Source organism: Mustelus asterias, chromosome 8, assembly GCF_964213995.1.
Source record: "Mustelus asterias chromosome 8, sMusAst1.hap1.1, whole genome shotgun sequence".
NCBI classification, from domain to species: Eukaryota; Metazoa; Chordata; class Chondrichthyes; order Carcharhiniformes; family Triakidae; genus Mustelus; species Mustelus asterias.
The window spans coordinates 75862321-76150678 of NC_135808.1; the positions used below are offsets into that span (position 1 = coordinate 75862321).

Below are 288358 nucleotides of genomic sequence, written 5' to 3' on the forward strand. Positions count from 1 at the left end.
CCCTGTGGCACGCCATTAGCACAGGCCTGGACAAGATTTATGGAGACCCTGGGCTGCCCTAATATCAGGGTCCCCCTCTCGACTGCCCCAGTTGAATCCAAAGGAATTCAAAGCACTGTTTTCAGCTTCCCAATCTGAAAATGACCCATTTATCCCTACTGTGCTTTGTTAGCTAAGCAATCCTCTATCCATATATCTTATTTTCCGTAGTAATGGCACCTTATTAAATTCCTTTTGGAAATCTAAGTACACCACATCTATAGGTTCCCTTTTATCCACCTTGCTTCTTACTTCCTCCAAGACCTCTAATAAATTAGTCCAATATGATTTCACTTTTTCGAAACCATATGGACTTTGCCTCATAGTATCATGATTTTCTAAATGCCCTGCTATTACCTCCTCAAAATGGATACCAGCATTTTCACGGATGGATATTTTCCCCATGACCATATTTCTTTCTAGAAGTGTGTGATATTTAGAAAAGGATATAATTGCATTAGAAACAATTCTCTGCCCCAGAGGGCTGTAGAAGCTTTCATTGAGTATGTTCAAAACTGAGTGCTAGATTTCAATGTATTAAGAACATCAAGGAGGACAAGGATGATGCAGGAAAATGGTGTCAAAGTAAATCAGCCATGATCTCACTGAATGACACAGCAGGCTGGAAGGACTGAATGGCCTACTGCTCCTATTCCTTATATTCTTAACATTAACTGGTCTTTTTCCAGGTATTGATGAACTGCATTTCCAGAATTTATCCCATTTATTTCTTAATTCATGCTTTCTGTAGAAAGTGGCTGATATAATTGAAGTTAGCCTTACGTGGAGAGCATAAAGATGCAGAATGTGACAGTAACTGAAGAGAATGTTTAGAACAGGTCAACAGGTGATGAATAAATCAAGCTGCTTACACTGCACCATGTAGTATCCTGCAGCAAACTTTAGATGGCACCAGCAAGGTTCATTTGCAGCTTTGACGAAACATCCAATGCAAGCATACAAGGCAGCTTTGGTTTTTAAAGGCAAACTTGGGGTTTCTCGTATAATCACATTGGATTAACATATACAATATATATATAATATATAGTTCATCTGTAAATCTAAGTATGTTTCCAAATTTTGATGCACAATACTCCATTCTGTTTCTACATATTTTGTTGTAAAATGAATTTTTTTCTCTTTACAAAAGGCAGTTTTGCAGATTCTAAGTCATGCATGGGTCAAAAATAGCAGCTGTATTTTGGAACAAAGGATTGTTACAAATGGAAGGACCACTGCATGTTTTGCAAAGTTTTAATAAGATAGTGAAGGCAGCAAGTGTGTAGAAACTCACCTCATGTTTGGGTTTTCAAGCCAAGTCACTTGGAACATGTAAAATTTCGGGTTAACTGTTGAGAATTACAAAGACAATTCCGCAGAGAGTCACCCACTTAGCTCAATCAAGAGAGCTGATTTAATACTTATTGGCTTTCCCAAAATTCTGCCCTCAGGAAGGAATCTACCTTCCAGGTGACTGGTTGATCAACAGACCCCTACAACATTGTTACCAGTTAAAATCTCATTTTGTTGATTGCGTGGCGATGCACATTCGTTATTTCCCTTATTAACAGCACTGACGGGGACTGCAGTTGTTCAAAAAGATAGCTCACCACCACTTCCTCAAAGGCAATGAGGGATGGACATTAAATGCTGGCCTAGCCAGTGACACCCACAATCTGTGAAATAATTTAAAAACAAAACAAAAAATTCTACCTCTACTCTAAATTTAGTAGAAATTGGTAAGGGTTAGAATCATAGAAATTTTACAGTCAGGAAAAGGTCGTTTGGTTGGTCCGTGCCAGTAGTTAAGCTAGTCCTACTCCTTGCAAGCTTTCCCTCTTTGGATAATTATCCAATTCCCTTTTCCTACAGTTGGATTTGCCTCCACCAAACTTTCAGGCAGTGCAATCCAGATCCTAACCATTCGCTACGTAAAAATGCCACCTTAAATCAATTTCTTCTTCTTCTCATCCCTCCCACCAATGAGAAGTTTCTATCTGCTGTCTCAGACCCCTCATGATTTTGAGCTTATCTATCAAATCTTCTCTCAACTTTCTCCAAGGAGATCAATCCCAGTTTCTCCAATCTCTTCACATGACTGAAGTCCCTCATCCCTCAAACCGTTTCAGTCAAGTGAAGAGAGAGAAAGAAATGAATTCAAAAGCATGTTAAAAATCTGAAACAAAAACAGAAAATGCTGGAAACACCCAGCAGCTTCCGTGGAGAAAGAAACCAGAAGAAGCTGTCGATGACCCTCCGTCAGAACTGGAAAGTTAGCGATGTAACCGATTTTAAGCAAGTGGAAGGAGGCAGAGTGGGGGAGAAAAAACAAAAGGGAAGGTCTGCGGAAGGCAAGAGTGATTAAGTGACAAGGGTGTGGGTAATGGGAGAAGTAAAGAAACAGAAGATATCAAAAGAAATTAACTTGTGTGCATGAATCAAAATTAAGTTTATTTGTTTTTCTTCAGCAGGCCTGGCAGCCTGTGTGAAGAGAGAACCTGAGGCAATACCTCAAATCAGTGACCTTTTATGTTTCTACCTGTGGGGAAGAGAGCAGTTGAGGCAAATAGTAAAGCTGCATTTAAGGTGAAGCTTGATGTGCACATGAAGGAGAAAGTAACTAAGGGTTACGTATGAACTAGGAGTAGGCCACTCGGCCCTTTGAGCCTGTTTCGCCATTCAATAAGATAACTAACCTCCTGCTTACCCCCCATAACTTTTCACCCCCCATAACTTTTCACCCCCCCTTGTTTATCGAGAATCTTTCTACCTCTGCCTTTTGAGGAAGGGAGTTCCAAAGACAGTCTGTCCTCAGAGAGAAAGAAATTCTTCTCATCTCGGCTTAAATGAGTGATCCCTTATTTTTAAATAATGACCCCTAGTTTTAGATTCTCTCTCAAGAGGAAATATCCTCTCCACATCATCCCTATTAAGACACGACAGGATCTTGTATGTTTCCATCCACTCATCACTTCCTCCTCCAAATTTCCGTGGTTACAAACCTAGCCTGTCCAATCCTTCCTCATAAGATAACCTGCCCATTCATGTTATTAGTTGAGTAAACCTTCTCTGAACTGCTTCTAATGCATTTAGATCTTTCCTTAAATAAGCAAACTAATACTGTATGCTATGTACCAGAGGTAGTCTCACCAGCGTCTCATATGACTGAAGCATAACCACCCTACTTCTGTATTCTTTGTTTTATTTGCATATTAACCCTTTGAGGTTCATGCACTAGGGAACTCTGATCCCTCTGAGCCTCAGAGCTCTGCAATTTCTCATCATTTAGATAATAAGCTTTTTTATTCTTCCTGTCAAAATGGACAATTTCCCATTTGCCCACTTATACTCCATTTGCCAAATCTTTGCCCACTCACTTATCCATGTCCCCTTGTAGCCCCTCTATATCCTCTTCACAACTTACTTACCTTACCTGTCTTTGTATCATTTAGCAAATTAAGTAATCATCTTCAATCCCTTCATCCAAGTCATTTATATAAATTGTAAAATATTGAGGGTCATGAAGACCCATTTACGGCTACTCTCTCTTTCCTCTTTCGATAATGGAGCTAGGAACTGTTGAGCTAGATGAAGGATTAGGAGGTAGTTCAAGAGCAGCGTAAACACCACCTTGGACTGAACCATGGTCTTTTTAAGTGCTACATTTTCTATGTTATATAGGAATTCCCATAGAAACTGTTGACATAGCAGTTTTAAATGGAGCACTTGACACTACCCAAGATCCTTGGCTCATGCTCTGTCCTGTGTCAGTCTTCATTTTCCAATAATTTCCTTAAATTTTCAATTGGTTGAGTGGGGGGAAAAGTGGCAAATGGAATTCAATCCAGAGAAACGTATGGCAATTCATTTGCAGAGGGCAAACAAATTAGGAAATACAAAATAAACAGAAGGATATTAAGAGGGGTAGAGGAAGTGAGATACTTTGGAGTAAATGGTCCCTAAAAGTGGCAGGACAGGTGATTAAAGTGGTAAAGAAAGCATTTGGAATGCTTTCCTGTATTAAATGAAATAAAGAATGCAAAAGGAAGGATGTAATGCTGGAACTGTATAAAACACTGGTTGGGCGAGAGCTGGAATTTTGTGCACAATTCTGGTCACTGCATTACAGGAAGGACATAATTGCTCTGGAGATTTACAAGAATGTTGCCAGAATTTGAAAATTTCAGCTCTAGCAAAGATTGGATACTGAGGGGTGACTTAATTGAGGTAAGCTTGAGGGGCTCAAACAAAGTAGTCAGGAAAGACCTGTTTCCCTTAGTGGAGATGGCAATTACCAGAGGGCATAGGTTTAAGGTGATTGGTGAAAGAATTAGAGGGGACATGGGGGTGGGTGTCTGGAATTCACTGCTTGGTTAGTGGTGGAAGCAGAAACTTTTAACTCATTTAAAAGGTACCTGGATCTGTATCTGAAATGTGCAAGGCTAAGGACCAGGTGCCGGAAGATAGGGTTAGAGTGGTCCGCTAGTTTTTCATTTTCAGCTGGTGCAGATGTGATGGTCTGAATGATTCTGAGCCATCTAACATTGATATTCTCTTCCTTGCACTTTCTCTTCTATTTTAAAATCTTTTCTCCATAACATCTCTTACTGCATTTCTTAAGATGTGTCCTATCCAGTCTCACTGTAGTTCCTAATTTCAGTAAATTTCTTTGTTCACTCAACCCTCTCAGCATTTCATCATTTGTTACTTTTTCTTTCCAGCTGATTATGGAAAAAGGAGACCATGTCCAAGACTCTCATCCACATGAAACAACACGGTGGGAGAAGAGACTGAGCTCAGCCGGGGGGGTTGGCCTGGGCGCCAGGAAAATTGACACATCAGCAGCAGCACCCTCGCTGTAAACTGGCTGTCTCTGCAGATACATGAAATAGCGCAGACAAGCTGGATGTTTCCGGATGTTTCACTATAACTATCAACAGGATACAGCTGAATGTCCTTGCTACCAGTACCAAAACAACAACAGCATAAAGACATAATTAAGTGACCATTGTCCAAACGGACATTCTATCCATCTACCACTAAAGATAATTACATTACCGATGGGACGCAATTAAACAGCTATTGTCTCGGGCCTACCTTTTTGTGTCACATGTAAATAATTTACTGGTGTGTGTGATTAGAAACAATTACCTTTACTAGAAGTTGTAAAAAATGCCGTATGAAAAGGGCTGACTGTACACAAGTGAGCAGAGCAGACTGAAGAAGCCTTAGGGATTCTCCAGTTCTCTCCTTATCGATAAGAAGGCAATAAAGAATCGATACTTGCAAACTCTGTGTCCAAATATCTTTTGAGCACCAACAACACTCCAGTTGAGCTCTTGGGTTGTATATTCCACTTTCTAATTAGCAACTGTCTCTCCTTACTAAATACAGCATTTCCCATTGCTACCCTTGCTATTTCTTGTTGTACTTTCCATCAATCCGAAAGACATGTTGGTTGGACACATTGGCTATGCTAAATTCTCTGTGCACCCGAACAGGTGCTGGAGTGTGGCAACTAGGGGATTTTCACAGTAACTTCATTGCAGTGTTAATATAAGCCTACTTGTGACACAAATAAACTTAAACTATAAACGTAATCCACAGATGTTATGCTTCCTAAATACTGACGTCTTTACATCTGTTCTAGTTATTTTCTTTTATGAATATTTCTTGGTGATTTTGAGATATGCATCACAATGATTTTGACCATGTTCACTTTTATTCCCAAACTCATGTCTGCTCATACCGGTCTGTCTTCTAGCTCTTGTAATCCTCCTCCTGTACTTGCTACAAGTGCTCTGTCATCTGCAAACATGTTATCATTCACACACCCCCAATCTCAATGCCATATTCTGTGTCTTCAAACCCTCCTTTAATTTTGTGCATAGAAGTTGAAAAAGTCAAATTCCTATACCAACTACACATGGTCTGACTCCCTGTTCACTGCTCACTGTTGTTGTTTATCTCTTGTACAGATTTCTTATGAGTCATCTATCTCTCCAGTCTATTCCAATGTCTTTCAGCATTGTCAATTCAGGCAATCCAGTCAAATGCTTTTTCAAAATCTGCAAAACAAATTTTTTGTCCAAACTCTAAACTGCATTCACTCAATCTTATGTTGATTGCCACTCTAGTCCCTCATCCTCCCTGGCATCTAAACTGTTCATCTCCTGCACCTTCCCACCCACTCTCTTTAAAATTTTCAACACAGCCTTTGTTGCATGGACAATTAAGACTAATTGTATGAAAGTCAGAACATTGATGTGTCTTTGGCTTCTTTCTTAGGGTGATCATTATTGTTTGCATGACATTCTCTGGCCATTCTCCTGATGAGTAAATATCTTTGCACAGCTTAATAAACACATATGTCCGTTCTCATGTTTTAATCAATACTGTAGATATTTCATCTCTTCCAGCTGCTTTTCCAGAATTTTATTCACTTATTGCTGCTCTTATTTCACTCGCTAGCATTTCTGGTCTTGTCAAGCGCAATCATTTCAGAGTTTTTGTATTTAGTTTTTCAATATGTTCCTTCCACCATTTTCTTGTTTAATCAGGGTTTGTTAATAAACCATCTTCCTTACTCTCTTATACAGTGTCACCAATTTCCTTTGCTTTTGCATACAAAAGGTCCAATTCTTCATGATTATCATACTTTTTTAGCCATTGTTTTCATGCCTCTTATGACAAAGGGCTGGAGTCCTTCACAAGTGAATGAAGATTATGGTCTTCAGCAACTTAAATTGATTGATGCACTTTTATTTTTTTTTAAAAAAAGAATCTTAATCTTGACATTCTATAAATGCTCCCTTTGACTGAAATATGAATGAACGGGGTATTGTGATACAGATAAACATTAAACAGAGTGTGAAAAAAATATTTTTAATAAAGTAGCATTGTTTACATAAATAATTCCAAACATAATACATTTATCTCTCAGCTCCAGTCTTCACGAAAGTCATATGTTTACAGTCTGTATTTCTGGTATCCAACTCCAATCCTTTGTTTCCCTGACATTTCCAGGTAAGTTATACTGATTTGTCCTCCACATGATTCTATACAGCTCCGTGTAAGTACATGGCAAGGAACTTACTGAATGTCTCTGGACGATACCCAGACAGTCCAGCAGGAACCTAAGGAAAAGAAACCATCAATCTCTGAACACATGCAGATAAAAAAAAGTTTTTTTTAAATTATGAGGTATGGAAGCATAGTGGTTATGTTGGTGGACTAGTAATTCAGATCAAAACCAGATTAATTTTAAATCTTACTGGGGAATTTAAATAAATCTGAAATAAAATGCTGGTATCAGTAATGTAATCATGAAACTACCGGATGGTGATTTTAAAAAATACCTTCAGTTCTATCTGCTAACTTTACCCAGTTTATTTTATGTGACCCTAGGCCCACAGCAATGTGGTTGACTTTCTTCTGCAATGGTTGAGCAAACCCCTCAGCTACCTTCAAGGGCAATTAGGGATTTGCTTCTTGACCTTTTGGCTAAGATCAAGCCCAAGATCAGATGCAATGTTTTTTGTCAGCTCAGATCTTGTATGTATGTCTTGTGGGGACCATGAATTGGATTTGATCGGAATTGGTTTTAAGAGCCAGCAAGGAGATGGATTAAGGGCTTGCCCTGTCCAGTCAATGCATTGTTTTTTTTAAAATAAGGATGGGTAATCCTGTGAATGAAAAAAAATCTGGAGATATCATATCCAACATATTAAAATAATCCCATTAATTTTCTGTGGGGCATATCTACTGCATAGCGTGATGCTAACCATGAAAAAGGCTTACTTACAGCAAGGTCCACATTTATTGGATCATTAAAACTGATCTAAATTGCTCAGTTAAATGTGCAATAAGTTAATTTCTGGTCTTGGTCGATTCAGTCATTGTGGTGTGACAATAACAGAGAAAAGGAGAGGGAGTGAGGAAAAAATAATTCCATTAAACTCAGCAACAAGTTCTACTCTGGATTGCTATTCAACAGGTAATGCTGTAATATGTGACAAGATGGCGATACCTCCACATAGGAACTCATCTGTTGACATTCACTGAATAGCATCATAAGGAAACAATCCATTTTGGAGATAATAGAAAACTGCAGACATCATGTCAGAAACCACTGATTTTAAAAATGGCACTGCCATTGCTGATGCGTGTTCTTAAGGATCACTTTCCCCACAGTTCAATTTGTACTCACCTGGACTATTTTCCTTCTGATTGTTGGGCAGCACTTTGCATAATCATACAGTAGCTGATCTTGATCTAACCAAATTAGATTTTTCACACCATCATTTGATTGTAGATCTGTGGTATTTAGCTGCAACACAAGGAACTGGAATACCCTTCCATTTGTGGCAATGCATTGCACTGTAATAGGATTGTCCAACACCTTTGGCTCTTCCTGTGGGATAGAAAAGAGCAAGTTCAGTTCTCCTCAGCTGGTGCAAAACAATCAGTACAGTAAACAAGATTCTAGATTGTTTCAGCTACATTCAATTACATGGAGAGCAGCCAGACATTGGATTCAAAGTTCCAAGACATTTGACCATATGAGCAGAGGCTGCAACATGAAAAGATAATTGATGGATGGCTGCCTGCCAAAGAATCAGAGAGCACAGAAGGAGGCCATTCGGCCCATCAAGCCTGCACTGACCACAGTGGCATCCAGATCCTATCCCCCTAACCACATGTATTTACCCTGTTAATCCCCCTGACACTAAGGGCCAATTTAGCATAGCCAATGCACCAAATCTACTACATCTTTGGACTGTGGGAGGAAACCGGAGCACCCGGTGGAAACCCACGGAGAACGTGCCAACTCCACACACAGTCACCCAAGGCCAGAATTGAACCCGGGTCCCTGGTGCTGAGACAGCAGTGCTAACCACTGTGCCACCATACCACCCCCACTGAATTCAAATTTCACCATCTGCCGTGGTGGGATTCAAGCCCGGGTCCCCAAAGCGTTACCCTGGGTCTCTGGAATTCTAGTCCAGCGACAATATCAGCTGCTCAATGTGATCTCCATAATAAGGTGATAGGTAAAATTAGCAATGATGTGGCAATATCAAAACCCTGAGATCTGCACTGGACTCAAACAGGGCTGTGTCCTGACACTGACATTCACTGGCATATTCTTTTCTTGTGCTTTAAGGTCATCCACAGAGGGTGTCCACTTAGTTCAAAAACTGAAAGCTGTACAAGCCTTGCTCGCCTGAGATTCAAGACAAAGGTGCACCAAGTTCTCAGAGTTGCTCTACACAGATGCTGCTGCACTGGCATTCCATATCTCAGCAGCAAATAGACAGATTGAGAGTTTGGTTTGACCATCAGCATCAGAAAGACAAATGTCATGGTCCAGGATCTTGCCATCTATCAGCACTGACCATGCGACACTGGAGGTTGTTCACATATCTAGACTTCTCAAACTCCTGCAATCTGCCACTTGATGGCGAAATTAACAAAAGCATTGCAAAAGCTGCAGTTCTAATGTCCAAGCTCAGTAAGAGTGTGTGGAACAACAGCAACCTGATGGAGAACACCAAACCTCTTCCCCCTGGATAGTGGTGAACCCTGGACAACATAGACTGGACAAAAGACTGAACAGTTTCCAACTTCACAGTCTCAGACTTTTCCCTGGCATCTCTTGACAGGACAACATCACCAACTCAGAAGTCCTGGAGTGTGCTAATTTCATTGGCAAACACACATTACTAAGCCAATGATGTTAGTGCTGGCTCAGCCACATTCACCGGATGGATGACTGCCACGTACCCAAACACCTGTATGGTAAACTGTGTCCCAGTGACCAATCTGTTGGGTGTCCATACCTTGGCTATAAGGACACCTACAAGTGAGATATGAAGATGGGTGGACATTGACACTGACAACTGGGAGACAGTCGCTGATGGCCATCACCTCTGGAGGCTGACTGTTTAAAGTAGCATTGGAGTGGGGCACCTGAGCCACACCAGATGATGCTTAACAGAGATAACCATCACAGTGCAGTCCACCTATGAGACAGAAAGCTGCCATCTCCAGACCACACTAGGCAGTGCATTCCAAATCCTAATCACTTGCCACCTTAAAGTTTTTCTTTTGCCAACCATTTTAAGCTTATGCCTTCTGATTATCAAGCCTTCAACTATCGGAAACAGTTTCTCATTGTTTACCTCTAACCACCACACCTCTATCAAATCTCCTCAAATCCTTCTCAGTTCTAAAGAGAAAACCCCTAGTTTTTCCAGTCCATCTAATTAACAGGAGGATTCAGGGTTGAGGGATTACTGAGAAAACTTCTTCTGTAGTTTCTCCAAAGCCTTCACAGCTGCCTTAGCTCTACCACAGAGTCTAACTGGAGCTGAACTGGAATTTTATACTGGTGATCATTATCACAAAAGCAGATGATCTGGTCTTCATCACATTGCTGTTTGTGGCAGCTTACTGTGCGCAAACTGCCCAATGCATTTTCTACATGACAACAGTGACTGCACTTCAAAAATTACTTCATTGGCTGTGAAGTGCTTTGTGATGTCTGATGGTCATGAAAGGTGCTTCTTAATTGCAAATCGTTCTTCTTTTAATAACTTCCTGACTTGTATTCTAGGATTCTATTTATGAAGGTCAGAATCCCATTTGCTTTATTAACCTGCTCTGCCACTTTCAAAGATATATGCACAAACACGTCAAGATATCTGTTCTTGCATTCTGCCTTTAAAATTATACCTCACATTTTCGTACACTGAATTTTATCTGCCCATCAATTTCACCAGCCTGTTTATAACCTCTTAATCTATTACTATCTTCCTCACTTTCAGAATTTGCAGATGTCTCAAATACTGGAAGTGTAAACTGTTCCCAAGTCCAACTCATTATTGCACATCAAAAACAGTAATGTTCCTAGTACTGAACCTGGATCAGGAGTTTTATCCACTTTAATTACAGCCAGTCTCATTATCTATTTTTACCTCATCCTGTATCCTGGAAATCTCCTTATTTATCATAGGTCTGGAAAATTCTTCTTCCTTGGTAAACACCAATAGTACAAAGAGTTCATGTTTGAAGGTCATCGACCTGAAGTGTTAACTGTTTCTCTCTCCACAGATGCTGCTAGACCTACTGAGTATTTTCAGCATCTTTTGTTTGATTTCCAGTATCAGTAGTATTTTGCTTTTGTACTCTGTTGTACATTCTGCCTCCACAAATAGATCTCGAGTTTTGTCCCAATCAGCCTCGCTTCTTCCAACAATCATTTTACTGTTAATGTCTATAGACATGATGTGGAGATGCCGGCGTTATAATGTCTATAGATACAAAGAACAAAGAACAATACAGCACAGGAACAGGCCCTTCGGCCCTCCAAGCCCGCGCCGCTCCCCGGTCCAGGATTGAATCCTGAATCCAGGATCCCCGCCCAATTTTCCAGCCTATCTACATACCAATATCCTATCCACCGAGCTGTCCCTCACAGCTACGATGCTTTGTTCATTACAACCTATTAACTCACCCCCACCCCCCTATTCCAGACCATGTGATCCCCAGGGAGAGGCGAAAACCCAGAGTGAAAAACCCCAGGGCCAATATGGGGAAAAAAAAAATCTGGGAAATTCCTCTCCGACCCCCTGAGGCGATCGAAACGAGTCCAGGAGATCACAATGGCCCTGATCGGAAAATGCTTCCCAACCCTAGTCATTTCCACTTCCATGAACACCATATGAATTCCCTGCCCCCGAGACAGGTTCCCAACTATCCGCAGTCTCGCTCTGTACTGGCACCAGCAAGATGATCATAGAATGAAGCCTTGAAACGAGAAACAAGGAACAATTAGCCCGCGCCGCTCCCTGGTCCAAACTAGACCACTCTTTTGTATCCCTCCATTCCCACTCCGGTCATATAGCTGTCTAGATAAGTCTTAAACGTTCCCAGTGTGTCCGCCTCCACCACCTTGCCCGGCAACACATTCCAGGCCCCCACGACCCTCTGTGTGAAATATGTCCTTCTGATAGCTGTGTTAAACCTCCCCCCCTTCAAAGAACAAAGAACAGTACAGCACAGGAAACAGGCCTTCGGCCCTCCAAGCCTGTGCCGCTCCTTGGTCCAACTAGACCAATCGTTTGTATCCCTCCATTCCCAGGCTGCTCATGTGATTATCCAGGTAAGTCTTAAACGATGTCAGCGTGCCTGCCTCCACCACCCTACTTGGCAGCGCATTCCAGGCCCCCACCACCCTCTGTGTAAAAAACGTCCCTCTGATGTCTGAGTTATACTTCGCCCCTCTCAGCTTGAGCCCGTGACCCCTCGTGATCGTCACCTCCGACCTGGGAAAAAGCTTCCCACTGTTCACCCTATCTATACCCTTCATAATCTTGTATACCTCTATTAGATCTCCCCTCATTCTCCGTCTTTCCAAGGAGAACAACCCCAGTCTACCCAATCTCTCCTCATAGCTAAGACCCTCCATACCAGGCAACATCCTGGTAAACCTTCTCTGCACTCTCTCCAATGCCTCCACGTCCTTCTGGTAGTGCGGCGACCAGAACTGGACGCAGTACTCCAAATGCGGCCTAACCAGCGTTCTATACAGCTGCATCATCAGACTCCAGCTTTTATACTCTATACCCCGTCCTATAAAGGCAAGCATACCATATGCCTTCTTCACCACCTTCTCCACCTGTGTTGCCACCTTCAAGGATTTGTGGACTTGCACACCTAGGTCCCTCTGTGTTTCTATACTCCTGATGACTCTGCCATTTATTGCATAACTCCTCCCTACATTATTTCTTCCAAAATGCATCACTTCGCATTTATCCGGATTAAATTCCATCTGCCACCTCTCCGCCCAATTTTCCAGCCTATCTATATCCTGCTGTATTGCCCGACAATGCTCATCGCTATCCGCAATTCCAGCCATCTTTGTGTCATCTGCAAACTTGCTGATTACACCAGTTACACCTTCTTCCAAATCATTTATATATATCACAAATAGCAGAGGTCCCAGTACAGAGCCCTGCGGAACACCACTGGTCACAGACCTCCAGCCGGAAAAAGACCCTTCGACCACTACCCTCTGTCTCCTATGGCCAAGCCAGTTCTCCACCCATCGAGCCACTTCTCCTTGTATCCCATGAGCCTTAACCTTCTTAACCAACCTGCCATGTGGGACTTTGTCAAATGCCTTACTGAAATCCATATAGACGACATCCACGGCCCTTCCTTCATCAACCGTTTTTGTCACTTCCTCAAAAAACTCCACCAAATTTGTAAGGCACGACCTCCCTCTTACAAAACCATGCTGTCTGTCACTAATGAGATTGTTCCGTTCTAAATGCACATACATCCTGTCTCTAAGAATCCTCTCCAACAACTTCCCTACCACGGACGTCAAGCTCACCGGCCTATAATTTCCTGGGTTATCCCTGCTACCCTTCTTAAACAACGGGACCACATTCGCTATCCTCCAATCCTCAGGGACCTCACCCGTGTCCAAAGAAGCGACAAAGATTTCCGTCAGAGGCCCAGCAATTTCCTCTCTCGTCTCCCTGAGCAGTCGAGGATAGATGCCATCAGGCCCTGGGGCTTTGTCAGTTTTAATGTTCCCTAAAAAACCTAACACTTCCTCTCTCGTAATGGAGATTTTCTCTAACGGGTCAACACCTCCCTCCGAGACACTCCCGGTTAACACGCCCCTCTCCTTCGTGAATACCGATGCAAAGTATTCATTTAGGATCTCCCCTATTCCCTTGGGTTCTAAGCATAATTCCCCTCCTTTGTCCCTGAGAGGTCCGATTTTCTCCCTGACAACTCTTTTGTTCCTAACGTATGAATAGAATGCCTTAGGATTCTCCTTAATCCTGCCTGCCAAGAACATCTCGTGCCCTCTTTTTGCCCTTCTAACTCCCCGTTTGAGATCTTTCCTACTCTCTCTGTATTCCTCCAGAGCTCCATCTGTTTTCAGTTGCCTGGACTTAACGTACGCCTCCCTTTTCATTTTAATCAGATCCTCAATTTCCCTGGTTATCCACGGCTCTCGAATCCTACCTTTCCTATCTTTCCTTTTTACAGGCACATGCCTATCCTGCAGCCTTATCAATAGTTCCTTAAAAGACTCCCACATGCCAGACGCGGACTTACCCTCGAACATCCTCTCCCAATCAATATCCACCAATTCCTGCCTAATCCGGCTATAGTCAGCCTTCCCCCAATTTAGCACCCTGCCTGTAGGACAGCACTCATCCTTGTCCATTACTATCCTAAAGTTAACAGAGTTGTGGTCACTATTTGCCACATGTTCCCCTACCGAAACTTTGACGACCTGACCGGGCTCATTTCCCAGAACTAGGTCCAGTATAGCCCCCTCTCTAGTCGGGCTATCTATATACTGTTCCAAAGAACCTTCCAGTACGCATTTTACAAATTCCTCCCCGTCCGGTCCCCCAGCTCTAAGCACTTTCCAGTCTGTGCCAGGGAAATTAAAGTCCCCCACTACAACAACCCTATGTTTTCTGCACCTATCCAGAATCTCCTGACATATCCTTTCCTCCACTTCCCGTGGGCTGTTGGGTGGTCTGTAGTACACCCCCAGCATAGTGACTGCACCCTTCCTGTTTCTGAGTTCCACCCACAGCGACTCAGTACATGACCCCTCTAAGTTGTCTACCCTCTGCACCGCGGTAATATGCTCCTTAACTAATATCGCTACTCCCCCACCTTTTTTAGCCCCTCCTCTGTCTCGCCTAAAACACTGATACCCCGGAATATTCAGCTGCCAGTCCTGTCCTTCTTTTAACCAAGTTTCCGTCACCGCAACCACATCCAAATTCCGCACAAGCATTAAGGCCCTAAGTTCGTCTGTTTTACCCGTTACACTCCTCGCATTGAAGCAGATGCACTCCAGACCTCCAGGCCCAGTCAGGTCCTCCTCCTCCAGAGTGCTCCTCTTCTTAGCTAGCCTTGCCCTGGCCCCCAGCTCGACCCCAGCCTCAGTATTTACTGACCTCCTGTTTTGTTCCCCACCCCCCTGCCACACTAGTTTAAATCCTGCCGAAACACTCGAGCAAAACTCCCAGCCAGGATATTTGCTCCCTTCCAGTTAAGGTGTAACCCATCCTTTCTGTACAGTTGCCATCCTGACTTGAAGATTTCCCAGTTATCTATGAATTTAAAACCCTCCCTCTTGCACCAGTCCTTTAGCCACGCGTTCAACTGTAGAATCTCCCTGTTCCGAGCCTCACTTGCACTAGGCACCGGGAGCAGTCCAGAGATTGCTACACTGGAGGTCTTACTTTTTAGCCTAGCACCCAACTCCCTGAATTTCTCTCGTATGACCCCCCTGCTCTTCCTACCTACATCATTTCCCCCAATGTGTACAATCACATCCGTTTGACTACCTTCCTTTTTAAATATGCTTCCTACCCTCTCGGAGACATCCAGTACCCCGGCACCAGGGAGGCAGACTACCATCCTGGATTCTCGTTCAGTCCCACAGAAGCGCCTGTCCGTGTCTCTAACTATTGCGTCCCCCACAACTATCGCTCTCCTAAACCCCTTCTTTCCCTTCCGGACCCCTGAGCCTGTCTCCGTGGAGGCGATCTGGTCCTCGTGGCTTACCCCTGGAGGGTCATCCCCCTCCACAGAATCCAAAACAATATACCTATTGTGGAGGGGGACAACCACAGGGGATCCCTCCACAGACTGCTCACTCCCTTCCCTTCTCCCATCTGTTGTCCATCCCTTTCTCTTATGGGAGACTGCCACTGGGGTGCTTTCTGGCACATCACCCTTCTGACTATTACCCCTCCTAACCGTGACCCACGTGTCTTCCTTCCGAGACCCTGGTGTCACTACCTGACTATAACTTTTATCTATGACTCTCTCATTTTCCCTAACTAAACTGAGTTCATCGAGCCTCAGCTCCAGCTCCCTTACACGATCCTTCAGGAGATGCAGTTCCACACATCTGACACAGATATGGACTTCCGGGAGGCAAGTTGTCTCCAGGAACTCCCACATCCCACACCGAATGCAGTATACTGGCCTCCCACTCATACCAGCCATGTCCTTTTTAGTTTTGGGGATAAAACAAAAAGGGGGTGTAACCGAAGAAAAACAAACAAACAACCTTCCTCGCCGAAGCCCTGTGAGCCAAAGCCCTTTTAGCTCTCACTCTGTCTCCTGCTCACTCCACTGCCCGCTAACGACGCTGCCCGTTCAAAGGTGCGGCCTACTTTTAAACCCTCCAAAATCTTCCCAGGCTGCTGCTGGGCCTATTTCCTGTTTAGAAAAAAAAAAACCTCCGATTTTTTTCACTAATTGAACTGAAAAATAATTAAATAAATTAATTACTCTACTGCAGCCCGAGCAGCACTCCCACAGTGAGACACCAACTGTCACACTCTACTGCAGCCCGAGCAGCACTCCCACAGTGAGACACCAACTGTCACACTCCACTGCAGTCCGAGCAGCACTGAAGACGAAGTCTATAATAAGTCTATACAATAGTATACAATATCTATAGATACAATGTCTATAGATACATTATTGGATTGCCTTTTATGTTAGTTGCCATATTATTCTTGCACACGCTTTCATAAGAACATAAGAAATAGGAGCAGGAGTAGGCCATCTGGCCCCTCAAGCCAGCTCCGCCATTCAATAAGATCATGGCTGATCTGATAGTAGGTTCAGTTCCACTTACCCGCCCGCTCCCCATAACCCCTTTCCTTTATTTTGTTTTCCAATTCTCCTCTGTATTTCTTGTATTCAACTTTCTCCCTTGTGTTATTAAGGTGACATTTGTTATATGTCTTTTTTTCAGCTTTATTTTACTAACTCCTTTATCATCAAGGAAATTTTGGTTGCCCTTCCTTTCTCCCGTGTGGCAGTGTAACCAGACTGTACCTGAATCATCACTTCTTAAAGGCCGCCCATTGCTCAATTACATTTCTATTTTCCTTTTTTTGACTCTAATTTAGCTCAATTTTCAATTCATTGAAATTAGTCCCCCTCCAATTAAGAACAAAGAAAAGTACAGCTAAGGAACAAGCCCTTTGGCTCTCCAAGTCTGTGCCGATCATGATGCCCTAACTAAACTAAAAAAACCTCGGCCCTTACTCTACCCGTATCCCTTTATTTTTATTTTAGTTTGCTCCTTGTCCTTCTCCACAACTAAGCTTACAATAATATGATCACCATCCCCAAGATGATTCCTAACTGTGACATTCTCTATTTCACCTGCTTCATTCCTTAGGATTCAATCTAGCAGTGCCTCCTTCCTCACTGGGCAGATAAACAACTGGAAAAAATTCTTCTGAGCACATTTTAGGAATTCTCCCCTTTCTGTCTTTAATACAATCACTGCCCAGTCAATATTCTGTATAAAGTTTCCCACAATCACCATTCTATAATTCTTGCACCTCTCTAGTTTCTTTGCAAATCTGCTCCACTATTTCCTTCCCTTCTGATTTTTCTACACCCCAAATGAAAGATGCAATAACACCATGACCACTGAGTTAAAGCTGAGTGCACTCCCAAACTACAAACACATTTAGTAAGCAGAATTTCTACTTCACACATACATATTACAATGTATGCACCAGAGATGGCAACACTTACACCATATAGAAGCTTTGCCCTTGAAAGCGCATTTGCAAATGCAAACATGATCATCTTGGCCTTCAGTGGTTCTGGTCTGAACTTTGCCTTATTAATAGAAGATTCTGCAAAATATAGTGTGTGCGCGTGAGGAAAAGGGTACCCATCACGGAAACCTGTAAAAACACAATTAAAAGAATTGTAACTGGGTGAGAACATTACAGAAGAAGTGCTAACTACAAAAAGAATACTGTAGGCAAACCCTATTGACCTGTGAATGCTTGATGTCCCCAAATCAAAATATATGTCACAAACAGCATTTAATTAAACTGGAAAGTAAATTCTTGGATTACACCGCTTTCCAGCACCATTTGAGATATTTCTTTGCTTTCTCTCCATCAGCCCCTTCATAATCCCATTAACAGCAAAAACAAATAAAGGTGTGATCAGTGTTTTGCCAATCCAACTCTGAATGCTAAGCCACATGTAAACATGCTACTTTATCAAAAACATACCTGTGTCATTGCGTACTTCATAGACATGTGTTTGCTGCAGGTCAATGTTAGGAGAGATGGGATAGAAGGTTGGGAGGGCATGAGTCTCAGTGCTTAATATCTCCTCAGTTCCTGCTACTGCTGGTAAAGGCTGCTTACTACTCAAGAGGATTCCATTCAAACCACAAACCCGGAATAGGTCAGACTCTGCAAGTAAAATAAAATATTCATTAAACAGGGAACTAACTATTGGATAAACTCATCAGCTGTCCTATAATTTCCCCTCCTCCGCGCTGATCTCTTTAGGGTGCTTGTTCTCTTTAGTCATCTCGTGGGTCAACTGTCCACATGCTAACCTATACATATCGTTTGACTGTCAGAAACATAACAATTGCACATGTATTTCTCAAAAGAAGTCCAGATTAACTGGTAAAATTGCAAATTTTGAAGATTTGAATAAGATGGAAAATCAACAGCGGGTCCATCAAAATCTGAAGAGAGGACAGATCACAACTTTATGTATAAATCCTTCCAAAACATTACGTTCAGTTCTGATGATGTCCAGTTACCCATTTTTAGTTTCCAGCTATAGTTGAATGACAGCTGTTTTTCAACCGCGCTGTGACCAATAAAATGTCTGCCTGATGGTGATCAGAATCAGCCAACTCAAAACAGATAGGGGTTCAAGCCTGGACTTTCTTGGTGATATGGTTCAACTCCACATCAGAAAATGAAGTGTCAATTGAACTAGCACAAGGGTACCTGTATATATTTTTTGATACAGTAAATATGTATTGAATGCTTCTTGCTCAAATTATTAATAAATACACAGAATCAAACAGGACGGGGGTTTAGGGGCTATTGTGCCTCTGCTGGCTCTTTGAAAGAACTATTCAATTAGTTCCAAGGCCCTGTTCTTGTCCCATAACCCTCAAATTTTCCGCTTCAAGTTTATATCCAATTGCCAATTATTCTAATAACACAGAATGCTTTTGGAATCTTCAAAATGTTTTAACTGAGTAACTATGGGAAACTGCAAATACTGTTCAAAACTAACATTTCCTTAGAGAAGGCTTATTTTTAGTTTTACTTCAAAGCATTAATATAATAAATTATATTAAGCATAAATATTAGAACATTGATCTCATCCTGAAATCAGTTCATGTTACAAAAGACTTGCATTTATTTAAATTTTTAAAACATCATGTAATAATTTGAAGTACGATTAATGGTGTCGTATATTTGTCAAGTGTATTTCTGACAGGACAAGTTGTCAGGGTTGTTAAGAAAGCTGATGGGATGCTTTATAAATATGACAAATCACTTGCTTGGTTACTGGACATCATACTTTAGGAAGGAGGTTGAGACCTTAGAGAGAGTATTACCAGGAGGATACCAAAGATGAGGGATTACAGTTATTCCGAGAGATTGGAGAAACTAAGATTGTTCTCCTTAGAGAAGGCTAAAGAGTAACCTAATAGAGGTAAAAGAAAGACTTGCATTTATATAGCGCTTTTCAAGACCACCAGATACCTCAATCACTCTAAGCCAATGAGTATTTTTCTTTGAAGTGCAATCGCTGTTGTAATGCAGGAAACACAGCAGCCAATTTGCATACAGCAAGCTCCCATAAACAGTTCTGTGATAATGGCCAATTAATCTGTTTCTGTGATGTTGACTGAGAGATAAATATTGGCCAGAAAACTGGGATAACTTCCTTGCTCTTTTACAAAATATTACCATGGAATATTTCACATCCACTTAAACAGGTAGATGGGGCCTCAGTTTAATGCTTCACACAAAACACGGCACCTCAAAGTGCAGCGTTCCCTCAGTACTCCATTGGAGTGCCATTCGTGATTTTGTTGTGAGCAAGGCCTGGACCTGAAGCTGGAAGCTACAGGAAAGCCATCTGAGCCATAGTTAATGCCCAAAATAATGAGGGGTATTGTTTGTCCAAGTAGGGAGAAAATAATCAGGTAATTGATTTCAATAATTGGTGAAAAGACTAAAAGGAAAATGAGGAATGATTTTCCACACATAGGGCTATTCAGGTGTGGAACACAAAACCTGAAAGAGTGGATGAAACAGATTCCATTGGCATTTCAAAAGGCAGTTGGACATGATCCTGTAAAGGACCAGGTTGCAGGTTTATAGGACCAAACTGGACAGATCTTTCAAAGTGCATGACAGCTGAATAGCCTCTCGCTTAAAACTGTACGATTGTTACTGCTGGTAGTTTCCATGAATGGACAAAATCAGATTTTTAAAATGAAGTTAATGAGTGTTATGCTTGGGTGAAAGTGTATAGACTCCTCCTGGGCATTCCCAGAAAAGGAAAATGGGCAAAGACATTCCTACACATTACAGCTTAAATGAAGACATGCTGACTAACCTCTCTCCCACATTGCTGCCAGACGGTAATTTTCAACCAGCATCCGGTTTCCAAGTGTAGGAAATAGAGGCTGCATGATCCTGCACAAGTGTAAGAGGTCCTGCAGCAGCACAGGGCTAAAAATGAAAAACATCAAAGAAGTTAACATTGAAACTCTCTCTTTTTCTCCCCCATCATCTTCTGACCAAGTGTTAGTTTATACTCCAAGATCAAGTATATCTAGTCAGCTGAAGAGTTAAAGTTTCATCCACACTCTCCTTAACTCAAAATAGCATCCCGAATTAGATCATTGTGAAATGTTAAATCTGCAATACAAGTTGTTAAACTCTCGGGGCAGGTTTAACAATTTCTGTGCCAACTAAGGGATAGATTTGTGCTGTGGACTCTGCTAGCAACCAGAATGAAACAAAAACTTATTCTCCGCAGCTTTCAAGCTTGCAGAGTTTATTGAATCAAGTATTAGCCACGGCTCTCCGGTCTGGTTGTGGGTTGAAGTCCCATAACTAAAATGTTGAGCATAAAATCCAAGTGGACATTCCAATGCAGTACAAATAAAATGCGGCATCATTGGAAGTGCCGTTTTTTGGATCGGATGTTAAATGCAAGTCCCAACTTCCCCCTCAGGTGGGTGTAAAAGACCCCATGGTAATATTCAGAGAAGGAGTGTTCTTCCAGCGCCTGGCCAATATTTATCCCCCATCCAAAGTCATGAGAACAGATTATCTGATCATTATCACATTGCTATCTGTACAAATTGATTGTCACGTTTCCTACATTAAACAGTGTTAGGATCTCGGTAGAGACCAGTAACTTAAAAAGAAAACTGATTTCCCAGTTACAGTAAGTTCTCATCTAAAGGTGCAGTTGCATTCCTAAAATCACAACTTTAAGTCAATCAAGGGTCCCCACATGAACCATTGTTAAAGCTGTAGAGGGTGAAATATTGTACCATACATGTGCAGCGCTGTGTATTCCCAGCTGGAATAACTTTCAAAAAAGAAAATCACTGAATATATAGTAGAAATACTATATAAATTCTAATTTGGTGACACTAAATCACTCAAACAAGCCCCGAGTAGCACAGCTTGCATGTCTCACCCATAATATTGCTGAAACTCAGCTCAACTTCTTGCTTGCTTTCCTTTCCTCTGTCTCTCATGTTTCCAACTCTCTCTCTTTTCCCTCACTGTTTCCTTCTCTCCGTCTCATTTCCAACTCACCCCTTTCCCACTCTGTCTCCCTCTTTCTCTCTCTCTGCACATCATGGACCCCTTCCTGACAATCAGCAAGGGCCGAGCCCCTTATCCGACCGCAGATGATTTTTTACTGTAACACACTAAAGGATAAGCACTGTTAACTTAACACTATATCTCGGCATTTATACTTTAAACCAGAATTCTGGACAGAACACTCCTTGTTTTAGTTTTAATTTCAGTCAAGAATCCTCTGTTACATCATTGGAGTTTCTAGACTGTCCATTTGATTCACCTCAGACCGAACCATTTTTGTGTCACAGCTCCCTGGAATTCACCCCGATTCTCCTTAGTTTTCCAGTTTGACACTTAGACTTCCAGATCTCACACACACTCTGCGGAAAACGAGAACTTTCTCTCCAAATTTTCTCTCCACTAGCTTTACTAAGCAGATTTGTTAATCGTGAGTGTTTAATAAATCTGGACTTTTCATTCTGATCATAAGCTCCACTTGCAAATCCTGCATATTGTCCCACAGAAACATTGGATGCATCTGTTACCCTTATCTATAGCTCCTGGCAAATTCTTTCTGCTTTCTCCAAAATGCTGCCAGACCTCTCACAGACTTCTCCCGGGGTGACAGTCCCAGAATGTGAAAATAGCACAGATATATTAAAACAAAGGAATCTTCCCCTCTCAACCCATCTCCATGGCAATGTGGCTCCCATAACTTGTCTCCAGATAGAAATGCAAGTTAGTCATCTTCAGCCCAAACCTCTCCTTTAAACTGAAAAGTATTAGGATAGCTCAAAACTTTCCCTTGTTTACCAGTTGCCTTCAAATCCTTCTCTGATCTGGGTAATTACACGAATAACTTAAACCCTCACAGATCATCTCCTTAAGAAATAGTTAATGAGACTCCTTTTGTTGAACTTTTACCACCTCACATCATAGCTTCACTAACATAACATGGGCCTCCTTTTATCTGTAATTATCCCAGGCCTGTCTGTCAGTCTCAACCTCTACCATTTATTTTGCATTTAAAAATTACAATTTCCAAACTAAAAATTTTATAACAAAAGTGACACCACTTTAAAAGTAATTAATTTGCTGTAAAGTGCTATGAGGCAGCCTGTGTTCATGAGGAGTGCTATACAAGTTTTTTTTTCTATCAGAATTAGCTGTGTTGATGTGTGAGGATCCTTCAATTTCAAATTCTATAAGGAATTGTGTTATGCCTATAGCCAGCCAACTAATGACAAGAGGGAAAAAGGTTAGATAAACAAATATGCTAGCACATGTAGACTGCTCATTGTCTATATGTCTCCGATTGGGCATTTTTTCATTATGCCACAATTAAAGAGAACAGAACTAGTTGGCCCCCGTCTCATTAGATAGTTGCAGGTTTCCCACACAAGAGGAGAAACTTCAATTTTAAACACTCAATAAAGGGAAAACACACCACCTTCAGGAGAAGTAACAATGCTGATCAGTTGGTATATGACTCATTCCACAAGTGTGATGGCACACAGAAATGTTTTTAATCATGTTTCTCTGCAGGATGTTTTGTCGGCACCATGTTGTCTGTAGTCAGTGTCTTTTATTGTTATTGAAGCTACATAATTGATATCATTTGGAGTCTTTGGTGTTGGTCTTAACACAAAGTGTCTAAGAGGCTGCAGGTCCACAGTGACTTGCAACTCTATATTTATAATTAAAACCTTGGAGCAAATGTTGGCATAAAAATTAGCAAAACTCAGGAATGAAGAAATGAATGGGTGTAATGCTTCTACAGCACCAATTCGTATTTATAGAATATCTTTAACTTTGGGAAAACATCCTGAGGCACTTGACAGGAGCATAATCAGACGAAATTGGACATTAAGCCAAAGAAGGAGATACTGGGGGCGTGGGGTGATGAAAATTTTGATCAAAAAGTTAAGTGTTACGAAAAGACCCAAATGGAAGAAGCAAGGCAGAAACTACTTTGTTTAGACTGTCAAATTGAAAACAAAAGAAAAGATGATAGAAGCCATGTTTTTCATTGTCAAAATCTCTCACTACAATTTAAAGAAAACAAAATGGAAATATTTGAAGTTCAAACAGAACAAAGCCAAGGTTTTGTTACAGTACATTGCAATATTTCAACAACACATTTTATTATAGCAGCCCATAACTTTAGATTTCTGGGGTGTTGTACCCAGGGGTTACCCCAAAGGTGAACTGGGTCACCTGCACTCCCTCTTGACACTTGTGGAATGTATAACAACTGACCAGGATTGCACAGCAATTGCTCTGGAAATGTAAATGTGTGTTGGGAAATTACCCTGCACTATGAACCACATAAATACAAACTTCGGTTTGGTCCTCGGTCTCACAGCTGAAGTTACCCTGACTACCCTCCTATCAAAACCCCCACAACATTCCCCCCTACCCAACTACCCCAGCCCTCCAACTAAACCCCTAGCTTCTGCCAACATCCCCCCATAACAGCTATCCCCAACCTCCTCTCAAAACCATCAATACCCCTGTCCTCCAACTGCCCACCAAAACCCCACCCACCGAATGCCCCCCAAACCCCTGCTCTTTGACCGCTCCCGAAACCCTGCTCTCTGAACGACCTCTAGCCTCCCAACCCTCCTAACATCCCTCTCAGTGGCTTCCAAACGTCCCTACCTAACACCTCCCTGCCCTCCCAACACCCTCCAGCCTCCACACACTCCAAATGACCCCAGTCCTCCCACCCTCCTAGCACCCCACAGCCCCCTGCCCTCCAATTGCCCATCCAGCATCCCCACCCTGCCAACATCCCCTCCATCCTCCAAACACCCCTCCATTGCTCACAATGCCTCCATCTCCCCCCAAACACCATCCCAAGGCCCCCCCCACCCACCAAACACATCCCCAACTCCGCCCTCCAAATGCCCCCCCAGTGCTCCAATGGTCCCCCATCCCCCCTTGCCCCCCTAACCTCCAAATGCACCCCCCCTCTCCCCCCCCCGAGCCCCACTCTCCCTCCAAACACACCCCCAGGCCCCCCCCATCCTCCAAACATCCCCCAGCCCCCCGCCACCCTCCCCACTTCCATCCAGTTTAGAATTAATTTACACTACGACTATGCTATAGTGAGTGTTGCTTTTGGCCTATTGTCAAGTTTCTGCAGGCTGGTCCATCTTCTAATACTTCCAGGAATATTCCTTCACTTTGTTAGGAAGGGATCCTATCATTTTCCCCATTTTAGAAGAAATCCATTTACCATGCAGGGTTAACAATTCTAACAGCAATATATGACTGCTCACCAAAACTGATGTCTTTTGGGACGAATTTCAGTGGTGGTCCAAAAACGAGCATGGCTGATAGCTGCCTTCACGCGCTCATCCTGGTTTTCAATATAATTCGCAGGATCTTCAGCTAAGCTTAGTATCTGCTTAGGAAGGCCATCTATTAGTTTAGACTTGGTCAACCAAAGAGCTTGTTTAACACCTGGAAACAAAAAAAATCCAAATGTGTGTAAATTTAAAGAAAGCCAATCTTACTGCAGGAAACCAGCAATAGTTTTATTTTTATAGATATCAGTCAATTGTTCATGGCATTACCAAAAGTCAGTTAATGAATACAAGCTTCTTTTTATATCCGAAAATGAAAAAAGAGTTCACAGACACAGCAAAAAGTTGCTTTACAGAGCCATCTAGTGGCCTCAACCTGTAACTACACAGAAGTTGACAGCAAAATTGAATGAAAAACGTACAAGTTGTAAAAGCTGCATCAGCATAAACTGATCATACATTTTTACATGAGAGTTGTGGACAGCAAGTGTATGTCCTTATTACACAGGATTTGTAATGATCTGTGCATGCATATATACAAAACGTTGTTTACTGTTTTACTCCCAAGCTTGAGCTGGGATTTCCTTGACAGAATTCATTTTTGCCGTGTAGCTTTTTTCAGTGCTGATAGGCAGTACAATCTGGTCAAAACATTTCCACCATCACAGTTGGATAATCTGTATCACCTTTCTCTGGCCCTAAACAATGGGATGCTTGTATCAACATAATCATGACCATACTAGCCCCAAGTAACCTATCTCCCAAGATTGAAATCCACTCAATGAATAACAGGAAAATCCCTACTTTCCTCCGTAATTAGCAACTTAACAAGGTCGTATTCTTAAAAATTGTACTTTTCAAAGCCCCCGTGAGTGTTGCCTATGGAAAATGCAACATTCTCCCAGATTTCATTCAATGAGTATTTTCCAAGATGACTAATTGTCTCAATGCTTTCACCACCTACACCAGGATGGTGTTTAAATTTTAAAGGTGCACGAAAATAATGGACATTAAATGGAAATGAATTTGTATGAACGTGCATTTATTAAGTAAGTTGGCAAATTGGATTTACAATTGGCTTGATGGTAGGAAGCAGAAGGTAATGGTGGAAGGATGCTTGTCTGACTGGAGGTCTGTGACTAGTGGTGTGCCTCAGGGGTCAGTGCTGGGCCCACTGCTGTTTCTTATCTACATCAACGATTTGGATGAGAATGTACAAGGCATGATCAGTAAGTTTGCAGATGACACTAAAATAGGTGGTATTATAGACAGTGAGGAAGGTTATCAAAAATTGCAGCAGATCTGGATCAGCTGGGGAAATGGGCCGAGAAATGGCAAATGGAATCCAATGTAGATAAGCGCGAGGTGTTGCAATTTGGAAAGTCAAATCAAGGTAGGACTTTCACAGTGAATGGTAGGATCTTAGGAAGTATTGGGGAACAGAGGGACCTTGGAGTTCAGGTGCACAGTTCTCTAACGGCGGAGTCACAGGTAGATAGGGCATTGAAGAAGGCTTTTGACATGCTGGTCTTCATCAGTCAGGACATTGAGTATAGAAGTTGGGAAGTTATTATGCAGTTGTACAGGATGTTGGTGAGGCCACACCTGGAATATTGTGTTCAGTTTTGGTCACCTTGCTATAGGAAAGATGTTATTAAACTGGAGAGAGTGCAAAAGAGATTTCCAAGGATGTTGCCAGGAGTTAAGGGACTGAGTTATAGGGAGAGATTGGACGGGCTAGGACTTTTTTCTTTGGAGCATAGGAGGGGTCATCTTATAGAGGTGTATAAGATCCCCAGGGTTCGGGAATCGAGAATGAGAGAGCATAGGTTTTAAGTTAAGAGGGAAAGTAATTAATGGGAACCTGAGGAGCAACTTTTTTTTTACACAGAGAGTGGTATGTATGTGGAACGAGCTGCCGGAGGAAGTGGTTGAGGCAGAGACCCTGACAGCACTTAAAAGACAGTTGGACAGATACATGGATAGGAAAGGTTTACAGGGATATTGGCCAAATGCAGGCAAATGGGGTTAGCTTAGATGGGCATTTTGATTGTCATGGACCAGTTTGGGCCAAAGGGTCTCCGTACTGTAGATTCTATGACCCTATGAAGTACTCCATGAATATCACTTAATTCAGCAACCCTCTAATAACTGTAAATCAGAAAATATTGCTGCAAAGCACAAATATATTTCACTTGCTTTTTATTCATCTATAAAAATGTAGGTGGCAGTGGCAAAAACAATTACCTCCGTATGGCATTTTCCACCTCATGCAGGTTTGATCCTCTATCAACCTACACATCATAGCAGTTATTAAATTGAGATTACAACTCATTGATCAGCTAAGTTAGAAATTATTATGCAGAGTAAAACAAAGAAGAAACCATTATACTTTATACCGTGGCAGTATACTCTACATTGTTCCTGTGGTATTCAGAAGAAGCAAGGGAAGCTTCCAAGAAATTGATTGTTTGTCCAACTGACATCTTCAGAAACAAACAAACATTCTGCTAAATACGATAGAAACACTAAATTGAAATGAGAGAAAGTGGGGAATTTAAATCATGGCAAAATTTGAAACAAATTGTAAAATTTGAGATCAGAATTTTTCCCATTTTACAAAAGTTTTATTCCAATTAAGTATGAAAGGAACAAGAAAAAAATTGTGCCTTATATGAACTCTTTTTTATTCATTCATAAAACATGGGGGCGTCACTGGCTGGCCAGCATTTATTGCCCATCCCTAGTTGCCCTTGGAGGGCAGTTGAGAGTCAACCATGTTGCTGTGGCTCTGGAGTCACATGTAGGCCAGACCAGGTACAAATGGCAGATTTCCTTCCCTAAAGGACATTAGTGAACGAGATGGGTTTTTCTGACAATCGACAATGGTTTCATGGTCATCAGGAGATTCTTAATTCCAGATATTTTTTATTGAATTCAAATTCCACCATCTGCCATGGCAGGATTCGAACCTGGGTCCTCAGAACGTTAGCTGGGTTACTGGATTAATAATCTAGTGATAATACCACTAGGTCATCACCTCCCCTCCTAAAACTAATACCATGACAGCTATTCATTCGATTCATTGTATTTTTCATTTCTCCAAATAGAAAGATCAGTCAATTCAGAAGAGAAAATAAGCAATTTTCTAATTTATTTGTGGGGTGTGGGCATCACTGGCTGGCCAGCATTTATTGCCCATCCCTATCTGCCCTCAAAAGGTGTTGGTGAACTGCCTTTTTGAACTGCTGCAGACCATGTAGTGCAGGTACACACAGTACTTTCAGGGAGGGAGCGTCAGGATTTTGATTCAGTGCTAGTGAAGGAACGGAGATATATTTCCAAGTCAGGGTGAAAAGTGGCTTGAAGGGGAAGGTGGTGCTGTTCCCATGTGTCTGCTGTCCTTCTAGATGGTAGTGGGTTTGGAAGGTGCCATCTAAGGAGCCTTGGTGAATTCTTGCAGTGCATCTTGTAGGTGTTACAGACTCCTGCTACTGTGTGTTGGTGATGGAGGGAGCGAATGTTTGTGGATGGGAGTAAATAAAGCGGGCTGTTTTGTCCAGATGGTATCAAGGATCTTGAATGTTGTTGGAGCTGCACTCATCCAGGCAATTGGAGTATTCCTTGACATTCCTGACTTGTGCCTTGTAGATAGTGGACAGGCTTTGGGGAGTCAGGGGGTGAGTTACTCGTCACAGGATTCCTCGTCTCTGACCTGCTCTTAGACAAATAAAAAGAAAATTATAGCACAGGAACAGGCCCTTCGGCCCTCCAAACCTGCACTGACCATGCTGCCCGACTGAACTAAAACCCCCTACCCTTCCAGGGACCATATCCCTCCATTCCCATCCTATTCATGTATTGGTCAAGACGCCCCTTAAAAGTCACTATCATATCTGCTTCCACTACCTCCCCCAACAGCGAGTTCCAGGCACCTACCACTCTCTGTGTAAAAACAACTTGCCTCGTACATCTCCTTTTTAAACTTGCACCTCGCATCTTAAACCTATGCCCCCTGGTAATTGACTCTTCCATCCTGGGAAAAAGCTTCTGACTATCCACTTCGTCCATGTCCCTCATAATCTTGTGGACTTCTATCAGGTCGCCCCTCAACCTCTGTCATTCCAGTGAGAACAAACTAAGTTTCTCCAACCTCTCCTCATAGCTAATGCCCTCCGTACCAGACAACACCCTGGTAAATCTTTTCTGTACCCTCACCAGAGTCTCCACATCCTTCTGGTAGTGTGGCGGCCAGAATTGAATGCTATATTCCAAGTGCGGTCTAACGAAAGTTCTATAAAGCTGCAGCATGACTTGCCAATTTTAAAACTCAATGCCCCGGCCGATGAAGGCAAGCATGCCGTATGCCTTCTTGACTACCTTCTCCACCTGCGTTCCCACTTTCAGTGATCTGTGTACCTGTACACCCAGATCCCTCTGCCTATCAATACTCTTAAGGGTTCTGCCATTTACTGTATATTTCCTATCTGTATTAGACCTTCCAAAATGCATTACCTCACATTTGTCTGGATTAAACTCCATTTGCCATCTCTCCACCCAAGTCTCCAACTGATCTATATCCTGCTGTATCCTCTGATGGTCCTCATCGCTATCCGCAAATCCACCAACCTTTGTGTCATCCGCAAACTAATCAAACCAGTTACATTTTCCTCCAAATCCTTTATATATATTACAAACAGCAAAGGTCCCAGCACTGATCCCTGAGGAATGCCACTTGTCACAGCCTTCCATTCAGAAATGCACCCTTCCACTGCTACCCTCTGTCTTCTATGACCAAGCACAGTAAGAAGTCTCACAACACCAGGTTAAAGTCCAACAGGTTTATTTGGTAGCAAATACCATAAGCTTTCGGAGCACTGCTCCTTCGTCAGATGGAGTGGTCTCTGTTCTCAAACAGGGCACCGAGACACAACATCAAGTTACAGAATACTGATTAGAATGCAAATCTCTACAGCCAGCCAGGTCTTAAATGTACAGACAATGTGGGTGGAGGGAGCATTCAACACAGGTTAAAGAGATGTGTATTGTCTCCAGACAGTACAGCTTGTGAAATTGTGCAAGTCCAGGAGGCAAGCTGTGGGGGTTACTGATAATGTGACATAAATCCAACATCCCGGTTTAGACCGTCCTCATGTGTGCGGAACTTGGCTATCAGTTTCTGCTCAGTGACTCTGCGCTGTCGTGTGTCGTGAAGGCCGCCTTGGAGAACGCTTACCTGAAGATCCAAGGCTGAATGCCCGTGACTGCTGAAGTGCTCCCCCACAGGAAGAGAACAGTCTTGCCTGGTGATTGTCAAGCGGTGTTCATTCATCCGTTGTCGTAGTGTCTGCATGGTTTCCCCAATGTACCATGCCTCGGGACATCCTTTCTTGCAGCGTATCAGGTAGACAACGTTGGCCGAGTTGCAAGAGTAGGTACCGTGTACCTGGTAGATGGTGTTCTCACGTGAGATGATGGCATCCGTGTTGATGATCCGGCACGTCTTGCAGAGGTTGCTGTGGCAGGGTTGTGTGGTATCTTGGTCACTGTTCTCCTGAAGGCTGGGTAGTTTGCTGCAGACAATGGTCTGTTTGAGGTTGCGTGGTTGTTTGAAGGCAAGAAGTGGGGGTGTGGGGATGGCCTTGGCGAGATGTTCGTCTTCATCAATGACATGTTGAAGGCTCCGGAGGAGATGCTGTAGCTTCTCCGCTCCGGGGAAGTACTGGACGACGAAGGGTACTCTGTCCACCGTGTCCCGTGTTTGTCTTCTGAGGAGGTCGGTGCGGTTTTTCGCTGTGGCGCGTCGGAACTGTTGATCGATGAGTCTTACCCCAGTCCAACGCCGGCATCTCCACATCACTTCTATGACCAAGCCAGTTCTGTATCCACCTTGCCAGCTCACCTCTGATCCCATGCAACTTCACTTTCTGCCATGAGGGACCTTGTCAAAGACCTTACTGAAGTCCATGTAGACACCATCCACTGCCCTACCCTCATCAATCATCTTCATCGTTTTCTCAAAAAACTCAATCAAGTTAGTGAGATATGACCTCCCCTTCACAAAACCATGTTGCCTCTCGCTAATACATCCACTTATTTCCAGGTGGGAGTAAATCCTGTCTCTTGTATTCATATAGCTAGCCCTGTTCAAATTTCTGGTCAATTATAACCTCCAGGATGTTGATAATGGGGGATTTGGCCATTGAAAGTCATGGGGTGATTGTTATTGTCTCTTGTTGGAGATGGTCATTGTCTGACACTTGTGTGGTGTGAATGTTACTCGTCAGCCCAAGCCTGGATATTGTCCAGGTCTTGCTACATTTGGACATGGATTGCTTCAGTATCTGAGGAGTCACAAATGGTGCTTTTGGCCTTATGATGGAAACAGGTTACAGAGAGACATCAGGGAGCAAGCTGCCTTGAGACATTGGGAATCTGGAGAGTGGGTTACAATACTTTCAAGAGCTGAGAGAATTGAGAGATTCTCACTGGACATCCATGGTCTACATATATTTGCAGTTAAGTGCATGCTTGCATATGAATTGTTTTCTGAGCATGGTGCACAAGTGAGTGCCCCTTGAGCACAGAATATGCTTAGATCTAAAAACAAATTCTTCTAGGGATAGTTCGCAAGTCCATTCATCTTTCTCCAGATTCATGCTTTATCTGATCCTTGACAGTCTATTGCATTTACACCTCTAGCCCTTTATAAGATTAAATTCTCTTTCCATTTGCCATCCCTTCCACTCATACTTCTCCAGACCCACCCTCTCATTCACTCTTTGTTCCTTCCTTCTTTCACGCCAGTGGGTACCATTCATTCAGCTACTCTATCTCTATTCTCTGAAACTCTCTACTTCTAAACCTCATTTTAAAATCTCTCTCTTTAAACACACTATTGCTTACGCTTAAATATTTCATTTTCTCTCCAGCTTTGCATGTCATTTTTCCTACTTTTTGTAAAATGCTTTGACATGTATATTAGTATGTGACAGTACTATGGTGAATGTTATTTCCTGGTATCATTTGGATGCAGCTTAGGTAACTGGGATGACTGACAAGCATTACTGTGTCAATAACTACTTAGGTGTTGTCTCTAGAATTTCAATAAAGCTTTACACATGAATGAAATTTACAGCCCGCAGTCAGTCCAAACTTGAAATATGCTTCTAATCTCCAGTTACACTTAAGCTTACTAATTTTGCACATGTACCGTCTAATTCCACAAATCACAGCAGAACTTAAATGACTCCCGTATATTACAATACATGTAAACATTTTATATTGTAGGATCAGATTCCCTCTTTCCTTTTTATTAAACAAGTTTAACCCTGTCTCTTTCTATAAACTTGAAACCTCAAGTCTTAAGATCATCCTTGTTGTCCTTTTTAGAAGACCCTTCAAAGTAGCCATGTACTTTTGCAGAAGTGCATCTTTAGATAGCCTAAGATGCAGCAAATGTGGTTTTACAAATTAGTTACAGTGTGTAACTTATCAAATACCTTAAAAAAGTCTGAGCTTGATTCTTATTCACAAGCCAGCAGCAAATTACTGTCACCGTTTCCATATTTCAGCATATCTTGCCATCTACCATTCTTCTGAACTTCATAATGAGCTTCAAACTTTATGCTTTTCCATCTTTCTCATGCCCTCTCTGAGCTCACTTGGCCCAGGAGACCCACCTCTGGTTTCCTCAATCATATACGCACTAAACTGATCACGCAACTTCCCCTCCTGGCCCCCATTGTAAACAATCTCTTTCTTCTGGTGTTGTCCTTCTCTCTCTAAATTTGCTGTCAACACCCGTCTACTCAATATACCAATCCCTGATGCTTCTATCTTTGCAAATTACTGTCCCATCTCTGATCTCCCTTTCCTTTCAATTTTCTTGAATGTGCTTTCGTCTCCCAAATTCATTCCCATCTTTTCCGGAACTCCATGTTTGAATCCCTCCAATTAGGTTTCTACTTCTACTACAACAACACAACAACAGAACAACACTTACCAAAGTCACAAATTACATCATATGTGACTGTGACAAAGATAAACTTTCCCTCCTTGTCCTTCTCAACCTGTCTGCAGCCTTTGACTGTTGATCACACCATCCCCCTCCATTGTTGCCCAATTGGGTGCGACAGCTCTCACATGGTTCCATTAAAAAATCACTTGCATTAGCTTCTCTGCCTGTTCCCACACTGTTTCATCTGGTGCCCCCCATGTACACCAATGTCACCCAGCTCGACCTCACTCCCACACCCATGATTACCAAATTATCAAACTGCATATCCGACATCCAGTAGTGGATGAGTGGAAACTTCCTCCAACTAAATGTTGGGAAGACTGAGCCATTGCTTTTGGTCCCTGCCTTAAACTCCATTCCCCAACTGTCAACTCCATCTCTCCATCTGTCTGGCAACAGTCTGAGATTAAGCTTGTCTGTTCATAACTTTAGCGTCACATTTGATCCTGAGACTAACTTCTGACTTCACATTCATGCCATCTCTAAGTCTGCCTAATTCTACCTCTATAACATCACTTGACTTCACCTCTGGCTTAGCTCAGCTGCTGCTGAAACCTTCACCCATGCCTGCATTAGCTCGGGATTCAACTATTCCAATGTCTCCCGCATTCTTTTTTTCACAAACTTGAGGTCATTGAAAATTCTACAGTTCATGTCTTCATTCCCATTCTTCTTTAACCCCTGTGCTCACATTGTCAGTTATGGAGAATGGAGATGGGTAGCCAACAACAACACTTTACAGTTATACAGCGCTTTAATACTAAAACATCCCAAGGCACTGCACAAAAGCATTAAAACAGAATTTGGCATCAAGCTACATCAAGGAATATCAGGGTTGATGGCCAAAAGCGTGATCAAATAGACAGGTTTTATGGAGGAAAGAAAGAGACAGAGTGGTCTTAGGGAGGGAAGTCCACAGCTTATGGCTTTGGCAGCTGAAGTCATGGCCACCAATGGTGGAGCGATTAAAACTGTGAATGTGGAATTAAGAATCTACCGATGACCATGAAACCATTGTCGATTGTTGGAAAAACTCATCTGGTTCACTAATGTTCTTCAGGGAAGGAAATCTGCCATCCTTACCTGGTCTGGCCTACGTGTGAATCCAGAGCCCCAGCAATGTGGTTGACTCTCAACTGTCCTCTGAACAAGGGCAACTAGGGATGGGCAATAAATGCTGGCCAACCAGTGACACCCAAGTCCCACAAATGAATAAAAAGAGGAGCAGCACTGATATGTTGAAGGGCTGAAGAAGTTTACAGAGATAAGGGGAGGGTGAAGCCTGGGAAGATTTGAAAATAATGGTGGGAATTTTCAAACACAATTGTTGTGTAGCTCGGAGTCAAGGTAGGTCCAAGAACACAGCAATAAGAAAATGGTACAGTATGAACCTAGTGGTGACAAAAGCAAGGATATTTTTGACAGGAACAAACAGGTCCTGCTTTGTCCTAGTAGATCACACAACCACAAGTGTTCCCCTTTGGTATGGAAGAGAAGCCTCCACAAGACAGAAGGGGGAATGGACCACAGAATCAGGATCACCACAGCTAGGGTAAAGATAGCGGCTGATGGACTGAGATTCACTCTGAGAATGACACAGTTAGCTGGAAAGGTCCGAATTTAGGATTTGGGTGAGACTGAATCCATTTACTGGGCCCTCAATATTCAAAAACTGCTGCATTCACATTCAAGCTCCAATAGGATTCCGAATTCACAGCTTTTTCTAGGGATACACCTGGGGACACAATGATCAGAATATAACTAGGTTTGATATTAAAACTGAAAAGAAGGGGTAATAGTTAATGATAAATATACTTTACTCGAGCTAATTTCAACAAGGGAACAGCCCAAATATATTGGAAAGAAAAGATGGGAAATAGAACAGTGTATATAGTGGAGGTGGTTATAGAATTAAATTTCATACACTTACATTTATGAGGGGTAGAGATGCATAAACATACTGATCAGTAACACACATACACTTACAAGCACTACACTTACAATTAAATGTTCAAATTAACAGTGATGCCAGTGTGCCTTTAAGAATTTTTTTTAAAAATCATGTTCTCTTAAAGGTACAGACAATGTGAATGGAGAGAGGGTTAAGCACAGGTTAAAGAGATGTGTATTGTCAATATCACCAACCATTATCAATACACATCTCTTTAACCTGTGCTTAACCCTCTCTCCACTCACATTGTCTGTACCTTTAAGACTTGATTACCTGTAAAGACTCGCATTCCAACCATTATTTCGTAAATTGAGTTTGTGTTTTTATATGCCCTATTTGTGAACAGAACTCCCACTTACCTGACAAAGGACCAGCGCTCCGAAAGCTAGTGGCTTTTGCTACCAAATAAAACTGTTGGACTTTAACCTGGTGTTGTGAGACTTCTTACTGAAAAAACTAGAGGCCAGAAGTGGCATTATCTCTACCTCAAGGTCTGTTGGAAGTTACAAGGCTGGGAAGTCAGAGTTTTAATTCTCCAACCAAAGAACTAAGTTGCAGCATCACATGAGCATTCGTATTTTCTGTGCTAAACTTGTGGCAAGTGTATGGTTTAAGGAAGTTTGTTTGGTTGGAACATTTCATATAGTTGTTAAGGTTTATACAATATCATGGTTGTATTTTTTTTCTTAATTTGTAATTGGTAAAAGCTATTGCTATATGTTAACTGTTTTCTTAAATAAACTTTGTTTGATAAAAGCTCCCTAGTGGGTCATTTGAATCATACCTGAAGTGAAACATCTCATGCTTACTTTAGCCAAATTCAAATTGCAAAATGTATGATTCAGGCGGACTTCATGAAACACTTTGGAGTTTCTGACCTGAATTATAACAACAGATATATACACAAATCCATTTATATATAACAGGTACATGTACACTTATATGCTTGCTATCAAAGACATTAAAATTTATATTCATTTAAGAGATACATTGATCTAACTAAAACTGATGCATACAAATGCATTAACGTGATAGGGAACCCTGTTCACTCCCTGCCTGGAGTCCAACAGCTGAGAGTCCTGAGTTCTACATCCAATGCTTTTTACTGCAGGCTTCTGAGAAAATAATGTGGCATTTGACACCTTCCCTCAGGAGTAGCCATAATGATACCCAAATAACAGGAAAGTTTTATAAAACAATGTGAAAATACATTTTTTAAATTAAAAAACTGTGATCTGTTCCAGATTAAATAATTCAATATAGATTGACAGTCGATGCTTGAAAAGTAGCAACTTATGATTTTATACAAAACCTTTTTATCTTGAGAGTTTGTGTCATCATTTGTATAAAGGTGGGGTTAATATTTAATGTGCTGGCAGTGTCATAAAAGCAAACCGTTTCAGTGGACTGGCCACCACGAATTTGCACTGTCTGGTTCAGCCTAAGTAGATGTCCAGAGAGAGAGACTGTCACCCACGACAACCTTTAGACCAGGCGATATGGGGGCTGAAAAGGATGTCATCAGTCTTTCTTATGTTAAAGTAAAGTTTATTTATTAATCACAAGTAAGGCTTACATTGACACTGCAATGAAATTACTGTGAAATTCCCCTAGTCGCCACACTCCGGCACCCGTTCGGGTCAATGCACCTAACCAGCACATCTTTCAGAATGTGGGAGGAAACCGCAGCACCCGGAGAAAACCCACGCAGACACGGGGAGAACATGCAAACTCCACAGTCAGGGACCCAAGCTGGGCATCGAACCCAGGTCCCTGGCGTTGTGAAGCAGCAGTGCTAACTACTGTGCCACCGTGCCGCCCCCTAAATTCTATTTGGTGCCTCTAATTCCAATTCATTGTTTTCAATGTTTTGCACAGTTGCAGATCAACAGTGCAAGTCCAACACATTCATTTTTTTTTGCTCTCCTTCCTCTTCATCATTGATGGATTGTACCGCAAAGCTGGCCTCCTGACTAGCGGCCCTCTGCACCTCAGGGACCGGACGGTACTTAATGGTCACTGAAATGCCAACTAATCAGAGCAACGGAAGCTGTCCCATTGATGAACGGTTTAGAGTGGTTTAGTACTCGAACAGCCCAAGCCTTACCCTCCAACACCTTGGTTCTATGGTGGAAGGTGTAGCATGGCTTCTCCTTGTACAGCGGCATTTCCTCATACTTGGGCCCCCGGCGGTGGAAAGGATCTTCCCAACCTCTGTCCCACACCGGGCACTCGGGATCGGCCAAGCCCGGCACGTAGTGCATCCTGTCCCAGTACGTGATGGGCTCCAGGCCCGGGATTTCCATCCGCTGCGACTTCTTCTGCGGCCGCTGGGCCTGGGCGGACAGCCCGCCAGTGACATGGAGGAGACGGCAGCCTGACAACGCAGGGACTAAAGTTAGCGCCCGGACACGCACACCCCGGCTCCACATCGCGGGAAATTTCTTTTAAAAACAAGGCCCGGCGCTTAACCCGAGGCGTCAGGAGAAAAACTAGGCCCGGCCGCGTTACTGGGGCAACCAGGCTTCGAAAGGCATGGCGGGTGATGAACCTTGACCTCAATTGTTTTGCATACTTTGATTGACATTAGAAGTGACCATTCAGATAGAGGGTGAGGTCATATTGAACCAATGAGCGGAGCGCCAATCGAATGGGCGGAGTCAAAGGTGCCACTTGTTCTGTTAGTGGAAGGAGAGAGTGTCCCTGGTCCTGACAGTGTCTCTCCAGCCTGGAATAAGGTTGTCACCATGGGCTGTGCGACTCCAAATGCCGTCCCAGATAAGAACTGTTCGTGAGCACCTCTCTTACTTTGAAACACGATTTCTTTTTTTTAGGTTTTATGTCATTATCAGGCATTGGAACACCAGCGTCAGTCCTGTGAGGTTTAGTTTTGTTTTGTAATTTTCATCGGGAGTAATTGAGTAATTGTCCAACATCTCACAGATTAATGATCAAGGCATCCCCAAATACACCACAGCCAACGAACTACTTTTGAAGAGAGGTCACTTGTTTTGTAGGCCAACACAGTTGTTAGTTTGCAAACAGCAAGATCCCACCAACAGGGATAAGGATAAATGTTGAGCAGGTTATCAGAAGTTTTGCCCTTCCTTGAATAACGTGACATGTTTTAGGTCGACTGGAACAGACATCGCCTATTTTGTTTTCATGGTTGGGGTGCTGACAAGGCTAGCATTTATTGCCCACCTCTAGATGCTCTTGGTGGATCTTCTTGAACCACTGCTGTTCTTTGCAGTAGTTTGGGTACAACTGAGTGGCTTGCTAGACCACTTCAGAGGACAGTCAAGAGTCGACCACAATAGTTTGAAGCTGAAGTCACAAAAAAGTAGGATCCTCAGATTTTCTTCCTTAAATTAATAAACCAATACCAGCTTTCTCAACCTTGTCCCTCACCTGAGGTATGGAAAACCTCAGGTTAAATCATCAGCCTATGGCCATCTGGGACTATGACGACTTTATCTTATACCAGCTTTTTATTTCCACATTTTAAAATACTGAATTCAAATTCTCATTGTGGGATTTGAACACAGTTCTTCTGGTTTAGTTCAGCACGGTGACCATTACACTGCCCTTGCTAGTTTTTAATATCTCATCTGAAATACTGCACCTGCATTAATCATTACTGACCCAGTGTCAGTCGACATTATACATATAAGTACTGAAGTGCGTCTTGAACTTGAAACCTTGTAACTCAGAGGTAAGATCCCGACTAGTGGCAACATTTTGAAATCATTAAGTAGCTGTCTGTGACCAATTAAAATACTGGGACCTGTCCAGAATGAACATAAGCTTCATGCCAATAGATTTGCATTTGAAAGTTAGTTATGGATCAGCTAATTTATTGACAGGAAGCCATAGTAACATTAATATGCAGATTGCTGTCTGATTGATCCGAGCCACTGACTGCATCCCTTTATCTGGCCACTGACTGGGGCTAAACTAAACTATCTGAAACCTTGATGTTATATTTGACCCTGAGATGAACACATCCACAGCATCACTAAGACCATCTACTTTGCCACAGTAACATAGTCTGGCTACACCCCTCCCTCAGTTCATCTGCTGTTGAAACATTCATCCATGTCTTTACTCCCTCCAAACTTGACAATTCTAAGGCACTTCTGACCAGCCTCCCATATTCTCCAGCCACAACCTAGGAGGGGCTGTAGGTATCTCTCTCTGTTCACTGCAATTCTATGTGCTGCTGTCATTTTTACCTCCTCCAGTTTTTGATGTGGTCTACCCATCCACTCCTCGGACTTGGCCTGTCCTTTCCTAATGTCCCATCTTCTATTGTCACCAACATTAGACTCTCACCCTGCCTTTTCCCTGAAGTTGTGCTCTTTCAATTTCTCCTTCACTTCAGCAAAAAGCTTAAGATATGCTAGAACTCCAATTTTCCTGCAGAATAATTCATTGCTTTTTTGCTCTGTCCAACTGATTCTAAGAACCCTTTGCCAGAGCTATAATTCAATCGCTTTAACCCTCTTTTCAGCAATCTTATTTAGGGACCAGCTCTCAGACTCATAAAGCACATCAGTAAACTTGATGCTGCACCAAGTCCTGTTGAGCCATCACCTCTGTGATCACTGACTTACATTGGCTCCTGGATAAGCAATGACTTAATTTAAAAATGTGCATCCTTGTTTTCAAATCCCTCCATAACTTCCCCACCTTTGTAATCTCCTCCAGCCCCACAACCCTCCAAGATATCTGTGCTCCTCTAATTCTGACCTCTTGAGCATCTCCAATTTTAATTGCTACACCACTGGTTGCCATGCCTTCAGCTACCTGGGACCAAAGCTCTGGAATCCCCTCCTAAAACCTCTCCACCTCTTTACCTCACTTTCATCTTTTCAGATGCTCCTTAAAACCTGCTTCTTCAACCAAGGTTTTAGTAATTTGCCTTAATATCTGCTTATGTGGCTCAGTAACCACTGTGAAGCACCTTGAGATATTTTATTACAAGAAATACAAGTTGCTGAATTTATTAAATAGTTGCTATGCTGATTGGTTCTATATGATATTATTCCAATGCCAACCTGCTTTGAATTTATGAAATAGATCCAATCTCAGGCAGTCCTCGGATTTACGACGCAATTGGTCCCTGAAGACCACATTGTAGTCAAAACCGCATTAGTCAGGACCGATTTTCCTATAGGAACAATGTTATAAATGGGGGAGGATTGGTTCCTGAACCAAGGCCAGAAATCACTCGGGGTGCTAGGCGATGTTAAATGCTCTCAACTCTTGCCCTGTCAAGTTGCTTAGGCGACAGTTGATGCCTGCATGCATTATTACAAGTTCCCCTGTTAGTGTGGGAGATATAATGAAGCCATTCATCACTGTCAGTTGCCTGTTTAACCTTAAACGTCTGTGTGTCTGAGCGCATATTAAATACAAGATAAGTGCATAAATGCATTAAAATCGCGGTGGTTATGCCAAAAAAATTTAACAGAGTAAAAGACTTGTTTCCAAAGTAATAAAGACAGTTTGACCTGTCCATTCGTACAGATGGGTGGCGCAGAAGGTCAATGTGCAAACATGAACGTGCTGGCGTGGCATCATAAAGTCTAAAGCGATGTTATAAAGGCGAAATGGGGTGTCAATTTATAACCATTTTAAGTGCCATTCCTCATAATTCAAACATTGTAAAGTTGGGGACTGCCTGTACTGACCGAAAGATCACTACTGGGGTGTGAAATACTGAGATAAAGTAGCAGCGGAGTTCAGCGAAGAAACACAGTCCTATTTTTGTTAGAAAAGTACAGGGAAGGACAATTATTTGATAAATAAGATAGGTTGCATTTCATTTCTGTCAGCTGTTGGTGTTTCGTCAATACCTGTACAATAATTAGGAAAATGTGCAAAACAAATTATTTGTTATATGAGTCTGTTAGTGGTTGAGTTTGGTTTAAAAAAGAATTATGTCAATTTGTCCTGCATTTCTTGAACTCTGAGTGAGAATATAATAATGAGTTCACCTCACCACTTCTACTGCAGTTCTGTTCTTTAAGATGAATATTGTCCAATTATGATTTCAATTTATTGTGTTTACATAGTTATAAAATGTTGCCACTCTAAAATGTATTAATAAATGGCTGTAAAATCTATCAATATATTAATGTAAATTAATATTTACTTTGGTTGTAAACAACACATTGTTAATGTGGTTTTTCGGAGTGGCATGGTGGCACAGTGGTTAGCAGTGCTATCTCAGCACTAGGGACCCCGGTTCGATTCCTGCCTTGGGTCACTGTAAGTGCGGAGTTTGCACATTCTCCCCGCGTCTGAGTGGGTTTCCTCCGGATGATCCCGTTTCCTCCCACAGGCTGAAAGATGTGTGGTTAAGTGCATTAGCTATGCTAAAAATCTTCCCTCAGTGTATCCGAATAGGTGCTGGAGTGTGGCAACTAGGGGATTTTCACAGTAACCTCATTGCAGTGTTAATGTAAGCCTACTTGTGACAATAATAAATAAACTTAAAACTTATATCTGGATTTGTTAGCTTCTTACTCTAGAAGATATCTCGCAATGGTCTTTTGTTGAAAGCACATTTATTTATTTGCATGCTAACTGTTTTCAAAGGTTAAACAAGGGTAAGCCCTAGCTGGAGCTACTCTCAGTCTTTTTCACTCAGGAGTGACATCAATGCGATACATGTAAAATAGCTAGTATTAGAATTAACCCTTTACATCTCCTCCCAAGTTCACTCTTCCCACAAACTGTTAACCTCATGTACTATTTACAATTTCCATTAAACTTCTACTTCCACCCTTTTCTCACCAAGTCATTTTCTGCAACGGTGTTCTCAGCTTTTCTGGAGGACATACATTTTAATTTATTGTCTCCTTGGAAGGCAAACACATTGGTGGAGTAGGATAGTAACTCCTCATGATTGCTGGCTGCGACAGTTACATTGAGCTGAATGTAAAGGTAGCGAAGGCCAATCAAGGAAAATCTGATTCAAGAGCCATCTCTCCAGGACTAGATTGATCACAGCACTTGAAAAGGAAGACAACGATCTGAAATTCTCCCTTTCATCATCATCTACGTTTCACACAGAGGAGAGGCGGAAACTTGACAAAATTAAGCACTTTCAGCTCCTGTGAAAAACTTTGCGGCCGTATCATTCACCACTGCTGTAACGGCAAGAGAAGCATTCTATATACGACTAAGGTATGATTCTAGTAGACCAAAAAGAAGAACAAAAAACATCCCGAAGGCACTGCAGGAGACGAGAAAGGAGGACCTCCATACTACTCAGGGTAGGAATTTCTCTTTCTATTGGTAGTGAGAACATATCTCCACGCTAGCTTCAGCATGCGGCTACTCCACCATAGACAATGAGATCTTGGGGTCAGCTCAGAAAGTAATATTGCATCTTCATCAACAATGGAATAAACTTCAGGACCAGAATCTATGGGATGCTCTTGAGTAGTACTCTGGTCTGTAGATTTGCTTGAAAGGTTTAACATCAGTGTCGGGCATATTTACTACAACAGTATCAATAGTAATAAAAAAGACAGCGAGTGTCAATACTTCTTCACATAGTTGCTCTAAAAGCAACTGTTTTGTCTGATGCTGTGCCTACTTTCTTAGATGGGGTGCAGAGTTTATATACCTGTATTGCAATATGTTCACTTTGTTTCAGTTCACCATTTCTAATGTGTAAATCTCTCTCTGTGGCTTGGTGGTGCTACGTGACTGCTGATAGCTGGATTTTTAATTCAGCCTTCTCTTTTAGAATCACAAATTATAGAATAGTGCAGAAGGAAGCCATTCGGGCCAACGCGCCTGCACTAACAACAATCCCACCCAAGTCCTATCCTTGTAATCCCACCTATTTACCCTGCCTAAGGGGCAATTTAGCATCTCCAATCAACCTAATCCGTGCATCTTTGGAGTGTGGGAGGAAACTGGAGCACTCAGAGTAAACCCACGCAGACACGGGGAGGATATACAAACTCCACACAGACAGTCACCCGAAACTGGATGTAAACTCGGGTCCCTGGCACTGTGAGGCAGCAGTGCTAACCACTTTGCCACCGTGCTACTCCTTTTAAGTTTTAGACTTCTCCAATTCATGCTTAATTTTAATATTTTCAGGTTCCTTTTGATGCTCACCTTTAAGCTGTTCTAAGGTGCTGTTTAGCTGTAGAAGCTGTGTAGTTTAGGCCACTCTTTGTTACTAAAAGAAAGGTTGAGTGTTTCCATGGCTTGTTGATGAGATCGAAATGTGGCTCTAGCTTATATTGGTATGGATTTATAACCTCTGAACTTAAATTATTGGTTTGATCCAATTTAAGTTAAACTTCTAGTTCTCCCTGGATAGCTTTTTGCCATTTGCTTGCAATTGTTATTGCACGTTGATGGAATAACAAGATAAATTCACCTTTTTATTACCTTCAATCAAAGTTCTCCTCAAAGGCACACAAAGACTTCACAATCATTGGCAGTGGAATCAAACAGTGTAGTAAAGTCCAGGACTTCTACTTGCCTCTGTGATGAATTCATTCTCTTGTGTTCTTTCCCGAAAGACCCAATTAACGTCTAAAATACCATCTTACAGGTGGTCACCGTCTTTCTTAGCGCTTCCTGTTCCCACTTCTTCTATCCTGTCCCCAAAGGGAAGTGAAAAATCTGGAATTTCCTCCTGTGGTTCTTGGAGTTGAATAGAGGAGTTAAAGTGTTACTTTATTCAGCCATGAAAATCTGTCAGATAATACTGAGACACCTGCTCATAGAATCATAGAAACTCTACAGAGCAGAAAGAGGCCATCTGGCCCATCGAGTCTGCACCGACCACAATCCCACCCAGGCCCTACCCCCATATCCCTACACACTTACCCGCTAATCCCTCTAACCTACACATCTCAGGACACTAAGGGGCAATTTTAGCATGGCCAATCAACATAACCCACACATCTTTGGACTGTGGGAGGAAACCAGAGCACCGGGAGGAAACCCACGCAGACACAACGAGAATTTGCAAACTCCACACAGACAGTGACCCAAGCCAGGGATCGAACCCAGGTCCCTGGAGCTGTGAAGCAGCAGTGCTAACCACTGTGCTACCGTGCCGCCCTGCTGTTGTGTCTAATTTGAATTCAGTCAGATGACCGTTTAAGTGAATGTTAGAACTCCACTATTAGTTTGTATTTTCCTTTATTTCTCCTAGAAAGGTGCTTTCATGGTTGTCAAGGTTGAGTTTCTTGAATGGAGGTTCCATTAGCAGATTTTTCCTTCTGTCTTATAAACACAGATTTCCTGGAAGGGCAGACCAGTTTAAAATGGCCTAACATGCACTCTGCAATTCGGGCAGGGCACTCTTCCCACCTATGCACCTTCATCCCACCACAGTGGGGACATTTGAAAATTGCATTGATGCTTTTTCAGGACATTTCCCTCGAGCTGCCTTGCTATACTTCCAGTTTTACAGCTCACAAACTGAACAACTTCATCGGGCTGTTCTTAGGAAAATCCTCTCGCATCTCTTGACAAAAGCCTTATTCTGCATCTGTTGTTCAGCATGTCTAGCCAGTTATAAACTTTGCTTAAATTTATATCTTCCCAAGATGTAAGAAGTCAGAGAGATTCTCATGTAAAACACCAACAATTATTCTATCTCTGATCAGGTGATCTTTTAGTGCTCCATACTCTCAATTTTCAGCTTGGTGGTACAATTCATTAATGAATGAGTCAATCCCTTCACCCTGTCTTTGAATACACTGAATAAATTATGTTCCCTCTTAATGACAATATTTTTATGAAAACCAAAGTATGAGTCAAAATCTCCGATGACATCCTTGGAGGAGGTTGTCTCTTTGTTTACTCCTTCTGGCCAGTACATCATCTGCTATTCACCCAACAGCATCTAACAAAGTGCTAACTTGAGCTTTCTTCTCCTTATTTGCAAGACCTGACACATTGCAGTATTGAGTAAAATATCTTCACCAATTTTGCCAATGCTTAGCTTTTCTGGTACCCTCTTATTTGAAATGATTTTGGTAGGGGCAGAGTAGCAGCCATTTCTCACCCTGGTTCAAAGCTGTCATTGTCTGTGGTGCTTGTCTTGTTGTCACTGGGCTGCCCTTGTTATTTTGTCATCTCTGGTGTGGTTGGTGGGCTGATCTCAAAGTCCTTCACCTGCTGTGCTGAACCGTTGCTGGGTTTCACTTGAGGCTTTTCCCACCATTTATCACTGATACTCTGTGGGTGTAGTCACTGCTGCTACCATGTGGTTTCATCTCAGGATTTGTTAGCTTCTTATTCTAGAAGACATCTTGCTGGAGTCTTTTAATGTTTTTTGTTGAAAACAAATTTATTACCTACTATTTACAAAGGTTAAGTAAGACCAAGATTGGAGCTACTCTCTAAGATGGTTCTCAAGTCATTTTCTGTCAGTGAGTGACATCACTGCGACATGGCTTCTTATGCACATGCTCAGAAGCTATTTTTAGCTGTTAACCGGTTACTCTACAAATATGATTTGAAAACTATCTTCCAAAATTGCTTTGAAGTTAAAACTTTAAGTCAGAATATAATTTCTGAGATCTGCGGTGAAGATTTACGATGTTAACAATAAAAACTATTATTTTTTCTAAATTTCGATTGTATTTTGAAGGTGATGGCTGATAGTGAGGATGAATGGCTTTCCCTTCGACCACAAGAGCCTTTGCCCACCCAGTGTTGTGGTAGTGGATGTAAACCATGTGTATTCGACATTTATGAGCAGGAACTTGAGCAATGGAAACAGGCAAAAGTTAAAGGAAATCAAAATCTTCTGAGTCAGAACAATGAGGTAAATATAGATTGGAAACCCTTCCAAAGCTATATGGCAAGCTAAAAATGTATGCAAAGCTTCTTCACGTGTCTTCCCCCACTGCCATGTCCCGATGGATAAATGAATAAATCAATCACATTGAACAGCACTATACAAACCAGGAAGTTCCAGATTAGTACTGAGGTGAGCCCGATTGAGTGTGTGTGTGTGTGTGTCTAGTGGGACAATGATTTGGTTTGACATTGAGGATGCAGAAGTGGGATAATCTGTTGCGAGTTGATTAGGTCCAAACTCAAAGAATTCTCATTTCAGCATTAGAAGACAAAACAAATTTGTGGCTCTGTACCCGATTGAAAGTTTTGCGTCATCAGGAGAGAAAGGGAGTATATTAGCTTGTACAGATTAACACTATTACAATCCTTATGCCAATAAAATACTTTCCATGCGGTGTCCCTGAATATAGTTAATAATTTTAGTAAATGTTATTCAAACATAAGTATGACCCTTGATAAGTTATGAAATAGCTGGGTATTTTAATTGTATTGAAACAAAGGCAGCATTGTACAACAAATGACCTGGATGTAAACTGTCAAGTTAGTTGAGTTTTAAAACTAACAAGTTCCAGAATTTAATGATGAATTCAATGATCCAGGGCCTGTTTATGGGGTCAAGATGCAGGTTAGGGGTTGTTGTATGCAGCACTGCTTGTTGGGTGGATCTGAGACCAGTGTAAGAAATAATAATCCTTAAAAAGGTCAGACGAGGACTAGAGTGCTAGACTAAGACTATAAAAAATAGTAACCGCAGTAGGCTGTTTGGCCCCTTGGGCCTGCTCCATCATTCAGTAGGATCATTGCCCCCTGCCCCCAGTTCTCTGTGGCAAGGAGTACCAAAACTCTCAACCTTCTGAGAAAAGAAATTCCTCCACATCTCAGTGTTAAATCGACACCCCTTTATTCTGAGACTATGCCCTCTGGTTTCAGACTCTCCAATGAGGAAACATCCTCTCAGCATTTACCTTATCAAGAACATTAAGAATCCTATGTGAGATACTGACACTGGAAAAGAGGGGGCAGCCAGCATGTATTGCTGATCTTGGTACAAATCCAAGACCTGGGTCTGCAGCACGGATGTGAGACAGTTACGTATTTATATAATAGCACACTGGTACATTTTTAATATTTGGGATGGTCAAAAGTAAACAGTTACAGAACACAAAACGAGTTGTTTTCATGTCTATTAATCCTTCACAACAATCATAACAAACTTTCAATTGTAAAGTCATAATGTTTAAAAAGGAACATGCTACTTTAACCACAGGAGTCATGTATTGATTGATGGCACTGCTTTTCATCAGGACCGTTTATTAAGTGTAAAAGAAAATTTAATTTGACAGATTAAAAGATAAATGATGCTTGTGAATGGTAGAAGGTGAAATCAAAACACTGTATTGTGGTAACTATCTGAAATCTATCTTGAATTGAACACAGATGAAAGCTGTGGATTTATGAATCTCACTCTTTCTTGTTTCGATATAGAATTATCCACATGGAACAGAAATTCAGTGATGTTGCCCATTATTTATTAGAAAATACCTTATTTCATGTCTTGTTTCAGTTAGTAAGAATTTAACACCAGGTTAAAGTCCAACAAGTTTATTTGGTAGCAAAAGCCACAAGCTCCTTCTTCAGGTGAGTGGGAATTCTGTTCACAAACAGGGCATATAAAGACACAAACTCAATTTACAGAATAATGGTTGGAATGCGAATATTTACAGCTAATCAAGTCTTAAAGGTATAAACAATATGAGTGGAGAGAGCATTAAGACAGGTTAAAGAGATGTGTATTGTCTCTGGACAGGACAGCCAGTGAGACTCTGCAAGTCCAGGCAAGCTATGGGGATTACAGATAGTGTGACATGAACCCAATATCCCGGTTGAGGCCGTTTCTTATTGTTCTTATTGTTTCAGTTAAAGCAGAATGACTTGCGATTAATTGGAACTGAGAAATGGAGTGCTTTTAAGATAGAACATGTGGAGCAGCAGACAGCTGACACTTACCTGTATAGATTCCAGTTGCCCAGTGGCTGCTGTCTGGGGTTGACTGTAGGACAACATATTGTAGCCAGGTAAGAAATGTGAGTAGTATTTATTTGTATTATTAGTTATTCAGTTCAATCTGTGGAAAATAAACAGAAAGGCTTGTATTTATATTGGAAGTTTCATGACTCCCTGACATCTCAGAGCACTTTAAAGCCAATAAAATACTTTCAACTGTAGTCACTGTTGTAGTGAAACACAGTAAGAAGTCTCACAACACCAGGTTAAAGTCCAACAGGTTTATTTGAAATCACGAGCTTTCGGAGCGCTGTTCCTTCGTCAGGTGAGTGGTCTGCTTTCTTGCATTTTTGTAGAAACTTGATGTCTGTGTCGATATGTGCGATCTTCTTGGAGATCCTCTCCACTTTGAGCTGGCGGTTTGCGGTGTCGTTGGTAGCCATGATGTGGAGATGCAGGCGTTGGACTGGGGTGGGCACAGTAAAAAGTCTCACAACACCAGGTTAAAGTCCAACAGGTTTAATCACTCTCCTGATGAAGGAGCAGCGCTCTGCAAGCTCGTAATTCCAAATAAACCTATTGGACTTTAACTTGGTGTTGTGAGACTTCCTTACTGTGCCCACCCCAGTCTAATGCCGGCATCTCCACATAATGAAACACAGCAGCTAATTTTCACACAGCCAACTCTCACAAATAGTAATGTGATAATGACCAGATAACCTCTTTATTGTGATGTTGATTCAGAGATAATACCATGAAATCTTTTTCATCCATCCAAGCTGGCAGATGGGACCTCAGTTTAATATTTCAGCCACATTTGGCCTAAATTACATTGTTTTGCAAATACAGTAGTGCTGCTGATCTCAGCCCCAGCTGACACTGCTGACTTTTCTTTTATTATTCATTCATGGGATTGGGCGTTGCTGGCTCGACTAGCATTTATTGTCCATCCCTACTTGGCCCTTGAGAAGGTGTGCTGAGCTGCCTGCTTGAACTGCTGCAGCCCCTGAGATAGGTACGCCCACAGTGCTGATAGGGAGAGTTCTTTTTAGTTTCTTTTTAAATCCCACCATTTGCCATGATGGTCAACAGGAGAGTGTCCTCCTGTAGAGATGGTCAAAGCAGTGGAATTGGAAGAGAATAGGGAGTAAAGGGATATGAGGAATTGATTAGGGATGATCTTATCAGGGATTTAGATACAGACACAGGGATATACTGAGGTGAAGGGAGTGACCATTGATCTCGCCACAGAAGTTCACAGGATGTTTGCAATTGAGTGCAGGGAGCTAGCAGGGATGACTAAGAGATCACTAAGGCTGAGTTCCCACTCAGTGCAGAGGCTAAAAGAAGAGAAAGCAGAGGATATATTTGGTGCTATTGCAGTTAGGGTGAACAAATTCAGAAGATTTTGAATCAGAGTAGTGAGTAATGGAAAAGGGAGGAGAAATCTGAGAGGTAGGGATATGCCTGTATGAAACTTGGAGGTGAGAGTCCTGCCACAGCCATGATTATTTGGGGAGAGCACATGTTGGAAAATCATACAGAGAAGTTTCTTTCAGGAGGAAAGAATCATGTTTGTCAGTGCTGAGTATCATCCACCATGAGAAATGTAAATTCTGGAGGGAATGCAAAGAGGGGAAGAAATTGTTGTTCTAACTTTTGGCATTGAATGGGGGACGCAGGTTAACCTTGTGGGAAGATACTGGACAAAATTGTCAAGAAGAGTAGAGGATGGTCTAGTTGAATCAGACTCAGTTCAGTGGTGAGAATGTCCTAGTAAAGAAGTGAAATCAGAGTCAACAACAACTGGAACAAAGTCAGTAAAGTCAAGGAGTGTCCAAAACAGCAGTGCAAATGGCAGAAATGATTTGCCTGCTGGACCACACTACTGTGGATCAACACATTAGCACGGCGGAGAGGCTTGTGTGCTCCAGTGATTCCTTCAGTGCCTGTCCAGAAAGAAGAGCTGTAGCGGAATGATGTAAGCTATCAAGCTCCAAATTGACATCACTGTCCTCAGTGAGGCCCACCTTCTTAAAGAGGGGCAGCCGAAGGAACAAGCAGGGGATACACCTGCAGGAAAGGAAAGGCTGACAGCAACACTTGTATCCATGATATTGGTTTCGCCATCTGGAATAGGGTCTTGGATGCATTGTCAGAATCTTCAATTGTGTAAATTAAAGACTCATGACACTTCACCTACAACTCAGCTGAAACTAATATCCCACTGTCATCAGCGCTTATGACCAACCCTTAACTTTGATGAAGATTTTCAGGAACGGTTGTTTTCTGACCTTGATAAAGTTCTCATTGCCATCCTAAAAGAGGAAAAGATTAACCTTCTCAGGAACTTTAATGCCAGGGCTGGCCATGGCTCCCACCTCTGAAGAGGAACCATTGGGAAAACGGGGTGGGAAAAGCCAATGCAAATGGTGTCCTCATGCTGACAAAGTGTGCTCAGCATGGCCTCATTCGAACATGATGTGGAGATGCCGGCGTTGGACTAGGGTAAGCACAGTAAGAAGTCTCACAACACCAGGTTAAAGTCCAACAGGTTTATTTGGTAGCACAAGCCACAAGCTTTTGGAGCGCTGCTCCTTCGTCAGCTCCTTCACCATCATGTCACACTATCTGTAACCCCCATGACTTGCCTGGGCTTGCAAAATCTCACTAACTGTCCTGGCTGGAGACAATACATATCTCTTTAACCTGTGCTTAACCCTCTCTTCACTCACATTGTCTGTACCTTTAAGACTTGATTACCTGTAAAGACTCGCATTCCAACCATTATCTTATCCGCTCCGGGGAAGTACTGGACGACGAAGGGTACTCAGTCCGCCATGTCCTGTGTTTGTCTTCTGAGGAGGTCAGTGCAGTTGTTCGCTGTGGCGCATTGGATCTGTCGATCAATGAGTCGAGCGCCATATCCTGTTCTTATGAGGGCATCTTTCAGCGTCTGGGGGTGTCTGTTGCGATCCTCCTCATCCGAGCAGATCCCGTGTATACGGAGGGCTTGTCCGTAGGGGATGGCTTCTTTAACGTGTTTAGGGTGGAAGCTGGAGAAGTGGAGCATCGTGAGGTTATCCGTGGGCATGCGGTACAGTGAGGTGCTGCGGTGACCGTCCTTAATGGAGCTGCGTGTGTCCAAGAATGCAACCGATTCCAGAGAGTAGTCCATGGTGAGTCTGATGGGGGGATGGAACTTGTTGATGTCATCATATAGTTGTTTCAGTGATTGTTCACCATGAGTCCAAAGGAAGAAAATGTCATCGATGTATCTAGTGTATAGCATCGGTTGAAGGTCCTGTGCGCTGAAGAGGTCTTGTTCGAACCTGTGCATGAAGATATTGGCATATTGAGGTGCGAATTTGGTCCCCATGGCAGTTCCATGTGTCTGGATGAAGAACTGGTTGTTGAAGGTGAAGACGTTGTGGTTCAGGATGAAGCGGATGTGTTGTAAAATTGCACCTGGAGATTGGCAGTTGCAGCAATGCCATCGTCGTGGGGGATGTTTGTGTAGAGTGCAGAGACATCCATTGTGACGAGGAGTGCTCCGGGTTCAACTGCTCCATGTGTGCTGAGTTTCTGTGGGAAGTCCGTAGTGTCGTGACAAAAGCTGGGGGTTCTTTGTACAATGGGTTTCAGGATGCCCTCAACGTAGCTGGAGAGGTTCTCACCCAGGGTCCCATTGCCTGATACGATGGGACGGCCGGGTGTGTTTGCCTTGTGTATCTTCGGGAGGCAGTAGAGATCTCCAACGCGGGGAGTACGTGGGATGAGAGCACGAAGGGTGGTCTGAAGGTCCGGATCAAAGCTCTTGATCAGTCTGTTCAGTTGACGAGTGTGTTCTTTGGTTGGATCTGCGGGTAACTGTCTGTAGTGTTCTTCGTTGTTCAGTTGTCGGTACACTTCTTTGCAGTAATCCGCTCTGTCCAATACGACAGTGGCCCCTTCTTTGTCTGCTGGTTTGATGATAATGTTGCGGTTGGTCTTGAGAGCACGGATGGCGTTGCGGTGTGCTTGGGTGACGTTCGGGGCTGTCTTGTGAGTGCGGCTGATGAATCTGGCATTGATGCACCTCCTGACGGCTTGGGCATACATGTCGAGTCGAGGGCAGCGGCCTTCTGGAGGAGTCCAGTTCGACTCTTTCCTCTTCGGTTTGTGCACCGCGGATTTCTCTGTCGGCTGTTCCGGTTCATTGGCTGTCTCATTGTGTTCGCTGTTGGCCTCTTGGGGTTTGTGGAAGAACTCCCACAGCCTCATTCGCCTGATGAATTCCTCTGTGTCTGCTGCGAGACTGATGGGGCCTATTTTGGTGGTGGGGCTGAGAACTTCGATTTCATCTGGTTGAAGTGTGTAGTCCGACAAGTTGACAATGGACTTTCCTGCAGTGGTACTGTTTTCTACTGTGGTACCCGGGGAAGCTTGGTTGCTGCTGGTGGTGATGCCATGTCATCGATGAAGACGAACATCTCGCCAAGGCCATCCCCACACCCCCAAACCTTCAAACAACCGCACAACCTCAAACAGACCATTGTCCGCAGCAAATTACCCAGCCTTCAGGAGAACAGTGACCACGACACCACACAACCCTGTCACAGTAACCTCTCCAAGATGTGCCGGATCATCGATACGGATGCCATCATCTAATGTGAGAACACCATCCACCAGGTACACGGTACATACTCTTGCGACTTGGCCAACGTTGTCTACCTGATACGCTATAGGAAAGGATGTCCCGAGGCATGGTACATTGGGGAGACCATGCAGATGCTACGACAATGGATGAATGAACACCACTCAACAATCACCAGGCAAGGGTGTTCTCTTCCTGTTGGGGAACACTTCAACAGTCATGGGCATTCAGCCTCTGATCTTCGGGTAAGCGTTCTCCAAGGCGGCCTTCATGACACACAACAACACAGAATCGCTGAGCAGAAATTGATAGCCAAGTTCCGCACACATGAGGATGGCCTCAACCGGGATCTTGAGTTCATGTCACACTATCTGTAACCCCCACGACTTGCCTGGGCTTGCAAAACCTCACTAACTGTCCTGGCTGGAGACAATACATATCTCTTTAACCTGTGCTTAACCCTCTCTTCACTCACATTGTCTGTACCTTTAAGACTTGATTACCTGTAAAGACTCGCATTCCAACCATTATCTTGTAAATTGAGTTTGTGTCTTTATATGCCCTGTTTGTGAACAGAACTCCCACTCACCTGATAAAGGAGCAGCGCTCTGAAAGCTTGTGGCTTGTGCTACCAAATAAACCTGGTGTTGTGAGACTTCTCATTATAACAAACAGCCACTGCTGCCAGAAGAACAAATACAAACCCACTAGAGATAATCTAAAAGCATTGGCATCTTAGACTAATTGTTGACATCAATGTCTAACTGATGTCTGTATGACTCGATCCAAGTGGGGTACTGTTGCTTCTGGATAGATCATAAAATTGTTCAGCCAGTGATGAACATCCACCTAGCACTAAGACATCACAAGGCCCAAAAACCAAGAGGAGAACGATCAATGTCCCAGCACTAAAGCAACCTGACCAAAGAGAGGAATTCCAGGTACAACTCACAACCAGTGTGAAAACTGGTACAGATGGATCTGGGTGTCCTGGTACATGAATCTCAAAAAATAACTACACTGACACAGCAAGTGATTAAGAAGGCGAATGGAATGTTGGTGTCCATTGCAAGCGAAATAGAATATAAAAGTAGGTAAGTTTTACTGCAGCTGTACAGGGCCTTGGTGAGACCACATCTGGAGCATAGTGTACAGTTTTTGTCTCTTTATTTGAAAAGGATATATTTGTGTTTGTAGAATTTTTTTTCTCTCAGAGGGTCATTAATCTGTGGAAGTCTTTTCCCCAGAAAGCAGTGGAGGCTCGGTCATTTTAATCAAGGCTGAGTTAGATGGATTTTTGATAGACAAAGGAGTCAAGGGTTATTAGGGGGAAAACAGGAAGGTGAAGTTGAGACCAAAAGCAGATCAGCCATGATCTTATCAAATGGCAGAGCAAACTTGAAGGGTCTTATGGCCTACTCCTACTTGTGGCTAGCCCTAAACACTTCCCCAACAATTTCAGGAATGTAACTATTGTAACTATCTTCAAGAGGGGAGATAAATTATGCCATGGAAACAACGAAGAATGCGAATGCATTGGAGAGTGCGCAGAAGAGTTTTACAAGAATGGTTTCAGGGATAAGAAACTTCAATTATGAGGACAGATTGGAGAGGTTGGACTCTTCTCCTTGGAGAGAAGGAGGCTAAGAGGAGATTTGATAGAGTTGTTCAAAACTATGAGGGGGGCTAGCAGAGTAGATAGGGAGAAACTGCTCCTGCTCATAAAACGATTAAGAATGAGAGGGCACAGATTTAAAGTGATTTGCAAGAGTAGCAAATGTCATGCAAGAGAAAAAAAAATTGTATTGAGTAATTTGGTTCTGGAATGCACTGTCTGGAAGTGCAGTGAAGGCCCATTTAATCAAGGCATTTAAGAGAACATTAGATGATTATTTGAATAGAAACCATGTGCATAGATATGGGGAAAAGGCAGGCAAATGGCACGATGAGATAATGTTCATTTGGAAAGCCAGTGAAGATACAATCGGCCAAATGGCCTCCTTCTGTGCAGTAACAATTCTGTAATGCTGAAGGTATTTTCCTCTTCTCCGTACAAAGTGTCAAAGACAGGGATGGGAGATAACCAAAAACCTGTTCTCTTTCCTCTGCTGTACGTGATCAGTATGTTTTTTATTTGTAAAGGAATGTGTTTGATAAGGTGCCTCACAAAAGGTTGCTGAAGAAGATTGGGTCACACGGAGTTGGGGGTAGAGTGTTAGCGTGGATTGGGGATTGGCTATCTGACAGGAAGCAGAGAGTCGGAATAAATGGGTGCTTTTCTGGTTGGCAGATGGTAACTAGTGGCGTGCCGCAGGGATTGGTACTGGGGCCTCAACTTTTTAGCATTTATATAGACGATCTGGAGGAGGGGACTGAGTGTAGGGTAACAAAGTTTGCAGACGACACAAAGATAAGTGGAAAAGTGAATCGTGTGGAGGGCGTAGAAGGTCTGCAGAGAGATTTGGACAGGCTGAGTGAGTGGGCGAGGATCTGGCAGATGGAGTATAACGTTAACAAATGCGAGGTTATTCACTTTGGAAGAAATAATAGCAAATTGGATTATTATCTAAATGGAAAGAAATTACAACATGCTGCTGTGCAGAGGGACCTGGGGGTCCTTGTGCATGAGACGCAAAAACCCAGTCTGCAGGTGCAACAGGTGATCAAGAAGACAAATGAGATGTTGGCCTATATCGCAAGGGGGATAGAATATAAAAGCAGAGATGTCTTGCTGCATCTGTACAGGGCATTGGTGAGGCCGCAGTTGGAATACTGTGTGCAGTATTGGTCCCCTTATTTGCGGAAGGATATATTGGCCTTGGAGGGAGTGCAGAGAAGGTTCACCAGGTTGATACCAGAGATGAGGGGTGTTGATTATGAGGAGAGACTGAGCAGATTGGGTTTGTATTCGTTGGAATTTAGAAGGCTGAGGGGGGATCTTATAGAGACCTATAAGATAATGAAGGGGCTGGATAGGGTAGAGATGGAGAGATTCTTTCCACTTAGAAAGGAAACTAGAACTAGAGGGCACAGCCTCAAAATAAAGGGGGGTCGGTTTAGGACAGAGTTGAGAAGGAACTTCTTCTCTCAGAGGGTGGTGAATCTCTGGAGTTCTCTGCCCACTGAAGTGGTGGAGGCTACCTCGTTGAATATGTTTAAATCACGGATAGATGGATTCCTGATCGGTAAGGGAATTAGGGGTTATAGGGATCAGGCGGGTAAGTGGAACTGATCCACTTCAGATCAGCCATGATCTTATTGAATGGCGGGGAAGGCTCGAGGGGCTAGATGGCCTACTCCTGCTCCTATTTCTTATGTTCTTATGTGTGTTTTTCTTAACTTGGGCTTGTACTCACTGGAATTTAGAAAAATGAGAGGGGATCTCATAAAAACATATAAAACCCTGATGGGACCGGACAGGCTAGATGTGAAAGAATGTTCCCGATGTTGGGGAAGTCCAGAACTAGGGGTCACAGTCTAAGAATAAGGGTAAACCATTCAGGACTGAGATGAGGAAGAAATTCTTCACTCAAAGTTGTGAACCTGTGGAATTCTCTACCACAAAAAACAGTTGAGGCCAGTTTATTAGATATGTTCAAGAAGGAGCTGGACATGGCCCTTGTGGCTAAAGGGATCAGTGGGTATGGAGAGAAAGTGGGAGTGGGATGTCGAAAGTGCATGATCATGTTGAATGGTGGTGCAGGCTCAAAGGGCTGAATGGCCTACTCCTGCACCTATTTGCTATGTTTTTTTGTTTCTATGAATGTGCAGTCAAATGAAATAACTAGCAGAAAGTTTTTGTGGGTTTAAATAAAAAGGATTATTTATTCATACAGTCATCCCAAAAATCTAAACACTAGTCACTCACACTCGCACGCACGCATGCGCACACACACACAAGAAAATATTATAGATAGAGGGTAGCTTACGTTTACAAGTTGTAAACAAAATAATTCATAGTTCACATGTTTGACTTGTCTTAGGAAGAGCAATCGTTGTGGGCCTGTTGAAGATGGCATTTTCACTCCCAGAAGGTAGCCTAGGTGTTTCAGTAGCTTGATTCGTATATCAGTATCATTAAAGGATTCCCTCAAAGAGTCGGATATTCAGCAGGCCACAAAGTGAGTCATTGTTGTTTTCTTACCAGGAAGTTACATTTCTGTACTAGTGGGCTTTGAAAAGGATTATCTGGGAAACTTTAATGATGTAGCCGTCTCCAGGTTTTAAAATGTGTGAATGTTCCTGCCTTTTTCTGCAGCTGCTGTTTCTTGCTGTGCTTCTTGCAGGCTGACCAATTTCTCCCTGGTTCTTGGTATAATCTGTTATTTGAAGACAATTTCGATCAGGCGACCACCTGATCAAATACTCCTATTGTTCGCTCCTAAAAGACTGTCCTGCATGGGAAACACCACAATCATGTGGCAGGGGAAGCTTCTCAGCAGTGCGAGCCGTGGTCAGCTGACAATGCAGCAGCAGACTTTCAAAGAGTCTCCTGGACAAACAGGAAAGCCCTTCATCACAGGGTGTTCTTAAATTTAAATTTAATTTGTAAATATTTCACATTACATTGGTTCCTCTTTCTCCATCATTGTTTTTTTCTTGAGACAAGCTTAGTCAGCGAGCTGAATATACTGGCTCACCTCATGGTTGGTACACATTGAAGATTAGAGGGTAGTTAGGAACATTTCTTGATTATGGGAGAAACAATGTCACGTTTTTATGTCACTCATTATTGAATGTTCTGGTGCAGACAGGAGGTAGAAACAAACTGAATTTATTAATCCTCTCACCATCTGTCTGGAAGCAGAGGTTTTTTTTAATTGTTTCTAAAGTAGGAATGTTTTGCTAAACCCTCAGTCTGTGTTCTCCAATTTTATAGGTGACAAGCAGTAAACTCCCATTATGATTAACTCAGAAGATTAGTTTATTCCACATTCAATCCTTCTCAAAGCCAGTTCCACAAGCAATCAGGCACAATTCCTGCAAAATCAGGACTGGGCATTGTCTTGATGGCCAAAAAGTATATCCCCCGCCAGATACAGTTTACTCAAATGGCTAACGTTCAAGGGGAGGACAAAGAAAACACTTCAAAGGCATTCCGAGGCTTTCCTTAAAAATGGCAGCATTGACATTAATAAATTGGGGAGGTGGTGGTGGCAGGGAGGGGAGAGCCTGCTACCAATCATTCAAAATGAAGACAACTTGCCCATCAAGCTGCATCATGCTTACAGTCACAATGCCTAAATGATGAGACAGAGCAGTGGGAGAGAAGGAAAGGAAAGGAAGCAAATCCTGCACTCCATAGGACATCCTGCCCCAAAGACCTTTGTGTTAAGAATCAGTTGGTTTGTAAGACCAAAGGATGTAGGAGCAAAAGTAGGCCATTCAGCCTATCAAGTCTGCTCTGCTGTTCAATGGGATCATTGCTGATCTGAAAAAAATCCTCAACTCCACTTCCAATCCTTATCCTCATAATCCTTGATTCCCTTACTGATTAAAAATCTGTCCATCTCAGCCTTGAACATGCTTAACAACCTGGCCTATTCCACAGAATCACTACTCTCTGAGGGATGTAATTCTCCTCATCTCTGTTTCCACAAGTAGGAAAAATAGAACCAGAGGGCACAACCTCAGGCTAAAGGGACGATCCTTTAAAACAGAGATGAGGAGGAATTTCTTCAGCCAGAGAGTGGTGAATCTGTGGAACTCTTTGCCGCAGAAGACTGTGGAGTTCAGGTCATTGAGTGTTTTTAAGACAGAGATAGATAAGGTCTTGATTAATAAGGGGATCAGGAGTTATGGGGAAAAGGCAGCAGAATGGGGGTGAGAAGAAAAATCAGCCATGATTGAATGGCAGAGCAGACCCGTTGGGCCGAGTGGCCTAATTCTGCTCCTATGTCTTATAGTCTTAAATGGGCAATCTCTTAATCTGAGATTATGCCCTCTGGTCCAAGACTCCCACAAGGGGAAACAACTTCTCAGCATCTACCTTGTCAAGCTTCCTGAGAATCCTATTGTCTCAATAAGTTCGCCTCTTATTCTTCTAAACTCCAATGGTACAGGCCCAACCTCATAGAATCCTACAGTGCAGAAGGAAGCCAAGGCCCAAAGAGCCTGCACCAACAACAATCCCACCCAGGCCCTATTCCCGTAGCCCCATGCTTTTACCCTGCTAATCTCCCTGACACTAAGGGTCAATTTACCATGGCCAATCCACCTAACTCGCACATCTTTGGACTGTGGGAGGAAACCAGAGCACCCAGAGGAAACATGGGGAGAATGTGCAAACTCCACACAGACAGTGACCCAGGCCGGGAATCTAACCCTGGTCCCTGGCGCTGAGAGGCAGCAGTGCTACCTCTCAACCTATGCAATCTCTCCACTTAGAAAAATCCCTCCATACCCAGGATCAACCTAGTGAACCTTTTCTGGACTGCCTCCATAAGGGAACCAAAACTGTTCGCAGTATTCCAGTTGTGCACTAACTAGCAGATTTTCACAGTAACTTCATTGCAGTGTTAATGTAAGCCTACTTGTGACACTAATAAATAAACTATGCCTTGTATAGTTTTGATGTGGAGATGCCGGCGCTGGACTGGGGTAAGCACAGTAAGAAGTCTCACAACACCAGGTTAAAGTCCAACAGGTTTATTTGGTAGCAAATACCATAAGCTTTCGGAGCTTGCTGCTCCTTCGTCAGATGGAGTGGTCTCTGTTCTCCAACAGTGCACAGACACAGAAATCAAGTTACAGAATGTAATTCATTTGTTACAGTATTCTGTAACTTGATTTCTGTGTCTGTGCACTGTTGGAGAACAGAGACCACTCCATTTCTCCTTGGAAAGACGGAGGATGAGGGGAGACTTAATAGAGGTGTATAAAATTATGAAAGGCATAGATAGGGCGAACGGTGGGAAGCTTTTCCCCGGGTCGGTGGTGACGTTCACGAGGGGTCATAGGTTCAAGGTGAAGGGGGGGAGGTTTAACACAGATATCAGAAGGACATATTTCACACAGAGGGTCGTGGGGGCCTGGAATGTGTTGCCGGGCAAGGTGGTGGAGGCGGACACACTGGGAACGTTTAAGACTTATCTAGACAGCTATATGAACGGAGTGGGAATGGAGGGATACAAAAGAGTGGTCTAGTTTGGACCAGGGAGCGGCGCGGGCTAATTGTTCCTTGTTTCTTGTTTCAAGGCTTCATTCTATGATCATCTTGCTGGTGCCAGTACAGAGCGAGACTGCGGATAGTTGGGAACCTGTCTCGGGGGCAGGGAATTCATATGGTGTTCGTGGAAGTGGAAATGACAGGTTGGGAAGCATTTTCCGATCAGGGCCATTGTGATCTCCTGGACTCGTTTCGATCGCCTCAGGGGGTCAGAGAGGAATTTCCCAGATTTTTTTTCCCCCATATTGGCCCTGGGGTTTTTCACTCTGGGTTTTCGCCTCTCCCTGGAGATCACATGGTCTGGAATGGGGGGGTGGGGGTGAGTTAATAGGTTGTAATGAACAAAGCATCGTAGCTGTGAGGGACAGCTCGGTGGATAGGATATTGGTATGTAGATAGGCTGGAAAATTGGGCGGGGATCCTGGATTCAGGATTCAATCCTGGACCGGGGAGCGGCGCGGGCTTGGAGGGCCGAAGGGCCTGTTCCTGTGCTGTATTGTTCTTTGTTCTTTGATCTGACGAAGGAGCAGCAAGCTCCGAAAGCTTATGGTATTTGCTACCAAATAAACCTGTTGGACTTTAACCTGGTGTTGTGAGACTTCTTATTGTATAGTTTTAGCAGGACTTCCCTATTTTTATGCTTCATTCCCTTTGAAATAAAGGCCAGCATTCCATTTGCCTTCCACATTACCTGCTGAACTTGCATACTAGCTTTATGTGATTTATGCACAATGACCCCCAAATCCCTCTGTGCTGCAGCTTTCTGCAATCTTTCTCCATTTAAATAATATTCAACTCCTTTATTCTTCCTACCAAAGTGCACAACTTCACATTATCCTAGATTATGTTCCATCTGCCAAGTTTTGCCCATTCACTTAGCCTGTCTGTATCCCTTTGTTGACTCTTCGTGTCAACCTCATCACTTGCCTTCCCGTCTATTTTTGTGTCATTGCAAAAGGTCGGGTTAGCTGGATAACTGGTTAGTGATGTGGAGCGATGCCAACAGCATAGGTTCAATTCCCGTATTGGTTTAGGTTAATTATAAAGGCCCTACCTTCTCAACCTTGCCCCTTGCCTGAGGTGTGGTGATACCCAGGTTAAATCACCACCAGTTAGCTCCCCCCCCCCCCCCACCCCTCAAAAGGGAGAGTAGCCTATGGTCATCTGGGACAATGGCGACTTAACTTTATTGCTTCTCAACTCTTTGGCTGGGATTGGCATTGGATCGGGCCAGGGATGTGGTGCAGTACCTAGTCTTGTCGGATTGGATCTTGTTTGTCTCTCTTGTGGAGACTATGAATTGGATTCAATTGGTTTTTGAATTTGGTTTTTGAAGCGGGCAGGGAATGGATTTGGGATTTCCTGGTCCATTCTGGGCATTGGCTTTGTGGCTTTAAAAATGGAGTAATTCTTTTTAAAAACTTGGCAATAGTACATTCACTTCCTTCCTCCAAGTAATTAATATATGTATTGCAAATGATTGTGGCCCCTTGTGGCAATCCAGTAGTTACAGTTGCCATTCTGAAAATGCTCCTCATATCGCAACTCTGTCTTCTATTAAATAGCCAATCTTCTATACATGCTAATATACTAACCCTCAACACAATGGGCTCCTATCATATGAAGTAGCCTTTTCTGTGGTACCTTATCAAACACATTTTGGAACTCCAAATATATAACATCTATTGGTTCCCCTTTATCTATCCTGCTCATTAAAACCTCAAAGATTTCTAATAAATTTGTCAGGCATGATTTCCTCTTCATGAAGCCATGCTGATTGCTTGATTATACTGTGTATTTCTAAATTTCAATCACATGAAAACTCATAGCAGAAACTTGCAACCTGGAGGAGATGTCATCCTCAAATAGAGAGACAGCCAATGAGACATGAAGGTGTCTGGAGCACAACTGAACATATAAACTTTTATAGTTTTAGTAGGAAAAAGGAAATTGGATAATTATTTGATAAATAGCATAAAATGTTACGTGGAATGGGTTTAGCTTAGATATCCTCAGTTAAAGAGCTAGTGCAGGTGCTATGGAGCACATGATGTAATTTTGTGGTGAAATTTCTTTGATTATTTAATTGAATATAAACTTGATTATCAAGCAAGTATTATAATATTATTGATTCCAAACACTCTGTTTAATTGAAAGGGGAATTGTGAGTGGTCTGGAAGTTCAGAGAGCATATACTCCAGTGAACCCTGTGGATGCAGAAGGTTATTTTGACGTTCTGATAAAGGTACTGTGCCATTGCTGTGCTGTGGTCCGAGTGTTACACTTTTGTTACTGTACTGTAATCGAGCAATTGATCAGGCAACAGATAATTCTACCATGCAATTGTGTTCAGTTTTAATATCTACCATGTTTAATATGTAACACGTGATAGCACTCCAAAAGTAGTTCATGTGTGTAGCATTTTGAGCAGTCTTGACAATATAATTAGGTGCTAAATAAGTTCAACTGTTTCATTTCAACTTTATAATAGGTATATGAAGATGGATTAATGTCTCAATATGTGAAGACCTGGAAGGAGTGCGATAGTGTATGTTGGCGGGGCCCTTTTGGAGGTTTTCCATACAAATCAAATCAGGTCAGCCACTCAAAGCAAATCAGGTCAGCCACGTTAGGAACAAAAGGGTTGTCAGGGAAAAAATCGGACCTCTCAGGGACAAAAGTGGGGAATTATGCTTGGAGCCCAAAGAAGTAGGGGAGATCCTAAATGAATACTTTGCGTCGGTATTCACAAAGGAGAGGGATGTGTTGACTGGGAGTTTCTCGGAGGGGAGTGTTGAACCGTTGGAGAAAATCTCCATTACAAAGGAGGAAGTGTTAGGTTTGTTAGAGAATTTAAAGACTGACAAATCCCCAGGGCCTGATGGAATCTATCCAAGGCTGCTCAGGGAGACGAGAGATGAAATCGCTGGGCCTCTGACGCAAATCTTTGTCTCGTCACTGGACGCAGGTGAGGTCCCAGAGGATTGGAGGATAGCTAATGTGGTCCCGTTATTTAAGAAGGGTAGGAAGGATAACCTGGGTAATTATAGGCCGGTGAGCTTGACGTCCGTGGTGGGGAAGTTGTTGGACAAGATTCTTAGAGATAGGATGTATGCGCATTTAGAAAGGAATAAACTCATTAACGACAGTCAGCATGGTTTTGTGAGAGGGAGGTCATGCCTCACTAACCTGGTGGAGTTTTTTGAAGAAGTGACCAGAATGGCTGACGAGGGAAGGGCCGTGGATGTCGTCTATATGGACTTTAGTAAAGCGTTTGACAAAGTCCCTCATGGTAAGCTGGTGAAAAAGGTTGGATCTCATGGGATAAAGGGGGAGGTGGCTAGATGGGTGGAGAACTGGCTTGGTCACAGAAGACAGAGGGTGGTAGTGGAAGGGTCTTTTTCCGGCTGGAGGCCTGTGACTAGTGGTGTTCCGCAGGGCTCTGTATTGGGACCTCTGCTGTTTGTGATTTATATAAATGATCTGGAAGAAGGTGTAACGGGTGATCAGTAAGTTTGCGGACGACACAAAATTGGCAGGACTTGCAGATAGTACAGAAGGATATAGATAGGCTGGAAATTTGGGCAAAGAAATGGCAGATGGAGTTCAATCCTGATAAATGCGAAGTGATGCATTTTGGTAGAAATAATGTAGGGAGGAGCTATATGATAAACGGCAGAACCATAAAGGGTGTAGATACGCAGAGGGACCTGGGTGTGCAAGTCCACAGATCCTTGAAAGTGACGTCACAGGTGGAGAAGGTGGTGAAGAAGGCATAGGGAATGCTTGCCTTTATAGGACGGGGCATAGAGTATAAAAGTTGGGGTCTGATGTTGCAGATGTATAGAACGTTGGTTCGGCCGCATCTGGAATACTGCGTCCAGTTTTGGTCGCCACACTACCAGAAGGACGTGGAGGCTTTGGAGAGAGTACAGAGGAGGTTTACCAGGATGTTACCTGGTATGGAGGGGCTTAGTTATGAGGAGAGATTGGGTAAACTGGGGTTGTTCTCCCTGGAAAGACGGAGGATGAGGGGAGACTTAATAGAGGTGTATAAAATTATGAAAGGCATAGATAGGGTGAACGGTGGGAAGCTTTTCCCCAGGTCGGTGGTGACGTTCACGAGGGGTCATAGGTTCAAGGTGAAGGGGGGGAGGTTTAACACAGATATCAGGCGGACATATTTTACACAGAGGGTGGTGGGGGCCTGGAATGCGCTGCCAGGCAAGGTGGTGGAGGCGGACACACTGGGAACATTTAAGACTTATCTAGACAGCCATATGAACGGAGTGGGAATGGAGGGATACAAAAGAATGGTCTAGTTTGGACCAGGGAGCGGCGCGGGCTTGGAGGGCCGAAGGGCCTGTTCCTGTGCTGTATTGTTCTTTGTTCAAAGTTAATTTGCGAACTAGAATGCTTTTATCATAGTGTCAACGTTTGATGTAATATATTGTAATTATATAATTTAATTATGTGTTGTGATGAGTTAGAAAAAGAAAGAAATAGTCCCTGTGACTTTTTCCTTCCCTATCCTGAGGAAATTACTGAGCAATCTGTATGAGATTTCTTAATGTTAGAATCATAAAATCTCTACAGTGCAGAAGGAGGCCATTTGGCCAATCGCGTCTACAGCAACTCTCTGACAGAGCATCTTACCTAGGCCAACCCTCTCCCTATCCCTGTACCCCATGCATTTACCCCACTAATCCCCTTAATCTACACATCTTTGGACACTAAGAGGCAATTTAACATGACCAATCCACCTAACCTGCACATCTTTTAGTTAGTGAGAAAATAAGGCAAAAGGCCTGTAATATTGTCTCTTGGCAGTTAACTGTCAGTTGCTGCCAACTGGTACATTCTCCATGACAACTCCTCCACCACTCAGAGTCCACTTGCCAACCAATGAGCACCCTTTTCTCATACAGTATAAAGTTGTTGTTTCTCCTAATATTGGTGTTCTTGCAGTTGTCCTAGTGTGTGCAAGATGAAAAGTTTGGACAAATGTATTTTTCAGCAAAAATGTCTCTCTGATTATTAGCTTTCAAGCACTAGCCTGAGATTGAACTATTCCTTACTTTAGTTTACCTTTAACATTGACAGCCTAAAACAAAAAAAATTGTACTAAATTTCTGCAGTTTATTAAGGTTAAGAATATTGATTAGCAGCGTATTGACGCCATTTGCTTTTTATCTGGCAGTATGAGCAGCTGCTGCTATTTGCCTCAGGAACTGGTATCGCTCCAATGGTGCCTCTGCTCAAATATATTGTAGCAAATGAAGAGGATGAAACTTTTGTTACCTTGGTGGGTTGCTTCAGGACTTTCCAAGATATCTACATGAAGCCTCAACTTCAAGAGCTGGCTGCTTTCTGGAATGTGAAAGTATGGTTTGTTCTGAGTCAGGTAAGATAACACATTTGCCCAGATTTTGTGGTCAGCAGCAAAATGCCCCACTCCCCAAAAACCCTGAAAACAGTTGTCCACAATAATCTAGCAATTTCTGTGCTCTGGGTTTTCCCTTTCCCGACATCAATTTAAATCTAATGCCAAAGCAAAGGAATTTTCAGATGTCCAACAACAGTGATATCATCAAACAGGATAAGCAGCCAATAATAACATTAAAGAGTTCTCACAGACGGCAAATGAGGAAGTAAAATCTACTGATCATCCTTCATTTTTTTAAAAGAAATTTTGCAGACCATGAAATAAATGTTGGGAGCTCCACATTGGAAACAGAAATGGCGTAAACAATTTTTAAAAATATGTTTTTTATTAAAACATTATTTATCACAATGGCAAAATTTGGTGTAACACAACTGTGAAATTATTTTTCCAGGGACAGAAATGTTCTTTGGCATTAGCTATAACTTACTGTGCTTTTAAAGACCCAGTTTACATTAATAAAGCATAATTTTTCAGAGGTATTTTAATAGTGATATTACAGTGTAAAATGGGAAGTTCTTGCCAGTGATATGCAAAAATTACCATCTGTGGGGTCTTTAACAGTGCATCTTATGGAGGAGCAGGGCATCACCGATAGTAACGTATTTCTGAATCTAACTACATATGTGCAGTCAACAGAAGTTGCAGTCAGTTCCATAGTTGTAAAGATGGCAAATGCTGACAATTTCACCGTTTTACAAGCACAAAATGTGGGCCTTTGAAAATTAGAAAATTAGCAGAACATTAGGATTGGCTGATGCATTGAATTAACACTAACCTTTTACCATTGAGTGCTAGGTTTATCACCAAGGAGGTCAAGCATTAAAGTCTCCCTTCTTCTACCTGCTTTTTGTGTACTCCTGCTCTGTAGGCTTTTTCAGTACATGCACCCTTCCCACCACCCCATAAAGTAACATTGTAAGGAGCACAACAGATAATGAAAAGAACTGAGACAATCAGGACAATAATCAGGATCATATGAGGATATGAATAAGGAAAAGGGGTTGGGGTGAAAGGACCAGCCATGAAGGATGAAAATGGAAGAGAGTGAAACAATGGAGGTGGAGCAGGAGACAGAGAAACACACAAGTAAAGGGGAGGGAGAAAGAAACAGAAGCGAGTGAAGAGTGGGAGAAGGAAAGAAAAGTAAACTGGGCGAGAATGAGAAAAATACAGTGAAGGGAGGGAAGAGAAAGAAAAAAGTGAAAGAGGGAAACAGAAAGGGTGAGACAAGAAAGAGGAGTAGGATAGAAAGAGAAACAAAAGTGGAGGAGAATAGGGAACAGAGACAAGTTCAGAGGAGGTAAAAGAGAAACAAAGGTGGAGGAGAGAGAACATGAGAAATAAGCAAAAGATGAGAGAAATAAAAGTGATGAAGAATCCAGAAAAGCATAAGTATGAAAAGGGAAACAAAAAAGGGCAGCAGAAAAGTTCCAGTCCAACCACTTCAACACATAACTAGGCTCGCGCTTCAATATAGCATTTACTAGCGGTGCCAGTATCTCTATATAAGGGACATGAGAGGCTATGCACACTTTTTGGTCCAACTGACACAGAGCGTCCTCAATAAGAGATGATGAGTGACTGTCCTCCAGCAGAGTAGATTCCTTAATTTCACAGAGATCAATAGACAAAAAATAATCTCCTGTTTACTTCTGGTTTGTGACTCAAATGGATGATGTCAATAAAACCAATATGTAATGTCCAATTAAACACAACTTATTAAGAAATGAAACTGCTGCTGTAATGAGAATACTATAAACATCCCAGTTATCAAACACAAATTTCACCCACCTTTGTATAAATAATTGATTACGTAAATTATTTTAGGAGCATGACCTGGAAACTCTTCCCTGGAGTTATCGAGAAAAATCCTACAGTGGACGGGTAAATGCGGATATGGTGAAGGATTTTGTAAACACATGCCGACGGAAACCATTTGTTGTGGTTTGTGGATCCATTACTTTCAACAAAGACATCCTCAACTATCTCAATCATATAGACTTCTCAGAAGATTTGCATTTTATGTTTTAGAAAATTTTAATGTCGTTACCTGTGTGCATAAAATCCTACTTTAATACGCATCAGAGCTTTTGACATTGGTGGAATAATCCACTCCAGATACTTGTCTGTGTCTGAATTAATTAATGCTGGAATCCAGAAATTGGAAGAGGATCGTGTGTATTAATTACGAAAAATAAGGCTGAACATTCAAAGGGTTCAGATGGGATTCACCACCAAACCCAATCCATTCCAGCCTAAGTTAGAGGATTATGATCAGAAGGAGGAATTTTTCCCCAAATCTCTCTGAAGCACCCATACCACCACCAGTTCAGATCGGCTAACATACCATAGACCAGCGATCAACATGGATCCACTGTGGCTGTACTGCTCTGACAGTACATTTATTTACCCATTAAAACAGGTTCAGTTCTTTCTTACCATTGAAGTGTCATGATGCTATGCAGTCAAAACTATTTCATTTGCTCACTGCAGTTTTTTGATATCTGTCATACTAGACTGTTCAAAGCAATAGCAGTTTGACAACACACAGGACAAGTGAGAATGAATTTTATGAAGATGGGCTTGGGTTGCTGTGGCATGTGATCGTGAAACAGGAACATGGTGCTCTGGTGCTGAGAAACTACAAGCTTGCAGTTTTAAACTGCATGATTTTTGGTTTAGCTGCTGCTGTATTTAAATAAATTCATTCTAAATCTGTAAACTTTATACCTCCCTAAAGATCCTGTACAAATTTTGTTTAATCAATTACCTTTTGAGCTAATGAAGATAAGGATGTTATTGCTGAAGAGCAGGATTTTCTTCTGATATTTTACATTCATTTTTGTTGCTAAACTCTTCCAGGTTAAGGAGTTAGATACAAAGTAAAGCAATCCATGCTGCCAAGTGTCTGAGCTCAGCTTCGGTGGAATGTATCCAAAATTGCATTTTCCAACAACTATTTTATGATTTGAGTGATTCAACCCATTCATGCCAATTTAAAGCCACTTTGTGCTGTGGCTTTGTGAAAGTAAAGAACTGAACTCAGAACCCCCCTTACAGTCATTAAATAGCATTTCTGCAAACTAACATGAGGCTGCATCTCTTGCTAGCACTTGCGGGGAAAGCTGTGTTTGCACTGAAGTAATTTTAGGCTGAGTGTAGCTTAAATTACTGTAACTAAAATCATGCTAAGGATTGATAGGAATTAATTCTTTTCAATAAAACTTCAGTAATTCAAAGTCATGGAAAAGAAAGACAAGCACCTATCACAGCATCAGTATGTCCATCTTGGGTGACTACAAGATTTAATGTCTTACCTGAAAGACAGCCCCTCCAACAGTGCAGCAATGTCTCAGTACTACATTGAAGTATCAGCTGAGATTTCTGTGCTCAGGTCTCTGAAGTGGGGACAAAGAACACATAGGGTGAAATTTTACGAGATTCCTGGAGGGACTGTGACCTGTAGGGCCCCGGCCGAGGTTTGGGTGTCACAGATATAGCTGTGCCACTCTGTTCAACCCTGAGATCCACCGGGGTCAGGAAGGGAAGATTTGGAAGGGCTGGGGATGCCTGGAGTTTCTTGGGTGGAAGGCCCCAGCATGGTTCTTCTTCCCTCAGGGTGCTCGTTGGCCCCTGAGGTATCCCGTGGGACAGTGAGGCAGCTGGAGCTTTGGCATCACCTGGCTCTGCCAGTCCTGGAAGCCCAACTGTCTGCACCATGGTGTGCGAGCCATCAGTGATGGCCCTCTGAGTCAAGTCCAAGCTCTGGATCCTCTCAGCGACAGCCCTCTGAGTCTGGCTCAAGCTCTGGAGCCCTTCAGCAATAGCCCTGTGAGAGTGGGCCGTGCTCATGATGCCTGCTGCATGCCCTCTGGTACTGGACCAAGCTCTTGAGGCCTTCAGCCATGGTCCACTGTGTCCAGCATGCTCCTCAGACCTTCAGCCATGGTTCTCTGAGAATTGGCCATGCCTTGGACCTTGCCACCCATGGCTACCACTTCCTGCCCCAATCTCTCCACTGTGGTCACCATCCTTGCGGTGTTGGGCTGGGTGCAACCTCCTGCACCTGAAGGCTGTGGGATCCCAAACAGCCATGCAGTTGCTGGAATGTTGCTGACAGCCCTTCCTGTAATCCCCAGCTCTGGCTCTGCATCTCCAGCAGCTTCAGGAGAACTGATCCCAGCAGCCTTGCACCTGGCTGGGGGCCAGCAGTTTCCTTGGCTCCAGGAGACCTCCACCTGCCCGAGCCCATGGACTTTCTCGCCTCCACCTGATGAGCATCCTCATCTATGTGTGCTCACCAGAAAGTGCCCGAGAAGTCTCACCACTAACATGTCCCACTGAGGTGAGTGTATCTGCACTGGTGGATGGTGCGTGTGATGCCTGTGTTTACTGGCTGGTGCTTTCCTTTGAGGTTTCTTTGGGGATTTCCTCCGAGATTTCCTCCAGGGATCGCAGGGGGGAGGGTTGCCAACTGAGATGACCCCTCATCAGGGTCATCCCCTGCAAAAAAAAGACACATGGGGCAGTGCAAGGGAGGGACAAGTATCTGGGCAGATTGCAACTTTCTTGAGATAGGTCATATGAATCAGAATTTTGTGGCTCCTCACTCTTGTGACACACGCCGACCTGGCTATCGGTCACGGCTCTATCCTTGGCCTCCCCTGACAGCTCCATGGCATGCTCCGCAAAGTGAGTCAGGAGTCGCAGTTTGGGGACCGCAACGCCGGTCTTCTCCTGCTCCCTCCTGTTATGGACCATCTTCTGCTGGGACAAAGGGAGGATTGAAAGCCTGGTAGATGGAAGGACGCAAGTTGTTGGGGGTGTTGGGGAGAGCAATCAGGTAGCGACTGTTGGGACTGTCCCTTGGCTGGCAGGAGTTGTGATGGGGAGTGCCAGAGGGGTTGGAGGAAGGTGCTAGGAAGTCGGGTGCTCGGGCGTTAGGGAGCGATCAATGTGGACATTCCAAATGCCACAGACAGGATTGATGCCAGGATGAGATGGACACTCACCCTTGCTGCCCAAATGAGGTCATTCATTTTCTTTCTGCACTGGCCCCTGGTTGTCCTTGTCAATCAGTGGGCACTGACAGCCCGTTGCCACCACTGCTCAGGCCACATTGCCAGCCTGATCTCTGGGTCGTCTACCGTCGCAGGGGAAGAAGATGGCCCTCCTCTCCTCCACGGCATCCAGTACCATCCCAACTCTCTGTAAATTGTGGCGCTGCTCTATGAGGTACCATCTTTCTGGCATGGCTGACTGTGTACATCATTAGTATTTAAATGCAGCTCCCCCTTGTTAACCATAGAACCATAGAAAATTACAGCTCAGAAACAGGCCTTTTGGCCCTTCTTGTCTGTGCCGAACCATTTTTTGCCTGCACTTGGACCATATCCCTCCACACCCCTCTCATCCATGAACTCGTCCAAGTTTTTCTTAAATGTTAAAAGTTACCACTTTATCCGGCAGCTCATTCCACACTCCCACCACTCTCTGCGTGAAGAAGCCCCCCCTAATATTCCCTTTAAACTTTTCTCCTTTCACCCTTAACCTATGCCCTCTGGTCTTTTTCTCCCCTAGCCTCAGCGGAAAAAGCCTGCTTGCATTCACTCTATCTATATCCATCAAAATTTTATACACCTCTATCAAATCTCCCCTCAATCTTCTACGCTCCAGGGAATAAAGTCCCAACCTATTCAATCTCTCTCTGTAACTCAGCTTCTCAAGTCCCGGCAACATTCTTGTGAACCTTCTCTGCACTCTTTCAACCTTATTTACATCCTTCCTGTAACTAGGTGACCAAAACTGTACACAATACTCCAAATTTGGCCTCACCAATGCCTTATATAACCTTACCATAACACTCCAACTTTTATACTCGATACTCCGATTTATAAAGGCCAATGTACCAAAGGCACTCTTTACGACCCTATCCACCTGTGACGTCACTTTTAGGGAATTCTGTACCTGTATTCCCAGATCCCTCTGTTCAACTGCACTCTTCAGAGTCCTACCATTTACCCTGTACGTTCTACTTTGGTTTGTCCTTCCAAAGTGCAATATCTCACACTTGTCTGCGTTAAATTCCATTTGCCATTTTTCAGCCCATTTTTCTAGTTGGTCCAAATCCCTCGGCAAGCTTTGAAAACCTTCCTCACTGTCCACTACACCTCCAATCTTTGTATCATCAGCAAACTTGCTGATCCAATTTACCATATTATCATCCAGATCATTGATATAGATGACAAACAGCAATGGACCCACCACCGATCCCTGCGGCACACCACTAGTCACAGGCCTCCACTCAGAGAAGCAATCCTCCACAACCACTCTCTGGCTTCCATTGAGCCAGTGTCTAATCCAATTTACTACCTCCCCATGTATACCTAGCGACTGAACCTTCCTAACTAACCTCCCATGAGGGACCTTGTCAAAGGCCTTGCTGAAATCCAGGTAGACAATATCCACCGCCTTCCCTTCATCCACTTTCCTGGTAACCTCCTCGAAAAACTCTAATAGATTGGTCAAACATGACCTACCACGCACAAAGCCATGTTGACTCTCCCTAATAAGTCCCTGTCTATCCAAATATTTGTAGATCCTATCCCTTATCACACCTTCCAATAACTTGCCCACCACCGACATCAAACTTACTGGCCTATAATTTCCCGGATTTCTTTTGGAACCTTTTTTAAACAACGGAACAACATGAGCCACCCTCCAATCATCCAGCACCTCCCCCGTGAATACTGACATTTTAAATATGTCTGCCAGGGCCCCTGCAAGTTCAACACTAGCTTCCCTCAAGGTCCGTGGGAATACCCTGTCCGGTCCTGGGGATTTATCCACTCTGATTTGCCTCAAGACAGCGAGCACCTCCTCCCCTTTAATCTGTAAAGGTTCCATGACCTCCCTACCTGTTTGCCCTATTTCCGTAGACTCCATGTCCGTTTCCTCAGTAAATACGGATGCAAAAAAACCATTTAGTATCTCCCCCATCTCTTTTGGTTCCATACACAGTGTACCACTCTGGTCTTCAAGAGGACCAATTTTATCCCTCACTATCCTTTTGCTCCTAACATACCTATAGAAGCTCTTTGGATTTTCCTTCACTCTGTCTGCCAAAGCAACCTCATGTCTTCTTTTAGCCCTCCTGATTTCCCTCTTAAGTAGCTTCTTGCACTTTTTATACTCCTCGAGCATCTGATGTGTTCCTTGCTGCCTGTACATTTCATACAACTCTCACATTTCATACAACTCTTTCATACAACAGCCCACAGCTGCGGCCACATTGGGCAAGTCAGGCATCTGGAGCCTCCATATTGGCATGATTCACATGGGCGCTCTTTCATTGACCTAAGTGTTGAAAGATTGCGAGGTGGACTGCACCTAAGAGACTGGTACGGAAAACCCCCGTTCTCTTGTCATTATGACAATGAGAAACTTGTTTTTGGAAAATTCTGCCCCTAATGTGGCAGTGTGAAAACTTCTTCATAATACCTATGTGGCTGAAGCAGCTGAGGCATTGTGGTGGACCTCAGTTGTGCCTTTGTCCTATATGGACCACCGTTGTGTGTGTTTGTCATACCTGGACACACCCCCTTCCAGTTTGGTTCCTCCCCTCGGCACCTAGTATAAAGGTGGCTGTCTCCTCCCCCTTATTCAGTCCAGGTCGGTTATTTGTTGGGATCTGCTCCTGATTCTGTTGTGAATAAAAGCCTACACTTGCATTGGCACATCGGTAGTCTTTCGCCTTATTGATAGCGCATCAGGCATTCTTCCCAGGTCAAAAGAGTGATGTTTGCTCTACTGCCATGATTAGAAAAATATCAAGTGATTTGGGAGTTGAGCTGATCTTGCAAAAAAACCCTTTTGGAACTCTTCATTGAAGTAAAAGTCACAAGCTTCAGAAGACAGGAGAAATTTGACAATAAAATACTGGCATAAGTGAAATGAAAATCGTTGGCCTATGAGTCAGATATTAATCAAGCTAATAATTATTTTTAATTACATTTTGGTTTGCAATAAACATAAAAAAGACATACAATAAACGTACTTTATCTAATTCCTTTCTTTATAATAGGAATCATTTAAAGTCTATTGATTAATTTATTAGAAAGTTACCTTTACTCCAATTAGAATTAACACTAAGTATAATTGGCACATAAATAAAACATTATTGTTGAGGGTTTCAGAAACAAAACATTGGAGGCTGCCAGATGTTTTTGGCATTAGAAAGGCAACAGGCCAAGCTTGAAGAGATTAATAGAGTTAATCAGTTATCACTGTATTCACTGCTTTGCTGTCACACAAAGCCTATAAAAACGAGTGACATTTTGTCCCAGTGCAGACCCAGTTAAGAGCATCCAACCAGTGTTGATTCTGGCAGAAAGGTCTTATTTTACAATGATGGATTGTAAACAGGGCTCTTCTACACTACATATCTGCTTCATAAAACATACATAAATGTAAAGTGGGCATGTGTTTGCAAATGCGCATGTCCAGAATTTGCACACATGATCACATACCTTTTCTTCCACATTGCCCAGTCAGTTTAGTCTGAGTAAAAGCTGGTCACCCCATGCAAGCCACTACCACTTGCAACAAAATGCATGAAGTTTTAAAGTTGATTTATTACTGTCACACTGCAATGAAGTTACTGTGAAAATCCCCTAGTCACCATCTTCTGGCACCTGTTCAGGTACAATTTAACATAACCAATGCACTTAACCAGCACGCCTTTTGGACTGTGGGAGGAAACCGGAGCATCTGTAGGAAACCCACACAGACACGGGGAGAATGTGCAGACTCCGCACAGATAGTGACCCAACCTCCATAGTTTGCCATTAACAGACACTCTATGAGACCATAAGCGACACGATTAGCCTTATCATCCCACAGGTTTAAGCGTTGAGCTTGCTGCACCTATCCACTAGAGAGTACAGACCTGTAAAATTACAGGCGAGCATTGATCTATTAGCTATAAAAACTCCTAATGTGGCAGAATGCAACCTTCCTCACAACACATATGTGCCTAAAGCAACTGTGGCATTGTCCCAGACTAAAAGACTAATGTTTGACAGTGGCACAGTGGTTAGCACTGCTGCCTCACAGTCCCAGGGACCTGTGTTCGATTCCTGACTTGGATCACTATGCGGAGTTCTCCCTGTGTCTGTGGGTTTCCTCCAGGGGCTCCAATTTCGTTCCACAGTTTGAAAGACGTGCTGGTTAGGTGCATTGACCATGCTAAATTCTCCCTTAGTGTACCCTGAGCATGCCCCGTAGTGTGGCAACGAGGGGATTTTCACAATAACTTAATTGCAGTGTAAATGTAAGCCTATTATGATACTAATAAATAAACTTTAACTTTAACCATGATTAGAAAAATATCAGTGATTTGGGAGTTAAGCTGTTCTTGCAAAATAGAGATGCGGATTAGCGTGAACAATGCACTCATAAATAGGAAGGGCAGCAAACCCAACCAAAGGAACATTAATAGGCAAAACTGCCTCCTTCCCTGACCCAAATGAACCTCAAGACCAAGATAGCTCTTTAAAGGTATACTGCTCCCAAAACATGCAGGAAAATGTAATATGTCATTGTACACTTGCAACATCCGTGTAATCAAAGTGCACAGTGACTTCATAAAATATGTGAACTTAGACTTTTGAAAATACAACAAAGAAAACAACCACACAAACCCTGAGATTAATTTTGAGAATTGAAATGATTAGCTAGTATTTATTTATGGTACTTCACTTCTATATGTAGATTTCCCCCTGTTTTGGGTGTTTTATTTATTGATAGTGGTTATTGACATGAATATCTGTCCATGTGTCCTTGGCGCCTGAATGCTTCACACCGCAGGAATAATGACCATGGCACTGTTATTGCAACTCTGAAGAGAAGCAGTCTTCAGCTGATTACCAGGAAGTGACTGGTCCACAACATGTTGTGTTTTGTTACACAGTCCTCTGACTGATTGTAGGCTCTTTCTCATTCTTGGCTTATTGGCATTGATTCTTCTGAAAACAGTTATCATTAGAATGACCTTCAAATGAAATAGCCTCTAGCTTTGAACTTTTACTTTCCTCACATCATTTAGGGGAGATGTGATTTACTGATATATCACTGGATTTGTAATCCAGAGGCCCAGGCTAATGTTTTGGGGACATGTGTTCAAATCTCACCAAGACAGTTGATGGAATTTAACTTCAATTAATAATCTGGAATTGAAAAGCTAGTCTGAATAATAGTAACCATTGTCTTAACCAACAAGAAGAAAAAACATACTTGACCTCATCCTTACCAATCTGCCGGCTGCAGATGCATCTGTCCATGACAGTATTGGTAGGAGTGACCACCACACTCCTGTGGAGAAGAAGTCCTGCCTACAGATTGGGAATAACTTTCATTGTGTTGTGTGGTACTATAACCGTGCTAAATTGAACAGACTTCAAACAGATCTAGCAACTCAAGACTGGGCTTCCATGAGGCGCTGTGGGCCATCAACAGCAGCGGAACTGTACTCCAGCACAATCTGCAACCTCATGGCCCGACATATCCCCCACTCAACCATTATCATCAAGCCAGGTGATCAACCTGGCTCAATGGAGAGTGCAGGAGGGCATGCCAGGAGCAGCACCAAGCAAACCTAAAAATGAGGTGTCGACCTGGTGAAGCTACTTAACAGGTCTACTTGCATGCCAAACAGCATAAACAGCAAATGATGGACAAAGCCAAGCGACCCCACAACCAATGGATCAGATCTAAGCTCTGCAGTCCTGCCATGTCCAGTCGTGAATGGTGGTGGACAATTAAACAACTCACTGGAGGAGGAGGCTCCACAAATATCCCCATCTTCAATGATGGAGGAGCCCAGCACATCAGTGCAAAAGATAAAGCTGAAGCATTTGCAGCAATCTTCAGCCAGAAGTGCCGAGCGGATGATCCATCTCGGCCTCCTCCAATGGTTCCCAGCATCTCAGATGCCAGTCTCCAGCCAATTCGATTCACTCCATGTATTATCAGGAAACGGTTGGAGGTACTGGATACTGCAAAGCCAATGGGTCCTGATAACATTCCAGCAATAGTACTGAAGACTTGTGCTCCAGAACTTGCCGCTCCACTAGCCAAGCTCTCCCAATCCAGTTACAACACTGGCATCTACCCGACAATATGGAAAATTGCCCAGGTATGCCCTGTACACAAAAAGCAAGACAAATCCAACCCGGCCAATTACCACCCAATCAGTCTACTCTCGATCATCAGTAAAGTGATGGAAGGGGTCATCAACAGTGCTATCAAGCAGCACCTGCTCAGCAATAACCTGCTCAGTGATGCCCAGTTTGGGTTTCGCCAGGGTCACTCAGCTCCTGATCTCATTACAGCCTTGGTTCAAACATGGACGAAAGAGCTGAATTCCAGAGGTGAGATAAGAGTGACAGCCCTTGACATCAAAGCTGCATTCAACCGAGTGTGGCATCAAGGAGCCCTAGCAAAACTGGAGTCAATGGGTATCAGGGGGCAAACTCTCCGCTGGTTGGAGTCATACCTGGTACATAGGAAGGTGGTTGTAGTTGTGGAGGGTCAGTCATTTCAGCTCCAGGACATCTCTGCAGGAGTCCCTCAGGGTAGTGTCCTAGGCCCAACCATCTTCAGTTGCTTCATCAATGACCTTCCCTCATCATAAGGTCAGAAGTGGGGACGTTTGCTGATGATTGAACAATGTTCAGCACCATTCGCGACTCCTCAGATACTGAAGCAGCCCATGTTCAAATGCAACAAGATCTGGACAATATCCAGGCTTGGACTAGCCAGTAGCAAATAACATTCGCACCACACAAATGCCAGGCAATGACCATCACCAATGAGACACACTGTAAGCACCACCCCTTAACATTCAATGGTGTTACCATCAATGAATCCCCCACTGTCAACATCCTTGGGGTTACCATTGACCAGAAACTCAACTGGACTCACCACATAAACACAGTGGCTACAAGAGCAGATCAGAGGCTAGGAATACTGCGGTGAGTAACTCACCTCCTGACTCCCCAAAGCCTATCCACCATCTACAAGGCACAAGTCAGGAGTGTGATGGAATACTCTCCACTTGCCTGGATGGGTGCAGCTCCAATAACACTCAAGAAGCTTGACACCATCCAGGACAAAGCAGCCTGCTTGATTGGCACCACATCCACAAACATCCATTCCCATCACCACCGACGCTCAGTAGCAGCAGTGTGTACTATCTACAAGATGCACTGCAGCAATTCACCAAAGATCCTTGGACAACACCTTCCAAACCCACAACCACTTCCATCTAGAAGGACAAGGGCAACAGATACATGGGAACACCACCACCTGTAAGTTCCCCTCCAAGCCACTCACCATCCTGATTTGGAAATATATCGCCGTTCCTTCACAGTCGCTGGGTCAAAATCCTGGAATTCCCTCCCTAATGGCATTGTGGGTCAGTCCACAGAACATGGAGTACAGCGACTCAAGAAGGCAGCTCACCACCACCTTCTCAAGGGCAACTAGGGATAGGCAATAAATGCTGACCAGCCAGCAAAGCCCATGTCCCACAAATAATTAAAAAAAAATCTGGTTCACTAATATCCTTTAAGGAAGGAAATCTGCTAACCTTACCTGGTCTGGCCTACATCTGATTCCAAATCCACAGAAATGGGTTGAGGGGGCAACAAATGCTGGCTTTGCCTATATCCCATGGAAGAAAAAAATAAAAGTGTATTTTTTTTATGATCCACGTAATGAAATGTATGTATTCCTTTTTACCACTCGACTGCTGTTACATAGCACCCACACACCAGGTCAGAAATGGAAGGCTTTTTAGATTTGATATTTTCATAAATGTGTTCTTTTCAAAGTCAGCCCTGTAAACAAGGCATCAACAGAAATCATCCCACACCACTGTCAATTAACAACTTAACATGCGTAGACCTGCCTCCCTTCATAGCCGCCACTCAGCAACCACCACATTGGTACTGCCCCAACACACTGGCAGTGCCCAACTGCCACCACCAGGGTGGCAAGATGCCCAATGGGGATTGCCATTGTGCCAGGTGGGCTCTGCCAGATGGGCATTGCCATGTCCCCAACCACCCAGGGGCTTCAATGGCCTCCAAGTCCTCCCTGGTGTGGCCATTGCATCATTGCGTCTCCACTAGTGGAGACCAGTAGCAATTCTCGCCAGTCTCGCACCGCCTCCGTAGGTAGGAAGGTCCCGGGAGCAGGGCGAATCCGGCATTGAAAGGGCTATGCATATTTAAATGCTACTTTTAATATGCTAATCAGTCTCACGCCCGATCCGGTTTGCTCCATTAGAAAGGGACTGGGACAATTGCAAACTGTTTGGTCCCGGGCACAAAGCTGATTTTTAGGCCCATGATATTTTCCGGGATCGGCCCAGCATGGTCGGAAAATCACTCCTAGTACTTGTTTCTATATGCTAATCTATGTTGGTAGTGTGATGGGAATGGTACTGGTCTAGTAACTCAGAGGTTATAAGTTTAATTCCTACCAGGGGATAAACTGTGAAATTGAATTCAGTAAAGTCGGTAAATTTGTGGACTGGCACCATGAAGGCCCTAGGGAACTTGTTACCCATCGCCAGTCTGGCTTGCATGTAACTCCAGTCCCACATTATGTGGTTGACTCTTACTGCCCTTTGAAATGGCCTAATAAAGCACAGTTATAACATCGGAACATGGGAATTGTGAAATGGAAAGTGATCAAGGTTCATCTATTTCACTTTCTATGATCGAAGCAACTGCAAGATACAATAATGATGATTTTTTTTACTAATTGTAGCAATCAATCTCTACTAATTAATCTACAACAAATGCAGGCAGGAGGCAAGGAAACACCTAGCGGTGGAAAGCTTTGGGAACTTTATATCACCTATTCCTTCCAAGTATGCTGCACTTACCATATGTCATGTCTCAAATTACTCTTATACTGTATCCTGAAATATTACTTAAGAAATAAATCTATCTAATTTGCACTGAATTAATTAGCATTATCTGTTTCCGCTCTCTCCTTCGGGATCCTCTTCCATAAATGGACCATTCACTCACTGAAATAACTTTGCTGCCATTTCGTTTTGAATTCAATACCCCACTCACTTTGAGCACAGTCTGTGTCCTCTATTTCTGCTGTTCTGAACATGGTGAAACAATTCATCATGATATACATGATCTAGTACCTTTAGAATCCTAAAAGCAGCGATCATATCACCTCTCAATCTATCAGAGCAACTAGGAATGCGCAGCGATTAGTGGAGAGTTTGTACTGACAAGCAGCGTGAAAGCCAGAGGACTGCAGACAAAATTAAATAGCAATCTTTTTACTTTTTTAAGTTAGACACCAAATTTTATATACGTGACAGTTAAGTGTGACAGATATAGATGCACACTAAATTTACAATTGTATTAGGGTTGCTGATGACTAGTATCCTATAGCCCTACTCATGGCATCTAGAGTATTTTGATTTTTAGGCGGTATATATTCTGCACCAATAACAATATTTCTCTCAAATATTCCTTTTTGGGAAGTTCTTGTTGGAGTATTGATTGGGTGTCATTGGTGCGGACGAGGTTTTGGGAACAATTATGTGAGTTTTAGGATTGGGAGCATTTCTGAGGGACCAATTCCTGACAAGACTCTTGGGATGGGAACATTTAGGGGTGTGCAGTATGACAGTAAAAATAGATTCCTGTCTGGGTTGAATTTGTTTAGCATATTTGTATTATCAGAAACAAGTGTGCAATGACAGAAGATATCAAACAGTCATTGAAGATTGTGAGAGGCTGAGCTGGATAGAACTAATGACATCTCTGGATTCCTAGCCCTTTGCTCTTGGTTAATCTTGGTAAAATCACTTGGCACACCACAGCCCTCCCTCATCACTGCTATATACCAAAGGCCAGCTTATAAAAATTATAAGTAAAGTTTCTAATGAGCTCATAGATGAATTTCAGTATAATGGTGAATATAATTCTACATAAATATTAAATGCTTACATAGACGAACATTAGATTAAACTTATCACATCAAGCTAAGAGTAGGTCATTGAACTTTTATTAAAGAAGGAATTTCTAGCAAAACACAATAGTGGAATCTATGCAGCCCTTTACATCATGTAAAATATTTCACAATCTGTGCTTGTCTTGTTTAGTTCTGTAGTGACATCTCACAAACTTGGTAGAAATTTCCAAAAACAAAAGCCAAGTGCCAGTTCAGGTCAATTAAATCTTGTCTCTGCATGCATCTGGAACTAATGTTTAATGTTTGTAAAAACTCACTGACTCATTTATTGGAAGTCCTCAAATTAAGTTGAGTCATTAGAGTCAGAATGTGGCTGTGTCTTGGTACTTCACACCTTCACTGTTTGCATTCAAAGCAGTTGATGATGTATATTACAGTTTTTCTGTTGATTTTTCACTCCACAACAACAGAAACAAATACCATACGGTACCTATGAGACAATATTTACAGTCAGATCTGTAACAGACTGCTGAAAAAGCCAACAGTCAATTTGAAAAAGAAGGCAGCTTTGATATCAGGGAAGTTGCTTTCTTTGGTTTTAGTTGATGCTGAGACCCATGTCAACAAGTGATGAACTTGATTAAAGAGCACTGATTGTTTTTCGCATCCTACCAGATTTTGGTAACAAATGGAAGCTGAACATTGCGGACTTTACTGTGTATCCACATCACTGAACCCCTGCACTTACAGAGAGATTGGCTTTGGAGCAGCATGAGTTGTATCACAATTTTCTGGGGATAACTGAAGGGTACTCTGATAGTTGCAATTCACATTGGTACACTTTTATATGCACATATATTTATTCCATATCTTAGAGTATTTTGGACTCATCAAAATAGGGAGAACAACAAGGTCTCCTGTTTGAATTGATACCAAAAGAGGCAGTCTCTGTCTGAACTAGGTGTTTAATGATAATTCAGGAAGCCTCTGTAGAGATACAGAAATTTATGTTTCAGGCTAGAAATGAGAGGTTTGTTTCCATTTCCACAAGACCATAAGACAGCGGAGCAGAATTAGGCCACTCGGCCCATCGAGTCTGCTCCACCATTCAATCATGGCTGATATTTTTCTCATCCCCATTCTTCTGTCTTTTCCCATTAACCCCTGATCCCTTTATTAATCAAGAACCTATCTATCTATGTCTTAAAGACACTCAATGACCTAGCCTCCGCAGTCTTCTGCAGCAAAGAGTTCCACAGATTCACCGCTCTCTGGCTGAAGAAATTCCTCCTCATCCCTATTTCAAAGGATCGTCCCTTTAGCCTGAGGTTGTGCCCTCTGGTTCATTAAATTTCTCCATAGATGCTGCCTATGCTGCTGAATATTTCCACTTTTTTCTGCTTTCCTTAATAAATTTCCAGTATCTGCAGCACTTTACTTTTTGCAAAGCTGCTGAATGCTGATGTTAATCTGACACTGAGCAGTCATACTGGCAGTGAGGAGTTATACTGCTTGCTTCATATCATGCTCCAGCAGGCACATGGTCTCTGCATATGTGCTTACATGGGGCAGAAGGTTGACTTATTGATGTCTAAAGTGTCTCAATCTAAAGATTGGTACCATCAGAAATTGATGGAACAGACCCAAGTTGGAGAAAGACCAGCTGAAAGACCATGATTGAAATGTTTGAACTATAAAGCACAAGATTTTAATTATCACAGCTCAGTTGTTATCAAGTGATCTTGCAATTAAACAACAAAACACAAAAATATAATTCAGAGTTAAAAGCTATATCAGTAAAGTAATATACAGTATAATGTGAGCATTATACCTTTTACCTTGGTTTGAAGATACTGTGTTCTGCCATTCTGCAGAGATTTTAATGGAGCATATGAACATATGAACATAATTCTTGTTCACTGCAGTGAAGTATCTCCTTCTTTCAGTTACAACTCTGGGAATAAAACTTTCCCATTCTTTTACATTCAGAATAACTTTGACCTTTAAAATGCTGAAGTCATTAAAAGAGCTCTTCTTTCTGATCACTCCTTTTTTTTGATCTGTTACTCTTTTCTCATGTGCATTTTCCCCCTTCCTCTCCTGAACATGCCAAGTCTTGCTAGGATATGAGCTCCATGTGCACCAGCTGTCTACTACCATCATGCCTAAGTAGCTATTCTTTGTGTATGAGCTCTAGATATTGAGTGTCGCAAGCTGTTCAGTCGAGAAGATCCTCATAGCTGTGCCCGATCATAGTTTTTCCTCAATACCCACACAGAAATACTTTCCAGGGTTACCTAGACTCATAAAGTGTGGTCATTGCCTTAAGAGGACAAAATTGAATTGAATTGTGCAAACATTTTTTAAAAATCTCTTCAAAACAAAGGAACACTTGAGTTAAAAGGGAGAATTCTGGGGTGGGTGGGAGGAGGCTCATAGACCTGATGTCCATGGGTTTTCAATTACAATCAATAAAGATAGCAACTTAACCTCAGAGCTTTGAAAAATTCCATTTGTGACTCTTTGTCCTTTTGTACTTGCAGCTTTTTAACTGGTCCAGCATCTGTTAAATGAATCAATTCTTAATGTTAAGTTGTAAAGATTTCCATAAAGTAATGAATGAAACTGGGATCATTCCAAAATTTGCAGGAGATTATTTATGACTTGAGTGAATTAAATATTTACATCATTGTTCAAGAGATTGTCCAACAAGTTGTACAGTCCAGTGTGGAGGGGGAGGACACTGGATCCAGCTCATTAATATTTACTGAAAGGAACCAAAGATGGATCAAGTTACTAATACAGACTACCATTGAATTATTAATGCCACTATTAATTCTACAACCATTGTGTATTACTTCATATGTTGCTGTTAAGAATTATATAATTTTGCCTTTCCGATCAGGGTTTTTCGTTTTCTTCATACGTTCAGCAATGCAAAATAGTGCAGTGCAGATTGCTGTGGGTGTATTGCTAGTATGGATTGTCTGCAGAGTCGCCGCCAGACCAGGTAATGCATCCATCGTCTGTGTATTTTTAACTGATGCATATATATTGCATGGGTTTAAATGGATAATATACTCTCTTTCCTTCCTTTGTTTTTAGGAAATTACTTTCAATCTTGATAAGAACAAATGTGAACAATGTTAAGCTGATTTCCATTGAACTCAGGGCCAGTGGAAATAAATTTCAGAGAATGCAGACTTTGCATTGTACAATGTCAGCTCACTTTGCCAAGTAGTGTTTGTTCACAGGGTGAAATTGCGGTTAGGATTGAATATCTGTATTTTAGTGAAAATGAAAATCCAATACTGAAGATCACCTTTGCAGTGTATTCAATTTTTTCCTCTCCCTCAGCACCACACCCCTAGTTTTCCACATTCCTTTCTTACTGACTGCATGTCATCAGAATTCTGTACCACACCCCATGAGAACATTCTTCACTTACGAGTCTAGACAGTCGCATTGTTGAGCTATTTGATTGTGACGGTATTCAGAACTGAGTCAAATCCCATTTGCACCTTGTGTCCATTGATGGTTGTTGGATCACTGGACAGCGCTGAGTGAAAATCCTGGTTAATGTTCCACATCTCAGGGGCCTGGGTAAGATGCACTTTTGGAGAGTCAGTGCAGACTCGAAGGGCTGAATGGCCTTCTTCTGCACTGTAGGGATTCTAAGACCCGGTCTGCCTGCTCAGGTGAACATGCCCTCTCATGGAATTATCCAAAGAAGAGGAGAGTTCTTCTTGATTTCCTGATTACTATTTATCTCTCAACCAACATAACTTAAAAAGGACTGTGATAGAATTCAAAGGACACAGGCTGGCGGAATTTATGCAGAGAAGTGTGAAATGATTCATTTTGGTAGGAAGAATAAGGAAAAGTAATATAAAACAAAGGATACAATGTTAAAGGGAGTGCAGGAGCAGAGGATCCTGAGTGTATATGTGCACAAATTGTTTGAGGTGATAGGGCAGGTCAAAAAGTAGTTAATAAGGCATATGGGATCCTGAGGTTTATAAATAAAAGCATAGATTACAAAACTAAGAAAGGCATCCTGAACCTTTATAAAGCCTTTTTTCATCTTCAGTTTTGTGTCCAATTTTAGAAACCTTTAGGGAAGATGTGAAGGCATTGCGGAGGGTGCAGAAAAGATTTTTGGATTGGTTCTGAGGATGAAGGGCTTCAGTTCGATGAATAGATTGATGAAGATTGGGCTGTTTTCTATCGAGAAGAGAATATTGATTGGAGATTTAGTACAGGTGTCCAAAATTATGAGGGGTCTACGCAGCATAGTTAGAGATGTTGGTCCCATTAGCAGAAGGGTTAAAAACCAAAGGACACCAATTTACGACATGAGGAAGAAGCTTTTTTTTAATACAGTGAGTTGCTAAGGTGTATTGCCTGGGAGTGTGGTGGAGGCAGATTCTATCATGGCTTTCAAAATGGAATGAGATAATTATCTGAAAAGGAAAGATGTGCAAGACTAGAGGATAAAAGCAGGGGAGTGGGGCCAGCTGAGTAGTTCTTATTGAGAGTCATGGACATGGTCGGCGATATGGTCTTCCTCTGTGCTGTTACCATTTTGTGAGTTTTTGATAGCCGATTATCTCATTGATGTTTGTGGGACCTCATTCAGGTTTCTGCTGTGTTCCCTAAAATTAAAACTGAGATCACACTTTAAAAGTACTTTGGGGGCGATCTTGAGCCCAAGCTCACCATCCGCCGGAACGGTGGCCGGGGCTCAAGATTCGGCCAAACCCCAGAAGTCACGGGGCTTGCTGGTGCGATTGCAACTTCAACCGCCCGTTGCGGGTAATATAATCATGTTCACACCCATAACGGGCATGAACCGATTTAAATACATTTTAATATATTTACATCTCATTAACCTCCCCCCTGTTGCCATATGTTGACCCCCGCCCACCCGCCGTACATTCAAAGCGCGCTAATGTTATGTCATATTGGCATGGTTCACAGTAAGTTCACCCAGACGTGAACCTGTCATGGGGTTCCCTCCCAGGGATGTAAAGGTGAGTATAGCCTCCAAGGAATAGCATGGCCAGGCCATGCCCTGGCAAACCCCCTGGCACTGTCCCTTGGTTAAAGTCCAACAGGTTTATTTGGTAGCAAATACCATAAGCTTTCGGAGCGCTGCTCCTTCGTCAGATGGTGAAGGAGCTGACGAAGGAGCAGCGCTCCGAAAGCTTATGGTATTTGCTACCAAATAAACCTGTTGGACTTTAACCTGGTGTTGTGAGACTTCTTACTGTGTTCACCCCAGTCCAACGCCGGCATCCCCACATCATAACTGTCCCTTGGCACAGTTGGCACTGCCAGGTTGTCACCATGCCAATCTAGCAGTGTCAATCTGCGCCAGGAGGCAGTGCCATGGGTACAACACAATGGGAATCTCATGGGGTAGGGGGAGATTGATTTTTTTGTGGTCGTAGGCAGGAGCAAACATGGGAGCTGCGGGTGCCGGGGATGTCATTTAGGGGGATGCCAGCAATGGCTGTGTACATTGAGGGAGGAAAGGGTCTGAAGTTTGGGGGGAAGGGGGGGGTGCCGGCACTGACCGCTGGGGAGGAGGGGGCAGTGGAGGGGGTGAATGCTGACCCCAATCGGGGAAGAGACGTGAATGCCTGCTCCCATAGTGCGGAGTGGAGATGAATACCAGCTCCAATTGGGCGGTGGTGGTGAATGCCAGCTCCAATCAGTTGTGAGTGGGGGTGAATGCTGCCTCCGATTGTGAGGGGGGAGGGGGAGAGGGGGGGTGCAGGCAGGAGTGGAGTGTGAATGCTGGCTCCAATCAGGGCTCGAGGGGGGTGGGGTGGAGCCCTTGAGACTTACGTGGGTGGCTGGGGTGGGAGGTCATTGTTTGTTCTGGTTGGGGTAGCCCTTTAACCATGGCGACCCGTTCTCTGTGCAGTTGTGCTTACAGTAAGAAGTCTCACAACACCAGGTTAAAGTCCAACAGGTTTATTTGGTAGCAAATACCATAAGCTTTCGGAGCGCTGCTCCTTCGTCAGATGGAGTGGAAAAGTGTTGTGAGACTTCTTACCGTGTTCACCCCAGTCCAACGCCGGCATCTCCATATCAGTTGTGCTTTGCCAGCGTGTTGAGGCCCCGCCCCCTACTTGACAGTATGAAACACGCCCAGCTGTTTATTTGTGGCAGATTGTGGTAAGATCTGGAGAGAAAACTGGTGTGTTTCACTGGAGACATGCTATTTGCTCACCAAAACCAACACTCTGCCATTTTTTGGTAAGATTTCACCCTTTATTGCTTGTGAAATGCTTTGAGACAACCTGAGGTCATGAAATGTGGTTTATAAATGCAATTCTTGCTTTCTTGCCCTTGTAAAAAAGGTAAGAATCTCCTAATTCAGACCAACTAGCTCAGCACAGACACGGCATGCAAACTGCAACCTTGCCAAATAGCTTAGTATCTCACTGAATGCTTTGTTCACTGAACTGTCATGAGCTTTTGGCCATTTTCAGTGTAAAATAATTGAAGCAAATGTTATGCAGAAGAATTACAGATTTTGTTTTTTTCCTATTAGGGGTTAAATGTGGTGGCATCCTATCAGCGACAAATGGGAATTTCTCCAGCCCTAACTTCCCAGGATATTATCCATATGACACTGAATGTACATGGCTCATTGTTGTTACAGAGGGCTCTTCTATTCTTCTCACCTTCCAGCACTTTGACCTTGAATTTCACACTTACTGCGAATATGATTACATCAAAATCTATAATGGAGTGTCTGAGGATGAGGGAAATCTCCTGGGCAAATTTTGTGGGCAAGTCTTTCCTCCTCGCTTCACCTCTTCTTGGCATGTGATGTCAATCATTTTCCGCTCAGATAAACATGTGGTCAGCCATGGATTCTCTGCTTCATACAGCAAAGGTTTGATCAAGCTATGTTCTCATTCACAAAGTTTATTGTTTAGATTTAATCAAACACCCAATTGGTGAACAACTCTGAGTTTGACACCGTTTGAATTCTGATTCTGCTGGGGGGTGTTTTAACCGAAAGCTTTGGAGCAATATTGGCCCTGTATTTACTGAGTAAGTAATAGTGTCTGAATGATGCAATGTTATGAATGTGCAAATTAGTCAACAGCTTGTGGAGAGGAAATGTTATCCTATAACTTCAAATTGTCATAATCTACCGGTCAACTTGTGCCAAGTGAAACGACATCTCTTCCTTAACCGCTTAAGTTTAATAAAATTGATGAATTTTCCCATTAAACTTGATATATAAAGTTAACACTTATAATTAATAGTGGAACTACTTGTATAAGAACATGATAAATGCAGTTGATGAATAACAATCAACCTCCAGTGCCAGAAACTGAACAATTAAAAGTGTGAAGTCACATTCATAGAATAAACAAATAAATAGAAGGAGGCCATTCAGCCCATCTAGCCTGCGCCAACAACAACCCCATCCAGGCCCTACCAACGTAACCCCATATATTTACCTTGCCATTTACCCCTGACACTAAGGGGCAATTTAGCATGGCCAATCCACCTAACCCACACATCTTTGGAGTATGGGAGGAAACCGGAGCACCCGGAATAATCCCACGCAGACACGGGGAGAACTTGCAAACTCCACACAGACAGTCACCCGAGGCCGGAATCAAACCTGGGTCCCTGGCGCCGCGAGGCAACAGTGCTAACCACTGTGCCACCGTGCCGCCCTAATTCTTTCAGGTTGTGAATTATTATCAGAGATTTTAAAGGTATCAAAGTTTAACATGCACCTTTTTTTCTTAATTTACCTTTCTGTCTCCAGTCTTTCCCTTAACCACACCTTTCTTTCCCCCTCTTCAGTGCAATTGATATTGTAGAATTTAGAATATTGAATTCTTGTGAAAAATCAGTGCATCAGCTGGGTGTAGTGAGTGTACACAGAGCAGGAGGATACAATTTCACCCATACTTCCTCCTGTCCTTAGTCTGACTTGTGCCTAGCAGAGAGTAGCAGTGAAAATCAAGCTTAATGCCTCTGAGAGCAGGTGGCCAAATGAGGGCATTGGCACAGATCTGGGACATTGAAGAAATACTTGGGGAATGATTTGCATGAGGAAAAGTACATTAACTAAATAAACAGAAGGACATTGAAGTTTCAAATCATGCTCTTGTTTTGCAGATGTGTGTGGGGGCGTGCTGACAGGTCTGTCCGGGCTGTTATCTAGCCCCGGGTACCCAGATAATTACCCTAATAATGCAGAATGTCGCTGGTTTATTCGGGTCTCCAATCACTCAGTGGTCAGTCTGATTTTCTATGACTTTCACCTGGAAAACAATGAGAACTGTAGCTTTGACTACATAGCCTTGTTTGATGGATCCAGTATGAATGATCGACACTGGGGCCATTATTGTGGTGGAACAAAGCCTGCAGATATCATCTCCAGCACCAATGAGCTGCTTGTCATTTTTAAATCAGACTTCAATATTGGTGCAAAGGGCTTCAAAGCATTTTATTTTTCAGGTAAGATACACATCAGGTTTCAATAAAAGATAATGGGGGCGATTCTCCCAAAAATATCCTAAGTGCCGAATTTGCGTGAAAACTGGAGTAACGGCCGTCGATTTTTTTAGTGTGATTTTCAGAATGAATCTTCCACGCTCTGAGCACTGCAGAGTGCCCTCGCGAGATTCACACTGCAAATCTGTGGGTGCGGCCTATTCCCACTGGAGAGACTGGCAGCATAGCACTGAGCAGGTCACTACACTTGTGCCGATCTTTCAGAGTGGAGGTCGTGCATGCGCAGTGGCCCCGCACTGCCAGCCTCCTGATTGCTGGATAGTCCCACAACCTCCCATCGTTGCCCCTCTCCACCCCCGCCCTCCCGTTCGCTTGTTTCCTGGACCTCTCAGCCCGGGCAAGCCCCAATGTCTCTCCCCGCCAACCTCAGCAGCCCCGACACTCCCCCCAACCCGAATGGCCAGCCCCGATCACCCCTTTCCCTCTCTCTACAACCCATCCCTATGCAGGCTGGTAGCAGGACATCCCCCCCCCCCCCCCACCTATTGCCCCCTCTGGCCCCGCCCCCTTGGCACTGCTCGATGCTCCAAAAACAAATTCAAATTGAATCCAATTCATGGTCCCCACAAAAGAGACATACAAGATGCAAGCTGACAAGAACAGACGTTACACCTGATCTCATCTCACGTTTGAGCGTAGCCAACACAGGGGAGTCATACAAATGGACTCTGACAAATAGGTAGGGTAGCAAAGCTTTGGATACCACAGTAAGTACTCACCATTGAGGTGAGTGGAACTGATATATTTCTCACTGTCTCTATTAAGTTTGTAAAAACCCTTCACTGACAACAGGTGAAATAGATGCATCCTATAATCTGCAAAGGAGTGATCTTCAAATATCAATTTTAACATAACATAAGAACTAGGAGTAGGCCATCTGGCCCCTCGCACCTGTTCTGCTATTCAATAAGATCATGGCTGATCTTTTCGTGGACTCAGCTCCACTTACCCGCCCCCTCACCATAACCCTTAATTCCTTTACTGTTCAAAAATTTATCTATCCTTGCCTTAAAAACATTCAATGAGGTAAAAGTAAATAGTTTATTTATTAGTCACAAGTGAGGCTTACATTAACATTGCAATGAAGTTACTGTGAAATTCCCCTAGTTGCCACACTCTGGCGCCTGTTCGGGTCAGTGCACCTAACCAGCACATATTTCAGACTGTGGGAGGAAACTAGAGCACCCGGAGGAAACCCATGCAGACACGGAGAGAACATGCAAACTTCACACAGACAGTTATCCAAGCCGGGAATTGAACCCGGGTCCCTGACACTGTGAGGGAGCAGTGCTAACCACTGTGCTACTGTGCTGCCCAGTTGAGGTAGCCTCAATTGCTTCACTGGGCAGGGAATTCCACAGATTCACAACCTTTGGGTGAAGAGATGAGGTGGGTCCCTGGCGCTGTGAGGCAGCAGTGCTAACCACTGTGCCACCAGGGCAGCACGGTGGCACAGTGGTCAGCACTGCTGCCTCACAGCGCCAGGGACCTGGGTTCGATTCCCGGGCTCGGGTCACTGTCTGTGTGGAGTTTGCATGTTCTCCCTGTGTCTGCGTGGGTTTCCTCCGGGTGCTCCGGTTTCCTCCCACAGTCCAAAGATGTGTGGGTTAATTGGATTGGCCATGCTAAATTGCCCCTTAGTGTCAGGGGGACTAGCTAGGGTAAATGGATGGGGTTATGCGGATAGGGCCTGGGTGGGATTGTGGTCGGTGCAGATTCGATGGGCTGAATGGCCTCTTTCTGCACTGTAGGATTCTATGATTCGAAGAAGTTCCTCCTCAACTTAGTCCTAAATCTGCTCCCCCTTATTTTGAGGCCATGCTCCTGAGTTCTAGTTTCACCTGCCCGTGGAAACAACTTCCCTGCTTATATCTTATCTATTTCCTTCATAATCTTATATGTTTTTATAAGATCTCCCCTCATTCTTCTGAATTCCATGAGTATAGCCCCAGTCTACTCAGTCTCTTCTCATAAGCCAACCCTCTCAACTCCAGAATCAACCTAGTGAATCTCCTCCGCACCCCCTCCAGCGCCAGTATATCCTTTCTCAAGTAAGGGGACCAAAACTATACAGTGTACTCCAGGTGTGGCCTCACCAGCATCTTATACAGCTGCAACATAACCTCGCTGTTTTTAAACTCCATCCCTCTAGCAATGAAGGACAAAATTCCATTTGCCTTCTTAATTACCTGCTGCACCTGCATACCAACTTTTTGCGATTCATGCACAAGGACACCCAAGTCCCTCTGCACAGCAGCATGCTGCAATTTTTTACCATTTAAATAATAGTCCATTTTGCTGTTATTCCTACTAAAATGGATGACCTCACATTTACCAACATTGTACTCCACCTGTCAGACCCTTGCCCACCCACTCAGACTATCTATATCTCTTTGCAGACTTTCAGCATCCTCTGCACACTTTGCTCTGCTACTCAACTTAGTGTCATCTGTGAATTTTGACACACTACACTTGGTCCTCAACTCCAAATCATCTATGAAAATCGTAAACAATTGCAGTCCCAACACTGATTCTTGAGGCACACCGCTAGTTACTGATCGCCAACCAGAAAAACAACCAATTACCCCCGCTCTTTGCTTTCTGTTAGTTAACCAATCCTCTATCCATGCTAATACATTACCCGTAACACCGTGCACCTTTATCTTATGCAGCAGTCTTTGGTGCGGCACCTTGTCAAGTGCATTCTGGAAATCCAGATACACCACATCCACAGGTTCCCCATTGTTCACCACGCACGTAATGTTCTCAAAGAATTCCAGCAAATTAGTCAAATATGACCTATCCTTCATGAACCCATGCGGAGTTTTCCCAATGGGACAATTTATACCCAGATCTCTTGCTATTTCTTCCTTGATGATAGATTCAAACATTTTCCCTACTACAGAAGTTAAGCTAACCGGCCTAAAATTGCCCACCTTTTGTCTATCCCCTTTTTTAAACAATGGCGTCACATTTGCTGTTTTCCAATCTGCAGGAACCACCCCAGAGTCCAGCGAATTTTGGTAAATTACCACTAATGCATTTGCTATTTCCCCCGCCATCTCTTTTAGTACCCTGGGATGCATTCCATCAGGACCAGGAGACTTGTCTACCTTTAGCCCCATTAGCTTGCCCAACACTACCTCTTTAGTGATAATGATAGTTTCTAGGTTCTCACCTGCCATAACCTTCTTGTCACCAAATTTTGGCATGTTATTTGTGTCTTCCACTGTGAAGACTGACACAAAATACCTGTTCAATGCCTCAGCCATTTCCTTATTTCCAGTTATTACATCCCCCTTCTCATCTTCTAAAGGACCAATGTTTACTTTAGCCACTCTTTTTCATTTTATATATTTGTAGAAACTTTTGCTGTCTGTTTTTATATTCTGAACCAGTTTACTCTCATAATCCATCTTATTTTTCTTTATAGCTTTTTCCGTGGCTTTCTGTTGACCTTTAAAGATTTCCCAATCCTCTGGTTTCCTGCTAATCTTTGTATGCATTTCTTTCAATTTGATACCCTCCTTTATTTCCTTAGATATCCATGGCTAATTATCTCTTTCCCTACATTCAGGAAAATAATTTAGAACAAATTGTAGGGCGCAGAGGGCTTCATGGTGGAATGCATACTGATTTTTCTCCTCTGAAGCCAGGGTTAGACTGTCCCCACCTTGGCTTAATCCTTAGGCCATACTTTCCCTTGCAAGACATGGAAAAAGAAACAATTCTGGTTGATGATAGAAAAGGCCTTTCTCTCTGTTGGGTGCAATAGTCCTGTATGAAATAGGTTTGAGTGTTTCAACTAAGTTGCTCTTTAATTTGGATGTACAGTATAATATTGTCTATAATTTCCTGCTAATTGACTCATTTGGCCTCAGCAGCCAAACATGTTATTTCTTTCCACTCTACAAGGATATTATGGCCGCAATCTTTACTTGGGGTCATGTTTGGGACAGATTAGGGTGTGGGCAAGAGACTGTACCCCACAGGCTCTCAACATGAGGCCTGGGTCATTTTAGCTAAAGATTGCAGGATCCCTCTTTAACACTTCCTTTTATTTTGCTCCACCCCTTCTCTTCAGTTCTGAAGAAGAGTCACATGAACTCGAAACATTCATTCTGTTTCTCTCTCCACAGATGTCGTTGGACCTGCTGAATTTTTCCAGCATTTTCTGTTTTTACTTTAGAAAGAATTCAAGGTTGGTGGGTAGAAACTGGAAAATAGATCAATAGCCCTAGAACACCTGGGACCCAAAGAAATGATCCTCAACACAAAGTTAGCCCAGATAACGGCTTTGGCAACCAATCCAATGAGCAGAGGGAGAGGCAGGGTCATGGCTGGGCACCTCAAATGGAACTCCTGGATGTCTTCTTGTCATAAAATTCCTTGCCAAGGTTTCTTTCTTGCTAAACTTTTTTGTTCCCCTGAAGACTTCTTAACTCTCTACTATTTTTATGCCTATCCAAGATTATCCAATTTTCAACAAAGCCACAAGAATGACTGCTGTAGGAAATATAAATGTCATATAATTCTGGGTGATTTTTTCCTCAGTGTTACATCAATCTTCCACTGTAACTTCACTGTATCTCCCACTGGAACTCCAAAACAAATGATGGAAACTCAAGCCACCATCATTTCCAAATGTTTCCTTGTTGCCTAGTATCTGTGCATTACAAGTCAAATGATGAAAAAGGGTTGAACCAGGGTCAGGAGCCATATTCCAGGAGGTTCATCATAGGTCCATGTAGGAACCAACATAACATGGTGGCCAGTTAGCCAAGTGAGGTGAGGCATTCCTGTCTCCACAGGAGTAGATTTGGGCTCCATTAGTGGAGTGCCAATCTGGCAAACTGTCTAAACCTCCAAAAATCCCAATGTGTAAGCCCTAATTAAAAATTCAGGCTTGCACTCTTGCTCAGGGAACAATGGACAGTGTTGGGGTGGTAAGAGGGGGAGTGGTGGATCATGGGTGAAGAAGGAAATCACTGGCCTCATGACTGAATTGGGCACCAGAATCAAGTTGCTTGTGCCTGTTTGTCCCATGCTCATTGGGTTTTCCTCTCTTATTGACTCCCACAAAATCTGCCTGGATCAGCGTGGGAGGGCACCAGGGATGTGAGGGGGGAAGTGGGAGAGGGTTGCAATCCTGGCGTAATCAGCAGAACCTGTGGAATTTTGAGACAATTTTAGGACAGTATTGAAGATAACCCACTCTGCACCCAACTGAAATAAAAACATAAAATGCTGGAAAGACTCAGCAGGTCTGGCCGCATCTGTGGAGAGAGAAACAGAGTTAATGTTTCGAGTCCATTTCACTCTTCTTCAGAACAACACTTAACTGAGGTATGTCAACTGTGGGACTACTTAATCTGTTGAAATCAGGAACTCTTAACCGTTAAGTGTTCCATTTCCTACTTTCAATATTCCCTTGCCTTGGGGAGTACAAATGTTTACCAACCAACATGATCAGTTCATCAAAAGACAATTCTTCCTCATTCACAGGTCCACAACAAATTACTGTAAATTCTAGGTAGAAGCATCTTTTTTAGTGCCTAACTTTACAAATGATCAATGAACTGTCAATTATATTTTTAAGGATTAATATTTTTATTTTGTGTCTCGTTTTCTCCAGGTGAATGTCAGCAAGTATTCACAGCCATTAAAGGGAATTTCTCTAGCCCTCGATACCCAAATATTTACCCCAATAATATCAACTGTCATTGGACAGTCCAGCAACCTCTCGGCTACAGGGTCAATGTTCACTTAACTGATTTTGAGTTGGAAGACAGGGACAGCCTGAGTGACGCCTGTGACTATGATTTTCTGGCAATCTTTGATGGAAGCAGTGAGACAGACACGTTGCTGGGGAAATGGTGCGGTCGGAACCCACCCCCTTCACTCCTGTCCAATGGGAACAGACTTTTGTTTGTGCTGTCTGCTGACAGGAATACAGCTTCTCGTGGCTTCCATGTAACATACTCCGGTGGTAAGTGGAGAGGTCATCATGGCAAGGAATCATTAATTATGTGGAATCTGGGTTGGAATTTGTCTAATGATATATCTGATGGACAGTGGAAGCATCATGGTGGGAATAACAGCCCCAGCCGATGGTACAGTTCAGTGGTAGCACCCCCACCTCAGAGTTGGAAGATTGTGAGTCCCACTCTAGAGACTTTAGTATTAAATCTAGACTGATACTTCAATGCAGCACTAATAAGATATGTGAAAATCCTTCACTTAATGAAGGGTTTTCAATCTAACCATCATCATTATCAACATTGATAACTTGGAGATAATACTTTGTAACCTAAATCTGATCTTGCGCATTCCACCTGAATCCCAATGGAATGTCCTTGATCTTACAAAGAGTAAAATTATAACAATAGGGGGAGAACAGAGGCAACAAAGCCACAAGAAAACTATAGAAAAATGTGCAGAGAGACTAGCAATCCAATTTCTCATATTCCTTTCTCACTATCTGTGATAACCAGAGGTATTTTTCATAGTCACACCAAAAACAGAAAATGCTGGAAAAACTCAGCAGTTTTGACAGCATCCATGGAGAGAGAATAGAGCCAATGTTTGAAACGTTGATTCTATTCTCTCTCCACAGATGCTGTCAGACCTGCTGTGTTTCTCCAGCATTTTCTGTTTTTGTTTCCGATTCCAGCATCCACAGTATTTTGCCTTTTAGTATTTTTCATAGTATTCTATTGATCATTTTTTTAAGACTACTATGTTAAATAATTTTTAAAAAAAGACAGTATTTTACTTTTCCTCCAATTTTCTTCCTACAGATGCTGTAATAACATTCCACAAACATGGGCCACCCTCCATTGCTTTACCTAAGTGACTATTCTTTATGTGTGAACCTATGGAGTTGCGCCAGCAAGTTGTTCAACCATGAGGGCCATCATAGCCAGTTTGATCCGATCCTTTCATTTACAGATATTCCCACGTCTTTGTACCTGCCAGTAGAGATAGCTAGATGATAGTCAGGAGATTATTCCCCTCTTTCACCAAGGAGGGAGAGGAACCCGGGCAGGGGCCTTGATCCAACTGTGACACATTTACTGCTGTCCCAGCAGAAGTAAACTAACATAACATAATCAGGGAGTGAACCAGAAACTTTCCTGGTCTGTGTAGCTCAGTACCACATTATTTAGCAACCTGGCCTAGTAACACATAGGTCATGGCATTTAACAAGTGAACCAGAAACCTGGTATCACAACGGGAAGTGCATGTACCCACTGAGTCGTTACGCCCTGTAACATTCAGCGTTCTGTGTAACCGATATATATGATGTGGAGATGCCGGCGTTGGACTGGGGTAAACACAGTAAGAAGTTTAACAACACCAGGTTAAAGTCCAACAGGTTTATTTGGTAGCAAAAGCCACACCTTTAGATCTCTGAAACAAAACATACTTTGTTTGACAGTATGGAGAAGAATGTGTTGCAGTCAAACTGTGGCTTTTGCTACCAAATAAACCTGTTGGACTTTAACCTGGTGTTGTTAAACTTCTTACTGTGTTAACCGATATATAGCCAGAGCTACTGAGTTTTTCTTCTTTGCTTTGTTTCAGTAATTCCCATGAACATCAGCTGCACGAGAACAGATTTCCAGATTCAGATTTCTGTGCAGGCTGTTCCTTCACTCAGTCCAAGCGACATATATCTCGGAGGACAAGGCTGTATGGCCCAGGTATTTGGCTCAGCATACAAGATAATCTCACGGTTTGACACCTGTGGAACTAAGACCCAGGTAATTGACTGTCAGAGGTATCCTTTCTGTAGAATAATCTAATGGAGCGACGAATGAATAAGGCCACAAACCCGTCTGTGTATTATGAAAAATTAAAATGATTGGGGCAAGTGCCAGTCATACTGCTTGCAGTTTGACTGCAACACATTCTTCTCCATACTGTCAAACAAAGTATGTTTTGTTTCAGAGATCTAAATTGGACATGGACTGGGACTGGAGAGTAAATGAGAGGGAGGGCAGGAGATGAAGGGGAGGCAGGAGATGCGGGGGAGGCAGGAGATGAGGATGAGGGGGAGGCCATTGGAATTTCAAAATATCAGAAGGTAAGAAGTAACTAGATTAAAAAGTCAGATGGTGAGTTGAGTTGCGGTCATTTCAAGTCTGAGGCTGACACCATTTGGTTGAGAGTCATCTCTGCCGGTTGGTTTAGTCTCTCATCCCACTTCAAACCACCCAGAATTCGGCAAACTTCTTCAAAGGTTGTAAAGATGAACTAACACCCCATCCTGCCACCTCTTGGTGTGAATGAGCATTGTTTTAATGCAAGTTTTATCTGACAAATCTTCGTACTGTTTGAGGTGATTGAAATCCCAAGAAATGAAACATGTTCCCAGTTAAGGTACTCAAAGTCATCATCAATCAATCCCACGTTCATGATTCCCCCAATCATTTTCAGGTCAGTCAAAATGACTTTGGAGGACCACTTCCAATTTGTTCTCATGAACATCCATCACCTGACTTTAGTCTCCAGGTCCAGCCCAAGTGTCTGTACAGTCCCTGACGTAGCCTTCAGATGAGTATGTTGGCATTGTGCACTTCCCAGCTTTGTCTCCTTCTTGCCCATTTGCCCAAAATTAGTGTCTGATCCCCCTACCCAGTGGCCAAACCTAGCCTTGCAACTGCTCCTAATCTAACATGATTGGCACCTGAGTGAATTTTGCCAGTTATTTGCTTTGTATGATTGTGCCTCTTGTTTGAAAAATGCCCAATATTGGCTGGGAAAGAGTGGATTTGTGAGAAACTCTGTTGCAGAGGTCATTCCTCCTGTTTGTGTGTCTCTTGTCAACCAATATCAGTGATGAAATGAAATCATGATTCAGAATGTCCCAGCTTTTGGCTGAATGCATTATGTAAGCGAGAATTGAATTAATCAGTGCACATTAGGTAAATTGCAAATTTGTTTAATGAAAAGTATGTTGTCTGTGCAGTGAACAGCTTCAAGGATTTCCATTCTTTGTTTTCTTATATTCTTATGAAGGAGAAAGGTTCTGTTATGACAGGACGGGGTTTAACTTAACCAGCCCTGTTTTCTCCTCTTGCCATCCATCCATAAACAGAAAGGTCTTTTGATTTTGATTTGCTTACCCCTTTATAAGCAGTGTTGTACTGCCCAACCCCTCAATTTTGGTGTGGTCTCGTTTTCCATTAATAATCCCGCAGCAAACTTGCGATAGGATGAACTCAATTACTTAGTTTATTTGCACTCAACTCAAATGTGGGAGGAGGGTAGGAATTTGCCTCCTTTACACTCATAGGCTGAATTTTACCTCCACGCCCGCCCCGGAATTGGGGTGGACGTGGCTCGCAGAACAGAATTCTCTGTTGACCTCGGGCAGGAATTTACGAGTGAGGTTGTAAAATACCTGCCATAGAGAAAAACAAAGATTTGCAGGGCAAAGACCAAAGAGAAAATTATTGTTTCATGCAAGTGCAGATTCAAAGTCCAATGTGATATACCTTCACGGAAGTCCACAGACTGAAACCCAATGCTGTATAATTCACTTTTCCAGTTGAGTTGACTTCATATGAAGAAATAGGTCTGCAGAGATGAACAGCCTTATAGGCAATGGTACAGAAGTTCCAGTAGAAACAGTATAGATAGGGCTAGGTATTCAATCTGGACACAGCCCTTTTCTGTGATGCTGCAAGTTAGATGGTAAGATGACAGACTATGTTTTCTTTAGTATAGCAAGGGAACATTACTGGTTACACAAGCTAGAGGATTCTATGTTACATGACTGCTACCTCTCTACTTTGGCTTTCATAAAGGGTGTATACCCTTTGTCTGGGTCCCTGAGATTGTTAAATGTTCCAATTATTAAGACTTGAAAGGGAGGATGTGGGGTCCTTTGTCCTCGCAGACAAATAGGCTCCGGTTGGCCTGGCATGGCGTATGAAATGCAGATGGTCTTTGTATAATTCTCTTTGAATTTGGCCTCTGCAGCCCACAGGTGTTGTTCCTTCAGAGACAACGAGGTGCAAGTTTCTGTGACACTGCCTTGGTAACTCCTTTTGTTTAGGGTCAAGCCATTGTCCAGTTTTAAATTTTTAAAAAATTAACTGTGAGGATATCTATATATATACATTTTGTAAAAATCTATAGTGTGAGGTCTTAGTCCCCTGATAGGGTCACTGCCCCCTATTGGACGCTATGTCTTTCAGATTCAATGCACGTTTGAAAACGAGGTCACTATTTTGTTTTGGCTTTGCAGAGAAGAAGGAACATCACCATTCTTGTGAATATTTTGTACATAAACTTTTCTGATGGAACACAGGAAGATACCCAGGAATATGAGGTGCAGTGTGACCCCAAGAAAAAAGCAGCTTCATACAACATCATTACAGATACAAAACTGTACCAGCTCCAGCAGCAGGCTGTGACTCTGGTGGATTCAAACCCTGAAGAATTGAAGGTGGTGGATGGCTCAGAAGTTTTCAAAATGCAAGATACCAGCGATATTGTCTTCATCGGCATTTGTGTTTTGGCAGGAATTCTCATGTTGATTGCTGTCATAGGGCTGGTCCTGTTGTAAAAGACATGAGATGATTGCATATTTATACTTCTAATGGCGTGTTAATGAGTTTGGAGGAATGTCTTTAAGTGCGACCATATTGAAAGGCAATTTCTAATCTCTTTTCAACAGGAAACTCAGAGCAGCCATATATCCTAGTTACTGAGAAAATTCTTCTGTTTATTAATTTTTCTAAAATTCATAGAATCATAGGATTGTACAGCACACAGGGGGGCCACTTTGCCCATTAGGCTTGAACCAGCTCTCTCAAAGCACAACCCAGTTAGACCAACTCCCTGGTTCTCTCCCCATATCACTACAATTTATTTTGTTCAGGTATTTATCAAATTTGCTTTTGAAAGCTGCTCTGTTCCATCAAGTTGTGCAAATCCAAATTTCAACAACTCATTTTGTTAAAAAAATAGTTTTTCCTCATGTTGCCGCTGGTTCTTTTGCCAATCATCTTAAATCTGTGCCCTCTGCCATTGGAAACAATATCTCTTTATTTACCCTATTCAAAGACTGCATGATTTTAAACACAGCAATCAAATCAAATTAGCCTGCTCTGTTCTAAGGAGAACAATTCAACTAATCCAGATTATTTCTTTTTGGATTGGGTCCCTTTCATCCACAAATGGTACAAGTGAGATCTCACTGCTTAAATATTTGCTTATTGGATGGCTGAGTAGATACATGCCCTGGACCATAGGAAGTAAGAAGGTCTCGAGATTCATCCCTGGTCTAACAAATCTCAGCTAGGACAGCAAATAAGATGCTTCAATTGGCCTTGGCCCATCATAACAGGAAGGGGAAGTTCACCTGGGGTTTTCTACTTCTTGTCACTGCTGAGTGAGCCTCTGCTCAGAATTGCACGTTTGTGGCAGTCAGATGAGGGCGGAACCTGGCTTGATGGTGATGCTGTAAGTGGTTGCATAGCTAATTGGCAATCACTGTCAAGGCTTAAATGAAGAATGGTCGTTTAAACTAGCTATGAGGGGGCTACAAGTCCTTATAGAATCATATTCCAGCACACACCAACACAGGGAAAGAGGGAAAGAAAAAAAACACTGGATGCAGCCTCTCTTAAACTTGTCAATGACATACATATACTACAGAATAAATTGCAGTGATGTCGCTTGTGGTCAAGTATATTTTTTGAACAGCACTGTTCTCTTACAGACACTTTGGGCATAATTTTTACAATCCTGTGTTCCCAGTGAGAGGGCTATGGGGAAATGGCACAGAAAAGGAGTTGCGGCCGGTATAGATCAGCCATGGTCGTATTGAACGGCGGGGAAGGCTTGAAAGGCCTGGTGGCCTATTCCTGCTTCTATTTCTTGTGTTCTTGTGTGCGACTAACATAGTTAATATGACCATGAGCCAAAGTTAGAAGTATAACACCAGGAGCATAGAAGCACAAAATTAATCCTTTAACATTGTTCATATTAAATTGCGCTTTTTTATTGCAGGTATTAAATGGGTTAGCTTAATACTTGCATTGCAAATACACCAAGAGAGATTAAGTACAGGTGCAGTAATTGTTTGTACATGGATAATGCTGGATAGACAATATACCCCCTCTAAAGCATTGTAGGCTGCAGCAAATTCATTATGCTGATACCCTTCACCTTGTATGTGTTATACTGAGGGAAAGCTAACCAATAAACTTTTGAGCTAAATCTTGTTATTGGCATTCACTAACTTGAAAGCATCTTGTTGCACCTTGTGGCAGAGTTATAATCACACCTATAGTGCATAGATGACAATATTGTTTCTGACACAGGGACCATAAATTGTTTTTCTGATCTTCACAATATTAGATGTTTTGTTTTTATACAGTAGAGTCTTAGTTTCTCAGTTTGTCTGTACATGTTACATTAAAAAGGAGCAAAATGTATAATTTCTTACTAATGACTCCCATCTTCAACATCTCTGCAACAGTCTGATTATTTACAAATGTGTCTTTACTTTCCTGGATATGATTCTCTGGATAAACATTAGCTGGCTTTTGGGAAATTTGTAAATGTAAAACACCAATACTGTTTGGTTCCTTTAGGGTAAATATTCTCAATGAAACGCCCAACCATTCTATAGCCAAGGGGCAAGGATAAAATGGGAAAGTAGCCTCAATTCAGCTAACAATTCAGCTTTGAATGCTTTTATGCATTTTAATATTAGAAATATATTGATGAAGTGGCCTAAACATTGATGGACAAAAACAACTGAAGAGAAAATAAAGATAAGTGTCATGGCACAATTAAGGGTAACAAAAGTAACTAATGGAATAGTTACTTTTCCCATTAAGAGATTAATGGGAAAGAAAATCATTGATAATTGCCAGAATAATGGTAAAGGCTTTTTTAAAGTAAATTTACAGTTGGCAGATCATTAAGGTCTTCTTAGGACCATTAAGAGACTTCAGGACAAATTGAAGTGGAACCTCAAGCATTATAGAGGTGTTCAATGATTACTTTGTGTCAGTCTATACTGGATGATGCTCAATTACAGTACTAGATGTGGCTTTCACTGGAAAATTGGAAATGTTACAAGAGGACGATGTCTCAAATAAAGTACATTAAACAGCATGTGGGTCCTGATTTGCAACCCCTTGTCCTTAACAGCTTGTTGGAGTCAGGGATTAGTACCCTTAACTTGGAAAGATGCTCAGGTGAGGCCAATTTTCATAAAGGATGATAAGCCAGATGCAAGGAACTTCAGGCTCATGAACCTGACATGGATTGGGAGTTTTATTGCATTCCCATCAGCAGAAAGTTGTGGTTAATGGCCATGGTTCTGCTTGAAGATTGGTTATTAGTGATGTCCCACAGGAATCAGTCTTGGCGCACTGCTTTTTACTATTTTTATGAATGCCCTCCATGTAAATGTTGGGAGATGGTCCACAAGCTTGCAGATGACACTACAAGTTGTGCATATGTCAGGACAGTACAGTAGAACAAATTTCAATGTTAGGTAATTGGACCAAACTCTGACAAGTGTTCTTTAATTTAGATAAACATGTATGATGCATGTGAGCAGGATAAATATGAAGTGTGGCTACAAAATACATGATACCTAATTAAAATCAGTTGACAATGGCTAATGCTGGGAAGCTGTAAGTAACCAAAGCAAATAGGATATTTGGTTGTCTAAGTTGAACTATTCAATATAAAACAAACTGTCTTTTCCTGGCAGACTGCATTTGGAATGTTGCATCCAGTTTGGGCTATGTAGAAGCTTTGAAAAAATCCAAAGAAGCCATTAGAATTATCTCATTTAAAGATCATAAATATTCAGAAAGATTTAAAAAGTTGTTTCTATTCCCTTTAGAAATGTGTAGCTTTGGAGATGATTTGAAAGACGTATACAAAATTATTGAATAGTTTGATTGTGTTCTTTCTGAGTGATTATTTCAACTATATCGGTTGAGGAAGTCCAGAATCATGCATATAAATTATGTAAGGGTAGGGCTAGGGGTGTGAAATGGATTTTCATATCCCAGAGAATAGTGGACCCAGGAAACAAGTTAGAAGCTCATATGATGATGAGCCTGTGTTCTCTGCATGCTTTTAAGAATTTATCCATTTCCAAATTCAGAAGCAGGTCACATCATAAAAGGTAAATTAGATATCAAGCACTTATAGGCCAAATTGTCTCCTTCTGTGCTGTAATGATACGACTCTATTACTAGTCTATGTGGTTTCCTGAACTTGTTTGATCACCTAAGAGAGTTGAAAGATCCCACATTTTCTTTTTTTCCTGATTGACCTTGTTTTTTTTTGCCTCTCCTTGGAGATTACATGACTGAAGATGAGCAGATCAATATATGTGCTGATGAGTATGTGTACTGGTGGTTATGTGCTGGAATACTTTCTAAAAGCTAGAGACAGCCAAGGTCCAAAGAGACTTTGGGGTCCATGTGTGTAAATCATTAAAATGTCTTGAGCAGGTACAAAAAATAATCAAAAGGTGAAATGGAATATATCTAGAGGACTAAAACATCAGGAGGTAGAACCAAGCTATACCAAGCCCTGGTTCGACACCTGGAGTACTGCGTTACCGGTAGGCATCACGCCTTAGGAAGGCTTTATTAACCTTGGAGGGATTACAGGGTAGATTTACTAAGAATGCGACCTGGACACCACAAAGTTAATTACAAGGAGGGATTACCCAATCTAGGGTTTATTTCATGGAATATAGTAGATTAGGAATGACAACATTTAGATGATACAAAAGGAAATTAAGAGAGTAGAGAGTAAAACTATTTCTGCTGGTTGAGGAGTCTAATATTGGGGATATAGCCCAATTGGAGCTGGGTTTTTCAAGATTGAAACTGGGAAACACAAAGGGTGGTAGAGGTTTAGGACATTCTCTTGCAAATGGCATGAATGCTGCGTCAGTTATTAATTTTAAATCTGATATTGATAGATTTTTTTTGACCAAAAGGTTAAGGGATATGGGGCAAAGGATGAAGGCAGGTATACGGAATTAGGCCACAGATCAGCTGCAATCTCATCGAATGACAGAACAGGCTTGGGGAGCTAAATGGCCTGGCTGTTGCTTTGACTGAACTGTATCTAAATGTCAGGCATGTTGTGCTCTTGGTTATAAGGAAAGATTAAGGATGTTGGGGTTGTTTTGAGCCAATTGAATTGAATTTTTCATGTATGTGACAAAGTTGTTACCGGCAAATCATTCACTCAGGAAGGAAAAAACATTCAAATGCCAAGGAACATGTTACATCTTTGTTTCTCTCTCCCATTGTTGTGACTTGATCTGCTGAGTATTTAAAGCATTCTCTTTTTATTCCACTTTTCCAATATCTGCATTATTTTTGTTTAGTCAAACGTTGGGAAATTGTGGGTCAGAGAGGCTTTTCTTTGTTGTTATTGGCGCATTGAGAAGAACCAATAATGAGATGTTAGGCCAAATAGCGTTTTCTTGTCCCCAATCATTACTTTAAAAAAATCTTTCTGGTTAAGAGTGTTCTTCCATAAGCCTGGACAGTGAGTCAAGTCTTGGTGGAGGGAGTGGGAAGGGAGAAAACAGGAGGATAAATCAATGTTGGGTGAAGGCAAGATTTTCTAGCAGAGATCAGTATGGGGAACCTGATTTTCCTACTGTGGGTCAGGGCATGATATCTCAGTTGCAGCATTCCTAACCACCACTGCCCTAGTTGAAATTAAAAAATGATAATAAAACAGCTCCCTGCACTGAGGGGAATACTTCAAATTGAGGTTTCTGTGGAGAGAGGAAATTAAATTAGCTTTTGGTGAAGGTGTTAAGTGCATTACACTAAAAGCAGTCCAGTCTGCAAGTTATTTTTGAAATCAATTTTTTGTGCGCTGCAGAGTTGAACCTATGTTGCACTACTCAATGGCACAGCTTATTGGAGTTAGTGCACTACACCAGCATCAATTGTTCTATCAGACATTGCATTCTTTGCTACTACCATTCTTTATCCTGCCAATGTCGGAAATTCCATTAGTATTAATTAAGAAGTATTTTTCGCAGATATTGTGACAAAATGTAATAGATTTGCCATTGAGTGGGCAACATTTTGATAATTGGCCACCCGCGCATCAGCTGAAGTACTCACAGATCAGCATCCAAGCTTAATTAAGCGAAATATGAGTATTTATGTTGTATAAATGGAGGTGAATTGGTATCAAGGTATATGGTTATTAAGAGCTATTATACTGTGAAATGATGAAGCAAAATTTACAAGATGAAGTCTATGTGAGGTGTTAACAATGAGCAAAAGCTATGTTACACGGTATTATGAATTAGGAGCAGGAGTAGGCCATCCAGCTGCACCATTCAATAAGATCATTGCTGTCAAATTTTAACCTCAACTCCACATTCCTGCCTACTCCCAATAACCTTGCATCCCCTTGCTTATCAGGAATCTATCTACCTCTGCCTTAAATATTCAAAGACTCTGCTTCAACCACCTTTTGAAGGTAAGAATTTCAAAGTCACAAAACCATCATTTTTTTTCACATTTCTGTCTTAAATGGGTGACCCCCCTTATTTTTAAACAGTGACCCCCTAGTTCTAGATTCTCTCACAAGAGGAAACTTCCTTTCCACACCCACCCTGCCAAGTCCCCTCAAGATCTTATATTACTTACAAAATATTTGCGATTCACCATTCATGGTACATGCTTCAAATTATTGCATTTAAAGATTACAATACCTCAAAATTAAAATTTAGCAGCCAGACTGAAAATATCTGTGCTACATGATGACATGGTAGTAATTTGTTAATTTAAACATACATTTCTTCAGTAAGTTATGGGACACACAATCCAAACACATGTTTTGTAAATGTATTTCACTGCTAAAGTAGCTTGAAGTATTGCGTGATCATGGATATTACCGTCTTTCAGTCAAATTTCCCCTCATTTTTCTCCATGTACTCTGCTTTTTTGAAAACAAAATTAGAAACAAAACTCTCCCAGAAAAACGGCTTTTAAATTGGCAATAAAAACTTCTTATAGTTCTTTTTAAAATGTTATTTACAGGACATGGACAATGCTGGCTAGGCCAGCTCTTATTGCCCATCTCTAATTGCCCTGGAGAAGCTGGTGCTAAGCTGCCTTCTTGAACCGCTGCAGGTGTAGATACACCCACAGTGCTGTTAGGGAGGGAATTCCACGATTTTGACCCTCTAATGTAAATGCTACTCCTTTGTTATAATCTTTATCACCTACTAACGACTAAAACAAACATTTATCTTTTAATTTACCCCCATTTTCCGCTTATCTCTGTCACCACAATAATCAGTTGTTTTATAATGATACACCAACTGAGACAGGTCATAAATTCTAGAAGTGCAGCAAGATTCTGTGATGGATTCATTGGTACATGTTATCATCTGCTGTTTGGCACATGACCAAGAAGGACTCAAGTCTGAAATTAACAAGTTGATCTCAGCTAGGGCTGAATTAGAGATGCTGTAACTTTGGTCACACCTGGTTCATGGAGGGAAGTGGAAATTGGAAAAGTGCTGATCAGAGGCTGATGTTCCTGATTTCTATCCAGTGATTGGTGTTCTGAAAAGCACGTGTGTGTGTGTGCGGGGCCAGGCACACACTGGGGAGGCCCTCAGTGGGCTTCACAATACTCACTGGTTTCATATATGAAGAATTGTCACTTGAATGCAAATCCAGAAGGGTAATAATAAGCAGCATGTCAACCTCAGTTAACATATTCAGAATAGGTAGGTACATGATCATTGGTCGTTTCTGTTATTGTTGGACACTGGCTTCCTGTGATAAAGGTGCGACCGTCTGTGGGGTGGTATCAGCAATGATACCTTCAACAGGGACTAAACTAAAGTGGAAAGAAAACCAGTAATAGCAGTAAATATTTGGAGGAGATCAGGGGAGATGAAACCCTGTCTCATTCCACAATCACATGAGCATCAACAAAATAATGCAAAATCATAGAAAATGCTGGAAAATCTCAGCAGGTCTGACAGCACCTGCGGAGAGAGAACAGAGCTAACGCTTTGAGTCTGGATGATAGCCATTTGATATTTTAGCATCTGGCCATAAGTGGCGTGGTACATCAGTCACACATTGTAAAATCCAGTTGAAGAGCAAGTGGGTTCTATAATGGGTGGGTGATCTACTCCATCAATGTCAGCAATACTAATAGAATAACATAAGATTTTAACTGCCCTGAAATAAATGCAGTGTCCAAACTGCATTTCTGCAGCCCCCGACCTAACATTCCCAAAGCTGGAGAAAAGCAATTATCATGTGGCAAAAACAAGAGAGGGCAGGATTTGTCATTTTAAAAATATCACCAACATCAGAAGTCACCCACTTTCGAGTAAGCCAGTTAGCATCAGTGTTTCCTCTTTCCCCCTCTTTTCTGATCCAGTTTACCCTGAAACAGAATTTCTCGCAAGCTGTCTCCTAGTTAATAATAACCACTGTAAAACACCAGAAGTTAACTTGTAATGAAAAAAAAATCAACATTTTAGTAAGTTTAAATCAAGTCAAAAAGTGAGTCTTTTCACATCTTCAGCACCCACAAGCTAAAATACTTTCCTGCAAGGTTGAATAACTTGCTTTCAAGTTCCCCACCAACTTGATTTGGATACATAAATCATCATTGCTTCTTGTCACGGTAGCAACTCCTGGAATTCCCTCTCTTCCCATCCCCCACTCTCTGAGAACTAGGAATGGGCAGCAAATATAACCTGAAACATTGCCGGTAAATGCATCGGTTCAAGAAGCATTTTGGAGAAAATGGACTGAGGGGTAAGTATGTGGGATAATTCTGATGGATTTGTTTTTCTAGCATGGGATGTGGGCATCGGTGGCTGGGCCAGCATTTATTACCCATCCCTTATTGCCCCTGAAATGAATGACTTCGTCAGCCATTTAAAATGGCATCCAGGAGTAAACCACATTGCTGTGGATCTGGACCTTTTCCTTCCCTAAAGGGCCACACTGTGGTTAGCACTGCTAGCTCACAGTGCCAGTAACCCGGGTTCAGTTCCGGCCTTGTGTCACTGTCTGTGTGGAGTTTGCACATCCTCCCCATGTCTGCGTGGGTTTCCTCTGGGTGCTCCGATTTCTTCCCAGTCCAAAGATGTGCAGGTTAGGTTGATTGGCTATGCTAAAATTAATCCTGTCAGGGAAAAGCAGGGTAAATATGAGGGGTTATGGGAATAGGGCCTGGGTGGGATTGTGGTCGGTGCAGACTCGATGGGCTGAATGACCTCCTGTAGTTCTGTACTGTAGGGATGGTATGATTCTATGACATTAGCGAACCAGTTCAGTTTTTACAACAATTGTCAATGGTTTTATGGTCAACATTAGACTTTTAATTCCATATTTTTATTGAATTCAACTTTCATGATCTGCCATGGTGGGATTAGAACCTGGGTCCCCAGGGCATTACCATGGGTCCCTGAATTACTCGTCATAGAAACATAGAAAATAGGAGTAGGACATTCAACGGTATCGCGGCTGATCCTATAGTGGCATGGTGGTTAGCACTGATGCCTCACAGCGCCAGGAACCCAGATTCGATTCCTGGCTTGGATCACATCCTCCGTGTCTGCGTGGGATTCCTCCGGGTGCTCTGGTTTCCTCCCACAGTCTGAAAGATGTGCTGGTTAGGTGCATTGGCAATGCTAAATTCTCCCTCAGGGCACCCAAACAGGCGCCAGAGTGTGGCGACTAGGGGATATTCACAGTAACTTCATTGCAATGTTAATGTAAACCTACTTGTGACAAATAAATAAACTTTAACTTTACTCCAGGGCTCGCCCCATACCCGTTGACACCCTTAAGAGTCTAGAAATTTATTTATTTTTTGAATACATTCAGTGATTTGGCCACCACAGCCTTCTGTGGTTGAGAATTCCTCAGGTTCACCACCCTCTGAGTATATAGGAGTAAACCACATTGACACAGGGGCCACATGCAGCCCTCCTGGGTTCTGAGTGTGGCCCATAAGACATTTTGTCGACTGCTGCCCACTTACAGATCCTGTGCAGACCAGCTGGTGGGGGTATTCACAGACATCTTCAACCTCTCTTTACAACAATCCGAGGTCCCTATCTGCTTCAAGATGACCATCATCCCGGTACCAAAGAAAAACCAAGCAGCATGCCTTAATGACTATCATCCGGTGGCTTGGATATCCATCATTATGAACTGCTTCGAAAGGTTAGTCATGGCACAAATCAATTCCAGCCTCCCAGATTGTTTGGATCCACTACAGTTCGCCTACTGCCGCAACAGGTCAGAGCAGATGCCATCTCTCTGGCCCTGCACTCAGTCTTGGAACATCTAGATAACAACTCACCCTTCAACACCATTATTCCTGATAAACTCATCTCTAAACTCTGGTCTGGTGCTCGACTCCTCCCTCTGCAACTAGATCCTGAACTTCCTAGCCCACAGACCGCTATCAGTAAGGATAGGCAACAACACTAGTGCCCCATAGGCTGTGTCCTCAACCCCTTACTCTACTCCTTATACACCTATGACTGTGTGGCCAAATTCCTCTTCAACTCAATTTTCAAGTTTGCTGATGACAGTACTGCAGTGGGTCAAATCTCGAACAATGATGAGCAGAGTACAGGAAAGAGATAGAGAATCTGGTGAACTGGTGTGACGACAATAATCTCTCCCTCAATGCCAACAAACGAAGGAGATAGTTATCGACTTCAGGAAGCATAGTGGAGGGCATACTCATCTACATCATTGGGAACAAAGTAAAAGTGGTCAAGGGCTTCAAGTTTTTAGGTGTCCAGATCAACAACCTGTCCTGTTCTCCCCTTGCCAACACTATAGTTAAGAAAGCCCACCAACGCCTCTACTTTCTCAGAAAACTAAGGAAATTTGGCATGTCCGCTACAACTCAGACCAACTTTTACAGATGCACTAAAAGCATTCTTTCTGGTTTTATCACAGCTTGGTATGGCTCCTGTTCTGTCCAAGACCGCAAGAAACCACAAAGGGTTGTGAATGAAGCCCGATCCATCACTCAAACCAGCCTCCCATTGACTCTGTCTACACTTCCTGCTGCCTCGGAAAGCTGCCAGCATAATTAAGGACTCCACACACCCCAGACATACTTTCTTCCGTTGGGAAAAAGATACAAGTCTGAGGAACGTACCAACCGACTCAAGAACAGCTTCTTCCCTGCTGCCATCAGACTTTTGTATCTTTTAACCTTGCATTAAGTTGATCTTTCTCTATACCCTAGCTATGATTGTAACACTACATTCTGCACTCTCTCCTTTCTCATAGAATCTACAGTGCAGGAGGCCATTTGGCCCATTGAGCCTGCACGAACAAAATCCCACCGAGGTCTTATCCCCGTAACCCCACATATTTACCCTGCCAATCCCCCTGACAGTAATGGGCAATTTATCCTGGCCAATCAACCTAACCCGCACATCTTTGGACTGTGGGAGGAAACTGGAGCACCCGGGAGGAAACCCACACAGACGTGGGGAGAATGTGCAAACTCCACACAGACCCAAGGCCGGAATCGAACCGGAGTCCCTGGTGCTGTGAGGCAGCAATGCCTCACAGTGCTTTCCTTCCCTATATATGGTATGCTTGGTCTGTATAGCACACCAGAAACAATACTTTTCACTGTATACTAATACACGTGACAATAATAAATCAGATCACTCAAAAAGATTCCCTCAGGAGTCCACAGAGGAGTAAGTTTTGCACTTCTCGTCATCATCATGCAATTGTGGACAGTGTGTCACAACGAAACCAAAGAAATTCTCTGCTCTGTACAAAGACCAGGAATATATTAATAATAAAGTTCACACATTTGACATTGATATTCTTCCAAAAATAAAATTTATAGTTTCAATAAAAAAGGCCACTGCAGTTTTACAAGTTTGTGATTTACATGTATATACAAGTTTTAAAAACCCCACAATGAATCATCATTTCTTGTGGTTTCCAACAAGCTGCTTCACTGGAAGTCTGTAGCTTTTAACTTGCTCTCGGACTTCAGGCTGATGTTTTAAAGTGAAGACCAGCGCTCGTACTGTCCGTCGGTAGGAGATGCTGATCAGACGAGAACACTGATGAAAAATCTCTCGCTCTATGTTTTCAACCAGAGGGTCATCGTGCTATAAAAACATTAAACAATGTATTTATGAATTTACAGTAAGTGGTAAAAATGTGCAAGATCCGGACAAGCAGTTAATAATGTGTCTTTAAATGACAAGAAGCTACGTTTACCCACACAAAGTATCCTGAAATAGTGATTATGAACAATAAAACTAATTAGGAGGCTCTGCAGTACAGTTGATAACCAAGTAATGCAACAAAGCAAGTCTATTTATACATGTCATAAGTAATTTGGCCTTAAGAAAGTGATGCAGGAAACATGTTCATTCTGATTAAGGTTTTCCTCCTTCCCTCATTAGTTTCTTTAGTGACCTCAATTACAAGGAATCTCCTGGGATGTCTATTACAAATAACAAGAATGTGACTTGACTGGCCCAAGACTGCTCCAGGCTCATCCCAGCCATAAACCCCATACTATAAACTGGGAAATGATCATGGTAGAAATTGCTGGATTATTGTAAAATCCAAACTTGTTCAATAAATGTTTTTCAGGGAAGGAAACATGCTGTCCTTGCCCAATCTGGCCTATGTACAACTCCAAAAAGATTTGCATTTATGTAATGCCTTTCATGCCCACCAGACATTCCAAAACACTTTACAGCTTAAGTAGTACGTTAAATGCAGTCATTGTTGTAATGCAGTATCAAATTTGCACACAGCAAATTCCCAAAACCAGAAATGTAATAATCACCAGATCTGTTTATGTTGATTTTTAAAAATTATTTTATGGGCTGCAAGTGTGGTGGACAAGGCCAACATTAGTTGTCCATCATTAATTACCTTTCAAAGAATCCCAAGAGTGCAGAAGGAGGCCATTCTGCCCATTGACCCTTGACTGACAACAATCCCAGCTAGGTCCTATCCCCATAACTCCACGCATTTGCCATTCTAATCCCCCTAATACTAACAGGCAATTTAACATGGCCAATCCACCTAACCCGCATGTCTTTGGACTGTGGGAGGAAATTGGAGCACTCGGAGGAAACACACACAGACACGGGGAGAACGTGAAGACTCCACACAGACACACTGACCCGAGGATGGAATTGAACCCAGGTCCCTGGTTCTGAGAGACAGCAGTGCTAATCACTGCACCACCATGCCACCCATCCTTTCCCGAGGACATTATCTAGGTTTTCATAAAGATCTGGTAGTTTCAACATTTCTGAGACTTTTTTTAAATTCCAGACTTAATTGGACTTGTTCATTAATTGAATTTTAAAACTGTTGAAGCGGGATCTGAACTCATGTTTCCGAAGCATTAGTTTGCACCTCTTTCTTACTAGTCCAGTAACATTACTAATATGCTACCATTACTCTCAACTGAGTCATGGCTGACACCAATCCCAAACTATACACCTGATCTTATGTCTTCAAAACAATTAGGGTAGATAAGTAAATACTGGTTTGCCCAGAGCCCCAAAATAAAAAGATCCCAACTTGCTGTTCCCTACTCAGGAGGCTCTTGTGTATCATAGAAATCATAGAAACCCTACAGTACAGAAAGAGGCCATTCGGCCCATCGAGTCTGCACCGACCACAATCCCACCCAGGCCCTACCCCCATATCCCTACATATTTTACCCACTAATCCCTCTAATCTACGCATCCCAGGACACTAAGGGGCAATTTTATCATGGCCAATCAACCTAACCCGCACAACTTTGGACTGTGGGAGGAAACCGGAGCACCCGGAGGAAACCCACGCAGACACGAGGAGAATGTGCAAACTCCACACAGACAGTGACCCAAGCCGGGAATCGAACCCAGGTCCCTGGAGCTGTGAAGCAGCAGTGCTAACCACTGTGCTACCGTGCCGCCCCTTGGGGTCCTGTGTAGCAGTCTGAAGATTAGTGCAAGGCCATATTCCCACTGTGCAATTGAATGACTCCATTCTCCACAATTGAGGAATGGGCTCAATGGAATGGAGCAGGACCCTGCTACTACACAGTTTCAATACTGTAATTTTACTTAATATAGAAAAAGTTTTCTGGTAAACTGATTTCTTTTACAAATGTGAAAAACAAGCACAGCACATTTCAGTTCCCAATTTAAAATATACTATTGAAATAGACTAAAACAGAATTCCTATGTGGAGTGTTCTACTTTAAACATTACCTTCAATTTCAAGGCTTCAGTTAACAGTTTTTGGGCATTACTCCTCAGACTCTCCGTTTTAGAATCACACCGCACCTCAATGGATGATTTATTTCTATTTTCTTTTATGAAGGTTTTCCACATTGTGTAAATGTCTTGAGCAAGTGCAGACACCTCAGGGTCTGAATTTTTACGCATCTTGTTTACCGTGTGGCCTAAGAAATGCAAGGAGGTAGATTCAAATCAACACAAGTTAAATCTGGATGTTATTGTGAAGATGGCTGATTCTAATTAAAATGAGCTATTGCTCACTGCAGGCAATTTCAATCATTACCTTCTGACCAAAGTGCTCCGAAGTCTCTCAACTCTCCAAGAGAAAAATTTCTCATCTGTAAACAGGTGCCGCATGCATTCAAATGATAGCCAGTTATATCCCACCAGCACATCTCCTGACCCCTCCACTGTCTCTAAATCATCAGACTGTTTGTAATATGTCTAGAGTTGGATGGATAAACAACATCCTGGGGGTTACCAATGAATGATCAGAAACTGAACCAGCCATTTAAATACTACGGCTACATGAGCAGGTTATAGGCTGGAAATTATGTAGCTAATAACTTGGCTCTTAACTCCCCAATATCTGTCCACCATCTGCAAGAGGTGTGATGGAACACTGTACACTAACCTGGATCGGTGTGGCTCCAGCAACACTCAAGAAGCTCAGGACAAAGCAGCCTGCTTGATTGGCACCCTACCCACCACTTTAAATATTCACTCTATCCACCACCAACACATAGTGGCAGCGGTGTACCATCTGCAAGATGCACTGCAGCAACTCTCCAGGGCTTTTTCGATAGCACCTTCTAAATCTGAACTTTGCAACTTAAAAAGGACAAGAGCAACAGATACATGGGAACATCATTTGCAAGTTCCCCGGCAAGCCACCCGCCATCCTGACTTGGAAATATGTCTCATGTTCCTTCATTGAGGTTGGGTCAAAATCTTGACACTCCCTTCTTAACAGTCTTGTTGACACGCCTACATCACGTGGCCTGCAGTGGTTCAAGAGGGCAGCTCACTACTACTACTTCAAGGGCAATGAAGGATGGGCAATAAATACTGGCCCAGCCAACGACACTCCACCCCATCAGAAAATAAAAACGGTGAGCATTAACATCACATTTTAATTTTAGCAATATGGAAACCTTTGAGATAGAAAAGGATTTTTGTTTTGCTAATCAGCTCTGCGATTAAAGGTCAAAAGAAAACTAGAGAAGCAGCAGCCTCTGTTTTTAATTATGAGACCTTTAACTTTACTACGGTTTAATTGAAAAGACAGAATATAAGAAATGTTATGACTGAAGCAGGACTGATTTCCATTACAGGATCTTCTATCCAGCAGAGACACACCAAACCAAACACAGCACCCAGCATTGTCTTGCTCCAATTCACTAAATCTTTCAAAAAAACCAAAGATCAAATTTGGCATCTTGCTCATGAGCATGATTCTGCCCCCAACCCTGCAATACTCTTTCATTGTGCTGTCAACAAACTCCACAACATCCTTATTCTACGCTGGTCATAACATGTTTACCACCTTTTCAGTCACGTAGCATGTTATGGCTGAATGATTGAGAATTTCTGTACTTCAAACTTGGACACATTGATCTGTCCATTTTTTTCCCATCGTTTTGCCTGCTCTTAAAACTCAAGTTGTACACACAGGTCTTTTATGCTTCCCGCTGAACGTTACAATTTTCGCTCAGCCGAGGTTCACCTTCTGTTGCTCTCCCCAAAGATGCTACCTGACCTGCTCAGTATTTCTAGCATTTTTATATATTTTAAACATCCAAAGATTTTGCAACTCATTCCTATCTGTATTGATTTTTCTCATCTGTTACTTTGCGCTACTTTAAAAATCTTTTGAGATCTGTAGCCTCAGCGATCAATAGCTGCTAACCAGAATACTAACATCTGTGTGCATCAGTAACTTGAGCCCTTGTACGTATAGTTTTTGAAGATGGAATGGTTGGACACATTTCCCTTACGGCGAGGGAAAATAAATGGAGAAAATTGGAGGCATTTGAAACTATACATCCTTCTCAATTAATGGCATCATCAGCAGTGATAGAAAATTCAATAACCCAACTTTGATCTCTGCTGATTCAGTGGAACAATCCACACCTCAAAATATTGGATTTGAAAGGCGAGGAACAGAAGCACAATTTTTTTAAGGCAGTTAGCAAGTTACAAGATCAATTTATGCCAATGTTATAAAGATTTTATCAGAAGCAAAATTTAAATCATGAAAGAAAAAAACTGTATAATTACAATCTTTACCTATTTTAGTTGAGAGCAATACTCCCTCTGATGGTATTTTCTTCTGTAGTTCGAGTAATGCTTCTATTAAGTTTTCCTTTGTTTGACTAGGGAGCTCCAAAATAGATTTATATCGCTTAATATCTTCAATCACCACAACCCTCTGTTTTGAGAATAAAAGATATTAATTATGGCTCAAATACCACTTTGGTGTAAATTTCAAAGTCATGTTATGAATCTATGGCATTTAATATTTGAGAGAAATCAATAGGTTGTATTTTTCATTGTAGAGGCAAGGACATTAAGACTAAAATTGCAGAAATCTGAACACTTACAAAAATACTAATCACCTAAAATTGTGTACATTATCTAGTACAAGAAATCATATTTACATTTTTTATGACTCCCATTGAGACTGCAAACTTTTTAGAAGAGTTTAATTTCTTAAATGACCCAGAAATAACTGAAAGACAAGATTTAACTGTAACAAACAAATCAAAAGCAACATAATTCAAATATTAACTCTGCATCAGCTAAAAGATGTGGAGATGCCGGCGTTGGACTGGAGTAAGCACAGTAAGAAGTCTCACAACACCAGGTTAAAGTCCAACAGGTTTATTTGGTAGCACAAACCACAAGCTTTCGGAGCACTGCCCCTTCGTCAGGTGAGTGGGAGTTCTGTTCACAAACAGGGCATAGAAAGACACAAACTCAATTTACAAAATAATGGTTAAAATGTGAGTCTTTACAGGTAATCAAGTCTTAAAGGTACAGACAATGTGAGTGGAGAGAGGGTTAAGCACAGGTTAAAGAGATGTGTATTGTCTCCAGTCAGGACGGTTAGTGAGATTTTGCAAGCCCAGGCAAGTCATGGGGGTAACAGAGAGTGTGACATGAACCCAATATCCCGGTTGAGGGCATCCGCATGTGTGCGGGACTTGGCTATCAGTCTCTGCTCAGCGACTCTGCGTTGTCGTGTGTTGTGAAGGCCACCTTGGAGAACGCTTATCTGAAGATCAGAGGCTGAATGCCCATGACTGCTGAAGTGTCCCCCAACAGGAAGAGAACACTCTTGCCTGGTGATTGTCGAGCGGTGTTCATTCATCCGTTGTCGTAGCGTCTGCATGGTCTCCCCAATGTACCATGCCTCAAGGACGGTCACCTCAGCATTTCACTGTACCGCAAGCCCACGGATAACCTCACGATGCTCCACTTCTCCAGCTTCCACCCTAAACACGTTAAAGAAGCCATCCCCTACTGACAAGCCCTCCGTATACACAGGATCTGCTCAGATGAGGAGGATCGCAACAGACACCTCCAGACGCTGAAAGATGCCCTCATAAGAACAGGATATGGCGCTCAGGATATGGCGCTTGACTCATCAATCGACAGTTCCGATGCGCCACAGCGAAAAACCGCACCAACCTCCTCAGAAGACAAACACGGGACACGGCGGACAGAGTACCCTTCGTCGTCCAGTACTTCCCCGGAGCGGAGAAGCTACGGCATCTCCTCAGGAGCCTTCAACATGTCATTGATGAAGACAAACATCTCGCTAAGGCCATCCCCACACCCCCACTTCTTGCCTTCAAACAACCGCACAACCTCAAACAGACCATTGTCTGCAGCAAACTACCCAGCCTTCAGGAGAACAGTGACCACGACACCACACAACCCTGCCACAGCAACCTCTGCAAGACGTGCCGGATCATCGACACAGATGCCATCAACTCACGTGGGAACACCATTCACCAGGTACACGGTACCTACTCTTGCAACTTGGCCAACGTTGTCTACCTGATACGCTGCAGGAAAGGATGTCCCGAGGCCTGGTACATTGGGGAAACCATGCAGACGCTACGACGACGGATGAATGAACACCGCTTGACAATCACCAGGCAAGAGTATCCTCTTCTTGTTGGGGAACACTTCAGCGGTCACTAGCATTCGGACTCTGATCTTTCGGTAAGCGTTCTCCAAGGCGGCCTTCACAACGCACGACAACGCAGAGTCGCTGAGCAGAGACTGATAGCCAAGTTCCGCACACATGAGGACGGCCTCAACTGGGATCTTGGGTTCATGTCACACTATCTGTAATCCCCATGACTTGCCTGGGCTTGCAAAATCTCACTAACTGTCCTGGCTGGAGACAATACACATCTCTTTAACCTGTGCTTAACCCTCTCTCCACTCACATTGTCTGTACTTTCAAGACTTGATTATCTGTAAAGACTCGCATTCCAACCATTATTTTGTAAATTGAGTTTGTGTCTTTCTATGCCCTGTTTGTGAACAGAACTCCCACTCATCTGATGAAGGGGCAGCGCTCCGAAAGCTTGTGGCTTGTGCTACCAAATAAACCTGTTGGACTTTAACCTGGTGTGGTGAGACTTCTTACTCAGCTAAAAGAGGCAGATATCTTTATCTTTACACCAAGCTTTGAGCACACATGTAGTATAAAAGGGCAGTCCAAATGCTTCTCTCACCTCTCCCTCAAGTTCAATTGTACCTCACCACGCTATCGAATCGTCTATCGCCAGTCATTTCCAGATATGATTGTCACCAGCAAGGGACACTTTGACAAATACCCTTCTCTTTCAGGCCGCGACAGTTTTAACAACCCAGAATTCCATACATTCCTATATCCAACTCCTTTAAATGATTGAGTTGGTTCTGGTAGATGTTTTTCTCCATAGACTTACTTCAGTACGCATCATTTCCTACAGAATAAAGATGACCAGTTGCTATGAGAGCTCCAATTCTCCTCTGCCCGCTTCTCAGCAGAAGTCTGTTCTTGTTCTACAAGTTTGTGTGACAGGTGTGAGACTGACGTGCATCACCTCAATGGGTTTCTATTTGCTGTTCCCTCCTTTCTCAACTCTCAAACCATGGCAACCAGACAATCAAAAGGGCATATCTTCAAACTGAGATTTGTACCAGGACTTCACCATCCCTCTTTCAGAACAATGTTATTTGAGTTTTACTTTGAATTAAAGGGATCAATTGCTGGCTTGGGTCACTGTCTGTACGGAGTTTGCACGTTCTCCCCGTGTCTGCGTGGGTTTCCTCCAGGTGTTCCAGTTTCCTCCCACTGTCCAAAGATATGCGGGTCAGGTTAATTGGCCATGCTAAATTGCCCCTTAGTGTCAGGGGGGCTAGCAGGGTAAATACATGGGGATACAGGAATAGGGGCTGGGTGAGATTGTGGTCAATGCAGGCTCATTGGGCTGAACGGCCTCCTTCTGCACTGTAGGGATTCTATAACTTCTATAAAGGGACATTTTAAAACATAAACCATCTTGTAAAGTTCAGTATTCATGACAATTCATCATGTTTTCAAACTACTGGACTATAGCATATGTATACAAATTGCACCTCTGGCAATAGAAATATAGAAAATAGGAGCAGAAGTAGGTTATTCGGCCCTCTGCTATTCAATATGATCATGGCTGATCCTCTATCTCAACACCATACTCCTGTGCTCTCCCCATACCCCTTGACACCTTTAGAGTCTAGAAAACTATGTCTTTCTTAAATACATTCAGTGACTTAGCATCCACTTCTGTGGTCGAGAATTACACAGGCTCAACACTCCAAGTGAAGCAATTTTGCCTCATCTCATTCTTAAATGGTCTACCCCATATCCAGAGATAGTGACCCCCTTTTTGGACCTCCCAGCCAGAGGAAACAACATCCCTGCATCCAGTCTGTCCAGCCCTGTTGAATTTTATATGTTTAATTAGATCCCCATCATTCTTCTAAACTCCAGTAGATACAGGCCCAAATTACCTAATCTCTCCTTGTACAACAATCCTACCATTCCAGGAATGAGTCTGATTAGCCTACATTGCACTTCCTCTTTAGCAAGTATGTCCTTTCTTATAGAATCTCTACAGTGCAGAAGGAGGCCATTCGGCCGTCGAGTCTGCACCGACAACAATCCCACCCAGGCTCTATCCCTGCTTAGTTACCCTGCTAACCTATCACATCCTGGGACACTAAGGGTTAATTTAGCATGTCCAATCAACCTAACCCGCACATCTTTGGATTGTGGGAGGAAACCGGAGCACCCAGAGGAAACCCACGCAGACACGGGGAGAATGTGCAAACTCTACACAGACCGTGATTCAAGGCTGGAATTGAACCCAAGTCCTTGGAGCTGTGAGGCAGCAGGGCTAACCACTGTGCTACCGTGCCGCTCAGATAAGGAGACAAAACTGCATACACTACGCCAAGTGTGATCTCACCAAAACCCTGTACAGCTGCAGTAAGACATCCTTGCTTCTGCACTCATCCTCTTGCAATGAAGGCCAACATCCCAATTGCCTTCCTAACTGCTTGCTATAATTGCTTCTTGCTTTCAGTGACTGGTGTACTAAGACACCTAGCTCCCTCTGTACGTCAACAATGCCCAATCTATCACTATTTAAATAGTACCTCTGCCATTCTGTTTCTCCATCCAAAGTGGATAACTTCACATATATCCACTTTATACTGGATCTGCCATGCATTTGCCCACTTACTCAACTTGTCTAAATCACCTTGAAGCCTCTTCACATCCTCATCACCACTCTCATTTCCACCAAAAACATTGATGCATATTGCGAATAACTGGGGTCTAAGCACTGATCCCTGCAGGACCACACCAGTCGCTGCATGTCCCTTCAAAAAAGACCCATTTATTCCTTCACTGTTTCCTGTCTACTAACCAACAATACCAACCACCCACATTACAGAGTAACAAGGAAATTGGTAGGTATCGTGATCTTCAATTCTCCAGAGGGTCATACCCTGGAATGTGCTAAGGAACTTCCTGGAAGTTGCCATGCAAGGACTCAGCAGGAATTATCCTGGAAGCTTCAACTTCCAGTACCAGTAATTACTCTGCATTTGGAAACTTCTGAAATTCTGATTTAAAGCTTGGAGGGTTTGGGTGTTCTGACTTGCTTAGCAAATGGCCTACTTCTGCTCCTAATTCATATGTTTGTATGTATGATGTTACTGAGAGACAGAATCTGAATGAGAAACAGGGAAGGGGGCCTTGTTGGAACAGCAGCAGTAACAGTGCAGAAGCAGGAAAATCAGCCATTGCAGATGATCCTCTTGCTCTGAGCCTCTTTTAGGGCCAAACAAATAAACCAACTCAAATTAACTCAGGGATAAAGTAAATGGGGCAGCTCCCCAAAAGGAGGGGGAACAGCCCGAACAAAATCAAAGTACAAAAGAAACTTAAAACATCAAATTATAATGTGATTATTAGAGTCGATAAAGCACCCCAACCCCTGCGGTGCCCAACGGGCGCGGAAGGCGTCAACTGCGCCCATGGACACCGCATGCTCTCTCTCCAGGGAAACCCGGCCGCGGACATAGCTGCGGTAGAGGGGCAGACAGTCAGGATGGACGGCCCCCTCGATCGCCTGCTGCCTGGACCTGTAAATGGCGTGTTTCGCCAGGCCCAGGAGCAGGTTCACGAAGAGGTCGCCATCCCGACCCACCCCTCTCCGCACCAGGTGCCCGTAGATCAGGAGCGTGGGACTGAAGTGCAAACAAAACATCAGTAAAAGGTTCTTCAGGAAGACAAAAAGGGAGTGCAACCTAAGACACAAAACATAGACATGGTCCACGGACTCCACAAGGCCACAGAAGGGGCACTCTTCAGAGCCCGTGAACCCTACCGTTGTGCGGAACTGCTGCATGCATCACCCTCCACCCCAGGTCCCCGATGTAATCGGGGGAGATCCCTCCGTAGAGGGATTGCTCTGAGTAGATAGATAAGAAATGTAATCAGGTGAGAGTGGCTCCACCCAGCTGGATGACAGTGGGGAGACATTCAAGGAAATTCAACCAAAAACTCCACCTTTAAGGACTCGAGAGTGGCCTGATGGTAAACCTTGGGTCGCTCCAGCGCTGAAGCCACGGCTTTGCCCTCTTTTTTTTTAGGTCAAACCAAACCAAGTAAACAAACTCAGATTAAATCAGGACAAAGTAAAAGGGGCAGCTCCCCAAAAAGGAGGGGGAACAGCCCGAACAGAAATCAAAGTACAAAGGAAACTTAAAAACATCAAATTAAAATGTGATTATTGGGGTCAATAATGCACCCCAACCCCTGCGGTGCCCAGCGGGCGCGGAAAGCGTCAACCTCGCCCGTGGACACCGCATGCTCCCTCTCCAGGGACACCTGGCCGCGAATGTAGCCGCGGTCGAGGGGAAGACAGTCAGGATGGACGGCCCCCTCGATCGCCCGCAGCCTGGACCGGTAAATGGCGCGTTTCGCCAGGCCCAGGTTCACGAGGAGGTCGCCATCCCGACCCACCCCTCTCCGCACCAGGTGCCCGTAGATCAGGAGCGTGGGACTGAAGTGCAAACAAAACATCAGTAAAAGGTTCTTCAGGAAGACAAAAAGGGAGTGCAACCTAAGACACAAAACATAGACATGGTCCACGGACTCCACAAGGCCACAGAAGGGGCACTCTTCGGAGCCCGTGAACCCTACCGTTGTGCGGAACTGCTGCATGCATCACCCTCCACCCCAGGTCCCCGATGTAATCGGGGGAGATCCCTCTGTAGAGGGATTGCTCTGAGTAGATAGATAAGAAATGTAATCAGGTGAGAGTGGCTCCACCCAGCTGGATGACAGTGGGGAGACATTCAAGGAAATTCAACCAAAAACTCCACCTTTAAGGACTCGAGAGTGGCCTGACGGTAAACCTTGGGTCGCTCCAGCGCTGAAGCCACGGCTTTGCCCTTCACCACGAAACGGTCCATCACCCACAGATGCCCCTTCACCCCACTATTGGGCGGCTTACATCCGGGCATCCGATAATAGGCGGCTCACATCCGGACATCCGATAATAGCCGGCTCACATCCGGGCTCTCCTTCCTTCCCTCTGCATTCTGGGAGTTGTATGCTGCCCCAACCACCCGGCGCAACAACTACAACTCCCAGCCTGCCAGACCGGATCACGCCAGACCGGTCACCAATTTCTAGCCATTCTTTTTTTTAAAAACTCTATAACTAATACAAGTTCCACGGCAAGCCTTGGGGATTTTAACTCGATGCTATATTATTTAAAGGCGAGTTGTTTAAAAAAAAAGATTGACAATAAAAGTTGATGTCACTGAGGGGGGGGGGAGCAGAGAGCGCATGCGCGGTGAGGTAAGGGGCGGGAGCAGCTGCGGGATCACAACAAACCAGACGGAAGATGGCGGAGGCAGCTGGAGGCAGCGCTGCTGCCGCCTTTAGTCTTGTCCTGTGCTTGGGGTTCACTCTGTGTTTCTCCTTCACCCCGTCTCTGGCTTCCGATGCTTTCGAGGCGGTTTTGGGCGACACGGCGTCGTGTCAAAAAAGTTGCGAGATGACTTACAGCCTGCACACTTACCCGAAGGTAGGGCTGACCGGTGGGCAAGGCCAGGCCGGTTGGAGTCGAGGCCGAAGCCTGCCTGTTTATTTTTAAAGCCTGTTGCTATTTCTGATTATTACCCCGCATTAGCTTTGTTTTAGCGACACTAACTGCTTCTGTGATCCAAATAAGCGAAACCTACATTCTGTATAATTTTTTTTGCCCAAACTTCAAAGTTTGACGAACCCCCCCCCCATATAGTTTTTTTTTAAAGCCCGCAATATAATGCTGGTCATACAGAGAAATAATTAACCCGAGAATGATCGAGAAGCTCATGAGAGCGCGGCAGGAATAATTTTAACTAATCTGAGCATTGAACTTTCTTGTTTACAAACGGCTCTCGTCCTTTTATATGGTTATTTCCGCTTTGAACTGCTAACAAATGAGTTATGCGTTTCAATGGGCGTAAATGTAGATTTAACGTATAGAACTATGTTGAAGTTATGAAAATGGCAAAAGATAAGTGCAAGTAAATTGACTCAAGTATTTGCTTTGTTCAGTCAACAGTGCAGCATTGAATAGTTTGTAATACTCCAGGAGAAGTCAATTTGTTTTGCATTGTGAGGTATCACTTGATGCCTGGATTACATTGTCATGCAATCTTTAATGACAGTTGACCAAACTACTAGATATGCAAATTACAATTGAATACTTTCAGCAACTTATTGAAATTTAGTGTAATTACTTTCCAGTTCTTTATGATAGGTTTGTGGTTTGGTTGTTTATAGTCTAGTAGTATATTTTGTGCAAAGTGTAAGCCAATCTCTGTAAACTTTTTTGATTTAGGAATTGGGATGTAACCCTATATAGTGAGTGTAAACCATACTTCCCAAGAGAAGCTTTGCCTGTAAGGATTTCTCAAATGCTTGATTTGGAGGCATTCAAAAAAACACCATTGGGTTTTGTGAGAAAGTGTGCATTGTGAACTAATATTGTTGTGTAAAGTTAAGCAAACAATTAGCACAGATTGTAAAGTATTGTGTTTATATTCTGTGTACTTTGACAGTAAATGTTGAAATTTGTGATTGTTTAGAAAATTTGATGCTAGCTTGTGACATTGCTATCATTGTGATGTCATAATATTTTTATTGACAAATCTAGATGAAGCCTTCTGAAAAAATAAGTCATTCACTTCAGTTGCAGTTAAATTTTGGGCCAAAAATAAATAGTAAATCAAGATTCTTCAGTTTCAAAATAGTTTGGGCTGATATATTTGCAAGCACCAAATTAAAATTAAATGTTTATTTGGTTTAATATATGTTTTGTGCATCTTTAGTTGCATTATCAGTGTCACCTTCCCCAATCAAACACTCGTCAGTTCTGTATCATTTAAGTTGCATATTGCATCGTTTGAGAGCTGAATGCAAAATCATCTGCTCTTGCCCTTTACTTCATCAAAATATATTTTTGGTAAATGTAGAGCATTGTTCTCAAATTTGTTTTCCCTCGATATTCAGGCAAATTATTACAGATTAAAGTTGAGCAAAAGATTAGAACTTGATTTAGCGAGTAGGTGAAGAGTTCCTTGTATCAAGCAAAAAGCTTATTGCACATTTCACACCCTGAGCAATAAAGTATTGATGTTTTTAGATTTAATAGCATTTTTTGTTTTGCAGTAGTTGGACTTGAAATCAGAAGACTCTGGAGGAAAGCAAGAAGATGGGATAAATATTATTGGGTGATACCAAATTTAGGTTTACCAACCTTGTAAATTGTTGGAATAAGGGGATTTGGAAAGCTTCAAGGTCCTAGAAAGCAAGAATATTCCTTTTACTGAAGTGAAAGTTGCAATTAAAAGGAAGTGCATTTCTTAAATGGAAATAGGATTTTTATAAAATCCATTTTAATTTTTCCTCATTAGTGTGAAAAAGGGGGAGAATAAAATTCAGCAGCTGCTGAAAGCCTGAAAATAAACCAAAAAATCTGAAAACGATAAGCAGATCAGGCAGCACCTGTAGAAACAATTTAAAGTTTCGGGTCTTAAGGCATTTATTTGGAACTGAGATAAAAGACAAGATTACCAATTAAATCTGACTTCTCCAAGGCAACAATTGGGATAATAAAAGCTTTAATGCCCATTGCATGGAGAAAGAAACAGCTTCTAATGCAAGTAACAGAGTGCATAACTAACCATCAGTTTCAATATGGTGTGATTGCAACATCCTTGATTTCCACAATGTTTTTGTTAAATCTTGCTTCCACATTTGTGTGGATTGGATCGCCAAAATGTTCACTATTAGATGTAGGCCATTTGGCCCATCAAGTCTGGACTGACTCTGGGAGCATCCCACCCAGGCCCATGCTAATCCCCCTAATATACATATCTTGGGACACTAAGGGGCAAGTTAGCGTGGCCAATCTACCTCAATTGCACATCTTTGGACTGTGGGAGGAAACCAGAGCACCCGGAGGAAACCTAGGGAGACATGGAGAGAACGTGCAAACTCCACATAGTAACACAAGCTGGAATTGAACCCGGGTCTCTGGCGCTGAGGCAGCAGTGCTAACCACTGTGCTGCTGCTGCCCTGTGACAACCTAACAGGAACAGCTGAAGAAAGTTTGATTTCTTCATACTCCTTTATGACTAATCTCACAGCCATGATCTTGATTGAGCTTTGTGAGGCAATGAGCTTGAGTAATTTGGAATTTCTGACAATTGCAAGTAGAGCTGTAAAATGTACAATATAGTCGACCAATCTTTTTTGCTTTTAGTGCAATTTCTTGATATTGAAGTTCCAAATAAACCAGGAGAACTCAGTAATGGCTTTAGCGCTTGGTCACTCTGGTTTGATCCTGGTCCATGTTGAGTTAATTTTAGGGAGAGGAAACAATTGTTCTCTGCCCTACGGCAATAGGGTGTGGGTTGAGTTAACAGAATCTTTGTTCCATCTTGGATCTTGTGATTCAAATTTCTGCGTGGGAGTCCTGGCTAAAGATTGTTTCCCTCTAACCTGTAGTCAAAAAACCTGATGACATTGGGCATCATGGATAATCACAATCAGATCAGCCATGATTTTATTGAATGGTGGGACAGGCTTGATGGGTCGAATGGTCGACCCTTGCTTTTATTTCTTGTGTATTAAGAATTACAATTTGGATGATGTACAGGAATGATGCTAATGTGCGCACTTGCATGAATGGCTTCAGGAAAGGAGGGGCAGAAATGTGTGAATTTTGTTTTTGAAAGATCATTCAGCTCTAAGGGGCATATTTCCCATCCGTCTTCACCCAAAAGGATGAAGATATGGAATTCAGGGAGGGAGACTGAGGTTAACAAGTAATTTAACATAGGGACGGACAAGGTATTGGAGGTGTTGGCAGGCTTAAAATTGGACAAAACTCCAGGTCCAGATGAATTGTGTCCCAGACCGCTGTTGGAGGCAAGGGAGGAGATTGCAGGGGATCTGACCCAAATTTTTAATTCCTCTCTGGCTATGGAGGTGGTCACAGTAAGGAGTCTCAAACACCAGGTTAAAGTCCAACAGGTTTATTTGGTAGCAAAGGCCACTAGCTTTTGGAGCACTGCTCCTTCGTCAGGTAAGTGGGAGTTCTGTTCACAAACAGGGCATAGAAAGACAAACTCAATTTACAAAATAATGGTTGGAATGCGAGTCTTTACAGGTAATCAAGTCTTAAAGGTACAGACAATGTGAGTGGAGAGAGAGCGTTAAGCACAGGTTAAAGAGATGTGTATTGATAATGGTTGGTGATATTGACAATACACATCTCTTTAACCTGTGCTTAACCCTCTCTCCACTCACATTGTCTGTACCTTTAAGACTTGATTACCTGTAAAGACTCACATTCCAACCATTATTTTGTAAGTTGAGTTTGTCTTTCTATGCCCTGTTTGTGAACAGAACTCCCACTTACCTGACGAAGGAGCAGTGCTCCAAAAGCTAGTGGCCTTTGCTACCAAATAAACCTGTTGGACTTTAACCTGGTGTTGTGAGACTCCTTACTGTGTTTATCCCAGTCCAACGCCGGCATCTCCACATGGAGGTGGTGCCAGATGACTGAAGAACAGCTAACATGGTTCCACTAATTAAAAAGGATTGTAAGGATAAGACAGGGAACTACAGACAAAGGAAAGTACAGCACATGAACAGCCCTTTGGCTCTCCAACCCTGCGCCGATCAGGATCCCTAAATTTAAAAATAACATCTGCCCGTACTCGGTCATATCCTGCTATTTCTTCCCTATTCGTGCACCCATCCAGATGCCTCTTAAATGTTGCTAATGTACCTGCTTCCACCACATTTGAGGCAGTCACCACTCTGCATGGAAAAACTTCCCCTGTACATCTCCCTTAAACTTTTCCCCTCTCACCTTGAACCTGTGCTCCCTTGTAATTGACACTTGCATCCTTGGAAAAAGCCTCTGACTATCCACCCTGTCTATGCCCCTCTCAATTTTGTAGAGCTCTATCAAGTCTCCTCTCAGCCTCCATCTTTCCAGTGAAAACAATCCTAGTTTATTTAACTACGTCTCTTAGCCAAGATCCTTGAGACCAGGTAACATCCTGGTGAACATTCTTTGCACTCTCCAAAGCTTCCATGTCTTTCTGGTAGTGTGGTGGCCAGAACTGCACTCAGCACTCCAAATGCAGCCTGACCAAGGTGTTATATAGCGGCAACATGATTTCCCAACTCCTGTACTCAATGCCCTGGCTGATGAAGGCAAGAACGCCATATGCCTTCTTAATCATCTTGGCCACCTGTGTTGCCACTCCTAGGGAACTGTGGACCTGCACGCCCAGATCCCTCTGAATATTAATGTTCTCAACAGTTCTGCCATTTACAGTATAATTCATACCTAAATTTGATCTTCCAAAATGCAGCACCTTGCATTTGTCCGGATTAAACTCCATCTGCCATTTCTGTGCCCAAGTCTTCAATCTATCTACATCCCGTTGTATCCTCTGACAATCCTCGGCACCATCAGCAACTCTGCCAATCTTCGTGTCATCTGCAAACTTGCTAATCAGACCACCAATGTTTTCCTCCAGATCATTTATATATACTACAAACAACTGAGGTCTGGCACTAATCCCTGCGGAACACCAGTAGCTACAGATCTCCATTCTGAAAAACACCCTTCCACCACTACTGTCTTTTTATAATCAAGTCTCACAACACCAGGTTAAAGTCCAACAGGTTTATTTGGTAGCACAAGCTTTCGGAGCACTGCCCCTTCATCAGGTGAGTAGAAGTTGTGTTCACAAACAGGGCATATGAAGACACAAACTCACTTTACAAGATAATGGTTGGAATGCGAGTCCTTGCAGGTAATCAAGTCTTAAAGGTACAAACATTGTGAGTGGAGAGAGGGTTAAGCACAGGTTAAAGAGATGTGTATTGTCTCCAGCCGGGACAGTTAGTGAGATTTTGCCAGCCAAGGCAAGTCGTGGGGGTTACAGATAGTGTGACATGAACTCAAGATCCAGGTTGAGGCTGTCGTCATGTGTGCGGAACTTGGCTATCAGTCTCTGCTCAGCGACTCTGAGGTGTCATGAAGGCCACCTTGGAGAATGCTTACCTGAAGATCAGAAGTTGAATGCCCGTGACTGCTGAAGTGTTCCCCAACAGGAAGAGAACACCCCTGCCTGGTGATTGTCGAGCGGTGTTCATTCATCCATTGTCGTACAGACAGACCATTGTCCGCAGCAAACTACCCAGCCTCCAGGAGAGCAGTGACCACAACACCACACAACCCTGCCAGGGCAACCTCTGCAAGACGTGCCGGATCATCGACACGGATGCCATCATCTCACGTGGGAATCCCATCCAACAGGTACACGGTGCATACTCTTGCAACTCGGCCAATGTTGTCTACCTGATATGCTGCAGGAAAGGATGTCCCGTGGCATGGTACATTGGGGAGACCATGTTGACGCTACGACAATAGATGAATGAACACTGCTCAACGATCACCAGGTAAGAGTGTTCTCTTCCTGTTGGGGAACATTTCAGCAGTCACGGGCATTCAACCTCTGATCTTCGGGTAAGTGTTCTCCAAGGCGGCCTTCACGACACACGACAACGCAGAATCGCTGAGCAGAAACTGATAACCAAGTTCTGCACACATGAAGACGGCCTCAACTGGGATCTTGAATTCATGTCACACTATCTGTAACCCCCACCACTTGCCTGGGCTTGCAAAATCTCACTAACTGTCCTGGCTGCAGACAATACACATCTCTTTAGCCTAAGCTTAACCTTCTCTCCACTCACATTGTCTGTACCTTTAAGACTTGATTAAGACTTGATTACCTGTAAAGACTCTCATTCCAACCATTATCTTCTAAACTGAGTTTTTGTCTATATAGGCCTTGTTTGTGAACACAACTCCCACTCACCTGATAAAGGGGCAGTGCTCTGAAAGCTTGTGGCTTGTGCTACCAAATAAACCTGTTGGACTTTAACCTGGTGTTGTGAGACATCTCACAGTGCTTACCCCAATCCAACGCTGGCATCTCCATCTTCTATAATCAAGCCAGTTCTATATCCATCTAGTTTTTGTGCCAGTCTGCCATGTGGGACCTTGTCAAACACCTTACTAAAGTCCATATAAACTGCATCCACAGCCCTTCCCTCATCAATTTTCTTTGTCACCTCTTCAAAAAATTCAATCAAGTTGGTGGGACATGACCTTCCCCGTACAAAACCATGCTGCCTGTCACTAACTAGTCCATTTTCTTCCAAATGTGCGTATATCCTGTCCCTCAGTATCTTCTCCAAAAGCTTCCCCACCACTGATGTCAGACTCACTGGCATATAATTTGCTGAATTATCCCTGCTTTTCTTAAACAAGGGAACAACATTGGCTACTCTCCAGTCCTCTGGAACCTTGCCTGTGGTCAAAGATGATGTGAAGATATCTGTTAAAGCTCCAGCTATTTCTCCCCTTGCCTCCCACAGTAACCTGGGATAGATCCCATCCGGCCTCAGGGACTTGCCTACCTTTAATGCAATTGAGGATACTCAACATTTCCTCCTTTTTGATATATTGATGCGCTCAAGAATGTTCTCGCACCTATCCCTGACCTCCACATCCGTCATGCCCTTTTCCTTGGTGAATACCGATACAAAGTAGTCATTAAGGATTTTATCCACTTCCTGTGGTTCCACGCATAACTTCCCTCCATTGTCCTTGAGTAGGTCTACTCCTTCTTTTGCTCCCAATATATGCATAAAAAGCCTTGGGATTCTCTTTGACGCTGTTTGCTAAAGATCAGTGACTCTCACGTGAGTGGTAGGGAAACTACTGGAGAAGCTTCTAAAGGAGAGCATCTATCTCCAATTGGAGAGGCAAGGCTTGATCAAGGATAGTCAGCTTGGTTTTGTCAGAGGGAGGTCATGTCTAACAATTTTGACTGAATGTTTTGAGGTGACCAGGTGTGTAGATGAGGGTAGTGTAGTTGATGTAGTTTATATGAATTTCATGATGCAAAGCCTTTGACAAGCTCCCATATGGGAGACTAGCAAAGAAGGCAAATGCACATGGAATGCAGGGTAATTTAATAAAATACATTCAAAATTGGCTTAGTTGTAGGAGACAGTGATAACAGAAGGCTGCTTTAGTGACTGGAAGCCAGTGTCCAGTGGCGTACCACAGTGATCTGAGTTGGATTCCCTATTATTTATCATTTTATATAAAATGACTGTGGCGGTTGGATTAATAATTTTTCAGATGACCAAAGATTGACTGGGTTTTTAACATTGAGGCAGAATGTCTTGGGCTACAGGAAGATTTAACCCTGAAAAGTGAGAGGTGATACACTTTGGAAGGAGTAATTTGACAAGGAAGTATTCAATGAATGGTATGACACTAGGAAGTTCTGTGGATCTAAGGGATCTTAGTGTGTTTTCCATAGATCTCTGAAGATGGAAGGATGGTTAAAAAAGGCATATGGTACACTTGCATTTATCAGTTGAGGCATAGATTACCAAAGCAATGATGGAGTTTTATAGAACTTTAATGAGTTCATAGCTAGAGTACTGTGTGCAGTTCTGATTGTCACATTATAGGAAGGATGTGGTTGCATTAGGTAGAGTGCAGAGGAGATTCACCAGGATGCTGCCTGGGATGAAACATTTAAGTTATGAAGAGAGGCCGGATAGGCTTGGGTTGTTTTCATTGGAGCAGAGAAGACTGAGGGGTGTTACTGATGGTCTGGAATATGCTGCCTAGGAGGGTGATAGAGGTGAGTTACCTCTTATCCTTTTAAAAAGTACCTGGCTAAGTAAGCACTTGGCACATAACATTCAAGACTATGGATCAAGTGCTGGTAAATGGGATTAGGTGGGAGTCGAGTGTTTCTGGTATGTCAGTGTAGACTTGAGGCTGAAGGGCCTCTTCTACACTGTATGATTCTATGATCTACAGCATGGAGAGTTCCCAGTGCTGTCCTCAATTTGTTTGATAAAATATATTAGTTTTGTTTTGGAAGATGTATGTAGTCGAGAAAAGGGAACCAGTACATGTACTTTAATTTCCAAAAGGCACTCTAAACACTGCCCCACAATGGGGCAGTAGGGGGTAATATATTAGAATGGGCAGAGAATTGGTTAACAGATAGGTAGCGGATAAATGGGACACTTTCAAGTTGGAAGGCTGTAACTAGTAGAGTGCCACAAGGATAAGTGCTGAGTTTTCAGCTATTTTCAAGAGGCCAATGTAATTAAGTTTGCTAATGATATAAAGTTGGGTGGGAATGGAAGCTGTGAGGATGTATATATAGCTAACTGAGTGGGTAACAATGGAGTATAAATGTGGGGGAGTGTGAGGTTATTCAGTTTGGTAGTAATAAAGCAATTTTTAAAAACATGTGAAATGTATAAATGTTGATAGAGAATTTGGTGTACTCCTACAAAGAACAAAGGAAGTTAGCATGCAGGTGTAGCAATCAATAAAGCCAATAGCACAATAGCATTTTTTTGTAAGGCAGTATTAGAGCAAGGTAAGCATGCTGTAAGTATAAGTGTTGGTGAGACCCCACCTGCAGTAAGTACTGAGCAGTTTTGGTTTCCTTCTCTAAAGAAGGTTGGGTACATTTGCTTTTACTATAAGGCTGAAATAGATTTGTCAGGGATTCGAGGAGTATGGGGAGCGTGCAAGAAATTGTAGTTGATTTTAAAAGATCTATGAATGGTTTGCTTTGTCTGTATAGCGCGCAAGAAACAATACTTTTCACTGTATATCAATACATGTGACAATAAATCAAATCAAATTGGAGGGTAGCTAATGTAACCCCACTTTTTTTTTAAAAAAGGAGGGAGAGAGAAGACGGGGAATTACAGCCCGGAAAATGCTGGAGTCAATTATTAAGGATGTGATAACTGAGTATTTGGAAAGCAGTGACAGGATTGGTCCAAGTCAGCAAGGATTCAGTACAGGGAAATTGTGCTCAATACATCTTCTAGAACTTTTTGAGGATGCGACCAGTAGTGCAGAACAAAGAACAGTACAGCACAGGAAACGGGCCCTTCGGCCCTCCAAGCCTGTACTGCTCCTTGGTCCAACTAGACCAATCGTTTGTATCCCTCCATTCCCAGGCTGCTCATGTGACTATCCAGGTAAGTCTTAAACGATGTCAGCGTGTCTGCCTCCACCACCCTACTTGGCAGTGCATTCCAGGTGCCCACCACCCTCTGTGTAAAAAAAAAAAAAACCATCCCTCTAATATCTGAGTTATACTTCGCCCCTCTCACCTTGAGCCCGTGATCCCTCGTGATCGTCACTTCTGATCTGGGAAAAAGCTTCCCACCGTTCACCCTATCTATCCCCTTCATAATCTTGTACACCTCTATTAGATCTCCCCTCATTCTCAGTCTTTCCAGGGAGAACAGCCCCAGTTTACCCAATCTCTCCTCCTAGCTAAGACCCTCCATACCAGGCAACATCCTGGTAAACCTTCTCTGCACTCTCTCTAAAGCCTCCACGTCCTTCTGGTAGTGCGGCGACCAGAACTGGACGCAGTACTCCAAATGTGGCCTAACCAGCGTTCTATACAGCTGCATCATCAGACTCCAGCTTTTATACTCTATACCCTGTCCTATAAAGGCAAGCATACCATATGCCGCCTTCACCACCTTCTCCACCTGTGTTGCCACCTTCAAGGATTTGTGAACTTGCACGCCTAGGTCCCTCTGTGTTTCTATACTCTTGATGGCTCTGCCATTTATTGTATAACTCCTCCCTACATTATTTCTTCCAAAATGCATCACTTCGCATTTATCTGGATTAAATTCCATCTGCCATTTCTCCGCCCAATTTTCCAGCCTATCTATATCCTGCTGTATTGCCCGACAATGCTCATCGCTATCCGCAAGTCCAGCCATCTTCGTGTCACCCGCAAACTTGCTGATGACACCAGTTACACCTTCTTCCAAATCATTATATATATATCACAAATAGCAGAGGTCCCAGTACAGAGCCCTGCGGAACACCACTGGTCACAGACTTCCAGCCGGAAAAAGACCCTTCGACCACTACCCTCTGTCTCCTATGGCCAAGCCAGTTCTCCACCCATCTAGCCACTTCTCCTTGTATCGCATGAGCCTTAACCTTCTTAACCAACCTGCCGTATGGGACTTTGTCAAATACCTTACTGAAATCCATATAGACGACATCCACAGCCCTTCCTTCATCAACCGTTTTTGTCACTTCCTCAAAAAACTCCACCAAATTTGTAAGGCACGACCTCCCTCTTACAAAACCATGCTGTCTGTCACTAATGAGTTTGTTCCGTTCTGAATGCACATACATCCTGTCTCTAAGAATCCTCTCCAACAGCTTCCCTACCACGGACGTCAAGCTCACCGGCCTATCATTTCCCGGGTTATCTCTGCTACCCTTCTTAAATAACGAGACCACATTCGCTATCCTCCAATCCTCAGGAACCTCCCCTGTGTCCAAAGGAGCGACAAAGATTTCCGTCAGAGGCCCAGCAATTTCATCTCTTGTCTCCCTGAGCAGTCTAGAATAGATGCCATCAGGCCCTGGGGCTTTGTCAGTTTTAATGTTCCCTAAAAAACCTAACACTTCCTCCCTTGTAATGGAGATTTTCTCTAATGGGTCAACACCTCCCTCCGAGACACTCCTGGTTAACACGTCCCTCTCCTTTGTGAATACCGATGCAAAGTATTCATTTAGGATCTCCCCTATTCCCTTGGGTTCTAAGCATAATTCCCCTTCTTTGTCCCTGAGAGGTCCGATTTTCTCCCTGACAACTCTTTTGTTCCTAACGTATGAATAGAATGCCTTGGGATTCTCCTTAATCCTGCCTGCCAAGAACATCTCATGATCTCCTTTTGCCCTTCTAACTCCCCGTTTGAGTTCTTTCCTACTCTCTCTGCATTCCTCCAGAGCTCCATCTGTTTTCTGTTGCCTGGACTTAACGTACACCTCCCTTTTCACTTTAATCAGATCCTCAATTTCCCTGGTTATCCACAGCTCTCGAATCCTACCTTTCCTATATTTCCTTTTTACAGGCACATGCCTATCCTGCAGCCTTATCAATTGTTCCTTAAAAGACTCCCACATGCCAGAGGCGGACTTACCCTCAAACATCCTCTCCCAAACAACGTCCACCAATTCCTGCCTAATCCGGCTATAGTTAGCCTTTCCCAATTTAGCACCCTACCCGTAGGACAACACTCATCCTTGTCCATTACTATCCTAAAGTTAACAGAGTTGTGGTCACTATTTGCCACATGTTCCCCGGTTGACGACCTGACCGGGCTCATTTCCCAGAACTAGGTCCAGTATAGCCCCATCTCTAGTCAGGCTATCTACATACTGTTCCAAAGAACCTTCCAGTATGCATTTTACAAATTCCTCCCTGTCCGGAACCCCAGCTCTAAGCACTTTCCAGTCTATACCAGGGAAATTAAAGTCCCCCACTACAACAACCCTATTTTTTCTGTACCTATCCAGAATCTCCTGACATATCCTTTCCTCCACCTCCACACAGTGGGCTGTTGAGTGGTCTGTAGTACACCCCCAGCATAGTGACTGCACCCTTCCTGTTTGAGTTCCACCCACAGTGACTCAGTACATGACCCCACTAAGTTGTCTACCCTCTGCACTGTGGTAATATGCTCCCTAACTAATAATGCTACTCCCCCACCTTTTTTAGCCCCTCCTCTGTCTCGCCTAAAACACTTATACCCTGGAATATTCAGCTGCCGGTCCTGTCCTTTTAACCAAGTCTCCGTCAGCACAGACGAGGGTGAACCAGTGGATATTGTGTATCAGGGCTTTTGACAAGGTCCCGCACCAGAGATTATTGAGCAAAATTAAAACTCATGGTATTGGGGTAATGTATTGACATAGGTAGAGAAGTGGTTGGCAGACAGGAAGCAGAGAGTGGAAATAAAAGGGTCATTTTCAGAGTGGCAGGCAGTGACTAGTGGAGTATGCAGGGTTCAGTGCTGGGACCCCAGCTACTCACAATATACATTAATGATTTGGACAAAAGAATTGAATGCAATATCTCCAAATTTGCAGACGACACTAAGCTGGGTGGCAGTGTGTGCGATGAGGTGGATGCTAAGAGGCTGCAGGGTGATTTGGACAGGTTGGCTAAGTGGGTAAATATTTGGCAAATGCAATATAATGTGGGTAAATGTAAGGTTACCACTTTGGTGGCAAAACTTGAAAGGAAGATTATTATCTGAATGGTGGCAGTTTCGGAAAAGGGGAAGTGCAACGTGACCTGGGTGTCATGGTGGAACAGTCACTGAAGGTTGGCATGCAGGTACAGCAGGCGGTGAAGAAAGCTAATGGCATGCTGGCCTTCGCAGCAAGAGGCTTTGAGTATAGAACTGAAGTGTGGGGTTTTCTCTCCAATGCTAAGTATTGAGCTGAACGGCTACGTACAAAAACTTGCAAAAGACAGTATGCTGGTTAAAGCCACTTTCTTTATGGACCAATATGTGGTGAGAGAAAGGCAGCTGAACAACTTTTTTGAAGTTTACAATGCAATGTCGCAACAGTTATACATTTTTGAAACCTCAGTTCTCCCGCCTACCCTAACTGGACGTTCGAATCACATTACTTACCTTAACCAATTGCATCCTACCTTCTAGCAGAATTGGGATTCCTTGGTCATTTAGACCTGGAAGTTCCTACCTACTGTTACTAAGCAACCTCACTTGCATAAATCTGTAAGGTTCAAAAGTTGCTTTCCCACCATAACCCACATAGTTGAAAAGGTGAAGTTTCCACTGTCTCGTTCTGCTTCGTTATCAGTAGGAATTGAATACTTCATATACATTGTGAATATGTCTATTCACTGTCTAAAGAGATTGTGCATTCTCAACTTTCTCTGGTAACATAACTGCCTTCTGTGGCTTATTGTTCCCAAAGAATGTGGCCTGTCTGATTTAGCTCTCTTCCCATTATACTTCAGGGCAGCTTGCAGTTTGGCCAAGGTGCACAATACATACAAAAATACTTGTTTAAATCTAAAATACATGTTTAATTTCGATGGCAGTAGTTATGTGTGTCTATGCGGCATGGTGGCACAGTGGCTAGCACTGATGCCTCACAGCACTAGGGACCTGGGTTCAATTCCCGGCTTGGGTCACTGTCTGTGTGGAGTCTGCACGTTCTCCCTGTGTCTGCGTGGGTTTCCTCCAGGTGCTCTGGTTTCTTCCCACGTCCAAAGATGTGCGGGGTAGGTTGATTGGCCATGCTAAATTCTCCCTCTGTACCCGAGCAGGTGTCGGAACGTGGCGACTAGGGGATTTTCACAGTAACGTCATTGCAGCGTTAATGTAAGTCTACTTGTGACAAATAAATAAAATGCAAGTAGTACCTTTGTATAAGATAAATATAAGGCACATTGTGGTCCTTATTTTCAGTTAATTTCCACAATTTAGTAATTTTATTGATTTTTAAATCCCAGCATTTTCTGAATTTCTCCAACAAGAAGTAGGATGTCTTGCTGCAGGTGAGGCCACAACTTGAGTATTGTGTGCAGTTTTGGTCTCCTTGTCTGAGGGAGGGCATTTTTGCAATTGAGGGAGTCCAGCGAAGGTTCACCAGACTAATTCCTGGAATGGCAGTACTGACATATGAAGAGAGATTGGATCGACTGGGCTTGCACTCGCTGGAATTTAAAAGAATGAGTGAGGATGTCATAGAAACATATAAAATCCTGATGGGCCTGGACTGGCTAGATGCGGGAACAATGTTCCCGATGTTGGGAACTAGGGGTCACAATCTAAGAATAAGGGATGAGCTATTCAGGATTGAGATGAGGAAGAACTTTTTCACTCCGAGTTGAGAACCTGTGGAATTCTCTGCTGCAAAGTGTTGGGCCAGTTCGTTAGAGATATGTCCAAGAGGGAGCTGGATGTGGCCCTTATGGCTAAAGGGATCAAGGAGTGTGGAGAGAAAGCAGGAGTGGGATGCTTTCAGTATCCCAGTCCTGCTATGATCATATTGAAGGGCCGAATGGCCTACTCCTGCACCCAGTTTCTATGTCTTCCTAATCACTTCTGTACCTGCCTACTATTTGTGATTCTTGTACCAGGAGACCCAGATTCCTCTGTGCTATCCAGTTTTGCAATCTCTCCATTTAATAGTATACTGTTTTCTTTTGTTCTGCCTGCCAAAGTGGACAAGTTCACATTTCCTGCACTACAGACCATCTGCCATTTTTTCCCCCTCGTTAACCTTTCTATATATAACCCTTTGTAAACCTATACCTCACCTTGATAATTAATTTTGCCACCATATGCTTGGTCCCTTCATCCATGTGTTTAAAAAAGATTGTAAATAGTTGAGGTCCTGACACTGATCCCTGTGGCACTCCACGGGTTTGCCAATCTGAAAGTGACCCATTAGTCCCTACTCTGCTTCCTGTTAGCTAACAAATTCCTTATCCATGCTAAAATACTACCCTATATACCAGGTGCTCTTCATCTTGTATGCCGTATTTGTTGTCCATCCCTAATTGACTGAGAAGGTGGGTGTGCTGCCACCTTGAACTGCAGTAGTCCATCTAATAACTGCTGCATTATTATCCTTCAGTTTGGGGCCCATGGAACTACAAAGAACAATACAGCACAGGAACAGGCCCTTCGGCCCTCCAAGCCCGCGCCGCTCCCTGGTCCAAACTAGACCATTCTTTTGTATCCCTCCATTCCCACTCCGTTCATATGGCTGTCTAGATAAGTCTTAAACGTTCCCAGTGTGTCCGCCTCCACCACCTTGCCTGGCAGCGCATTCCAGGCCCCCACCACCCTCTGTGTAAAATATGTCCGTCTGATATCTGTGTTAAACCTCCCCCCCCCCCCCCCCCCCTTCACCTTGAACTTATAACCCCTCGTGAACGTCACCACCGACCTGGGGAAAAGCTTCCCACCGTTCACCCTATCTATGCCTTTCATAATTTTATACACCTCTATTAAGTCTCCCCTCATCCTCCGTCTTTCCAGGGAGAACAACCCCAGTTTACCCAATCTCTCCTCATAACTAAGCCCCTCCATACCAGGTAACATCCTGGTAAACCTCCTCTGTACTCTCTCCAAAGCCTCCACGTCCTTCTGGTAGTGTGGCGACCAGAACTGGACACAGTATTCCAGATGTGGCCGAACCAACGTTCTATACATCTGCAACATCAGACCCCAACTTTTATACTCTATGCCCCGTCCTATAAAGGCAAGCATGCCATATGCCTTCTTCACCACCTTCTCCACCTGTGACGTCACTTTCAAGGATCTGTGGACTTGCACACCCAGGTCCCTCTGCGTATCTACACCCTTTATGGTTCTGCCATTTATCATATAGCTCCTCCCTACATTATTTCTACCAAAATGCATCACTTCGCATTTATCAGGATTGAACTCCATCTGCCATTTCTTTGCCCAAATTTCCAGCCTATCTATATCCTTCTGTAGCTTCTGACAATGCTCCTCACTATCTGCAAGTCCTGCCAATTTTGTGTCATCCGCAAACTTACTGATCACCCCAGTTACACCTTCTTCCAGATCATTTATATAAATCACAAACAGCAGAGCCCTGCGGAACACCACTAGTCACAGGCCTCCAGCCGGAAAAAGACCCTTCCACTACCACCCTCTGTCTTCTATGACCAAGCCAGTTCTCCACCCGTCTAGCCACCTCCCCCTTTATCCCATGAGATCCAACCTTTTTCACCAGCCTACCATGAGGGACTTTGTCAAACGCTTTACTAAAATCCATATAGCCGACATCCACGGCCCTTCCCTCGTCAACCATTCTAGTCACTTCTTCAAAAAACTCCACCAGGTTAGTGAGGCATGACCTCCCTCTCTCAAAACCATGCTGACTATCGTTAATGAGTTTATTCCTTTCTAAATGCGCATACATCCTATCTTTAAGAATCTTCTCCAACAACTTCCCCACCACGGACGTCAAGCTCACCGGCCTATAATTACCCGGGTTATCCTTCCTACCCTTCTTAAATAACGGGACCACATTAGCTATCCTCCAATCCTCTGGGACCTCACCTGTTTCCAGTGACGAGACAAAGATTTGCGTCAGAGGCCCAGCGATTTCATCTCTCGTCTTCCTGAGCAGCCTTGGATAGATTCCATCAGGCCCTGGGGATTTGTCAGTCTTTATATTCTCTAACAAACCTAACACTTCCTCCTTTGTAATGGAGATTTTCTCCAACGGTTCAACACTCCCCTCCGAGACACTCCCAGTCAACACATCCCTCTCCTTTGTGAATACCGACGCAAAGTATTCATTTAGGATCTCCCCTACTTCTTTGGGCTCCAAGCATAATTCCCCACTTTTGTCCCTGAGAGGTCTGATTTGTTCCCTGACAACCCTTTTGTTCCTAACGTATGAATAAAATGCCTTGGGATTCTCCTTAATCCTGTCTGCCAAGAACATTTCGTGACCCCTTTTTGCTCTTCTAATTCCCCGCTTGAGTTCTTTCCTACTTTCTTTGTACTCCTCCAGAGCTCCCTCCGTTTTTAGCTGCCTGGACCTACCATACGCCTCTCTCTTCTTTTTGACCAGTCCCTCAATTTCCCTGGTTATCCACGGTTCTCGAATCCTACCCTTCCTATCCTTTTTAACAGGCACATGCCTGTCCTGTAGCCCTAACAACTGTTCCTTAAAAGACTCCCACATGCCAGATGTGGATTTACCCTCAAACAGCCTCTCCCAATCAAGAGCTGCCAATTTCTGCCTAATCCCACTAAAGTTAGCCTTCCCCCAATCCAACACCTTACCCTTGGGACACCTCATCCTTTTCCATCACTATCCTAAAGCTAACAGAATTGTGGTCACTATTTGCCACATGTTCCCCTACCGAAACTTTGAAGACCTGACCGGGCTCATTCCCCAGTACGAGGTCCAGTATAGCCCCCTCTCTTGTCGGGCTATCTACATATTGTTCCAAAGAACCCTCCTGTACGCATTTTACAACTCCAAACTAATTTTGGAGTTGAGAGAAGACAAGTTCTCACTTTTTAATTAAGTTCTAGAAGTTGAGCATTTAATTAAATTCTAGCCAGTTCTGTAATTATTCAGTGTTCTCATTTAATTTTTAGTTTATTTACATTCACCAATTGTCTCTGCCTGATCACAAATGGTTTCTTTCTGCTTTTCCATCAAATAGGATTAGAGGATTATGACAGAACAGTTTGTACTTGGTTGTAATTTTTCCAGTTGAGCCCACTTTCCGAGCTTTGTCACAGTCCATCAGATCGGGCTGTGTTTGTGACCCAAGTGATTCTGTTTAATTCCTTGAGGATCATGGAGAAAAGGACCTCTCGAGCCTGATATGCCATTCAACTCAATCATGCTGATCTTCTATCTCTGTGCCATTTTCCTGCACTATCCCCACATCCTTTGATATCTTTAATGTTTAGAAATCTATCGATTTTTCTATCTTGAGTATATCTAATGATCGAGGCTCCCCAACCCTCTAGGGTAGAAATTCCAAAGATGAGCCACTGAGTGAAGAAATTCCTTCTTATCTCGGTCTTAAATGGTTGTCTGTGCCTCTTATTCTGAGACGATGTTGCCTGTTTCTAGACCCTCCAGGCGGGGAAGACTCCTCTCTACATCTGCCCTGTCAAGCCCTGTAAGAGTTATTAGATTTTTAGCCAGAAGACATGATTTATTATCAACTGTAACATCAAAATGCTACATCTTTGGTTCATGCAATACTGAACTTTGATCAGGCATGTTTGAAGTATACTTTGCTGTGCATTTTGAATCATGACCTTTTTTACTAGCTGGTATTTTCTGTACATATAATTCTATTGGGAATTAAAATGAGTGTGATTATTTTGTGACAAAGTACTCTGTTCTAAAAGTCCTTACCACTTCAATATTGATTGTTTACATTCATCATGGATAGCTAATTGGTTAGTAAGTTTACTTTCCCATTCCTCATTCTACTGCTGATAGCTAGTTCTGGGTTCAGATTCACATCTTTTAGTGGCCTTTTACTCTTCATCTGGTGTCCATCATGTGCATCAACCTGAACAGCAAACAGGCCCATTATTTGGCCCTGGATGATATTGACGAATCTGGAGAAACTTCACATATCCAACCCAATTCCAGAACAGTGGGGTCAAATAAAGGTCCGCTGTACTAGACTCCTATGCCCAAACCACTGGACTTGAATGCCATCATCTCCATGACTGGATTAATGAAACCCATGCTGAAATATATGACCACCTAAAATAAACGCAAGCAACTTTCTTTGCCTGGCAGAACAACCCAAGGCTGCAAGTGAAGTAGGCAGCATTCCAACAGTTACGGGCTGCACACCTAAAGTCAAACACGAGCTAAAGAACACGTAGGAAGGGAAAGCCAGAGAGATCCTACTGTATGACATGCAAAGCTTTTTTGAAGCCGCCAGGGCCATCTATTGACCAAGGTCAAATGGGCAAAATCATCTTTGCCTGAAGGATGTTGTTTCTCTTGAGGATGACAGTATCATCTGTCAACATTGGAAAGAACATTTTCAACAGCTCCTCAACTGTGAATCCACAATGGCAGCTGATACTCTGCAGGCTATCTCCTAGTGTCATGTGTTAAAGTCTATGGGTGAAACACCATTGATGGGAAGCTGCAACAAGTAATCAAATGGATGTGAAACAATAAAACCTGTGGTCCCAATGGTATCCGTTGGTCTTCAGCTTGGCTTTTGATCATGTGAAGGCTCCATGCAATGATCGTATATATTTTGAGGAAAAAGATTCTGAAAACCTTTAGCAAGAATCTTCTTAAAACCTTTGTCCACTCTGGTTGTGAAATCCATATAAATGCTTTAACTATTCAGTGAGTTTACCCTGTGAGTAGCTAAAATGCAGAGATTAGGGAAAGCCCAAATTCAGTTTACAGTTTGTGTTGAGGACAAAGCAAGCATTACTTTGCATTAAGCATTAAATGATGTATTATTTATGCTGAGGAAAAATGAACATTACTTTGCTTTAAGCATTAAATACATGCAATTTTAAAAATACATTTGGGATGACACTTCCACTAACTCTGGAAAGATTTCTGGTTCAGGTGAGAACTTACAAAATTTAGCATTTTTATTTGTGTTTTCACAATTCAAATGTAATTTACGCACTCCTGGTCAGCAGGTTGTTTGTTCATGCCCTGCACTGTGCTGTTGTTTTTCAAAAGAGACATTCGGTGTACTGGAAACATATGTTTACATTGGTCTTTTCAGATGCTACCTGCTTTTTGCAATTTCAGTATTTGGCTTTTTTTAAAACCCTTTTTGTCTTTAATAATGACCAGGATCCCCCCCCCCCCCCACTCCCATTTTAGCTTTGGACAACGCACCTTAGAAATGTAGTTAGTGGTGGAACTGACAAATTTCAATGCCATCACTTAAAAGGATGGTTTTCATTATTGTTTTACATTTTCCCCATTATGGCAGGAGGAAGAACTTTACGCTTGTCAGAGAGGCTGCAGGCTCTTCTCTATCTGTCAGTTTGTTGATGATGGTGCTGACTTAAACAGGACCAAAAATGAATGTGAATCAGGTAAGATTGTGTGGATTGTCATGGTATACTGTGGTCATAGGCAGAACTTTTGGCCAAACTAGAAACTGATAATGTGTGGATATTGTTGGATTTTAAATTGTATCAAAGAACCTAGTCAAGCCAACATTTTTAATTATTTATACTGCAAAAACAGTTTTGCGACTTGCATCCATTGAGTTAAACTGCCTACTCTGCATTACTGTTAAGATGTGGAGATGCTGGCATTGGACTGGGGTAAACACAGTAAGAAGTCTCACAACACCAGGTTAAAGTCCCAACAGGTTTATTTGGTAGCAAAAGCCACTAGCTTTCAGAGCACACGCTGCTCCTTCATCAGGTGAATGGGATTTCAGTTCACAAACAGGGCATATAAAGACACAAACTCAATTTACAAAATAATGGTTGGAATGCAAGTCTTTACAGGTAATCAAGTCTTAAAGGTATAGACAATGTGAGTGGAGAGAGGGTTAAGCACAGGTTAAAGAGATATGTATTGTCTCCAGCCAGGACAGTTAGTGAGATTTTGCAAGCCCAGGCAAGTCGTGGGGGTTACAGATAGTGTGACATGATCCCAAGATCCCGGTTGAGGCCGTCCTCATGTGCGGAACTTGGCTATCAGTCTCTGCTCAGTGACTCTGCACTGTCATGTGTCATGAAGGCTGCCTTGGAGGACGCTCACCCGAAGATCAGAGGCCAAATGCCTGTGACTGCTGAAGTATTCCCCAACAGGAAGAGAACATTCTTGCCTATCGGCTTATCAGGTAGACAACGTTGGCTGCAACATTACGCTGCAGGAAAGAATGTCCCAAGGGATGGTACATTGGGGAGACCATGCAGACGCTACGACAACAGATGAATGGACACCGCTTGACAATCACCAGGCAAGAGTGTTCTCTTCCTGTTGGGGAGCACTTAAGTGGTCAGGGGCATTTGGCCTCTGATCTTCGGGTAAGCGTTCTCCAAGGCAGCCTTCACGATACATGACAGCGCAGAGTCGCTGAGCAGAGACTGATAGCCGAGTTCTGACACATGAGGACGGCCTCAACCGGGATCTTGGGTTCATGTCACACTATCTGTAACCCCCACGACTTGCCTGGGTTTGCAAAATCTCACTAACTGTCCCGGCTGGAGACAATACACATCTCTTTAACCTGTGCTTAACCCTCTCTCCACTCACATTGTCTGTGCCTTTAAGACGTGATTACCTGTAAAGACTCTCATTCCAACCATTATTTTGTAAATTGAGTTTGTGTCTTTATATGCCCTGTTTGTGAACTGAAATCCCACTCACGTGATGAAGGAGCAGCGCTCCAAAAGCAAGTGGCTTTTGCTACCAAATAAACCTGTTGGACTTTAACCTGGTGTTGTGAGACTTCTTACTGTGTTTACTGTTAAGATAACCTATGCTTCTATATTGTGCCTCTTAACATCAAATGTCCCAAGCCCTTCATGGAAGCGTTGTGAAACAACACTTTTTACATAGAGCTGTATAAAGAGATATTAGGGCAGATGACTAAAAGCTTGTTAAATGAGGCAGGTTTTAAGGGATGTCTTACAGGAGGAAAAAGGTGCATCGATGGAAAGGTTTAAGGAAATAATTACAGAGCTTGGGTACTCTATCTGAAGGGAATGCCACAAATGGTGGACTGATTTTAAAATCAAGAATGTTCAAGACCAGAGTTGGAGAAGTGCAGTTGTTTTGGAGGGTTATTGGATTGAAGGAGGTTACAGATATAGGGGCGTGTGGGCAAAGGTGAGGTTTGAAAACCAGGGTGAGAATTTTAAAATTGAAGGTTTCTTAGCCAGGAACTTGGGGTGAATGGATCTTGGTGTGAGTTAGGCCATGGGCAGCAGAGTTTTGAATGATCTCAAGTTTGCAAAGAGCAGAGCATGGGAGCCCTGCCAGGAAAATATTGGAATAGTCAAATCTACAGGTAACAAAGGCGAGGATGAGGTTTGCAGCAGCTGAGGTAATTATGGAAATAGGCAATCTTGGCGAGGACATAACACTCATGTTGCAGTGCTGTCTGATCGCATATTGTGTGTATTTGGCAATGTTGTTGCCTGATAAAGGGGGCTGTGAGAACAGGTAAGCTTTATTATTGCTTTTTTAAAATACACAAACCATTGGAAATTCTGTATGACTCGGTTATTGGCTTTTTCAGTGTCACTGGTGAGTTCATTTAAGATGTTGTTGGACTCTGAGGCTAATGATTAGTTTACTTGTTTGTCGTGTTTGGGCTTTTGAGATCTGTGCTGTAACCATGCCATATTAACATTCTGATTTTCTTTTTGGTTATTGACAATGAAGAAACTTTTTATTAAAACTGAGATATGCTACTTGTTGATGGGTGTAGGAGAAAGGAGGCAGGCATGAAGAGAAAAATATGATATTTAATGTTGGAACAAATCAGAAAAAATATAAAGCTTAAAACACTGAAAATGACTGAATAGGAATCTGCTGAGCATAGTTATGCTTTAATAGTTTGTTTTATTAATGACATTAAAATGTAATATTACTTAAATAAGACCACTCCTGGCATTTGTGTGGCTTTAACCAGTGTGAAGGTGTTTGTTGGGCATGATGGATTGAGGTCCTAAGCCTAAAATGCATTATCTCCATGTTCTTACTTTAAATGTATGCCTTTTTGCCTGGAAGCCAAAAGGAAACTGTAGATTGCTATTGTTTAGGGTGTTTAATTGCCCTTTGAATTCATAATTTAATGTGTTCCCTGATCATGCAGCACTTCCTCCTACTCTGCAGGTCTGATTTAATTGAACACAAAATGTCATAGTTTACATGGGTGTTGTTAAGTTTATTTAATGTGTTGCCTCAAATATGTTTCAAGAAAAATGTATTGAAGGGCAAAATTCTTTTTCCCAGTTGAAGTAAACCATGGTGTAAAATTTCCCACATTATTTATTAATTTATTTAATTTATTATTAAACATCTATGTATTGAGATAGTAAAACAAAACCACTATGTATTAATAAAACTAATCAAATGCGAAGAGTAGTTCGATTACAACATCAAGCATAAATTGGAGTGTGGTTCCTTGACTTCCAAAACTCTGGACTACAATGTGTACGTATTTATACAAGACGGTTGCATAGACCATTTGGGTAACTTTGGTTCTAGGCTTAAAATGTGTTTTTACAATTTGCATATCTTTTTAGCTTGTGCTGAAGCATACAAACAGCAAGGTGAGCAATATGCTTGCAACTTGGGATGTGAAAACCAGCTGCCGTTCGCTGAACAGAGACAGAAACAGGTAAGAGGCAGAAAAGGAGAAAACATACAAATAGAACAAGTTATAGAAATTTTGGAAAGAACAAAAATAAATGAATCTAATTTCTGGCATAAAATTGGTGGTAACTCAAATGTAAGTTCTCATACTTCAAGAATGGCAAAATGTTCATGCAGAGCAATATAATGTTTGTCTCAGTAAGTCAGCTAGGTTGTTTCAATCCCACATTTCAAATTTTAAGAGGATGTTAACTAATTGTGTCAGCCTCTGGCTGGCTCTGGTTGGTGCTACTTTCCCAGACCTCCTGCAAATGTTGTTTTAAATGTATGTATGAAGTTCCCCCACATAAATTTTCTCTTGAAAATGCCCATCTTTTATTTTGAGAAGTAGTTGCAGACTTGAAACGAAAAAGCCAAAAGAAATGAAATCCAGAAGTGAGGCAAGAGTGACTGCCTATGAAATCAAGGGACAGCTTTTCACTCTGAGTCCAAGCAAAGTTGAAATCCTTTTGGAAAATTCTCCATTGGCTGGAGTCACACTTGGCACAAAGAAAGGTTGTTGTTAATGGAGGTTAATCATCTCCAATTATTATTATAAACGTTCTTCAGAGTGATGTCCGAGGCTCAAACATATTCAATTCCTCCATCAATGACCTTCCCTGCATCATAAGATCTGAATGGGGATATTTGCTGATTGTTGCCCATGTGCAGTTCCATTCATCTCTCCACAGATCATGAAGGAGTTCAAGTACAACAAAAACTGGGAACACTCAGACGTTGGTTGGTAATTGGCAAGTAACCTCTGCCCATCACAAGTGCCATGCAATGATTGTCTGGCTCCAAAAAGAAAGAACCTAAATGTTTTCCTATGACATTCAACTGCATTACCATTCTTGCATCTCCCACCGTCAATATCCTGCGGGAAACTTGTGTCTGAAAACTTGATTCACCCAGCTGCATAGATACAGTGGACACTTGAGGTCAGAAGCTGGGTATTTTATAACGAGCAGTTCACTTCCTGATTTCCCCAAAACATTTCCACCATTTGGAAAGCTTGAGTCAAGAATGTGATGGAATGTATTCCACTCATGCAACATCTCCGTCACTAAAGAAGCTTCTCAGCATAAAGAACCAAACAGCCTGCTTGATTGGCACCACACCCACCACAAACATTCTTTCCTTCCGCCACAATGTGGTTTTGTTGTCTACCATTTACAACAGTTAGGGCGGTACTGTGGTTAGCACTGCTGCCTCACTGCGCCAGGGACCTAGGTTTATTTCTGGCCTCAGGTGACTGTCTGTGTGGAGTTTGCATGTTCTCCCCGTGTCTGCATGGGTTTCCTCTAGGTGTACTGGTTTCTTCCCACAATCCAAAAATGTGCAGGTTAGGTGGATTGGCCATGCTAAATTGCCCCTTAGTGTCAGGGGGATTAGCAGGGTAAATTATGTGGGGTTAGGGGGATAGGGCCTGGATGGGATTGTTGTCAGTGCAGGCTCGATGGGCCAAATGGTCTCCTTCTGCACTGTAGGGATTCTAATCTATGATGGGCAACCTAGGTGAGCGAGTGAGCTGCATAACTGACGACATTCCATCTTGGTGGGCCACAAGATTGAAGTCAGGCAGGTGCTCTTTCAGTGATCTCATGAATAAGATTGAATACATTTAATACATGCCAAATTTTCATGTATATAGAAAATACTTAATCATATCTTATTAGGACTGTCATCAACTTCAAATGGTAAAAACAAAATAAATGTACATGCTTGATTGAACGCAGAAGAAGCACACAGTTCTCAGTCAGTGTTGTGTGGAGTCAGCATGCACCTCACTTCACATGTCCTCACTTTACATGTGTATCACTTTAGTCATACAGGTAGAAGCAAGTGGAATCTGGCAACCCTGTGCATGGGCAATGGTTAATAAAATGTCTCGTAGGCTACACTCTTATCCCAAGTGGGCTGCAGGTTGCCCACCACTGATCTACAAGATGTACTACAGCAAGACTTATTCAAAAGAAGCTCCCAAACCCATGAGCTCTAACAACTAAAAGGACAAAGGCAGCAAATATATCAACACACCATCAGCAAGTTCCCATCCAAGTTGCACAACATCCTGAAACTTTTTTTTCATTCATGGGATCTGGACATCGCTGGCTGAGCCAGCATTTATTGCCCATCCCTAATTGCCCTTGAACTAAGTGGCTTGTTAGACCATTTCAGAGGGCAATTTTTAAGTCACGTTGTGGCTGGAGTCACATATAAGCCAGACTGAGTTAGGATGGCAGATTTCCTTCTCTAAAGGACATCATTGAACCAGATATGTTTACAACAATCGACCACAGTTTTGTGACCATCATTAGACTTTTAATTCCAAATTTTTCCAGATTCAAATTTAACCATCTGACATGGTTGGGATACAAAACTGGGTCCCCAGCACATTACCCTGGATCTCTACATTACTAGCCCAGTGACCAATTCACTATACCACTGCCTCCCCAGAAATAAAACATCAGAAATATATTGCCACTCGATGAATTAAAATCTGTAACTCTAACAGCCCTTTCGGAGCACCTTTACCATTTGGATGCAGTGTTCAAGAAGATGGCTTGCCGCCACCTTCCCAAGGGCAATTGGAGATGGATAATAAGTGATAGCATTGCCAGTGAACCCAACATCTCTACTGATGGTAATATCTCCAGTAAATTGTGATGTCCACATTTGAGCCCCTGCGCACACATTCCTTTTATAAATATATATATATTTTTATATCTCTAACTGCGCCCTAGCTTCTAGAAAGTTCTTAGAAAGGATTGCATGTTTTGTTTTCTGTTTCTGCTGTGGAACAACAGCAGTTGTGACTTGAGAACTTCAAATTGCGAGTCTGCCAAGCCTACACCTTGGCACACTCCTTCACAGTTGTGATTCCTGGGCAACATAAACTGCGCAGGAGAAAAAGGTGAACAGTTTCTACCTTTGCTGTCTCGGCTGTATCCTCAGCATCTCTTGGCAGGAGTCTAACTCTCAGGTGCTGGAATGTGTTAATTCTTTCAGCATACAATCATTGCTCCATCATCAGTGCCTGCACTAGTTTGGCCATGTTCATCAGATTGCATACAGCCAAGTATGCAAAGAATTTCTGTACAGTGAACTAGCCACAGGCCCACAACCTCCTGGGCATCCAAAACTTTGCTACAAAGACACCTGTGAGTGAGATATGAAAATGATAAACATTGATACTGACCACAAGGAGACGGTTGCTGGTGGCTGTGACCTCTGGAGACTGACTGACTGTAAAGGCATTGGAAGAGGTGAGCAGAAATGAAAAGCCTCAGCTGGCTGAGAAATGGGCCCAAAGTAAACAGAGGTCAACGAATCATTCACCACCTCAGCTCACTTGTCTTCTTCTGCAGCAAGGGTTAGAGATGTCACACCAGATTTGGGCTCCTGAACCACATCAGGTGATGTTGACTACCAAGGTGACAACCATCGTTATGAGACGGGAAGGCTGCCTAACTGAACATGTATCCTTCATAAACTATTGTCTGTTCACTGGGGAGCAGTAGATCCTTACATTGTGAATAGTCAGGAAGAAATGTTTTTTAAAAATTGGTCTGTTGGTTAGGCATCCTATCCCATCTTTTGACTTGAAAGTGCAATGTAAATTTTGATATCTGTAGGCAAGAGGACAAAGAAGCACTCTTGGCATTCAGAATATAGATTGTACAAGCTCTGAGGTAGAGTAATTAAATAGCAGACATTTTTCAAGTAGTGCTGATCAAATAATGTCAGTTTGAGCTTTCTCCTTGTCATTATAAACTCTAGGTTTAAAGTGCTTTTGGAATGCATTAGGGAGGGGTACCTTGTTTTGATCAATCTTAGGGTAGAAGTTCCCAGTTTTTGTTTCCCTCATTACTATAACGTGTTGAAGTATTTTACTTCCTCCTTTTATGTTGCATCAGCTATGTCATGTAATTTCAGTTACTTTGGGATTGTTAACAAGCAATCACCACGAAATATAAATTTTGTTCCTTTTTTAACACTGAATATATTTTAAATGATAAATTATCTCCTCTTTCCCACAGCTCATGTCGATGGTGCCAAAAATCCACTTTGTTTACCCCATTAGCATAATGTCTGCTTTCTACAGTGACTTAATGAATTCGGCTCAGAGCTTCTTCACTTCGTGGACCTTCTACCTGCAAACTGATGATGGCAAAGTAGTTGTATTCCAGGTAACAGAATAGCACTTTAAGCGTTCACTAGTGAATTAAATGAAGTTCACAAAAAAATGAATGGTACTGAAAGTGTACAGCATCTGAAACATGATGAGCTAAAATCTTTGGATTCTTTAACTAGCCAGACAAAGGGTCTAGGTGAAAAATGTGAATCTCCTGCCAGGTGTTGATGAATTTGCAGTGTATTTACACCATTGTAGATTTTGATTCCCTCTCTAATGTAGGCTATTATTGAAAAGAATTATGTTTGAGAAAATAATATGTTACCAAGGAAATGCATGAGATTGAAAGAAAAGAAGGAAAATACTTGAGCAATTAAAAGAAATGAATGGAATGCAGGCAGTAATAGAACTGAAAATGAACAAAATAATGAGAGAGAAATGATTGGAACTTTGACCCCAAGAGCTTAAGTGATCACTAAGTTCTGATGTCTTAAGAAAGTTTTGTATAAAAATGTTGTTTTCACACTGGAATTCACCAAGGAGTATCCAGAAACACTCCCAACCATTTGGCATTTGGAATATTAAGTAGTCAGACATGGTGTTTAACTAAAATGTTTGAATGTGAACTATACCCCATCAGTTGCTGTTTTAATCTACAGTAAACATAATGCACTTCAACGTCAAAACTTTGCATCTGATGAAATTGTACATCAGATTATTTTTGTACCATTGCATGCACCACTCCTGTTTTCTCCCCTCCTTCACAGTCTCCTCCTATGGATCGATTGTGATGCTCGCACCCTCGGGTACCTTGCCTAAAGCTGATATGAGGCTAATTGTGCACAGTTTACTGGGAGCCACAACTAAGCCTTTTTTTTGTGTTTGTAAAAATAAAAGCTATTTACATTTTTACATAATTCAGCTTTACATCCCAAAGTGAGTTGATATCTACCTCAGTTTACAATTAATATTTACAGTTGGGAAGCATGAGTGATAAACCTTTTTAAATGACAAAACGTACAAAAATAAATCCGATTCCTGAGAAGCTCCGGTTGGGCTGCGGTACATTTTTAATGAAGAAAGTACAGAGCGCACAGACATTGTACTCCCTCTTGTTTGCATGTGTGTCCTCACTTGATTTCTACAGTTTTTATTTCTCCAGCAGCTATATGAATAATATTCCTGTCCACTCTTTTTTTTTCTGTCAAATCCATCCATTGCCAATTTCTCCCCAGGGTGAGATCAGCCAACTCTGTTTAGACTGGGGATTGACAACAGGAGCTTCTTTTCTGAAAGGCTTAGAATCATACTATTGAATCTGATAGCTATTGCATTTTTGGCTGCAATCTTAAATTCTGCACTGCCGTCAAAGTTTTTTTAATTCATTGTCAATGTGGCATAGTCCTTGTGTACTTGAGCATTCTTGGAAGATAACTTATGCACATATATTTGTCAGCATAAACCCACAACCTGTGCTAGCATGACTATAAATTTGAACTTTGAAACCATGCCTAATGCTGGAACTTTCGTAACATAATTGTTTCAAGTTGGTGATCCATGAATAGAGTACAAGTAACTATGAATATTGAAGTATATGTTAATCACTTCGGTCAACTGCACAGTGATCCACTTTTTCATGGTGTGCGTTAAAAATTAAAATGGGAACATAATTGGAGAAAATGAAGAGTTTTCAAAATATATCGTTTTGCATAATTTATAGCTTGGGTTAATATTGCAGAAAAGCTGCTTACACTTGATTAATTTTATTACTGCCACACATTTGTGTTTGAATCAACATCACGGTGCAGGTGTAGAATCTGGATGATATGCTCACTACTCTGGACCTGCCAGATAAGTCAGTTAAAAGATTCTTGTACTTTTTGGAAGCTGAATACTTTGAATTTCCTCTATCCAAGTCTGGCTTTGATTTCATGGATGATTTTTCACAGAAAGTGAAAGTACAGTACCGTTGTTTTTATGTTGCAGGTTGAACTATAGTAAATGTTTTTCTCTTTACCCTTTCTCTCTTCCCCTCCCCCAGTCTGAACCAGACGTACAGTTTATGGTTCCACAATTTGAGCTTCAAACAGAAAATGTAAAAGAAACATCTCAGGCATTGTCAGGTAATCATTTTTCCCCCCAATCAAATAAATATCAATTATAGAGTTAAAAAGATTAATTTTCAGGTATGTGACAGAGCAGCTTTATTAGAGGCTGAATTAAGTGATGGTGGTATTAAAACTTGAATTGCAACATGATATTTAAAAACTTGAAATACAACATACTGCTGTCATTGAGCAGAGTGGGATCCAGTCCAACAGCATAGACTTGACATAACTGGGATTAATTACAAGTGATCTGTGGCTAAATACAAGAATGACTTGAAACTTAGAGACCAGAATGTGGAATGTAAATTTGTGCTATCTTAAGTGAATTTAGCTGGGATTGTTAATCCCCCTCATTTTCATCTTGTCATCTTTGACTCAAAAAAATCCTTTATAAACTAAAGCCCATTTACCAACCTCATCTTCATCTCCAAACTCTTTTGCTATGTTGTTAACTTTCTCCGATCCATGCTCATCTTTCTTGCAACTCTTTGCTTAAATTGCTCCAGGTAGATTACTGCTCTTTCCATAGCACAGTAATGGCTCCATCAAAAGTAATGTATGATATTCTTGTTGACTGTGACCATCCTTCATTATCCTCTTTGACTTTTCTACAATCTTTGGCATGCTCAAGCATACCATCCTACAATTGGTCTTCTCGTAGTTTAGCTTACTGGAATTTCCCGTGCTTGATTTTGCTCTTACTGATCCACTTTTGGAACTGAGCATTTTGATTAATGAATTCACTTTCCTGCCATAGCCCCAGAGGTCCTCGGATCTGCTATTGACTTCTTGATTCACTAATCTACATCGTCACCTGCAGTCTTCAGGTCAGCTTTCACATGTCTGCTGATGAATTCAATCATGAATTCAACTGTCTCTTTCCAATCACTCAGTTACTGTGTACTGTCAGACAGCACTACTCTGCTGGTCCCTATAATACTTCAATCTTATTTCATGTATATATTCAGTTTCCCTTTTAAAAGTTACTATTAAAACCTTCTCCTTATTACCTGCTTGGTTCTGTGTCCTCTTGTTACTGATTGTCCTATTAATGAAAAGAGTTTCCCCCTATCTATTTTGAAAATGCCACATAATTTTAGACATCACTATTAAATCTCCACTTCTGTTTCTCCAAGGAGAATAATCCCAGCTTCTCTAGTGTCTCTGGATAATTGGAGTCCCTCAACCTTGATACCTTTCTAGAAAATCTCCTTTGCACCCTCGCGAAGATATTGACGTTCAGTTTTGCATGAGCCGCACTTTCCTTTTGCTGCACATTGGAGAAAACTAAATTCATCATCGTTTGACCCCATCATAAACTTGTAGCTTTGGCACACATCCATTCATCTCTCCAGACTTGATTACAGCACTCCTCGTGTAACCAGATTTCCAACTTCTGGACATCTGCTCAACCAAACTTTGCTGCCAGTATACTATTCTACACCAATTTTGGTTCTTGCTGCAAAAATACCTGCTGAAACATGTACCTGAGTGAGAAAATGAGCCCAGAGATTTTGGTTAGGTCTTGATTATCCTCTCCCACTGTCCCTGCCCATGGTGAAATAGCATTGTCACATACCACCCAGGATCATCCGAAGGATCTTTGACATGTGCTAGAGGGCTGCTGGCAGCCAGGGAACTTTTAATCCAGCAAAAATTGCATCTTTGGAGTGAGGAGGAGGGGTTGAAGTGGAAGTAGAGAAACGTACATTATGCTGCTCATGTTTAACGTAGATCTAATACTTGTGGAGGCTATGCAGTTTCTCTTGAAAATATGATCTAAAATAACCAAATTGGTTTCTAAATTGTTGTTTTGCTACTAAATAGAACAGGAATAAAATTCTTAAATTGACTTTGGACTGGGCACCATTTTGACTTTAAAGCTATTCTGATATATGGCTTTTGGCGTCTTTACTGTGAAGTTTAAATTCCAGAATATATTATAGAGATATTGCTGGCTTTATAGATTGCAATCCAAAAAGTAATTGTTATGAGACCGATGCACTGTTGCATAATTTTATTTGTATGAAAATTTTCTGTAGTGCAGTTCTTTATATTGAGGGTGAGTAAAATTTAAAATTCATCACATTTACATAACCATGTGCAGTTTTTAATTTTTACAAACTTGCATTTGCTCTTTCCCAGTGTTTTACTAATTTGTATTTGGTCCACCCGAATACATTCCCCACATTACAAGTCTGCACTTGTGTGGCAATAACCATGGGTGACCACTCTCAGCATTCCCTTTATTATTGTTTTGCTTGGCCAGTTGCCTGAATTTTCTGGTCTCCACCCTGTTCAATGAAATATAACCCATTGTTCCACCAGTTTTGTTCATTTTTGTTGGTGTAGGAGAAGGAAATGAGCTGTATCCTTTCCAGCTCCAAACTCTTTACCTATCATTCCTGTTGGCTTGCAGTCCACCAGCAGCACCAAATTTAAACTTCTGATCCTCTTGTTCAAATCTTTCATAACCTCTGCTCTTTGACTCCTTCCAGCCCTCCAGCTTTATCCCTAGACTTTTTGTTCCCCTCATTCTTGTTCTCGATGACCCACCATTGGTGGCTGTTAGTCATCTAAGACCCATGCTTTGGAATTTCCATTCTAAATCTTTCCACCTCTTTAAGATCCCTAAAACCTGCTTCTTTGACAAGATTTTGATCAGTTTTCTTAATATTCTTAATATTCCCTCAGTTGAATTGTCCATTTTTATCTTGATTAAAGGTATCTTGAAGTTTTTTGTCTGATAAGAATGCCATATTGTTTACTTGTAATGCACCAAACTGCCTTGGACTTGGAATACTACTTCCATGTCCATAAAGGATTTTCTTGTATAATTCCTTGCACTGCTTGAATTCTTTTTTCATCTGTAGCTGCTATAATATCTTGTTTCTCTCTCTCTCTCTGCTGAGTCATTATTGTGGTCATTGTTGTTTCTCTGACTTCCTCTTAACACACCATTCCACGTCCTTTTTCTCTGCATATTTGCTGTTTTGAAATTGTGCCTCATCACCCAAATTTTGAGCTCAATTGATGATTTCACTGTCAAAATTGGATTTCCTTATTTTCCCCTCTCATCTGTTTCTAACCATCATCAAGCTTTTAAAACCTACTTAAAACCTTGTCACCTTTCCAACTGACATCAGCATTGATTCCTTGAACTATGTTTATTGACTGTGCATCTAGGTTGCCAGCAAAAGTGTTAACTAGTGCTGGAAATTAAGTATTATGTCTGAAAACTGTCTCTAATGTTCTTTATCAATAGATCATATAGCCAAAGCTATATATGATGACACCAGAAAAGCTTTCAGAAGGGAACATGGAACTGGCTTATATTTAAAGGACGGTCATGAGCAGGAGTACCAGAGTGTCTTGGAATGTCTGTCAAAGTAGGTATTTTGGTGAATTGTGGCTCAGAAAAATCAAGATGGGGATTGTGATGTGCTAGTAGCCTCAGAATTACTGTTTGTAATGGATTATTTAATGCGTGCAGAAATCCACTCCTTGTATTAAGGGTTATGGAACCAAGACAAATGAGTTAAGATGCATATTAGTTAGAATTTAATTGCTGCTTCTGGGGGCTTGATGTGTTTTTTACAACAGTGACTACATTTCACAAATGTTAAGATCCAGGTCAGAAACTCCAAGGTGTTTTATGAAATTAGCCCAGACCCGACATTTTACATGTGATTTTAGCACTGATGAGCATAAGGTGTTTCACTCCAGGTACGATTTCAAGTGATCCACTAAGAAGCTTTTATCAAATAGTTTATTTAAAAACACAGCTAATATATAACAAAAAAAGCATAATGTTTACCAATTACCAGATTTAAACATAACACAGTATAATCCTTAACAGTTAGCTATCTCTGTTCCAAGTTAAACACCACCCCACAGACATGCACCCTTCTTCAGACTTGGTACAGAAACAAGTATGCTCATTTGATGTTGGATTTGCAGCTTTTAACATCTGCTCTGAATTGGTCCCTTTGAATGTTGGGTCAAATCTGAGGCTTTCCAGTCCTGGAACTTTCCAAAAAGCTCCTAGAGAGAAAGAGACAGACACTGCCTTCTTTCATCAGCTTCTGGCAGCATCAGAGGAACAAAACTAAAAACTGTACTTTGGTTGGGGGGGAACTGTCCCAGGTCTATCACCTGACCTGTCAATCATCTCTAAATCAAGGTCCACTCAGCAATCCCCAAAGGACCATTAAACCACAGAACCTTGCATTAGTTCAGATTAAAATCAGCATGGTGTCCATTATATTGCTTCAGTAACAATTAGAGGACACAGGCTGCAGACAACACAGTGCTGACAAAATTCTGCAAAGAAACATGATTAAAATACATTTCTTAAAGACACAGTATCATCTCAAATATTTCATTGTCTGCAGGGTGCTTTGAGATGTCCTTTGGTTGTGAATGGGGCCACGTAAATGCTAGTATTTTAATTAAATGATGAAACAAGATAAAGGAACTGAATAGCCTACTCCAACACTATTGAATTCTTTTGCTGTGGAATTGATCAACTGAAGATCCCTGATCCTTATTACTATCACTTGATTCTTACTAGAAGGGAGTAAAGTCAGGTGGTAACAGGTTCAAACTCTGGTGGAAACTGTTTCGAAGACAGTTGAGTTCTCCATGGATAATACACTACCAACATTCACCTTCTGGATTTAACTTCAGTAGCTCGATGATCAGCAAATAACTAGAAAACTGTTCCAGGTTAAGTAACCACTCAACTGTCAGCACAGAAATAATTTAAAAATTGTAGCATAGTTTTTTGATCTATTTATTGACTATTGTAAAAATCACTAATTTATTTTACTTAACATTTTTAACCTTAATTTGTTTCCTTCCCATGAGCTCATTAGGTGTCTTAATGTAATATATCATAGAATTATGATTCTCCCCAAGTTGGCAATATTGCTCAATGCAACATAAGGCTTTGGCATCAACTGAGTCAGAAAATGGGTACTTCACAGGAAGGGAAGCAGGGCAGGTGACTTGCTGTGGTCACTCCCACAGTCTCCTTGGTACAAACTTGCACAGTATAGGCCTGGAACTGTGCGCATTAGAAATGGAATGACAAAAATAGAAACATTTGCAAAGTTTTTTTGTTCATGCTCTTTTCAATAATCTTCATCAGCCATAATGAGTTATGAAATAGAGGATTGCTAAAGGCAAACAATTTGCTTTATTTTCAGGAATGCAGGGATACCTCGCTGGATATTAACCACCACCCTGGTGCTCTCTGTGCTGGTGCTGCTGTGGATCTGTTGTGCTACTGCTGCCACAGCTGTTGAGCAGCACATTCCATCAGAGGTAAGACTGATATATTCCTTGTATTATCAAATTTGAAGAAAATACCTGTAATTAGGGTGAAGAAAGTTGAGTATGTGTGTGAAAATGGGTGGCTAAATTTTAGCTACATGAACAGAGTGGTCGGTGCTGTGGGCCATGTTTGATCATTCTTTCACAAGGTGATGAATCAGTTCTTTTCCGTGCTGAATACCACAGAAGACATTCTGAGTGAGTGGCAAGTGCACAGAATGAATTCTGGATGGGGGACTTGAATGCCTATCATCAAAAGTGGCTTGGCAGCACCTTTAAAACTGCTAGCCAAAACATTTTTGCCAGGTGGGGCTGCAGCAGGTGGTGAGAACAAAAACAAAGGGAAAAACCTACTTGACCTTTGTCCTCACTAGTCTACCTGTCATGTGCATCAGTCCATAATAGTTTTGTGACCACCGCACAGTCTTTGTGGAGATGAAGTCCCATCTTCTCATTGAGGGTACCCTATATTGAGTTGTGCTCTCACTCCCACTGTGCTAATGGGATGGATTCAGAACTAATCTAGCAGCTGAAAATTGGACATCTATGAGGCACTATCAGCTGCAGAATTGTATTCGACCAACAGTGACCTCTGCCAGGCATATCCTTCACTTTATCATTACCATCAAGCCAGGGAATCAACCCTATGTCAAAAATAGGAGAGTATCCCAGGAGCAGCACCAGGCATACTTAAGAGATTTCAACCGAATGAGCTACAACACATGGCTGTGTATGGATGCTAAACAATGGAAGCATGTGATAGTGCTAAGCAATCCCATAACTAACAGATCAGATCAAAATATTGCAGTCCTGCCATAGCCAGTTGCTCCACAAAAGTCATCCACCTCAATGGTGATGGAGGCATTTGCCTCCTCAGCTGGAAGTGTTATGTGAGTGGTCCATCTCGGCTTCTGCCTGTGCTACCCAGAATCACAGATGCCAGTCTTCAACCAATTCTATTCACTCCGGAGTCAACATGGAGTTATGAAAGGGAAATCCTGTTTGACGTACTTATTGGGAGTTTTTGAGAATGTTACTTCTAGCATAGGTAAAGGAGAACCAGTGGATGTGGTGCATTTGATTTTCAGAAGGTTTTTGATAAGGTCCCACACAGAAGGTTAATAAACAGAATCATAGCGCATGGACTGGGGGTCATATGCTAGTATGAGTTAAGAATTTCTTAACAGACAGAAAAGAGAATAGGAATAAACAAATTATTCTCGATGGCAGGCTGTTACTAGTGGGGTACCTCCAGAATTAGTGCATGGGCCAGAGCTGTTCACAATCTACATAAATGATTTGGGCGCGGGGCCCAATTGTAATATTTCCAAATTTTGCTGATGACACAAACCCAAGTGGGAATGTGAATTGTGAGGAAAATGAAAGGTTTCAACTAGACCTGGACAGGCTATGTGAATGGGCAAGAACATAGCAAATGGAATATGATGTGAATAAATATGAAGTTATTCACTTTGATAGACTAAACAAAGAATATTTATTAAATGGAGAGAGGTTGAAAAGTGTTGGTGTCCTTGTTCATGAGTCACTGAAATAGTTTCATGGCTATTTTAGTAAGTGCATGCAGTTGTAGCAAGCAATAAGGAAGACAAATGGTACTTTGGCTTTCATCACAAGGGGATTTTAGTACAGAAGTAAAGATGTCTTGCTACAATTATACAGAGCCTTGGTGAGATCTTCCCTGGAGTATTGTGTACAGTTTTGGTCATCTCATCTAAGGAAGGATAATTGCCATAGAAGGACTAATCCTTGAGATGGCAGTAATTCTTTTGAAAAATTGAGGAAACTGGGCCTGTATTCTCTAGAGTTTTGAAGAGAGAGAGGTAATCTCATTGAAACTTACAAAATTCTTACAGGGTTTGACAGGGCAGATGTCGATAAGATGTTTGCACTGGCTGGTGAGTCTAGAATCAGGGGACACAGTCTCAGAATAAGGAGTAGGCTTTTAAGACTAAGATGAGAAGGAATCTCCTCACTGGGGGTGGTGAATCTTGGGATTCTCTACCCCGCAGGACTGTGGAGGCTCAAGCATTGAACATGTTCAAAACAGAAATTGATAGATTTCTGAAGATGAATGCATCAAGGGATATGGAGATAGGATGGGAAAGTGGCATTGATGATCAGTGATGAATCTTATTGAATGGCAGAGCGAGCTTGATGGGTTGAATGGCCTCATCCTGTTCCTGTGTTCCACTTGATATGAAGTAAAGGCTGAAGGCATGCTATCCAGCAATGGCTATGAACCTTGTCAACAGCATAGAAATCATAGAAACCCTACAGTGCAGAAGGAGGCCATTCGGCCCATCGAGTCTGCACCGACCACAATCCCACCCAGGCCCTACCCCCACATATTTTACCCGCTAATCCCTCTAACCTACACATCCCAGGACTCTAAGGGGCAATTTTTTAACCTGGCCAATCAACCTAACCCGCACATCTTTGGACTGTGGGAGGAAACCGGAGCACCCGGAGGAAACCCACGCAGACACGAGGAGAATGTGCAAACTCCACACAGACAGTGACCCGAGCCGGGAATCGAACCCGGGACCCTGGAGCTGTGAAGCAGCAGTGCTAACCACTGTGCTACCGTGCCGCCCCTGCTATAATGCTGAAGATTTATGTTCCATAATTAGCTGCACCCCAAGCTAAGCTGCTCTACGACAACAAAGCTCTGGCAAATACCCCAAAACTGTGGAAAATTGCTTGGTTATTTCCTGTCCACAAAAAGCAGGATAGAAGTGTATTTCATAGAATCCTACAGTGTAGAAGGAGGCCATTTGGCCCATCAAGTGTGCACCAACTACAATTCCACCCAAACTCTATCCCCATAACTCCATGCATTTACCCCAGCCTGCCCCACTCGGGGGCAATTTAGCATGGCCAATCCACCTAACTTGCACATCTTTGGAGTGTGGGAGGAAACCGGAGCACCCAGAGGAAACTCGTGCATACATAGGGAGAATGTGTGCAAACTCCACACAGTGACCCAAATTGGGATTTGGGACCCTGGCACTGTGAGTAGTGTTAACCATTCTGTGTCACCAGGATGGACCCAATCTGTCCGTTTACCACTCCATTGGTCTACTGTCAATCATCAGCAAAGGGCTTTGTGGGTGGGGGGGAAGAGGAGGCCTCCCCAACAGTCAGTACAAAGGAAGATTGTTCTCATTGTAGGCCAGTCATCTCCAGTCCAGGATGCTGCGAGAGTTCCTCAGGGTAGGCCTAACTATCTTCAGTTGTTTTAATCAATGGCCATCCCTTCAAGAAGTGGGAATGTTTGCTGGTGATTGTGTTCATCCCCATTCGCAGCTCCTCAGATATTGAAGCAATCCATGCCTGCATGCAACAAAACCTGGATAACCTGATGAGTGCTATTGGGAATCCCAGTAGAATCCTTAATTGGAAGAAAATTAACCACCTAGTGTAATCCTCGCTTTGAGTGTTTCCTATTGACTGAAGTACAATTGGAACTGTTGTGGAGAATTTAATGTCCTTGGCTACATAATAGTGCCAACTAGGGGAGTGAATGCATTATTCTAACTAGGTACTAATGTGTTTAAGCAGTGTCTCCATTTTCAATGTCGTCATATTCTCTATGCATTGCAACATTCCCTGATGCTGAAGACCGATAATCTTCCAAACCTGTTACTAGAAAATACTCAGCTTCAGTTTATGATCCATGGGCGGCACGGTAGCACAGTGGTTAGCACTGCTGCTTCACAGCTCCAGTGACCTGGGTTCGATTCCCGGCTTGGGTCACTGTCTGTGTGGAGTTTGCACATTCTCCTCGTGTCTGCGTGGGTTTCCTCCGGGTGCTCCGGTTTCCTCCCGCAGTCCAAAGATGTGCGGGTTAGGTTGATTGGCCATGCTAAAATTGCCCTTGGTGTCCTGGGATGCGTAGGTTAGAGGGATTAGTGGGTAAATATGTAGGGATATGGGGGTAGGGTCTGGGTGGGATTGTGGTCGGTGCAGACTCGATGGGCCGAATGGCCTCTTTCTGTGCTGTAGGGTTTCTAGGATTTCTAAGATACATTTTAAAACTGTATTTAAATCCCTATTTTGCCTTCTCTTTATATCAGCTTATGACAGGAAAGTGGTGAGGGAGGAGGGAATGAAAATGAGCACTGACAAATAGAATAAGGGTCTGTTTCTGAAGGAAAAGGCCATTCAACTCAATGTTCTGCCATTCAATGAGTTTATGGCTGAGGGGAAGAAAATGTTTTTCACCGTATTTGGATTGATTGTATATATTTTAAAGTTTCCTTGTACTTATTCAAGGTGCACTTCTCTCTCATCCACACCTCGCCATACCTTTTTACTGCTGGCACTTTGACCGTAGTTTTCACTGCCTGTCAGTGACCTCCTTCTGATTTTTATTCCTAATTTATTCTTTTCCCATTGAATGAACAGTGTAACTGAATGATAATTGATGGAACTGGTTCAAAAGCAGCATAGATTTTTAAAAACTCAAATCTCAAGTTTAAAAATCATTGGTCTGAATCCCATCAAAAGAGAGCACTTTGCCTGCTCTGTGGCCCTTGCACCAACGCTAAGAAATGACATGGTTATTTCTGCTATTCGGGTAAAATCTATGATATTTGGATACATTTTTATCCTCCATCCTGTCTTGAAAGGCTTGCAGCCTCGACCTTGATGAGCAGTCATTCTTCATCTATGAGCCTTAACACTGAAGGCTGACTATCCCAAACTATATTGAGACTATCCTTATCTGGCATCCTTGCACCCAATTTCCAGTGGATAGTAATTAGAAGTGGGAATCCTGGATGTGTGCCATATCAGATGAGTTCCAGGAACTTTGGCATGAATTGATGGTCAATTCTGAAAGCTTCTGCTTTGTATTGCTTATTGTCATTGCACCTGCTGTGTTTACTACCTGAACCATCAAGAACATTAGAAGCTAGAGTTTTTAATGCTCCAAATGTTGCACCCTTGTGCTCTGCTTCCCCAATGAAACACATGCTTCCAGATTTTACAAAATTGTTAGAGGCAGATCTTCAGATTTTTCCCTCTTTGACCAGAAAAAGTGCAAAAGGGAGGTTCCCCAGATTGGCATAGTTGAACTACTTATTGGAGAAACTTGTTGAACAAGTAAGAGATTGACTTCAATCAGTAGCCTATTTCCAGCTAATTGAAGCAATTGACTCAGTGCCTCTGAGTTGCAGAGTAATGAGGGAAGGGGTGGTGCAGGAACTTAAAAGTCTCCTCGTCATTGATTGCTGGCCAGTAACTACTGGAATCTGCACATGTGGCTGGTAACTGAAGACATAATCAGTTGCACAAACATCTGCATTCATGAGACCCGGAAAGAAATTGAATGATGCTTTACAAAAGAAAATCCCAATGGGGAATTAACAAATATAGAAAATCACAAGCTTTCAGTGATTAGGTGTGATTTGCTTTTACAGAAACTGAGCATATATGGAGACATGGAATTTATGAATGAATTGAAGCTAACCCCATATCCAGCATCTTCTCTGATTATCATCAAATCCAAGGATGAAAGGGACGTGGCAGGACCTTTACCTACTAAAGTGAACTTGGACCACTCGACGATTTAGACAATCAGGATGAAATTTGGACCCCCCTTGTGTTCTGAAATTTGAAGTGGTAGTTTTTGCCAAATGTCTGAGGTGAAATTTCAAAATTAAGATAAATATTGTTTTTGTTACATTCCTGGATACAAACAGTAATTGGAACTTTTTTAAGCTGACTTGTAGATTTGAGCTGTTTTATTAAAGCTATCTGAGCTATAAACAGCTCTATGCTGCACAACACACTCGTCTGCATGTTTGAAAACTTGTTAGTAGCGGACCCCTTTTGATCGCACTGATCGCATTGTTCCTTTGTACAGATTAAATGTCACTGCCTGTAACATTTCTTATGTTATTTCTACTATCAGAATGGACATTTACCTGAAGTTTTAATCAATTTATGACCTGATGTATTGTCATCCTTTTTTCTGTACCTGCATCATGACATGACTTATGCTCTTGGATACGTGAAACAGTTGTGCACACATAAATTATGTAAATATTGAGCCACATAAACCTCCAAGAACACAATTTAAAGTTTTAATTTCAAAAATTAATTCATAGACCTCTTGTGGCTTTTATTTGCATCTCAGCTGAGTTTTCTTTTATGCATTTCCATTTTTCCTCCAAGTTAAAATATTTTGCTTTGATTTGCTGTAAAAATTTTACTTATAATCAAACTCCAGCTTTTGTGTTTGTAGTTTCTGATCAAAATGTAATATTTCCTCACATGGGTTTTGTGGACAAGATTTTTTTTTTGTTCAAGGAATCATATAAAATAAATACTGGTTTGACCACCTCTGAATTGTTGCAGGACTCTGCTTATTTCACTATTTTAAAAGTTTTTTAAAAAAGTGCATTTAAAATGTTTGAATTGATCCTCCAATAACAGAATTCACCGAGTTTGCTGATCTCTGGATTGTCTGCACTTGGGTGGTGTGATCAGTGGGTTGTTGGAGAGTGGTATTGTCAACAAAGGAGTGAATAGAATTGGATGAGTATAAAATTTGTTTTGGGGTGGACAAAACAAGGCCTTGACAATTTGAGAGATAAACAATAGCCTTAATTTTAAATGTTTGCTAGGTGATCATATGGAAACTTGCTTTGTCATTAAACCTGCAGTGTGTGTACGAGGTTAAAAAAAACAATGTCAGATTGCCAGTGACAAGATAACCAATACAAAAATCATCAAAAAACATTGTTTACATCTTGAATTAGACCCAATAACTGTACATCGTTCAATCTTGGGGCCTGTGAGCCTGGGATAATGAAGCTATTGCTCTAAGCGCACAAGGTAGATCGATTATTGCATCAAGGTGACCAAAATGGTTCATTTAGCTCCTATTCAGCAGAAGAGATTGAATAGATCTTGTTGCTAGATCCACAGTCTTAAATGAACACACAGTTGATATGCTGCCTCACTGAATTCTCTGAGGTGGCATCTGAAATGATCAGACTAACAAGATCTTCAGTGGTAAGTACACTTGGTGTTTAGAAAGTATTTCAAATGTATTTTAAAGAGGAAGACTATAAGCTATGAATAAGTAATATTCATAACCAAACTCATTAACCTTTACTAGATTGTGTTTAAATTTAAACCACAATGCCCTATTAATCTTCATTTCAAATAATTTGCTGATCATTTTTGTGCTTTCAATTCTATAAATGGTAAAGTATCAAGAATTTCTCTCCCCTGGTTCCATGTTTTTAGATTTTTACTCTATCCTTTAAGTTATGCATTGTGCTCAGAATGGACCAGGCAAACCCAAATCCTTTCCTTGCTTGCTTCAAAATCTAATTCTAAATCCAATTAATGGCCCCCACAAGAGGAACAAACAAGATCCAAGCTGACCAGATAAGGCATTGCACCCCATCTTGGACTTAATCTGATGCTTGATCTTAGCCAAAAAGCTGAAGTAACTCCCTTCCGCTTTTATTTGCTCCTAAATGCCCTTGTTACAAACAACCTCTTGGTTACAGCAGGGTAGTGTTCTCAGCCCAACCACCTTCAGCTGCTTCATCAATTACCATCCGTCCATCATTAAATTAGAGCGCATTCACAGATGCTGAAGAGCCCATGTCCAAACACAACAAGACCTGGACAATATCCAGGCTTGGACTGATAGGTGATGAGTAACATTTGTGCCACACAAGGTCCAGCCAATGACCATCTTCAACAAGAGATGATCTAACTGCCCAATGACATTCTATGGCATTACCATTGCTGAATTACCCATTATCAACATCCTGGGGGTTACTGTCAACTGGAAATTAGCCATATAAATACCATTGCTACAAGAGCAGGTCAGAGACTAGGAACCTTGCAGCAAATAACTCTACACCTGACTCCCTGGAGGCTGTCCACCATTTCACATGAACAGACTGGGAATAGAGGGATACAAATGAATGGTCTAGTTGAGCACATGAGCGGTGCAGGCTTGGAGGGCCGAAGGGCCTGTTCCTGTGCTGTATTGTCCTTTGATCTACAAGGCACAAATCAGGAATGTGATGGAATACTCTCCACTTGCCTGGATGACTACGGCTCCAACACTCCAGAAGCTTGATACCATCCAGGACAAAGCAGCCCACTTGAGTGACACCCCATCCACCCATATTCACTTCTTCCACCACCAAAGCACAGTGGCAGTAGTGAGTACCGTATACAAGATGCACTGCAGGAACTCACCGACACTCCTTAGTTTTTTAAATTTGATTTATTATTGTCATGTATTGGTATACAGTGAAAAGTATTGTTTCTTGCATGCTACACTGACAAAGCATACCATTCATAGAGAAGGAAAGGACAGAGTGCAGAATGTAGTGTTAGATTAACTTAATGCGAGGTAGATCCATTTAAAAGTCTGATGGCAGCAGGGATGAAGCTGTTCTTGAGTAGGTCAGTATGTGACCTCAAACTTTTGTATCTTTTTTCCGACGGAAGAAGGTGGAAGAGAGTATGTCAGGGGTGCATGGAATCCTTAATTATGCTGGCTGTTTTGCCGAGACAGCAGGAATTGTAGACAGTCAATGGATGGGAGGCTGGTTTGCGTGATGGACTGGGCTACATTCATGACCTTTGGCATTACCATTGCTGAATTACCCATTATCAACATCCTGGGGGTTACTGTCGACTGGAAACTAGCCATATACATACCATGGCTACAAGAGCAAGTCAGAGACTAAGAACCCGGCAGCAAATAACTCTACACCTGAGTCCCCAGAGGCTGTCCAGCACCTTATGGTCTTGGACAGAGCAGGAGTCATACCAAGCTGTGATACAACCAGAAAGAGTGCTTTCCAGGTGCATCTGTAAAAGTTGGTGAGAGTCGTAGCTGACAGGCCAAATTTCCAATACCTTCCAAACCCATGACTACAACAATCAAGAAGGACAAGGGCAGCAGATACATGAAAATATCACCACCTGTGTAAATTCCCCTCCAAATCACTCGCTATACTGACTTGGGTATTTTCAAATGGGCAATAAATGTTGACTTCGACAGTGAAGCCACATCCCACAATTGAATTAAAAAGTGTTGCCTTGTTAATTTGAGTGATTTCCGTTTGGTGTGTCCTTGAACATTCCAGTGCCTAAACTAATGGATTATCCAAGGCCAGTACACCAGGTAATTTGAATTGCCTTTTGTGCATTCAACAAAATAATCTCTGATGGTAGCCTAACAAAGCACTTTATTAAGGGAACTATCATGAGTTAGTAAGATGCTTCATTTCACATAGTTATTACTGGGATTTCTTTGTCTAATCATTACAACTTTTGCCGAATGAACATGCTACATTCTTTTATTGCGTTACCTTGTTTTACTTGAAGTTATTTAACCTGCTCTCCTATATTTTAACCTTATCTTCAAACATGTGTTTTAAGTAACAAAAGTAACCCAATGTTTTCTACTACTTTTACATACACTTTAACTAAACAAGGACCTAAGGCAGATAATTTCTGTGGGGCACCAGAGACTTGTGAACGCTAAGCATTTGAAGTATTTAATGAATACTGGGACAATTAAATGCTTATTGTTTATAGCCTTTGAGGGAATAATTTCAATGCATAGCAGATCAGTGTTTTTGTCTTTCCTCGATGCTCTTTTGAAGTTTGTGTAAATGCACTACTTCAAACCCAGTATTTACATATCCTTCCAAATCCTTTCTTTAGAAAAGGGGTGACAATGCTTTTAATGTTACAGTCCTATTCAAGCCAATCATAATTGTGCTTTTCAACTTTTATCTCAGCCAGATGGGTTAGTGAGCTTCTAAGTGGAACCTGCATACCTCGTTTTGGGGGGGGGGGGGGGGGGTTGGTTTGCTAAATTTAAGGCATAACTTTGTCTTTCTGTAGAGATGGGACTTTCAGTTTTATTTACAGATATCCTTAGCTCAAGATCACTATTTTGCATGGATTATATGATGGAACTCTGATACAATCGGGTCCAATCTTATTGGGATTGCTGTGACAGTTGAAAGAAAAGGAATGAAATCTGCATTAATATCGCTCCTTTCACAAGAACACAAGAAACAGAAGCAGGAGTAGGGGCCACCAAGCCCTTCAATACGATCATGGCTGATCTATGCCGGCCTCAGCTCCTTTTCTCAAACAGATTTGCAGCAAATTAAGCATTTTTGAAGTGCAGCACTGTTAAAATGACTACACAATGTGGACAGCAAAGTCTGATAAACAGCATTGTGATGACGACCAGATATTTGTTTTGGTGATGTTGGTGGGGGAATAAATATTGACCAGAATACTGGGGAGAATGTCCTTGCACCTCTTCAAAATGGTGTCAGAGAGGCAATACAGGCTAATAAGCAATGAGAAGTAAACTTGGTTTAGAGTCTCATTGGATACTTTGAACAAGTATCCCTGAGCACTGCACTGAAATCTTTCTTGGGTAGACTCTGGAATGGGTTGCACCGACAACCATCTGATTCAAAAGGTAAATGTCACAACCAACCTCAAACTAATTTTGGATCTGCAACAAGTTGGAATGAGGTGGGAGAGAGGATTTTAGTCATTTGTTGCCATGGTAAAATAAAACGCTGGGTGTAACTTAGTAATCACACACAACCCTCTTCATTTAGAACCTCCCCACGCGAGAGGCACTGTATAGATGTCAGATTCTTTCCCAAGCTATTGGGCAAATTGGCAATGTTCAATAGTGAATGCCTAAGTAATGATTGCGATTGTAGGTTTAGCTTGGCTAGTTGCGTTGCTATAAAATAAGACAGTCGCCTTGAAATCAATTCAAAACATTTAAATCAGATCATTCAAAATGCAACGTCTGTTGGAATCCTTGTAAGATACGTGTTCAATTTCTTGGTAGATTCGAGGAAATCTTCAGACTCGCCGATGGAAACTTGCAGAAGTTCTGAGTGCTGTGGCGCAAGAAATCCTTTATTTTGTTGAAACAAATTTATACCAAATAGACAGAAATATAAGATGTAGGAAAATTAGCTTTAACATTCTTACTTTTTGCCCAGTAACCCACTTGCATTCAGTCTCTTTCAGTTCCTCTCTTACCATGGTTTAAATCCAGGTGACTGTTTTTATAATAGTGTGTGGGCTGATACTGGAGGTCCATGATTTGTGTGCAGCTGTACTGGACAATGGTTACTTTGGTAAAGTCCTGGCACAAACGAAATCCTTGTCTATTTTCTTTATCTGTGTTTCATTTAGTTACTAAGTGACAGACTAGCATTGAAAGAATGGAAATCGCCGGGTTGCTGCTGTGAAATAGTCTCCCCAGCAGTAAGGACTCTGGCTATGCGGCAGGAACCGAAGACAATGAAATTGAATAGAAATAGCCCAGAAAATATCAGCACGGTACCAAAGAAAACGATACCGACAAGTGGTAGTATTGTAATGTTCAATGCAGGATTGTACACATTTTACTAACATTTCCCACTTGTGTTTTCCCTTCCCTCAACACATAGCGAAGTTTTGATGTCACTCCTATTGGTTCAACGATATCCGTGAAATCCAACAAAAGCAAGAGAGGTAAATGTGTTGAGTGGGAACGTGACTGCTTTTGTTTCAGATGCACCTTGCATTTCATTGAAGAATAGATTCTGTAGAAGAATGTGAATTGATATAAATATGTTTGTGTTTGTTCAGATCGTTGGGATTGTAACCAGCGTGACTCTCCCCACTGCTTTTCCAGGCAGTATTGCTGGACCTCTGTCATTGTGATATTGATACTGGGAGTTACTGTAGCTGCTCTGACATGTGCTGTTGTCTTCGGCATCCGTAAAAATACTCCAGGTTAGATACAATCCGGAGCTTTCTGATTTGCGCCCGGATATCGGTGGAATCTGAGAACTAAATCACATTAAGTAGAGTGGAATGTTTAATTGTTGTGTCGATAACCATGTTACACATGAGTATCCATGTAATATTTTACACTGGTTCATCCAAGCTGTCCCTTCCCTCAATACTGACCATACCTTGGTTTGGCCTGGCGAGTTCCCGCCGATTGCATTCACAGTGTGCCCATTTCTTGAATGTTGACCAGCAGATATTTGAATCCTGACTCTCTTGTGTTTATCCGTTACTGCTGTTTTTTAGTCACTTTAAATTAACGAACTGAATAAATGACAGCAGAGCAGGGCACACTTTTGTGGCTTCAGTTGACTGCTAGTCACAGGAATTGTGCACCGAGTGCTGATCAAAGACAATTGAAAACTAAAGTCAAGAGTGTTAAATCAGTCAATTGAAGAAAGACTCGTTCCTTGACAATCCCACTCCTTTGTGACGCTGGAGAAGGCCGTGCTCCAGTCACAAATTGACGACGATTGATTACGATGCTTAGTTGCACCGATTCATGATTCATTTTACTTTCAGGTTGCGCTAATTTGTGTGGAAACTTGAGTGTAACTTCGCTTTGTAGACTGGTTCTGTGTTGGGTGCATTTTGCTGATTGTACCCCGAGCAGAAACTCCATGGCACAGTGCTTGTGAACTCAGTCATCCCACTCACGGGATGCAAGTCTCGCGTCCCTCGGCCTAATTGCTTTCACCATGTTGCTTTGTTTCAGCGTGCTATAGTAAGATGTGTTTCACCTGTACTTTTCACTCTCTAAGTTGTCGGGGGCTTAGGCAGGGGCAGCCTTCCAAGTGCCTATATAAGTGTCTATACCAATTGTCTATACCACAATGCCATGATGTAGAGATGCCGGCGTTGGACTGGAGGTGGGCACAGTAAGAAGTCTCACAACACCAGGTTAAAATCCTCACCTGATGAAGGAGCAGTGCTCCGAAAGCTCGTGATTCCAAATCAACCTGTTGGATTTTAACCTGGTGTTGTCCCGCCATCAGCCAGCCTCAATGTGCACTCCCAACAAGAGTGAAAGGTTAGTGACCAGGGTGATAAATTGTGTTTATTTTGTTTTCCTCTCCCTGTTCTTGACCTATTGACTTTAATTACAGCAGCCCGACTGCTGCCTTGTTTGTCTGCGCTGGTTGATGTCAGATATCAAACTACAGGGATGATATTTGGATTTTGTAACTTAGTTCCACAGTTAGCTTGTGTTTTGCTGGCCACTTTTTGGTACTTCCTTTGATGCTAAGTAATAAATGCTACAAAAGGAAAATCCACCTCTTTTGTAGTGCAGGAAGAGGTGGGAAGAGTAAACAGTGTTAAAATTCAAAATATATATTTTCCAGTGAGCAGATTTTGCATAACTGCGAGTAATCACTCCGGATTCCTGTGTGATAACAGTATCACCTGTTTGCAACCTTCTCAAGTTTGTCACAGGATCAAGGATTGTTTGGATATTGCGAATAAGGAACCCGCAATGTGCAGTAGGTATCTATTGTAGTTTTCGTTTTGTATTTAAATTTCCTTTTGAGTGGCTTCAGCTGATGCTCTGCTCTTTCCTACCAGGTGATTTGCCACACAACCTGCCCAGCTATCTTGTGTTTAGATGTGGCAATCCGAGCTCCTGGATTTACATGGACCAAGTGTGCAACGGGCTCAACAACTGTGGAGATTGCTCAGATGAATCTGGGCTCTGTGAGCATGAATCCTTACCAGGGTCTAGTAAATCAATGGCATTAGACTTGCCCCCACCCTAGAGTTTGCTCGCATTTGTGTTTGTGTTGCAAATTTGTTTTTAAGAAAGCAGTTACGCAATATTGTTTTAGATTTGGAACAAAGAAGGCTGAGGGGGTGACTTGATAGAAGTGTACACAATTATGAGGGGAAGAGGTATAGTGGACAGGATGAAGTTGTTTCCCTACAATTGTTTATATCACATAAGGTGCAACTGCCACAAAGTGCACAAGTGCAACTGTTTCGTGGCAGTTTCACCTTAGATGGGGAAAAATCCACATGGGCCAGTGACAATAAGATCCTTTGGATAGGCTTGATTAGTCAACTCACCAGCAGCCAGGAAACATATTTGCTTTTGTCAGTTTGCGTCTGTTGCCCTTGGGGTGGAACTGCATCTGGAGCTGTCAATTGCTTCAGTGGGTCTGAAGGCTCTGGAAGCAGCAGTTATCTCAACACTAATAAGGACTGCAGAAAAGAAGCAATACTTGGGGGTAAGGTGGGGTTGGGTTCAATAAAAAAGGATAATTCTAGAACTAGGGGACATAGATTCAAGATAAGTGGCAGTAGGTGTGGAGGGGTCATGAGGAAGAACTTCTTTATGCAAAGGATAGTGGGTGCCTTGAATTCACTGCCGGAGTTGGTGGTGAAGGCCGAGATCCTAAACATTTTTAGAAGTACCTGGATCTGCACCTTAAGTGCTGTAAGCTATAGGGTTATGGGTCGGGTGCAGGAAGGTGGGATTAGAAAGGGAACCTGAATGTCTTCAACTGGCATGGACAAGATGGGCCAAATGGCCTCCTTCTGTGCTGTAACTTTTCTATGGTTCTATTTGTGGTGCATTGAAACTGTGCTCTACATTGCGAGTTCAACTGCAGCTGGAAAGGGCAAAGACTTATGGATTTACAATTGTTTATATCACATATAAACACAAGTGCACACGTGCAACTGTTTCGTGGCAGTTGCACCTTAGATGTGGAAAAATCCACATGGGCCAGTGACAATAAGATCCTTTGGATAGGCTTGATTAGTCAACTCACCAGCAGCCAGGAAACATATTTGCTTTTGTCAGTTTGCGTCTGTTGCCCTTGGGGTGGAACTGCATCTGGAGCTGTCAATTGCTTCAGTGGGTCTGAAGGCTCTGGAAGCAGCAGTTATCTCAACACCAATAAGGACTGCAGAAAAGAAGCAATACTTGGGGGTAAGGTGGGTTCAATAAAAAAAGGAAATGGCAATCTCGCCCACCAGCGAGACCACTCAGACTGTGGGGCTGGAGTAGGAAACAGAAATAGGCGGCCAGTGCAATGAACACTGGAGGTTGTGACTGCCTCCTATTTTAGGGTAGAGCAAAAGGAGCTTAATAGTGTATCTAATCGTCCTACATTTTATGTCCTTAATATGTACTTATTTAAATACTGCTGAAAAAAGATATGGGGTCTGAATTTACCATTTTGATTCTAAGTGCTGAATCTGGGTGCAATTCAGATCCGACTTGGAAACTGCTCTCAGGTGCCCCCATACGCACTTAGCCTGAAGAAAAAATCGCGAGTCTGAATCGCGCTGTGAGTGGGGTTTATCGCCCCGAAACGCTGCTGCTCTGACGGGAGCCTTCAACTGCGCATGCGCAGTGAAAAAAAATTTGAATAATGCGCCCCTGTCCCATCGCTCCCAGGCCGCACAAAGCGGATAAAGTGGCCCGGGAGCTCTCACAAATATCACCCCACCCCCACAACATAACTATCCCCCTTATCCACTCACCCCCCCCCCCCACTACCCAGACCAATTGCAACCCTCTGCCCCCCTTCCCCCCCACCAATCGCCCACAGAGTGGCAGCTGTCTTCCCTTCCCCGCCCTCGATCGCCCGCAGTGTGGCAGCACTGCCCCTTGCCCCTGCCCCCCCCGCCTCCCCACCAGAGATCCATCTGGCCCACCTCCCTCCTCCTTCTCCTCCCCCTCCCCCCCCCCCCCCCCCACCAGAGGACCAGCTGGCCTCCCTCCTCTCCCACCAGAGAGTGATGTGGCCTCCCTCCTCCCCCCACCAGAGATACATCTGACCCACCTCCCTTCCCCCCCCCGCACCCCCCCACCAGAGAATGATCTGGCCTCCCCCCCCCCCCCCCCCCCGTCATCAGAGAATGATCCAGCCTCCCTCCTCCCTCCAGAAAAACATCTGGCCTCCCTTCCCCCCACCAGAGAACAATGGGGTCAGCCATTCCGTTGTTCATTCCCCAGGTCAATGCCTTGACCAATCAGAATCAACCTGTTTGGTTCAAATTTAAACAAAACATTGAAAGTTAACTGTTCCCTGGTGCCTTTTTTTTCAGCAATACTCAGGTTCTGTGCTACCAAACAACTATTTGATGTTAATATTTACAGTGTCAAACAATCGTTACTATTTTTTGATCTTTATATTTTTTTTCAGTGTCTGACTGTCCTCCGTGTGGGCCACAGTACTGGAGCTGCAAGTCTATTGTGTCTCAATACTGCAACTGCATTCCCAAACAACTGTGCAGGGATAATATACAGCAGTGTGTGGATTGGTCAGACGAGTACACCTGTCCTGTAGACTAATATCAGAAGTGGGCACTAATAAAATCACAAAGGAAAATGACAGCCTGACTAACAATAACACCAAATTACTAAACTCTTTGGTTTAGTAAACAACATTGATTTTATGGTTATTTTATCGAAGAAACGTAACTTTGATCTGTTGAGAGCTTTGGAAAATGCAATCTCTTATTGCATACGCAATGCTTTTTAGCTGTTAACTTAGCTCCAGATATGCATGTTTGCCAATCTCCTTGATATTGGCTTGTGATAAGGTTTTTCAATATTGTACATTCAAATGTTATCAATGTTTCAAAAACTCATAATTTAACAGAAACTAATGTTGATCAAACCTCATTGATTTGTGCCAATGTTTGCTTCTTGTTTATTTGTTACTAAGTTTCAGCTATTTCACAATTACGTTTTTTTCTATTATGTCAAGTTTATTTTAAATAGGACATTTCATATCTTTTGAAGGGAGTTGTTAGTAAAAATATTAGCCGTGCAGATTAGAAAATAGTATGGCATTTAATGAAGCTTGCTTAAGGTGTGAGTAGAATTTGTATTGCCACATGTATGTGGTTGGTGGAGTTAACGTGGAAAGCTGCCTTGATTGGTGGAGGCGTGGAAAGACAAATTAAATTATAGGTTGGAAATTTGAATGCTTTGTACAAAGATTGAGGGCAGGCAGTTGGAGGGATAATTCAGTGAGAAAAATATCCAGGCGCTTAATAAATGGGGATAATTTTGAAGGACTGGAAGAGTCATAAAGGATGAGATGTTCAAATGCAGATAAAGAGCTTGAGGATACAGAAGACCAAAATAAGATTAGATGAATAGTACATGTTGAGAAAGAACTGAAGTCTCTAATCGACTTTAAATATCCCTTGAGTAATTAATTTTAATGGTCTTAAAAGGACAGAACATGTTCAACACAGCTCTTTTGGCAGGAATGTAATATATTATGCAATGCATGGTATAAAATGCTTGTCCTTCATTGAACTTACCATAAATAGTACCATCAAAAATGTTAATTTCCAGGTCCTGATCAGATCCTCTTGATATAAGATCAAGACACAGTCAAACTCACACGTACCCCAATTCAGGAATGGTAAAGATCATTTAGATTTTATGTTTTAAAATGCACCATGCATTGAGAGCCAAACACACCGTTCCACAGAACGACAAACTGTGAAACTGTACTTAATTCCTCACCTCAGCTGTGCATTAAGGATGTGCTACCATCATGTTTAAACATTTCCCTCACCGCTACAACAGCAAGCTCTGAAAACTCTTAATAATGGAAACTGATGGGACGAGTTAGGGTTGGCTATGATAGATTGGGAAATATTACTTAAAGGGATGATGGTGGATAGGCAATGGCAAACATTCAAAGAGTGTATGGGTGAACTGCAACAAATGTTTATTCCTGTCTGGCACAAAAGTAAATCAGAAAATGTGGCCAAACCATGGCTTACAAGGGAAATTAAAGATAGTATTAGATCCAAAGAAGAGACATGTAAATTGGTCAGAAGAACAACAGACCTGAGGATTGGGAGCAGTTTAGAATTCAGCAAAGGACCAAGGGATTGATTAAGAAGATGGAAATAGAGGATGAGAATAAACTTGCAGGGAACATAAAAACTGACTGAAAAAGTTTCTGTAGGCATATGAAGAGAAAAAGATTGATGAAGACAAATGTAGGTCCCTTACAATCAAAAATAGGGTAATTTATAAGGGGGAACAAATAAATGGCTGACAAACTAAATATATACTTTGATCCTGTCTTCACAAAGGAGGACACAAATAATGTTGGGGAACAAAGGGTTTAATGAAAGGGAGGAACTGAAGGAAATCAGTGTTAGTAGAGAAAGAGTGTTGGGGAAATTGATGACACTGAAGGCTGCTAAAACCCCAGGATCTGATAATCTATCTCCCAGAGTACTTAACAAAGTGGCCCTGGAAGTAGTGGATGCATTGGTGGTCATCTTCTAAGATCCCATAGACTCTGGAACAGTTCCTACAGATTGAAGGGTAGTTAATATAACCCTACTGTTTAAAAAGGGAGGTAGAGAGAAAATGGAATTAAAGACCAGTCAGTCTGACATTGGTAGTGGGGAAAATTCTAGAGTCCATTATCAAGGATTTATAGCAGAGCACTTGGAAAACAGGCGGTAGAATCGGACAGAGTCAGCATGGATTTACTAAATGGAAATCATGCTTGACAAATGTACTGGAATTCTTCAAGCATGTAACTAGTGGAGTTGATGAGGGGGAGTCAGTGGATGTGGTTTATTTGGACTTTCAGAAGGCTTTTGACAAAGTCCCACACAAGAGATTAGTGTGTAAAATTAAAGCTCATAGAATTGGGAGTAGTTTATTGAGGTGGATTGGAAATTGTTTGGCAGAGAGGAAACAAAGAATAGGAATAAATGTGTCTTCTTCTGAATGGCAGGCTGTGACTAGTGGGATACCGCAGGGATCAGTGCTAGGTCCCAGCTATTCACATTATATCTCCAAATTTGCAGATGACACATGTGGGAGAGTAACCTGTGAGGAGGATGCAGAGATGCTGTAGTGTGATTTGGATAAGTTGAGTGAGTGGGTAAATGAATGGCAGATGCAGGATAATGTGGATAAATGAGAGGTTACCCACTTTGGTAACAAAAACAGGAAGGCAGATTATCTGATTGGCCATAAATTAGGAGAGGAGATTGTGCAACAAGACCTGGCAAAGGGCAGACACAACCACCACCATCCAACTCCAGACAGACCAGGTTTCAGACAGGTGTGAAATTCTAGCGGTGATACCAAAATCATGTCAATTGTGGATCTCCCCAGTTAATCCAGACAAAGTTTTCACACAATGCAAGACCATAGTCCAAGCAATTGGACAGCAAGTTAAAAATCTGGATTTAAAAAATGTTCCTCTTTGGTTTCAGGCCCTTGACACAATCTAGATCACCCCCCAACTCCTTGGTGCTGCCCATTTACTTTCATCACAAGGTCAGTACAACCAATTACACTGAACTTGAGCCTCCAAATTTACTCCAGATCTCACCAAAGCTTAAACTTCCAGCATGGAAAGTCCCCACCTTCTGACACCAACAAACATGTCTGGAGTGGACAGCAATCCCTTTCAGTCCAGACAAGGCTGCCGAGAAACTATCTGCACCGGTGTTGGGCCCTGACTTATCTGAATCACAGCCTATTTCCTAGCTCTTCTGTTGTAATTCCACCAGGGTTACATTGCAAGTGCCTCAGAAGCCCCATGTATTTTGGAGAATCTTTCAATATCCAGCCCAGACTGATCTTTTAGCTGGGGCAACAGTGAGCTTTAATTAACCTCTCAGCACATCTTTGCTTCTTTTACTCTGGCCCAACACAGTTCCTCAATCGCACCCACAGTACCATTCCTATGATTTCATAGCAATATGGAACTAAACAGCTATTTGGTCCATTGTGCCCGTGTTGACTGCTTGACAAGAGTTGCATTAAAAAAATTCCTTGTCATCACTATTCCCAAAATATTGCAACAATTTATTTGCCACACAGTTTAATTCACATTTATTCAGAATTAGCAGACATTTATATGAAATGGAAATATCCTCCAGGGCAGCAAACTTTAACTATCAAAAACTCAAGTCACCCATTTCTTTATTTCATATCTACCCAGATTAATCTGGAAATGTCCAAACGCTGACACCTCAGGCTTTATTCACAAACATCTTTATTTCCCTAGTTTTGCTTGTATTATTTTTAGTGAGCATTGACAAGGCAGGTTGGAAGTGGGCTCAGTGAGTTTCTTACTAATGGCTTCCAAGTTAAGTAAATGGTTTCAAATCATTAGCTGTCTGCAGTGCGTGGCTGGAGTCGATCCCGGATCCTTCTCCACGCAGAATAATTTCTCTGAGCAGCGAGTACAAGAGTTACTTTTACTTGTACAGAAAGGGAAGGACCACAAGATAAATATGCATGGTCACCCTTCAAAATGACTAAATGCTCAAAAGACATCAACACTTGTTGCCACTGCTATGCTGAGATAGAGATTTAGTTCCTTCCTTCCCCCATCCCACTTCTGATTTTAGCTGTGCTGCTATGGAGAAAAACTTCACAGAAAGGCCTGGCGTCTGCCTGCAGGAGGAGTGAACATCCATGGGCTGCCGTGGACTTCTTGGCAAGCCCTTTTCACTTATACAACATGAAAATAAAGAGAAAAAAGGCAAAGACACTGGCAGAATAAAGTTGGCAGTTGAGGGACTGCCAGTAGGTTCCATCTTGTACAATTTTTAAAAATTTATTACTCTATTTCAGTTTATCATACAACTCAAAAAAGCAGTTTAACTCCAGAAACTAAGATGAGGAATACATGTAATCAGAAACATTGCAAACTGACCGACAATACTTTAATCTTAGTCAGGCAAAGGATGAATGTTGAAACCTTTAATTATGGCCTGAATCAGCCATCCAGGCCTTGTTAACCAGGGAATCATCTGAATTCCTTTTCACTCAGCTTGTTTGCAGAATAACTCTTTTAGGGTGATACGTCTCTCCTCAGTAACAGTTCAACACGTCCCAATCATCCAAGGTCAGCTCAGCACGCTTGTGCTTCACAAGAGGGGGAGAACAACCAGTTACATCAGCTTGCCCACCACTTCTCTTTCTGGCCCCGAATGTGGCAGTCACAGCGGATTGTACACAGAGATCCTTATTGACTTTTCTGTGAAACTGCATCCTGATTGGCTCCTTGATTTGGACACCATTTGAAAGTCCATCAATTCCTGCACTGATCGTTTTGTTTATTCCATCTGTAAAATAAGTGCATTTATGCAAATATACAATGAGAAGTTAAGGTTTTAAAAAAAATAACTGAGTGGTGTGGCACTGTAATCGGAGCCGAATATGGATTCGTCAATAATTCCTTTCAAAATAAATACCATGGCAATAGCAGAGGAGAGGGAAATAAACTCAGATCAGCCAGGATTTCTACATTTGATTGCCGCACAGAGATTATAATTGGATGGGAGGTGTATTTCATTGCCTAGGTTTACATGTGAAGAATGGATACAGGGAGAGATTCTGGAAGTACCCGTCAAACTGCTTCTCAACAAGAACCCATGTCTTCAGGAGCGAAAGCAGGCAAATGAAAAAAACATATTGATTGGAGTTGATGAGCAGAAACACTGAATACGACATATAACATACATGGATGTGAAACAGAGACTGATTTAATAATCAATGGCATCCAGCACAGAGCTGTGCGAGATAGGAGATAAAGAATACTCAGAAAAGATATATTCCAGTGAGAAAGAAAGACTCTTAGGGAAGGATGCACCATCAGCGTCTAACTGTGGAAGTTAAAGATAGTATCAAATGGAAAGAAAAGGTGTATAATTCCACAAAGATGAGTGGCAGGTCAGAAGATTGGACAGAATATAAAGAACACCAAAGAATGACTAAAACATTAACAAGGGCAAGAAATTAAGGGTATGAGAGAAAGCCAGCTAGAAATACAAAAAAGATAGAGTTTATACAGGATTTAAAAAAGAAAAGGAGTAATTAAAGAGAACGTTTGTGCTCTAGTGAGAATGGGAAATTAATAATAGAAAATAAGGAAACGACAGATGAACTGAACTGATATTTTGTGAATGTCTTCACTGTGGAGGGTACAAATAATATCCCAGAAATAAGTATGCATCAAGAGATGAAAGGGAGGGAGGAACTTAAAGCAATTACAATCATCAGGGAAAGGTTACGAGGAAAATTATTTGAACTAAAAGCTGATAAGTCTCCAGGTCCTGATGGACTTCATCCTAGAGTCTTGAAAGAAGTGGCCGCTGAGATTGTAGATGCTTTTGTTTAAATTTTCCAAAATTCTCTAGATTCTAGAAAGATCTCATCAAATTGGAAAATTGCAAATGTGACTCCATTATTCGAGAAAGGAGGGAGCCCGAAAACAGGAAACTATAGACAGTTAGCCTAACATCTGTCATAGAGAAAATACTGGAATCTATTATTAAGAAAATTATAGCAGGGCGCTTAGAAAATCTCAATGCAACCAGGTAGAGTCACAATGACTTTGTGCAAGGGACATCACATTTGATTAATATTTTGGAATTCTGAGAAAGTAACTAGCAATGTGAATAAAGGGGAACCTGTGGATGTGCGGTACTTAGATTTTCAGAATGCATTTGACAAGGTTCCACATCAAAGAGTAGCATGCAAAATAAAAGCTTGTAGTCTGGGGGGTAACGTATTAGTATTGGTAGAGGATTGGTTAGTAACAGGAAACAGAATTGGCATAAATGGGTCATATTCACGTTGGCAAGATGTGATGAATGGAGTGCTACAGGAATCAGTGTTGGGCCTCAACTATTTACAATTTATATCAATGACTTGGATAAAGGATCCAAATGTATGGTTGTTAAAATTTGCTGATAACACAAAGATAGGTCGGAAAGTAAATTGTGAAGACACAAGCTCACAATCTGACCAGATTCCAATTTATTGGATTAAGATAAACATTAGGGTTAGGTTTCTCAAGGCTTCTCTAAATGATCAGGTCAGCAGCATTGTTCAGGATACTTACAGAATTGTTGTGCCACTGATCTGCCGCTAACATTCTCACGTCGTCTCACAGACACACGTTCCCATTGATAAACCACCTGAAGTACAAATAAAACCCTTAACAAAAATTCAACAAGTAGGCACAAGAAACATAATTGTTAAAAAGTGAGCTTATTGTTTTCTGGGAAAACAGAAATATCACTATAGATATGAAAATGTGTTTTATCCCCCAATAACAGCGTGGCATTCTGGATAAATTCAAACGACATGAGGACTCATTTGTGTAATCTGTGATGGAATCAAATGTAGGCCATCCCGAGTAAGGATGGCACATTCCCTTGGTGTCAGGCTTTCAGTGGAGACTCATAGCGGGAAGGAATGTGGGGGCTGGGGGAATTAGGGACAGAATGGTGGGGGTTTTGGTGGAGAGGTCTTGAGGGTGCGGGGGGGGGGAGGGGGTTGGAAATAAGGAGAGCAACTGCAGGGGCTGGATCTTTTGGGGGGTGTACGATGTTGGAAGGAGGCTCCTCCACCATTGCCCACTTGTCCTGAACAGGGTCACCTTTTGAGCTTTCGTTCCTGACCCTGAACTACTCCTCCCAAATTGAGGCTGTGGGGGGAACGGCCTTTAAACAGAGTCATAGTCATACAGTGCAGAAAAGGCCCTTTGGCCAATCGAGTCTGCATCGACAATGTCTACCACTAAAGTGCGCTAATCCCATTTTCTTGCACTTGTCCCACATCCTTGAAAATTAATGTTGTTTCAAGTGCTCATCCAAATATATTTTAACGGTTGTAAGGTTTTTGGACTCAAATACTTTCCCAGACAGTGCATTTTTGATTCCTACAAACATCTGAGTGAAAATGTTTTTCTCAAATGGTCATTAATTGGCCATTTAGGGGCCTTAATTGGGGCAAGAGTGGGCAAACTAACATAGCCCTCGACCATCTCACTGTAAAGTTGCAGAAAGGATGGGGATCCAGTGGGAAAGTCATCCGAGGAATTTTACGGGCATCCAAAAACTCCCTCTGCCTGCAAACCTATCGGTGGGGGAATGTAAAATTCTGCTGCAGGTTTACTAAATCTCACCTCACAAATTAACATGGTAGGATCTTAACTTATAAACTCCGAGTTGCACATCCAGTACCATTACCACTGTATTCTTTACAGGTAGATGAGTTTTGCCTTGAAATATAGTGAAGCAACATTGAGCAAATGGAATAAGGATTTTAATTTATATTGGGATTTTGAATATATATTTTTATTGACATACCATTAAAAAGGACAAGTTTTATCACAAGGTTCATGCACACAATGGATTGACAGGAAATGCAACTCTGCAACGCAAAATTGTCTCACCTTCCCTCCTTCTCCATCCCAATTTGACAAAACATCTACTGCTATTAAAGTTTTATTCTGCAAATGCTTGAAACTCATCCAATTAAACCATGTTCAAACGGCAAGAGAGCAGTTCAAAGCAATGACCCCTTGCATTATTGATAAAGACCCAGAAACATTGCCAATAATTAGAACAATGTTGTCATTGCAGCATGAAGAACTTTCTATTTCAGGTGCTTGGTATCAGGACTAATATCTTTCAGGGAAGAGAACCTGCCATTTTTACCTGGTCTGGCCTACATGGGACACCAGAATCACAGCAACGTGGTTGACTTTTAAATGCCCTCGGAAATGGCCTAGCAAGCCACTCGGTGCAAGGCTAATTAGGACGGCCAATAAATGCTGGTCCAGTGTTCAAGCCCACATCCCATGAATGAATAGGAAAAAAAAGCACAAAGAACTCCATGATCTGTTTCAGTAATTGCCAGGTGCTGGATAAAGTTCCCAAACAACAGGTGGAATTTTCCCATCCCACTCGCTACAGGAATCGTAGTGGGCGGAGGCAGACCATGCAAAGGTCTGTTGACCTTGTGTGGCAATTTCCGGCCTTGGGAGTGTGGCCAGAAAATCTCACCCAACGTGTCTTAAAATGAAGATTGTCAAATTGGTGTTATTATTCCGGCAGATTTATGCTATGGGCCAACAGACAAAAGACTTATTTTCACATGGGATCCTCAGAGGCAGATTAAAATGTGTCTTTCAACCTATTAATCAGGAGAGGTTGGGAATTAGATCTCAGAACTGAATTACTAAAACATCAGAGTCTGAAAATTTTAAACCCAGCTCATACTGTCAAAATCACATTGGGAAATCGGAACACGTCTTTCGCACTCAGTACCTGCTCTGCCCAGCCTTCTGTCCTGCAGCACGAGTGCTTAAACTCCTCCAGAGGTTCCCCCACAGGGAAGAGCGACAACTTGCTCTGCATTGTTTGAACTGACAAACAATTGGGCTATTACAAAGAAAAGTTAAAATAAATAAGAAACTTCTTTTAAAAAAACACCATTAACTTTCTACAATTGGGAAAAGTAGATGATAAATCTCAGCTGTTTGTATATATTGGGATCTTACAGTATCAGGAGGTGCATACATCAGGTTTTTCGAAGAAAACTAATTGCACGAAAGGTTATAACATTACAATGACCTGCCTCCCGATGGCTCAAGTGTTCCATATGCCATCCAGCATGACATTTATTAGGTTGTATTCAGGGTGACCAACTCTCAAGGGGAAAATTAAGGCACATTCTGGCATGGAGTTCCACTGGAGGGAGAAAGGAATGTGGGTGCTGCCAGAGCTGTGGGGGCAGGAAGGAGGTGTGTGGGGTGCCATGCACAAGCATGTGATTTAAAGATCCAAATAAGAAAAATAGAAAATAGGAGCCGGAGTAGACCATTCGGCCCCTTTAGCCTGCTCCACCATTCAATATGATCATGACTGATCCTCTATCTCAACGCCACACAGGGAAAGCAGCATTGCGGGTGTATGTAGCAGTGGATTCAATTACAGGACTGTCCCATAAAATAAGGGATGCTGGTCACGCTGGTTGTACCGAGCTTGCTAATCTCTACCAGGACAGCAGCTGAGGTTTTACAATTGGTCTCAGCACTCATGGACAAGAAGGGAAGTGGAAAAAGAGCAAACTTCCTGCTTCGGGATCAATGTCAAACAAACTCCAATTGAAATGTGTCCCTGGTTATTGGACAAGGGCAGAATCAGGTTTGGACGTTGCTGATTACTACCAATGAGTAGACTGGACTACCAACATTCAAGGGACTTGGGTAAGAAAAGTGGCCACTTGGGCAAGTTATCTAAAGAGAATTGGTGCATGTGAAACTGTACTGTAAGAATGAATGCCTTCAGAAGAGGGAGGGAGGAAAAATGAAACAAAAAAAAGGATAAATGTTAGATTGAAACAATTATAAGGTAGTAATCAGACAGAGTGTCAGATCAGAAACCCCAAGAGAAAAGCTTGAGCAGTTCAACTATCACTCAAACAAGAAGATTAAATTACAATCTGAGTAACAGCAACTTGTGGTAATGTAATATCATTAATAGAGTAAAAGATCCCAAGATTCTTTACAGGAGTCTTACAAATCAAAATTGTACAACAAACTATATAAGGAAATATTAGGGCAGATGGCTAAAAACTTGCTTAAAGAGGTAGGGTTGAAAGAGAGGTAAAGCAAGGAAGAAATTCTAGTGCTGAGGGCCTAGACAGCTGAAGGCACCACCAATAACAGTGGAGTGATTAAAGTTGGGACACACAGAGGCTAGAATTGGAGCGGTGCAGAGATTGCAAAGGGTTGTAGGGCCAGAGGGGGTTACAAAGATGGGAAAAAATTAGCAATTTTAAAATGGAGGCATTGCCTGACCAGGAGCCCTTGGGAATTTGGCAGTGGCACAGTGGTTAGCACTGCTGCCTCACAGTGCCAGAGATCCGGGTTCGATTCTGGCCTTGAGTGACTGTGTGGAGTTTGCACGTTCTCCCTCCCCCTGGGGGGTTCCTCTGGGTGCTCCGGTTTCCTCCCACAGTCCAAAGATGTGCAGGTTAGGTTGATTGGACATGCTAAATTAACCCTTAGTGTCCCGGGATGTGATAGGTTAGAGGGATTAGCAGGGTAGTTAAGCAGGAATAGGGCCTGGGTGGGATTGTTGTCGGTGCAGACTCGATGGGCCAAAAGGCTCCTTCTGCACTGTAGGGTTTCTATGAGCCAATGTAGGCTTCTGTGCCAGTACTATGTTGTGATTAGTAACTTACTATGCCAGTTAGCATAGGCATGATGGGCAAACATGGCTTGGTGAAAGTTAGGGGAAGGGCAGTAAAGTTTTGGATGAGTTCATGTAGGGTGTAAAATGGGAAACCTGCCAGAGGAGCATTGGAACAGTCGTCAAGAAGTAACAAACTACTGGATGATTGTTTTAGCAGCAGATGAGTCGAGAGAGGGACAGAGTTATGCATAATACGGCAGTGGAAGTAGGCAGTCTTGATGGTGGAGTGGAAATGTAGTCAGAAGTTAATCATAGACATCAAGGTTGCAAATAGTCTGGTTTACTTTGGTCTGTGTTTTATCATATTTACTGTTTCACTTGACATGGGAATTTGATTCTGTTTTAAAGAGTTTTGTTACCAACTTTCTAAATGTTATGTATTCCAGACATACAATGGTGTTAACAAGTTAGATTTTACTAAATATGTAGCCGATTTCAAATACATTTTCCATCAAATATATAGTAATGAAAGGGAATCAGCTCCAGTTTGGATACCACAGAGATAACTGTGCAGCAAATGGGAAACTATTATACACTCTCACCGTAACGCCAGTTCCCGAGATATCCAGAGCCCTCAGCTTTGAAAAGCAGCACAAATATTGCATTCCACACTCACTGATTCTGGGATTATCTGGGGGGGTGCAGATGAAACAACAGTGTAAGTAATAATTGGTTTCTGTTTAAGGAACCTACTGTGAGAACTCGCTGAACAAACCTGCTGTTGATTAATGTTTTAATTTTTGAAGTCAATTGACAATATCCCAGAATGCTGATTTTACTTTATTCCGTAATTTGCGCTAGACAAACCTGTACGACTTCTTTATATTTGTTCTTGGGATCTGGAGGACCGGCATTTATTACCCATCCATAAATCCTCTTAAGATGATGATGGGCCTTTATCTCAACAAGTAACTTTAAATGTCAACCACACAATGTGGGGTTGTGAACCAATTGGGTTTTTTCAACAATATAGAAATTTTAATTGTAATGATTCTGGTGCTAGCTCACAAGGTACTCAATTTACTGAATTCAATTTCATATCTTGCCATGTTGGGATTGGAATACCGATCATTGGATTGCTGGTCTGTAACTACTACACCAACATGCATAATTTAATGTAATGTTGTAATTTTTCAGTGTAGTTCATACAGAGCTTACATACGCAAGTAACCTTCAGATTTAAAAAAGATTTGCATTTATATAGCGACTTTCACAACCATGGATGCTGCAAACTGCTTTATGGCCAATGAAGTATAGTCACTGTTGTATGAAATATGGCAGCCAATTTGTACACAGCGAGGTTCCACAAACGGTAATCGGATAATGATCAGAACACTTGTTTTTTGTGATATTGACTGAGGAATAAATATTTGTCCAGGACATCTTCAAAATAGCACCATGGGATCTAATACATCCACCTGAGAGGGGCAGGCATGGTTTAGCGTTTCATATGGTAGTGCAGCAATTCCTCAGTACTACACTAGAATGTCACCTTGATTTTTACGTTCGAATCCTGGGGTGAGATTTGAACCCACAACTTCCTGATTCAGAGGCAAGTGCGATACCAATTGAGCCAATGCTGACACCTAGGTTAGCATATAACATTCAGTCCCCCAAGACGTCACATTTCTTGAATTATGATGAATGACAAGCATTCCCTCCAATCTCAGCACAGGTCAGGACTGAAACCTGGAGTCTCCTGGTTTGTATTGCCACTGTGGATTATTCTCTTACCTGTTGAACCATCTGCAAAGTCTCATCACTGAACTATAATTGTAAATTCACACCACACGGATTCCCTTATTTGTAATGCACTTAACTGGGAATAATTATCTGCACTGAAGAGCCAGCCTTGGCTCACTTCTGAGTCAGAAGACTGTGAATTGAAACCCTGCCCCAGAGACTTGAGCACATGGTCTAGGCTGACACTCAGAGGAGAACGGAGGTGCTACCTTTTGGATGAGATATTAAACTGATTGGCTCCATGATAGCAGCAGTAACTACACTTTAAAAGTACTTTGAAATGCCCCGAGAAAGGTATATAAATGAAAGTTCTTTCTTATTTTGCACTTACATATTGCTCAGTACCTAATTGAATAGTGATATGGTGAAGTCAGAATTAAGCTGATTTTTTCTTCCAAATTGCAGGGGTGCCTACATTTCAATGATTGCATCACAAGTTATTTTTAATTCCAGTAGGATTCACACGTCTTCTATAATTGATATATTTAAAAACTATTTTCATTTTAAGGAACTGGTAAGAACTGATTCTAATCCACAATATAAGGACATCAAGATGCAAATGTTGTCATTTCAACATATATGCAGTCTGATACAGTACAATGGAAACATAGAACATAGAAAAACTACAGCACAATACAGGCCCTTCAGCCCACAAAGTTGTGCCGAACATGTCCCTACCTTAGCGATTACTAGGCTTACCTATAACCCTCTATCTTAATAGAAACATAAAAATCAAAGTAAGGAACATTCTGTCAGCATAATGCAGAACATACTATGGTTAATACTTTTCTGCAGACATTCACAAAATGTAAAAAGATAGAGAAAGAAGGAAACTTGAAAATACACAACAGATCAGTCAGCTTCTTAAAGGAAAAGAGAGGCTACTGTCGCCAGAAGGTCCAACATAAAATATCCAGTTTTCCTGTATGTATTCAACATTTTCTAGCTTTATTTTGCACTGAAAGCCTTTTTAAAATCGTTATTTCAAAATGTCAGCCAGAGTTATCTGGAATATAAACTTACCAGACAGATCCAGCACTTCCAGTTTCCCCAAACCTTTCTTTATCACCCGGGTGGGTGCAGTCATTTTACGCAGACCAGAATCTGAAAGGCCGTTATCCCCGAGGTATAAATAGATGAGACTGCAAGAAGAAAAGGCAACGGTGAAGGTTAGTGCGGGTTAGTGAGAGGAAGGTGGAGGTGGGGGGGGGGAATTTTGTCACATTTATTATCATCCAACACAAAAGTAACACCATCACAAACAGAAATGTTTTTTTAAAAATCAGATGAGAGTTTATTTATTGCCCATCCCTTATTCCTCTCGAGGAGGTGGTGGTGAACAGCCTTTCATTGAATTACTGCTGTAAGGAAGGAAGTTCCTGGATTTTGACCCGGCAACAGTGAAGAAATGGCAATATAGTTCAAGTCAGCTATGCCTGCTACTGCTCCAGGTGTGCCCTCCTGATGTGGAGATGCCGGCATTGGACTGGGGTGAACACAGTAAGAGTTGGTGGTGTTGTTAAAACTCTTACTGTGCCCTCCTGAACCAGGGTTGATCCCCCAGCTTGATAGGAATGGTACTGTGGGGGATATGTCACCTCATTAAGTCACAGATTGTGGTTGAATACAATTCTGCTGATGGCTCAGAGCGCATCTTGGATGTCCAGTCTTGAGTTGCTAAATCTGTTTGAAATTTATCCCACTTAGCTTGGTGCTTGTGCCACACAACACAAGGGAGGGGATTCTCAATGTAAAGTTGGGACTTCTGTCTACACAAGGACTATGCTGTGGTCACTCCTACCAATACTGTCATGGACAGATAGATTGGTGAGGATGAGGTCAAGTAGACTCTTCCCTCATGCTAGTTCCTTCACAACTGCTGCAGACCTAGTCTAACAGCTATCAGCCAGCGCAGTCAGTCATAGTGCTACCAAGCCATTCTTAGAGATGGACATTGAAGTTCCCCACCCATAGTACATTCTGTGCCCTTAGTGCTTTTTCCAATTGATGTTCAACATGGAGGAGTACTGATTTATCTTCTGAGGGACTGTGGTAGGTAGTAATCAACAGGAGTTTTCTTGCCCATGTTTGATTTGGCCATGAGACTTCATTGGGTCCAGAGGCAATGTTGAGTACTCCCAGAGCAACTCCCTCCTGACTGCACACCACTGTACCACCACCTCAGGCGGATTGACTCTGCCAGTAGGCCAGGACATACCCAACGATGTATGTCTGAGATCATTGCCAATGAAGTACAATTCAGTGAGTATGACTTTGTCAGTATGTGAGACAGCTCTCCCAACTTTGGCCCCCAGATGTTAAGGACAACTTTGCAAGGTTGACAGAGCTGGGTTTGATGTTGTCATTTCCCGTGGCTGGGTCGATGCTGGGTGTCCTGTTTCTATTCTTTCAGCCTTTGTAGCAGTTTGAGTGGCTTGCTAGGCCAGTTCAGAGGGCAGTTAAGAGTCTGCCATATTGCTTTGGATCTGGAGTCACAGGTCAGCCAAACAGGGCAAGGATGGCAGATTTCCTGCCCTAAAAGCGCTTTAGTGAACCAGATGAGTTTTACAACAATTGACAATTAAAATTTACAAGGAAAGACATTAAAAATACTATTTTATGAAGATGGACTGTTGGAGCTGAGGAAGAGGAAATTGGCTGTTTCACAACACTTTACCAATTTGGTGAGTTGTGTGCGAGTAGTTTATTGGCTCGTGTTACTCTCAGCAAGTGAGAAATAGAAGCAGAAACAGAACTGTGTCACCTGGATTAAAAGGATTCGAGAGTCACAAACTAGCAGCTTGGATTTCCTGCTGGAAAGGACACTGTGAAGGGTCTGATGGAATTGGCCAGAACAGTATGGGTTGCATTTAAATCACGCAAGTAAATATTTTTTGGCACCTAGTTTTAGAGAGTGATGTTAGTTGAAGGATATTACAGGTTGGATGACTGAGGATATACATCAGTACAGAAAATTAGCTTTGTATAAATGTCTGAAATGTAAGTAAAATGTTTTGTTACATATGTAAGATAGCATCAAACCAATCATAAGAATCTGATAAGGCATGAAATATACAAGATTCAGTTTTGGTGCAGGAGTTTTCATTCATTTATGCCTCAGTTGTTTAAGTTTTATTGATAAATCATACACAGCACTGAGCATTGCTGCTAAATTACTGGCCCAAATTACCCATTAACTGAGTGGGTATTGTGTCTTGCTTTTGCCTGGGACCTGTCAAGTTATTTAAGGGCTCGAGTACCAGTCAAGAATGCTGCCAAAGTGTTCAATCTGCTCAGGGTATGAGGTAATGCCACAGGGATTTCTGCTGCATAGAATTGACAAACACTTCTCACTGTTTCTGTTGCATCCACTAACACATACTGTACCTCGCTAAGGTTTCAGACGTCAAGTGCATTAGCAGCTCATGTTCATCCCCCAATTTACAGCTCGACAGATCCAGGCACGTCAAACCTCGAAAAGACTGGATTTCTTCCAGCTTTTCCGACACCATTAAAAATCTGTAATGATATAAGGCACCTTTGAAAATGCTGGAACGAATCTGGTTTCCGTAGAGATACGAGATATCCATGCCTTCACTGCATCTAGCATTCCCAGGCCAGCTACAAAACAGGTTTGGTAAACACCAAGCTTTCTCTACTTAGACCCATTTTGATAACTGAACTAGGGGCATAGATAGGGGGGACGGAGGCAACACAGTAATGTCAGAGTGATCCAGAGTCAGAGGCGAATGCCCTGGAGACATGGGTTCAAATCCCATCACAACAGCTGGTGGAATTTAAATTCAATTAATAAAATGTGGAATTGAAAGCTAGTTTTTGAAAATTCATTCATGGGATGCAGGTGTTGCTGTCTAGACCAGCATTTATTGCCCATCTCTAATTGCCTTTGAGAAGTTGATGATGGGCTGCCTGAATTGCTGCAGGCCATGTGGTGTCGGTACACTCACAGTGTTGTTAAGGAGGGAGTTCCAGGATTTTGACGAGGAACAGCGATATATTTCCAAGTCAGGATGGTGAGTGGCTTGGAGGGAAACTTCCAGGTGGTGGTGTTCCCATGTGTCTGCTGCCCTTGTCCTCCTATATATTAGTGGTCATGAAAGGTGCTATCTAAGAAGGGTTGGTAAGTTCCTGCAGTACATCTTGTAGATGGTACATACTGCTGCCTCCCGTGGAGGGAGTAAATGTTTGAGGATGCGATGTCATTCAAGCAGGTTGCTTTATCCTGGATGATGTTGAGCTTCTTGAGTGTGCAAGGGCAATGGAGAGTATTCATCACATGGCTGACAAGTTTTTGTGGGTCAGGAGGTATGTGATTTGCCACAGGATACCTAGCCTCTGAGCTCCTCTTGCAGCCTCAGTATTTATATGTATAGTCTAGTTCATTTTCTGGTCAATGGTAACCTCCAGGATGTTGATAGTGGGAATTTGGTGAAGGTAGTGCCACTGAATGTTAAAGGGAGATGGTTAGACCCTCTCTTGTTGGAGATCGTCATTACCTGGCAATTGTGAATGTTACTTGTCAGCCCAAGCCTGGATATTGTCCTTGTCTGGCTGCATTTGGAAATGGACTGCTTCACTATCTCAGGAGTGGCGAATGGTGCTGAACATTGTGTGATCATCAGGTGAACATCCCCACTTCTGACCCTATGATGGAAGGAAGGTCAATGATGAAGCAACTGAAGGTGGTTGGGCCTTGGACACTACCCTGAGGAACTCCTGCAGTGATGTCCTGGAACCAAGATGATTAACCTCCAACAACCACCTTGCTGTATGCCAGGTATGACTCCAACCAATGGAGAGTTTTCCCTCCGATTCCCATTGACTCCAGTTTTGCCACACTCAAGTCAAATACTGCCTTGATGTCAAGGGCAGTCACTCTCACCTCAGTTTCAGTAATTATGACCATGAAATTATTATTGTAAATAACTCTTCTAGGTCATGAATATCCATTATGGAAGAAAATATGCTCTCCTTACCTAGTCTGGCCTACACATAACTCCAGATCCACAGCAATGTGGTTGACTCTCCCATCCTCTAAAATGATTCTGACAAGCTTGATTAGATAGGAAAAATCATACCTGTCTCGTAAACACAGGGATTGGAGCACAAGACTTCCGTAAGCCTCACTAAATTTAAGTAGAGCCTTTGTACTTGTGTCGGGGTCAACAAATTTCTTCCTTGCTTCTACCGCAATGAAAAGTTTTTCAGCAATCTGCTCAGGGAAGCCAATTAATGAGTCAACATGCTGTATGTTATCAGCTATAAAGCCAAGCACTACATCAAAAAGCGACTTGGGGGAATAGCGAAGATTCCCTTCCTTTGTGTATGTGAAGACAATGTGATCAGTCCTGCAAGTACTTGGCTTGTCTCCATCTTCGATACACAGTTTAACAGTGAAGCCCTTTTGAAACAGTCGCAGAGACTTGGATTTTCCAGCGCTTCTCTTCAAGTTTGTTGTACCATTCAACAGGCGCAGCTGTCCCTTTTCACGCACGTAGATGGGTCCAAATTCAAATGCAGGACTTGTACTGGTGTTTGAAGACATTGGAAGAATCTGAAAAATTAAACATTTTTTCCAAAACAATTCAGATATGTCTAAACTTGTTTAACATTTAGAACTTCAGGCAACAACATCTAAAAACTGGATTCTCATAATTCAGGCACATTTTTTTAAAATTACATTCCTCTGGGGAATGGTTTAAACTCTCATCCATTGCTTGGTATCAACACAATGGCAACAGTTCATTTTTTGTAGAAGCCATTTCTCTTGCTTCAAAATTGACCCCAATGCTGCACAAACGTAAGTACTTCCCAATCCACATTTTAATCTTCTAATCACACAATCAGTTGTCACAATTTTATCTGTCAGTTTGGCTTTACATGTGCACAAGTAATAACCACGAGAATTCTAGTCATGAGTTCTTTTGCACTTTCCTCTTAGCACCTCATACTTCTTATCAGCCCTGCAAACATTGAACTTCACATAGACTAGAACCAGCAGTAAGAAAAGGTGCATATGGAAACTTGGATAAAAAATAGGTTTCATGTGACTTTCTAAGTGGAAAAGTATTGCCAGAAGGTTTACGAAGGGAAATGCAGATTAGAACTATTGTGCAGAGAATGTTTATAGCATTTACAAAAAGGCTGGATTTAGAAAGAGATGCAAGTCTGGTGAAAGCTGCAGAGGTAGTGGTGAATCCAGAAATAAATTTGTACAGGAGGATTTTAAATTCAATGTAACAGGGACAGAGGCAGTACCCAGGCAGAGATTTTGGAAGGGGCACAAGGGCAATTAGTTTTGCACTGGTTAGATTCGGAGTTAAGACTCCTGCACTCCAGATCCTTACAATCCTCAGCAGTGGTTCCCCTATCACCAGGGAGTAAGTATGGCTGTTGAATGCAAATCTGCCCTCTTCTCTTTAATCTCTCCCCAAAAGAGGGGAGAGATTAAAGAGAAGAGGGCAGATTTGCATTCAACCCAAATCCAACACTTACTCTCAATGACAACTTGCTACCTGGCCAAACAAGCCAGCAGAGATTATCAAGGGCAAGTATGGCAGGAAATTAGAACTTAAAAATAAGATAGAATGCAAACAATAGAGTTCTAAGAGGGTTGAAGCTGGGAGGCTGATATAGAAAGATTGAAGAATTTGAGTTTTGATCAGAATTTCAGCAATTGTGGAAACAGACAAGAATGAGTGTGAAAATACTGATGTATAGGCACAGAGATTGAAGCTCAGTTTATGGTTAAACAAGGTGCCAAGGTCGCATGGAGGCACTTTCACAATAGTGTGTCAAAAGGTAGTCAAAATTCATTAAATGAACAAGCATCATCTTTATTTAATTCTTTAATCTCACAATGATGTAGAGATGCCAGAGTTGGACTGGGGTAGGCACAGTAATAAGTCTCACAACACCAGGTTAAAGTCCAACATGCTTATTTGGTATCACGAGCTTTTGGAGCGCTGCTCCTTCATCAGGTGAGTGACTCACCTGATGAAGGAGCAGCACTCTGAAAGCTTGTGATACCAAATAAACTTGTTGGACTTTAACCTGGTGTTGAGACTTATTACTTAATCTCACAACAACAGTGGGAGATGGGTAGCAAGAACCTGAGAAAGAAGAGCGATGGATTTTCCATTTTTAAAAACAAATCCCAGAAATTGACCTCAAAATTTGTGATGAAAATGTTAGACTAATATAACAGAAGCATTCAAGATGTTCAGGATACACAAGGACAAGGAACAGAAATGGGCCATCTAGCCCCTCGAGCCTGCTCCGCCATTCAATAAGATCATGGCTGATCTTTTCGTGGACTCAGCTCCACTTACCCGCCCGCTCACCATAACCTTTAATTCCTTTACTGTTCAAAAATTTATCTATCCTTGCCTTAAAAATATTCAATGAGGTAGCCTCAACTGCTTCACTGGGCAGGGAATTCCTCAGATTCACAACCCTTTGTGTGAAGAAGTTCCTCCTCAACTCAGTCCTAAATCTACTCTCCCTTATTTTGCGACCATACCTCCTAGTTCTGGTTTCACCTGCCAGTGGAAACAACCTCCCTGCTTCTATCTTATCTACTCCCTTCATAATCTTATATATGTTTTTATAAAATCTCCCCTCATTCTTCTGAAATACCATGAAACTAAAAACACGAAGTGAACTGACCTTGCTATATCCCATTGTACTCAAGTAAATGCTTCAAAAAGATGACCAGGCACTCTACTTCAAAAAGGGAAATAAACAGGAACAGTCAGGAATTCACTTTCACTTCTAGCTGATCCTGATAATGTCTGTTACGTTCTAAGAAAAACCCACGGCCCCCAAAACCATTCTAATAGATAAACTCACTTCAGCAGCAAATGTGGGAGAGAAACATGGTAGCGAGAGCAGAGAGTGTGTCTCTCACACAGCAGGTGAGTGGGCACCCTGAGCCAGACACACTTTGTAACACTAATCATCATTTTATTAATTATTCATTTTAAAAGGAATTTATTACATTGATATTGCTTTAGTTTTGCTCAGCGAGTTGTTTCTTTTCCTCATTTTTTTTTGGAAATTCATTTTAAAGTTATGCCAAACTGTATTTTTCCAAAACTTGCTCATTGGCCTCTCGAGTGAGAAAAAAAACATTGGAAATGTGTCCCTGCCACTGGAAGAGGTTGGATGATCCTGCTCTAGGACACCAGGCGCGACAGTGTTTTGCTTGTCTTGTATGTTGCCAGTCCACTGGGGCAACATCCATATCTTTTCAGGGTTCCTGGCTGCACTCTGCTCACATTGTTTTCTATCAGATTGTTTGTTTCAACAGGCTTCTAATGAATTATCTTAAATTGCAGTGGAGTTTATTTTTACAAATGCGACATATTGGTGTCCATCTTTGAGTGGAGCTGAATCACCACAAAGAGAATATTGACTCGACATTATCTCAGTTATATCTATCCATCAAGTGATAAAACAATACTCTGACGTTCATACCAGGTCAATTTTAAACTTAAGCACTGAAGTCTCTCCAAATGCTCACAGTCTGAGGGTCCAGAAACAATTAGTTCAGTAACTCACTGGCTGGTGCAGAGTTAAGACTCCTCCATTCGACACCAACTCTTCCAGCTCTCACTCGTGGCTCTAAATGTCACTCAGACCCCCCCAGGCCTGGGGATGGAGCACAGTGCTTCAATGAGAATCCACCCCCTTCTCTTAAACCTCTCCCCCCACACATCATCCCCTCCCTCCCCCCACACATCATCCCCTCCCTCCCCCCACACTTACCCTCGATGGCCAGCTGCTACCTCCCGGCCCAAATGTCACCAACACCCCGTGGCTGAGCTGATAAACCGCAGCGATTCACCAACACTCCCGCTTCCGGGCAGCTCATGGACACGGAACTATGAACAGAACACTTAGTGCCGGGGGGGAGCGGTTATGGAAAGGACCGGAAGTCTACATGGAACATGAAGGGGGAAGGAGAGGGGTTATGGGTAAGAACGGAAGGAGCCGGTTGTTGTGGTAACCGGGGGAGGCCGACATGAAGCGGGATTTTGGTTTGACGGCCGCGGGGACGCAGGTGGTGTTGGCGGCGTCTGGAGATGAGAAACATCCGCCGGAGAACATCATCGACGGGTGAGGGTCTGGGACAGGCCCTTCACCCGGCTGACGGGTCCCTTCACTCCAGATAACAGCAACAACTTGTATTCAGATAGCGCCTTTAGCATAGCACACAGGTGCAGCAGGTAATCAGGAAAGATAATGGCGTATTGGTCCTTATTTCAAGGGAGTTGGAGTATAAGAGTAGGGAAGTTTTTTGCTGCAACTGCGTAGGGTACTGATGAGACCACATCTGGAACACTGAGCAGTTTTGGTCCCCTTATTTAAAGAAAGATATTTCATTAGAGGCAGTTCAGAGAAGGTTCACTAGGATGATTCCTGGTATGGAGGGTTCGTCTTATGAGGAAAAGATAAGCAGGTTGGCACTCATTGGAATTTAGCAGAAATTTGTGGCACGGTAGCACAATGGGTTAGCGCTGCTGCCTCACACAGCACCAGCGACCCAGGTTCAATTACAGCTTCCTTGGGTGACTGTGTGGAGTTTGCACATTCTCCCCGTGTCTGCATGGGTTTCCTCCGGGCGCTCTGATTTCCTCCCACGTTCCAAAGATGTGCGGGTTCAGTGGATTGGCCATGATGAATTGCCCCTTAGTGTCAGGGAGATTAGCAGGGTAAATACATGGGGGGTGGGGATAGGGACTGGGTGGGATTGTTGCTGGTGCAGGCTCGATCGGCTGAATGGCCTCCTTCTGTACTGTAGGGATTCTAAGAATGAGAGGTGATTTCATTGACACACAGGATTCTTAAGGGTCTTAACAGGGTAAATGCTGAGAGCATGTTTCCCCTCATGGGAGATTCTAGGACCAAAGGGCATAGTCTCAGAATAAAAGGGCATCAATTTAAGACTGAGATGAGGAGGAATTTCTTTTCTGAGGGTTGTGAGTCTTTATAACATCTCGTCACAAACAAGGGGAATTTCAGTAACTTCATTGCAATGTTAAGGTAAGCCTTATTTGTGACTAATAAATAAACTTTAGACAGTTTTGGGGGCAGAGTCCTTGTGTATATTTAAGGCTATGGTAGGTTTTTGATCAGTAAGGGAATCAAAGGTTACGGAGAAAAGGCGGGAAAATGGACATAAGGAATGAGCCATGATCCTATTGAATGGCGGAGCAGACTCATGTGGCCAAACATCTTTCTCCTGTTCCTATTTCTTATGGTCTTAAAACATAGCAAGGTGAACCACAAGAGCATTATAAAACAAAACTTGACACTTAGTTACATGAGAAAATTATAGCAGATGGCCAGAATCTCTGTAAAACAGGTAGATTTTATGGAGTTTATTAAAGGAGAATTAGGAATGGAATTCCAGGGATTAGAGCCTTTGACAGCTGATGGCACAAAAATCAGTGACAGTCAAAAGGCTGGAATTAGACAAATGCAGGTATCCTCGTGTGGTGCTGGAGAAGATTACAGATGTGGAAGGGTGAGACCATGGAAATCATTACCCACATTTTTGCAGTGAACTGCCAATGTTCTCTGTCATTATCCATCTGAAACTAACTGCAACTTTTGGACGTAATACAAGCCTGAAGCTATGGTCTGTCATTCAGGGCACTGCTACCACACATGTGCTGTGGCCTCTACCCACCCAGAACTACCAATCATTGAAATCAGTGAAAATTTCAATTTTTCCATGTCATATAAACACAGAAAATAGAAGAGGAGTAGGCTGCTTGGCCTTTTGAGTCTGCTCCGCCATTTATTTTGATCATGGCTGATCATCAAATTCAATATCCTGATCCCTCTTTTCCCCCCACCCACCGCCCCCCCTCCCCCACCATATTCCTTGATCCCTTTAGTCCAAAGAACTATATCTAATTTCTTCTTGAAATCACACAATGTTTTGGCCTCAATTACTTTCTCTGGTAGTGAATTCCACAGATTCACCACTCTCTGGACGAAGAAATTTCTCCTCACCTCAGACCTAAATGGTTTATCCTCCTTATCCTCAAACAATGACCTCTAGTCTGGACACCATTCCCACCCCTCCCCCCACCACCCCCCTGGTCACTGTTAGAAAGCCCATTATAAGTTACACCTTGTTCAGTCATGTGTATCTGGGTTTTTTGAAGTAATTTTTTAAATTAATTTTTTTTGAAATGATTTCATTACACTGCTTTTTGTTCCTTAGTTGGATGTCTGAAAAATCTTTAATGTGATTCCCTGCTAGGACGGCCTGATTATATCACTCCAGCTCCAGGCTTGAAATGTCCAATCAGTTGCAGTTCCACTGTACAGTGATAAGAGATGAAATTCTCACAGAAAAATGGCTAGTTCTCTTAGCAAGACTCTTCATGATCAGCAGTGAGCACCCTTGCTTTGCCACTGATTGTAAAATACAGGCCAGTGATAAAGGCTTGCATTTATATAGCATTTTTCAGTCACCAGATGTCTTCAAGTGTTTTACAGCCATTGAAATCCTTTTGAAGTGCAATGATTGTTGTAACGCAGGAGACACAGCAGCCAATTTTATGCACAGCTAGCTCCCACAAACCACAGTGTAATAATGACCAGATTATCTATTTTGTTGTATTGACTGAGGGATGAATGTTGGCCAGGACATTGTGGATAATTCCTCTGCTTTTTGAGATAGAACCATGGAGTCTTTATGTCTACCTGAGATCTTTATGTCCATAGGACAGGACCTTGGCTTCAGTGCTCAAGTCCTGGATTGGACTTGAATTCAGAACCTTGTGACTCGAGGTGAGAGTGCTACCAACCTAGCCACAACTGACATGTAAAATAAGAATTTTAAAATGGTGCATTACTGAACTGAGAGTCGATAAAGATATGCAAACTCCGTCCAGCCCCAAATCCATGTCCATCCCCAGTACCCCCCACTCACCACTCCACCACCATCACCACCACCATCATATTGTTGATGCTGGTTGCCAGCAGACAACTTGCACATGACTCCCCCAATTTCCCTAGCTTGGTATTTCCTCACCATTACAGATTGGACAAGAGCAGAAAGCCAGCCTGAAGGTCAGCAAAGAAAGAAACTCAAATCATTGTTCTCTGGTGTTCCGGAATGATATTAATACAAAGTTGGATGCAGGTTAGCACCTATCCTCTTGACTACCCTGAGTAAATAAAGAGATTACCATCCACATTAAAAATATGAGAAACCTTGCCTAATAATGTATGAATTAGGAGCAAGTATTTGGCTTCTTAGCCCCTCAAGTCTGTTCTGCCATTCATTAAGATCATAGCTGATCTGATTGTAGCATTAATTCACCATTTCCACCTATCCACAATAACCTTTCATTCCCTTCTTATAAATCCACTATCTCTGCTTTGAAAATATTCAAAGGCTCTGCTTCCACCACTTTTTGAGGAAGAGACTTTCAAAGGCTCACAACCTTCAGAAAAAAAAATCTTATCTGTCTTAAATGGCTGACCACTTATTTTTAAACAATGACTCCTAGTTCTAGATTTTCTCATAAGAGGAAAAAAATCCTTTACACCCTGTCAAGACCCCTCAGGATCTTATATGTTTTAATCAAGTCACCTCTTGTGCTTCTAAATTCTAGTGGATAGAAGCCACTATCCAACTGTCGCTGTCTAGTGGATAGGAGCCACTGTCCGACCTTTCCTCCTTAGTCAACTTGTCCATTCCAGGTATTAGTCCAGTAAATCTCTGACCTGCTTCCAATGCATTTACATCCTTCCTTAAATACTGTACACAGTACTCCAGATGTGGTCTCACCAATGCCCTGTGTAAGTTAAGCATAACCTGCCTACTTTTGTATTCAATTCCCCTTGCAGTAAACAACAATGTTCTATTATCTTTCCTAATTACTTGCTATACCTCCTAACAATTCATGCAGTGGGGCACCCAGATCCCTCTGCAATCTCTCACCACTTAGATAATATGCTTTCTTAATTTTCCTGCCAAAATGGACAATTTCACATTTTCCCACATTATACTCCATTTACCAGATCTTTTCCCACTCAACATATTTATATCTCTTTGTAGCCTCCTTGTGTTCTCTTCACCTCTTACTTGCCTACTTATCTTTGTGTCAACAGCAAAATTAGCAACCATACATTTGGGTCCCTTTTTACTGTGTCTTTTTATTTCTAGCTAGCTTTCTGTTGTGCTCGAATTTTGTCCTCATTATTCTTTTTACCATTTTTTGCTGTTTTTTATATTCTTTCCGATCTTCTGAAATACCACCCATCTTTGAGAAATTATATGCTTTTTCTTTAAGTTTGATACTATATTTAACATTTTTTAGGTAACCAGAGATGGTGGGTCCTCCCTTTGGATTTTTTTTCTTATTGGAATGTATCTAAAGAATTACTAGACCATAGCTCAGAAGTTGACGCAAAATCTGATTTCCTTTCCTCCTCCTAACTATTTACCGTCTTGGGGTGTTTATCACATTCAAGGTGCTAGATAAATGCAAGTTGTTTCTGTCTAGGCTCAGACATGAAGAATGGTTATCTCTACAAGGATGGACGGGTGGCTGCTACTGTGAAACTAATCAGACATGGATCAGAAAAAAGGGATGAAAATTACAAAATCAAAAAGTGCAAGTCATGGAAGTATCTATGATCTCTCATACTTCTCCTTACAGTAATACTGAAACATTTTGGATCACGACAGGAATGTTCCCGCAAGAATTTATCCTAAGTTTTGCTAATCTTATAAAAATTAGCACTGTGAAAATTCACTGTTATAACGGTAAGATCTTTACTGTTTATCACTGGTAGACTAGGAATGTGATGAATGGCCTGTTTTACCTTGTTCTGTATGTGTGTAAAATAGAATGCAATGAACAATTCAGGTTTTGTGTGTAAACATTGAGTCTTGAGTGAGGAGTGTATTAATATAGATATACATTCAGCATAAAAGCATGAATAAACATATAGTCATCTTAGAGTCAGAGGTTCTACAGCATGAAACAGATCATTCGGCCCAACTTGTCCATGCCGCCCCTTTTTTAAACCCTTAAGCTAGTCCCAATTGCCCGCGTTTGGCCCATATCCCTCTATACCCATTTAAAAGACAAAATTGTACCCGCCTCTATTACTACCTCTGGCAGCTTGTTTCAGGCACTCATCACCCCATGTGTGAAAAGATTGCCCCTCTGGACCCTATTGCATCTCTCCCCTCTTATCTTAAATCAATGTCCTCTAGTTTTAGACTCCCCTACCTTTGGGAAAAGATGTTGACTATCTAGCTGATCTATACCCCTCATCATTTTATAGACCTCTATAAGATCACCCCAAGTCTCCTACACACCTGAGAAAAAAGTCCCAGTCTATCCGGCCTTTCCTTATAACTCAAACCATCAAGTCCCAGTAGCATCCTAGTAAATCTTTTCTGCACTCTTTCTAATTTAATAATATCCTTTCTATAATAGGGTGACCAGAACTGTACACAGTTCTGTGTACATATTTTGTTAATGTTGATTAGAACAAGACCTTGGTATTCATATCTTTTAATAATAACATGTTTCTATTTCATTGTTCCAGTGCACAGCCTGAGTATTGAGAAAAGTGTTGCCAGAGATCCAGTAGATTTTGAACCTTTAACTAATAGTGGTAAGTGTATTCAACAGACATTTTAATGAAATCTTAAGGATTACTGTGGAAAAGAATTGTTCTGTTCCAGTTTATTTGGTGATTTTCATCTTGTGGTGCTGTTTTTTATACCAGAACTTGAGCACTCTGAGGAACAACTTCAAATGGAGGAATTTACAGTAAGTACATATACCTTCCAAAACCGATCATATACTACTTTATACAAAATGATTATAGGTAGGTAACTCACCAGTGATTCGTGAACTGTTTGATTTCCTGCATGCCACTGAAGTTCTTGATCTCTATAGCACTATTGCAGCAAAAGGCCTGTTACCTTCCCATGGTGGAAAATGTGTAATATGTAATCCTGTGTATCTTAAATACTGATAAATGTGATTTACTTATAAGAAAATGTTGTGACTTGTGCATTATATATAACAGAAATAATGCCATTTCATTAATTCTACAAAATCAAATTAGATTTTTATCCTCACCTCTTCGCATAGGTTTTATCTTTCTGGCCACCATCAGCTTGCCGTACCTAGCTAGGCATTATTCATACATAAGGATTGACCAGAAACTCAAACATCAAAGCCAATTGTAGTGTCCCTCTGTTTCATTACATCCAATGATCTGAGCACAGAACAGGAATCAAACCTGGAACCTTTTGGTCTATGTGGCTTTGTAATGCGTTTGGCAGCATCTCAACAACTAAGCTAATGGAATGATGTAATGTTTTAAAAAGGAATGTGAATTAATAAGTATATTTCTTATGCAGCAGGATGGAATCAGTGCTACACATCTACGATTTGTTATAAAATCTGGTTTTGATCACTTTGTGTCAGTGCACAAGGTTACAGTGGAAGGTACAGAGGAAAGCACTTGAGTCAATGCAGCACAACTGTTGAAGAACAAGATTTTCAAACACTGAGGCTGCACAATGTTACTAGTATAAATATTTTGGCAGTATTTGTTACAAAGCATAATTATTGATTCATATGAATAAATTCTTTTTGTTTTGCTACACTGCATTAGTCATCTTTAGTAATTCCCTCAAAATATCTTTGATCAACATCCGAATAGTCCTCACAACTAGTGCAAGATCTCTATCTTGCACTTGGAGGGCCTTTCTCTGGTACATGATTGTTTTGCACTTTCTTACTTTCCACTGCTTCACCTCATTCTGCCAGTCCATGGACTTTGCTTATTGGTCACCATATTGAACTTTCAACCCATAGTTAAGCTTCTGAATTGAAGACATTAATTTCAATTTTGCTTACAGCTATGAATTAGTTTTATACTTAAAACAGTTTGGGGTATTAAATGTCGCATAAATATTCCACTCCCCTAATGATAAATTGTCTTTTCCACTTAATACAATGAAAACACTCAAAACACTTTAGTAATTATTTAATAGTACAGAATCTAAAACTTCATGTCGTTGATTTACATGCTCTTAGCTACATTTCAGAACATCAAGCCACAGCTTTCTTTGGTTTGGGCTGCGAGCTTCATAAACAATATAGCTAAAATCATTGTTCTTGCAATGATTGGTCTTATTTTATAACGTATAGGTTTTGACAAAGCTTAAAGTTAATAAATTTTAAATGATCAGTTCTTACTGCTGGAAAGTTAAAAAGTACGACCTGAAGTATCGACACTCTAACAAGAAGTAATTTACTTTGTTCAGGATTTTTAAAAAACAAATCCTACAAATGCTTGTCTTACTTTTTTAGAAGGGAGGGCTAGATCAGTGGTTCCCAACCAGTGTGCCATGAAAATAAAGATGCAAAATGATTCAAAATTCATGTAATCGAACTAAAAGTAACCTTCATCTTCAGCTCTGTGGTTGGTACATCCAAGACCTGACAATCATGCGCCAGCTGGGAAAGAACCACGTGATGTGGTTTAGATTTTTAGGTTGGTCAGGCCCATGCACATGACTAACGGGACTTGGAGCTGAAGACAAAGATCCCATGTGCCTGCACAAAAAAAGCAAAAACTCTGCGCAAAACCCTGGGAAAACCTAGGACCCCTACAGCGCAGAAAGCGGCCATTTGGTCCATCAAGTCCACACCAACTCCCGAAATAGCACTCCTGCTAGGCTGTCCCCTCCGCCTTATCCCCATGAGCCTATATATAAGCCTAGGTAGGTAGGGACATGACCGACGCAACTTGTGGGCCGAAGGGCCTGTTTGTGCTGTATTTTTTCTATGTTCTATAACTCTGTGCATTTACCATGGCTAATCACCCTAACCTACACATCTTTGAACTGTGGGAAGAAATCAGAGCATCCAGAAGAAACACAAACAGACACGGGGAGAAAGTGTAAACTCGTCACCCGAGGCCAGAATCAAATCCAGGTCCCTAGCGCTGTGAGGGAGCAGTGCCTGCCATGTGCCACGAGAGGGACAGGGAGAAGTTAAAAATGAAGTTCCCAGTAAGGGAAGACGACAAAATATGCCTCAATTTTTTTTTAATACAGTAGTATGGATTTTCACAGTAACTTCATTGCAGTGTTAATGTAAGCCTACTTGTGACACTAATAAAATAAACTTTAAATTTTAGAGGTGTGCCTCTAAACCACTGGGCTAGATATTGGAGATAGCAGTTGCTCCACAATTATTAATACTGTTAGTGTAACAGGCAACACTTCTCCAGGGCAAGATTGGTGATATTACAAAAGTTTACTTCAGTGGCTAAAGGAAAATTGAAGGTGAGCACTCAGCCATGTCTGAAGAGGGATTTGCTAATAAATATAATTGCCTTTCCTAATTTGTTCACCTTGTTTAATTCCTTGTCACAGAAATCTTTTAATCCTTTCTGACAGTTGTTGTATTTCAGCAATTCAGTTGGACTTGTATCTTGTCAGACAACAAAAAGCTGCAGCAATTCAAGCAAGTAGGATCATTGAATTATATTTTCCAGTATTAACTTCAGCTGTAATTTTAAATTTTTGTTGCTTTTTGACTTTCACAGGATTTGTCAAATTCACTGATTCTTTGAATGCTGTTTTCATTATTTATTTAAATTTTGAGTCCTTCATGATTTGAATTTTTTGGGGGACTTTTTAAACTTTTGTTCTTTAAAGGATTCAAAAGCCTATTCCAGCACTTAGCTTATTTTTTGGTCTGTTTAATTGAACTCAGACAGAAAAATCATAGAAATATTATATCTTAGAAAAAAGGTTTTTGAACAATTGGATGAGTTAGGAAATCACACTGTATATAGACTAAAGTTCACAACTCATTTTGTCACAAAGTTAATTGAAGAAACTGTACAGAAATCATAACTAAGATTATTGATTTTCATAATATATTTTCCCGAATGTGGAATGGATATGTTACATGATTCTGAAAATAATGCAAGTGGACATTTCTCAATTTTCAAATCTTCCCTGATTTACTTGTAAATGTGAAATAATTTCAGTATAAAAATGGAACCATATTTCCATTGCCATTTGTATGTTTGCTATGTGCACTTCTACAACAAAAATCTTCTCAATTTTGACTAGCCTGACTAGGGAAAATGGAACAGAGGCAAGGGGTACAGATTATGGAACAGAGTACACATTATGTCTCAGATTACGCAAGGGCCAGAATACCACTTTTAAATTTTTTTTGAGGATATAACGAGTGCGGTTGACAGAGGGGAACCGGTGGATGTGGTGTATTTAGATTTCCAGAAGGCATTCGATAAGGTGCCTCACAAAAGGTTGCTGCATAAGATAAAGGTACACGGAGTTGGGGGTAAAGTGTTAGCATGGATTGAGGATTGGCTATCTAACAGAAAGCAGAGAGTTGGAAATCAGTGACTAGTGGCGTGCCGCAGGGATTGGTGCTGAGGCCTCAACTATTTACCATATACATAAACGATCTGGAGGAGGGGACCGAGTGTAGGGTAACAAAGTTTGCGGATGACACAAAGATTGAGTGGGAAAGCAAATTGTGTGGAGGACACAGAGTCTGCAGAGAGATTTGGATCAGCTAAGTGAGTGGGCAAGGATCTGGCAGATGGAGTATAACGTTGGTAAATGTGAAGCTATCCATTTTGGAAGGAATAATAGTAAAATGGACTATTATTTAAACGGTGAAAAATTACAACATGCTATTGTGCAGAGGGACCTGGGGGTCCTTGTGCATGAATCACAAAAACTCAGTTTGCAGGTGCAGCAGGTAATCAAGAAGGCAAATGGAATGTTGGCCTTTGTCGCAAGAGGGATGGAGTATAAAAGCAGGGAGGTCATGCTGCAACTGTACAGGGTACTGGTGAGGCTGCACCTAGAGTACTGTGTACAATTTTGGTCCCCTTATTTAAGAAAGGATATATTAGCTTTGGAGGGGGTACAGAGAAGGTTCACCAGGTTGATTCCAGAGAGGAGGGGGTTAGCTTATGAGGAGAGATTGAGTAGACTGGGCCTGTACTCTTTGGAGTTTAGAAGGTTAAGGGGAGATCTTATAGAGACATATAAGATAAGAGGCGAGACAGGGTAGAAGCAGCGAGGTTATTTCCACTTACAATGGAAACAAGGCATAGCCTCAAAATATGGGGGAGTCAATTTAGAACAGAGTTGAGGAGGAACTTCTTCTCCCAGAGGGTAGTGAATCTTTGGAACTCTCTGCCCAATGAAGCAGTAGAGGCTACCTCGTTAAATGTGTTTAAGTCACAGAGGGGAGCGGGCGGGTAAGTGGAACTGAACCCACTATCAGATCAGCAATGATCTTATTGAATGGCGGAGCAGGCTCAAGGGGCTAGATGGCCTACTCCTATTTCTTATGTTCTTAAATCTTCCAGTTGACTTTAAGTATTGAGCAAGGGCTGGAACTTTGAGGCATAAATGAACCTTGCTCATTTTGGAATAATGTGCCTGTTTTTCCTTGGATTTTATTAGTATTGTCAGTGCTGAACATTGAGTGTAAACTGTTCATGTCCCAAGAATGTTTCTTACACACCTTGCAGCAACTCCCCACCATGCCCCCCACTTGGAATTTACCATCTTAGCTTTCACAGGCTAAATCTTAATGACTTATTACAATATTTGTATGTATGAAAACACAAAATGAGCATTAACCAAAAGACAGGTTTTTTTTCCATATTGATATTTTCAAATCCCAGTCACCAATTTAAAGCTGGGAAAATCATGAACAATTTGGAAAAGAAATCTTTGTTAATTTGGTTTTATATATTTTATCATTTCCTTTTATTCAAGAGAGTGTCTCTGAAAGCCCTCTCAAAAATCACATCAGTGTTTCCTGGTAGTAGTTGTTCTGCCATCTAGTGGTTTAACTTAAGTTTTGTAAAATTGCTCGTACTTCTTCTGGTTTATATCCCCAAGGTCCCCTTTTACCCTGAAAAACAAAAATTAAAACAATTAGTTATATGGTTGAATTAATCATGCCTTGTTTCTTAATCTCTCTGCCAAAGATGATGAGTCATTGACTTGCCTTGTTTGTGACTGAACAGATACTTCTCCAGAATAAATACCTAGCTTATCCTAATCATCTTATCATGAAATTGTGCTATTTGCATTCACAAATCTCCAGTACACAATGCTAAATAAAATACTCCCTGTTTTCTGTTTCGATAAGTTTACATGTTTTCTTTCATGATAAAATTTGTATAAACTCTATTTGTATATTACCACCATACTAATGTTGCGGGCTTGTTACCTTCATTGGCTAGATTTCTAGCATATATTTCACCATAATGCTAACAGCATGGGTTTAATTTCTGTTCCAGCTCAGGTAGGTTTGGGACCCTGTCTTCTTGTCCTGTCCATGGGGATGGAAGGCAATAGCAAATCACCATGAACAAAAACGGCCAAGAAAATGGCTCAGGATGAAGCATCAGCACACATGACATGATCAGTCCTAATACAGAACATTTTACTTTGAATGTACACAGCTAATTTTAGGAATGTCACTAACCACACCAACATACTGCCAATAAGCTAGTTCTTTAGAGAGACTTTAACACCCAGCATTCTTTTGTCATCCAAGTCTATTGTTTTATTAAACTGGCTGGTTGTACTGCTGCACTTGTGATTGAACATCAAACACCAGCTTTTATGCTAAGTTTATGATAAAACCTACATCCCAAATCTGTCATCAATGCTGTTATTGTTGAACTAATTTTCTTTTTAACTTCTGGATAAGTGTCATATTTCCCCCTTTCTTCCTATATTCACCAAATAGACAAACATCTACCCCACATTTCAATTTTCTCGCCAAACACAAAAACAAAATTCTACCCAATTCCAAATATATATTCCTCCAAAAATAACATTCCTAGCATAATAAAAGTTTCAATAATTCAGAAAATTAGATCCATAAATTTATCGATCACCTCTTCTAATTATTTCAACAATTTTTATCTGCATGACTCAACATCCCCATCAGGCCTCGTGACCATCACTGATGTTTGGTACATCTTCTGATTGGTTACAGTAATCTAACTCAGGCTTGTCTGAACAGCTAATGCCTGATTCAAGCAATAGGTGTGAAGAGTAGCCATGTCCCCAGCTATTTGTTTAAATCATGTGAGTTTTGTAAATAATTAAAAGTACTGGCTTGGCCATAGAAGACAGAGGGTAGCAGTAGAGGGGTGCTTTTCTGAATGGAAGGCAGTGACTAGTGGAGTTCTACAAGGATCAGTTTTGGGACCTTTGTTATTTGTAGTATTTATAAATGATTTTGAGGAAACTGGGCTGATTACTAAGTTCGCAGACGACACAAAAATTGGTGGAGTTGCGGATAGTGAAGAGGATTGTCAGAGGATACAGCAAAACATAGACCGGTTTGAGACTTGGGCGGAGAAATGGCAGATGGAGTTTAATCTGGACAAGTATGAGATAATGCATTTTGGAAGGTCCAATGCATGTAGGAATTATACAATAGATGGTAGAACACTTAGGAGTATTGACAAGCAGAGAGATCTGGGCGTACATGTCCATCGATCACTGGTGGATAAGGTAGTCAAGAGGGCATACGGCATGCTTGCCTTCATCCGTCGGGGCATCAAGTATAAAAATTCGCAGGTCGTGCTGCAGCTGTACAGAACCTTAGGCCTAATTTAGAATATCGTGTACAATTCTGGTCGCCACACTACCAGAAGGATGTGGATGCTTTGGAGAGGATACAGAAGAGGTTTACCAGGATGTTGTCTGTTCTGGAGGGTATTAGCTATGAGGAGAGGTTAGATAAACTCGGTTTGTTCTCACTGGAACAATGGAGGTTGAGGGGTAACCTGATAGAGGTTTACAAGATTGAGTGGCAAGGAAAGAGTGGACAGTCAGATGCTCTTTCCTAAGGTAGAAAAGTCAAGTACTAGGGGACATAGGTTTAAGGTGCGTGGGGAAAAGTTTAGGAGATGTGCGAGGCAAGTTTTTTTTTTTTACACAGAGGATGGTGAATGTCGAGAACGCGCTACCCGGGTAGGTGGTGGGAGCAGGTACGATAGTGGCATTTAAGGGGCAACTAGATGAATACATGAATAGAAGGAAAGGGACTCTTAAGTGCATACAGTTTTAGTTTAGGCAGGCATCATGATTGGTGCAGGCTTGGAGGGCCAAAGGGCCTGTTTCTGTGCTGTATTTTTCTTTGTTGAGAGCATATTTCTGCTTTTACTCTTTAAAAAGCGATGGAATGTAGCAAGGCAACATATAGGCCCGAAGTACAATTGTACAATTATAGCAGCTTTAGAGGGCCACTGACATGTATGGAATTGTAACCTAGTATGAATTAGCTTCTTCAGGAAATGTAGGGGACCAGAAATCAAATACATTATTCCGTGCTCCATGGCTTGGGCAGAAAGACAATATCAACTCAAAATCTAGTAGTGAGACCATTAAATAAATGGACATTGGTTTCATCATGAGTGTCATAATACTGTTACCTTGTAAATTATTTTGTCATTGAGCACCACGTATAATCTTTCTGGCATAGCTGCATATTTGGCAGTAGTCACATCATCCATAGTATCCACTACCACTGGACAGGAAGATTCCTCATTTAGCAATAGCCTTGCTGCGTCGAAACGGTCACTTAATGTTTTGTGTTGTTTGATATCCACGTTGTTTCTGAAGGCCCAGCCATCTGGGATAAATAGCAACAAAACTGAGCAATTATTGAAAAGATTGCACCATAACCATGTCATTTTGTTGTAGATGAGATGGAAAACTGGGATTTCTTAACTTGGGAGTGAGTAGAACTAGTCAAACGCGACAAACCAAAATACTCAAATGTTATTTATGTAAGGAAGAAAGCATAACAGGTGATATTTAATCCGATAGGAAACCTAAATATTTTACTGGACACCACCAGGATTGGTGGGTGCAGGAGAGAGAGTGGATAAAGCAAACAAAGCAGCAGGTGGGGAGGCAACTTTGTTTTATATTTCTTCCCCTCATAAAAGGACAAACTCTCACTAGAATATAGTTCCTTCAGTAGCAGCCACACTTGAAACATCTAGTCTGTTACTTATTTGTGAGCCACGACAAGCTAACTATGGAGTATACTACAGCTGAATCGAATTTTGTCTTCTGTTGTTTCCATGCATAAGCACTTCCGTAAAGGGGTGACTGCTAACTAATCAAGAGTGGGCATCAGCTAGACCCATTCATTCATTAAAAGCTTTATATAACTAAAAGGGGGAATACAGTTTTGATTTCAATACTGAGAAGGAAGAACTTCACTGAAGTAATAATGTAATGTTAGGGCCCTGGACCTGGATCCCAAATTACATTTCATTAGGAAGCCAGACTAGACTCCAACAGTTCTTCTATTTTTGGCATAAATGTGAGAACAGGATGCTTCACTCTAGGAGTAATTCCGCTAACAAATTACAGATTTTTATAGTAAAACAAAATTTAATAACAGTTTAACTTTCACTCTAACAAATGAAGCAGCTTAACTATTACCCGTCGAAAAAAATAAACATGAAAATACACAACTCTAATTTCTAACGTATCACTGTTTCAGTTCCAAATAAGCAACATTCTTCTTAGACTCAAAACCACTTTAAATAGTTAGCACCCATAAATATATTTGCTATGAGGGTAAACAGCCTTGAAGCTTTCAGAGAAGTTTTGTGGCGAGAGCAGCTTACTGACCACTGTCTTTAAACTAACCCCAATCAGAACTGAAAAGCTGTTTTTTTTTCTCTGCAATACCCAGCTCCTCCCATTAACCATAGTATCACATGACATTGCATGCCCAAACTTACCTTCAATTCCTTTAATCAAAAACCCCAGAGGACTTTTTTTGGTAAACAAGAGTCCATTAGTTCTCTCCTAAGTAAACACTACATGGCTAAAATAAGTAATTATCCTGCTTTCCAGCATCTGGGCTGTATTCCTTCCAGACATACCAATTACCTATCCAAAAAAAAACTTTAAAACCGTTCCCTTAAACATAAAAAACATATCTATAGCAATTACTACTATTATAGTAGACAAAAAGGATGAAATCTCTTCCCTGTTACACACCCTAGTTTTCTCTCTCCAAGACAAATGCTCGCGGTTTCTTAGTTGGCAGCAGCCCTCTGGCATTGTCCCCAAATAACATTCCTTTGTGACTGCCTAAACAGTAAGTGTTCATGAGGTATTTGACCATGACACCAATCACAGCTAATTGTATATTCATCTAACATCAATACATATTTGCAGTTTCCAACTTGGTTCATCAGCTATTGATCAGTAGGGGAATTCTGGAGGATTTCTCTCCTTAGCTAACTGACTGGCACTACCAGTTTCAGCTAGGATCAGCTTGCCAGCAGGTTGGGGATGAAACCTGGGATACATAAACTCAGCATATTGAGCAAAGCATTTACCACTCAGTCTTCAGTAAACATGGATGATACAGTTTTAAAACAGTTCAATGAATATAAGCAAATTCAAAAAGGCTTTTTTTTTTGCTGGGAATCTTTTTGTACCTGTGGCATGAGCTTCCTGAATGTAGACAATGAGGAAATCAGCTACGGAGGAAAAATCTTTGACAAGCTGCTTGAACTCAGCAAACTTGAAAAGAAACGGGGGTCAGGAGCAGCTTCCAAAGTTCAACACCAGTGGCCTATTTTCTGGAAAGAAAAAAAAAGTCATTCCATGGGTGTTGATGTACAAGATAGAGATAATTAACAGTCAGCTACAGTGTTCAAGGCTGTGGCAACAGAAAAGTTGCTGAGGTATGCTAAACAGAGATAATATCAGTTTGGATAAGAATGTACTGAAGTTTACTTATGCAATAGATTACCATACAAGGCAACGCGCAGTGAAATGACCAACCAAGAGGGGCAAAATAAACTCAAATTTACCAGGGAAAAATAGATAAGCATCAGCATTTACTTTTGTTAAATTATGCTCCAACTTCTCTGCTTGCATATTACCATTTTTTTTACCTCAACATAAAAAGCTATTATAAATAATTGTAGAAGAATAAGGAAAGTTTGTAACTATCGAATGACATCGAAAATGCTGTATAATGATGAGTTAGTGCAGATTACATACACCTCTTAAATATACATTACCTACCACACCAAATCCCACATACGTGACACTGAAACTGAAGAATAAAAGGGATCTTTCTCTTTAAGGAATTTTGTCACCATGAATTACAATATTTGGCAAAGGAACAACAAGGGAAGGTAAAATTTCTTTCTTCTGCAACAAGTTACCTCGATTGGGAATGCATTGCCTGAAAGGATAGATTCATTAGTAATTTTAAGGCCAATATAATGTATATAAAAAACTGTATAGGGAAAGAGCAGGGGAGTACGACTAATTGGATAGCTCTTTCAAAGAGTAAAATGTCCTCTTTAGGTGCTGTATGATTCTATGAACACAAGAATATATGTATATTCAAAACAAAGCCAAAAAAACTAAAACAGTAACTTCTCCATAATGAAACAAACTATTTGAATGAAATAAATAGCTTTATGTTATCTTGACAAAGAAGTGCATGACATTGTGGGATATTCCGTTGGGTAAGACTTTATACCATAATGCATTTACTGATTAGGGGAGCTATCCATCTGTTATATGTTAACTGTCCTTCTGAGCATGTGAGAGTGATGCTCTCTCTCCTTTGCTCATAAGAACCTGGTTGTCAGGTGCAAGTTGCTCCTGGTGTTGCTGTAGGTCTGGTCCGGACCCCATTCTTCACAAAGTGGTAATTTCAGTCATCTGAAGATTGAAAATGGACCATGTCTGTATGAACACAATGTCAAATGTCTGAAGGGAGGAAAAAAGTACCCAATATTATCTGTATCCTGATGGCTACCTTTGTGCGCAGCTGCACCAAGAATACATGATAAATGTCATTGATCTGAAACAACTCTGCTTCTCTTCATGGATGCTGCCTGATCTGCTGAGTATTTATAACATTTTTTGTTTTATATCAGGTTTCCAGCATCCACCATATTTTGCTTTTGTATACAATTAAAAGGGTTTTCTACAAATTCCGGCTCCTCATTGTACTATGCTGGGAGGGTCTTAGAAAGTGGCTTTTCCCCATTGCACCTTTGTAACAGCTATCCAAAACTTTAGAGCGTGCCTCAGGATGTACTCCTGGACCTTGGAATGTGCCAGTCTGCGACACCTGGACATCAATAGCTCTTCGCACTAGAAGACCAACAGGTTTCTGGGAGACCAAAGAGAGTCTTTCATTACGTTTATGGTCCTCCAGCCAAAGTTGATGTTCAGTTCAGTGTGTGTCCCTCAGAAGAGCCCGTACTGCATTACAGAGCTACTTGTGATGAACGTCAACAAAAACTGCTGCACATTTTTCTAGACCTGTTTTGCAAATGCATATTCCAGAAGTTGAACAATAGTTTCTTCCACACTGCAACAGCCTGTAGAGCAAATGCAGATGGGATGAGGCTCCAGGATTTGACTGGGGAAGGTTCATCTCATCAGCCAAGCTATGCTTTGTTACCAATTTGAAAGTTTTGGCAATGAGGCATTTTGCCAAATTACTTTGGAAGTTTGTTCGGGGAACCATCTGACTGGATCCACCATCTCCTTTTCCTGCAGGGTTTCAAAGGCATTACATACAGAACATTATTTGCGGTCAAAGGCATTTTTCTGTATTAGCCTTTCCATAAGGTCCGGGTAGGGTGCCACAAAACTGAATAGAATATTGTACGGCAATGTGGTTAGACCTATCGTTTGCAACACCAGGGACAGATAAAACCTCAGCACGTAGTGACACTTGGGCTGGGATTCTCCCAAAAAAATTCTACATGTCAAATTTGTGTAAAAGCTGGAGTAAATCCTGCTGGTTTTTTCAAGCGGTATTTTCAAAATGAATCTCCCGCACTCTATGCACTGCAGAATGCACTAACACAAATCACGTGAAAAATCAGTGGGTGGGGCCTATTCCCACTGGAGAGGCCAGTAGCACAGCGTCGAGCGGGCCACTGGGCATGTGCCGATCTGTCAGTGCCAAGGTCGCCGCATATGTGGTAGCCCTGCACCGCCGGCCTCCTAATCGCTGGCCAGCCCCATAGTCCGATTGCTGCCCCTCTCCTGCAGCCGTGGCCATAGTCGGGGAGAGGCTAGCAGGCCCGGAGACTTCTGGCATTGAACTGACCATGCTGGAAAAACTGCGCCCGGAGACTCATGGAGACCATGGCACCCAGTGGGAAGTCTGCTAAATGGCCTCCGCTTGAGTATCCCAGCCCGCTGTGCTGCTCCCCTTTATCTTTGTGCACCCAAGTCTATCCACAGCTTGATGCAGCTCTCCACAAAGGTGGCCATCAGAATATGGGCAAGTTTTGAGTACAATACCAGTATCTAGTATTGCATGCTTGATCGCTCAACGCCAGTGAAATGCAGTCCAACTGTTACAGCCTATTGTGGGCGTATTTGCATTCTTTTAAAATGATTGGAGGTTTCCTCAAGAGCAGCTGCACTTTGTTGCACAAGATAAAGGTGGTAGGGGGAGGGGCCCACTTACATAAGTTATTTCTGTCAAGTCCACACAAAACTGAATGCTTTCCTTAATTTTAACATCGTTGAGAACATTCAAATAAAACCAGAAAGTTCTTGAAAGCCTCAAGGTTTGCCAGACCTTTGGAGAGAGAATCAGAGTTAACGTTTCGAGTCCAATATGATTTATTTGTAACGGGCAGTGTACTGCCTCACTAACTCAGTATAAATTTACCCCAGCACCTTTCAGATTCATTCCCATAACCAGGTTATGCATTTACCAACCAGGTTATGCATTTACCATCCAGGAATCCAGCTACATTTTAAAACTGCAAATGGGTTAAATTAAATGACTTTGGTGGGAGTCCAAACCACGTTACTATTGTCAGAAAAGTTTCTACTTGTTATCTACCTTTTAATGCTAAGGTTAGAACATACCTTTCACAAAATCAAGTATTTTATGTTCTTTATTCTCCAAATCGACGACCCGGGTATTGGGAGCAGACGACCCCTGAAACGCTTCATCTCCACAGTTTTGGATTAGGTTGCGAACCACGGAACCGAGAAAGCGCAAACTGAAGAACGTTGGCCCCCAGTCTTCATATTTGAACTTTGGATTTAGCGTCATGGTGGTTTTCAGGCCCGCTTTCAGCATGAACTTCTTCACCGTTCCGGGAAAGAGGAGGTGCAGGATTTTGCCGGCTGCTGTGTGCAGACAGGCGGCCAGCACCAGGATCAGTGTCTCCACATAAACCAGCAGCTTCCCCATCTCCACACAGCACTCTGCCTCCAGTCAACACTGCCTCCACACATCATTTCCGTGGGAGTTTACTGGGAGGAGGAGTTGGCTGCGATCCCAAATGATAAAAAGTGAAATCCATTGGACGCAGAGAAAGGAAATGTTTTGTGTGGAATCCCAGATATAACTTCAGTGAGAGACCAGAGAGGAGGGGGCTGGGATATACAGCTGCGTTATCCTCCTGACCGCGGCTGTTGGTCACAGTCAGGTATTAATCGGATCAGTAAGTTGTGGGGTCCACTCGGCCCGGCCCGCTGCTGCCGGAGACTCACTGAAAGGCCGGCCCGGGTCCGACATTTTATCTGTCGGCATATTAAAGTCTGCGGGGAGTGACAGTCCCTTTAAGGAGGGGGTCGCAGGCGGTGACCCCCCGGATCGGGCTCAGGCCTCGAACCTCTGGATCCGGCTCAGGCTCCGAATCCCTCGGCCCCCGCGGATCCGGCTCAGGCTCCGAAGATCTGGATCCGGCTCCGAACCTGGATCCGCATCCAGATCTAACCGCCGGTATAAACGCAGGCTGCTGCCCGGGGTGCGGGCCCTCAGCTCAGGCCCCGCGGTGAGGGGAGGCCTGGGCCTGTCTCCATGCCAACGCAGCGGAACTTGACCCCCATGGTAATAAAAAGGGGTTAATGGTCACCGTGGTAATACCCCCCAACTCAGCAGCTGTTCCACTACCGCACTGTGCTGGGGTACAGATTGGCGATACCCCCAGGGTAGGATCTGTCCCAGTGGAGACAATAATGTGAAACCACTGGGCCCGCTGTGGAAGAAGGTTGGGATCCTGCAATTGTGCAAACGGGGCCTTTGTTGCATTGACTGTAGTAATGTTGCTTTAATCATCTCTGCTGCCTAGTGATGCTTCAAGTAAACTAGAAACAGGAGTAGGCCTTCGAGCCAGCTCTGCCATTCATTTTGGTTATGGCTGATCATCGAATTCAATATCCTGATTTCCCCCCTTCCCTCCCCCATACCCCTTGATCCCTTTGGCCCCAAGAGCTATATCTAATTTCTTCTTGAAATCAGACAACATTTTGGCCTCAACTACTTTCTGTATAGAAATATAGATGTGGAGATGCCGGTGTTGGACTGGGGTAAACACAGTAAGAAGTTTAACAACACCAGGTTAAAGTCCAACAGGTTTATTTGGTAGCAAATGCCACTAGCTTTCGGAACAGGCTGTCCCTTCCTCAGGTGAAGTGGAGAAATGCTGACAAACAGGGTATACAGAGACACAAACTCAATTTACAGAATAATGATTGGAATGCAGTCTTTACAGATAATCAAGTCTTAAAGGTACAAACAATGTGAATGGAGGGAGCATTAAGCACAGGTTAAAGAGATGTGTATTGTCTCTAGACAGGACAGCCAGTGAGATTCTGCAAATCCAGACAAGCTGTGGGGGTTACAGATAGTGTGACACGAACCCAAGATCCTGGTTGAGGCCGTCCTCATGTGTGCGGAACTTGGCTATCAGTTTCTGCTCAGTGACTCTGCGCTGTCGTGTGTCATGAAGGCCGCCTTGGAGAACGCTTACGCGAAGCCCATCTGTAAATTGTTCTGTAAATTGAGCTTGTGTCTCTGTATGCCTTGTTTGTGAGCATTTCTCCACTCTGCCTGACGAAGGGACAGCCTGTTCCGAAAGCTAGTGGCATTTGCTACCAAATAAACCTGTTGGACTTTAACCTGGTGTTGTTAAACTTCTTACTAGAAATATAGAAACATGGACACTAGAAAGTAGATTAACAAACGGGTTAAAATCCAAACCTTCAAAATTAGTCTCCTTGGCATTCATGAATGCACATCCTTAAAGGAAATGTTCTCTACTGGAAGACTGGGCGGCACGGTAGCACAGTGCTTAGAACTGTTGCTTCACAGTTCCAGGGTCCCGGGTTCGATTCCCGGCTCGGGTCACTGTCTGTGTGGAGTTTGCACATTCTCCTCGTGTCTGCGTGGGTTTCCTCCGGGTGCTCCGGTTTCCTCCCACAGTCCAAAGATGTGCGGGTTAGGTTGATTGGCCAGGTTAAAAATTGCCCCTTAGAGCCCTGGGATGTGTAGGTTAGAGGGATTAGCGGGTAAATATGTGGGGGTAGGGCCTGGGTGGGATTGTGGTTGGTGCAGACTCGATGGGCCGAATGGCCTCCTTCTGCACTGTAGGATTTCTATGTACTAGTCAATAAACAAAACAACAACGCCAGAAGCAGGGAGATAGCAGCCACGCAAGTTTCCTATGAACTATCTTGACCACATGAAATTAACTGGTTTTACTAGGCTGACAAAGTTTTATTTGCTGAAGTTTTTTTTAAGCCGTGCTTTGAGAACCCAAAATCATGCTGCTATTGCTGTAGCACAAGCCAGGGCTAGTGCTTCCAAAAATTTCAGGAAAATTATTCAGCTAAGATTAAACAGACTCTGATAACTTCTATTTTTGCAGCTTTCTTTGCTCTCATGAGGGAATTGATTCCTTTGACAGGGTACTATTCCAGTTGCATTTCTTATTTATCCAAGTGGTTGCTCCTCGTGTTGTCTTTGACAGTAGCTTTTGGTAGGCTATTGGACAATGAAGGCATCACAGCTGGTTTGTATCTTGTCCTCATCTCGTCTCTCAGAGATGCAGTTCTAGCAAGAGTCACTGGTTTAAGGATCAGAGCTGCAAATTCTTTCCCCAAACTTGCTGTGCTGAAGTCAGTAATAGCTCCCCCCCCCCCCCCCCCCCCCGCTGCCCAACTGAGATTGGTTAACACTGACCAGGGTTAGAACTGTGACTTTTTTACTCAGTACAGGATATAGTTGAGGATTAATTGTCATTGGGGGAGCCAATACTGAAAATTATCCTCGCGTATTGTGTTGCATGCATAACAATAGTACAAGAGTGCTTCATTTAATATGTTACCAGAACATCAGGAATGTAATGCATTCTTTATAAAGACCTCCTGAACAGCCAAATACAAGCTTGTGCACAGCATAGGAACAATATGCTAAAATGTGAACCTATCTGGTACTTCTGCCAGTTTGTGCAAAGGATCGTTTTTGTATTAAATTTTGTGATGTTTCTTTTGAATTTTTTATACATATAACTTTGGATATTTTATAGCAGAAATATTCCCATGGTTTGTGTTGAGGGAAGTTTTATAATGGCCTGAATATAGTGTCATTTCTGACTGGACAGAAACACTATAAGATGGTATTTTTGTTTTGCAGATAAAAAGTCTTTTTAAAACTATCATTTGATAGTTCTAACAATCAAGTAAATGGCAGCAGCAGACGATTTACAATTTCAAGGTAATTGAATTTCATGATTGGTTTTTGAATGCCGTGATATTTGCTTTCGTTTTTTTTTTAACCATCAACAATTACTGTCTAAACCCTCTTACACAGAAATCATATTTAATTACCTTCTGAAGCTACTTATATAATTTGCTAAAATGGCTTTCCTTCGTAAGTTTATTGTAATTCATGGAAAGCAGTTCTACCTTCCCTCCTTTTTTACTCCTAATTTTTAAAATGATGAAACCTTCATCAAGATGAATAGATTGCCTGGATCAAAATTATCAACCTTCATCATCGCTTTTGAAGTCTTCTGACTTAATGGAGCAATTGAAGTACAAAGCACAAAGAACAATTCCAAATATTCCATTATATACATCTACCTCTACAAAATTTACTTATCACAATTCTTCAGTAATGCTTTTTATGTCAGCTTTTATAATATAAATGGATATATAAACATTTCTGATTGGTAAAGCAATATAAGTAAACTTTTTATTATGGAAAAAGCCTATCCACCTATCATGCTGTAGTTGCAGGCTTCCCACCACTGATGGCGTGTCATTTAGATCCATCTGCCATTTTTATTTTCTTTATCTACTCTTCATGTTCCTCAATCTGGTTTGTTGAGTGCTTAGGACTTTGGGTTGCTCACATAATAAACTGGAATTGCATTGTCCATTTTATTGGGTATTTGACAACTGGATTTCAGGTCATAATCTAATCATTTTCCAATCTGCCTGTTTTCTTCCCCATCTAACTTTTGAAGAACTGATATTATTTACATGTACTTAAGTGCTTTATACTCTTTAGATACGATAAACCCTATTTTTAATTAAAATATTGGATACTTTAGTTTCTTAACTTAGCTTTATTGTTGATAAGTGCATAGTGGTTTGAAAGTTGCTGGTGAAATGTGTGAAAGTTGGTTAACGGTTCTAGAATAGGTTACAGTGACACCAAAAATAAGAATTAATTCACTGGTGACTCCCTATATTAATTCAGTATTCATTTTTGGAGAACTTGCTGTGCTATTAATTCCATGTTAACAGAACTTGCATCATTAATTTACATCAACTTGCATTTATATAGTGTCTTTAGCATAGTCTAATTTTCCAATGGTGTTTAATATTTTGGTATTCTTTTGTGTGTTGTACGAAGAGTTTGATGATGCCACAAACTTGCTGGCAGCAAATCCCGATGCCACCACAATAAGCATCACAGACGCCAATGATAAACCTAAAAATCAGAGAGGTCCACCAGGCGAGGTGGGAAGAGATGAGGACGAAGATTTGCTGGGGAATGAAGACTCTGATAAAGCAGAGGTGAGCAACTTCATAATGGCAAATGTACAAAAGGTAGATTTATGTTGTGTATCCCAAAATACAATTTTAACATATAATAATTTGACTTTTGGGAACAGGAAAAGTATATTCGGCTGAATAATCCTAACCTTTTCCACTGATCAATCCCACCTGGGCACCTTAACACACAAGCTCTGACTGCAATTTTACTCCAGAAGCACACTCAATTATCCTTCCAACCCTGACTGCTCCAGTGGTCTTCTATCAGTTTGTCATTCCATCTGGTTGTTTGATTACCTTATTTGTAATGTTTGGTTAGGAATAATTCATGGTTCATTTTCATTTTAGTTATTTCGGAAGAAGAATCATTATTTGTTGATAGCTATGAATTGTAAGTTTAAATTGAGCTGTTTCTATCTAGCTCCCCTATTTGTGTTTACTTGGAGAAAGTGACATTTCCCAGAATTGAATTGACTCTTGTTTCTTGTAAAGAATAGCTGATAATTAATTAGAATCTTTGTGACCATGTTTGCCATTTTTTCCTTTGCAGTTGCTTGCAGGACAAAAGAAGAGTGCTCCTTTTTGGACATTTGATTATTATCAAACATTTTTTGACGTGGACACCTACCAGGTAGGCACTGGGTTTAGTTTCTCCATCAGGCATTATGTCATCTATAATAATAAAAATGGAAACATTTTAACTAATGTGTTTTTATTTCACTTCTCTCCTTTTCTCCCATCCTGCCCACATTAGCATTGCTTTGTATCGTGGATTGGTCCTATTGTGCTAATAGCTTTCTGGTACATTATCAAAACAACCATCCTCATATGTTATTCTTGGCAGTGAGTGGCAGCAGATTGTTGCACTGTGGAGGGCATCAGTCTGTTCATTCACATTCATGATGTGGAGATGCCGGCGTTGGACTGGGGTAAACACAGTAAGGAGTCTAACAACACCAGGTTAAAGTCTAACAACACCAGGTTAAAGTCCAACAGGTTTATTTGGTAGCAAACACCACTATCTTTCGGAGCGCTGCTCCTTCGTCAAGTGAGTGGGAGGTCTGCTCATACACAGCAAACTGGACATATAAAGACACAAACTCAATTTACAGAATAATGAATAATGATTGAAATGCGAGTCTTTACAGCTAATCAAGTCTTAAAGGTACAGACAATGTGAGTGGAGGGAGCATTAGCACAGGTTAAAGAGATGTGTATTGTCTCCAGACAGGACAGCCAGTGAGACTTTGCAAGTCCAGGCAAGTTGTGGGAGTTACAGATAGTGTGACATGAACCCAAGATCCCGGTTGAGGCCGTCCTCATGTGTGCGGAACCTGGCTATCAGTCTCTGCTCAGTGACTCTGCGCTGTCGTGTGTTGTGAAGGCCGCCTTGGAGAATGCTTACCCGAATATCAGAGGCCGAATGCCCGTGACCACTGAAGTGCTCCCCAACAGGGAGAGAACAGTCTTGCCTGGTGATTGTCGAGCGGTGTTCATTCATCCGTTGTCGTAGCGTCTGCATGGTTTCCCCAATGTACCATGCCTCGGGACATCTTTTCCTGCAGCATATCAGGTAAACAATGTTGGCCGAGTTGCAAGGGTATGTACCGTGTACCTGGTGGATGGTGTTCTCATGTGAGATGATGGCATCCGTGTCGATGATCCGGCACGTCTTGCAGCGGTTGCTGTGGCAAGGTTGTGTAGTGTCGTGGTCACTGTTCTCCTGAAGGTTGGGTAGCTTGCTGCGAACAATGGTCTGTTTGAGGTTGTGCGGTTGTTTGAAGGCAAGAAGTGGGGGTGTGGGGATGGCCTTGGCGAGATGTTCGTCTTCATCAATGACATGTTGAAGGCTCCGGAGGAGATGTCCTAGCTTCTCCGCTCCGGGGAAGTATTGGACGACGAAGGGTACTCATGAGTACTCTTTATATGCCCTGTTTGCTGTGTATGAGCAGATCTCCCACTTACCTGACGAAGGAGCAGCGCTCCGAAAGCTAGTGGTGTTTGCTACCAAATAAACCTGTTGGACTTTAACCTGGTGTTGTTAGACTCCTTACTGCATTCACCTTCAGACAGGCAGTGATCTGGAAAGGAAAGTTTAGGTTATTTGTTTCCCCCACTTTGCACAGGGCACTAAGGTCAAATGAGCCAACTATCACTGTACCTGAAATCAGCTAATTCAGTAGTAACCAGTGGTTAGATTAATTTTTTTTAGACCTCTGATGAATAACAGAATTAGTGGGGTTGAAACATTGATATAGCAATGATATTTGAATTAGAAGAATTATCACCTTATTTTCTGCGTCATAGGTGTTGGACAGAATAAAAGGTTCCCTTTTACCACTGCCTGGCAAAAATTTTGTGAGGTTGTATATCCGCAGTAATCCAGATCTTTATGGTAAGTATGTGTGATTTACAATGGTTAATGGAGAAGAATTGTTGTTTGTTTTAAAGTAAACCTCATGACTACTGAATGCCATATTTATTTTCCAAAATAAATCTATCCTGTCTCTCATCATATACAATATGTAAGCAAATAAAATCATAGAAAGTATTGAGCCCAATAAATCTCAATTCAGTGTATCTTCTGGAAATAAACTTTAAATCCAGATGCAAAAATGTAATTGCACTTGTTGAGTTAAAAAGCTACTTAAACCCCCCCCCCCCCACTGTTTGAATAGGGGACTGCAGTCGAAGATGCAGCACCAAGCGATGTAGAACAGTAAGGTTCTAGATTGAATCCAGCCATTGTCAAATTTGCTGGACTCAGCAGAGGTCCTAGAGTTGCCTTTATTGCCCTCTGCTGAATTAACAATAATTCGCAACATCAGGATATTTCATAGAAACATAACCAAACAAAGGTTGATTCAAAGCCAAAGAAGAGGTTGGGACAGGTGACCAGAAAGCTGAGTGAACAAGGTTGATTTTAAGCACGTCTATAAAGGAGGAGTGGTGGAGAGATTTGGGGAAGGAATTACAGAACCTGGGGCCTGGATTGTTTTCATGCATGGCTGTCAATGTAGGGGGCGAAGGAAATTGAGGAAGCTCAAAAGGCTGGAAGATTGTGTGGATGGAGGAAGTAGGGAGAGTAAAAGACAAGAATGAACTCAGGAAAGGGGAAAATCATAGACAAATAAATAAGTTCAATTCCAACTTATTTTTCTTTGTTATGTCTTACCTTTTACTCAAACATCCCAACAGGAAATGTTGATATTTTAAATGTACTTAAGTATTGTACAGGAATTGCAGTCCATGATTATTGAATCAATTTCTATCTAAATCAGTATGTGTTACATAACGGAGGAGTAAAGTTCATGACTATTCAATTTGTGAACGTTTCAAAATTAAAGAGAACTACCATTCTGTAATATTTTTAAGTTAAGAAAATACATTCAAAGGTACAAAGGTGTTGTCTCGTTACTTGGTATAAAGAAGAACATAAGAGCTTTCTTTTTGAAATTTGTCTTAATTAGGTCCTTTCTGGATATGTGCCACACTGGTGTTTGCAATAGCGATTAGTGGCAACCTTGCTAATTTCTTTACTCACCGTGGCCAGCGTGGTTATCGCTATGTACCTGAATTCCATAAAGGTAAGGGAAAAATACTTGGGCTTCTTTGATTTCTAAAGATTTAATTTAAAACTATTCTTTGGAAGGCACAATGTTTGTAATATGAACACAAGTGTCTAAAGTTCTGTGTACTTCCAGCTCCCCAAATTATGAATCTGGGCCATTCCACCTTGGGGCGGTGCTGAATGGGGCCTAAACACTTTTTATTTCCAGCAAGGAAGCGACTTCACCCAAACAATCGGTGCACTTTTCTGATGTTGATTTCAAATTGGAATTGGTAGAGACTAAGGAGCTGTTGTCTGCTCACATTCAGTGGGAGATGGAATTTGGTGTATACAATGAAATAAAGAACTTTGCAATCTATTTTATCACTTCCATGATGATTTCATCTCTGAACTTTCCACTCTTGTTCCTCCTAAAGGCCTTGTGTTCCATTCTACAGGTTTGAGCCCCTTCCAGCGTCCTTATTGTGTTTTAATTCAAACAAATCTTGCAGTTCACAAAATATCTTTAGAATGTTTTACCACCTTCAGCCCTCCTATAATGCTTTTTAATCCCACCCACTACTTCATGATTTTCTAATCTTTTGCACTATTTTCCAATATTGACAATGTCCTACACTGTGAACTTTGACCATAGCACCTGTCATAGGTTCAGCATGTCCCAAAGCATGTTGCAGCTAATTATAGAGAAATATTTGCCTTTCAGGACCCCGGATATCTCTAAACACATTACAGTCAATGTACAGTCACTATTGTAATATAGGAAATCTTTACACAGCAGGCTCCCAGCAATGTTAATAAGAGGGGTGGCGCGGTAGTTAGCACTGCTGCCTCACAGTGCCAGGGACCCAGGTTTGATTCCGGTCTCGCGTCACTGTCTGCGTGGAGTTTGCACGTTCTCCCCGTGTCAGCATGGGTTTCCTCCGGGTGCTCCGGTTTCCTCCCGCAGTCCGAAAGACATGCTTGTTAGGTGCATTGGCCATGCTAAATTCTCCCTCAGTGTACCCAAACAGTGGCAAATAGGGGATTTTCACAGTAACTTCATTGCAGTGTTAATGTAAGCCTACTTGTGACACAAATAAATAGACTTTAAGATAATTTGTCTTTTGTTATATTGATTGAGAGATGAATTTTGGCCAGGACACTGGGGGTAACTCCTCTGCTCCTCTAAATACTTGTTGAAGTGTAGTTACTAATGTAGTGTGGGGCCATTAAGCTATTAATACAGTTTCTGAAAGGGATTACTTGCACTGATGATGGTAGCTGTGTGTTTGCAGGGATTAGATAAGGTAAATGGGTAAATATTGCACTGCTAAGTGAACGTATAATTAGAGAGCAGAAAATTAAAATAATCGTTATGCAGTGTGCTGTTAGGACATGGAATGCTTGACTGGTGGAGGTAAAATCCTTTTAACAGGGACACTGATTGATATCTGAAAAAGAAATGTGAAAGTGTATGGAGTAAGAATTGGCTGTGGCTAAACTTTCCAAGAGACCGGCCAAGTGCAATTAATTTATTGGCCCTTTTCTGGGGTGCAAACGTCTACAGCTATTTTTTTCCACAATAATATGAGATAAAGTGCTAGTCATTTATTAAAGTCATATTGCCCTTCTAAACCACCTCCTCTTAAATTTTATTATTATGAACAAAACTAAATTGGTCTTTTATTATGGTGGGATTATTATTGAAAAAAAAAGGGGTGGCCTGAATGCTAATTTTTCTTTGTTTACCCAATATGTATTGTGAAATATGTTTCATGGATTAATGCAAACTGGGATCCCCAGTCATAAAATATCTAATCTCTATTATACGACGAATGATTTTAATGCTGTTTTTAAGAAGACATTCATTCCTGATCAGTCACTAGATAGAGCCACAGAGTTGCCATTGTTTAATGAAATATGTAGTCAGTTTCAGACCAAATTCACAACATGGAAAACACATTGAACAACGTTTGTGGAGTCACTAACATATTGCAAACATTTCATTTTTCTATTCTTAAGGATTTCAGTAACTAACTCATTTGTGATAAATATTGGAGTGTAACTGTACATCTCTCTGTAGTTTCTATAGCAGCTACAGCAATCTATACCTATGCCTGGCTCATTCCTCTCGCTCTCTGGGGCTTTCTGATGTGGAGAAATAACAAAGTGATGAACATTGTGTCATATTCATTCTTGGAGATAGTGTGTGTCTACGGATACTCACTGTTTATTTACATTCCCACTGCAGTAAGTATAACTTTCTTTTTATAACCTGGGGAGGAATGAGTTGAATTGAGAAATGGTGTGATGAGTCTTGATGCCAACAGAATAGAAAAGCTTGCATGAACACATTAGGAACTTAGAATCAGAAAGAAATGCACAAAGGAGCACTAATCATAATATTAATAAGGAATAGAAAGACAAAAATGGTTATTAGCTTCAGGGGTGCAGATCCTGTAAAATAGCGGAATTCCTTGGTACTAGCAATGATCTTCAGTGTATTTATTATATTTATTATCTGCTAAGGAGGCTGTGAACAGTGAGGTGAAGGATCAGTAAGAAGTCTCACAACACCAGGTTAAAGTCCAACAGGTAGCACCAGCTTTCGGAGCATTGCTCCTTCATCACCACTCACCTGATGATGGAGCAACGCTCTGAAAGCTCATGCTACCAGATAAACCTGTTGGACTTTAACCTGGTGTTGTGAGACTTCATACTGTGTCTACCTCAGTCCAACCCCGGCATCTCCACATCAGGTGAAGGATCTGCAGATCAGAAGTACAGATGATAGCAGTAGATGATCTTTCACACATTTTATCAACTTGCTACTTTGGTTTTGGTTTGGTTGGATTTAAATACTTTGCCCCATGATATTTGAATTTTCAGGTCCTATCTGAGGTTCTGTAGCAAACAATAATTGGGTGATTAAAAGATTCTTGGAAAATCAACATCTCAGGCTAAACTTAGGATATTTGGCCAGGTTATAAGCTTAATGGTGTGAGCCAAGAGTGATCATTATTTTGATGTCCACCTCAAACCTGAAAAAATGCTGAAGTGATATTCGATTGGAGATGGGGAGCAGACAGATTAAAGGAAGGATTGGTAGGCTGGGCTCCAACAACGGAAGGCTAATGGATTGAAGGACCTCTTAAATGTCAATGCATTTCTCAGAAAAGATTACTCCAAGTTAGGATTTTGTTGTTCTAGGGGATGTTGCAAATGAGGGTGTCTGCATATCAGGACAGCTTTATCAATACAAGTCTGAATTTTAACTCCAGGCAAGAGTTACATGGATAGAGGTTGAGTTAGGCAGCAAATTGTCCAATTCGTCACAGTACAGGCCAGGGATGTTCTCTGTGGGTCCACAGTGATTATCGCCACACAAGCTTTTAACTGAAATTACAGTTTTTCAGAAATCTAATCAACTTGACTGTGGCAAAGAGGAGAAATAATTAAATTTGCATTGTAGATTCAGGAGAGCTGTGGTGTGAGCAAATAACTTCTCTCTGTGTCCTTGTTATAGAGGGGGTGCAACAAAGGTTTACCAGGCTGATTCCTTGGGAGGACTGTAAATGAGGAGAGACTAAGTCGGTTAGGATTGTATTCATTGGAGTTTAGAAGAGTGAGAGGGGATCTCATAAGATTAGACAGGGTAGATCCAGACAGAATGTTCCTGATGGTGGGGGAGTCCAGAACTTGGGGTCATAGTTTGAGGATAAGGGGTAAGCCTTTTGGGACTGAGGTGAGGAGAAATTTCTTCACCCAGAGAGTGGTGAATGTGTGGAATTCACTGCCACAAAAAGTAGTTGAGGCCAAAACGTTGTGTGATTCCAAGAAGAAATTAGATACGACTCTTGAGGTTAAAGGGATCAAGGGATATGGGGGGGAAGGCTGGGTTAGGATATTGATTTTGATGATCAGCCATGATCACAATGAATGGTGAAACAGGTTCGAAGGGCTGTATGGCATACTCCTGCTTCTATTTTTTATGTTTCTATTACAGATACTGTGGATTATTCCGAACGAGATAGTACGTTGGATTACGATAGTGCTGGCCATGTGCCTTTCAGGCACTGTGCTGTTGATGACCTTTTGGCCAGCTGTCCGTGACGATAACCAGAGAATTGCCATAGCAACTATTGCAGTCATTCTGATCCTTCATGCCTTGCTTGCAGTAGGTTGTAAGGTACTAAGTTTCTCTATCGAAAGATAAACATAGATGTTTCTAAAGAAAAATTATTATGCAAAAACTGAAGTTCAGTTTTCAAATGCTTTTTTTGGTAAGTTTCACATTAACAGAGTGAAATTGTAAATTAGAATTATTTCTGGTCGATATTCATTTCTTCAGACCTCCACAAGCAAGTTTTTCCGTTGACCTCATCTGAGTGCAATGTTCCACTTGCAGAGATATTTTCCCAGTGCTTGGACTGAGCTAGTGTGACACAAGCTGGTTCCAATAATGAGTAATCAGTACCTATAATAAACTGGGCAGCAAACAGTTTTGGAAGAATTTACAAAGTCTCATCTCATCTCCTGAGAAGTGCTGTGTTTCTTTAAACCTTTGGAATTTGATGTTAACTTCACTTTCACGTGTGCGGTATTCTTCAAGTGTGGCATTAGTCATATTTTGTAGTGGTGGTTTGGAATTGATACAGGAGGCCTGATTTTACCATTTTGATTCTAAGTGCTGAATCTGGGCGCAATTCAGATCCGACTTGGAAATCTGCTTTCAGGCGCTCCCATACGTACTTAGCCTGAAAAAAAAATCACAAGTCTGAATCACGCTGTGGGTGGGGCTTATCGCCCCGAAACGATCGGAGCTCTGAACTGTGCATGCGCAGTGAAAAAAAAATTGAAAATCACGCCGTTGTCACATCGCTCCCGGGCTGCAAAAAGCGGATAAAGCGGCCCAGGAGTGATGGCCCCCACAGACATCGCCCCACCCCCACAATATAACTGCCCCCTTATCCACCCATTCCCCACTACCCAGACCGATCGCAACCCGCTGCCATCCTTCGCCCCCACCGATCGCCCGCAGAGTGGCAGCGGACCCCTCTGCCACTCCCACCACCAGAGATCCATCTCTTCCCCTTCCCCCCCGCCCCCCCCCACCCCAAGAGAATGATCGGGCCTCCCTCCCTCCAGAGAACGTTCGGGCCTCCCCCCACCCCCCAGACAACAATCGGGCCTCCCTCCTTTTTCCCCCCCCGCCCCCCTCACCAGAGATGCATCTAACCCACCTCCCTGTCCCCCACCAGAGAATGATCGGGCCCACCTCTCCCCCCGCCCCGCCCCCTTCCCCACCGGATGACAATCTGGCCTCCCTCTGGCACCACTCCCCCTGCCACCAGAGATGCATCTGACCCGCCTCCTCCCCCCCCCCCCCCCCCCCCCCGCCCCCTGCCCACCCACTGATCTGAGTTAGAGAGCCGCCGGAAGTTCTGAACTTACCTCTTCAGAAGCTGGAGCACCCGAAACAGACCTTTGCCGAGCATGTCTGTTTCACGCTGAATCTGGACGCGCGAACGTGATAGTAAAGGGGGAAATGCTGATAAAGTTGGGCGGGCAGTTCATTAATTCAATTTAAATGCATGCAAATCGGATCGCGGCCATTCCCGGGCCTCGGTAAAGTGGGCATCTGCGCGGATGTGGGCGCGGATCACGTTAATGGCCTCACGCCCAACCTTACCACATTTCCGCGCCCAAAAATGGGCACGACGCGATGGTAAAATCGGGCCCACAGTGTAATGTTATGTTCAAAATATGGAATGCTGGAATTGTACTAGCAGATTTGCCTCAAAGAGAAAGCTAGCTACTGTTTTTGAATGGGAACTCTTCATTGATTTTTTTTTCAGATGCTGATTGAATTGTTGCGTAGTTCCAGCATTTACTATTATTATTTAATATTTTCAGAATGTACATCTCTGTTTCTGTAATTTTGTTTTCTGGTTTTTTGTCCAAAGCACAAAATAGGTCTCAGATGTGGCCCAGTTGATAGCATTCTTGCCTCTGAACTAGATGTTTGTGGTTTCAAGTTCCACTTCAGGACTTGAGCACAAAATTCAAGACTAACACTCCACTGTAGTACTGATTGAGTGCTGCATGGTCAGAGGTGCCCCTTGGGTAATGTAAGAGATCTCATGATTCCTTTGAAGAGCAGGGGATTTATCCCTATGTCCTGGTCAATATTTATTACTCAGTCAACTCACAAAAACATATTACTTCATTGGCTGGAAAGCACTTTGAAATGTCCAGTGGTCATAAAAGGAGCGATATAAATACAAATGTTTCTTTTCTTTCATTTCTAATGTGATGTAGGTTTTAGTGAATGGGGAGGTGATCCCTAGTGGTATTATCACTAGACTATTAATCCGGAAACTCAGCTAATGTTCTGGGGACTCGGGTTCGAATCCCGCCACGGCAGATAGTGGAATTTGAATTCAATTTTTAAAAAATCTGGAATTAAGAGCCTATTAATGACCGTGAAACCATTGTCAATTGTCGGAAAACCCATTTGGTTTGCTAATTTACTTTAGGGAAGGAAATCTGCTGTCCTTACCTTGTTGAAGTGGAAACTTTCCTGCTTCTTGACTGTGATATAAAGACTCAAACAAAATTCGTTCCGACAATATGACAAGCATTTATTTACGAATAACTGCATGCAGTATATGGCTGAAACTTGGGGTCAGAGAGCAGTTGGTACAACTGCTGATTCTTCCACAAGTCCGCGATTACACAGAGAAACAGTTCAGTATTTATACATAATCATTATCAGTTTTCGTGACCAGAGCATATTCAGGAATTCGATTAGTAATAGAATCGTGAGCAATATCATTCATCATGTTTTACCTTGCTGACCTCCCAGAACTCGTTGTCCCATGATTCATACCCTTATCTTGTCCTTTGATGTAACAGAAAAAGGACGGTGACTCCTTCATCTCTGACCTTATCTGGTCTTGATTGTACTGGCTTGGTTAATCTTAGTAAGAAGTTTAACAACACCAGGTTACAGTCCAACAGGTGTTGGACTTTAACCTGGTGTTGTTAAACTTCTTACTGTGTTTACCCCAGTCCAACGCCGGCATCTCCACATCTTGGTTAATCTTATCAGGGCTTCAGAAGGTCAGGAAGCCTGACCTTCTCTGGTCTTATTCATGTCTTTAAGTTATGTGGAGTCAGCTTTATCAGATCTTACAGGGGTCTGGCTTTTTGAAATAGTTTGGTCAGCGTTCTTGCGTTACACCAGAGAGTTGACCAATTTTCCCAGCATGCTGCTGCTTAGTTCATACAATTCCACAACCTGGTCTGGCCTATGTGTGACTCCAGAGCCACAGCAATGTGGTTGACTCTCAACTGCCCTCGAGCAACTAGGGATGGACAATAAATGCTGGCCAGCCAGTGATGCCCATGTCCCATGAATGAATAAAGAACTTGAAAGAAAAATTTAATTTTCTAATTACAGCTAAAGCATAATAAAATCTAGTTGGTCACATGAACTCGTGCAGTATATGTTTAAAACAGAAAGGCTTGCTTTAATGTCTAGTTCTACAATACTTTTAAAATGGTTTTGTTGTTATTCCCCAGGCCTATTTCTTCGATCCTCCAGAAGAAGCCAAAACTACACCTGTTCCCACAACCACTACCACAACCATTAATGGGACTGCTTTGACTTCCCATAAAACATAACTTGCCAGGTGAGTGTTTCCACAACCTCATACCCTGGGAAAGAGTAATCGACTGGCCAAGAAAGATTGTGATTGTTTTAACTTTAATTCCATTAGGTTTCTGCCTTAGATACAGTCCAGGAACTGGCTGCTAGTTTCCAATTTAAAAATCGTAATAAAGTAGGCTGTCCAATAGCTCAATGATTAACTGCACCAGCCAGTATGCTATGACCCATGCAAAAGAGGAAGATCCCAAGTCCATGCTGATTGAGCTGATCTCAGTTAGGACAATAGCAGGTTCTATTTAATTGGCTGCAATATTTCTGGACTGGAGAGTGGAGAAAATCTCAGTCTCTGTCCATCATAGCTTTGTAGTAATGTCCAGTGGGAAGTGTGAATCCTGGATCAGGCTTGACTTTGATGCACCCTAAATTGGAACAGTTGCTGACATTAACTCTCCATAGAATCCTACCCCAGCGCTTTCAGGAGAGGAGAAATTTTGAAATTAATATTTGATATTGTTTAAATTTCATTCACATTGACTCTCTACACATACAATGTTTACTAAAATTGATCAATGTTTCCAACTTTTAAATGTAATCACTTTTGAGAAACTTATCTTTTTCTTTTGAGATTGTTAAACTGTCATATTAGTTTCAGAATTGCATATACAAAGTTTCAGGTGAACTTCAGAACACTTGAGCCGAATGTGAGGAGTTTTAGAGGAAGGTTTAAGACATAGTGTGTATATATAAATATATATATATATATATATTTATCTTGGATAAAAGCTCACAGCCAGGTTTTGCATATGGTCAGAAGTTATGAAAATTAATAAAGTTTTATTTATTTTCTAAATATGCTCTTTATTCCTGGCACTTGCATAAAGGTTGCCTGTGTCTTTTCAGCAGCAATTAGTGAGACAGTCTTTGGTGAGACAGTGAGTGATACACCAGGAGAAGAGGAAGGATAGTAGTTCGCTCTGTTAAATTCCACTATATAAAGTAAATACTCCCATTAGTGAAGCTTTCATTCAATGATCCCATTGCACAACTTTTTTCCCCTCTTTTGGCTAATTTTAAGCTGGAACGTTTTGATAATGAGAAAACTTTAGTATTTAAATACTTTTATTATGATGTGATATCAGAATTTTCAGAAACAGAGAAGGCTATTTGTCTGAATAAGTTCATTCATCTCTATCGATAACAACCCCATTTCCCAATTCCTCACCATATCCTTCCATTGCATTTTTCTGCGGAAACATACCTAAACTATTTTAACTTTTTATGCAGTCAGTTTAAATGGCTGTGTCTCCTAACTTGTTCTACAATTCTATTTTCCTTCATTTAAAAATAAAGTATCTCTGACTACTCAACTTCCAAGATGTTTCTTGCTCCTAACTTCGAAAAAGTTGAACTGACTCCCCCTTCACCATGGTAAAAATGTGTCTGTCAATTTACTTATAATCTTGAAAATGTCAAAAGTCAGCTCTCTGCATTCTTTGTGAAAAATTGCCTGTGTTTGCTTACAGATTCTTTCACTGGTGTCTTGGTAACTTTAGTCTGAAGAGACTTCCCAATCAATGTGACTTGGGCTACATAACTAAAGAAAAACTTTAAAGAAGTATGTTCAACAGAACACCGGAGTGCTTGACTGTTGCAGACTGTTCCAAACTGACTAAACCTTTAAATTAGGTTTTGGGATTATTTTCACATTGTGGCTGCTTTGATTACTGTTCTACCTTTTCATGGTCTTAAGAAAGATGTACTTGTTACAAACTGTAAATGTTTTTCTCTGATACTCCACAAATTAGTTTGCTAAAATCTTGTTTGATTGTTGTCTTTCTTAACAAAGAAATCAGATATTCTATTATTGAATATTAATGTAGAGATTTATTTAGTTGTGCTAAATGTGTATATTAGCAAATTACTCAATTTTTTTTGAAAAGCTGAACTTTATCCAAAAAACAATCTTAATCTTCACAAATGTACATTATTAGTAAATTAAATTAATCTTTATGTTTCATGATTTTGTATCAAATTTGGATGAATTTGAAGAACTAAATTCAGTTCATGTAAATATATCCTGGGCAAATAAACACAAGTATCGCATTGCAGTGACTAAACCACTTCGTGCTTCTGAAGCATTGCCCAGATTTGGATGAAAGGAATAATCAAACAATAGATTAATAGATCCTCCCCAGTTTCTAAATGTTCTTTTTTCTCATTTAGTATTAATTTATTCTTTAATGTATTTATTGCCCATCCCTAATTGCCTTTGAGGGAGTAGTTAAGAGTCAACCACATTGCTATGGATCTGGAGTTGCACGTAGGCCAGACCAGGTAAGGATGGCAGATTTCCTTCCCTAAAGGACATTAGTGAACCAGATGGGTTTTGACAACAATCGACAGATGTTTGATTGAATTTAAATTCCACCATCAGCCAGTGTAGGAATCTAACCTCTGGATTACTAGTCCAGTGACAATACCACGATGCTACTGCCTTCCCTAACTAGGAATTACATTATTTTTCCTACCACTGATGTTAAGTTGACTGGTCTATAATTCTGTGGACCTGTTCTGTCCCCAATTTTAACTATAAAAATTACATTAGCTATCCACCAGTACCCTGGCATTACACCTTTTTCTAACTAATTATGAAATATTTGTAGTCGTGTTTGTAATCTCTTCCCTGGATTTTTTAAAAATACGTGGATGCAATCCATCTAGATTAGGGGCATTATCCTGTTTCAGTTTTTCAGTTCATTCTGTACATCTCTTTTATTTTAAATGCACTTATCTAATTACTCATCTCGTCTTTCTACCTGTTCTATCTCCTGGTAAATACTGAAGCAAAATAATTATTTAACATTTCTGTCATTTATCATTATGTATGGTGTTATCCTGTCCATCCCTTCATGGTCCTATTCCTATCAGTCTTCCTTTTTTATTGGCATGTCTGTAAAATATTTCACTATTTTTATATTCCTTGATAATTTAATCTCATAATTCATTTTTGCTTTCCAAATTGTTTATTGACTTACTTCCTTATCTCTTAGAATTCTCTCTTTTGATGCACTCCCCTGCTGCTTTTATACTTAATGTATTCCTCTTTCCTAACCCTCAACTGTTTCTTACGTCTTTATGGTGTCTCATTAACACCAAAGAAACTGCAGAATGTTCACCTGTTGTATCTCCAGAACCAACTCTGATTTCCAGAGATAACAGTCCCTCTTTCACAAACCTCAACCAGCGCTGGGCCCATAAACAGAAAACCAACCTTGTACTAAGTAGTAGGAGAGAATGCTTCCTGAATACAAAACTACAATGAGGATATACTTTTATTCCAATATACAGCAAATATGCTCATCACTGGACAACTCTGAGAAGAACGAGACCTTAAAATCCCTTACCGCAAACAAGCAAAATAAAACAAAGGGTAAAAATGAAAGGAGTGTAGGTGTAAGAAGACATGCTTATGAACAGATGAAAAGGCAGATTGCCAATCTTTGAGAAAACCTCATTCTTTTCTAACTTTTTTTCTCAACCTGAAGGCAGTGGATAAGAATTTGAATTTATGCAGTGCCTTTCATTGTCTTAAGGCCACCATAAAGTGCTACACTGAGGCGAAACTTCTGTTGTAATGTAGGGAATATAGATCCCTCAAACAGCCATGAGATAGCCTGTTTTTAATGTGTTGTGCTTGTGTTTATAAATCAAGGTCACGTAGAATTACCTGCTCTTTGAGTAGTGCATGAAATATGTTTATATCCGTCCAAGAGGCCAAAGAGGGTCAGTACAACTCATTCACTTGTAAATCTATATTCGTGATCCAGTTTGGCTCAGGTCCAGTCTTGCATACCTCTACTCCCTGAGAAGGAATTTAATCCGCACTCCTCTTTAAGGTTTAAGTATAATTGAGACTCATTATTCCTGGTTGGCAATTTCTGAAGAAGTTGCACTTAATATTGCTTCTGACATATTTTCATCATGATGGTGCGGGGCGGGGGTTGTCCGTGCTTTCAGTTTTGGATACACTTTCATCTTAAATTTTTTTTTGGTAGTATGCAACATCTGAAAAATCCAGCTTGAAATTTAAAATATGAAATGTTAGCCATGACTCAATGGTAGCACTCAAGTCTCTGAGTTGGAAGGTTACGGGCTGAAGTCTAACTCCAGAGCACAGACTCTAGTTTGATACTCCAATCTGGTACTAAGGGAATGCTGCAGTGTTGGAGGTGCTGTTTTGCAGAGTTGTTAAACTATCTCAGGTGGATGTAAACAAAAACAGCAGTGGAATTCTCCCCAGTGCCCTGGCTATTATATATCATTTTCTAAACATATTATATAATTAATATTACTGCTTGTGATATTTTGCTGCATGCAAATTTGATGACATGTTCTCCATTACAACAGTGACTTCACTTCAAAATTACTTAATTGCCTGTAAGGGGTTTTGGGATATCCTGAGATCAGGAAAGATGCTATATAAATGCAATTCTTTAGTTTCCTTAGTTTCTGCCTCAGTTGGCAATTACAGTGCTTAGTGTGGTATGTCTCCTATTCGATCTGTGCTCAAATGTTGAATTACTTGATAACAACCACAACACAATTGGCTTCAGCGTGTCAAGGCTAGCAAAGAAAATATTCAGCTGGAATTCTTAGTTGTAATCCATTATCCAATTGCTCTACTGCAAGGTGATGTGTGTTTACACCAGTTCAGGGCAGGCCTGGGCATGGCTGATGTCCCACAGTTAAATAGTTTGTTAAAGCTACCCAGGTTCACAGGTTAGAAAATGTTCCAGTATGTCTTCTGTGAATGTGTGCAATACTGGCAAGGTTTATTTATTGTTCATCCATACCCATCTGGTTCACTACTTTCGTTCAGGGAAGGAAATCTACTACGCTTATACAGTCTAGCCTACGTGTTAATTCCAGATATACAACAATGTGGTTAACTCCTAGCTGTCTTCTGCAATGGCTGAGCAAGCCACTCAGTTCAAGGAAAATTAGAGATGGGCAACAAATGCTAATTATATAAAAGAATAAAGAAACAAAGGTGTCTTTACAACTGAGTGGCTTGATACCAACAGAGAAAATCAAACTATCTTCACTTGAATCTCCAATGAGAGCAAATTTAACCATCACCTCTTGACAATCAATGGCAATGCTATTGTTGAATCACCTGCCATCAAAATCCGGGGAGTCACCATTGACCAGAAACTTAACTGAATCAGCTATATAAATATGATGGCTACCACAGAAGGTCCGAGGCTGGAATTATGCATAGTAACTCATCTCCTGACTCCCCAAAGCCTGTTTCACAATCTACAAAACATTAGACCGGAGTCCGATGAAATTTTTTCCACTTGCCTGGATGGGTGCAGCTCCAAAAACATTCAAGAGGCTTGACATTATCCAGGACAAAGCAATCTGTTTGATTGGTGCACGGTACCTGTGTATACCATCTACAAGATGCAGTGCTACAACTTGCCACGGCTTCTTTAACAGCACCTTCCATATCCGTGACATCTACCAGCAAGAAAGACAAGGGCAGCAGATGTATGGGAACACACCCACTGGCATGGTCCCTTTTTGACAACATGTCATCCTGACCTGGAACAATATTGCTGTTCCTTCACTGCTGCTTGATCAAAATCCTGGAACCATCTTCCCAACAGCACTGTGGGTGGACCTATAACCATGTGAAGTGCAGCGGTTCAAGAAGATGGCACACCACCCACCTTAAGGGCAATTATGGATAGACAATATATGCTGGCCTGGCCAACGATACTTGCTTCCCATGAAGGAACTAAAAAGAAAATTGAGTTACCAAAACTGGGGAAAAGGAAGAGATGACAGCTTCCCTTCCTTGCCAGCCAGTAACAAACCTGTTCTACTTTTAGAACCATAGAAACGTTACAGCACAGAAGGAGGCCATTTGGCCTATCTTGTCTCTGCCAGCCCAAGAACACTCAGATGCCCTTTCTAATTCCACCTTCCTGCATCCGGCCCTTTAATGGAAAAACAGCAAAGTCATTTTTCTCATGTCAGCCTTTTAAATGATTCTAGTTATTAAATTCACAACTCCTGGCTACGCTCGGTACTGTAAGGAATACACTATTCAGTAACTACCTGGCTGAGGTTCTGAATTGTGGACAGTACCCATTTCCCAGCCAACGCCAATGAGAAAACTGCTCACTTGGGGAGAAAATTGAAAGGGGATGTGGTGGGAGAGTAATTTCAGCTGTTGCCCAAAGTGAACGAGGTTATGCCAGATTTGACTTTCTAATTTGCAGTTGGCACAAACCTCTGGCAGCACCACAATCTACTGTTACACTCTGGTATTTATATCTGAGGTGTACTCTACCTACTTGACAATTAATCACTGCAATTTGAGCTGGATATGTTAGTGGCTGAGGAAAAAGTGAGCTTTGTGTTATCTTGAGTGTAATTAGACAGGGTTCAGTTCCTACAAACGTCAGATCTTCCACTGACAATGAACTGAAAACCAATCAATTAGGAAATAGTTGACTGGCTCTGTCCACACAAACAAAGTGCCTCTCTTCTAAGAGAGACCTTTATTCACATCCTGGATGAACCAAAAAAGTGTCAGGTATGAAGGAGCTTAAATCTTTTCACTTATTTACATTTATTTCACATTGCAGACTGCAGTAAGCTACAAAATTGAGGATTCTGGCAAAAGACTCGTTAAAATATTGGAGAACGAGTGTAGATTTAGGGAGCATTTTACACGATTCAGTGCTACCTTATTAATAATCAGGTAGCACTAGGACATCTGTAATCTTAGTTTTCTAACCTTTAACATAAACTATAGAAGATATTAGGGCGGCGATTGGGGCAGAGCTGGATAAAAGCTACCGGAATTTTCAGCGCAACTTCATTTCTGGTAGGAATGCAGCCACGTAAATGTTGAGACGGTCGGACTTGGCTACCCTAAAGGAACAGAACGGAAAAATAGAGAACTTCTGTTAAACATATATGGAACCTTAGATAGACTCGGCTAAGAGCACTGTGTGGAGTTCTGCTCTCTACATTATAAATATGTACAGGCATTGGGAAAGATACAAAAAATAATTCACAAGAATGATACCAGAACTGGAAATCTATACTTATTAGGATGGGCTGAATAGGTTTGGGGCTCTTTTCTGTAGAGGGCTTGTTAGGGTAGATCTGGAGAAAATGTTTTCATTTGCGAGGGAAACGACCAAAGCTAGAAGTCATAAGATAGTCAGTAGTAAATTTATTAGAGAATTCAGGAGAAATGTCTTTACCCGAAGAGTGGTAATAATGCAGTAGTAGTTGAGGAAAATACCATGGATTCATCCAATGGGAGCTAGATAAGCGCAGGAGGGAGAAAGCAATGGAAGAATAAACGAATGAGGGTGGGCGGAGGCTCCTCAAAGACCAGTTAACCAAATGGGCTGTTTCCGAGTTGTATTCTCGGGCCATACATCGCCCCAGCAGCAGTCAATGCTTTGGTGGGGCGGGAGAATTAGTGACACATAAAAACAAAACGTGTAAAAACGACAGGAGATAGCAATGTATATATTCTCGAATATAAACGCCGGAATTTTAAGAATAGCAGTAAATCAACCTGTCACGGGTTTAATAAATCAACCGTTGGTCAGATTATTTCATTTTGTATAGAAGAGGCGATTTCTTTGCGAAACGGTATCAAATAATTGAGTAGACGACACCTCTCATTACAGGAATATCAATAACCCCTCTGGCAATCGTCCAACGGGACAGCTCCGATTTTAACTCAAGATTATTTCTGATCAGCATAACGGTCAGAGCGATCCCAGATTCAGAAATGTTTATTATTTTAAGCCTGCTTGCACTGTCACAGTGCAGTGCTGTTTATTTTCATTTTGACCGTTAGCAAGACAATGTTCACAGTCTAATGGGAGGGAAGGACACAAAGATTTGTGTTCCATAAATGGGGAGATTTAGTGTTAGCACTTAGGGAGCAGTTATAGAACAGTTATAGAATGTGTGCAGAGTTTCAGCATTGCCTTGCTATCATTATAAAGCTATTAGATCCGCTTTCTATCCGACACAAGTCCACTCTGTATGGAAGAACATGATGTGGAGATGCCGGCGTTGGACTGGGGTGAACACAGTAAGAAGTCTCACAACACCAGGTTAAAGTCCAACAGGTTTATTTGGTAGCAAATACCATAAGCTTTCGGAGTGCTGCTCCTTCGTCAGATGGAGTGGAAATGTGCTCTCAAACAGTGCACAGAGACACAAAAAATCAAGTTACAGAATACTGATTAGAATGCGAATCCCTACAACCAGCCAGGTCTTAAAGGTACAGACAATGTGGGTGGAGGGAGCATTAAACACAGGTTAAAGAGATGTGTATTGTTTCCAGGCAGAACAGCTAGTGAGATTCTGCAAGTCCAGGGGGCAAGCTGTGGGGGTTACTGATAATGTGACATAAATCCAACATCCCGGTTTAGGCTGTCCTCATGTGTGCGGAACTTGGCTATCAGTTTCTGCTCAGCGACTCTGCGCTGTCGTGTGTCATGAAGGCCGCCTTGGAGAATGCTTGCCTGAAGATCCAAGGCTGAATGCCCGTGACTGCTGAAGTGCTCCCCCACAGGAAGAGAACAGTCTTGCCTGGTGATTGTCGAGCGGTGTTCATTCATCCGTTGTCGTAGCGTCTGCATGGTTTCCCCAATGTACCATGCCTCGGGACATCCTTTCCTGCAGCGTATCAGGTAGACAATGTTGGCCGAGTTGCAAGAGTAGGTACCGTGTACCTGGTAGATGGTGTTCTCATGTGAGATGATGGCATCCGTGTCGATGATCCGGCACGTCTTGCAGAGGTTGCTGTGGCAGGGTTGTTTGGTGTCGTGGTCACTGTTCTCCTGAAGGCTGGGTAGTTTGTTGCGGACAATGGTCTGTTTGAGGTTGCGTGGTTGTTTGAAGGCAAGAAGTGGGGGTGTGGGGATGGCCTTGGCGAGATGTTTGTCTTCATCAATGACATGTTGAAGGCTCCAGAGGAGAGGTTGTAGCTTCTCCGCTCCGGGGAAGTACTGGACGATGAAGGGTACTCTGTCCACCGTGTCCCGTGTTTGTCTTCTGAGGAGGTCGGTGCGGTTTTTCGCTGTGGCGCATCGGAACTGTTGATCGATGAGTCGAGCGCCATATCCTGTTCTTATGAGGGCATCTTTCAGCGTCTGGAGGTGTCTGTTGCGATCCTGTGGGGGAGCACTTCAGCAGTCACGGGCATTCAGCCTTGGATCTTCAGGTAAGCGTTCTCCAAGGCGGCCTTCACGACACATGACAGCGCAGAGTGGCTGAGCAGAAACTGATAGCCAAGTTCCACACACATGAGGACGGCCTAAACCGGGATGTTGGAATAATGTCACATTATCAGTAACCCCCACAGCTTGCCTCCTGGACTTGCAGAATCTCACTAGCTGTTCTGTCTGGAGACCTGTGTTTAATGCTCCCTCCACCCACCTTAAGACCTGGCTGGTTGTAGGGATTCGCATTCTAATCAGTATTCTGTAACTTGATTTTTTGTGTCTCTGTGCACTGTTTGAGAGCACATTTCCACTCCATCTGACGAAGGAGCAGCACTCCGAAAGCTTATGGTATTTGCTACCAAATAAACCTGTTGGACTTTAACCTGGTGTTGTGAGACTTCTTACTGTGGAAGAACATGACCACAGTTTCTGAGCAACCGCTGGAATGTAATAATTTTCTTCACCTACCTGGAACTGGTTTTACACTATTCAAATTGAATAATTTAAAGGGGCCTTGAGGGGTTCATATACATATCAAGCGTGCTAAATTAAGAATCGTGAACTGAAAAACGACATGAAGTAAATCTGAAAGGGAAATTCAAAATGTTTGTAATTAAAGTTCTGTATAAATGGTGAGTAATTAATAGAATCCCTACACTGCAGGAAGAGGCCATTCGGCCCCGCATCTCTGTACCGACTCTTGGATAGAGCATTCCACCCAGGCCCAAATCCCGTAACCTGCACATTTAGCATGGCCAATGCACCTAACCTCTTTGGACTGTGGGGGGAAACCGGAGTACCCGGAAGAAACCCATGCAGATAGGGGGAGAACGTGCAAACTCCACACATGATGTGGAGATGCCAGCGTTGGACTGAGGTGGGCACAGTAAGATGTCTCACAACACCAGGTTAAAGTCCAACAGGTTTATTTGGTATCACCAGCTTTCGGAGCCCTGCTCCTTCAGCAGGTGAGTGGAGAGTTGGGTTGACAAACACAGCAGATGTAGACAAAGAGTCAATTGCAAGCTAATGGTTGGAATGCGAGTCATTACAGGTAATCAAGTCTTTACAGATACAGACAATGCATCTGTATCTGCATGGAGAGAAGGATTATCACAGGGGAGAATGTGCAAACTCCACACAGACAGTGACCCAAGACAGGAATCGAACCCGGCTCCCTGGCGCTGTGAGGCAGTGAGCTAACCACTCTGTCAAATTTCTAGCAACGCATTATTTTCCCAAAGAAGTCTCAGTTCTCAGTAAAACCAGAAGGAGATGATTAACTATCCGCATATATACAATAATCAATGCTGTATGTGTGGGTAGCCTCGTGAACCCTGCCTTGTGTACAGGAGCAAGCCCTTGGGGTAAGGGGTAAATGCAGGAAGTTGTTGGGTGAGATATGTAAACTGTACAAATCTGTAAACACAGAAAGAAGTTTAACAACACCAGGTTAAAGTGGGAATTCCCACTCACCTGAAGAAGGGGCTTTGAGCTCCGAAAGCTTGTGTGGCTTTTGCTACCAAATAAACCTGTTGGACTTTAACCTGGTGTTGTTAAACTTCTTACTGTGTTTACCCCAGTCCAACGCCGGCATCTCCACATCAAATCTGTAAACACAGAAAGAAACATCGGGCTGGGGCTGGGGCTGGGGGGGTGGGGGGCGGAGGATGAGGAATTCCGCGGGTCGGAGGCGGTGGAAACGAAATATTGAGCTCCCGGATGATCCAGTTTAGTGAATCTTAATGTAACGGTGTTAGAGCCAGGGAGAAGGTGAAGAGATGGCCCACAATGTCAGGGATGGAGAGATTTGAGTCACCAGGAAATACGACAGAAACTGGAGCCCTCTTCACTGGAATAGAGGAGGTGAAGAGATCTGATGGAGATGTTCCACGTGATCGGGGGTTTGGATTATTTAGAAGGAAGACAATTATTTATTTCCCCGGGCTGACCAGTCAGCGCACATTTCCGATCAGCACAAGTTAGATTAACTTTTATCTGCGGCTTGTTAGGATATGAAATGCCTGACCGTGGAGAAACAGATAATAGTTTTTTTTAATGGAAAAGGAGGGAAAAAAATGAAAGGGTAAAGGTCATAGGTATTATTTTAAAGGCCAGGGGATGTGATGATGAACCCGGAGATTGGATGGGCGAGTCCCCTGGACTGTAACAAACTACAACTTCTGCATGTTTCATGAATAAATCTTGTTGCGCGTCTTAGGGAATTAGGATTTTCTTTTCTGCTCGGACGTAGACAAGACACTGAATAGTTATTTCCAGTGGTCTCATATCTCCATAACTGGTCCACAGGTGAACCGCTAAAGCAGCACCATCCTCAAGATCTGGGATCACAGAGAAAAAAACAATCAGAACCCGTTAACTAGTAGGTAGGTTGTCCAGAATTCATGATTTTTAAAAATTCGTGCAAGGAATCGCTGGCTGACAGAACTTATTGCCCATCCCTAATTGTCCTTGAGAAGGTAGTGGTGAGCTGTTTTCTTGAACCGCTACAGTCCCTTTTGGTGTAGGTACACCCACAGTGTCTTAGGGAGGGAGATCCAAAATATTGCATTTGCTCCAGTTTGGAACATGTAATGATATAAACTATTGGGCACAGCATGCCTGTGTCGGATTTTTTAAAAACGCTATCAATTTGGTCCAACTGCCCTCGTTCTCGAAAGTCCTTGCATTTCTTTCCATGTTCCGAAATCTCTGTCCAATTCCCTTTCGGAAGTTACAGCTGCAATCTGCTTCCACCATCCTTGCCGGCAGCGTATACCAGATCCTAACAACTCTTTGCCTCAATTAAATTCCTCCCCAGGTTCTGTTCCATGTCCTCTGGTTATCGACTTACCTGATGTGGAGATGCCGGCGTTGGACTGGGGTAAACACAGTAAGAAGTCTCACAACACCAGGTTAAAGTCCAACAGGTTTATTTGGTAGCAAACGCCACTAGCTTTCGGAGCGCTGCTCCTACATCAGGTGAGTGGGAGTTCTGTTCACAAACAGGGCATATAAAGACACAAACTCAATTTACAGAATAATGATTGGAATGTGAGTCTTTACAGCTAATCAAGTCTTAAAGGTACAGACAATGTGAGTGGAAAGAGCATTAAGCACAGGTTAAAGAGATGTGTAATGTCTGCAGCCAGGACAGTTAGTGAGATTTTGCAAGTCCAGGCAAGTCGTGGGGGTTACAGATAGTGTGACATGAACCCAAATCCCGGTTGAGGCCATCCTCATGCGTGCGGCACTTGGCTATCAGTCTCTGCTCAGCGACTCTGCGCTGTCGTGTGTCGTGAAGGCCGCCTTGGAGAACGCTTACCCGAAGATCAGAGGCCGAATGCCCGTGACCGCTGAAGTGTTCCCCAACAGGAAGAGAACAGTCTTGCCTGGTGATTGTCGAGCGGTGTTCATTCATCCGTTGTTGTAGCGTCTGCATGGTTTCCCCAATGTACCATGCCTCGGGACATCCTTTCCTGCAGCGACTTGCCTGGACTTGCAAAATCTCACTAACTGTCCTGTCTGGAGACAATACACATCTCTAACCTGTGCTTAACGCTCTCTCCACTCACATTGTCTGTACCTTTAAGACTTGATTAGCTGTAAAGACTCACATTCCAATCATTGTTCTGTAAATTGAGTTTGTGTCTTTATATGCCCTGTTTGTGAACAGAACTCCCACTCACCTGATGAAGGGGCAGCAAGCGCTCCAAAAGCTAGTGGCATTTGCTACCAAATAAATCTGTTGGACTTTAACCTGGTGTTGTGAGACTTCTTACTGTATCGACTTACCTGCCAGTGGAAACAGGTTAGCCAGTAGTAATCAAATCAATATTGTGTTGAAATAAATATGAAGGGATAGCTCCAGATGATGGATGCGAGGACAACAATATTATAATCACAGCCAAAGAGTGTTTCATGGTGATTAACACCAGGGTCTCAAACCTGGAAGAGTTTGTATCGTGTGTTTCAAAATTTTGCAGCTCCGAAAGCTTGTGTGGCTTTTGCTACCAAATAAACCTGTTGGACTTTAACCTGGTGTTGTTAAACTTCTTACTGTTTCAAAATAGGAGCAGAGATAAGAGGGACGGATGTTTATTGTTTGTGTCAAATCCATGTATCTGTTTGTCCCAGCCTCAGATTTGAAATGTCCGGCTCAAAGGGGGAGACCCGGCTATCAGCTCCACACAGAAACTCGATGACCAAGTCTGAGGTCAGGAGGCTCTTACAAAGGTACAAGAGGGAGCGAGACGAAGCGTCCCGGAGAGGGGAGATCAGCCGGGACAGGTTACACGCGATCGAGACGGCGACCAGAGCTCAGATTCGTGAACTGAAAGAGAAGATCACCAGCCTGAACTCAGAAAACAAAAGCCTGAACAAAACGATCAAAAAGCTCCAACCCGAGCTGCAGTTAGACAGTAACGACAGACTTCGGAGCAGACTGAGCAAAGAGGTGGTGAGAGAACTCAAGCTGAGGGCGGAACAATGCAAGAATCTCCTGCAAGAAAATACCAGGTTAAATCAGCAAATAGATCAACTGGCAGCGGATTTGGCGCAGGCGGAAAACGCCAGGAAGCTTTTGGAAGAGAGTCTGCAAGCCGTTCAGAGTCAGGTGAAGAATCTGACTGGTGAGAACGAGCGGGTGCTAAAACTGTGGGAAGAAGCCAAGGTTCAGAGGGAGCAGACCCTGCGGATTAACCACTTCTTCCGACAGTCCCTGTTCAATAAACAGAAGTCTTACCAGACTTTGGATAAGTGCATTCAGACCATGGCCTCCATCCCCATTTCCAGGAGGTTTCAGAAGAGAAGCACTGAGGGCATTGTGAAACAACAGGAGCTGCTGCACCAGCAGACCATGAACATGAAGCAAAAGTTTGTGAATCGGGTGTCAGTGATCCCGAAAGAAAACCGAGGCAGCAATTCAGCAGCATCATCGACAAACACCTACAGAATTCCCCCAAACTGAAGACCATTCACCGGGAGGAGAGAATCACCCGGTTAGTGTGGGCATAACACAGGACCTGGATACCAGATAGTTGTGTTTCACAAAGAAATGTGAATTTTCAGTGTGTGTTATGAACCATTTAAAGGGTTATTGCTTCTAGGGGATGATTTGGCTTTCATAAGATTATGGTGTGAAATAATTTCTAATCTCAGGGGTGTCTGCACACTTTGGTCTTTAACATTATAAATATCCTGTAAAGTAAGACTGATTAAAATTGTTCTCTATTAAACTAACTTGTGTTGTGACCAATGTATCTGAAGTACGGCACTCAATATCAACTACGAATAAATGGCAATCAATCTTCTTGGAGAGACAAAGGATGAGAGGAGACCTAATAGAGGTGTATAAGATGTTGAGAGGCATAGATCGGGTGGACTCTCAGAGGCTTTTTCCCAGGGTGGAAATGTCTGCTACAAGAGGACACAGGTTTAAGGTGCTGGGGGGTAGGTACAGGGGAGATGTTAGGGGGGAGTTTTTCACACAGAGGGTGGTGGGCGAGTGGAATCGGCTGCCGTCAGGGATGGTGGAGGTGAACTCAATAGGGTCTTTTAAGAGACTCCTGGATGAGTACATGGAGCTTAATAGGATGGAGGGTTATAGGTAGGTCTAGAAGGTAGGGGTGTGTTCGGCACAACTTGTGGGCCGAATGGCCTGTTTGTGCTGTAGTTTTTCTATGTTTCTAATCCTTTCTAAAATAAAGGAACTTGTATTTATATAGTGCCTTTCACAACCTAATTGTCACATGTATTGGTATACAGTGAAAAGTATTGTTTAAAAGCATACCGTTCATAGAGCAGGGAAGGAGTGTAGAATGTAGTGTTACAGACATAGCTAGGGTGTAGAGAAAGATCAACTTAATGCAAGGTAAGTCCATTCAAATGCAAGGTAGATCCGTAGGTCCATAGGTCCATAGGGGCGGCACGGTAGCACAGTGGTTAGCACTGCTGCTTCACAGCTCCAGGGACCTGGGTTCGATTCCTGGCTTGGGTCACTGATTGTGTGGAGTTTGCACATTCTCCTCGTGTCTGCATGGGTTTCCTCCGGGTGCTCTGGTTTCCTCCCACAGTCCAAAGATGTTTGAGTTAAGTTGATTGGCCATGCTAAAAATTGCCCTTAGTGCCCTGAGATGCGTAGGTTAGAAGGATTAGTGGGTAAATATGCAGGGATATGGGGGTAGGGCCTGGGTGGGATTGTGGTCGGTGCAGACTCGATGGGCCGAATGGCCTCTTTCTGTACTGTAGGGTTTCTATGATTCTATGAAAAGTCTGATGGCAGCAGGGAAGAAGCTGCTCTTGAGTCAGTTGGTACATGACCTCAGAGTTTTGTATCTTTTTCCCGTTGGAAGAAGGTGGAAGAGAGTATTTCTGGGGTGTGTGGAGTCTTGACTATGCTGACTGCTTTTCCGAGGCAGTGGGAAGTGTAGATAGAGTCAATGGATGGGAGGCTGCTTTGTGTGATGGAGTGGGCTACATTCACGACCCTTTTTTGCGACTTTAGACAGAGCAGAGACCCCAAAATGCTTTGCAGCCAAATTAGTATGTTTTGAGGTGTACTCACTCTTGTAATCAAATAGCTCCCACACGCAGCACAGCTGCACAGACAGCACTGCCAGAATGAGGAATTAACATTGGCCTGTCCACCAGGGAGGACAGACAGGCCCCCAGTTAAATCACATGGGCATATCTCTGGCATGATTGCCATTCCCAATTCCAGGGAATTCTGCTTTACTTTAAATTAAAAGAGTAAAAAGTCTCACAACATCTTCATCCAGTGAAGGGGCAATGCTCCGAAAGCTCGTGATACCAAATAAACCTGTTGGACTTTAACCTGGTGTTAGACTTCTTACTGTGCCCACCTCAGTCCACTGCCAGCATCTCCACATCTTAAATTAAAAGAGACAGTTTAAATATGACCATCTTATAAAGTCTGACATTTGTAACATCTTCTCCCCCAATAATCAAGAAAGACATTACTTTAGTATGATTTTTCTATCAATATCAAAACTTAACTGAATATTTAACCACAATCTTACTCCATTCGGTACAAGTAACATTTTCTGTCCTTTTGTCACATTTTACCGTTAAATATCATGTCTTGGCAACATTATAATGCTCAACTCATAACAGAAGAGTGAACAGTTTACCGGTTGACCATGTGAGGCTCACATTGCTGTTTGTGGCTGCTGTGAGGACAAGAACTGAAATGCTGTAGTTTCTCCATCCTCCTCCCACTCATGATTTGCCTCTCCACAGCATGCTAGGTTTTTGTAATATTTAAAGAGCTTAAAGAACTGGAGCCAGCCCACTCCATGGACCACATACTATCCACCTGCTCATAGATTCTCTCTCATTTGGTGAACCCTCTGAAGGGAAGTTTTGCACAGCATTCCAATCTCCAAAATGGAAGTGAGTACAAAAAGAACAGGCTCAGAATTCCTCTTCAGCCTCTTAGCTCACAGATCTTAATCCCTAACCCAATGTTATATCATTTGAAAAAAGGTAGGAACTATGTTGTTAAATGCACGTATACATATATATCCAGAATGCCACATCACTCACTACTGCCAAAGTAAGTGTATCATTCCACAGCACATACTGATTTCTGAGAAATACATTTGATGTCAACCCCAGCATCTGTTTAATGGTGAGATTATTTCAAACTTCTGGGAATCACCACAGCAGGTCAGAAGCTGGGAATACTGCAGCGAGTAGAACCCTTAAGAGTATTGATAGGCAAAGGGATCTGGGTTTACAGGTACACAGGTCACTGAAAGTGGCAATGAAGGTGGAGAAGGTAATCAAGAAGGCATACGGCCAACTTGCCTTCATCAGCCAGGGCATTGAGTTTAAAAATTGGCAAGTCATGTTGCAACTTTATAGAACCTTAGTTAAGCCGCACTTGAAATATAGTGTTCAATTCTGGTAACCACACTACCAGAAAGATGTGGAGGCTTTGGAGGGGGTATAGAGAAGATTTACCAGGATGTTGCCTGGTATGGAGGGCATTAGCTTTGAGGAGAGGTTGGAGAAACTTGTTTTGTTCTCACTGGAACGATGGAGGTTGAGAGGTGACCTGATAGAAGTCTACAAGATTATGAGAGGCATGGACAGAGTGGATAGTCAGAAGCTTTTTCCCAGGGTGGAAGAGTCAATTACTAGGGGGCACAGGTTTAAGGTGCAAGGGGCAAGGTTTAAAGAAGATGTATGATGCAGATTTTTTACACAGAGAGGGTGGTGTGTGCCTGGAACTGGCTGCCCGGGGGGGGGGGGGGGGGGAGGGTAGTGGAAGCGGATATGGCAGTGGCTTTTAAGGGGCATCTTGACAAATACATGAATAGGATGGGAATAGATGGATATGGTCCCCGGATGGGTAGGGGGCTTTAGTTAAGTTGGGCAGCATGGTCAGTGCAGGCTTGGAGGGCCGAAGGGCCTGTTCCTGTGCTGTAGTTTTCTTTGTTCTTTTGAGTAATTCACCTCCTGACTCCCCAAGAACCTGTCCATAACCCACAAGTCAGGAGTGTAATGGTATACTCTGCCCTTGCTTGGATGAATACAGTACCAATAATGCTCAAGGCAGCCCACTTGATTGCTACCCCTTCCAGAAATATTGACTCCCCCACCACTGACCCAGGGTAGCAGCAGTGTGTACCATTTACAAGACGCACTTCAGGAACTCACCAAGGCTCCTTAGACAGCAACTTCCAAACCCATGGTCACTACCATCTAGGAGACATGGGCAGCAGACACTTGGGAACACCACTGTCTGGAGGTTCCCTTCCTAGCCATTCATCATCCAGACTTGGAACTATATCGCCGTTCCTTCCACGCCGCTGGGTCTATGTCCTGGAACTCTCTCCCTAACAGCACTGTGGGCAGGGTGTACCTACATGGGCTGCAGCGATTGAAGAAGATAGCTCACCACTACCTTCTCAAGGACAATCAGGAATGGGCAGTAAATGCTGGCCTAGTAGCGAAGCCTGCAAGGGGTATGAGAAGAGTGTGGGAGTATTGTGTTGAGATAGAGGATCAGCCATGATCATACTGAAGGGTGGCCAGATGGCCTACTCCTGATCCTAATTTTTGTGTCTATGCTTCTACATCTTTTGAACAAAAAAAACATTTTTTTAATAACTTGGATGTGCACAAACTAATACACGTTCAAAAGCTGCTGGTTGGATGTTTGTAACCTTTGTATTAGGAGCTGCATCTGTTGACACAGGTTAATTAATAAAGCAAACAAAATACTGGTATTCATTTCCAAGTTGAATTAAAAAGCAGAAACGATACGTTAAACTTGTATAGAACCTTTGTTAGAACACACTTCACACTGTAAATGGTTTTGCTCTTCATATCATAAAAAAGATGCATGGAAGATCTACTAAAATGGTATTAGAACTGACTCAGGAAAATGAAACAGGCCTAGTATTTTTTTCTATAAAAAAGGCAACTGGGGTAATAATCTGATAAAGGCTTTTGTGATTGCAAAAGGGTTGATAGAAAAGGCTTGGAGAACATATTTCCACTTGCATAGGAGAACCAAAGCAGGGGACATAAATAATATATATATCCAATAGAGAAGTCAAGATAAATGTTTTTAACTGGCGAGTGGTTAGAATGTGGAACTCATTACTATAAGGAATAGTTGAGGCAGCTTGCATAGAAGCATTTAAAGGGAAGCTAGAGAAGGATAAGAGTGAGAAAGGGGGAATTGTTAGTGGGATTAGGGGAGTGGGAGGATTGTGTGATAAATACCGGAATGGACTAGTTGGGCCAAATTCTGTAAATACTATAGTATTGAACTCTGGAATATTGGGAGCAACATCCAGTGATTTGGATGCTAGGATCTGAAATAGCAAGATCTGAATTAGCTGTTCTGTAATTCAAAGAGCTGCGTAGGCTTAATTATGAAATATTTGCTATTCTGTCTAGACAATGAAGTTCCAGTGAATCCATTCTTAACTGTGGATGCTCTGTAGTAAGGTGATGTTCTGTCCTTTCAGCATAACACGGCCCAAAGGTTTTCTTCAGGTTCATGTATTAAAGCCAATTATACAGCCTCTATCCCCATGCTGACTTGTTTATATAACCATACCTGGATTCTGGATCAATTTTCTAGGTACCTGAAAATGAGATTGGGCACCATCGCTTTCTGAGCCTGCCCGCAGTAAGCCATGTTGCTGGTTCCATCGCTTCCAAGTGGCAACGTGATCTTTTAAAACCAAAGTTGCTGCCAGGGTGGGCTCAAAGTGACATCGTGTGACACCACTTCATGTTTTTTGGCTGAGTGATAGCACAGGGAGAGTCGCTTTGGGGCTGCTGGCTGTGCAATTCTACCTATTTTTTGGGAAAATTCTGCCCAGAGTTAACTTTTTCTAATGAAAGGTCATCGACTCAAAATTTTAAACTTGGTTTCTCCCTCCAAAGAGCCCAGCTGAATACTGCCAGCTGTTTGTACCTGATAGAGCAAAAACGATTACATTTTTCAAACTTATTGTACCATTGGAAAACAGGATTATTTTGCAATAGACTGGGGCAGGCAGCTATTATTTGATTGATTTTGACAAGTTGCCACCTTTACAATGTGATTTCCTCTCCATTTCAAGTGCTCTTGGGCACTTAGCAGAGGACAAAATAAGCAGAAAACTTGATTTGAAATAAAGCTTGATTTGCAAACGGAAGAATCTGGGTGCATATCCCAAAGAAAAGATCAAGTATAGTTTTCCAAGTATGCACATATGGCATGATAAATGCAGGAAAACAAGCCCAAACCTCTGATATGCATGACCATTGGGCAAGCCTCACTACCAAAAGTGAAAAGTCATGTGGGTTTTTCTTTTAATTCCTTCAGGTAAGTAGCAAGTTATTTGTGAATGAACCATTTGTGTGTCAGCATTCAGCACAACCGTTGCTAAGTTATACTCAGTATGGCAAGTGCCTCTCCTCCAATTCCTGAGAGAAGCAAATAATTATGGTCTTAAACTTTGCATTTACATTTAAGAGAAAAAAAATTCACACATCACCTTGGTCCAGCCAAGGAAATGCTCAGAGCTGGAAATTTAGAGAAGGTTATATATAACCAAATCCTTTCAAAAGCTGGTGATAAGAACAAAGAACAATACAGCACAGGAACAGGCCCTTCGGCCCTCCAAGCCCACGCCGCTCCCCGGTCCAGGATTGAATCCTGAATCCAGGATCCCCGCCCAATTTTCCAGCCTATCTACATACCAATATCCTATCCACCGAGCTGTCCCTCACAGCTACGATGCTTTGTTCATTACAACCTATTAACTCACCCCCACCCCCCCATTCCAGACCATGTGATCTCCAGGGAGAGGCGAAAACCCAGAGTGAAAAACCCCAGGGCCAATATGGGGAAAAGAAAATCTGGGAAATTCCTCTCCGACCCCCTGAGGCGATCGAAACGAGTCCAGGAGATCACAATGGCCCTGATCGGAAAATGCTTCCCAACCCTAGTCATTTCCACTTCCATGAACACCATATGAATTCCCTGCCCCCGAGACAGGTTCCCAACTATCCGCAGTCTCGCTCTGTACTGGCACCAGCAAGATGATCATAGAATGAAGCCTTGAAACGAGAAACAAGGAACAATTAGCCTGCGCCGCTCCCTGGTCCAAACTAGACCACTCTTTTGTATCCCTCCATTCCCACTCCATTCATATAGCTGTCTAGATAAGTCTTAAACGTTCCCAATGTGTCCGCCTCCACCACCTTGCCCGGCAACACATTCCAGGCCCCCACGACCCTGTGTGTGAAATATGTCCTTCTGATATCTGTGTTAAACCTCCCCCCCTTCACCTTGAACCTATGACCCCTCGTGAACGTCACCACCGACCCGGGGAAAAGCTTCCCACCGTTCACCCTATCTATGCCTTTCATAATTTTATACACCTCTATTAAGTCTCCCCTCATCCTCCGTCTTTCCAAGGAGAACAACCCCAGTTTCCCCAATCTCTCCTCATAACCAAGCCCCTCCATACCAGGCAACATCCTGGTAAACCTCCTCTGTACTCTCTCCAAAGCCTCCACGTCCTTCTGGTAGTGTGGCGACCAGAACTGGACGCAGTATTCCAAATGCGGCCGAACCAACGTTCTATACACCTGCAACATCAGACCCCAACTTTTATACTCTATGCCCCGTCCTATAAAGGCAAGCATGCCATATGCCTTCTTCACCACCTTCTCCACCTGTGACGTCACCTTCAAAAATCTGTGGACTTGCACACCCAGGTCCCTCTGCGTCTCTACACCCTTTATGGTTCTTCCATTTATCGTGTAGCTCCTCCCTACATTATTCCCACCAAAATGCATCACTTCGCATTTATCAGGATTGAACTCCATCTGCCATTTCCTTGCCCAAATTTCCAGCCTATCTATATCCTTCTGTAGCCTCTGACTATGTTCCTCACTGTCTGCAAGTCCTGCCAGTTTTGTGTCGTCCGCAAACTTACTGATCACCCCAGTTACTCCTTCTTCCAGATCATTTATATAAATCACAAACAGCAGAGGTCCCAATACAGAGCCCTGCGGTACACCACTAGTCACAGGCCTCCAGCCGGAAAAAGACCCTTCCACTACCACCCTCTGTCTTCTATGACCAAGCCAGTTCTCCACCCATCTAGCCACCTCCCCCTTTATCCCATGGGATCCAACCTTTTTCACTAGCCTACCATGAGGGACTTTGTCAAACGCTTTACTAAAGTCCATATAGACAACATCCACGGCCCTTCCTTCGTCAACCATTTTAACTTAAGCCAATTAAAATGTATCCACTAGTCAGAAATGCAACAAAGACAATTTTAAAGATTTATTTAGACTTTTGAATTGGTATAACTGTCAAAAATATTTGATTTAAGTTTCAGTTTAATCTTGTGCAACTTAAAAACAGCGCTTCAACAGAAAAATACTGGCTCTTTACAAAAACAGATTCTCTCTTTAAAGATGTACAAAAATAGAACAAACAAACCAAAAGACCAAAATATGTCCCCGATGAAAACAGAAATCTCAGAGTCATTCTTTTAAAATATTCCGAACAGGAAATAATCTTATACTGGCGCAGAATACAAAAAAATGAACTTTAGAGAAAAAAAAACGGATAAGGTTGGAAGTGGATTATAAAGTCTCTGCACTGAGTAGCATCGGCTCTGGGAGGATGCAAAACTTCAAATCACTTCATTCTTTATATTCCAGAAACTGTTGCAGCCTTTTTCTGTGTTCTGTAGAAAGCTGGAGAGCTCTGAAATTAAAAAATATATAAATCAGTTTCTGGTCAGAATGTTTTAGAATCATAAATATGTTTATTTGAACATTTCACAAGAGTTGAGAGAGAAAAAGGCCAGTTTCACCTAAAGTTAGTTTTATCACAATTATCTTAAGTAAATCTATTTAAAATACCAAGGCCACAAGTGAGAGGTCTGAAAATGTATCTTGTAGCAACATTTAGAATAATAAAAGACAAATTTACTTTAAGTGATCTCCGAAGGTGGTGGTTATCCTGTAAATTGCAGTTTTCAGGGAGGCACGGAGGGTAAACCTCAGTGTCTTGTAAGATGAGTCTACCAGAGTGCCAGTGGATCTCGCTGGTTTGCTGGAGGCATGAGGCAGTTTGAAATGTCTGTCTACAGCCTGTTTAAAAAGAAATAATGCGATCACAGTAAAACTAGTGGAGAATCACAGACATTTGAAAGGAACTTTAAAGAAAATCTGAAACAAAACGTAAAGATCATAGAAATCATAGAAGCCCTACAGCACAGAAAGAGGCCATTCGGCCCATCGAGTCTGCACCGACCACAATCCCACCCAGGCCCTACCCCCAGATCCCTACATATTTTACCCACTAATCCCACCCACATCTCAGGACACTAAGGGGCAATATAATCATGGCCAATCAACCTAACCCGTACATCTTTGGACTGTGGGAGGAAGCCGGAGCACCCGGAGGAAACCCACGCAGACACGAGGAGAATGTGCAAACTCCGCACAGACAGTGACCTAAGCCGGGAATCGAACCCAGGTCCCTGGAGCTGTGAAGCAGCAGTGCTAACCACTGTGCTACCGCGCCACCTGATAAGATTTGTGTGGTATGAAATATAAAATAGTTATATTAAAAAAAATAGTTTAATCAGGTCTCTCTCTTTTTGGTGTCAACTTCCCCGCTGTGCTGCAGTTGGTACTGGATACAGACACTGAGTGGTGCGGTGGATTAACCTGTTTACCTTTCACCCCAGGACCTGTACTCAAAATCCAGTTTTGGAGTGTTGGGATGGAAACTCCTGTCTCCTTGGTGGCTCAAATATTTCACATTAAATTATCGGGAGGCAGTTTTAACATATATCCCAGGTACGCAGGTTTGTGGAAAATGCAAATATCATAACAGTAGGAAGTGGTGGTCATCATTAATTGGGACTAAAGTACACTGTTGAAAGCTTCTCCTTGCAACTCGGATGTTTATCTGGAATGTGCCCCCTACACTATATGCAAAGCGTGAAAGTACACGCTACCCAGTTAAGTGTACAGATGCACATAATATGAGAGTTTAAAATACCAAAGGTAAGATAGGACTCTCATTCGAGTCTCTTATACCCACTCACCACTGAATCTCCCAAATAACACTCAAGAAATTAGGAATGTTTAAAAATAAAGTGAAGATTGAGGGACACAATACATTTCCAATTACAGATCATTTACTATAATAATATAATCCACGGGAAAAAGCAGCATTTCAAATGTGTACTGAAGTGCCCAGCACATCCTGTAAATGAAGTTTACCTCCTGGAGAGAGAGCATGGCACACAGAATGGATGACAATGTTGTCTGTACTACACCATACTGGTCCTCTGTAAATGAGGCTGCTACAAGGTGGGAGAGGCCTGCAAAACAAAGACAAATACAGCAACTAAATCCCAACACCAGCAAAATTAAATAAAACCTCATTACTCCTGACTGGAACGATCTGGATTCTTTGCTGTCTCTTATGGTCCTTTCCATGATAACATGCCTGGCACCATTCAGTATGACAGCTCCACCTTCAACAGATTTGAAATTCAGGATGGGGTGAAACAAGTCTGCCTCTATCCCCTACTCTGTTTGGGATCTTTTTCTCCATCCTACTGACCAATGTGTTCCCTATTGACATGGAAGCTGTGCACCTGCACACACTGTCAGCTGGGAAACTCCTCAACCTACCAAGACTTGCCTAGCACTTAAAAGTTTACCAAGCCGCAGACTAATGATTGATTACCAACCGAGCAACACATCTGGAGGAAAGTAAAGTTGCGCTTGATTTATTCTGCAATGTGGAGCTTTAAGTTTATTAAATGAGATTTTCCTGCAGATCAGCACCTTAGGCTGGAAATTCCAGTCTAAAGTGATTTTAACTACTGTCCAATATTCTTTGATCTGGTCAATGCAACAGAAGAAGAAAATGACAATCCTCAGTGTTTAAAAAAAATCTTTAAATAAAACAGTATGCATCCAATGGAGTGAACTTAAAAAGGGTGGCACAATGGCACAGTGGTTAGCACTGCTGCCTCACAGTGCCAGGGAACCAGGTTCGATTTCCAGCTTGGGTCACTGTCTGTGAGGAATTTGCACGCTCTCCCCGTGTCTGCGTGGGTTTCCTCCGGGTGCTCTGGGTTTCCTCCCACAGTCTGAAAGATGTGCTGGTTGAGTGCATTGGCCATGTTAAATTCTCCCTCAGTGTATCCGAACAGTCGCCAGAGTGTGGCAACCAGGAGATTTTCATAGTAACTTCATTGCAGTGTTAATGTAAGCCTACTTGTGACATTAATAAACTTTAAAATAAAAACAATTTTGGAAATATTTTGCAGCATCTGTAGAGGCAGAAGGAATTAATGTTTCAGCTCAATGACCTTTCATCATTGTTTAGGAGAGTTATCAGAAACGGATCAGGCATGCTGACACAATGTCTAACAAGTCCTTCATTCTCTTGCTAGTTTACCACCATTTCTAAAGTTCTGCAAGCAACAGGAGTAAAATATCAAATTTTATTCCCACTTTCAAAATTATTTCCATGACCAGCTGTATGTAGCATGTCTTCAGGAAATACTTAGAGATTTTCAGCATGAATGTATACACACACACTGGTTAATCTTCTGTGGATATTCCAGTACCCAATTATCCAATGCCTTCACTGATAACCCTATAGCCAATGCCCGTCACATTCTTTCACACCTTAGCTGACTATGTAGGAGAGGATGGCTAGTAGGAACATAGAATGGTGGGGCTGAAAGGCCCACATTCAAACAGACTGGGATGGAGGCAGCAGGTCAGTGGAGAGATAAGCTATGGTCAAGGTCACAATGCACCTGAAAGAATCAGACAACGTGGTGTAGTTCCAGCTGAAATCAGATGCAAAGTAGGTACACTCATGCTCAGCTGAAAGGATTTAAATTGAAGAGACATTGAAATAGTAGGATGCCAATAGCATATCAGAAGGAAGTATTTATTACAGGAAGTAAATACAAAGTTTTTGTACATGCAGCTCTGTTACTATGTCATTGAAAGTAGATTTTCTCAGTCATTCATTTCTGTTGTCCACAGTCCAAAGATGTGCAGGTTAGGTGAATTGGCCATGCTAAATTCTCCCTCAGTGTACCCGAACAGGCACCGTAGTGTGGCAACTAGGGGATTTTCACAATAACTTCATTGCAGTGTGAATGTAAGCCTACTTGTGACAAATAAACAAACTTTACCATCTTTCCTTCTGAGCGGGAGTTGATGTGTGGCATGGTGTAAATTGGCGGGGGGGGGGGGGGGGGGGGGGGGGAGGAGGAGGAATTGTTAAAGGTCGTAGGTTATATTTTCCTGCATTGGTGTTGGGTGGTGAGCATACAGAAAAGGGATTTGCTGAGGTCATGGGCTACTTTCTTTCATTCTGGGGTGGAGGTGTGATGCACAACAAATTACATTATTTTGTAAATTGAGTTTGTGTCTTTATATGCCCTGTTTGTGAACTGAAATCCCACTCACCTGATGAAGGAGCAGCGCTCCGAAAGCTTGTGTGGCTTTTGCTACCAAATAAACCTGTTGGACTTTAACCTGGTGTTGTGCAACTTCTTACTGTGTTTACCCCAGTCCAATGCCGGCATCTCCACATCATAACAATTTGGAAGACAGGCCTCCAAACAGTGAAGATATTCCCCATCATATATTTAGCATCGGACAACAATTTTCCAGTTATAAAAATCACTGAATTTTTTTTATGGGCAAGCATTCATTGGATATCTTTAAAGAGTACAACTTAAACCAAAATGAAAGCATTTTGCGACTGCTGCTAAAGAACAATTCCTTAATAATGGTGTCATTTTGGTATCTTGAGGCTTTAAAAAAAAGTTACAACTTCAATGGGCGGAGCAGAACAATTATAACCCACCAAGAGTTAATGAAAAAGTCCCATAACATTTGGGTTGGATTAAGTATGTTTCATATTAAAATTTATTGCTAGTTAGAAAGAATTCCTTAACAGTTATGGTTTCATTCTGTAAATACCATTACACACTGGCTGTTACCTTCAAGAGCCCATATATGTGCTTGACTGTTGGCAAATAGAGCCTGACTGGAAGCTTCTGGAAGCTGAAAAGAAAATGTAATTAAAATTAATCTCACTTCATTATAAAGAAATAAAAAAAGATACGCATCACAAGTAAGATTGGCAAGACAGGGCAGCTGGGATTTCACTTTGAGCCTGTCAGATACACAAACATCAAAAGTCTAGTGCAACAAAAGGGTGGAGAAGCAGCAAAAAAAAATGTTAAGTTTCTCCAATGCCTCTCATTGAGCACCAATTTCTATCCTCACTCCCCCATGCCCCCCTCAATTCTGATAATAATCCCACCCATCTCGTTAACCAACTTTAATGTTGTTTTGTTCAGTTTGTGCTTTTCTCCCAATTTGCCTCCTTCCCCTTATTTGGAGAAGTGAGTGATGGCTTGGTCCTACATGGTCACTATTCGATTTGATTTATTATTGTCACATGTATGAGTATGCAGGGAAAAGTATTCTCGCACACTATACAAAGCATACCGTCCATAGAGAAGGAAACGAGAGAGTACAGAATGTAGTGTTACAGTCATAGCTAGGGTGTAGTGAAAGATCAACTTAGTGTGAGGCAGGTCCATTCAAAAGTTTGACAGCAGCAGGGAAGAAGCTGTTTTTGAGTTGGTTGGTACGTGACCTCAGACTTTTGTATCTTTTTCCTGATGGAAGAAGGTAGAAGAATGTGTATCTGGGGTGCGTGGGGCCCTTAATTATGCTGGCTGCTTTGCCGAGGCAGCAGGAAGTGTAGACAGTGTCAATTGATGGGAGGCTGGTTTAATACTGACAGTATTACTGACAGATGGAACCAATTTCAACAAAACTCTCTGCCAAATCAGAAGCTGATGATTCCAGGACCTCTCGATCAACTCCCCAGAAGAGAAAGGGGTAGATTTTCACTGGAGGTATGACATAGGCACTTATTATACACTCTGTCCAACCTGTGGAAAAATGCTTTTTCAGTGAAGTGAAAATTACTTTATAGCTGAAATATGAAGATTGTTTTGTAAGCATCAAACCTTTCACATGCATTTGTCACCTCTTTTCTGCTAAACGGAGATACTACCAGGGCTATCGCTGATTGATAGTAATGAGTCTGGATCACAGTTATGATATATAGCTCCCGATCTGATTTGTACCCTGGCTAGACACCAAGTAACCGCAGGCAACTAGTTATTTATTGCTGCTCAGGTTAGAGAGCAACAGTAACTGCTTGTAAATTTATCAAAAATATTCTGTAATAAAATACAGACACACATGACCAAAGTATTACAGCTTTTTCTTCCCCTAAGAATTTCAAACAGTTAACAATTGTCAGTCTCAAGACCGAAAGGGATTAAAGGATCTTGATTCAATAAGGGGTTATGGAGAGAAGGCAGGAGAATGGGGACAAGAATCATATCAGCCATGATTGAATGGTGGAGCAGACTCAATGGGCCGAATGGCCCAATTCTGTTCCTATGGCTCTATACATGCTTAAAGCTCTATTTTGCACCAGCGTTCCTAACTGACTAAAATGAAAATAACTTGCATTCATATAGTGCCATTCACAACTTCAGGATGTTCCTGTACCTGTTACCATCCCAAAGTATTTAAATTAGCCACATTCATAGTTGTAATGAAGGAAATGCAACAGCTAATTGCTGTACAGCCAGATCCCACAATACAATCAAGCCAACAAAACAATCCTTTGAAATCTGTGGCCTGATCAGAATGAGAAGCTCGTCATTCATTCCATTTGAGGATGCAATACTTCAAAAGAAAATGAAAAGAGGAGAAAGTGATGACAGCATTCATCATACCATTACCAAAACACCATTATTTATAGTTTGAAATACAAAGAGAAACTTTTTTTTAAAAAGGGAAATGGACCCATTATTTATTTTTGCATTATGATTATGCATTCATACCTTTTAGTTTTATTTACAGCTTGTGAAACTAATGGAATATTTGAAAGATATCTGGCATTCATCCTCACCATTCTAATATGGAAATGCTCACACGACCTTTCAATTGGCAAAGTGAATAGCATTGTAAGAAATACTTCACAGTCCGAAACTGATTTTACCCTAATGACACAACTCCCACCCAATGAATTAGCTGACACAACTTTAAATGCTAAATTACAAGAGCCATTTGTTTGCAAGCCAAAAATCAGGAAAAGCCCCCGCGAACAGCACAAATGAATTGTTGAGCGTGGCAGAGAAGGATGCAGAGCAAAGCTACAGTGCAAGCAAAGGGGCAATAAGCGATGCAGCATGCAACATGCAAGGGGGGCATAATCTGGCATGCTGTTGATCTGATGCAATATAAATGACAGTCACGACCGTACCTTTTTAAATAAATACATTACCAGCCCCCGTTTCGAAAAGAAAGTCTTAACCTAAACAGACAAAACATATTTCAAAGCCACGTTAATACATTTTGTTTTAAGGTGCCGGATGGAGGCTACAGGTTAAATTTCATAAGGCAGCGGACTAAACAACCAATCCAGAACAGAGCTATATTCTGTGCCATAAGTGAGATCAGAATCAGATATTGTAGCTCTTCCAACTGTCCAATATCGCCACATATTTGCAATGTAATTAAAACCAAACATTTAACTTATTTAAAATAGACACTAACTCATGCACAGGTTGCAAGAGAGTCCCAGTGATGTCACTGTGAAATGTATTCTTCACATGAACCTGCTCTCTATCTGCAATGCCCTCACATGTAGCGTATACATGTGTTAACTCGCAAAATAAAGGCACGAAAATAGAAATGCTGAGTCTCTGATAAAACATTTACACAAGACAAGACAAACCAAAAAACTGCAGTGTGTTTTGAAACAAATAGCGGAGGAAGCACCCACCACTGGGTCATCACCTTTCCAAATCTGTCTTCCTTCCTAGTACTGCACTTCAACCAAGTAACAATTTACACAGAACCCTGACAAACAAACTTTCTCCATCACAAATAACTCCGATCTTTCTGCCATTTGATGTCCAGACCGAGTTTCTTTGAAAATGAGTGACTGGTTCGTTTATAGCCATGAAGGGTCCCAACTGCTCTGGGATCACCAGAGGATTTCTAGAATCAAGGACACCCCGACTGGGAAACCAGCAATTTAACTTTCCTGCCACAGTGTTACCCAAGAGGCCCGAGACAGGGCAGGCGAAAACAGAGAGAGAGAGACAGAGAGGGTGCAAGAGATTTTTCTATAAATATTTGTTCATGGAATGTGAGCATCGCTGGCTGGGCCAGCATTAATTGTCCATCCGACGGCATTTAAGTCACATTGCTATGGGTCTGGAGTCACCATATAGGCCAGACCAGGTAAGGACAGCAGATTTCCGTCCCTAAAGGACATCAATGAACAAGATGGGTCTTGGTGACAATGGTTTCAAAGTCATCATTCGTCTTTTAATTCCAGGTTTACAATGAATTCAAATTTTACCATCTGCCATGGTGAGATTCGAACCCGGGACTCCAGAGCATTACTCTGGTTCTTTGGTTTATTAAATTGCTGTGGCGCAGAACCATCTGTTCCTTTACCTACTGATTCACCTCTGGAGGCAAACAATTAGTTCATTCAATCCAATAGGACACCGTTACCTGATCTTGCCTCTGAAGCATCCATTCTGAAACAGCGCTGTGTTTAATCACTTCACAACTTCTGTTGCTGACGTGAGCAGTTTGACAAACAAATTCACTTGTGCTCATTGGATACTCTGAAAATACATAGGCACCGTTAACCTTCAACAATGCTTGGAATTCAAACAAACATCAACCTATGTTCTCAATGTGCTTAATATTTCCATTGATTTTAATCCTTCTGCACTAAAAGATTAAACTAAAAGCTATTCAAATTATTTAGCTTCTGTTTTTACCCCATTTGCTTTGCTAACGAATGCTTTAATTTTTATTTCAAAGCAAGCCTGACTCACAAGAGATAGAATACAGTGCTCGAGGAGAGGGTTCAGTTTGATGGAGATGCCCCATGAAACCAAGAACATGCACAGTTTAAGCACATACATAAAGATTAGGTAGTATACAGAGGACTGATATCTATAATTAAGCATCAGTCAATATAGCACCCTTGTGAGGGATGGATAAAAACACGGTGACAAACAAGAGGAAGGTCAGAAATATAAAATGTACATGTAATGAAACAGATGCCAAACCAATTGTTATTAACCTAATACTGCTGCATTCACTAATTCAGAATCAGGACTCTGTTTTGGCTGTCTAATTACATATTTCAATTGTGCTATGTCCAAATCAATTTTTAAAACTGCTGGGTCAATTTTTAATACTTTTTACAATTAAGATTGTAATCAGATCTTTCAATGGAATAGCATTTCGATGCCTACAGACCGACCCCAGCACAGACCTACCCGAGGAAGAAGAAACTGAGGTCCAAAGCTTTGGCCCCTTCCTCAGTACGCGAGGACTCCGTACAGAGCAGTAGTTGGGAGAGCCCAAGTCTAACATGTTGCTCATCCGATTTACAGCTGGAGAGCCCAAAGGACTACACGGATCTGGTGAAAGAGGGAAGCCAAGCAAGTTCCTGAACGAACTGCCTGGAGGCTTGATCAGTGACGGTGGCAGAGAGCCCTGGGGTTGACGAGCAGAGAGTGGTGTCCGTAAGGAAGGTTGGTAGCTGGCAGACTCTTCAAGGCAAGAGGTTCCTGCAATAGCAGGTAGATTATTAAAAAAACACATTGATATCTGGACCGTGTCTATTCAAATTAACTTTCCAACAAGATAATTCTACTGGTCAAATACCTAGTTAATATAGAAAAGAGTATCCAATATTTTGACAGTCTAAAGCAACTTTATATTGCTGATTTGGTCAGAAATAAATACTGTTCTAGACAATTGTTTCAGAAGCAAGTGACAGACTGTAAATGCTAATCTGAAATGGAGGAAAAGGCAACGGATTGAACAGTTCTGATCAATTTCTACTCCACCTACATGCCTTACATGGAACAATTTCTTCTCTCTACATCAGATAGTCATTAACCAACTTTAGACTATTTCAAAGATCTGCCTTCCACTCGCTCTGTTAACCCATCATGCCAAAATAAAGTTACAAAGCACCGTTTAAACAGAATGAAGGTCAAACCCTGACCTGAAGTGCCTGACAGCTGTCCTTCCCCAGGGATCGGATGTGGCTTAATTCGACCATTAGCAGCAATGGTTTCCTGATAGTCCATCAGCTTTTGCGTCAGGTCATTTAGCAAGGCCAAGCATTCGCCTGATATGGCTATCCAATTGTGAGGATGGCCACCTTAAAAACAGAAAAATGATTAGCACAGCATGGAATTAGAAATAGTAATTTTTACATTTACGGTTCGAGAATGCTTTCCATAACTTGAGGTGAAAGAGAGTGGTTGGGGTGTGGAATGGACTGCCTGCAGTGATACTGGAGTCAGACACTTTAGGAACATTTAAGCGGTTATTGGATAGGCACATGGAGCACACCAGGATGATAGGGAGTGGGATAGCTTGATCTTGGTTTCAGATAAAGCTCGGCACAACATCGTGGGCCGAAGGGCCTGTTCTGTGTTGTACTGTTCTATCTCCCAGCAGAAATAAAGAGTAGAATCGGAGAGATAAAGATTAATATTTCTCGGTGGCAATGTGCCTGTATGAAACAGCCTGTAAGAGAGGGTGCAGAAATTAAACAATGGAGAGGAACCTTCATTCAGTCTCCTTTAGAAAGTCACTGCAGGCGGCTCAGTGGGACCAGGGAAATCTATAACAACCAACAGTGCAGAGGGAGACCACGCAGCCATAGAGTCTGGACCAATTCTCCAAAAGAGCATCTTACCCAGGCCCACACCCTGCCCAATCCCTGTAACCCTGCGCATTTGCCATGGCTAATGCACCCATCCCGTACATCTTTGGACTGTGGGAGGAAACCAGAGCACCCGGAGGGAACCCACGTGGACACAGGGAGAACGTGCAAACTCCACACAGACAGTGACCCAAGGCCACAATCGAACCTGGGTCCCTGGTGCTGTGAGGAAGCCGTGCTAACCGCTGTGCTGCCCTAACAACAGATCTTGAGTAACATGTATGAATGTTTTGGGAGAAACAAGAGGCTCGGGCAGAGAAAAGAAAAGAAAAGTCAAACAAAATAATGAGAACAGTGATGATCCTGGGTATGGTAATTTGATGTTAATTTGTAAGACCATCATGCGATAGTGTAATTAAAACCATAACTAATGCCTCCATACGAGGGCCACTTCAAATTCATTTTCAAAATGGACTGCAAAGTACAACTAATTTAAATATTACCATAAAAATTAAGGCAATAGCCAGCCAATATCCCATCGGCTGGATCTCCATCCTCCAGCCCTACTCCAGTGCTGTTTTCTGATCCTTCTGGCGGCCCACAGTCCTGATGTGGAGATGCCGACATTGGACTGGGGCAAACACAGTAAGAAGTCTCACAACACCAGGTTAAAGTTTTGGTAGCAAAAGCCACTAGCTTTCAGAGCGCTTGCTGCTCCTTCGTCAGGTGAGTGGGAGTTCTGTTCACAAACAGGCCATATAAAGACACAAACTCAATTTACAAAATAATGGTTGGAATGCGAGTCTTTACAGGTAATCAAGTCTTAAAGGTACAGACAATGTGAGTGGAGAGAGCATTAAGCACAGGTTAAAGATGTGTATTGTCTCCAGCCGGGACAGTTAGTGAGATTTTGCAAGCCCAGGCAAGTCATGGGGGTTACAGATAGTGTGACACGAACCCAAGATCCCGGTTGAGGCCGTCCTCATGTCAGATGACCACACAATGTGGTGCATTATTTCCAAAACTAGTGCCAATGTGTGATCCTTCTGGTGCTCTCTCCACTCACATTGTCTGTACCTTTAAGACTTGATTACCTGTAAAGACTCGCATTCCAGCCATTATTTTGTAAATTGCGTTTGTGTCTTTATATGCCCTGTTTGTGAACAGAACTCCCACTCACCTGACGAAGGAGCAGCAAGCGCTCCGAAAGCTAGTGGCTTGTGCTACCAAATAAACCTGTTGGACTTTAACCTGGTGTTGTGAGACTTCTTACTGGGCCCATAGTCCACCAGGATTAGTATTACACACTGCTGTAGCTCCTCATCACTCCTAAAGTCAACAACAGCCTATGGATACTGCTACATATTTAAACAAGAGTAATGTTGCTTCTATCCAATGTCCAAATGGGTGTTTCTCCATACCTGGCTGGCTAAGGCTGAACACCTCCTGTCTTCGAGAAGCTGAATACTGGGAAAGTAAAGCCAAGTCTTGCAATGCTAGATACTGAAAGAGACATGCACACTCAGTTAGCACCTTGCCAGCTGTAAATCCAATCTGCTCTAAATAAGACAGGCTCATTAAACATTAAGATAGTATGTGTGTTACTGACATCCATCTATTTGGTTTACCTTTACACAGGGGGATACATTGCTGGTTAGGACTTTAGGGAGACATCGATCAGCCTCCTCTCCAAATGAGGAATGCACAGGAAATTGGTATGCCTGAGTCAATGGAAGAAAGCAGAGTACAAATCACGAGAGAGAAAGTGCCAAATGAAATATAAAAAGCAGAGTCAAAACAGAATACTAGATTTTTCAAACATTTGGCAATAACCTAATTAATAAAGACACAGGATTGATCACAGGACTTGAGAGTCTCAATCCAACAACTGATTAAAGAGATGAAACAAAGATGGGAAGAAAGACAGCAAGATGAGGCAACATCAGTTTTGTAATTTGGACTGCAGTTCAGAATGGACAAATCCCAACACTTTGGTATTTTAATCATCTGGAAATGTTCCTATTTGCATAGCGCAAACTCAGGATTCAAAGGGCTTTGGGTCAAAAATAAACTCTTCAAACTCATCCTAATGCAATCTAGTTTGGAAAGCACAACCACAGATGAGCGGCGCTGATTACTGAATACTTCTACCAAGATGGTAAACATGAAAACAGGTTCTTTTTCTTTGAAGTGGCAGTTTAAAAATTAAAAAGTCAGCACAAATCTCACTGATTCAAGTATTAGCATTGTTTGGAGGTGTTTGAAATGAGGTCAATTCCAAGGTCTTGAAATCTGGAATCATTGGGAACAAAATTCAGAAACTCGTGTAAATTGTGCCACCCTTCAATTTTATATCTCCCCATTTCTTACTCACCTCAGTGACGAAGATTTTAAACAGCAACCATGTGATGTACCAGGTGACCAGGAGAAATGTACCACTTAACCAGGTTGTGTAGAGCAGCGGCAAGTCAAACAGTCCAGTCAGCGTATCCAGGGAATACTGTGCACTTCAGAAAAAGTTATAGACAGATGATTTTTCAAGTGCTCACTCACACATTGGCACTAGTTTTGGAAATAATGCACCATATTGTGTGGTCATCTGACAGATTCCAAAAAGAAATGGGGAGGTTAAGCAATGACCACAATCTCATCATGGTCCTCCCAACACCTCCCCTGCAACCAAAACCTACTGTTTCAAACACAAGAATGCAGAATCAAACAGCTGAAAAAGTTTCACACGGGCAAAGCACAAGGGTAGGGTACACAGTCAATTAAAATACAACTCCATATTGATAACATGTAATGGTGCCATCAACCTCTGCCAGCAATTTACTCAAATACACTTGTTTAGCTGGGTTCTGTACTAAATAGTTGGGAAATGCAGACAACATAGATTTGGTACATTGTAGGACGGCACAGTAGCAGAGTGGTTAGCACTGCTGCCTCACAGCTCCAGGGATCCAGGTTCACTTCCGGCCTCAGGTAACTGTGTGGAGTTTTTATGTTCTCTCAGTGTCTACATGGGGTTTCCTCCGGGTGCTCTGGTTTCCTCTCAATCGAAAGATGTGCAGGTTTGGTGTATTGGACATGCTAAATTGGCCCTCAGTGCTTCAAGAAGTGTAGGTTAGATGGATTAGATATGGGAAATGTTTTAGAATGTAACCGGTGACAACTTTGTATTGGATGTAATGTGACCAATGGGAACAAGATGCAAGGGTCAGCTGACCCAGTAAACCATGAAACCAGCTACAGAGTGATGTAATAAGTCAGCTGATTCACTATAAATAAGGAACTATGTAGAATTGTGGGGAGCTTGGAGTGGCCCAGAGCAAGGCCAAGTTTGGAATAATGATGTTTCTTTATTAAACCCCTTCTTTGATTTATAAGTTGGAGTAAGTTTTGTTGTATTTTCATTAGTTGCATTTTGAAGAGTTCCTTCTGAAGAAACAAAACGTGTGGGGTTATAGGATAGGGCCTGGATAAGATACTCTATCAGAGAGCTGGTGCAGATCCAATAGGCCGAATGGCCTCTTCTGCACTGTAGGGATTCTATGATAACTGTGGAACTAACACTTAGGGAAATTAAATGAATACTTTTATTTTAAGTAAACATCTGTGGGGACCCGGGGGGGGGGGGGGGGGGGGAGAGTGGGGGCGTGGAGAACAGAACTTCCTGTTTTGTCCTGAAGATTGCCTGAACAGATTCAGTATACACCAACACTTGAACAAAATGAATAATTGATAGCAGCACATTTTCAAATCAAATTTCTGATGTTTAAAAGTCAGCAGCGTTAGTAAGAAACGCTCTGCACAGATTTAAATAAAGTTACCAACTTCAATTTCAAGAAGCATTCCGATAGCTCCCCAGGAAGGTTCAATGGGTAAAATGCAATGTGGGGAATGATACTATGGACCAGAAGTCCCTGGTGAAATCCCGAGGCTGAGCCACGTGCATTGACATCAGTCAGAGCAGGTATTACAGTGATACAATTGGCTTCAAATGTCCCTGTGCTAAGGCAAAAATTCAATTACCGTTACAGAAACTAACTGAAAGAAGCACTGCATCTGTAAAGATGGCGCAGTTCTCAGATACTGATCATTAGTAAAAGTAGCATAAAAGATGTGTACGTGCAGATGGGGCGGGGCTTTACGTTCATGAGCTCAGAGGCCCTATTGGCAGCCATGGAGCAGGTGGTCTGCTGTGAAATATTTGGGACCAGCTCAGAGGTCCCACGATACATGTCCCATTTCCATGCCCCAGTTTGCTGGGAAGGGAGATAGTGGACGAACTTTGCTGTGAGTGTGCCTGATTTTATTTCCTGGCTCACAGCTGGGAGGGGAGTGGAGCGAATCTTGAAATGACTCCACACATGACAGGCTCACATCAATCAACTGATCTTCCAATTAAAATTCACCTCAAGTGGGACAGGGATGTCATGCTGCAATTGGAGGGTTTGGATGAGGAGGATGGGGGCAGGAAGTAATCTCTGCTTCGAAAAGGTTACCGATCTCTTCATCAGCATGGTCAGTAATCTGGAGCTGAACAGGTCGAGATACATTTTGATAATTACCAACTACCAGTTTGCACCATGGAGATTTTTTTTATTTGCAGAGCTCCTACTTCCAGCAGGGTCTCCAGAATTGATTATTGGTTAAATGGAATATAACGACACAGTGGTTAGCACTACTGCATCACAGCACCAGGGACCTGGCTTCGATTCCCGACTTGGGTCACTGTCTGTCCGGAATATGTACATTCTCCCCATGTGTGCGTGGGTTTTCCCAGGGTGTTCCAGTTTCCTTCCACAGTCCGAAAGATGTGCTGGTTAGGTGCATTGGCCATGCTAAATTTTCCCTCAGTGCGCTTGAACAGGCACCAGAGTGTGGCGACTAGGAGATTTTCACAATAACTTTATTGCAGCATTAATGTAAGCCTACTTGTGACACTAATAAAATATATAAATACTTCCAACACGTCCATGTGTCTCATTAGGCTTCGTGAGTAAGATTATTTTCACAAAATAGTTTAAATTTAAAAACACAGATTTGCATGTTTAAAATTTAGAGTGTGGATGTTAATAATTAAATACTGAAGGATATTATCTTGCTGTTGTTTTATTTTCGTTTTTTTTCTTTCAGCACAAACAGGCCCTTCGGCCCACAAGTTGCGCCGATCACATCCCCACCTCTAGGCCTATCTATAGCCCTCAATCCCATTAAATCCCATGTACTCATCCAGAAGTCTCTTAAAAGACCCCAACGAGTTTGCCTCCACCACCACCGACGTCAGCCGATTCCACTCACCCACCACCCTCTGAGTGAAAAACTTACCCCTGACATCTCCTCTGTACCTACCCCCCAGCACCTTAAACCTGTGTCCTCTCGTAGCAACCATTTCAGCCCTTGGAAATAGCCTCTGAGAGTCTACCCTATCCAGACCTCTCAACATCTTGTAAACCTCTATCAGGTCACCTCTCATCCTTCGTCTCTCCAGGGAGAAGAGACCAAGCTCCCTCAACCTATCCTCATAAGGCATGCCCCCCAATCCAGGCAACATCCTTGTAAATCTCCTCTGCACCCTTTCAATGGCTTCAACATCTTTCCTGTAATGAGGTGACCAGAACTGCGCGCAGTACTCCAAGTGGGGTCTAACCAGGGTCCTATAAAGCTGCAGCATTATCTCCCGACTCCTAAACTCAATCCCTCGATTAATGAAGGCCAGTACGCCGTACGCCTTCTTGACCGCATCCTCCACCTGCGAGGCCGATTTAAGAGTCCTATGGACCCGGACCCCAAGGTCCTTCTGATCCTCTACACTGCTAAGAATGGTACCCTTCATATTATACTGCTGCTTCATCCCATTGGATCTGCCAAAATGGATCACCACACACTTATCCGGGTTGAAGTCCATCTGCCACTTCTCCGCCCAGTCTTGCATTCTATCTATGTCTCGCTGCAACTTCTGACATCCCTCCAAACTATCCACAACACCACCTACCTTGGTGTCGTCAGCAAACTTACCAACCCATCCCTCCACTTCCTCATCCAGGTCATTTATGAAAATGACAAACAGCAAGGGTCCCAGAACAGATCCCTGGGGCACTCCACTGGTCACTGACCTCCATGCAGAGAAAGACCCCTCCACAGCCACTCTCTGCCTTCTGCAGGCAAGCCAGTTCTGGATCCACAAGGCAACAGCCCCTTGGATCCCATGCCCTCTCACTTTCTCAAGAAGTCTTGCATGGGGGACCTTATCGAACGCCTTGCTGAAGTCCATATAGACCACATCCACCGCTCTTCCTTCGTCAATGTGTTTGGTCACATTTTCAAAGAACTCAACCAGGCTCGTAAGGCACGACCTGCCCTTGACAAAGCCGTGCTGACTACTTTTGATCATACTAAACTTCTCTAGATGATCATAAATCCTGTCTCTCAGGATCCTCTCCATCAACTTACCAACCACTGAGGTTAGACTCACCGGTCGGTAATTTCCCGGGCTGTCCCTGTTCCCTTTCTTGAATATAGGGACCACATCTGCAATCCTCCAATCCTCCGGAACCTCTCCCGTCTCCATCGACGATGCAAAGATCATCGCCAAAGGCTCCGCAATCTCCTCCCTCGCCTCCCACAGTAACCTGGGGTACATCCCATCCGGTCCCGGCGACTTACCAACCTTGATGCCATTCAATAGTTCCAACACATCCTCTTTCTTTATGTCCACATGCTCGATCCTTTCTGTCCACCGCAAACCAGCAGAACAACCACCCAGATCCCTTTCCACCGTGAATACCGAGGTAAAGTATTCATTAAGCAGCTCCGCCATTTCTAACGGTTCCGCACAAACTTTTCCCCCTTCACCTTTTAAGGGTCCTATACCTTCACATCTCATCCTTTTACTCTTGACATATTTGTAGAAAGCCTTGGGATTCTCCTTAATCTTACCCGCCAAGGCCTTCTCATGACCCCTTCTCGCTCTCCTAATTTCCTTCTTAAGCTCCTTCCTACATCCCGTATACTCCTCTAAATCCTTAACACCTCCTAGCTCTCTGAACCTTCTGTACGCCTCTCTTTTCTTATTCACCAGGTTCATCACAACCTTCGTGCACCACGGTTCCCGTACCCTACCAACACCCCCCTGTCTCATCGGAACATTGTCATGCAGAGCTCCAGACAAACATTCCTTGAAAATCCTCCACTTTCCTTCGGTACTTTTCCCCAAGAATGCCTCCTTCCAATTTACCCGTCTAATTTCCTCCCTGATGACACTGTATTTCCCTTTACTCCAGAGAAACACTTTCCTAGCCTGCCTGATCCTATCTCTATCCAATGCTATCGTGAAGGAGATAGAATTATGATCGCTATCCCCAAGATGCTCACCCACCGAGAGATCCTCCACCTGTCCAGGTTCATTAGCCAGCACCAGATCAAGTACAGCCTCTCCTCTAGTAGGCTTATCCACATACTGTGTCAGGAAACTCTCCTGGACACACCTAACAAACTCCTCTCCATCCAAACCCCTAGCCCTAGGGATATTCCAATCTATGTTTGGGAAATTAAAATCTCCCATCACGACAACTCTGTTATTCCTACATCTCTCCAGGATCTGTTTCCCCATCTGCTCCTCAACATCTCTGTTACTATTGGGCGGCCTATAGAAAACACCCAGCAACGTTACCGACCCCTTCCTGTTCCTAACCTCCACCCACAGAGACTCCGTAGTCAATCCCTCCACGGCGTCCACCTTCTCTACAGCCGTGACACTATCCCTGATCAACAGTGCCACTCCCCCCCCCCCCTCTTGCCTCCCTCCCTGTCCTTCCTGAAACATCTAAAACCCGGCACCTGAAGCACCCAGTCCTGTCCCTGAGACATCCAAGTCTCCGTAATGGCCACCACATCACAATTCGAAGCAGCAATCCACGTTCTAAGCTCATCCACTTTATTCACTACACTCCTGGCATTAAAATAGACACATCTCAGACCTTCAGCCTGAGCACTTCCCTTCTCCATCACTCGTCTAACCTCCCTCTTACCCTGTTTACATTCCTTATCTATTTGCGAGCTAACCTCCTCGCTCTCAGTCCCCTCATTTCGATTCCCTCCCCCCAACCTTTCTAGTTTAAAGTCTCTCCAGTAGCCTTAGCCAACCTCACCTCCTTTGCTGAACAATTGAAGGTTACCCAACCCCACTCAATAACTCTAAAGACGCCAAGTTGTCATGCTGGGAGTCACATGAAGTCTTGACACATTAAAATGGGTCACACTGGGAACAGGTTTAGGAAGCACTGGAAGAGGGCAGAATGGGACCCGGTTATGCTTCCCTCTGTGGTTCAATAGTTGATGATAACCAGCTCACATCTATAACGGTGATTTGGGTGAAACATTGGGAAGATTATTGGCGTAAGAGGTAGGGAAAGGACAGAAAAACATCCAAACCTCCAACAGAGTTTCAGACATCAATGAATGAATATTCTGTTCACCAACCTGTCTCTTTGAAGGGTTGTTGAGGCACTTATCCAGGCCCTTGGGACATAACCTAGGGAAGAGACAAACAAAAGGTAACATTGGGAAAATATTCCAAAGAGAAAAAAAAAATCTATAAATTGAGCACTCCAAGGCATTATTTTACAATGTTAGATACAGGACATTCCACCACAGAAGAAGTGCTCATTCAAACAATTTTTGTAAAGCTCTATTGCAGTGCAATAGGCAGCGCCTATAAAATGAGCTCATCCTGTTCAAACTGCACCCTACCTTTGGAGAAAAAGTAAGCACGATGCACGACAGTAAAATGCAAACGGAAATACTTTTAAAGACATGCAGCTTTCGAGAAAAAACAGAATACAACACCAGTTGAAATTTTCATACAGCAAAATAAAATCTTGGCTTCTCCCAAAATGTTTTTTTTGAAAAAAAGAACGTCACAACACAAACACCAGGTTTGCTGGGAATGACGCTGCAGTTGAATTGCAAGATAGGTTGAAACAAGGACAGTTTTAGAAATCTGCTCCAGCAGGTTTGGATATATTGAGACTTTTTTTTGAGTTTCATGCAATGTCTTTTCCCTCGTGGTATTACCTTTGTCTGCTTATCAAACACCAGTTTAAAAAATATTTCAAAGGATGTGGCTGTTGTTGGCAATGCTAGTACTTGTTGCCCATCTCCAATACCTTCTCAGAGCAGTTAAAAATCATTGCTGTGGGTCTGGAGTCACATGTAGACCAGACAAGAATGGTTGATTTCCTTCCCTAAAGGACATCAGTGAACCATATGCGTTCTTATGACTAATCGATAATGGTTCCATGGTCACTATTACTCAAACTAGCTTTAACTCTAGATTACTTTTAATTAAATGATTGAATTGGACTTCCATTCCACCTGCTGCTGTGGTGGGATTTGAACCCACGGCCACGATTCTCCCATCGCGACCTGCAACTTTTCTGGCGGGTCCTGGTGGGAGATGCGCGTCGCCAGCCTTGTTCCGGGATTTGCGCATGCGTATCTCCCAAAGCTGGCAAACAGTCGCCGGTCAGACCACGCTGGAAACCGGGGGGGGGGGGGAGGCAGGTAAGTTTTTAAAAAAGATTTAACTATGTTTTAAATGTATTTTAAACCTAATTATCGGGAACTTTCAGGTCCTGATTGAATCTCCCACCCTGCCAGGAGTACCTAATTCCGGTGGGGTTTAGACTAGCTCTCCAGGAGGGGCAGCACTGCGGTGGTCCCAGGCTGGCCAGCGATTGAGCTGCCCAGCAAACGGGGAGTCTGACAGATCGAGACAACTGCGCATGCGCAGAGTTCCAGAACTGTCAGACTCCGGTGCGAATAGGCCCCGCCCCCCTGGGATTTTAAACGATATTCACGTTTGGGACCTCTGCATTGCACAGAATGCAGAGATGCGGGTGAGAAGCTGAACTGAAAACAGTCGGGATCTAGAACAGTTTTCCCGCCAATTCAGCACTTTTGGGCAAATCATGGCCCATGTCTCCAGGGCATTAGCCTGGACCCCTGGATTATAGATCCAGCAACATCATCACTGCACCGCCCTCTCCCATAAACCAGTTCTCTCAGGTTCCGGTCTTTCAGTTGAATTTCTACTTCACAGAATGTATGCACTTGCCTCCTCCCAAGTCCTCAATACATAAAGATAACACAATTACATTTATGCAAAAATTGATTCAGGTTGCATTCTATTTTAGCAATTTCAAAGGTGAAAACACATTGGATTTTTGTTTAAAAACAGTAACAGCAGCCATTCTTCTAGGTGGTTTGCTATTATTAGCTTCATTCTTCCTGCCTCTTGCCATTCATCCCAGTGTCAGTGCTCAGCACCAGAACAGGACATTGTGATCCAGCCATCAATTGAAAGTTACAAACTAGCAGGAACTTGGTCCACCAGTTAATTCATTTTGCTCAGTTCTCAGACCTTTGCTCAACTCACTCCCAATTTCAACTCTCAAATCAATCCCTCCCCTTCGGCTGCAACTCAATGCACCAGCCTCCCTAATGTCTGCTTTCCCCAGTTCTGGAATGAGTCATGTTGGACTTGAAACATTAACTGTGTTTCTCTCTCCACAGGTGCTGCCAGACCTGCTGGCGTTTCCCCCCTAACACTTTCTGTTTTTACTTCTGCCTTTCCTGACTTCTGCTCATGTACGGTGGAGCTGCACGGTGGCGCAGTGGTTACCACTGCTGCCTCACAGCGCTAGGGACTGGGGTTCGATTCCTGGCTTGGGTCACTGTGTGGAGTTTCCACATTCTCCCCGTGTCTGCATGGGTTTCTTTCAGGTGCTCCTGTTTCCTTCCACAGTCCAAAGATGTTAGGTGGTTTGGCCATGCTAAATTGTCCCTTAGAGTCAGGGGGACTAGCTAGGGCAATGCATGGGGTTATAGGGATAGGGCCTGGGTAGGATTATGGTCGGGGAAGACTCAATGGGCCAAATGGCCTTCTGCACTGTACGATTCTATGATTCTAAGTTCAACTCCACTCCCAGTCCTTATTCTTCTGTGCCAATTATCTGCTTCAGCACAAGCTGTTCTTTATGTGAGAGATCCTGCCTGTTTCCGATGGAAGATCTGACTGTTAGGAATGACATTCCCCCCCCCCCCCCCCCCGGCAAAAAAAAACAGTACGGGCCACAGCAGCAGCAGGAAACCAGCAATCACCTCATCCTGGGTTTTCCACTGACCGGTTTCTTAAGTCAAACGGGGCATTCATGAAATAAAAGCTGCCGCAATGCACGTGAGGCACAGAGAAATAGCAGCAAAATCACAGGGTATGACAAACACACAGGGAGAGAAATAAGAAACTGAGCAGAGCCAATCATAGAGGGAAATGCAATTCTTTTCAAACTTTACCCAATCAGCAACTCACAAGCTGGCACCTAGCTTGAAAAATGAAAAGATTACCTAGAAAGTAGTAAAGGATGCAGTAGTTCCTGAGAAAATACAGAGACTGCACTGCACTGTACTTGATGACCAAAGACAGATTTCCTTTGAAGCGTGGGTACTTGAATTGCTGAAAAAGAAACAGAATGATTACTTCCCATCTTTCCCCCTCTTACAAGTGTGTTGACTTTCACTTTAAGCACTATCCCAATGATGCAGAACAGCTTCTCAGCCTGGATCAGAGTGGCAGCCTGGGAAACCTCAGCAGGATATTTAAATATAGCGACGGGGGCACTACCACTCCATCTAGGGTCATCTGTTACATGTCTCAGGTTGCCCTCTGACCCTTCGCTTACCTTTGTTCTGCCATTAACACGTTCTGATCTGTTACTGTGCCAATATCAGTCTCACCTAATGAAGGAGCAGCGCTCCGAAAACTCGTGATTCCAAATATACCTGTTGTAGACTTTAACCTGGTGCCAATATCAGCACACATCTCAGCCATGATCACCAGAATTTACATTCCTTTTGTCTTTCTCTATGACATCTTTGTCAATCTCTCCCATCTCCACCAACCACTGGCTCTCTATCCAGTCCCCACAAGAACAGTACAAGTCTCATCCTATTTTCTACTGTTTTCAGCTCTAATGAAGGGTCATCCAGAATCAAAATGCTTTTCCTCCACAGATGCCGTCAGACCTGCTGAGATTTTCCAGCATTTTCTGTTTGCGTTTCAGATTTCAGCATCCCAAGCAATTTGCATTTCATCCCATTTCTACATCTTATTTCCATAACAAGGAGTGAGTTTATCCATCAGGTGCCAGATTAGTCTCAGCAATAGATACATCCACAACTTCAAATGTCTACATAGTGTCTCTGGGGTGACACAGGATAATGGACAAGCATTCCTTCTACAGTTAGCCCAAAACTTCCAGCAGTGACTCTCTAGCTTCCACCTCACTCAGCTCCTGATAAAGGGATTACAAATGCCAGCAGATTTTCCCCAACCATCAGTGGAAGCTAATTGTAACCATACAGCTGTAGATCTAAAGTACAAAACAATAACCTCTCTTGTATTTTGTACAAAGGAGCAAAGGAACAAGCTCTGACCTGCAAGTTGCTGAAGTTAAAAACCATTACCAGCTGGGATGACGTCACACTATCTAAGGTCTGGGGACAAAAGAGAGGGATGAAATGGTCAGCTGGAGGCTGGCTGTACAGCAGAAGAGGCCTGGGAACAGCTGGTTTATTTGTCCTCCTGACCAGGGAATTGCAGGACCCCAGAAGAATTTGGGGGGAAAAGTAGTCACAATCCTTAAAAACTATACAAAGCAAGAGCTGAGGGACAGAGTGCAGGAGACCTTCGAGGTGGAGAGGGTAGAATTAATGACCGGAAGAATCAAGAAGCAGTGGTTAGCACTGCTGCCTCACAGCATCAGGGACCCAGGTTCAATTCCGGCCTCGACTCACTGTGTCTGGAGTTTACACATTCTCCCCATATCTGCGTGGGTTTCCTCCAGGTGCTCTAGCTCCCTCCCATGGTCCAAAGATGTGCAGGTTAGGTGGATCGGCCATGCTAAATTGCCCCTTTGTGTCCCAAGATATGTAGGTTAGATGGATTAGCCATGGTAAATGTGTGAGGTTTACGGGGATAGGGCAGGGGAGAGAGCCTGGGTAAGACACTCTGTCAGAGAGTTGGTGCAGAATTGATGGGCCAAATGGCCTCTTTCTGCCCTGTAGGGATTCTAAGACTACATGGCAACAAGCTTAGGTTTTAAAAGGCAGAAGAACAAAGTAGATCAAGAGTTTTAGTTTGCAATTTGAATGCAATTAAAGTTACTTTAAGAAAGTTCAAACTACTTCTAATCTATCTAAAAGTAGAAATTAAAATTAATAAATATTTATTACCTGCAGAATTGGGAAAGACAAATAATGAAAGTTGTTAACAAAATACAGAAGACTATAACTATATCCTATAAAGGCTCCTTCCATCAGAAAGAAAACGTGAAACTCATTCAGGCACATGTGGCTGCTGGATGCTGAGCTGCAATGACAAGAACAGAAAATGGTTTGTTGGCAACAAATAAAGAGATGGGGGAGGGTGGATATTTTATAAAATACTTCACCACTTTGTTGCATGCTCACCTGTCCTGGGATGAACACGGTACGCTGATCAACTGATAGCGCCCCCCAGCAATTACTGCTGCACACCATGCCATCAGCATCCCCACTACTGCATGCACCACTGAATGGAGAAACCGATGAGGGTGGAAGACATTCCCTAGGAGTGCAATCCGACTGCACGGGATGGAAGGCTCCACTGCAGAAAAGGACAAAGTATTATTTTTTCTTACATGGTACCAGACCCTGGTAGGAGGCCATTAACTTACCGACAGGGAGGCAGAGTGAGGGGCTAAATACATGGAAAACAGATCACATTTCTTGAGCCTTATCTGACCAAAACATCTCGTTCCATCGATGAAAATTGCCCATCTCCACTTTTAAACATGCCTTCATCAGACTTCACTCTTCACCACTGATATCCTCAAACATGTCTTTGTCAGACATGAACAATGTTCCCTGTAAGCTGCAGCCATATAGCAACTTGGAAATTTGCTGTAAAGTTTGTGAAAACTTTTCTGTTTTAAGATATTGCCAGTGCCCAATATAACAAGAAAACTTTAGGGGAGACATTTCCCCCCCTCCCCCAGCAGTGTTTTCAACTGCCTGGATCCTATATTTGAAATTCCCTCCAAATTATCTCCACTAGCCTATCCTCCTTCAAACACCAACTCAAAACTCTCTTCAACCAGGTTTTCAGTCACCCTCCCTAACCTGGCATTTATTTTCCATTGGACAGATGATCGGAATACCTTGGTTATTTATGTCACAGCACAAACCAAATGTAACTTGTTCCATAAACTGCAAACCTATACTAGCTAATCAGCCTTTACAGGAACTTTACGTGCAATTTTCCAAGAAAATGGCAGAAAGCTGGCAATCATTTGTAATCAGGAAATGATGGAAATGCACAGGTCCGTCAATATCTAAAAGAGAAAGACAGGGCAATGGCAAATTCCTGCTTTTCCTCACAATGGGACAGATTTCCCATTTTATCATTAAATGTTTTTGAAAAGCATCAATTTAACATCCTTACTCATGCTGTAAGGGCCACAAAGATAATCACACAATTTTAATACTTCGAATATTTAGAACTGCATCACACAAAAGCGTGAGTTGTGTAAAAATGAAGAGCAACCAGGAGGAAGACATCAGATCAGATCAGTTTCAAGCACCAGACATGTACAAAGAATAAAATTCTAATACCTGCGTAAAATTCCATATTGAAGATGCCAATAGTCACTACGACTCCACATAGCACCAGAACTGCAAAGATTATATAGGAACTGTTCAGGTGATTCCACGAATCTGAAAAAAAGGAGAGACGACACAGACTTCACCAACCAATTCACTCAAAGGGAATGGTTTCCTTCTTGCATTGCGATTATGGGCACAATACCTGTGATCCAATGGATAGGATGGAACACATTCAGTCTACTCAACAGTACAAACACAGCTGTGGAGATAGGCAACAACAGGACAGACCAAGCAATTGCAGCTGCTGCTCGCCAGCTAAACACCTGGAAAACAAGGTGACAAAATGGGAATTAATGCTAAGGGGAACATTACATGGAAATGAAAAACTAACATATAATTCCAGTTATTCTTTGCACTGCATTTCAGAATTAAACTAAAAATCTTCCAAATTATTTTCAGTGAGATCATGAGGTTTGCAGTAATATACATAAAGTAGCGTTAATGTAGTAAAATGCTTCAAAGCCCTTTGCAGAAATATCAAACACATTTTGACAACATGCCACATAATAGGGCAGGTAACCAAAAACTTGGTCGAAAGCTAGGTTTTACAGAAAGTACCCTGGAGGAGACTGACCATATTTTCTAAACCAAATTCAGGGACACACACAGACTGGGAGCATAGCATCTATTAACTTGGAAACAGAGCCATATTTGGCCATCGTCTCACTCAGTGTTGAGAGAACAGTGCATGTCAGAGGGACTGAGCCCTATCTGCCTAGTTACAGAGGCAGACACTAATGCACTTCCATTCAATGCATTAACACTTACTTAGCGTTACCTGACCCAGGCTCCAGCTCACAGACAACACACTACCCCAGCTAAAATGGGACTCTTCTGGAAACATTGTGCGCCCAGGGAGTGGGACACAGTACTTCATTGTGAGCAATCCCCAGAGAAACAGGGTCACCCAAACCACACTCTTAAAAGTACTTCAGCATCCCAAAGCAGTCAGCAGCCATTGCTCATGAAAGTCACATCTTCCTTTCAAAATGCAATCTGCCCCTTTTCAAAGGATTACAGAAGTGGACAAAGATCACTTAATTTAATCTAGTGCTATTGGCATTGTGTTGAGCTCCCAGCAATGTCGATTCAAACTTCACTGAGCTGGCATGGAAGCCGATTTGGAAAGTTGACTCAACTTGCAATAGTACAAGTTCTTACCCCCATCAGCGACACCTACCCACCCCCCCCAAAAAAAACACCCGTAAATATGAAGTGAGATTTAGCCCCACAGACTCCAATCAGCATCAAGTGCCCCACAAAAGTAAACCATCCCTCACGTGGAGCTGGAGGCAGTGTGTCAAATACTATTGGGCCATGAGGGACATCACAGCCAAAGCACCAGTCAGGCCACCAGCCCTCCACTGCTAGTTTTTAAACACAGGAAGAGTTTTAACAACATCAGGTTAAAGTCCAACAAGTTTATTTGGTAGCAAATCCCATTAGCTTTCGGAGCGCTGCTCCTTCGTCAGATGGAGTGGAAATGTGCTCCCAAACAAGGCACACAGAGACACAAAATCAAGTTTCAGAATACTGATGAGGATGCGAATCTTTACAGCCAACCAGGTCTTAAAGGTACAGACAATGTGAATGGAGGGAGCATTAGGCACAGGTTAAAGAAATGTGTAGTGTCTCCAGACAGGACAGCCAGTGAGATTCTGCAAGTCCAGGAGGCATGCTGTGGGGGTTACCGATAGTGTGACATGAACCCAAGATCCCGGTTTAGGCCGTCCTCATGTGTGCGGAACTTGGCTATCGGTTTCTGCTCAGCGACTCTGCGCTGTCGTATGTCGTGAAGGCCGCCTTGGAGAACGCTTACCTGAAGATCAGAGGCCGAATGCCCGTGACCGCTGAAGTGCTCCCCCATAGGAAGAGAACAGTCTTGCCTGGTGATTGTTGAGCGGTGTTCATTCATCCGTTGGCGTAGTGTCTGCATGGTTTCCCCAATGTACCATGCCTCGGGACATCCTTTCCTGCAGCGTATCAGGTAGACAACATTGGCCGAGTTGCAAGAGTAGGTACCATGTACCTGGTGGACGGTGTTCTCACGTGAGATGATGGCATCCGTGTCGATGATCCGGCACGTCTTGCCGAGGTTGCTGTGGCAGGGTTGTGTGGTGTCGTGGTCACTGTTCTCCTGAAGGCTGGGTAGTTTGCTGCGGACAACCTTCAAACAACCGCACAACCTCAAACAGACCATTGTCCGCAGCAAACTACCCAGCCTTCAGGAGAACAGTGACCACGACACCACACAACCCTGCCACAGCAACCTCTGCAAGACGTGCCGGATCATTGACATGGATGACATCATCTCATGTGAGGACACCATCCACCAAATACACAGTACATACACTTGCAACTCGGCCAACGTTGTCTACCTGATACGCTGCAGGAAAGGATATCCAGGGGCATGGTACATTGGGGAGACCATGCAGACGCTACGACAACGGATGAATGAACACCGCTCGACAATCACCAGGCAAGACTGTTCTCTTCCAGTTGGGGAACACTTCAGCGGTCACGGGCATTCGGCCTTTGATCTTCGGGTAAGCGTTCTCCAAGGCGGCCTTCACGACATACGACAGCATAGAGTCGCTGAGCAGAGACTGATAGCCAAGTTCCGCACACATGAGGACGGCCTCAACCGGGATCTTGGGTTCATGTCACACTATCTGTAACTCCCACGACTTGCCTGGGCTTGCAAAATCTCACTACCTGTCCTGGCTGAAGACAATACACATCTCTTTAACCTGTGCTTGGTCCTCTCGCCACTCACATTGTCTGTACCTTTAAGACTTGATTACCTCTAAAGACTCGCATTCCAACCATTATTTTGTAAATTGAGTTTGTGTCTTTATATGCCCTGTTTGGCAATAGTAGGCAATTCGACTCCTTGAGCCTGCTCCACCATTCAATATAATCACGGCTGATCTCATCTTGGCTTTTCTCCATCTTCCTGACTGCTGTCCACCCAGGGAGTGGTGGATTTTCGGTCCTTGAGTCTATTGATAGCAGAGGTTGATCAATTTTTGGTCAGAAAGTGAAGTTGAAATCAAAGATCAGTGAATGGTGGAGGAGGCTTGAGGAGCTGAATAGTTGCACTAATTTTGTCTCTTATTTCCCTGTTCAACCTAGCTTCACACAGAATCACAGAGCTGTTAGTGCAGAAGGAGGCCATTCAGCCCATCATGTTTGCAACAGCTCTCCAAATGAGCATTTCATTTAGTGCCATTCTCCCTTAACCTTGTACATTCTTTTCCTTTCATCTGTAAACTTATGCTCTGTCTCTCAATGTATACATTTGTACAAGTGGATACATTCTTTGGGGATGGGGTGAGATCACAGAGCAAGAGATTGCTGAGCCTCTGCCGATGATCTTTGTGTCATCAATGGAGACGGGAGGGGTTCCGGAGGATTGCGGATGTGGGTCCGTTATTCAAGAAAGAGAGTTGAGATAGCCCAGGAAATTATAGACCAGTGAGTCTAACCTCAGTGGTTGCTAAGTTGATGGAGAAGATCCTGAAAGGCAGGATTTATGAACATCTGGAGAGGAATAGTATGATCAGACATAGCCAGCACAGCTTTGTCCAAGGCAGATCATGCCTTACAAGCCTAATTGAATTTTTTGAAGATGTAACTAGACACATAGATGAGGGAAGAGCGGTAGATGTAGTTTATATGGATTTCAGCAAGGCGTTTGATAAGGTGCCCCATGCAAGGCTTATTGAGAATGTGAAGGGGCATGGGATACAAGGGGACATTGCCTTGTGGATTCAGAACTGGCTTGCCCACAGAAGACAAAGAGTGGTTGTAGATGGGTCTTTTTCAGCATGGAGGTCGGTCACCAGTGGAGTGCCCCAGGGATCTGTTCTGGGACCCTTGCTCTTTGTGATTTTTATAAATGACCTGGATGAGGAAGTGGAAGGATGGGTTGGCAAGTTTGCTGATGACACAAAGGTTGGTAGTGTTGTGGATAGTGTAGAGGGATGTCAGCAGTTGCAACAAGACATAGATAAGATGCAAGACTGGGTGGAGAAGTGGCAGATGGACTTCAACCCAGATAAGTGTGTGGTGGTTCATTTTGGCAGGTCAAATAGGATGAAAGAATATAATATTAAGGGTAAGACGCTTGGCAGTGTGGAAGATCAGAAGGATCTTGGGGTCCGGGTTCATAGGACGCTCAAAGCAGCGTCGCAGGTAGAGGCTGTGGTTAAGGCGGCATATGGAATACTGGCCTTCATCAATAGAGGAATTGAGTTTAGAAATCGGGAGATAAATGCTGCAGCTGTATAGGACTCTGGTCAGACTCCACCTGGAGTACTGTGCCCAGTTCTGGTCGCATCATTACAGAAAGGATGTGGAAGCCATAGAAAGGGTGCAGAGGAGATTTACAAGGATGTTGCCTGGATTAGGTGGCATGCCTTATGAGGATAGGTTGAGAGAGCTAGGTCTTTTCTCCTTGGAGAAGCGAAGGATGAGAGGTGACCTGATAGAGGTGTATAAGATTTTGAGAGGTATTGATAGAGTGGATTCTCAGAGGCTTTTACCCAGGGCTGAAATGGTTGCCACAAGAGGTCACAGGTTTAGGGTGCTGGGGAGTAGGTATAGAGATGTTCGGGGTAAGTTTTTCACTCAGAGAGTGGTGGGTGCGTGGAATCGGCTTCCGGTAGTGGTGGTGGAGGCGGATTCGATAGGGTCCTTTAAGAGACTTTTGGATGAGTTCATGGAAGTTAGTAAGATAGAGGGTTATAGGTAAGCCTAGTAGGTAGGGACATGTTCGGCGCAACTTGTGGGCTGAAGGGCCTGTTTGTGCTGTAGCTTTTCTATGTTCTATGTTTGTGAACAGAACTCCCACTCACCTGACGAAGGGGCAGCGCTCCGAAAGCTAGTGTGACTTTTGCTACCAAATAAACCTGTTGGACTTTAACCTGGTGTTGTGAGACTTCTTACTGTGTTTACCCCAGTCCAACGCCGGCATCTCCACATCAGTTTTTAAACATCCATGTTGCAGTGTGAGGGGAGAATTGGCAGAGCCCAGGCTTGGCCTTTAGTCTAACACTATATTCTGCACCCTCTCCTTTTCTTCTCCCCTATGTACCCTATGAACGCTGTGCTTTGTCTGTGTAGCGCACAAGAAACAATACTTTTCCCTGTATCCCAAAATACATTCACAATAAAAAAATCAAATTAAATAAAACCAAAGGTGGCCCACAACAGCAGCACAGGGACTGCAACAAGACCTCATGGCCCAGCAGAGCCCGGCTCGGCTCTGCCGCCGGCTTCTCTCTCTCTCTGACCTTGCGGATGAACCAGAAGCCTGGGGGCTGCTCCATGTCTCCCCCCCAGCCCGCTCTGTCCGGCTGTCCAGGCCTCTCCGGCCCAGGCCGCTCCCGCGCTTTCCGATTCAAACACCTCCGCGAGCCCCCGGTCTCAGTGCCGGCGCACTCTTTCAGCGTCAGCCGTGACGCAACCCGCTGTGACCATTTGGTCGACCAGACGCCATATTTCATACTGGCAACCACTGGCGCCCCCTTCAGGGCAGACCTGATTCCTCAGGCTGGCCTCTCAATTTCTTCTACCAAAAATAGACATGGAACTTTAATCCCAACACACTCATTAAACAACTAGTCACACGGTTTGTTAAAAGACAAGCAGGAATTGTTAGATAATAAACATGTAAAGAAAACATTCATCAAAATTAAATTGACGAACTTAAATTATTTTAAGGCAAGCTTTAAGTCACCCTACTTCTGGTCTTGGTCACAAGTTTTGTCTTATTTATGGCTTCTGTGACACAACATCAGAGGCTTTGCAAATTATCTAGTTTTTTCTTTCACGATAATGGAAATGATTATAAATATACCATTCCTTCACTGTGGTTAGGTCAAAACCCTGGAACTGTCTCCCTAACAGCATTGTGGGTATAACTACACCACATGATCTGCAACAGTTCAAGAAGGCAGCTCAACACCACCTTCTCAAGGACAATTAGGGAACTCTTTTTGTGTCCAACCAAATAAACAAAATCAAATGAACTCAGGGAAAGACAATTAGGGATGCACAATAAATGTTGGCCAAGCCACATCCCCATGAATGAATAAAAAAAACATCATTCCTAAAATAAAAAACAGAAACTGCTGGGAATACTCAGATCAGGCCACACCTGTGGAGAGAGAAACAGAGTTAATGTTTCAGACAATAACCTTCATACCTGGTTAGTTTGTGTTTAGAGGGAATGCACTTTTCTAATCTTACTATATTTACAACATTTCAGGGACAAATGATTTCGCTGTTGTGGAACATACACCAGAGAAACACAGAAATAACAAAACAGCAGTGAGATCAAAATGCAGAAGCAGAGACTGCAGGAGAAACAAAATTATAAATCACCAATGCAGAAAATAATTAAATTGCATACTTACATAGCTTTTCATATACACACATGAATCACAAAACAACAGGAAAAGTACTAGATCAGTATTAATATTTTCACAGTCTGAATGACATTACATGACATTTAACCCACTTCATCTCTTACTAGCTTAAAAAAGTTTACAAACTATTAAAGAATCAATCTCTTTGTAACAGTATTTCTGTGATCATTGTGAGAGACTGAGAGATAGAGTCGACTGGGGCTATACTCATGGAATTCAGAAGAATGAGGGGAGATCTTATAGAAACATATATGATTATGAATGGAATAGATAAGATAGAAGCAGGGAAGTTGTTTTCACTGATAGGTGAAACTAGAACTAAGGGGCATGGCCTCAAAATAAGGGGGAGCAGATTTAGGACTGAGTTGAGGAGAAACTTCTTCACACAAAGGGTTGTGAATCTGTGGAATTCCCTGCTCAGTGAAGCAGTTGAGGCTACGTCATTTAATGCTTTCAAGGCAAGGATAGATAATTTTTTTGAACAGTAAAGGAATTAAGGGTTATGGTGAGCAGGCAGGTAAATGGAGTTGAGTCCACGAAAAGATCAGCCATGATCTTATTGAATGGCGGAGAAGGCTCGAGGGGCCAGATGGCCTACTCCTGCTCCTAGTTCTTATGTTCTTACTGTCCATTCTTTCCCACCCCTTCTTTATTTTGATCTCTCCTGTAAACCATGTCAGTTTTGATGAACAATTTCCATTCTGATGAAGAGTCTCCACCTGACACATTTTCCAGTTTCAGGTGCAGGCAGGCATGCTGTGTGTTTCCAGCAATTTCTGTTTTCTTTCTGATTTCCAGCACTTTGTCCTTTATATCTCTTAATTGTTTCCATCTTTTTTTGTTAGTGTTGTTCGCACTTCTAACTTAAACATGAAAATGTACAGAGAGAGCAGCCAACAAATCATGACAAGAAATGTGTAATGTACAGGAAATGCACAATCTGGGAGTCATAAATCATATGAAAGGAGAAAAGGAAAAAAAATAGGGAACAGCAGTGAAAAGATAAAATGTACATAAATCAGTGGTAAAAGTATAAACAAAGAATTAAAATCACATGTTTCACTGAACAGATAAAAACATTGTTCTTACTGTAATTATTCATTCTGGATTAGTGATCTGGAAGAGCGGCATAAGTGAATTTCACTTACATTCCAAATTATAAAATCAGCAACTGTGGAAAAAGTTGGCAAAGAAAGTGACCAGTAAAGATGGAAAATCTGAAAAGTTTTAGCCTCTTTGTGTACCTCCCTGCGCATTGATACTGACAATAAATGAATTGTTAGACCAAGAATTGTAAAGAATATTGCATAAGCATTTTATGTTTCTGTTAAGGAGAAAAGGTGAGAGTCCTGCAATTTCTTTGTTACGAGTATTCTGGTTACATTAAAGATGGAAAATCTGAAAAGTTTTAGCCTCTTTGTGTACCTCCCTGCGCATTGATACTGACAATAAATGAATTGTTAGACCAAGAATTGTAAAGAATATTGCATAAGCATTTTATGTTTCTGTTAAGGAGAAAAGGTGAGAGTCCTGCAATTTCTTTGTTACGAGTATTCTGGTTACATTATAAAGAAAGAAAATTACAGCACAGGACCAGGCCCTTCGGCCCTCCAAGCCTGCACTGACCATGCTGCCTGACTGAACTAAAACCCCCTACCCTTCTGGGGACTGTATCCCTCTATCCCCATTCTATTCATGTATTTGTCAAGGTGCCCCTTAAAAATCACTATCGTATCTGCTTCCACTATCTCCCCCTGGCAGTGAGTTCCAGGCACCCACCACCCTCTGTGTCAAAAACTTGCCTCGTACATTTCCTTTAAACCTTGCCCCTCGAATCTTAAACCTGTGCTCCCTAGTAATTGACTCTTCCACCCTGGGAAAAAGCTTCTGACTATCCACTCTGTCCGTGCCCATCATAATCTTGTAGGCTTCTGTCAGGTCGCCCCTCAACCTCCGTCGTTCCAGTGAGAACAAACCAAGTTTCACCAACCTCTCCTCATAGCTAATGCCCTCCATACCACGTAAATCTTTTCTGTACCCTCCCCAAAGCCTCCACATCCTTCTGGTAATGTGGCGACCAGAATTGAACACTATATTCCAAGTGCGGCCTAACTAAGGTTCTATAAAGCTGCAACACGACTTGCCAATTTTTAAACTCAATGCCCCGGCCGATGAAGGCAAGCATGCCATATGCCTTCCTGACTACCTTCTCCACCTGCTTGGCCACTTTCAGTGACCTGTGTACCTGTACACCTAGATCCCTTTGCCTATCAATACTCTTAAGGGGTCTGCCATTTACTGTATATTTCCTATCTGTATTAGACCTTCCAAAATGCATTACCTCACATTTGTCCGGATTAAACTCCATCTGCCATCTCTCCGCCTAAGTCTCCAACCGATCTATATCCTGCTGTATCCTCTGATGGTCCTCATCGCTTTCCGCAAATCCACCAACCTTTGTGTCATCCGCAAACTTACTAATCAATCCAGGTACATTTTCCTCCAAATCATTTATACATATTACAAACAGCAAAGATCCCAGCACTGATCCCTGAGGAATGCCACTTGTCACAGCCCTCCATTCAGAAACACACCCTTCCACTGCTACCCTCTGTCTTCTATGACCGAGCCAGTTCCGTATCCACCTTGCCAGCTCATCTCTGATCCCATGCGACTTCACCTTCTGCACCAGTCTGCCATGAGGGACCTTGTCAAAGGTCTTACTGAAGTCCATGTAGACAACATCTACTGCCTTACCCTCATCAATCATCTTTGTCACTTCCTCGAAAAACTTGATCAAGTTAGTGAGACACGACCTCCCCTTCACAAAACCATGTTGCCTCTCACTAATACATCCACTTATTTCCAAGTGGGAGTAAATCCTGTCTCGAAGTATCCTCTCCAATAATTTCCCTACCACTGATGTAAGGCTCACCGGCCTGTAATTACCTGAATTATTCTTGCTGCCCTTCTTAAACAAAGGAACAACATTGGCTATTCTCCAATCCTCTGGGACCTCCCCTGTAGCCAATGAGGATACAAAGATTTCGCTCAAGGCCCCGGCAATTTCCTCCCTTGCCTCTCTCAGTATTCTGGGGTATATCCCAGACTCATCATCCACCAATTCCTTCTCTTTGGTGAATGCTGATTCAAAGTACATTTAATACCTCGCTCATTTCTTCTGGCTCCACGCATAGATTCCCTCTCCTGTCCTTGAGTGGGCCAACGCACTCCCTGGCTATCCGCTTGCTCTTTATATATATAAAGCCTTGGGATTTTCCTTAATCCTGCTGACCAATGATTTTTCGTGACCCCTTTTAGCCCTCCTTACTCCTTGCTTGAGTTTCCTTCTACTTTCCTTGTATTCCACACTTGCTTTGTGTGTTCCCAGCCTCCTTGCTTTGACAAATGCTTCCTTTGTCTCTTTGACTAGGTTCACAATATCTCTCGTTATCCAAGGTTCCCAAAACTTGCCATACTTATCCTTCATCCTTACAGGAATGTGCCGGTCCTGAGTCTCTATCACTTGAAAGCCTCCCACATGCCAGATGTTGATTTGCCCTCAAACATCTGCCCCCAATCTACATTCTTCAGTTCCTGCCTAATATTTTTGTCATTAGCCTTTCCCCAATTTAGCACCTTAACTTGAGGACTACACTTATTTTTATCCATCAGTACCTTAAAGCTTATTGAATTGTGGGGGTCACTGTTCCCGAACTGCTCCTCTACTGAAACATCGATCACCTGGCCGGGCTCATTCAGGTCCAGTATGGCCCCTCTCCTAGTTGGACTATCTACATACTGTTTCAAGAAGCCCTCCTGAATGCTCCTTACAAACTCTGCCCCATCCACGCCCCAGCACTAAGTGAGTCCCAGTCAATATGGGGAAAGTTAAAATCTCCCACCACAACAACCCTGTTACTTTTGTACCTTGCCAAATCTGCTTACGTATCTGTTCCTCTATCTCCTGCTGACAATTGGGCGGCTTATAGTAAACCCCCAACATTGTGACTACACCCTTCTTATTCTTGAGCTCTACCCATATTGCCTTGCTGTATGAGCCCTCCGAGATGTCCTCCCACAGTACAGCTGA

The 288358-nt window shown here is 42.4% G+C and overlaps 11 protein-coding genes and 1 pseudogene across 29 annotated transcripts; 6 read left to right on the forward strand and 6 right to left on the reverse strand.

The window, feature by feature from the left end:
- Nucleotides 1–6905: 6905 nt before the first annotated feature.
- On the reverse strand, nucleotides 6906–37579 carry mrpl37 (mitochondrial ribosomal protein L37). The gene is made up of 7 exons (XM_078218260.1): nucleotides 37127–37579; nucleotides 25022–25205; nucleotides 20530–20645; nucleotides 18156–18341; nucleotides 17662–17816; nucleotides 8249–8452; nucleotides 6906–7175 (listed from the first exon to the last, which is right to left on the reverse strand). Exons 1-7 carry the CDS (start codon nucleotides 37449–37451, stop codon nucleotides 7098–7100), a joined length of 1248 nt encoding a protein of 415 aa, XP_078074386.1. The 5' UTR covers nucleotides 37452–37579; the 3' UTR covers nucleotides 6906–7097.
- An 88-nt stretch (nucleotides 37580–37667) lies between these two features.
- Nucleotides 37668–68215, forward strand: LOC144497266 (NADH-cytochrome b5 reductase-like). Of its 5 annotated transcripts, none has more exons than XM_078218262.1 (7): nucleotides 37668–37896; nucleotides 45665–45841; nucleotides 47794–47951; nucleotides 61842–61929; nucleotides 62176–62280; nucleotides 64885–65088; nucleotides 66958–68215. In XM_078218262.1, the coding sequence occupies exons 1-7, from the start codon at nucleotides 37786–37788 to the stop codon at nucleotides 67159–67161; spliced, it is 1047 nt and encodes a 348-aa protein (XP_078074388.1). In that variant the 5' UTR covers nucleotides 37668–37785; the 3' UTR covers nucleotides 67162–68215. The 5 variants fall into 5 exon arrangements, with proteins under 5 accessions (XP_078074388.1, XP_078074390.1, XP_078074391.1 ...); XM_078218264.1 differs by having other exon boundaries at nucleotides 37672–37806; XM_078218265.1 differs by having other exon boundaries at nucleotides 37676–38734.
- Nucleotides 68216–74962: 6747 nt separating this feature from the next.
- cdcp2 (CUB domain containing protein 2) lies at nucleotides 74963–101181 on the forward strand. The gene is made up of 8 exons (XM_078219186.1): nucleotides 74963–75063; nucleotides 81564–81758; nucleotides 84782–84957; nucleotides 86708–87055; nucleotides 88306–88647; nucleotides 94340–94693; nucleotides 96292–96470; nucleotides 98963–101181. Exons 1-8 carry the CDS (start codon nucleotides 74963–74965, stop codon nucleotides 99281–99283), a joined length of 2016 nt encoding a protein of 671 aa, XP_078075312.1. The 3' UTR covers nucleotides 99284–101181.
- A 9404-nt stretch (nucleotides 101182–110585) lies between these two features.
- tceanc2 (transcription elongation factor A (SII) N-terminal and central domain containing 2) lies at nucleotides 110586–122195 on the reverse strand. Its single transcript, XM_078219351.1, has 4 exons — nucleotides 121982–122195; nucleotides 115328–115469; nucleotides 113009–113202; nucleotides 110586–110890 (listed from the first exon to the last, which is right to left on the reverse strand). The coding sequence occupies exons 1-4, from the start codon at nucleotides 122120–122122 to the stop codon at nucleotides 110702–110704; spliced, it is 666 nt and encodes a 221-aa protein (XP_078075477.1). The 5' UTR covers nucleotides 122123–122195; the 3' UTR covers nucleotides 110586–110701.
- Nucleotides 122196–122441: 246 nt separating this feature from the next.
- On the forward strand, nucleotides 122442–163972 carry tmem59 (transmembrane protein 59). The gene is made up of 8 exons (XM_078218268.1): nucleotides 122442–122691; nucleotides 142623–142728; nucleotides 145906–146000; nucleotides 150058–150207; nucleotides 152194–152275; nucleotides 155526–155649; nucleotides 157471–157588; nucleotides 163042–163972. Exons 1-8 carry the CDS (start codon nucleotides 122509–122511, stop codon nucleotides 163192–163194), a joined length of 1011 nt encoding a protein of 336 aa, XP_078074394.1. The 5' UTR covers nucleotides 122442–122508; the 3' UTR covers nucleotides 163195–163972.
- A 13320-nt stretch (nucleotides 163973–177292) lies between these two features.
- Nucleotides 177293–195164, reverse strand: lrrc42 (leucine rich repeat containing 42). Of its 3 annotated transcripts, none has more exons than XM_078218269.1 (8): nucleotides 195041–195164; nucleotides 191350–191825; nucleotides 189638–189769; nucleotides 187274–187392; nucleotides 185050–185138; nucleotides 182576–182689; nucleotides 180361–180436; nucleotides 177293–178579 (listed from the first exon to the last, which is right to left on the reverse strand). In XM_078218269.1, the coding sequence occupies exons 2-8, from the start codon at nucleotides 191814–191816 to the stop codon at nucleotides 178326–178328; spliced, it is 1251 nt and encodes a 416-aa protein (XP_078074395.1). In that variant the 5' UTR covers nucleotides 191817–191825; nucleotides 195041–195164; the 3' UTR covers nucleotides 177293–178325. The 3 variants fall into 3 exon arrangements, with proteins under 3 accessions (XP_078074395.1, XP_078074396.1, XP_078074397.1); XM_078218270.1 differs by lacking the exon at nucleotides 195041–195164 and adding an exon at nucleotides 194834–195012; XM_078218271.1 differs by lacking the exon at nucleotides 195041–195164 and adding an exon at nucleotides 194750–194898.
- Nucleotides 195165–195215: 51 nt separating this feature from the next.
- On the forward strand, nucleotides 195216–201937 carry hspb11 (heat shock protein, alpha-crystallin-related, b11). Of its 5 annotated transcripts, none has more exons than XM_078218283.1 (5): nucleotides 195216–195391; nucleotides 199963–200069; nucleotides 200864–200932; nucleotides 201047–201090; nucleotides 201690–201937. In XM_078218283.1, the coding sequence occupies exons 1-5, from the start codon at nucleotides 195297–195299 to the stop codon at nucleotides 201795–201797; spliced, it is 423 nt and encodes a 140-aa protein (XP_078074409.1). In that variant the 5' UTR covers nucleotides 195216–195296; the 3' UTR covers nucleotides 201798–201937. The 5 variants fall into 5 exon arrangements, with proteins under 5 accessions (XP_078074409.1, XP_078074410.1, XP_078074411.1 ...); XM_078218284.1 differs by having other exon boundaries at nucleotides 201693–201937; XM_078218285.1 differs by having other exon boundaries at nucleotides 195249–195391; nucleotides 199807–200069.
- Nucleotides 201938–202274: 337 nt separating this feature from the next.
- On the reverse strand, nucleotides 202275–214609 carry dio1 (iodothyronine deiodinase 1). Its single transcript, XM_078218282.1, has 4 exons — nucleotides 214272–214609; nucleotides 210842–210985; nucleotides 208805–209004; nucleotides 202275–206259 (listed from the first exon to the last, which is right to left on the reverse strand). Exons 1-4 carry the CDS (start codon nucleotides 214600–214602, stop codon nucleotides 206194–206196), a joined length of 741 nt encoding a protein of 246 aa, XP_078074408.1. The 5' UTR covers nucleotides 214603–214609; the 3' UTR covers nucleotides 202275–206193.
- Nucleotides 214610–214624: 15 nt separating this feature from the next.
- On the forward strand, nucleotides 214625–234939 carry yipf1 (Yip1 domain family, member 1). Of its 9 annotated transcripts, none has more exons than XM_078218277.1 (11): nucleotides 214660–214764; nucleotides 217103–217207; nucleotides 217831–217911; nucleotides 219058–219221; nucleotides 219751–219831; nucleotides 221508–221595; nucleotides 222671–222787; nucleotides 224834–225000; nucleotides 226757–226939; nucleotides 230338–230447; nucleotides 231949–234939. In XM_078218277.1, the coding sequence occupies exons 3-10, from the start codon at nucleotides 217881–217883 to the stop codon at nucleotides 230437–230439; spliced, it is 933 nt and encodes a 310-aa protein (XP_078074403.1). In that variant the 5' UTR covers nucleotides 214660–214764; nucleotides 217103–217207; nucleotides 217831–217880; the 3' UTR covers nucleotides 230440–230447; nucleotides 231949–234939. The 9 variants fall into 9 exon arrangements, with proteins under 9 accessions (XP_078074405.1, XP_078074398.1, XP_078074403.1 ...); XM_078218274.1 differs by lacking the exon at nucleotides 214660–214764 and adding an exon at nucleotides 214805–214855; XM_078218279.1 differs by lacking the exon at nucleotides 217103–217207 and having other exon boundaries at nucleotides 214625–214840; nucleotides 217779–217911.
- Nucleotides 234940–243901: 8962 nt separating this feature from the next.
- LOC144497749 (uncharacterized) lies at nucleotides 243902–244669 on the forward strand. The gene has a single exon (XM_078219187.1). It carries the CDS (start codon nucleotides 243902–243904, stop codon nucleotides 244667–244669), a length of 768 nt encoding a protein of 255 aa, XP_078075313.1.
- A 4986-nt stretch (nucleotides 244670–249655) lies between these two features.
- LOC144497907 (small nuclear ribonucleoprotein E pseudogene) lies at nucleotides 249656–249880 on the reverse strand (annotated as a pseudogene).
- A 2629-nt stretch (nucleotides 249881–252509) lies between these two features.
- ndc1 (NDC1 transmembrane nucleoporin) lies at nucleotides 252510–283338 on the reverse strand. Its single transcript, XM_078218289.1, has 18 exons — nucleotides 283129–283338; nucleotides 277974–278094; nucleotides 277781–277882; nucleotides 276599–276773; nucleotides 276362–276497; nucleotides 274475–274583; nucleotides 271550–271601; nucleotides 265440–265572; nucleotides 264694–264786; nucleotides 264487–264568; nucleotides 262397–262555; nucleotides 261660–261953; nucleotides 260878–260993; nucleotides 259613–259663; nucleotides 257256–257319; nucleotides 254494–254594; nucleotides 253190–253350; nucleotides 252510–252961 (listed from the first exon to the last, which is right to left on the reverse strand). The coding sequence occupies exons 1-18, from the start codon at nucleotides 283162–283164 to the stop codon at nucleotides 252898–252900; spliced, it is 2049 nt and encodes a 682-aa protein (XP_078074415.1). The 5' UTR covers nucleotides 283165–283338; the 3' UTR covers nucleotides 252510–252897.
- Nucleotides 283339–288358: the final 5020 nt, after the last annotated feature.

Excerpts from the sequence above, each read along its gene's own strand:
- ndc1 (XM_078218289.1), bottom strand. The coding sequence starts at position 283,164 with ATGGAGCAGCCCCCAGGCTTCTGGTTCATCCGCAAG. Across the intron at positions 257,320-259,612 it reads TAATGTATTTATTTAAAAAG|CTTCCAGAAGCTTCCAGTCA; the intron begins GTACGGTCGTGA and ends TTTTCTTTTCAG. Across the intron at positions 253,351-254,493 it reads CCATGCTCTCTCTCCAGGAG|GCTGTAGACAGACATTTCAA; the intron begins GTAAACTTCATT and ends CTTTTTAAACAG.
- mrpl37 (XM_078218260.1), bottom strand. The coding sequence starts at position 37,451 with ATGTGGAGCCGGGGTGTGCGTGTCCGGGCGCTAACTTTAGTCCCTGCG. Across the intron at positions 25,206-37,126 it reads TAGAACCAAGGTGTTGGAGG|GTGTTAAACAAGCTCTTTGG; the intron begins GTAAGGCTTGGG and ends TTTTGTTTCCAG. Across the intron at positions 17,817-18,155 it reads TGAAGTACGCAATGACACAG|GTTTCCGTGATGGGTACCCT; the intron begins GTATGTTTTTGA and ends GTGTTTTTACAG.
- cdcp2 (XM_078219186.1), top strand. The coding sequence starts at position 74,963 with ATGTGTCCTTGGCGCCTGAATGCTTCACACCGCAGGAATAATGACCAT. Across the intron at positions 88,648-94,339 it reads CAAAGCATTTTATTTTTCAG|GTGAATGTCAGCAAGTATTC; the intron begins GTAAGATACACA and ends CGTTTTCTCCAG. Across the intron at positions 96,471-98,962 it reads CCTGTGGAACTAAGACCCAG|AGAAGAAGGAACATCACCAT; the intron begins GTAATTGACTGT and ends TTGGCTTTGCAG.
- tmem59 (XM_078218268.1), top strand. The coding sequence starts at position 122,509 with ATGGCGGAGGCAGCTGGAGGCAGCGCTGCTGCCGCCTTTAGTCTTGTC. Across the intron at positions 122,692-142,622 it reads GCCTGCACACTTACCCGAAG|GAGGAAGAACTTTACGCTTG; the intron begins GTAGGGCTGACC and ends CCATTATGGCAG. Across the intron at positions 150,208-152,193 it reads GCAAAGTAGTTGTATTCCAG|TCTGAACCAGACGTACAGTT; the intron begins GTAACAGAATAG and ends CCCCTCCCCCAG.
- lrrc42 (XM_078218269.1), bottom strand. The coding sequence starts at position 191,816 with ATGTCTTCAAACACCAGTACAAGTCCTGCATTTGAATTTGGACCCATC. Across the intron at positions 182,690-185,049 it reads TCTCGGGAACTGGCGTTACG|CCCAATTGTTTGTCAGTTCA; the intron begins GTGAGAGTGTAT and ends TCTTTGTAATAG. Across the intron at positions 180,437-182,575 it reads CAGAAGGCTGGGCAGAGCAG|GTGGTTTATCAATGGGAACG; the intron begins GTACTGAGTGCG and ends TTTGTACTTCAG.
- LOC144497749 (XM_078219187.1), top strand. The coding sequence starts at position 243,902 with ATGACCAAGTCTGAGGTCAGGAGGCTCTTACAAAGGTACAAGAGGGAG.
- hspb11 (XM_078218283.1), top strand. The coding sequence starts at position 195,297 with ATGAAGCGGGATTTTGGTTTGACGGCCGCGGGGACGCAGGTGGTGTTG. Across the intron at positions 195,392-199,962 it reads CCGGAGAACATCATCGACGG|TAATACTGAAACATTTTGGA; the intron begins GTGAGGGTCTGG and ends TTCTCCTTACAG. Across the intron at positions 200,070-200,863 it reads GAAAATTCACTGTTATAACG|TGCACAGCCTGAGTATTGAG; the intron begins GTAAGATCTTTA and ends TCATTGTTCCAG.
- tceanc2 (XM_078219351.1), bottom strand. The coding sequence starts at position 122,122 with ATGCCCGGATGTAAGCCGCCCAATAGTGGGGTGAAGGGGCATCTGTGG. Across the intron at positions 115,470-121,981 it reads CCACTCTCGAGTCCTTAAAG|AGGGTTGTGGTGATTGAAGA; the intron begins GTGGAGTTTTTG and ends TTCTCAAAACAG. Across the intron at positions 113,203-115,327 it reads ATTGCTCTCAACTAAAATAG|GCCACACGGTAAACAAGATG; the intron begins GTAAAGATTGTA and ends TGCATTTCTTAG.
- LOC144497266 (XM_078218262.1), top strand. The coding sequence starts at position 37,786 with ATGCCGTCCCAGATAAGAACTGTTCGTGAGCACCTCTCTTACTTTGAA. Across the intron at positions 37,897-45,664 it reads GGAACACCAGCGTCAGTCCT|GTGATGGCTGATAGTGAGGA; the intron begins GTGAGGTTTAGT and ends TGTATTTTGAAG. Across the intron at positions 45,842-47,793 it reads TTCTGAGTCAGAACAATGAG|TTAAAGCAGAATGACTTGCG; the intron begins GTAAATATAGAT and ends TTATTGTTTCAG.
- yipf1 (XM_078218279.1), top strand. The coding sequence starts at position 217,881 with ATGGCAGCAGCAGACGATTTACAATTTCAAG. Across the intron at positions 219,832-221,507 it reads TTGACGTGGACACCTACCAG|GTGTTGGACAGAATAAAAGG; the intron begins GTAGGCACTGGG and ends TCTGCGTCATAG. Across the intron at positions 221,596-222,670 it reads CAGTAATCCAGATCTTTATG|GTCCTTTCTGGATATGTGCC; the intron begins GTAAGTATGTGT and ends TGTCTTAATTAG.